Source organism: Acinonyx jubatus, chromosome B2 (genome assembly GCF_027475565.1).
Source record: "Acinonyx jubatus isolate Ajub_Pintada_27869175 chromosome B2, VMU_Ajub_asm_v1.0, whole genome shotgun sequence".
NCBI lineage: Eukaryota > Metazoa > Chordata > Mammalia > Carnivora > Felidae > Acinonyx > Acinonyx jubatus.
This window is the reverse complement of record NC_069385.1, coordinates 26824246-27112603: the sequence shown is the minus strand read 5'-3', so window position 1 is coordinate 27112603 and position 288358 is coordinate 26824246. Positions and strand designations below refer to the sequence as shown.

The 288358-nt window shown below is 42.8% G+C and overlaps 5 protein-coding genes and 1 long non-coding RNA gene across 14 annotated transcripts in view; 5 read left to right on the top strand and 1 right to left on the bottom strand.

Moving 5' to 3' along the window:
* Positions 1-57102, top strand: part of ARFGEF3 (ARFGEF family member 3) — a 182985-nt gene extending 125883 nt beyond the window's left edge. For all 4 annotated transcript variants that reach the window (XM_053222185.1, XM_053222189.1, XM_053222187.1 and 1 more), the window contains 20 exons: positions 1683-1790; positions 2137-2352; positions 2513-2623; positions 4124-4274; positions 5587-5907; positions 8166-8299; positions 10303-10448; positions 12193-12372; positions 20598-20742; positions 22316-22438; positions 26806-26909; positions 28529-28673; positions 33584-33712; positions 35612-35788; positions 37667-37781; positions 38691-38793; positions 39032-39163; positions 41454-41575; positions 45603-46821; positions 50499-57102. In XM_053222185.1, coding sequence (XP_053078160.1) covers positions 1683-1790; positions 2137-2352; positions 2513-2623; positions 4124-4274; positions 5587-5907; positions 8166-8299; positions 10303-10448; positions 12193-12372; positions 20598-20742; positions 22316-22438; positions 26806-26909; positions 28529-28673; positions 33584-33712; positions 35612-35788; positions 37667-37781; positions 38691-38793; positions 39032-39163; positions 41454-41575; positions 45603-46821; positions 50499-50690 — 4073 coding nt within the window. In that variant the 3' untranslated portion in view covers positions 50691-57102. The remainder of the gene's footprint in view (positions 1-1682; positions 1791-2136; positions 2353-2512; positions 2624-4123; positions 4275-5586; positions 5908-8165; positions 8300-10302; positions 10449-12192; positions 12373-20597; positions 20743-22315; positions 22439-26805; positions 26910-28528; positions 28674-33583; positions 33713-35611; positions 35789-37666; positions 37782-38690; positions 38794-39031; positions 39164-41453; positions 41576-45602; positions 46822-50498) is intronic.
* Positions 57103-87940: 30838 nt separating this feature from the next.
* SMIM28 (small integral membrane protein 28) lies at positions 87941-99241 on the top strand. The gene is made up of 4 exons (XM_053223349.1): positions 87941-88007; positions 89740-89806; positions 93611-93761; positions 98397-99241. Exons 1-4 carry the CDS (start codon positions 87941-87943, stop codon positions 98781-98783), a joined length of 672 nt encoding a protein of 223 aa, XP_053079324.1. The 3' UTR covers positions 98784-99241.
* Positions 99242-112628: 13387 nt separating this feature from the next.
* HEBP2 (heme binding protein 2) lies at positions 112629-122584 on the top strand. 2 transcript variants are annotated; one of them, XM_053222193.1, is made up of 4 exons: positions 112629-112776; positions 114148-114283; positions 115248-115428; positions 121542-122584. In XM_053222193.1, the coding sequence occupies exons 1-4, from the start codon at positions 112744-112746 to the stop codon at positions 121738-121740; spliced, it is 549 nt and encodes a 182-aa protein (XP_053078168.1). In that variant the 5' UTR covers positions 112629-112743; the 3' UTR covers positions 121741-122584. The 2 variants fall into 2 exon arrangements, with proteins under 2 accessions (XP_053078168.1, XP_026912580.1); XM_027056779.2 differs by lacking the exon at positions 112629-112776 and adding an exon at positions 113385-113615.
* A 12514-nt stretch (positions 122585-135098) lies between these two features.
* Positions 135099-266975, bottom strand: NHSL1 (NHS like 1). Of its 5 annotated transcripts, none has more exons than XM_053222190.1 (8): positions 266500-266975; positions 199001-199153; positions 174726-174853; positions 157702-157894; positions 153467-153598; positions 144289-147483; positions 143635-143767; positions 135099-137996 (listed from the first exon to the last, which is right to left on the bottom strand). In XM_053222190.1, the coding sequence occupies exons 1-8, from the start codon at positions 266699-266701 to the stop codon at positions 137261-137263; spliced, it is 4872 nt and encodes a 1623-aa protein (XP_053078165.1). In that variant the 5' UTR covers positions 266702-266975; the 3' UTR covers positions 135099-137260. The 5 variants fall into 5 exon arrangements, with proteins under 5 accessions (XP_053078165.1, XP_053078167.1, XP_053078166.1 ...); XM_053222192.1 differs by lacking the exon at positions 266500-266975 and adding an exon at positions 241742-246564; XM_053222191.1 differs by lacking the exon at positions 266500-266975 and adding an exon at positions 236090-241735.
* On the top strand, positions 171677-172328 carry LOC106982034 (60S ribosomal protein L17-like). Its single transcript, XM_053222194.1, has one exon. It carries the CDS (start codon positions 171700-171702, stop codon positions 172252-172254), a length of 555 nt encoding a protein of 184 aa, XP_053078169.1. The 5' UTR covers positions 171677-171699; the 3' UTR covers positions 172255-172328.
* A 389-nt stretch (positions 266976-267364) lies between the features above and the next one.
* Positions 267365-268492, top strand: LOC128315505 (uncharacterized). The gene is made up of 2 exons (XR_008298310.1): positions 267365-267616; positions 267759-268492. It is a non-coding gene; the product is annotated as an uncharacterized LOC128315505 (long non-coding RNA).
* The last annotated feature ends 19866 nt before the right edge of the window (positions 268493-288358 follow it).

Below are 288358 nucleotides of genomic sequence, written 5' to 3'. Positions count from 1 at the left end.
TGGCCTGTTCCGACTTGAGCAGTCATTGAGATTTCTCCCTGCCTTGGTTCCCCAATTTTTGTTGAGAAATAACTGACATATAACATTATATTAGCCCAACGTGCACAAAATGATGATTTGATATATGTGTACATTGCAAAATGATCACCTCACTAAGTTTAATGTCAATCACCTTACATGGTCACGTTTTTTTGTTTTTTTTTTTTTCTTGTGGTGAGAAGTTTTAAAACCTATCTTAGCAACTTTTTTCAAAGAGATATGTTGCTCAGGAACACCACCCCTCCTCTTCCCTCTGCTTGTCTGGCTGGCAGGGAAGGAAAAGAACTTGCATGTTGGTGAAGGAAGAAGCTGGTTGGGGGTGACCAATAAGGCCCAAGTTGGTCTAAGGCTCTCTGCAGGCTGTAAAATGCGGTTTAATCAAGCGCCATTTTTTTCTTTGTATGATTTGAGTTATTGGAATGCACCATTTTAGATATGCAAATAGAAGTACACAAAACGTGAGGGGGGACAAAAGAGATGTGTTGCCGGCAGTCTCTAGGCTTCATGGACTTACTGTAAGAATCAAAGCTATAATGAAATAGTATTCAAACACCATGCAGAGAACTCTCATCCTGTTGAGGAAAGTCAAGTTCTAAAGTCAAGGAATAAACTTAGGCTACCCTTTTTGCCCATTCCCTCTCTGTGTTGTATTCAACTGTATTAGTTGCATTCAGGATATATGCTTCAATTCCATGGTCACTTCTCTGGTGGTTCCTTCCTTTCCACTTAGACATTCAAAGCCAGAAGATGCCGTGTAGCCCAGCGCTATAAGGCTACTTAATTCAGAGTTAAATCTTCTCAATCCCAGGCTCTTCTTGCCAATTTATTAAGAAGTGGTTCATTGAGCTAATTCCAGAGATGAGAGTTGGTTTTAACAAACATTTAAATGGAGAATGAAGGTCCTATATCACGCTGCACGAAGTGTGTGGTGTCATTGGAAAGAGGCCCAGATGGGAGTCGGAAGACTTGCATACTAAGCCTAATTCCTTCTTTTACCGGCCTCGTGGCCTTGCGCGGTTTACCTACCTTGAACACTTATTTCCTTCTCTGTGAAATGGGAAAAATAATACCTACCCTGCCTACCCGCTTGGAGTTGTCTGGAAGATTTGATGAAAACAATGTTATGTGAAAACACTTTGTGAATTGTAAGATATTATTATCAAGTTATTGTTGTACATTGGAATCAGATGATGTAATTACCTGACCAAGGGGATGTTATTCTTATTCTCCTCTTCATTCCTGTGAGGAAATTCTGAAAGAGAAATCCACGTTGGGGCAAACTGCTCATATAAAATGTAGGAACGATGCCACCACTTTGGATAAAAGAAATAGTCAAACGTCAAAATATTCTAAGTCAATAGATTTTCTAACAACAGAGAGGGCAGAGTTTACGTTTTTAGTAAAAAATATGAAGAGTGTTTGGCAATGAAAGAAAACGAGACTAAAAGAATAAAACAAAAATTTTAATATTCTGATAAAAAATTCTTACATACTTAGTACATAACAGATCCGATGGATGTTTGTTGTGGAAAAGACAATGAATATTGTGTTGGCCATTTGGGTTTTTTGGGTTTTTGGTTTTTGGTTTTGGTTTTTCCTGGAGGGTTCCAGTCTGGGAAAACCTTCCTCCTTTTCCTTGACAGACATTGATGGCTTAGAGAGCAGTGCGATTGGGGGCCAGCTGATGGCTTCAGCTTCTACGGAGTCTCCTTTCACCCAGGGCAGGAGAATTGAGGACTCCACAGTGGCAGGTAATGACTTGGGTCTTGAGTTTATGAATATGCATCCATCCCATATGCTACCAGCAATTAAATCATTAAGTGGCAGCTTTCTGTGCTGACATAAATGAGTTAACATCTCGTCTTGGCAGAAAAGTGCCTGAAGGAAGTTACTTAGCAACGCCTAGCTGATGATGCAACACTCATTATTTATAAACACAAAGTATAACACAATCCAATATCCATCAAATTTGATTTCCTGTAGTAGAACTGCATACACCTCAGTATTGCTAACTTGATTGTCAGAAGCTCCCATGCCATTCACCGCCGGTGGTTTATTTTGTCTCTGGAACATGATCCTTGCTCCTTCACGTCCTAGGTGTGGCGTTTGCTCGCTATATTCTGGTGGGCTGCTGGAAGAACTTGATCGATACTTTATCAACCCCCCTGACTGGCCGCATGGCAGGAAGCTCCAAAGGGTTGGCCTTCATTCTGGGAGCTGAAGGCGTCAAAGAGCAGAACCAAAAGGAACGTGATGCCATCTGCATGAGCCTCGATGGGCTGCGGAAAGCAGCGCGGCTGAGCTGTGCTCTAGGTACAGGAGGGAGTAACGTTCCCGGACCCGTGGCCCGCGGGGTGTCCCTGAGGAGCGCTGTGGGAATGGCCCTCGTGGAAAACGAATCTTTTAGAAGGGCTGCTTGGTAAAAGGTTAGACGGTGGACTCAGTGAGGCGTAATTGTTTCTCTTCTCCAAAGGAGTTGCAGCTAACTGCGCCTCGGCCCTTGCCCAGATGACAGCTGCCTCCTGTGTCCAGGAAGAAAAAGAGGAAAAGGAAGCCCAAGAGCCCAGTGATGCCATAGCACAAGGTAACAGCTAAAGAGCCAGAATCCACCTGGCGCCTTATGTGCGGTCTACACACCCCTGCACATGTGACAGACACCTGTCCCTGTTCCTTGTGTGATGCACAGCATGTATTTACTGCTGATCACAAGATCCCAGCCTGGATCACAGGCTTGGCTCTTTTACATGGCTGACCCTGCAGAGTGCCTATCGTAGATCCCTGTGAAGGCAAGAGACGTACCATTCCGGCCCCGGCAACTTGGCTGCCAACAGGAGTCCTGTAGGACACCAGAGGCCCCCCCGGCTGAGCTATTCACACTTCTGTCATCACCCAGCCGCTTGTGTTGGTGCTGCACAGAGTACACATTTGAAGATCGCTCAGGTTGTAGTGGGGCAAGGCAGAATGGCCAGTTTTCTGAGTAGGGAAATGAAATGGAGGAAATCCTGGAGAGGAGCTTCAGAGAACCTTTGTTCTTATAAGAGAAAAACCTGAGCTTTGTGAACTCCAGAAAGAGTTGACTTTTACCTGGTTAAAATCCATTAGCCAATGAAGCAGATGATCATCTAGGATATATACTTAATGTGCACAACCGTAAGTTACATAAAAATCCTTACATTCAAGGTTCTTAAAAAATTATAAAACCAGAATTGACGTTCAAATGCTACACAAATGAAAACTAAAGTCGGTATCACATCCATGAAAGACGATGCTTTGCTAAAACTCAGTTTGCCTCTTACAACAGGAATATGGTTCGGCTTCCTCTAAGCATGCTGTGTTCCTGCGTTCCGGACCATCACTCAGTTATCCCATCAGACCCATCTTCCAATGACTTGGAACCTTGATTCATGGCTATTGTCCATGATATTGTCATTTGGCCTTGCCTTGGCGTTTGCTCTAACTGACATATCAAGTTACCTTGTGCATCCTTTCTCATTAGTCCTCTGCAGTTAAAAAAGTATTATTTGAAGATCACAAATATAAATGTAAAAGGGAGTGAAACGATTCAGTAATCTTCGGTTGTAACGTAGCCATGTGCCCAGAGCATACATGCACCTGGTTTAGATGATCATCGTCATGAACATGTGACATTAAATAAACCTCAGAGAACTTACAGATTGCCAGGAATTCTGTCTTATCGGTTTGAGTACACGGGTGGGAGAAGGGCTTGGGCACAAGGGGCTTTCGCTGGGGTCAGCACATGAAGCCCATCCTCACTGCTGTGACTGACCTAGAACCCACAGATGAGTCTGGAAGGACCGTAACCACCAGCCGAGGACCCACCCTACTCCTGAACTGCAGAGAGCTGAGCTCGCCAGGGTCTGTGGGGCCTCGGGCTGGGTGGCTTGCACGATGAATGAACCACGGGGACCTGCTGTCGAGGAGCTTGCTGCCAGTGACATAGAGTGACATCTACTGTTTGCCTTTTGCCCTTGCACAACGACCCATTCTTTCCTTTCCATCCTTTCTCTCTCCCTTTCTGTCTCCTCCTTGGACCATTATGGTAATGACTGTCTCTCTGGCACAGTGAAACTCAAAGTGGAGCAGAAACTGGAACAGATCGGGAAGCTGCAGGGGGTCTGGCTGCACACAGCCCACGTCTTGTGCATGGATGCCATCCTCAGCGTAGGCCTGGAGATGGGGAGCCACAACCCAGACTGCTGGCCACACGTGTTCAGGTGCATGACAAGATCCCCAAACCCCGGTCAGTGACAGAGTTCACAGCACCTGTAAGATGCAAACGGCATTAGCTCCACAGTCCTCATGAGACAAAGACAAAAAGCCCGTCTCCCAGGCATTTGGGCAGACCTGGGACAATGAGGCACTGCCCGGGGGGGCAAGGCAGGGGACAGGTGCCAGGCGCCAGGCTGTTTCTTCTCCTTCTCCTCAGCACCTGCCCAAAGCCTTGCACCAAGCTCCGTTCTAGCAGAGCAGCAATGGGGAGTCAGGGGCAGGGCTCAGGCACCTGGATCTCACCAGCCAGAGCACCAGCCGGATCTGGGTTCAGTTTGATGCCCCCAAAGCAGATGCAGCCAACAGCAAATGTCTGTTGAGTCGGAAAGAGAGAATCCGTCAGATCATCCAAGGATCGAAAAACCCAAAACCCATCTTGGGAGGAACTAGGGTATGAAAAAGCCAGGGTGAATCAGCCTGGAGCAAAATGGGTTTTAATGTGGAGGCTGGAGACCCCCTGTTCTTCCTGCCTCTCACAAGCACATCAGGGCAGGAAAATGAATTACATCGTACCAGAGCATTTTACACGCAGTCAAAAAATTGCCCAGGCACAGAACACGAGAGTGAACTATCCAGGATGGTCTTTACCGGTAACTGGACTTACTCTGTGATACTGGGCCTCTTTTGAACCGTCCTAGTTCCGGGGTCTGTTGGGCAGGAACAATTTGGAAGTTGGCACTTATACTCTACGTTGTGACACTTCTCTGTGTTTACTGTGATTAGGGCACCACCCCAGCATTAGTGATATGGGGCTGTCGGGGCGAGGCAGGACACGGCTGGACAGAGCCCTTGCGAGAGGGCCCATTATGGCTAGAGGTCCTGCCAGCCACGTGGACACTCGTTCTGGGATCCTACAGAAGCGCTTCCTGGGTCCTAAGCAGAGCACTAGAGGGAGGGGGAGAGGGCTCCTTGGGAAAACTCCCTCCAACAGCTGAAGTCCAAATAAGCCAGGAAGCTGGACAGGGCACAACAGGATGAAGAGGGCTTTTGTTACCCACCTTCCTCCCAGCATGGGGTGAGAGTCTGAGGAATCCTTACCCCACTTCCAACCCATCCGGTCCAACTCAAAAAAAAAAGAATGTGGATAGTGGGGGGGAGGGGGGGAGGGAGAGGGAGAGGTGGCCCTCACCAGGGGAAGGAGGGAGATCGGGGAGGACTGTGAAGCTGGCCGGACTTCCTTTCTCTCACTGTGGGATTTACGGAGCTGTCCTGCTGAGCGGCAAGGCCTAACAGCTGCTTGTCTGTGACTCTGTCCAGGGTCTGCGAGTACGTGGGCACGTTAGAACACACCCATTTCAGCGCTGGCACCCCTCAGCCCCCTCTGACCATCAGCCAACCCCAGAGGGCGCCGGGGGACTCTGGACTCCTTGGCGACCCAGAGCGTGAGGACTTGGCTGCGGAGCAGAACCTGGAGCCGGAGAGCTCCCTGAGCGCGGCCCCTGTCATCCAGCCCCTCTCCATCCAAGAGCTGGTCAGGCAAGGCAGCCGAGGCCGGGCCTCCGACTTCCGCGGGGGCGGCCTCATGACAGGGAGCAGTGCGGCCAAGGCCGTGCTCACACTGTCCACCCAGGCCGACAGGTATGAGCGCACGCCATGGTCCCCACACCCCAGACGGCTGCTCGCCGGAGGGCAGCGCCACGTCTGTCTCTCTGGGCTCAAAATCACTCCCAGGGCAATTTGATTCGCTGGCCGGTCATTTAAGCCTCTTTTGATTTTTTGTTTTGTCCAAACATACTTCTGTCTCCCAGCATGCCCTGCACTTAGAATGAACCGCTTGCCGTCTGACGACTAAGACCGGAGGCTCGGGAGGCAGGCTCCCTGGGCCTAGAAGTCTGCACGTACCCTGTGACCTTGGGCAGGTTCACCTCCCCTGGCCCTGATTGCCTCATCCTAAAGTAGGGTCACGAAGTCACTCTCTCACAGGGTAGCCGTGAGGTCAAACTAACTGAAGCACTTAGGAGAGAGCTTGCTAAATAGGAGAAATCCATTATTTGGATGATAATTACAGTCCCACATCCAAGAGTGTGATATATTATTTGACCACGTTACGGTCGAGAGGAAAAACTCAACGATAACCCCAAGCAGTGACGCTTTCTGATGTTGAAAGTGCTGTTGGTCACCAGTCACATGTAGTCCTGCCTCACTTCAGGCTCCACGCTGGGTCATTGTGCCCCCAGCACAGGTGCAGTGAAGTTTGCACAGGGGGCCAGACGGCCAGGGAGTGGGAGAGCGGAATAGCAATCACTGGTGCTCAGGAGAGTTCTTTCCTGGCCTTGACGCTAACTGCAAGGTCACATCCGTATAGTTTTTGGTTGTATGTGTGTAATGTGTGTGTGTGTGTTATATATATATATATATACATATATATATATATGTGTGTGTGTGTATGTATAATATTTATTTATTTATTTATTTATTTTTGTATGTAATTTATATATATAAATATGTTTTATATATATATGCATATATATGTATATATATATGTATATATATGTATATATATATGTATTAGCGAGATAGAGCAGGGGAGGGGGCAGGTGGGGGAGGAGAGAGAGAATCCCTAGTAGGATTGACTTGAGCCAAAACCAAGAGTCAGACACTCAATCAGCTGAGCCACCAGGTGCCCCTACGTCTGTATAAATAGTTATGCTGAGACTCAGTTTCTCCATCTACTAACTCAGTACAGCAATCCCTTTTTCCTGTTTATCCAACAAGATGGCTGTAAAAGTGTTTCGGCATCTGGAAAGCAGTATACGAGTGTCAGGTGGTGCATAATATCCACCACTGATTTTTTTTAATAGGAACGAGAGAGAAGAAATGGTTAATAGGACGCAGAAACTCAGTAATATTAAAATAGGAATTTCAAAATAGCAAGGAAAAGTGTCTTTGTTTCAATAGTTTGCGAATGTTTAATCCACGAAGTCCCGTCTTAAAACCCCTACGTGTCCTATAACCTCTTCAAAAGAGGCTCCTTGTTCCATTTCTGTTGGCGACACTCTCCCTTGCCCAGCACGTCACACCCCATGGGCTGTTTGTCCTTCTGGTATGAGCACAGACTGGGAGGGCCGGCAGCAGGTGACCCAAGAGCAGTGGAAGGCTGGCCATATAAACGCACATTTAATGCCAACCTTCTGAATTCCAGTGAACCTCCGATCCTTCTCTAAGCCCTGCTGCCTGTGCTCCCCTCTTCCTTCCCAGCTCCTTCTGCCAGAAATGTCTGCGCCCAGCTGAGTAGAAAACAAAAGGAACCTGCAAGGCCCATTAGGGTAGGGATATTTGTTCTTTTGGCTGATACTTGAGTTCCCACCAAGTCCAAGGCTCTGGGTGTGTGTCAGAGGCAACCTTAAAGCTAGCCCCACCCTGAGGGGGCTTACAGGCTTGGGTTTACTTGGGTTTTGTGTCCTTCTCAAGGCCAAGCCCAGCATTAGACTCATCAGTTGTAGCCCAGCAAATGCCTTGATTCACTCAGTGGGCTTCTCTATAATACAACTTAGGACACTGAAGCTACTTCTAAGGATTCTATTCCCCGTTACTCAGTTTCAGGGACCGACGCTTTGTCAATTTTCAACTTCTTGCCAAACATGCTCTTACTGTCTAGCATGGCTGTGCTAAGCCATGGGGATACACAGATATTTTTTTTAATCATCTGTGCCCCTTAGATTAAAACCTCATAGTTAGAGCAGACTCGTACCCGGCAGTAATACGTATATAACATATATTTATTTTCAGTGTTGACACATTTTCATTAATCCCATCTGACAAAACCGTCCTAATGATTCTACCACAAAGACTTGGCTAGATCGTCTCCAGATAACAAGTCTGTTTACTCCATCCAGGCTCTTTGAAGATGCTACGGATAAGTTGAACCTCACAGCTTTGGGAGGGTTCCTTTATCAGCTGAAGAAAGCATCGCAGTCCCAGCTCTTCCATTCTGTCACGGACACAGTCGATTACTCTCTGGCAATGCCAGGTAATTCTTTCCCGGGAGAGACTGTGCTGTGAGAGTAGCGGGAAACGGCCCAGATCCCTGATAGCAACAGCCCCTCTGAAGACTTGAATCCACATTCCCTTTGCACACGGTACCCTGGCTGAGTTCTAGTGCAGATCTGTCTTCCAGCTGTGAAGTGTGGCAGGGGCGGGGGTGGAGTGACAGTATTATTCTCCATGAATGGAAATGTCGCTGCTGCTGGCACCGTAGGTGTTACTACACCTACAGCAGGTGCTGGGTTGCTCTACTAAGTTTTTTGCTTGCGACGTAGAAAATGGCGTGGCTACTCAGGGTGCAGATAGCTTCACATGAGGGTGGGACCCCATCTCCATATCACAAACCGTGTCTCTTCGTTCAGCTCAGCGGTGCCTAATTCCACAAGGGACTGGTGGGAGAAAAAGCAGAAGGGTCAGAAGCCTCCTGCCATCAAGGCATGTCTCGTTAGCGATCAGTCAATATCACCGTCTTCACTGATGAGGCCAAGGGAAAAGGAAAGGTCCTCCTGAAGGGAGCAGAGTTGGACTGAGCTGCCCGTGGGTCCCAAATGGGTGGCAGGTTGCTCACAAATGCAACTGTCCGTCAACAGCCACAGTTGTCGTGCGGAAACAGAGAGCCTCTGTCCTGACGGGTTCAGGCCGGGCACGCGCTCTGGTGGCAAGGTTGGATTGCGCAACATCTGAAGTCCTTTCCATCTTGAGGAATCTGAAGTTCTAAGTGTATATGTTTGGCCTTTTGATCCTTACTGCAGATTCTGATTTGAGAAGTACAACTCTTTCCCCGCTAGTTTTTAACAGACTTTAAAACCTTAGCTATATAAAGCTAACCTCCAGACCCATCAGACGTCCAGAGCATCCCTGAGCCCAGGGGCAGCCTTCAGAGTGTTTTTCATTGGAGAAATCAGCAGGCTCTCAGCTTACGAAAAGCAACGAGCAGGGTCAGAAGGAGGCAGCACACCTAGGAGGAGAAGGCAGCATTTGCTTCGGAATGAATCACACGGGAGTTAAAATGCTGCCTTCACCATTTACCAGCTGCGTTGTCTTGGGCGAGTCAGTCTACCTTCCTGACATTTCATTGTTCTTAATGGCAATAATTACGTTTGTTTAAAGCTTGCTTTAAAAAAAATAATAACGTGACTGAAGACACCTAAAGAACCAGCACAGCATTCGATGGCGAGTAAACATTCGGTGAATGTCAGTGATTATTCTTACTGTCATTTTGAAGTTTATTGGATATGGCAAGATTAATTAGAAAGGAGGAGCGTGATAATGATCAGCATTTTGTAGGCGGCATGAGAGAAGCCAGACATGAGCAAGAAAAAGTGACAAGAAGGGAGAAGACCAAGGTGACGGGGCAAAGAAATTGCAAAAGGTCAGAGTAGGCAAGGACTGCACGGAACCAGACAGAACAGGTTAAACAAGCATGTTATTGAGTGGGCAGGGGCCTGACCTGTTTGGCAAGGGCTTCAGAGGTGCCACTAAGGGCTGGCAAAGTAGAGCATGAGTGACGACAGCAACGAGCTAGGAGGGGGGGTCGGTACGTATGTGCCAAGCCCCGAGATGAGCACCATCCTTAAAGGAACTTGAAGAGGTGAGTGCTGTTATCCCCACTTGCACAACCAGAAACGTGGCTTGGAGAGGGAAGTCTCTGGTCCAACGGAACCCGGCTTCTAAGTGGCTCAGCCAAGATTTGAGTCTAGGCAGCCGGACTCCCCCGCCCTCCTCCTTAACGACCGCATCATCCCTCCTCATCCACAGCCTTGCTCACACTTGTCACAGCAGGCATTGGGCATCTGCTGGTGACTCAGAGGGGTGGGGTCTGGCCTTGTTGAGTGAACCACCCTGTCTGTCTTGAATCCAGGGTCCTCTCTCCTCTTGCTCGGCCCCCGCTGACTAATCCTACCGCTCTGGGTATTTTTAGCCTCTCTCTGCGCTCGAATGGGTCCAGCTAGTTCTGTGTTTGGGCGTTCTGGTCTTGCCTTCTTACAGGAGAAGTTAAATCCACCCAAGACCGGAAAAGTGCCCTGCACCTGTTCCGCCTTGGGGATGCCATGCTGAGGATCGTGCGGAGCAAATCGCGGCCGCTGCTCCACGTGATGCGCTGCTGGAGCCTGGTGGCCCCGCACCTGGTGGAGGTGAGCACCTGGAAAGTGGAGCCAGTGCAGGGGGTTCCAGCCAGTGTGCGGACAAAGAGCACTGTGGCCCGAGAGCAGCGCCTGGGCACAAGCATCACAGTTCTCTATCCGTCACGGCACCTAGAGAGTCACCGCAAAGGGCGGTACCACCACGGTGTCACCCTGACCCTCTTTCTTTACAGTTACGTGACTTGGCTAGGTACCTCCCACAGCCGGTTTTTCATTCTTCATGCTCCGGTTTTAACCAAGGCTGGAGCTTCACTTTTTTTTTTTTTTTTTTTTTTAAGTATTTATTTAGAGAGAAAGAGAGCATGTATGGGCACAGGGAGAGGAGAGGCAGAAAGCGAGGGAGAGAGAATCCCCTGTCGTGGGGCTCAGTCTCACGAATCGTGAGATGATGTCCTGAGCCGAAATCAAGAGTCAGATGCTCCACCGACTGAGCCACGCAGGCGCCCCAAGGCTTCAGTTTTATGCGTGATTACAACAATGCCTTTTGCTCCTGCCAGCCTCTCTTTTCTGATAGCTGATTATATATAATCTGGGAAGCACCCTGTAACTAACCATACATCCTAGTTTTCTCAACAAAATTAATACCAGGGCCCCTTTCACTCTCCCACAAAGCAGTTCATAGGATAAATTCTGTCATACAAACTAAGCATTTCAACACATGACGACTGGCTACTTCTCAGTTGATGGGAAAACTGTTGCCTTGTTTTTCATTAAAAACTATTCTTACTCCTTCTTTAGTGCTCATCTGGTAGAGCTATGTCATAAAATAAAGGTGGTTTTTTTTTTTTTTGGAACTTAATTCACTAAACTGAGAACATTCTAGCAAGGAAATAACAACTTGGTCATGGAAGAACCGTGTATCAGTTATCTGTTACACTATAATAAACCACCCCGAAAACCTAGCCATTTAAAACAATAACCATTTACTTAGCTTATGATTCTGTCCGTCAGAAATCTGAGCTGGGCTCAGCGGGGCCCTTCTGGTCTGAACCAGGCTTGGCTGATCTCAGCTCACCTCGCTTGTACGTCTGTGGTCGGCTGGCTCCCGGTGGCCTTGGCTAGGTGGGCTGGACAAGTGGGCCTCTCTCCATGGTCTCTCTCCTTTCAGTGGACCAGCCCTGGCTCATTGACGTGGCATTCTTAGGATTCCCGAGGAAAGCAAGAGGGCAGACCCCGAATCAGAACCACTTTTCAGTTCTCTACTCATGCGGTGTTTGGTATTGTCCCATTTTCCAGAGCAGCTCAGACATCCAAGCCCAGGGTCCGTGTGAGAGAGGACTGCTAAAGATCCAAAGATGTGACCCAATCAGAGCACTGTCGGTGCAGGTGGCCCGCCTCTCTGAGGGACGATGTTTCGTCTGATCTTCATACCTGGGGCATGGCTAAAAATGAGAGCATGGGCAACTCCCCGACCTAGGTTCTGGTGTCTCGATGGTCCATGTGTTCTCCACGCCCAAGAAAACTGAAACGTTATAAGGGGGGCAAGAAAGAAATTACTAGAAGCTCTTATTTTTCCCGAAATATTAAAGTAAAACTGGAGTTGTGTCTGATCTTCGGTTAAATGATTAAACATTGAATTTTGGTGTCCTGTTTATCTATACTTGTTCCTTGGATTTTTTTTTTTTCTCTTTAACAGAATTGCTGCTTCTACCTCCCTACAGTGGGGGGGTTAGGAACCTCAGAAACCATTTTCCCAAAGTCCTGACGGTGTTCTTCTCTCTCACGAATTTCGCAGGCTGCCTGCCATAAGGAAAGACACGTGTCTCAGAAGGCTGTTTCCTTCATCCACGACATACTGACGGAGGTCCTCACCGACTGGAACGAGCCGCCCCATTTTCACTTCAACGAAGCCCTCTTCCGGCCTTTTGAGCGCATCATGCAACTGGAGTTGTGCGACGAGGACGTCCAGGACCAGGTCAGGGTGCCGTTCAAGTCGGCGTCGCCAGCCCCACCGCGGGCTCTTCTTGACTACGCTGGCTGCCACTGCTCTGCGGCCTTTGCAGATTTCATTTTTCTACTAACCCGCCGTGGAATCTGTGACGGAGAGGGGAAGCGCTTTAGCTAACTAGATGCGCGGCTAGTGATTGGTGGCACCGGGGTTCGAAACGGGGCAATCTGGCTGTAGCGGTCTACACTTTCACATACCTCTCCCCTACTCTTGATCACTACGGTACCCTCTGGACACTTCATGCCTAGCGTGACGGTGGGTTAGGAACACAGACCCACGCTCTGAAACCTACCAACAATGTTAAGTAAAGGTTTATAAATCCCTTTGAGGCACGTTGACGCTCTCTGGCAAGAAAGTAAAGAATACTAAGATGTCCAGAACTAAGTAACAGGAAGGCTGGCTTTGCCACGAGGGGATTTGCCATCAGCTGGAGCTGAGTTCTGCTTATCACGTTCTTGAGGCCATGGGAATGGGAGACAGATCTCGATGCAAACCTTACAAATCTGGGGTTCACTCAGGCCAAAGGTAAATGAGTAATAAATCCAAGTACCACCGTCCCTGAGGATACTAGCAGCCTGTCCCTAACATTGGCTCTTGATAAAGATTAAAAAAAAAAAAAAAAACAAAAACAAAACTCTGTAGGATTTAAAATTACAAGCTAGGCTTTCTGTACGGTCAGCATATGAAATTAGACCACGCTGGTGGACTGAGAAGCCTTATACAGGCACGTGACAGAAGCAACAGAAATTCCTCCAGAGGAACTCTTCTCAAATCAGGCCACAAAAGAATCCCACAAATAAAGTTCCAGCATATGTGACTTCACAGCATTTACAAAATATTACAAAACACACAGGGAAACAAGGCAGCAGTCAGAGGGAACTGCCGAAGGAACAGGTGGTACCATTAGGGCTAAAGAGCATTGAAATATTGGCATCTTGGCCTGCAAAATATTAAATAAGAATGCCTAATAAGCTTAAGGAAATGAAAGCAAGGAAAATGCAAGTTAATACCTAAACTCTAAATTGTGGGGGGTGGGGGGGGGGTTCAATAACAGTGAATTAAATAGTTCAGATCAACTTCCCACAGGGATCAACCAGAAAAAGTTGGATAAAAAAATTTTTTGTTCAATCACTGGAAGGCGTTGGAATACAACTATGTATTCGATAGCTATGAGGCAGCATCTAGGAGAAAAAGAATACCCAGAGTCTGTACCTGGTGCCTGAGACTACTTTCCGTGAACTGGAATCCCCAAATCTCAGAAGAGGAAGCTAAAAGATTGAAAAACTAAGCAAGATTAGAGTCTTTAATGAAACACTGATCTCTCGGGGCAGAACCGTGAAGGGAAAAGGGGGACGTATTAGGAGGAGGAGTGAAACTTAAACAGACTAGTCATAATGGGGAATAATCCCAATTCCTAACATGAGATGAATGACTGAGAGTTCTAGTGCCAGCCATAGTGCAGAATACCTCTCTGCTAGAAGATGACATCATCCCAAGGATTCAGATTACTTCTTGATTTGCATGTGCAGTGTCTACATTCAATCAAAAACTAATCAGGCTCATTAGGAAATAATATGTTGAGGCACCTGGGCGGCTCAGTCGGGTAAGTGTCCAACTTTGGCTCTCAGGTCATGATCTCGCGACCCATGAGTTCGAGCCCTGCATCAGGCTCTGTGCTTACACCTCAGAGCCTGGAGCGTGCTTCAGATTCTGTGTTTCCGTCTCTCTGCCTGCCTCTCTTTCTCTCTCTCTCTCAAAAATAAAAGTAAAATGTTTTTAAAAAGGAAATAACATGTCATTGAAAACAAAAAGAAAAACAATAAAAATACACACACATGCGTGCATGCTCAGCCAGGGATCCAGACATCAGAATTATCAGAGACAGACTTTAAAATAACTATGCTTAGCAATCCCTATCAAAATAACACCAGCATTCTTCACAGAGCTAGAACAAACAATCCTAAAATTTGTATGCAACCAGAAAAGACCCCGAATAGCCAAAGCAATCTTGAAAAAGAAAACTGAAGCTGGAGGCCTCAGAATCCTGGACTTAAGCTGTATTACAAAGCTGTAATCATCAAGACAGTATGGTACTGGCATAAAAACAGACACTCATATCAATGAAACAGAATAGAGAACCCAGAAATGGACCCAGAAACGTATGGCCAACCAATCTTTGACAAAACAGGAAAGAATACCCAATGGAATAAAGACCGTGTCTTCAGCAAATGGTGCTAGGAAAACTGGACAGCAACATGCAGAAAAATGAGCCTGGACCACTTTCTTACAACATATGCAAAAATAAACTCAAAATGGATGAAAGACCTAAATGTAAGACATCAAAATCCTTGAGGAGAAAGCAGGCAAAAACCTCTTTGACCTCGGCCACAGCAGTTTCTTACTCAACATGTCTCTGGAGGCAAGGGAAACAAAAGCAAAAATGAACTATTGGGACCTCATCAAAATAAAAATTTCTGCAAAGGAAACAATCAGCAAAACTGAAAGGCAACCAATGGAATGGGAGAAGGTATTTGCAAACAACATATCAGATAAAGGGTTAGTATCCAAAATCTATAAAGAACTTATCAAACTCAACAACCAAAAAACAATCCAGTGAAGAAATGGGCAAAAGACATGAATAGACACTTCTCCAAAGAAGACATCCAGATGGCCAACCGACACATGAAGAAATGCTCAACATCACTCATCATCAGGGAAATGCAAATCAAAACCACAGTGAGATACCACCTCACACCTGTCAGAATGGCCAACATTAACAACTCAGGCAACAACAGATGTTGGAGAGAATGCAGAGAGAGAGAGCATCTCTTATTTCCTGTTGGTGGAAATGCAAACTGGTGCAGCCACTCTGGAAAACAGTATGGACGTTCCTCAAGAAATTAAAAACAGAAATATCCTAGGACCCAGCAATTGAACTACAAGATATTTATCCAAGGGATACAGGTGTGCTCTTTCGAAGGGGCACATGCACCCCAATGTTTATAGCAGCGCTATCAACAATAGCTAAAATACGGAAAGAGCCCAGATGTTCACTGAGAGATGAATGGGTAAAGAAGATATGGTATGTATGTATGTATATACATACATGTGGTATGTATGTGTGTGTGTGTGTATATATACATACATACATACATACACACACAATGGAGTATTACTCGACAATCAAAAGGAATGAAATCTTGCCATTTGGAACTACATGGATGGAACTAAAGGGTATTATGCTAAGTGAAGTTAATCAGAGAAAGACAAATATATAACTTCACTCATATGAGGACCTTAAGATACAAAACAGAAGAACATAAGGGAAGGGAAGCAAAAATAATATAAAAACAGGGAGGGGAACAAAACATAAGAGACTCTTAAATATAGAGAACAAAGAGAGGGTTGCTGGAGGAGTTGTGGGGGGTGGGGATGGGCTAAATGGGTAAGGGGCATTAAGGAATCTATTCCTGAAATCATTGTTGCACTATACGCTAACTTGGATGTAAGTTAAAAAATACGTAAATTATTTTAAAAATAATAAAAAAAAAATTACTATGCTTAAATATGTTGAGGAAGATTTAGGACAGGAGGGATTTGGGCAACGGTGGCATGAAAAAGTTAACGGATCTTCCTCACAAAAATCAAGTATTAAACAGGACAAAATTGTCAAAAGCAACACTTTCAGGTTTCTAGAGACTGACCAAGGACAGACAGCAAATTGAGTAGCATTTGTGTGTAGAAATAGTTTCTGATACAACTTTGGTTGGGAACAGTGGAAGTGCCTGACTTCCTGGCAAAGACCATACCCATCACCCTTGCTCTCAAGATATTGGCAAGAATAGGAGTTTGACCAGTGTGGAGCTAACTTGGAAAATCATCAGTGTTTCTCCTATAAGTGATGGACTTGGTTTGAAGAAGATGAAAAAAGACCATTGGTTTGGCAACTAAACGTGGTGAATTCATTAGGAAGCGAACAGGGGAACCCCGCAACTTTGCTAGCCTAAGGTTGCAGCGAGCAGTGAACAGGTAAGAAACGTAACATGAGTCTTGGGGGCACCTGGTGGCTCAGTCAGTTAAGCATCCGGCTTCAGCTTAGGTCATGACCTAGCAGTTCGTGAGTTTGAGCCCCACATCGGGCTCCGTGCTGACAGCTCAGAGCCTGAAGCCTGCTTCTGATTCTATGTCTCCCTCTCTTCTCTGCATTGCCCCCACCACTCATGCTCTATCTCTCTCTTTCAGAAATAAATAAACATTAAAAAAAATTTAAAAAAGGAAATGTAACATGAGTCTCTGAAAACCAGAGACTTAATAGAAAGACTAGATAAGTTCCTTGCACATCTCTGGCTGACTGAAACATGGTGTAAGATAGACCATACAAATACCATCAGTAGGTAAAAACCAGGGAAACTTGAAAACTGGTTAGCCTTGGAATATTTTCCTCAACCTACACACATGGATCGGTTGAAGAGAATGGGAGCCTTAAAGGCTCAAGCTATCTGAGCACAACTTCTTCCCGCTTCATCAGCTGACCACTAACCTATGCAGACGTGGGGATGAATACGAGATAGTAAGGCTAAGACATGACAAATTTAAAAAAAAGAAACTGAGCCAGAGACTTTGGCTTCTCATACATAGGAAGAGATGTTGCACAGTGTAAGTCCAACCCTTTATTAAAAAAAAAATCAGAAAAATTAATCAGAATTTAGCATTGCTACACTCTATTATATAAAATGTCAAATTTACAGGAAAAAAAAAAGAACATGCAAAGAGACAAAAAAAGAGTGACACATTGAGAGGGGAGGCAAAAAAACAAACAAACAAACAAACAGAAAGTGACTTAGAATGAGCCCAGATATTGGAGGTGAGGGACAGTCTTTAGAACAGCTATTATAAATATGTTCAAAGAATGAAAGGAAAATATGATGACAATGACTCAAAAATAGTCTAAAGAAATGAAAACTATTTGAAATGGCAGAAGAATTCGTGAACTTTGAAGGTAGATTGGTAGAAATTATCCATTCTAAAGATTGGAGAGGATTGTTTGACCAGAAAAAAAACCTTGAAGACCTGTGGGAAAATATCAAGCTTACGTGGCATGGGAGTTCAGAGATAGATGAGAAAGACAAAGGGTGAGAAAACATATTTTGAAAAATAATGGAACCCCAATTAGCATCAATACATAGAGATCCACAGTAGATACATTATAGTCAAACTGCTCAAAGACAAAACCTTGAGAGCAGCAGGAGTTTCTCTCAAAACTTTGAGAGAAAAATAGTTCATTACTACAATAAGATTAATTGCTGCTTTTCCAGAGAGAATCAAAGCCAGAAGATAATGCAATGATCTATTGAAAGTGCTAGAAGAAAGAAAAAAAAAAAAGTCAGTGAATAATTTAGAGTAATTACCCATCAAAGGTAACGATGAAGTAAAAGCATTCTCAGATAAACAAAAATTGAAAGAATTTCTTGCTAACAGACCTATAAGAAATACTAAATGTGGCTCAGTCGGTTAAGCATCCGACTTCAGCTCAGGTTGTGAGCTCATGGTTCATGAGTTTGAACCCCGTGTCAGGCTTACTGCTGTCAGCACAAAGCCCCCTTTGGATCCTCTGTCCCCCTCCCTCTCTGCCCCTCCCTTGCTTGTGCTCTCTTTTTCTCAAAGGGTTTAAAAAAGGAAATACTAAATGAATTCCTTCAGACTAAAAGGAGGTAACAAGATAGTAAATCAGTTTTACAAGAAGAAATGGTTCTTATATGAGTAAATATAAAAAGATTTATGTATTTTTTCTTTTTGTTTTAAAAATAATGTTTAGAGCGCTAAGTCTGACACTCTATTTTTGGACTTATTAAATATAAAAATATAAATAACGATAACAGAACAAAGGGGGAGAAAATGAAACTATTTAGAAGCAAATTTGCTAGATTTTGCCAGAATTACATCAGTATTAACTTGAAGAATATTGTGATGAATTAAGGATGTATATTATCCCTAGGGCAACAGTCAAGAGAATAACACAAATAATAAATTAAAAGTAGATAAAGGATTCCATACAATTTGACAATAAATTTCATATAAAAAAAAACATGTTTAACACAAAAGAAGGCAGTAAAGGAGGAACAGAGGAATACAAATCACATTATATGTGGAAAACAAATAATAAAATGACAGACCTAAATAAGACATCATTAATAATAGCATTCAATATGTATTGGCAAAAAGATGCTCAGTGTCATTAGTCATTAAGGAAATGCAAATCAAAACCACAATGGGATATCACTTCAAACCCACTAGAATGACTCCAAGATAAAAGATACTAAGTTTTGATGAGAATGTGGAGAAGTCAAAACTCCCATGTGCTACTGACAGAAAGGTTAAATGCACCACCATGGAAAACAGTCTGGCAGTTCCTCCAAAGGTACATACCCAAGAAAAATGAAAATATATATGCGTATAAATCTAGACACAAGCATTCATAGTAATGTTATTCATAATAGCCAGAGAGTTGGAAACAACGTAAATTCCATCTGCTGATAAATGGATAAATGTGGTATTTCCATATAATAAAGTATTATTTGGCAATAAAAAAAAATGAGTTCTGATTTGTGCTACAACATGGATGAACCTTAGAAACATTACACTAAATGAAAAAGGCCAGTCACAGAAGACCACTTTTGTATGATTGCATTTATGTAAAATGTCCATCGATAATAAGCAAATCAGTAGAGATACAAAGTAGGCCAAGGATTGCCTGGAGTGGAGGGTAGGGTTGGGTGGGAAGGATGACTGTCCCCAGGTGCTGGCTTTGGTAGACACAGGCAGGTAATGAAAATGCTCTAAAATTAGACTACTGATTAGATTGCTGCACAACTCCTTGAATATGCTAAAAAAAAAAAAAAGTTATACAGTATAAATGGGTCGATCTTATGGTATGTGATTTATGTCTCAAAGATGTTAGAAAACACGAATTGACTAAAAGTATCAAAAGGCAGAGATTCTAAGACTGGACAAAGCAATAAGATATTATAATATGCAGGTGACGAGACAGATTTTAGATTCAAAGGCACAAACAGATTGCAAGTAAAGTATTGGAAACGATATGCCATGCAGATAGTAACCATGAAAGAGTTGGGGTGGCTGTATTGATGTCAGGCAAAATGCACACTAATATGGTGAATATTACTAGAAATAATCTTTGGGACCTTGCGTTAGGCAAAGATTTCTCAGAAACGACACCAACATGAAGGCACCTGGTGGTTCAGTTGGTTGAGCGTCCGACTTAGGCTTACGTCACGATCTCATGGTTTGTGAGTTCAAGCCCCACATCAGGCTTTGTACTGACAGTGCAGAGCCTGCTTGGGATTCTCTCTCCCTGCCTCTCCCCTGCTTATGCTGTCTGTCTGTCTGTCTGTCTGTCTCTCTCTCAAAAATAAAAATTTTTAAAAAAGAAATGACACCAACATCCATAGGAAGAGAAATTGATGAATTAGGTTTCATCAAAATTAAAAACGTGTTCTTCAAAAGACACCATTAAAAAATAAAAAGAGAAGGCCAAACTATTTCAAAATATGTATAAATCCTATATCTCAGGAAAGACCTGAATCTAATAGTCTTTTTTTTTTTTTCTTGGATGTGTGTTAATTTTTGAGAGAGGGAGGGAGACAGAGCATGAGCCGGGGGGCGGGGAGAGGGCAGAGACAGGGGGAGACGCAGAACCAAAGCAGGCTCCAGGCTCTGAGCTATCAACACAGAGCCTGATGCGGGGCTTGAACTCACAAACTACGAGCTCATGACCTGAGCCGAAGCCGGGCGCTCAACTGACTGAGCCACCCAGGCGCCCCAGGAAAGACCTGAATCTAGAATACATAAAGAACTCTAATAACTCATTAATAAAAAGTCAATAATGAGAAGACAAAAACCCAATTTAAAAAAAAAAAAACAGCAGAACATTTATGGATGGCTAACAGGCGTGTGAACAGTTGCTCAACAATGTAAGTCTTTAGCAGAATGCAAATTAATGCAATGTGGCTGCTAATGTAGATTTTTGAGTGAGTTTGGCTGAATTCTGGTTTTTCTTTTTCACTGGCACTGATCCAGATATAGGGACCAGAGAAGCGTATCCCCCTTTCCAGAAATTCTCCTGCTGCTTGTAAGGAAGAAGTTTTAAGTGCTACTTCCTTTGCCTCCGCCAGGTTGTCACATCCATCGGCGAGCTGGTTGAAGTGTGTTCCACCCAGATCCAGTCAGGATGGAGGTCCTTGTTCAGTGCCCTGGAAACGGTGCACAGTGGGAACAAGTCTGAAGTGAAGGAGTATCTGGTTGGTGATTACTCCATGGGTAAGAACGTCTGTTCGTCTCGTATCCCGAAACTTTACTGAACGCTTTTATGAGTTCTAAAGTTTGGGGTGGAGTCTTGAGGAGTTTCTAAATAAAATATACCACGCAATCTACAAACGGGCAGTTGTACTTCTTCCTTTCTGATTTGGGTGCATTTTATTTTATCTTTTCCTGCCTAGTTGCTCTGGGTAGCATTTCCAGTCCTCTGTTAAGTGAGGGTAGTGAGAGGGAAGTATATGTGGATGATTCTTGTTACAAAGCATTAGTTCTTGATGTCAGTTTTCATGCTATCTAAAGAAACAGAGCAATAGGGAAGACCGCCATGCAGCCATGTTTTTCCGGCAGGGAACAATCTGGCAGAGCAGGGACACACGTTCTGAGTCCTGCCAGCAGGCCAAGAACCCTGAGCATGATGAATCAGGCCCTGCTCTTATGGACAGATTAGACAGAAGACTGACACTCCTGTTTGTTGTTTCAGTTACACCTGTCTGTGTTGAGTTCATTCCTAAAGCCAAAAAGGAAAACATTATTCACTTGCTAGTAAGAAGCAGGAAAGCATCATCATGTAGTAGAATCCCAGTTAAGGAAATTGGGTTTGGCTGGAAATGGATGGGGACCCATAGAGCATGCCCAGCAACCATGGGTATTCTGTCAGTGCGTGGTCCCCAAGACTACTGATACGTTCAGAAACCAACCAGAGGGGTTCATGGGACTCAGCCTATAGTTATACTAAGTCTTGTTGCATGGCTCAGATTTATTACATGGCTCACAGCCGAGATTTATCATGGCAACAGGCCAGAGGATCAGAGCAAAAAAAATCAGAGAATCTTGGGACATCCCTGTGCAGGTTTCGTGTGCTCTCTGCCTCCCATGAGGGTCCCACAGAGCATACTCTTCCCCAGTAGTGAAAACGCAGCAACATGAGGTTGTTTCTTCCCAGCAAAGCCCATTAGAGACCCAGCTAAGAGCTGGCCACATGGGTACCCTCTACCTAGCACCCACCAAAATCCCAGACTCCCCAAAGGAAAGCAAGTGTTCGGAATAAACCATGTTGTTTGCACAGTCTAGGCACCGTGAACCACCCTTATCAGTTAACTGTTGCCCGGGAATATTCTGAGAACCCAGTTCCCAGATACCAATCAAGGAAAACTCTTGCAAAGCAGGCCTTCTAAGAATAGCAGTCTCAAGCCTGTGAACTCTTTTCTGCACAGTTATGAGTCAATCAGAATACGCCATCAGGGCTTTTCTAAAACCTTCCCTTCCCTATAATTGTGTGTGCAGGAGAATCCCAGAGGCCCGCATGTTTCACTACCCTGTAGACTCACACATTGCCTCAGCCCTGCATTCAGCTGTTTGCCCTCATCTCTTGTCTACCGAGGTCTTGGTATTTGTAGCCTCCCTGCAGCTCCCCCTGCAGGCAAAGCTGAGAAAGACAGTACTGTGCGCTCCGTCAAAAGGCCAGGGATTTCCTCCAATAGGTCTTTTCCAAGACCCCATGGAAGATGCTGAGAGTATGGACAGCCTGAAGGGTAGAGACTTCATTTCTTACAATTCTACAACCTCCTCCCCTCAGGAAAAGGCCAAGCTCCGGTGTTTGATGTATTTGAAGCTTTTCTCAATACCGACAACATCCAGGTCTTCGCCAATGCAGCCACGAGTTACATCATGTGCCTTATGAAGTTTGTCAAAGGACTGGGTAAGTGGGGTCTTCTTTCCATGCCTCGTGACAGCTGGGGGCCCCGTCCTGGATGACTTTGTGTGGAAGGGCCCGGAGACAGGCCCAAGAACAAGCTTGGCAACAAGCAAGCAAGCAAGCCTGGGCGATATGCAGATGGCAGTGTGCTGTCTACTCAGGAGCAGAAAGCTTACTGTGAAAGCAGCTTGGATTCTGTCCAGGGTTGCTGTCATTCATCGTGTTCACGGGACACTCTTGTAGCATGTTTGCAATCTATGTGTTACTTTGCTCCAACTTCTTTTTGAGTCTCAGAATATTCAGTACTGTGTTCAGTAACTGCCCCGATGCAGGAACTACGATCCTCGATGTCCCATAATTGGCGGCCTCCGCCTGAGTTCCCAGCTCCCCCAAAAAAAAAAAAAAAAAAAAAAAAAAAATCAAGCATGCCTTCTCCTGGGACTTGTTAATCATAAAATTTCTCTGGAATGTCAAAGTCCCCCTTCTCTGAGGCCTTGTGGGTGTCAGAGTCTACTAAGTTGATTTTCTGCTTAATTTAGCAATACTTTAACAAAGTAGAGTCCTGCTATACAACACGACCTGCTGTAGCAGGTTGCTATCAAGCGCAAGCTACCTGGGATGAGAGGGGAGGGCAGTTAGTTTCTGCCAGCAGTTCCTAAAACCAGAAATTTTAGAAGGAACTTAAATCTTAAAGTTTTGAGAACTTCGCCCTGGAGTGCTCTGAGACATGGAGGCTAAGAACAATTTAAATAAGGGCAATATAAAGTCCATAATATATATTTTTTTTAATTTTTGCTCAATAATTCACAATTCCTTTGCACAAGAAAACTGGACACAGAGAAACGAGGTGACTTCACTCACGCTCCCTTTTTTTTTAGGGACCAGGAACAAAATGCAAGTTTCAGGATAGCGCCTGAAGGCAACAAGTCTGATCTGTAGACCATTGTTGTTCTAGTCTATTATTTATCATATATGCTTTATTCTATTATTACGTACACCCTGGGAAACAGAGGACTGAGCGGAAGGGTAACCATCGCAGCCACTTGCTTCTTGATGTTACAAATTGGGCTTCAGAGGAAGATTTCTTCTGAAGCACAGCATACGATTTTTTTTTTTAATTCTGCTGTATGTTAAATAGAAGCCAAATAATCTTAATCATAAGAAGAACTTAAAGTATGCATCTTTTATTAGGTAGTAGAAAATTCAGCTTTTGTTTGAGAAAAACTCACTCCTGCGTATCTCCTTTGTTCCCGTATGACTACCACACTCCCAATACTGGATGGGGGAGAGGGGCGGCCCTCACAGCACGTGATACTCTGCGACACCAGCTGGGTGTCCTACAATCCAATTCAATTCTGACACTACCCAGAGTTAGCGCAGACTCCACAGGTCAGGGGCTCAGTCCCCCAAGGCTGCCCCCCACTTCACATGCCAAGCACAAGTAGGTCCCCAGGTTACCCACAACTCTGACTCGGCTACAGATACGAGCTTCCCATAACCCCTGCCCCTTGGATTTGGTTATTTGTTAGAACAACTCACCGAACTCAGGGGAACTCGTGTACCAATTTATCATATGATGGATATAATAAAAGATACAGGTGAACGGCCAAAGGAGATACATATGGCAAGGTCCACAAGGGTCCCAAACACAGGAGCTTCTGTCCTCACGGAGTTGAGGTGTGCTCTCCTCCCAGCATGTAGATGTGCTCACGAACCCAGAAGATCTCTGAACCCCATGCTTTGGGGGTTTTTATGGAGGCTTCATCACGTAGGCATGATAGATCTTTAACTCTGTTTAGGAGTTAGGAAGGGGATGTTCTAGTCATGGCTTGATCTTTCTGGTGACCAGTCCACATCCAGGAGCCCACCGGCTGTTGCCTCAATCAGAACAATAGATATTCCTACCACCCAGGAAATTCCAAGGCTGTAGGAGCTCTGTGTCAGGAATTGGAGTCAAAGACCTAATATGAGAACAGAAGATGCTTCTAGTAGTCTTGTCACTTGGGAAGTTACAAAGGTTTTAGGAGCCATGTGCCAGGAACCGGGAGCAGAGACCAGTATATGTGTTTGCTATTATGTCACAGTCTTATATTTCATTGAAGAGTCATAATGACTGTTATTCTGTTATTCAGTGAACAGTTAGTTGAGTGCCTGCCATGTGGGCACATCTATGTGAAGATAGAAAGATGAATAAAACATGGGAGAGGTTCCTGCCTGTGAGACGCTCACAGGCTCTTCTAGGAAACACATATAAATCAATTGTTACAATTCAGTAAGATGAATATTTTCATGGAGGCTACTAAAAAAAAAAAAAAAAAGACACGTAAGCTGAAATGAATAAGCCGCTGAGACAGATGTTTGGTAGCGGGGGCTAGGTGCAAGCTTCAAAGGGGAGGTGACATTTGAACTTGGTGGGGTAAGCCATGGGTTTACTTTCCTAAAGACAAAGTACACTGAAGGTACCCACATAAGAGGGATGGTGGGTGATCAGTTGGAAAGAAAGGAAGAGGGCAGTTGTGAAGGGTGCCGCGTGCCAAGTCAAGGAATCCAGAATGTGCAGGGAGGGTTATTAAGTAAAGAGTACTCCAGTCACATGCACGGTTAGGCACTAAACTCTGGCAGGCACATCTCCCCATACGTGGGTGCGAGAAGCTGCGAGCAGGCGGATTGTGGAGAGAATGCAGTTGGCTCTAGCACATGGCAGAGGTGGGGTCTGTAGGGCTTGTCACCGAATGGGGGCTCGGGGAGGGGGAACCGAGGATGGCTCCCGTTCCCCACGTTTCATACAAAGGCTGGTGCTGCCCAGAGTTAGGACATTCAAAAGGAGAGCAGGTTAGGTGTGGAGGAGAGGAGAAAGTATTGACGTTGGACCTTTGGACCTGTTGAACTTCTGTGAAACTCCACTCAAGGGGAGATGCCTAACAGCGTGTCACAAATGTGAGATTTTGTCTTAAGGAGGGAGTTAAGGGCAGCAAATGGAGATGCAGAATTATCGGGATGCACAAGGAGGATGGTTTTTTCTGTGAATTATAAGGTGGAGTTATTTGTACGGAGCATGGAGCCTGGGGGGTACTCAGGGGCCTCCAGTACAGCCCTGCTGGCTGTGGACGGCCCCGGACTCCAGGGGGCGCCACTTGCATAGACTTTGATGTGTACCGCGGCGGCCTTGGTTAAAACCAACAAAAAAAACTTTCGGACTGCTCACTGTGATCAACAGGCTAAGAAACGAACGTATTTTTAATTCCCGCTTGGCTTATTCAACATGAATTTGATCTATGCTGTGTTTTCACGTTGTGAAGTGTGTTGATCCAAACCGAGGGTTGGCAAACAATTGGCAAAAAAAAAAAATTATTTTATAAAGTTTATCGGAACACAGCCATGGTCATTTGTCTGTAGCTATTTTTGTGCTTCGACAGTAGATTTGAGAAGGTGTTACAAAAACAAGGGAACCTGCAAAGCCTGAAGTATTTCCTGTCTAACCTGTACAGAAAAGGGTGATCCTTGATCTAAAATACAAGTGTTTATCTCTTCTTTTTAAAGGAGAAACATGCCTCTTTGTCTGAATTTTAACCAATGCCTAGTAATTAGGTCTGTTTACCCCCGGGCAAGGGTGCTAGTTGCTACCCTTGTAGACAATGGGAAACAATTATGGTGTCAGTGGAACAAAGTTACTAAAACTATGTGAATAGATTCATTGCATGAGAAGAATGATAATCCTCGACTAGTATTTACCTATAGAAAATCTAGATGCCCTCTACAGATCTGCGAAATCTCTAGATATATACCACCAAAAAAATAAAAAGAAAGAAAAATCATTTCAACTCCATTCAGTCGTCTCAGTCCCCAAGCCTGATGTTTAGATCATCCCAGAGCCTTTATTTATCATCACTATTTAGTGCTGAGCACTGGTAGCCGATGGGTTCTTTTCCAAACAGAGAGAGGCCTGGCGCTTCATTCCAGCCCAACATGTGGCTTGTCGCCAGGATTCTCCTTAATCATCAAGCTTCAGAGTCATACCGACAGCAGCAGGGGCACAGTGAAGTGAGTTACAGGGTGTCCAGGTACAAAACAACAGCGTCCAGCCACCGTGGGTACTGTGGTAGAACCCAGAAAAAGTGTCCATTGCTTACTGAAAAGGAGACTCACAAAATGGAATATTCCCAACAAAATTAGATGCACGCTGTGATCCCAACCGTGTTTAAGATGCACACGTGCAGAGGGGAGAAAGGACTGTCTCCGGGGTTGCAGAGCTTGGGGTAACTTTTTCTGGTTATTTCAGTAGACGTTTATTGAGCGAAGGCCGTGTGGCTCAACAGGTCTCCTGTTGAAGGAGGAAGGCGAGAGTAATTTTGTCGATCTCTGTCCGCCAGGGGAAGTGGACTGTAAAGAAATAGGAGACTGTGTCCCAGGACCGGGAGCCACGTCCCCAGACCTGTGCCTGCCTGCCCTGGATTACCTCCGGCGCTGCTCTCAGGTACCGGGGGCGGTGCTTGCACGCAGCTCTAGTATAAGTTTTTGTCCCCACCCCTTCCAGGAAGGAAAGGAAGAAAGTAACGGAAATATACCAGAACGCACAACTGAACTGCAGTCTCTGAAACTTCTCATTTACGCTCAGACGCAGGAACCATCCTAATCTCTATGTTTGCGTCAGGCTGTAAGGAAGGGAGTCATGAGGTCACGGGAAGTCCTCACGATAGGACCAGAACGTGGATCGTGGGGGTGCGGCCAGTGGAGAGAAACAGAAACAAAAGCGGGATGCAGTCAGCCAAGATCTAGTGAAGAAATCCCATGCAACAGCGCTCATCCAACTAAACAGCGACCTTCATTGTGCGAAATCCAGTCACTGCCAATATCTGCGTCCAACGCCGCCGGACCAGAGGATGGTCCCTCCTGAAGCCCTTTCTCCCCCTGCCCCCCCCCCCCCCAGGCTTCAGTGATACCCTGTCTCAGTAGTTGTAGTCCTGTCTTTGCGGGTTCTGTCCCCAGGCCTCTTCTGGACTGTGGAACCTCTCCCGTGGTGATAGCAGGTATAGCATGAAGCCCCAGGACTTTAGAAAGGATACCCAGCCCCCGCCTCTTCCCCCAGCTGCCTCCACCAGGCCCCACTCACAACAGAACCGCAGCTACCTTTTCACCCTCAGATGCTTCCTTCTCGCTCTGGGCTCCAACCACACAGATTTTTTGCCCCTCAGATACACGGTGCCTCACCGCTCAGGGCTATTGCCATCTCCTCTGCCTAGAATTTCCCCTCCCTGGAACTCTGTGGGATGCTCCTTCTCTTGATCTCATCAGGAACATCACCTCCTCAGACCAGAGCTATGAACCAACTCCCTGCCAACATTCCCACATACCCCGGTCATTCTAATATCACCTAATTGTTTCTATAGCCTTTATGTCTGAAATTATTATTGGAAGACCCCCAGGACAGGAATTTTTTCTCTCTCCCTCACAGCTGTTTTCCTGGCTTCTGGAACAGGACAGGCCCAGCAGGCACAATTCTAATTCATGAGGCTCCAGGGGAGTTTGGCCCAGGAATGCTGATTCCTGGGCGACAGGCTCCATAGCAGTGAGAGGGGAATGTGGAACCCAGGGCAGTCTGTCAGTTCTGCTTCCTCTACCTTCCTCTCTCCCACCTGGCCCACACAATCCTTCGTTCCCCCACTTACTGTTGGCCTCAGTGCCTTGGTGTCGACTGAAGGGAAGGGGAAATCAAAGTCTAGTATCCCATTTACCTATAGACTCTCTCCTCAGTGAGCCCCATAGAATACTCCCCCCATAGGCAAAAACTCTTGACCTGTTTTGTGGTTCCCTGGGAAGGTTTACAAAAGTCTATAATATTCATAGGCAATTGAGATGCTGAACAAGTATCCCTAGAGTCTTTTTCTCCACCTTTTGGTTTGTACTGAATGCTGTCTCACCTCCTCCATGGGATAGATGCCTCCAAATCCCAACCAACCTTAGAACTTTCATACGTTGAGAGCTTTTCTGGTTTTCCCTAACATGAATATGGCTGGTATATAATTTTATTCTTCATTAACACCCAGAGTGCAGCTTTTTCCAATATATAATTGCATTTGATATTTCATTCTTTAGTTACTGGCCAAAATCTACAAAATGCCGTTGAAGCCAATATTCCTTAGTGGGCGACTCGCTAGCTTGCCTCGAAGACTTCAGGAGCAGTCGGCGAGCAGTGAGGATGGCATTGAGTCAGTCCTGTCTGATTTTGATGACGACACTGGTAAGTTAGTTGACTGGACCGAAATACTTTCATATTCCCAGAAGCTTAAGTCATGAGTTCAGTAACTTACAGATCATAAGAATGATCATCCATTTCTGTTGCTATTGTTTTTAATTCTAATAGAACACGGCCACCTAAAGTTTCCATGGACTCTTTAAAAACATCATTTGATGTCTCGTCTCCAAACCCATCCTTTTTAGTTTCCATCGAAACTCAGTGTGAACAGAGTGCAGCTTCCGCTAAATATAGTTTCTAACTCTGAATTCTCTATAATTTAGTAAATTGGAATGTGGTTGCATTGGTACTTAAATTGGCTGGTAATTGTCTTTAATACCTTCTAGGAAACACAATCATTATATAATTACTTCCTGCAGGACTCTTTGGTTAGAGACTGGGGAAATTAAGCCACTACTGAAGAGAGAATCTCTTTGTGGCTGGTGGAACTGAAGGCTCATTAAAAGAATAATTTCAAAGAATGTGTTTCAAATTAGTTCCCATGTAATTTCCCGAGGATTGGAGTTCAGTCTAGTAACTTGGGGACATTTTCAGATGGGTTAACTCATGCTCACACTTGTCTTCTGAGTCCGTCGACCCTGCCCTGTTCTAGATCTAGACATAGAAATTATGTCCTTAAAGGAGTCTATTATGCATCACAGGTTGTTTCAAACCCTTGCAGAAGGACTTTCGGGGGGAGGTTTTTTACATTTGCTTTTTTATTTGTTTTTAATTTTTGTTTTCTTGTTCTATTATAAATCCACTTATGAGAGCAGTGAGAGGATTGACAGTCTTCCATAGGGATTATAGACACTAAAACCTCACTAGTTTAGAATAGGTGTAAGGAAGAACCATAGGAAAGAATAATGGAGAGGACAGTGAAAATATTGGAAATAGGCTGGGTGTTGCCTGATAGAGGTTTCATTTAATGATTAGTTAAGAATAATTTGTGCTTAGCCTCTTAAAGCTCCAGCCCAGACCATTATAAACAGAAACTAACGTTGTTTATCTATAATATAGTCTTTAAAACAGTTGTACATGGTTTGTGTAGGGTCGTTATCAGGAATCCCCTTTCCATTTGTGGAAACCATTAATCCATTGTTTTTCCTAGGCAGCCCATCTTTGTATGGATAAATTACCGCCAACCACCTCTCTAAAGTTTTCCACGTTATCAATTCATTAGGCCTTTAAAGTTACAACTATATATGAAATATAGCTAGATCAGAGAAAAGAAAGGCAAAGGCTTTAAGTTAGTCTTAAAAATTAATGCATTCTTAGATGCTATTCCTTTGGTTTCCAAGAGCCAATAATTTCCTTTTTTTTTTTTTTTTTGTGCCTATGGAAATTTCAGACATGGATAAAACTAGAAAGAATGATATAATGAACCTTCATGTACCCATCATCCAGCTTCAACTACTGTATATTTATACACACACACACACACACACACACACACACACACACACCCTCTGTTCCCTCCACTTCCTCTGTCTTAGATCAAATCATTATAGCATTTCATCTGAAAATGTTTCAGTATGTGTTCTTCACAGATAACAAACATAACCATTAATTCCATGACCACACCTAAAAATAATAATTCTTTAATATCAAATATCCATTCAGTGTTACCATTTTCTATTTTCTTATGTCAGTTAATTTTCAGGATTCACATAAGATCCACACTACATGTTTGGCTGATAGGTCTATTAAATCCCTTTCAATCTCTAGATTTTCCTCTTCAACTCTTTTTCACTCCTTTGCAATTCATTTGTTAGAAGTATGGTCCAGTGTCCCATGGAGTTTTCCATGTGGACTTTATTGGTTATACCCCTTCTAGTGGTGCATAACGTGATTCTGTCCTCTAAACTTCCTGCAAGTTAGCTTGTTCACACCTGCTTACATTTTGAGGTTCATAAGCATTTGTCACCTGATTTTATTTATTGGCCATGGGTTTGGTTTTGCTTCCTATTAATAGGTGTATTCAAAACTTTGGAAGTAATTTTTTCAATGGGAATTTTTTAAAGTTTATTTATTATGAGAGAGCGTGTAAGCATGAGCAGGGGAGGGGCAGAGAGAGAGAGAGAGGGAGAGAGAGAATCACAAGTAGGCTCCATGCTAAGCATGGAGCCCAACAAAGGGCTCAATCCCACAAACTGTGAGATCATGACCTGAGCCAAAATCAAGAGTCAGATTCTCAACTGACCAAGTCACCCAGATGCCCCAATTTAATGGGCATATTTAAAAGCTACCATCTTCTGATACAGTCATATTTCACAGGAAAATTAGAAGTATTAAAATGTAGAGTGGGCTTTTTTTGTATTCTATTTTAGGTCCTTTTGGATTAAGCTAGAGAAACTGAGTCCTTTCTCTGTATCAGTTATCCGATCTGCAGGTTGACGTATTTCCAAAGGCAGTGGTGAACTGGAGTGTTGGCTCAGGTAGTGCTTATGTAAATGGCAAAACTAAAATTATTTCCATCTAATAAAAAGAATCTCATGCTTTTTCCCTTGCCTAGTAGTGCGCAACACTAAAAATATCTTATTTTAAAAATGAAACTGCAGGGGCTCCTGGGTGGCACAATCCCTTAAGCCTCTGACTTTTGATTTCAACTCAGGTCATGATCTCTGGGTTTGTGAGACTGAGCCCTGCGTTGGGCTGTAAGCTGACAGCACAGAGCCTGCTTGGGACGCTCTGTCTCCCTCTTTCTCTGCCCCTCCCCCACTCTCTTGTGCATGCACATGTTCTTTCTCCAAATAAATAAACATTTTTTAAAAATAAAAAAATAAAAATGAAATCTGAAGAGGAGAAAGAAGAGTTGTGTACTGAGAAGTGTGCTGCCTGGGCTTATGATTCTGTTGATGCCGTGAGCACCGTTCCCTGCCTGTGAGCGATACAGGCAGTGATTTGCATGGACACAGGACGAGAGAGTGCGAGCAGCACCAAGTGCAATGTGGACACGTAAATTCAAAATGATGTATAGATTGCAAAAAAAAAAAAAAAAGACACTAGGGGATGAATGATAGAAAAGCAAAGAAGATAGACTAGCACACGTACGCAACAAAAGAAAAACATGGATGGCTCAGACTTCACCAAAATTAAAGACTTTTGTGCATCAAAGGACATTATCCAGAAAGTGAAAGGACAGTCGAAAGAATAGAACATATTTGTAAGTCCTATTTCTGATAAGGTTTTAATATCGAGACCCTATAAAGAATTCCTACAACCCAACAAGACAACACAAGTTAAAAATGGGCAAAGGACATGAATTTCTCAAACTATGTAACAAATGGCCGATCAGCGCATGAAAAGATGCTCAGCGTCATTCGTCGTTAGGGAAATCTAAATCAAAACCACAGTGAAGTACCAGTTCACACCTACTAGAATGGCTACAGTTAAAACAAGAGATAAATTAAGCATTGGCAGGGACCTGGAAAAATTGGAACCTTCACGGGAATATAAAATGGTGTGGCCTTTATGGAAAACAGTCCGGTACTTCTTCAAAAAGCTATACAGAATGACCAGGTGATCCAGGAATTTCTCTCCTGGGTCTAGACCCTAAGGAATTGAGAGACTGAAACAGATGCTTACACTCCCATGCTCACTGAAGCCTTATTCACCATAGCCAAAGGTGGAAACTACACCTTGTCTCTCGACAGATAGACAAACAAAACATGACACAACACACAGGACAACGTGGACGGACCCTGAACACATTATGCTAAGTGAGATAAGCCAGACACAGAAACAAATACTGTATGACTCCGCTTATATGAAATATCCAGAATAGGCACATTCATACAGAAAGTAGAGTAGACTTTTCAGCCTACAGTGTCTCAATTCCTTAGGGTGTAGACCCAGGAGAGAAATTTCTGGGTCATCTGATCATTCTGTTTAGCCTTTGGAAGAAGTACCAAACCATTTTTCCATAAAGGCCACACCAGAGGCTAGAGTGAGGGGAGAATGGAAAGTTACCGTGTAATGGGTGTAGGTTTTCTGAGATGATGAAAAAGTTTTGGAAATAGGCAGTGGAGATGGTTGCACAAAACCATGCATTTAGTTAATATCACTGAATTGTATGCATAATTATGTATAGGGTTAAGGTGGCAAATTTTTATATATTTGTAATTAAATAATTTTTTTTTAATTTTTTTTTAACGTTTATTTATTTTTGAGACAGAGAGCATGAACAGGGGAGGGTCAGAGAGAGGGAGACACAGAATCTGAAACAGGCTCCAGGTTCTGAGCTATCAGCACAGAGCCCGATGCAGGGCTCAAACCCATGGACGGACCGCGAGATCATGACCTGAGCCGAAGTCGGCCGCTTAACCGACTGAGCCACCCAGGCGCCCCTGTAATTAAATAATTTTTTTAAAAAAAGATATACTTAGGGGTACCTGGGTGGCTCAGTCGGTTATGTGTCTGACTTTGGCTCAGGTCCATGATTTCGACCCCCATGTCAAGATCTGTTCTGACAGCTCAGAGCCTGGAGCTTGCTTCAGATCTTGTGTCTCCCCCCTCTCTCTCTGCCCCTCTCCCACTCATGCTCTCTCTGTCTCTCTCAAAAATAAACATTAAAAACAAATTTTTTTAAAGATATACTTGGGTGATACAAAAGGATATTTTAGTGTTTTGGTACTCTCAGCTCCCAAGAAATCTGACAGTTGTTTCAATATAGTAGAATTTACCATATCACCTTCTTCCTGTAGGGGAATAAGAAGAAATTTGGGGGGTTTCTGCCCTTTGATTTTCTTAGAACGTGTAAATCATAATCTGTCCTTGTTTGTGGACACTGCGGGCTACCCCACCGGGCAATGCCTCACATCCATATGGCACATTGCTAAACTACCAATGTTTAGTTTGGTCTTATGATGATTCTGTATTATGGATTTCACAGAGATCTGCTTTCTGGTTTCCAGGGCTGATAGAAGTCTGGATCATCCTGCTGGAGCAGCTAACAGCAGCTGTGTCCAACTGTCCACGTCAGCATCAGCCACCAACCCTGGATTTACTCTTTGAGCTGTTGAGAGATGTTACCAAAACGCCTGGTAAGAATTTCTACGTCTGTCTTTTGGGGGGAGTTCTTATGCATGTAACTTTTTTTAGGAGGGTATTTCTGTGGGTCTGCTTGTTTCACAGCTATATCCCTGGACTCGGTGCAGAGCTCCATGCAAAATAGATGCTCAGTAAATACTTGTTGAATGGCTATGATGCAGTGATGTTTAAGATATGTCCTGTTATTGTTTCCATGTCTTCCCAGCAGTCCCTTTATAAATAATGTGTGCTATCCAGTTAGTTGGAGATGTTGGATTCCCACAATAATCAGGCCAAGGGTATTGGTTTTGCTCTTTTCCAGGATTACAGTCTTCCTCTTTGACTGGATCTTACATGCTCTTGGCCCAGAGCTGTCAGTGGGACTCACTGGGTCTCCAGTGACATAAACAAACCATGTATATATATAAATACATATACATATATACACACATATACATACATATAGATGCAATATTAAGACTGCAAGATCTTTTTATTTTTATTTTAGAGATAGCACATGAGCAGGGGAAAGAAAGGGGCAGAGAAAGAAAGAGAATCTTAAGCAGACTCCATGCACAGTGCGGAGGCCAAGGCAGGGCTCAATCCCACAACCCTGGGATCGTGACCTGAGCCAAAATCAAGAGTTGGGCGTTCAAGTAACTGAGCCACCCAGGTGCCCCAAGACAGCAAGATCTTAAATGTATAAAGGTCATAGGTGATTAGATTTAGAAAAAGACATTTAGTGGTCACCTGGTACCTTAGTAATACAGGAAAAGAATGGCCCTGAGGGCATTTATTTCTTCTTTTGAATTAATCAAATTTAGCATGTACACTTAGACATGCAAATTTTCCCAAGATCCAAGAAACTAGAAATTTTGGTTTTCACAAACAGAATCAGAACCACAAATGAACCCACTAGTTAATTCCTTAGTAGTAAGAGGAGTTTCATATTTATCATAAACTGATGAAGACTTGATAATCATATATACATTTTGTCTCGCTATTAATTTTGATAATGATGCTTGGTGAAATATATTGAACAGCAAAAAAATTATGAACACCCTACATGGGTTAAGTGAATTCTAGTAAGAGCATATAAATATTCTGCAGACATTAAAATGAGTGTGAATATTTAAAATATATATACTACGGAGTACAATCTCAAATTTATGAAATGTTATGCATTTATAAATATACATGTACATTCAAAAAGACCAGAAGTCAAACATCAAAATGTGATTATCTCTGTGGGTGAGGTTTTTTTCTTCTTTGTATTCCCATGTGTTTTCTGTTTATTAGAAAAAGGGGGAAAATAGGATGCCTTACTTTTGTAATCAGACTTTAAAAATCCGTCACTTTCACAAGGATTTTCATTATAGCATTGTCTATGAAGCAAAAAATTAGGAACACCTTAAATGTCCATCAGTAAAGGACCGGATAAATAACTGCTGTGTATACACACCATGGAATGTGGCAGTCAAAATGAGGAATACCTAAATTTGCTAACAACGAATGGTCTCTAACACATGTTAATGTGCTTCTCAGTGTTTCATGTAGACATATGTACTTACACTTTAGAGGGTATTTCTTATAAACCTTCAGATACATACACACATATCTGGGGACTGGAGTCAATCAGGTGATCCTTTATAGCTTTATCGGTGTTTGAATTTTTTTTTATGAATTTATTCATGTGTCACTTCCATAAGTAAAATCATCAGAAACAAAGAAGAAAAATGCCACCGAAGACCATATATTCCCCAATCACTAGTAAGTTCTTTTTCCTTGCAACTTCTCAGAGGGTAGGGGATGCCCGGGAAAGAGACGGGCGATGCCAAGCGATGGCAGGAGCTTCCCTTGCACTACAGGAGAGCTCTGCGATCCCAGTTCTCATGCTGGCTTTTCTCTTCCAGGACCCGGGTTTGGGATCTATGCGGTGGTTCACCTTCTCCTCCCTGTGATGTCCCTTTGGCTCCGTCGTAGCCATAAAGACCATTCGTACTGGGATGTGGCTTCTGCTAATTTCAAGCATGCCATTGGCCTGTCCTGTGAGCTGGTGGTGGAACACATTCAAAGCTTTATACACTCAGGTATCTATGGTGCCACAGCAGTCCATGCTGAGGATTTCTTTTTGTGGCAAGTGTCACCATTTAAATGTGCTTATAAATACCAGGGTATGACTTTTTTTTAATTTTTTTAATGTTTATTCATTTACTGAGAGAGAGAGAGAGAGAGAGAGAGAGAGAGTGCAAGCAAGGGCGGGGCAAAGGGAGAGGGGGACACAGAATCCGAAGCAGGCTCCAGGCTCTGAGCTGTCAGCACAGAGCCCCATGCGGGGCTCGAACTCAACGAACCGCGAGATCATGACCTGAGTCGCAGTTGCTTAACCAACTGAACCACCCAGGTGCCCCCGCCCCCCCCAGTGTATGATTTTTGTCCAGAAATGACAAAAATAGAATTATGTGGTCAGGGCCAACCTTCTCGTAGTAGATGATGAAAATGAAAATTGATACTTGCAGTACATATGTGACTAAAAATAAAATTCCATCTAGTATGTCTATGCATGAGGAGAGGGGAGGCAAGTTCAAATATGTAATGAATACATTAAAAAAGTGACGGGTGTATATCTTCCTGCTTCATCTGGGGAGGCTAAATGGAGGAGATAAGATTTTAGAACCGGCCTAAATTATAGGCAAGAAGTTGTTTAAGAGGGTAGGGGGTAAGGTGTCTTCATATCTCTGGCACTTTGAAAACGATCTCAAAGTATGTGGTAGATAATATATTGAAGCAGGAACTAGAGGCCAGGGAAATAGGTCAGCTGTGGTACCAGTGGAGCACCATTTGTGAAATCTACATTCTTGCTCATGGTTCTTCATAGGAAGAGTTGGAAGTTTGAGAACAGAAGAAGAATTGCCATTAACTCTAGAAGTTTTCATTCTGTATGCCGGGGCGCCCAAGTGGCTCAGTCGGTTAAGCGTCCAACTCTTGATCTCAGCTCAGGTCACGATCTCAAGGTTCATGAGATCGAGCCCCGCATCCAGCTCTGCACTGACCGTGTGGAACCTGCTCAGGATTCTCTCTCTCCTTCTCTCCCAGCCCCTCCCCACCTCAAAAGAAGCACTAAAAAATAATAATTCTACAGGCCTTTCTCTCTTTTCTTTATAAAGGGAGAGGTGAGGTAAGAGACTCCCTTGTTAGAGACATTAGAAAATCTGCTGAGACAGTCACCCCAAGGGAGAGTCTAAAAGCAAAGATAAGAAGTGGGTAGCTGCACTAAGTTGAAGGACCATTTGCCCCACAAAAAAGAACGTCAATCGCGAAAGAAAACCAGTGGATTTTTCCACGTGTAAGCAATAACTGTCCCTAGGGGTAGATGTTCTCATCTAGATCATTGTTTTTGCACGGCCCAGAACCTTTGATGATCCTACTGAAAATGGAATCTGTGGCATCATAAGGACTCTGAGGGAAAAGAATACAGATGTAGTCCCTTGAATTGGACAAATAGAATGACTTGGGGAAGTCTCACCTTTGGTCTGGGGATAGTGTGCCAGACTGAAAAGTTCAAGAAGTGGTAAGACAAGAGAGGTCTTGTTTGCTGAGAGCATTGAATTCAGTTTAGTCTACCAGCAATAAGGAATGTATATGTTTCATTTTCTCTTTTTTGTTTTTTTAAGAATTTAAATTTTTTGCTAGCCACTCTTCAGGCTGTAGATGCTGTATTCCGCCTAATAGTAATAAATTAGTAAAGTAGGTGAATTATACGCTTAACTTTGAATGCACACCGACACATGAAAGCAAACCACATATATTTCATCTTGAAATGGATAATACAAGCTAAAATTGAGTTTAAAAAATCCAAGAAAATTACTTTTCTCACAGATGTTTATAGGGCTTCCTCCTTTCGCTGCAGATGCCATTTCAACCCCCTCCTTTACTGAGTGAAATCGTGGTCTTACTTTTCCCCGTAGACATCAGGTATGAGAGCATGATCAACACGATGCTGAAGGACCTGTTTGAGTTACTGGTGGCGTGTGTGGCCAAGCCCACAGAGACCATCTCCAGGGTGGGCTGCTCCTGTATTAGGTGAGAAAAAGATTCCCTGGCGCTCCACAAAATTAAGAGTTTTTATTATAAAATCCAAGGAAATTAGATTGCTTTCTGTAGGTAAAAATGACTATATAGGTGTGTGTATGTGTGTGTGTGTGTATATATATTATTAGCATATATAGGTGTGTGTACATATATACATTATTAGCATATATAGGTATGTGTGTATATATATACACATACATACACACACACACACCTATATACGCTAATAATTCCTCATTTCGTGTTTAATCAGCAAACATTTATCGTCTTAGGCATTATACGAGGTATTCTGCTGGGTAAGAAGTCAAGATCCCTACCCTCAAGAGGCTTATAGCCTTTTTCTAAAGGACATAACAAAGAGAGACCCATGAAAAATGATAATAGTAAAGACTTATCCTCCATGCCAAGAAGGGACAGGAGGGCCGGGGAGCAGGGTGGTCAGCAAGGGCTTTTCGTATTAATGACACTTGGTCAGATCCCCGAGGTCGGTAAGCTTTTGATCGGTGGGGACTCACAAGCAGAGCATCACAAACATGAGCACAGAGATCAGAGTTACCAGTGACGGGGGCGGGGGCAGAAGGGGGTGAGTTTGGTTGTCCTTTGTAGAGGAGTGGCGGAAAATGGAGCTAGAATGGAAAACCTAGCACAGAATATATACAGTCTTGCATGCAAGCCTAAACATTGCCCTATTTACACTGGGGACCCGTTGACATTTCTAAAGTCAAATGCTTTAGGAACAGTGTTAGGACGATGGAACGTCACAGGCGGAAGCCAGGAGTGATGAGAGGCAGTGAGACCTGCTATGGAAGCTATGGAATAAATCTGTGCACGCGTCTGTAAGTACTTACACCGTGTGACGACAAACATACAGATTGAGGATCTCCTTGTTTCCCTGGGCAGGTATGTCCTCGTCACGGCGGGCCCTGTGTTCACCGAGGAGATGTGGAGGCTCGCGTGCTGTGCCCTGCAGGACGCGTTCTCCGCCACGCTCAAGCCGGTGAAGGTAAAGTGCGGGCAGGAGGAGCCCGAGCAGGGGCCAGCCTTCCTTTGCCCCCTCCCCCTGTCAGATCGGGCACCCGGATTCTGCCCTCCTCCCCTTAGCAGGCTGTCTCACCCGCAATCCTGCAGAGGGGGAGAGAGAAGTTGTCGGATCAGTGCTTCCGTCCCGGACGCAGGGACAGTGTCAGCTCCGGGACGGGGCCTGGACGCACCCAGGGAACGTCTGCTGTGTTTCTCCCTAGGATCTGCTGGGCTGCTTCCACAGTGGCACGGAAAGCTTCAGTGGGGAAGGCTGCCAGGTGAGGGTGGCGGCCCCCTCCTCCTCCCCCAGTGCGGAGGCCGAGTACTGGCGCATTCGAGCCATGGCTCAGCAGGTAAGGACTGGGGCTTGTGATCCCAGGGGCTGCTAGATGCTGGGACTAGGGCTTGTGATCCTAGAAGCCTCTTCCTGATGCTCTCACATCACCAGACTGCTTTCCACTCCCTTAGGGACGTACACGTCGTTCCTCTGCGCCTGGTCCGTACCGTCCTTTAAGAGGAATGACTAACCCAGTCAACAGCATTAGGATTGTCTCTACTGTCTCTCGCTTGTTGCGTCCTCCAGTGCCCAGATCAGATAGAGTCCTTTTTCTGACTGGCCGCTTCCACTTCATACACCACTTGCCTTGCTTGGACTGCTTAGATTATCTGTATTTGCTTAAATATTGATGTTACTGCCCGACTACGAGTGCCTAAGGATGGCACTTACAAGTTGCATAATTTGCAGACTCACAGTTCAGTTGACTGTAACTGAGAAGTGAAATTAACATATACTTACTCATGCAGGGATCACCATGTACCAATGACTTTTTCTTCTGGCAGATGTCAAAGAACTCACGAAAGTTGGTTGTGAGCTCCTGAGGAGCAGAGAGCACATTCTGTGTATTCGCCCTAGAGCAGGGCATATAGAAGGCTCTTGGTAAATGTCTGCTGACTCAGGGAGTTACTGAATCACAAAAGGCCTTCCAGCATTAGCACTGGCTACAGATATGCCCCCAAACACTTGAGCAACATGTCAGTCTACCTCCAAGAAACCCTGCATGGGCTTCCAGCAGTAATTAAGCCCTGTTCCTAAATTTACATATATTCATAATAGTGAGTGGGTATGGGGAATACAGTCTCATGTAATGGCAACAGACATATATGAATTATGTCCTCATATACAGAAGGTATTTTGCATATACGTGTGGTATGTTTGAAATATTAAGCAGTTATGGGGCACCTGGGTGGCTCAGTAGGTTGAGGATCTGACTCTTGATTTCGTCTCAGGCCATGATCCCAGTGTCACGGAATCAAGCCCCATGTCGGGCTCCACGCTGAGTATGGAGCCTGCTTAAGATTCTCTCTCTTTATCCCTCTGCCCCGCGCATACTCTCTGTCTCAAATAAAAAATAAATAAAATTAAGCAATTTTTATGAATGTATATGCAATGTCAGATTCAATCATTGAATAAATACGTTCTAATTACTTAGAAAAATAAAGTGAATTAGGGGTTTTATTCAGAGGCTCTCTTTCTCTATAAGATCTGTTCAAATTCTTAATAAAATCTCCCCTTAGTACATTAATAATCCGGGATACCCTGATTATCAGTTGAGAAGTTTCCAGGCTAGGCCTGGTTTCTACAGGGCTTTCCCCAGCACGCCTCACATAGTGGGACCACCTTCCACCTCCCGCTTCTCCCATCATCTGCCATCAACACTCGTGATATCTCAGGCTATGACGGTTGTACTGTTCTGAAGGGAGAAAGCACATCCCTCTGAAGCATCCATGGCCTGTCCGCAGAGGCTGGAACAGAAGAAAGGTCCTAAGGCTGCAACGAAGAACCACTAACATCCGCATGGCTGTTGTGGACAGCTGCGGCATTAAGGCACTGTAACAGAGAAGCCCAGAGGGTGGTCCTCTGATGGGATAACTTGTCTAATGGGACATCATTACACCGCTAGATACAGATGTTTCCCACGTGCCTCCTGTGTCCACCCTTCAGATAACCCAGAGAATCTGATAAGAAACTTTTCCCTTCTAAATTGTGTAAACAAAGGAAAAGTTTCTTAAGACTATTTCTGTTTCCAAAGGGAGGTAGCGAAGGTCTGTGAAGTCATGTGAAATGAGATCACGGAGGTCAGGACTGGGAAGCGGTTGCTATCTTCTTAGTCATTTCTCCCTCCCACCTTCTGGTAGAGTTGCAGGTCCACGTTAGTAGTCCCGACAGGAGGTCCTAATTAATTTCTTATTCCTGTGTTGGATAGAATATAACTGACATCAAAATCAGATTTTTTTTTTTTTCACCAACACAGCCCCTCTTTACGCGCTCGTAATTAACCTTAAATAGCAGCACTTGCTACTTGGAGTGTAATGAACTGTCACATGATAAAGGTAGTGAGTAGTGTTAGCATCAGCCGCTAACTTCTGAATATTTACTGTTCCAACATTATGTGTATGTAATATACACATATTAATTCTCTCAGCAAACACACCAGGTAGGAAACCTCAATATCAACCTTATTTTATAGGTGAGAAAATGAGTAGAAAGAATAAGCCACTTACCCAGGGCCACCCAGCTAATCCCTGGTGGAGTCAGGTCAAGGATGAGGGGGCTCTGAACTGTACCTTTGCATGTCTTCGCAGGTGTTTATGTTGGACACCCAGTGCTCACCAAAGACTCCAAACAACTTCGACCACGCTCAGTCCTGTCAGCTCATTATTGAGCTGCCTCCCGATGAGAAGCCAAATGGACATACCAAGAAAAGGTAAGCAGCTAACCAGCCTAAACATGTGGGGAACTTAGGACGAGCAGAGCTCATTTATTTCCCATTCTGGCTCATTGTAGTCCAAGCTTTGGCTGAGAATACTGGAAACAGTCATAGAGTCCTCTAGCCAAGGTTTTCGCAGAAAATTGTTCACCTCTCCACCAAAGTTTCCACATTTCACATGTACTAATTTGCTAGGGCTGCAATAACAAAGTACCGCCGACTTGGGTGCCTAAACAGAATAACAGAGCTGTATTTGCTCACAGTTCTGGGGCCTAGAAGCCCAAGATCAAGGTGTGGGCAGGGTCGGTTTCTTCTGAGCCCTCTCTTCTTGGCTTCTGGATGGATGCCTTCTCCCTGTGTCTTCACGTGGTCTTTCTTCTGTGTATGTCTGTGTCCTAATCTCTTCTTATAAGGACACCAGTCATAATGGATTGGGGTCTACCTGATTAATTTTCAAGACCTTATCTCCAAATACAGTCACACTGTGGTACTGTGGGTTCAGATGGCAACATATGAGTGGTGGTGGTGGGGACATGACTCAGTGTGTTTTTAGGACTATATTACACCCTCTTTTTTTTTTAAAGAAAATTGTAACGTGAGGCATGATTTATATTATTTCAGGGAGAGATACGTCAACTTCTTAAGAGCAAGACAGCTGTCAGGAGACAGAAAGATCTCTGCCCTGCCCCAAGAACCTTGCCTTTTTTAAATACTATCATTTTGCCTGAAAACTATTGTTCCTAGACTTGAAGGAGAATAGCCATGACTGAAATTTCCATTTTTAAACTTCTGACACAGGAATGGTAATGATGATAAGTGTTTGAGCACTATATGTGGAATACAGTGGCTAGGTATTTCCACTCCCGTTTTATCCACAAGGAAACATTCAGAGAGGCTGGGCCACCTACCCAGGGACACAGCAAAAGGGTGGAGCCACTTTGCTTTCTTGGATTTGACTGTTAGTACAGACCTTAACTTAGCACAGGACGGAGAGCAAGAGGAGTTAGACCTAAAAAAAGTTCATTTGTACGCCGTCCAGTGCATCCTCAGAGGTCCATATTGAAATCACCCATGGAAATAAATTAAAAAAAAAAAAGCCCTAAACCAAATTCAGATTATAATATGAATAAAGAGAAATCTGGGTGCAGTTTTTAAATCGCTTGGGCATCGATAGTCTCTGAGCTTTACACAACCCACCTAATGTGAGAGCTTTAAGAAGTAGTACTTCAGGAATCTGTTTATCGCTGATACTGACATTAGCGTGTCTTAAGTCAGCCACTTGTTATGCAATTAACTCGAGGAGGAGGACTTTCCTTTGCACTTGGCATCTGAACACTTCACGGTCCCCTCCTTTAAAGGGTATGCTATGTGCTGAGCAAAAGGTTGAAACGCTTGGGTAGGACAAATTGAAAAATCATCTATGGATTTTTGTTTGCTCCGGGTCTTTTTAAAAAGATGATTAAGAGTTGCATATCTGTTGGTTTCACTCTTATGTGGATCCTGAGAAACTTAACAGAAACCCATGGGGGAGGGGAAGGGGGAAAAAAAAAAAAGAGGTTAGAGTGGGAGAGAGCCAAAGCATATGAGACTGTTAAAAACTGAGAACAAACTGAGGGTTGATGGGGGGTGGGAGGGAGGGGAGGGTGGGTGATGGGTATTGAGGAGGGCACCTTTTGGGATGAGCACTGGGTGTTGTATGGAAACCAATTTGACAATAAATTTCATATATTGAAAAAAAAAAGTTGCATATCTGTAAGCAGTTATGTCACTTTTTTGGTATCTTTCTGAAATTTTGATCTCCTCAGTATTGCTGCTGCCACTTTGTTTTCTTATTGCTACATCAGTCAGCTTGAACCTAAAAGGGATTTTCTGTTCTTTTTACACGCACACTTAGCCATTTTATATCCTAAAGCATCAAAAGGGGGATCTCGGTTGGTAAAGATCCTCCAGAACTCAAACGTGGCCTTGCGTCAACCCTCTTTTTAAGTGTTTGCTGGTGAAGGGTTTTCCAGTTCTCAGGGAAGGTGATAGATCATGTCCTCTGGGCTATGGTGTTTATACCTTCAGAAGGTTGATCAAACTCACCCCTCTGGTTGTGGTTCCTGCTTCAGGAGTCCAGGCTGCCAGGGCCCTGGGGTTGGAGCGTCAGAGCCATTTCTCACGGAGAACATTTTGTCCAGGCAGTGATGTGTTCAGGCACCTGCACCTAGAACCGATAAGTTTTGGTTACTCGGTTCGTCTTGGATACTTACTGAGTGCTCCTCTCACCAGACATTTTCCCAGGCCCTGGGGACACAGCTGAATAAAATACTGCCCTGGACCTTGGGGACTTTAGAGTGTGGTGAAGAAGACAGACAAGGGTATCGACTTGAGTAATTGGTGACAGGACTTCCCTTATAGTTAGTGTCCTTTAGTTGTAGACACAAAGTATTAGACCAATTTGGTGGCTTTTCGGGCCCTCTTCTTCGGAAAAATGCATATTCGGGGTTCCTATACCTTCAATAAATTATCAGGCGGAGGACAAAAAATTAAAAATTAATTAGCTAACTTATCAAAAGGGGGAATGGAGAGTTACTGTGCAGTAAGTATTGAGTTTGAGATGAAAAAGTTCTAGAAATAGCGGTGACGGTTACCCAACATTGTGCACGTACTTAATGCCACCGAATTGTACTTTTTAAGATGGCCAATATAGCAACTTTGTGTCATGTGCACTTAACCACCAAAACAATTACTTAAGTGACTCGTTAGAAAGGGTGACGGTTCTTCGCTGCTCATTCTTTCCATCTTTGCTGAGCATATGGTGTTCCCTCAGTGTACCACTGCACAAAGGGCAGGGTCAGCCTTTCAGTGTACAGAAGCATTTGTGTTCCTTTCTGTTACAAAAAAAAAAAAAAGTAATTTTTACATGCAAGGTCATAACTAGACATACTAACGTAATGGTTGGATTTTTTGAAATAAACATTATTAATAAGAGTTGCCGTCATGCTATAATTATCCCATCACGGGAATCAGTTTGCAACATAATGGCATAAGCTATTTGCGTGGAGTTCTTAAGAGCAGTGAAAAGAATGTGAAACCACAAGCCATGTGGGGGAATTAAAATTTTCAGCTGAAGGTAGTACCTGGAATTGAAATTGTTTTCTTAGTATAAGAATGCAACCAAACAGAAGAGGCCACATCGTCAAAGGGCATTTCTAAACCTTCCTCATATGTGGGCTGTGCCCTGATAAGGACGAGGAGGAAGTTGTCCTCGTGACTGATGGGTTGTGCCCGCTTCTCAACCAGGAGGCCTGGCTAGATGTCTAGGGAGGATTCGCCCCACCCCACATAGCTGACACGAGGGGTATCTCCGTGGATCCAAAAGAGCATCCGGGGCCCGCAAAGGAGTCCCCTGGCCATGCTGGCGGGAGAGGACACAAAAGAGAATTGCGTGTGTTGAGTGAATGCTGCTTTCTCTCCTCAATTTGGCTTACAAAGCTTGAGTTAAAGTACGTCTTTCTTCATGCTGCACATGTTTGGTTCTTCTCCATCTCACGTGTTGGCAGCACTGGAGTTTTTACACATAGGCACCTAGAGCATTAACAGTTAATCCTGGTAAGCAAGTGCGGTCCCTAGAAAGCCAGACTTCAGTGAGATTGCTGCCATCTTGGAGTTTGAGAAAAAAAGCCAAAGGGCAGAGGAGAAAGCCGATTAAAATGCAGACGATTGACCAGAAATTGTTACTTTCTGGTTTGACACTTCATGACTCGTAGCTATGAAGGAAATAAAATGCCTGTATTTAATAGTTTTTATGATACATTAATATTATAGCTCCTAGATTTTTAAAAAAGTATCAGCAATCCCAGTAATCATGGTGAAAATGGTTACCACGTAATGCCCCTTCTTAAAGGAAGGCATTAAACTACAAGTAAGTTTATCATTTCACCCGCGTCGTTCCAAAACGTGCAACATCCCAATCGCTTTAAAGAACCTCACGTTCGGCCGAACGAAGACTACTGATCAATCCCTTTCTTTTCGTTTGCAGCGTTTCTTTCAGGGAAATTGTGGTGAGCCTGCTCTCGCATCAAGTGTTGCTCCAGAACTTGTACGACATCTTGTTAGAAGAGTTCGTCAAGGGCCCCTCCCCCGGGGAGGAGAAGACGGTCCAGGTGCCCGAGGCCAAGCTGGCCGGCTTCCTCAGGTACATCTCCATGCAGAACTTGGCGGTCATCTTCGACCTGCTGCTGGACTCGTATAGGACGGCGAGAGAGTTCGACACCAGCCCTGGGCTGAAGTGCCTGCTGAAGAAGGTGTCTGGGATCGGAGGCGCCGCCAACCTCTACCGCCAGTCCGCGATGAGTTTTAACATTTACTTCCACGCGCTCGTCTGCGCGGTCCTCACCAACCAAGAAACCATCACGGCCGAGCAAGTGAAGAAAGTCCTTTTCGAGGACGACGAGAGAAGCACGGACTCCTCCCAGCAGTGCTCTTCAGAAGACGAAGACATTTTTGAGGAGACGGCCCAGGTGAGCCCCCCGAGAGGCAAGGAGAAGAGGCAGTGGAGGGCCCGGATGCCGTCGCTAAGTGTCCAGCCCATCAGCAACGCGGACTGGGTGTGGCTGGTCAAGAGGCTGCACCAGCTGTGCATGGAGCTGTCCACCAACTACATCCAGATGCACCTGGACCTGGAGAACAGCATGGAGGAGGCTCCCATCTTCAAGAGTGACCCGTTCTTCATCCTTCCGTCCTTCCAGTCGGAGTCCTCCACCCCATCCACCGGGGGGTTCTCGGGGAAAGACACGCCTTCTGAGGACGACCGGAGCCAGACGCGGGATCACGCCGGCGAGCCGGGGAGCCTGCGGGCCGGCAGCGGGGACATGCTGCTGCCCCCCAGCCCCAAGGTGGAGAAGAAGGATCCCAGCCGGAAGAAAGAATGGTGGGAGAACGCGGGGAACAGAATCTACACAATGGCGGCCGACAAAACCATTTCCAAGTTGATGACTGAATACAAAAAGAGGAAACAGCAGCATAACCTGCCCACGTTCCCCAAAGAGGGCAAAGCGGAGAAGAAGGGCGAGCCACTGGGTCCACGGGGCCAGGACTCCCCGCTGCTTCAGCGTCCCCAGCACTTGGTAGACCAAGGGCAGATGCGGCATTCCTTCAGCGCGGGCCCTGAGCTCCTGCGACAGGAGAAGAGGCCCCGCTCTGGCTCCACCGGGAGCTCCCTGAGTGTGTCCGGGAGGGACGCCGAGGCACAGATCCAGGTGGGTTCCTGCCAGCCCCAGGCTGCGGGGAGGCGCGCCTGGCAGCGCAAGAGGGAGGCTGGGTCCCCCGTGACAGCGCAGACACGTCCCCCTTACAGAACACTCATACGCACTCTGAGAGTTGACCGTTTCCCTCCAAAGTCAGAGGATGGCCTGAGCCTAAGACTCAGCATCTGTCTGCGTCACTCTATCTGTGTGAAACTGAAATTTGATTCTTAGATAATTTCAGGGATGGTTTTATGGGTTCCAAGAGATATGATTGAGAATCTGGAGCTCACTCGGATAAATGAGATGAAGCTAAAGCTTCTAAAGTGAACATACCTTCTCTGGCATGGAGTCCCGAGTGTGTCTGAAGATGCCCTGAGGAAATATGTAAAGGACACAGGCAGAGCACGCGTTATTATGTGGTCCTACCAATGAACTGTTTTGGTCCCAAGTTTTGCTAGCCCCTTCTGAGCACCCAAAACTTCTCACTCCTTAGAGGGCTCGGAGCGTTCCTGTTCCTTTATATAGTTAATGTTTGTAATTCCGTGGGGGCATCAACAGCCCAGCCTGAGAAGAAAACGGTGGCGGTAGCGTTTGTTCAGTTTAGGAACTGATGAGATGGGGAAAGAGAAATGGAATCTAGAGTGAGCAGGGGCCCTTTCAGAATACTCTGGGTGCTTAGATTGCGGGCCCCTGTTGCAGGCATAAGTTAGAAGATCTTCGATCCTAGGGTTCTATGAACCTACACATAACCGTATTCTTAGGACGAACATAAATTTGGACTTAGCATGAATCTTGCAAGATGCGTCTTTTTCCTCTAAAGTATTTTGAACATAGTCCTAAACTTTAGAACCCACAAAAATCATCTTTGACTGGACTTCTGCTAATCTAGTCTAACAGAGACGTATGGTAGTCCTATTCCAGTTTGCTAGGCATTATAGAGACTGATAATTTAACGTGTCTTCATAAGGGGCGCCTCGGTGACTCAGTTGGTTAAGCATCCGACTTTGGCTCAGGTCATGATCTCACGGTTCATGGGTTCAAGCCCCACATCGGGCTCTGCGCTGCCAGCTCAGAGCCTGGAGCCCGCTTCAGATTCTGTCTCCCTCTCTGCCCCTCTCCTCCCTTCTCTCTCTCTCTCTCTCCTCCTCCTCACAAAAATTAATAAAGTTTCTTCATTATGAGAAGGCGAGAGAGTTTTTAAAAATCTGAGGAATAAATAAGATTTTGGTACAGGCATACCTTGGAGATATTGCAGGTTTGGCTCCAGGCCGCTGCAGTAAAGCAAATATCAAAGCATATCAAATGAAGTTTTTGATTTCCCCGTGCATATAAAAGTTTTCACACTATACTGTAGTCTATAAAGTGCACAATAGCATTATATCTAGACATATATATACACATACCTTAATTCTAAAAATACTTCATTGCTAAAACTCATCTGAGTTTTTAACACGTCATAATCTTTTTGCTGGTGGAGGGTCTTGCCTCCATGTTGGTGGCTGCTGACTCATCGGGGTGGTGGCTGCTGAAGGCTGGGGTGGCTGTGGCACTTTCTTAAAATAAGGCGACAATAAAGGTCGCTGCATTGACTCTTTGACATGTTATTTCTCTGTAGCGTGCAATGCTGCTTGATAGCATTGGACCCACATTAGAACTGCTTTCAAAATGGGAATCCATGCACTTGAACCCTGCCACTGCCTCATCAACTCAGTGTATGTAACCTTCTAAATCCTCTGTTGTCATTTCAATAGTCTTCCCCAGGAGTAGATTCCATCTCAAGCAACCACTTTCTTTGCTCACCCCTAAGAAGCAACCCCTCATCCATTCAGGTTTGATCATGAGATGGCAGCAATCCAGGCCCATTTTCCGGCTCCGCTTCTAATTCTTGCGCTGTTTCCCCCACACCGCAGTTACTTCCTGCACGGAGTCCTGAACCCCTCAGAGTCCTGCGTGAGTGTTGGAATCCAGTCCTTCCACGCTTCCGTTCATGTCGACGTTCTGACCTCTTCCCATGAATCATGAATGTTGTTAACAGTATCTAGAACAGTGAATATTTTCCAGGTCTTCAATATACTTTGCCCAGATCCAGCAGAGGAATCGCTGTAACAGCTCGAGCCTTATGAAATGCATTTCTTAAATAATGACTTGAAAGTAGAAACGGACTGCGGAACGGCTGTTGTGTTAGCAGGCATGAGAACAGCGTGAATCTCATTGTACATCTCCGTCAGAGCTCGTGGGTGACCAGGTGCATTGTCAACAGGCAGTAATACTTTGAAAGGAATCCTTTTCTCTGAGTAGCAATTCTCAGTGGTAGGTTTAAAATATTCAGTGAGCCATGGGTAAACATGTGCTGTCATCCAGGTTTTGCTGTTTCATTTATGGAGCACGGAGTAGATACGGCATAATTCTTAAGGGTTCTAGGATTTTGAGAATAGTAAATGAGCAGTGGCTTTAACTTAAAGTCACCAGCTGCACTAGCCCTAACTGGAGAGTCAGCCGGCCCTTGGAACCCAGGTACTGACTTCCCTCTAGCTATGAAAGTCCTAGATGGCATCTTTTTCCAACAGAAGGCTGTTTCATCTGCATTGAAAATCTGTTTAGTGTAACCGCCTTCATCACTTATCTCAGCAGATCTTCTGGAAAACTTGCTGCAGCTTCCAATCAATACTTTCGATTAGGGAAACAGCTTCTTTCCTTAAACCCCATGAACCCACCTCTGCGAGCTTCAAACTTTTCTTCTCCAGCTTCCTCACCTCTCTCAGCCTTCACAGAATGGAAGAGAGTTAGGGTCTCGCTCTGGATTAGGCTTTGGCTGAAGGGAATGTTGGGGCTGGTTTGATCTTCTATCCAGACCCCTCGAACTTTCTGCTTGTCAGCACTAAGGTTGTTTTTCTTATCATGCATGTGTTCACTGGAGTCACACTTTTAATTTCCCTCAGGAACTTTCCCTTTGCGTTCACAGCTTGGCTAACTTAGGCTGGAAGCTAGGCTTTTGTGCCAGTCTCGGCTTCCAACACGCCTCCCTCGCTAAGCATAATCATTTCTGGCTTTTGATTGAAAGTGAGAGACCTGTGACTCTTCCTTTCACTTGAACGCTTAAAGGTCAATGTAGGCTTATTCGTTGGCCTAACTTCAATATTGTTGGGTCTCAGGGAATAGGGAGGCCCAAGGAGAGGGACGGGCGAAGGGCTGATCAGTGGGGCAGTCAGAGCACACATGTTTATCAGTTAAGTTCACCATCTTATATAGGCACAATTCATGGCACCCAAAACAGTTATAATAGTAATATCACAGATCACCCAAACAAATATAATAATTCAAAAGTTTGAAATACTGTGAGAATTACCAAAATGTGACACAGAGACACAAAGTAAGCAAATGAAAACACAAACAAAAAACCCACTATCTGGGAAGCACAGTAAAAGCAAACTGCAATGAAACGAGTTACGCCTCTAGCCTACAAAAGCTGAAAATCAGGTATTCCTAATGTCAGAGGAGTTTCTGCTATTCCTTGTATGGATGAACTCAAAATGACAGTTTCTAGTCGCTACATTCAATTAGTAAAGACAGATTTATTGCAGCCCAAAGACAGAAAACTCATTCGCACGCTGGCAGGGCTTAGCCACACCTGAGAGTTCAGCTGAACCCAGAGGAGAAAGCTGCTAATTCCCCTAAATCCTTTCTCTTAGGCATGGACCAACATGATGCTAACAGTTCTCAACCAGATTCAGATCCTTCCAGACCAGACCTTCACGGCTCTCCAGCCTGCAGTGTTCCCGTGCATCAGCCAGCTGACCTGTCACGTGACCGACATCCGCGTGCGCCAGGCCGTGAGAGAATGGCTGGGCAGAGTGGGCCGGGTCTACGACATCATCGTGTAGACGACTCACTTTGAGGAAGTTCAGTAGCAAGGGTTAGAGAGTGCCTGCCAGTCTGACTGATCGCGTTATCCCCACCACCAGCCCCACCAAAACAAGTGTCTCAGAGAACAATCTGTTGCTCCCTAACACTGGGGCCAACCTGGGCACTAACCTTGTATCTGGATGACACAACTGAGACTCTGATTTTGCACATTATTGCAGAAGAGTCTCCATTCCTTGATACGTTTCTAAATCTTGATGTTTATTTCCCAGTGCTTTTGCTTGCGATGTTATTCCCAAAAGGATCCCTTTCCAGGACTACCCCTTTGAAAACACTACATTGACCTATGATTTTTTTTTTTTTTTTTTAGTGGAAATGTTAAGGAAATATCTGCTGGTAAGTCAAGCTGATGTGTAAGCACTCAGGCATCTAGTAAAGACATTCACTGGAGGAAGATTTTCTATTATGATTATGGGCTTATTAGCAGCTGGAAAAACATTCTTGGGGGTCATAATCAAGAAAGGGATGGCTTCCTCTGTAAAATATCCCAGAACATTTCAAAGTCATCCCAAACTGTCAAGATTTTCCAGTTGGTATTCACCAACTTCTTCTAAGGTACGTTTGTGCCTTTATTTCCCTATTTCTAAAGGAAGAAAATGCTTCCCTGGCAGGGTTTTAAGTCTACGGGCTGGCAGCCTTTGACACACAGATTGGCTGACACAGATGTTGCCAAGAGACAGACTGACCAGCCACCCTGGCTTCCCATTAGTCTTTGCTTTTGCTCCCAAGGCAAAACAGGAAAGGGAAAGAAAAAATGGTGCCTTAGTTTTTTGTTGCACAGACATTTCTATGCTCCACAGTTACCTGAACATAGGGCAGAACCTTGGGTTTTTAAGGAAACAAAACGTTAAAATGCAACTCATTTTGTATCCGCACCTTCGGAGGAAAGGACTCCGTTCTCTGTCCAGTGAGCAGACTTCTCAGGGAACGGGGCAGGAAGTGTGGGGTAGGGAGACAGCTGGAAGGGGTGAGAAAAGAGATTGTGACGAAGTCATTTTAAACCTGAAAATATTATACAAGCATCACATAAAATGAGGGTGTCAGGCATACAAGCTCTGGTCTCGGAAGAAAATAGAACCAAAGGAGAAGGGGACACAGAATGAAATTTAGGAAATTAAGTTTTTCAATTTCAAACACTTCTCCTCTCTGGCAAGTAAATTTACTTATGTCTGGTGTCTTTCCAGGCTGTTATTTTACACGAGTATTTCTTTTAGATATCACTAGGAAATCAATTCGGAAACTTTATCATATTTACAGTACACTTAATAGTTCTTCAGTTATAATGATCGAAACTCATCAAGCCCACTCGTGTACATTCTAGAAAGTAGAGTTTGTTGCTAAGATACATTATCATTTTCCCACCCCTAAAAACGTGTTCACAATGGAATGTCATTGAAAAATAAAACATCAACTCTTCAGTACAGAAGTAAGAATTTCAAACCAACAACTTTGCTCAGTGCTAGTATTTGTAAACTTCATCTTAACCTTGTAGATATTTACATATTTCTCAAGGAAGACAGAGTTCCCTGATTTATTTAGGCAATCTCAAAGAACCCCATCATTTCGTATGCCATCCAGAGATCACAGCAAAATCCAGAAGGCATTTTGTCCAGTTCCACAAAACCCTCTCTTTGCCTTCAGGTGTTGCTCATTAGACAACAATTCAAGTATAAACACAGATCAACTATTTGATCTTGAGCAGTGAATTGTTGGAACAGCAATGTATTTAAGAGTATTCTATACTTTTAAACTTTTTCTATTTTGGAAGTAGAATGGAAAGTCAGATACTTTTCCTTTGTTTTCACAATAACCACAAAAAGAAACAGAACCACCGTGATATACTGCTTCTCTGAGGTTTACTTCCCCTTTGTGAACCCATGAGGACTACAAAATTAACTTGGTGGGGGTGAGGGCCATGGGGTGGGGTAGGGAGGAAGCTTCAGAGAAGCAGATTGTCAAATCCATGATTATAACATGTTTACATGTAGCAACTTTTTATATAGCATAAAAATTCAAAGCCAGTCTCAATTTAGAATGTCATGTCCCAGAATATGTTAGTTGTTTGGAAATCAGAATTCATTCTCCCATAGACTCTCTCTCATGAGATCCAAGGCTAGTTTATGAAAATAAATTTACCCCGTACTATGTGCAAACACTGCTCTGAGACTAGGACTCATTATAGGTTCGAAGAGTGAAAAAGTGAGAAAACGTGCATAGCTCTTTACCTACAATTTTGTAAGAGGGTTTTAGCCCTTTCCCATCATCTATTCTATAGCCTACCCCGAGGCCCATATTGGTCTCAGCTCACCTTGATACTTCCCAGAGGTATTTGCTGTTGTCAAGAGGACATCGCCGGAGACAAATAATCTCTAACAAATAGGACTTCAGGTCACAATGACGTCCTTCGACTTCAGGAGTGGAGAGGAAAGGGAAATAATTAGGGACCCTCGGTAGATGAGTGGTCCCTTCCCTGTTTGGCCCCTCACACACTTCCAGTGTCTGGGTTTCTGCCTCTCTCCCTCTCTTCCTTCACTCCATCTCTCCTAAGGTCTCTGAAAGACCAAGGTCAAGACAGCCTTTGTGGCAAAAACAGTCATGACCATGTATTTACTGATCTAAGCAGAATAAGATTTTGCACGTCACTTTCAGTTGCCTGTATTTACTGCCCAAAGTGTGTTACCCTACGACTGAGACGTACTCTCTTTTTCTAATATTTTGGTAAAGTGTGCATCATGAAAATACCTAGAAAATTCAAAGTGTTTAGGAATTCCTGACAGCCAAGTAGACCACACGCATCATCAGATTTCTCCTTGCCATGAGGACATAGGTTTGATGGAGGGCCAGCGTCTCGCCTAGCTCTTGCCTCTCCTGATTAGCTTCTAAAAATGCTTAGGCTGCTTCCTTACACCATGTTGCCATCTCTCCCCTTATGATTATTTTCTAGCCTCCTCCATCAATATACAACTAGGGCACTTTCTACTATCTTTACGCTATGTAATGACCAAGGCAGATGCTAACCTATATAATGGCTCAGATTAAATTATTTTCAAACATGACAGAATATTAACATAATTCAAAAGCACCTTTAAATGGAAACTTCTTGGTACAGTGTCACCAGGCTTTTAGTTCTTGTTGTTTCAAGGTTTATACAGAGCCCGTTGAGACCATCAAGTAGCCTTCACTGCCAGAACGTAATGCAATCATATGACAGAGATCCCTGACTTTCCCCAAATATATCACAGGGCTGCTTCTGCAAGAAGGTTTTCTTTCTCAGAAAAGAAAATCCATTTGTGTCCACCCCATCAGACTAAGCAGAGTGAAGACCTTAGTTTGGAGCCGGTAACAATTGCAAGAGGTTACAGACGACAGGGAGGAGGTGACATTTGTTGAATGCCACCGTGACCGGAGACCTGAACCTACATTACCCTTTAGCTCTCACGATAACCTTGTCAAACAGGTTCTGTTTTCCTCATTTTTTTTCAGATGAGGACACAGACCCAGAGAGGTTAAGATATTTGCCCAAGATCACCAGTAAATGGCACCGTTGGTTGCAAAAGAGGTGTTCCTGAATTCAAAGGCCATGCTCTGTCTACAATACAATGCTCTAAGGACACAGAGTGAATACATGAGTGTTGCCAGGAATTAAACAGTGAAAATGAGTTGAAAGTATTTAATCGATGTCCCATATCTGCAATCCTAGGAGGATTTTTTCAAATAGGGTTTTAAAAACGTGTTCGTTCATAGAAAGATCATACATAATATAATGTTTTGGGGTGTTTGAAAATAAAATAAGGTCTGAACTTTAGTCTTAAAGCAGACCCTCAGTGGTAATTTAGAAAACTTGCCAAATTAGCCGGAAGTGATGGAATACTACTATTCGGGGCCAGCTGTTCTGCAGGTATGCATGGCAGTCTGTGTCCGGAAGGACACGCACGATTGGTAAACTTTTCTCAATTGCCGTTTAATCACTCAGAATCAAGTGCCCTGTAGCCAACAGTGCCTCTCTACTTGCTTCCCTGGGAAGTAGATGGCAGTAAAAGTCATCATCGAAGTTTGAGAATATGCAGAATCAGTTCTAACCAGTTTTCCACTGCACTCTCTGAAAAGGAAGCGACAGGTAGGACAAGATTGTTTAAAGACCCAGGTACTGAGGGCATCAGGTCAATATCCACCATGTGCCATATGCCTCAATATTTCTACATACTCTGCAGACAAGGAAACAGACGTAAGGAAAATCCAACATATGACATTCAGCGGGTGACAGAACTTGGATATGCATGGGTACCACTTAGGTGATCCTGGTGACATTTAGTGTGGCCTTAGAAAAAGCAAGAGACTCTCTTTAAGCACTTTTTATTGGAAAAAGGAGCTTGTTATGGGGCAAGATTTAATGAAATCAGTAAAGAACTCATAATTATGCTTCATCAAAGAAAAAAACTATGTTCATTCATAGTGGAACAATCTAGCAAATGGTCTCTCTCCTTTTATGAGATCCTCTTCCTCTGCTTATAATGTTTATATTTGATGTGGAAGTAACTAAAATTTTAATACAGAGTTTTGGACTAGAACACCATTTAGATTTCCAAAATACAATCATTGCTTCAGGGAAAACAGACCAAAAAAAAAAAAAAAATTATCCCGGGGGATAATTTATGAGAAGCTCAGTTGAGAACAATATTCAATTTCCTTGTTAACAATGGCACCTCTTACTAATTGAGGAAAATGCAATACAATACCACTAGCACCATATAAAACCTTTCCCCTGTATCTTTGTGTAATAATGCGTGAGGGTTCCAGGGAGGAGAGACTAGCTGACCATCTTAGTAACAAAATTACAGTCAGCTACTGGTGCATCCCATCCAGGTATGGTCCTTCCAGCTTGTCAACCACCAAGAATTGCTGCGTATTATTAGTTCCTATCCTAAAGTTTTTAGTGGTTGTTGTCTAGTATCTTTTGACTTTGCTCTTAGGTGGTTCTCAAACTTTGGCCCACATCAGGATCACCTGGAGGGCTTGTTAAAACCCAGGTCGTTGGGCCCATGCCCACGGTTTCAGATTCAGTAGGTCTGGAAATTTCCATTTCTAATAAGTCCCCAGGTGAGGTCAGTGCTGCTGGTCTGGGGACCACATTTTGAGAACTGGCTTGAAAAAATTTCCAACTACTGCCTATGAGATCAGCCTGACTTATCAAGCTCTATAGAAACATCGAACTGAATCTTGGGCAGACACCTTGGGATTGGATTCTCTACAGCATTCCTACTCAATCTTCCCAGTTTCTAGGTTTATTATGCCAACAATTAGGTTTTTCTTTTTACAAGCTAGAAGACAATGAATGTATAAGTTCAATGAAACAGTGAATTCTGTGTAAGCTTCTCGTCTTTGTATTTAGAAACACTGGTTATGGATGATCATTTGTATGATGTTGACCCTTTGACTTGTACTGAGGTGATTTTAAATTTCAATATGTAGTGTTTGAGTTTCTTCTGTCATTACAGTTTTAATGAGACGTTTCCATCTCAACTCCATCACAACTTTGGCTCCTGGCTTCCAGAAGTTTTGAGTAGTTGCTTGCTTGCCAGTAGGTTTCTCTCTCTCATTAGTCACCCAAATATCAACACTTCAAAATGGTATTACACTATTAGACGTAGCTTCATCTTAACTGTCTGGTGTAAATTAATATTTTAATTCTTATGTACCTGTGAAGAGTCTACCAAGTGGCTTCATGGAAATTTGCAAACTGAACAACTCCCTTTTGAGCAGTACATGTGCCTGTTTGAAGGACTTTTTGGTAAGTGTGTTTGTGTTCATACCTGCACAGTGGAGACCGTACTCATTATCTCATCTTCCAGTGATGGGAGAAATGTACACGGGCATCAGCAGGCTTTGGGAATACAGTGAAATTATGTTAACTTAAATATAGGTGGGGCCTATGTTTCTTAACACCTCGTCTGATTAGCTCACTTTGGAAATTCTTTTTTCCACCAAAAAAAGAATAATCAGGGAATAATTCAAGAGAAAAAAATTAAGTACCTTAAAATTATCATCCATGTATAAATTATATTAATTATATCATTCTGATTGATTTCATATTCTCTAAAGCCTTCTGCTTAAATACGCTGACATCATTTAAATTACTTTAGACTGTTGTATGAATAGAAATGACTATATTTACGAGAGTTAGTGAGATCAGAAAGCATATCAAAGGGTTGATGGTATTAAGGAGTCAAGTTCTTGCCTCTGTGGATGGAAATAATTGTTTCAGTTCACATTTGTTTTCCATAATCTGTTTTGGAAACTCTGTGTGCATTTAATAGTTCTTTTAATAGTCATTGGTTTTCAAATTAAATTTAAAATATTAATCTCTAGGAATAATTTAGTTCCAACTTATTTTACCAACTGGTGCCAAAAAAGGGAGCGGGGGGGAAGCTAAAAGCCAACCTTTTGAACTACCACACAAAATGTTTTCTCTTCAAGCTAGGGAATCTCAAGCCCTGACATTACCAGCCACAACAGTCATCCAGGGCTACCTCATGGTCATGTGCAGGCTACTTTGCATTCCTCCCATGGAAGTTCTTCCATCTGTATTTTGTTGGAAGTGGTTCTCTGTAATAAAAATCGGTTCCCTGCTGAATAGGCGAAAATGGACAAGGATTAGTGCTTTTGATATTGTGGGTTTCACTTCAGTTGAAGCCATGTGATAGGATATCCAGGTATGGCATGATAGGGGCAGGAGCAGGTGCCCAGAGGGAACGGCTGCTTTCCGTTATTTTTGCTTGTTAATTTGTTTTCAACGGGTGGGTGGGGGTGGCTAAGAAGAAGACATTTATTGCCCTAATCATGCCAAAAGACTATTATTCGAGATTATTTTCCTGCTTTTCTAAGATAAATAAAATAAATTACATTATAAACAGTTTCCCTGTTATCATTTCCCACTCTAAATAAAGCCAGTGGGTGGTAAGGGTTCTTTTATCCCTTCTTATATTATGCCAAAGAATCGACTTGTTTTCATTAAAAATTATAAACAAATGAAGCTTGGTATAGCCATAATGATTTGAGTCAGTGTACCATTTTATCTATAAAATGCAGAATTCATCCTCGCAATCCCATTCACCAGGAGCCTTGAAGCATTTTGTTTACTCCAAAGGACTTGTCCAGAAGTACAGTTTTTATTTTGCCTTCTTAGTTTGGTCATATTTATTAAAAGACACACACACACACACACACACGCACACACACCTGAGACTACCCTCCTTTATATGTTGATAAACTGTTTGATTTGATAGAATCTGTTCATTGTTTATCAGGTCCCTGTAAGCAAGCTTGCAAGTGTATTTTGTGTACATTTTATCGGAGGTGAAAGTGAAAATTCTAAAGAGAAAATATTTTAAAAGATGCTGTATTTATGTTGCTTGTGTTGTAGAATAAAAATTCAAATGCATTAAAAAAAATCTATGTGGAACAATTTTCTTATCTAAAAAACCTATCAAAATAATTTGTGTAAATATCTTATGTTTACAGAATACTACCACAAGAACCAGGTTTCTTTTTCCATGGCATTTCATAACTGAAGAGGCCCCTTCCAGTTCCATAACCCAGACAAGGTCACTGTTGACAATCTGGTACATACCTAGAAAGTATATCTGAAGAGATACATATATATTACATATATTTTTTCTTCTCTAAAATAAATTCATATTATCAGTAGATATTGATGGAATTTGTCCACTACAAAAATCACTACCTTTTGTTCATAACAAATCCCTCACTAGGTATACGATTATTAGAAGGTAATATTGAAAAGAAAATACAGCCCCTTTAATGTCATGGTCTTATTAAATTGCAGCTTTAAAACTGTTTCAGGGGCGCCTGGGTGGCTCAGTCGGTTGAGCACCCGACTTCAGCTCAGGTCATGATCTCGCAGTTGACCAGTTCGAGCCCCGTGTCGGGCTCTGTGCTGACAGCTCAGAGCCTGGAGCCTGCTTCAGATTCTGTGTCTCCCGCTCTCTCTGCCCCTTCCCCACTCATGCTCTCTGTCTGTCTCTCAAAAATGAATAAACGTTAAAAAATTTTTTTCTAAACTGTTTCAAAAGCCTACAACAGTATAACCCTAGGAATCATCATGCCCAACTCATGGAAAACTGGCCAATAGAGGGGCAAAAGAAGTACAAGTTGCCAAAGAGACGAAATCTGTGCACGTGACCTTAAACCATGATTCTATCATTCTATCATACACTCTGGTAATCTGACAGTTGCACTACTAAATCACCAGGCACTTCCCTCTTATGGATGACATAAAACTAAAGTAGATACTAACATACTTTACACAAGGACATCACAAACATAAGTGACCAACTGTGTTCACGGATGGAGAAGAACAGCCGAGGTGGCCTTGGCTTTAGCCAGCAAAGCAGAATTCACATCTCGAGCTTTGCCTCTTCCTTGGAGTGGGATAAAGTCCCACTCAAGTGGGACAACACTTGAGTACCGAGCTCAAGGTTCCCACTCTGGGAAATGAATATAAACTCTAACCTCGGGGTTGCTTCAAGAGAACACGAAAGCCCCAGTGCTGCAGTGCTCTGTACATGCTAATGATTAATAAACACGGTACTGCTATGTGCTGGGGGTGGGGGGGGGAACCATCTCATCAACGGCCCCACTATTTTGCAAGAGAATTTATACTTGAGACCTCGTGCGTACCTATCCTTGACATTCATAGCCATACATGCACTATAATACAGAAAGCTAAGCATTTTGTGCCAATGTTGTATGAGGTGGTTGGCCACTCAGATGCGTCTCTCTTTTTTTTAATTTTTTTTTTAAATGTGTATTTATTTTTGAGACAGAGAGAGACAGAGCATGAATGGGGGAGGGTCAGAGAGAGAGAGGGAGACACAGAATCTGAAACAGGCTCCAGGCTCTGAGCTGTCAGCACAGAGCCCGACACGGGGCTCGAACCCACAAACCACGAGATCATGACCTGAGCCGAAGTCGACCGCTTAACCGACTGAGCCACCCAGGCGCCCCGTATGCATCTCTCTTTAACCGAATGTTGGGAAATAAATTCTACATCAATGGCCAGTTCTTGTATTGTTAATGTCTAGTAACGAATATGATACATGCATAAATTTATAGATGTTTCTGTAAAAGTAGAGACTTGATATGCTTCAACTCTTTGGCTCATGATCAAAACTTGCATAATTTAGCTTTGATAACTCTTTCATCTCACTCATTAGAAAGTTCACTTTCCCATCTGGCCTAAAGGTAGGTTCAATAAACAAGTGAAAATAAAATTGAAGCATAATGCAATATTGTGGCTTTCACATCCTGACCGACATTCCTATTATCTCAAGCCTTTGAAAGAATATTCTAAGCATGCTTTTTATCTCTTCCTTGTTTGCTTTTATTTATAGATTCCTAGTTATGGCATTGAGTAATCAGTGCCCTAAGCCTGCCCTGCTGACTTAACCTGGTTGCCCAAGATGTTTTGTTGTCCACGAAACAAACTGGCTTAATGATCTCATGCACACTGGGAAAGAGTAACAGTATAATTAAATCCCAGAGAAGTTTATAAGCAATTTCTAAATCATCTCTTAAAAAAAAAAAAAAGCGGGGGCCTATTTCAACAAAAGGGATCAAATTCACAACAGTTTAGATCTGGGAACTCAAATAATTGAACTTCAGTTGACACTGATATGGTTTCCTAGTCATCTTTATAGCAGTATACTAATTACTTGCTATATTGAACTACTGTAACAGACAAGTAAGTGTAAATGACAAGAGGAAGTAGCAGCATTCTCTGCCAGTGTCTCTTGCAGAGAATAACCTTCAGGAAGATAAATTAGAAGGCAAATGCTTTGATGCAGAAGACTCCATTAGAACTCAACTTGAAAAAAAATGAGTATTCAAGCTAATTTACCAATTATAAAGGAGAAGATGCTGTTGGCTATATTATAGTTAAAAATTCAATATTGCATCAAATCAGTTACGGATAACCCAATGGGTTTTCCAATACAACGATGGGTTATAAAAGTCACGTTATTCTAAAAGCCTAGAACAGATTTGCTTTTCAAGTGGGAGGAATATATATTATTACAGACCTGTCAGATAAAAACCATTTGGAAATGGAGTACTTGGGAAACTGAGCATCGTTCTAAGCCCTACCAACTGAAAACACTGGCAGTGTGCACCTTAGTACAAATTTAGGGAGTCAAATTTTACATTATTAATTTGGTAAATTTAACTAGCTCTGGGGCACCTGGGTGGCTCAGTCGGTTAAGCGATCGACTGACTCTTCATTTCAGCTCAGGTCATGATCTCCCTGTTTGTGGGTTCAAGCCCCACATCGGGCTCCACACTGATGGTGCAGAGCCTGCTTGGGATTTTGTCTCCCTCTCTCTCTGCCCCTCCCCTGCTCGTTCTCTCTCTCTCTCTCTCTCTCTCAAAATAAATAAATAAACATTGAAAAAAAATTAACTAGTTCTTATTCCTATGGCTGGGGTGGGGTGGGGAGGGAAGCCTGTAAAAACTTTGGGGATTAGAGCATGGCATAGAGATAAGAACATATCCTCTCAGCAGGTCTCAGCCCCCTGCTATGTGTGGCTGGGGGCTGGGGGCAGGGGAGCTGCTCTGTCCCGTCTCCACACACCCCTCTGAGCATACCTGTGAACACCTCCTTCCCTTTCACGCCACTCCAAGGAATCAAGTTGTTCTGGTAAGTAATGACTCCTGTGTGCATCCTATGGTTATGTTAACTTCTTGCCATTCGATTCCTTCAATTCCAAGAAGTTAACATAATCATAGGATGCACACAGGACTCCTTACGTACCAAAACAACTGGGATTGTGTCTTTCAGGAACTGCTGATTGCCCAACATTTGGGAATAGGCACAGATCTGGACTTATAGGAACAGATCTCTGATCCAAAGATCATAGATGAATGCTACCAGGCTACCTTTCTTCCGTACAAGTTTTCCTCAAAAGCATTAAGTAGAATCCTGTGACTAAAACCGTATTTGAGATATTAATCTATGTTCTTTTCTCCCAGTATCTTCCCTATTCCTTTCTTTCTGTTCAAGTAGAAACTTGGCCAGGGATTCATTGTTTCAAGGGAGGTATATAATGGGGCAGAATGACAATGAACTGCCTGTGACATTCTCTGGCTCTTGTATTCCCAAAGCGCAAGCCATACACATACACATACATACACGTGTGTCTACGCACATGGTTGTGGGTTTTTTTTTTTTTTTTTAATGAGGGAAGAGTGCCATAGAAAGAGAGAGTGTAGACAAACTCTCTAGGGTAGAAACATAAGGGGAAAGAATTCCTTTGTCTTGGAGTTGAAGTGAATTCCCAGGGCTATCAGAAAGAGAGAGAAGAGGTCCCACAGCAGAAAGGCTGCAGGTCAGGGAGGAGTCTTGCAATGACAAGACTGTAAGAACCCAGACAAGACACGCCTGCATGGTGTTCCTTGGCTGCAGGTTGACCAGCTAACCTGGGGAAAAGTCCCAATCCTTGCACGGGGTAGATCTCCACACCTCATGGTGTGGAAGCAGCACAGCAAGCAGTCACGTGACAGAATGGAAGCTCAGAATACTTCTTCATGGAGTCAGAGAAAAATAAAGAAAATCACAATTTGATACATGCAGTTGCAGGCTGAGATTTATACCTGCTTTTGTAGTGAATAATCTAAAAATCAAGGTATGTGTAGTTTTGTAAGGCAATGGAATAGCGGGAGGGGGATGGAAACGTTGCCCCTACAAATGCAAAGCTATTTCCAAGGAAGGGCCAACTGAGCTGACAATTGACGAGACCCCCCCCCCCAAGTTCAATACCAATGGCCCTCAATGTCAAAAAGTTGTCTGCCCCCTTTGGAAGCAAGTCCGCCTCATAACATCATTTTCCATCAGGCTCCCAAACTCTCTCCCCTTGGATGTTTGAGCTGTTTTGACAAAGTGCAATTTCATTCCTCCCAATGGGCAGGGCTTCAGTTGCTACAGCTAAACCCAATGTCCTCTACCTGATTCTATAGCCTTTCCCCTGCTGGTTTCTGGGTGAACTTAAGTACCTCACCCCCTCTTCTGCCAGCGGCTGCAATAGTCCCACTTCATGTTTTACCTAACCAGCAAAAGACACCACCTGTTCCATGTGGATTACAGACAAGTGCAGGCTTAGAACTAGCTTCGTTATGTAATCGTGATAAGAAATGTAACAGGACAACCGTTGACAGAGTGACTTCAATCTCTATCAAAAACACATCTCCCCCACCTACAGCCAGTCCTCCTACCCAGGGCCCTTATGCCCCTGAAGTAGCTCAGCTACCCTAGATAGTCACAAGCTGTAATGTCTATAAGACCCATTTGATAGAGTGTTGAACTTGCAGGTGTCCAGGCCTTGCCTCAGAAACTGCGACCCGGAGAGAAAGAAGGAGCTGGGCTCAGGAATCTGCATCGCGACAAGCTTCCCAAAGTACTGTGATGCAGCCGGGGGATCACTCTTTGAAAACTATTCTAAGAAGCTCAGTCTTCTTCTAAGACCCTTATTCGAAGAATCTGGTTCTAAGAATCTGATGTATAATCAACCTGACCTAAAATTAAAAGCTGCAAGTCTGGTCTCTAAATACAAGAGTTGTGGGGCGCCTGGGTTGGCTCAGTCGGTTGAACGTCCGACTTCGGCCCAGGTCATGATCTCGCAGTCCGTGAGTTCGAGCCCCGCGTCAGGCTCTGTGCTGACAGCTCGGAGCCTGGAGCCTGTTTCAGATTCTGTGTCTCCCTCTCTCTCTGACCCTCCCCTGTTCATACTCTGTCTCTCTCTGTCTCAAAAATAAATAAACATTAAAAAAAATTTTTTTAAATAAATAAATACATACATACATACATACATACATACATACATACAAGAGTTGAGGCGGAAGCCCAGAAATACTGCAGTTGTTCAAGACTCCATCTTCCAGGGAGCTTCACTTCACTTTAGGTTATTTTGAGAGAGAAAGAGCATGCACGCAAGTAGGGGAGGGGCAGCGAGCGCGGGGGAGAGAATCCCAAGCAGTCTCTGCGCGGCGTCCATCACAGGGCTCCATCCCACAAACCTTGAGACCATGACCTGAGCCGAAATCAAGAATCAGATACTTAACCAACTGAGCCACCCAAGCACCCCAATAGCTTCACTTTAGGTCAGAGGTTTGTAACTTGAGACTCACAAAGAATTAAGGGGTCTGTGAACAAGGAAGGGAAAAATTACGCCCTTATTTTCACTGACCTCTGACTGAAATTTAACGTGTCCTTCCATTTTGAACACAGGCATAAAACCACCATGATAACCGCAAGCCTCCAGAGGTCACGGATCTTTCCCGATTGCAGACCCCTCAAAATTCCCATACTTGGGAAGCACTAAAGCTGCTATTCGATCTCGTCATTGAATGTGTTAATGGAGAAGAATACATGTGTATTACGGTTTCAAAGTTGAATATTTTGATACTTACATTGGTTTTGTTTTCTTTGTAATAAAGTTCATCTTACCACATGCATTTAAAGGTGTTTAAAATATCTTAAATTATCCTGAAAAAGGATTCACAGACTTCCCCCAAAGTGCAAGAGTCTGTGCCATAATAATCAGTTAAAGAAATTCTGTCCAGGCTTATCATAAGGGAAGATGGCTGTAAATCTGGGGTAGAGTCATCAAAGGTTTGGGACAAAAGCATTTTTTCTCTCGTGTCAACTTATATTCTAGTCCTAGAATCAGCACTGTTTTGTCAGCAAATGACATCTGAGTCTCATTCCTTCCTCAGCCACGTGACAGGCTGGTAAAGTGATTGCCAATGTCCCTTAAAACAAAAAATTCCATTTTTCTGACCAAAAATTCTAACAGCAAGACAGTTCCTATAAATTCTCACAAAGGCTCCTGCTTTGGAGGCATTCAAATGAGGACAGTGCACAGATTTCCTTTTCCTACTAAGAAATGACTCCCTGCTCTAGAGTAAAGCTTACTAAAAATACAGTTCTGTATGTATTCATGAATTTTATACACTTCTTTAAAATTCCAATTGATTTGAATTTTTAAAGCACTGCAGGAGAAAACAGAGTGGCCTAAAACTCTCTACTCGCATTGTGCAAAATGGAAAAATGCAATGTTCTTATGTCAGGATTGGCCCTTTAAATTAAAAAAAAACAAAACAAAAAACTAGTTTCATGTAAATTTTAAAACCTGTTTTGAATTGGTAATGTTTCAAAACTAAAAACAGAGCCAACAATGTTTAAAGATTAAATGGGTAAAATAGCACATCAAAAGAATTAACTTTAAGCTGTTATTTAGGGGCATCTGGGTGGCTCAGTCGGTTAAGCATCCAGCTTCGGCTCAGGTCATGATCTCACAGCTAGTGAGTTCGAGCCCCGTGTCAGACTCCATGCTGACAGCTTGGAGCCTGCTTAGGCTTCTCTCTCTCCCTCTCTCTCTACTCCTCCCCAGCTCACGTGTTGGCATTAGCTCTCTCTCAAAAACAAATATTTTTTTTTAAGTTATAAAAAAATTCTTATTTAGATTCAGCTTCCTATTAATGAATATACCAACACTCCAGATGTCTGGAATGAATCTGACTACTAAATACTAAAGTCATATTTATTCTAAAATATTCAAGAACTAATATTGGCAGTGATTTGACTAAGGAAATCTGATGGATAAATGGTCAAAGTCATTTATTAATACAATCTCACATTATCAGCCAGCAGACTATGAAATAAATTGAGGCGAATTTTACCTATAACACCTACAATGGAGCAACTAGACTATTTAATCATTTCTTCATTGTTTTCATTTTTAAAATGAATTTAGAGATGACTAAAGTAACCATTTTACTAAAGAAAGGCAAACCTGAGAGGGTGGGCTTTTCAAAGAAACAGGAGTGTCTGAGAATCCACATTTAATATGTCATAGAAAAAGTATTTCCCCTCGGAATGGAGCATCAGATTGTAGAAAACCCGAATAGACTCCAAGTCCTACCCTCGCTCTCTCAAGACTCAGAACCGTGCTAGACAATTTACACACAACTGTCCCCAGAAACCCTCCATAGGGTAAGAGTCTCAGATACATTTTACAGACGGGGAAGGCAAAGGCTCCAAGAAGTGAAATGGGAAATTCCTGAACGTCACATGACTAGCAACTGGCAGAACCCGGATTCAAACTGAAATCAGTCTGACCACAGAGCTGTGTTTTCTCCATTAGAACATGATGCCTTGAGGTAAATACGTAAATGAAATTAACAGCCTGGATGAAACTTTGCCCAGTGCAACATCTCCAACCTCAGTCAGTTAAAATCACCCTCAAACTTAAATTCCAACATTTTTTCTTAATCAGAACTCTCAAAATAATTGTGTTACATTAGTCCTCACAGTGAGAGTCAGGCTGGTATCATGACCATGGAAAATGCAGACTAAATTCATCTGCTGTAGGAATAAGTAGCATGAAACTCAACTGATGGCTATATCCAACTCAACAATCTAGCATTCTGCCAAAGGATATCTTGAGAGAGCTAATACTCATGACAAACTTAAAGGGCATTTGAAATACACACCATTTTTAGAATTTCTAATTTTATGCCTGCATTAGGTTATGCTGTTGAGAAGCCACACATTCAAACCAAATCATCTCAGCTTCCCGTAGAAATGCTTCCACGAATTAAGATTTAATGTTACGTCCTTGGCGTTTAAAGAAGGTCGGTGTAAAAATTGCCAAATTTGTCTTTCGTAAATCTATGTTAATCATAGGTGCCTATTACAGCACTCATGTGTTTTCTTATATAAGAAACCATGAGGCCAGTTCTTCCAGAATTCAAAGCCAAGGTCCTTGATAATAATTATTTGATCTTTATACCAGATACTAACTTACCTATTTTTGCCATAGCTTCCAGGAAACTCAGAGCTTCAGTCAGGCTGAAGAAGAGCGTTGAGGACTGAGAGGTGCGCAAGCCACAAGCACCATGCCACTTCCTGCGTCTCTTGACTCTCCTTATTCACTCATCACAACAATTAGACTAGGAAAATTCAGTTCATGTCATCTAATGGGAGGAAAGTGCACGGAGATCACTTTCCTAAGGCGGCTCAGCTAGAAAACAGTCAGCATTGAAGCCCAGGTCTGAGTCAAAGTTCAAGTCTTCCACCAGGTGGAAAGAAATTTCACCCCCTAGAGGCACCCACTCCCTTGCGTTTTAGTTTTCTATTGTTTTTATTCATGAACAACCTAAAAACTTTTTTGTGAGTTATATATAAGTCACGTGTAAATAAAATATCCCCTCAGGAAAAACGCTGACCTAACTAACACTGTGATATAACCAGGATAAACAGGTTACAGGTTCTCTTAGCCACACCAGACGCACAGAGTTTCAGGTCCTGACTAGCCAGATACTGATCAGTGGCAAAACTCAGTGGTATAACCCACAGAATCTGAATAGAGTAGCCCTCAATCCCACTTAGGTCCCTGAACATCCATGGGGACAGGGAGGAACCATGGTTTACCAAGTCTCTCTTTAGATCACGTTCTCGTCTAAAGAGTTGAGAGTGAGAATGGGAACAGAAAGATGGCAGAGTAGTAGGACCGTGAGCTCACCTCATCCCATGAATACACTGAAAGGTCAGCTACATACATGCACCTAACTCTAAAAACGCCATGAAGACCAGCCAAATAGACCTTCCACAGTTGATCAACTGTAGAGAGAAGGCTACATTGGAAAGGGTAGGAGGGGTGGAGACATGGTCTGGTCTGGAACCAAACCCACAGTGAGACTAACCACAAACAAAAGGAGCTCCACCAGCATCAAGAAGTGAGATCAGACCCCATACCAGGCACCCCGGCACTGGAGATCCTCACTGGGAAGAGGAGTCCCCATGACACCTGACTTTGAAAATCAGTGGGCTTACTCTGGGAGAGCCAGAGGGCAATAGGAAACTGAGTACCCACCCTTAAGAGCCCACATACTAAGTAATGTGGCCAGAGACTCAGCACAGAAGCAGCAGTTTTGAAAAGTGCCTGGGGGGTGTACCTGAAGGAGATTTCCCCAGGAACAGAAATGCTGGCAGGGGCCCTTTCTCTTCCCCTCTCCCAGCCTGGATAGCCGGAGGATTGTGGGAGCCAATGCTAACACCCCCCACCTATCTTACTAGCACCTCATGCCCCATCTCCACAGTCCCCTGCCCACTTCATGCAACCTGCTGGCCTTAGCAGGCACCCCTTCAAAGCAGCTCCTGCTTGGGGCACCTGGGAGGCTCAGTAGGTTAAGCGTTGACTCTTAATTTTGGCTGTCATGATCTCACAGTAATGAGATCGAGCCCTGCATCAGGCTCCATACCAAGCGTGGAGCCTGCTTGGGATTCTCTCTCTCTCTCTCTCTCTCTCTCTCTCTCTCTCTCTCTCTCTCTCAAAATAAACATACATTTCAAAAATAACAACAACAAAGCAGCTCCTGCTCTGCCATACCCTATAAGCAGCCTGGCCAAAACCCGCACCACTCCAAAGTGACTTCTACCCTGGGGAGAGGGGCAGATAACCCCACATACCGGTGACGCCCACAGCTCCAACAGCCCAGGCCCTTAGCTAGCTGCCCAGGGAGCAAGCCCTGCCATTCTGTGCACCCACAACTCTGGCAGAGAAGCTAGTTGTAAACACCAAGGATGACTGCTGGTCCCACTCACCAAGGAGCCCCCTGGTGGCCTCAGACAGGCCTCTCCACAGCAGGGGAACCAAACCCTACCCGGTGTGCTCACAGCAGGCAAAGTGGGTCACTGCACCCAGCTGGGCAGAAAGCAGTTGGGATTCAGCCACAGAAGCAGCCCATGCAGAGGACACCCCCAAAGCACATGGTCCGGGGACCAGGGCGGGTTGCACTACAGGACACTGCAGGATCTCTTGTATCCAAGGCCACCACTTTCAAGACCGGGAGATATGGCTGACCTACCTAACACACAGAAACGAACACAGAGAGGTAGACAAAATGAGAAGACAGAAGACTATGTCCCAAATGAAAGAACAAGACAAAAATCACAAAGAGCTAAATGAAATAAACAATATGCTTGATAAGGCATTCAGAGTTAAAACATATATATATATAATAAAAATATTATATATATAATTTTAAAAAAGAATTCAAAGTAATAGTCATAAAGATACTCCCTGGACTTAACAAAAGAGCAGATGAACTCAATGAGTACTCCAACAAAGAACTCAAAACATGAGTGGCCCCGGGTGGCTCAGCTGGTTAAGCATCTGACTTTGGCTCAGGTCATGATCTCACAGCTCATGAGTTCAAGCCCCATGATGGGCTCTGTGCTGACAGCTCAGAGCCTGGAGCCTGCTTCAGATTCTGTATCTAACTCTGTTTCTGCCCCTCTCCTGCTCATGCTCATGCTCACTCTCTCTAATAAATAAACATTAAAAAAAATTTTGTAAAGAAACTGAAAATATGAAAAAGAACAAGTCAGAGATGAAAAATTCAGTAACTGAAATTCTAAAATACACTAAAGGGAATCAACAGCAAATTAGAGGATATAGAAGAATGAATCAGTGATCTGGAAAATAGGGTAATGGAAAGCAACCAAACTGAAGAGAAAAAAAAAAAAAAGAATTAAAATGAGAATTAAAAAAAAATGAAACCATAAAATTCCTATAAGAAAACATAGGCAGTAATCTCTTGGGCATCATCCTTAGCAATGTACTTATGGATAGATCTCTTCAGGCAAGGGAAATAAAAGCAAAATAAACTATTGGGACTACACTGAAGTAAAAAGTTTTTGAACAGCAAAAGAAACTATCAACAAAACTAAAACCTAGTGAATGGGAGAAGATATTTGCAACTGGCATATCCAAGAAGAGGGTTAATATCCAAAATATGTAAATGTATACAACTCAACACCAAAAAACAATCCAATTAAAAAACAGGCAGAAGACCTGAATCTTTCCAAAGAAGACATACAGATGGCAAACAGATACACAAAAAAAGATGTTCAACATCACTAATGGTCAGAAAAATGCAAATCAAAACCACAATGAGATCTCACCTCACTCCAGTCAGAAGGGTGTCAAAAAGGCAAAAAATAACAAGTATTGACAAGGATGTGGGGAAAAGGGAAATTTTGTGCACTGTTGCTGGGAACATAAACCAATTTACATTGGTGCAGCCACTGTGGAACATAGTATGGAGGCTCCACAAAAAATTTAAAATAGAAATATCATATGATCCAGTAATTTCACCACTGGGTATTTATCCAGGGAATACAAAAACACTAATTTGAAAAGATACGAGCACCCCTGGACTTGTTGCAAAATTATTTACAGTATCCAAGATATGGAAACAACCCAAATGTCCATAAATGAATGGATGGATAAAGAAGATTTGGTATTGGGGTGCCTGGGTGGCTCAGTCGGTTGGGCATCTGACTTCAGCTCAGGCCATGATCTCACAGCTTGTGGGCTCAAGCCCCACATCAGTCTCTGTGCTGACAGCTCAGCACCTGGAGCCTGCCTTGGATTTTGTGTCTCCCTCTTCCTCTGCCCCTGCCATGCTTGTGTTCTCTCTCTCTCTCAAAAATAAATAAATAAACTTCGAAGAAGAAGAAGAAGAAGAAGAAGAAGAAGAAGAAGAAGAAGAAGAAGATGATGATTTAGTATACATATACAATGGAATATTATACAGCCATAAAAAAGAATGAGGCCTTTTGATCTGTGACAACATGAATGGACCTAGAGGGTATAATGCTAAGTGAAATTAGACAGAGAAAGACAAATACCATATCATTTAAGTTATATGTAGAATCTAAAAAACAAAACAAAGGCAAAAAAATAGACTCTTAAATACAGAGAACATACTGGTGGTTGCCAGAGAGGGGTGGGGGAGGGGATGGGTGAAGTAGACAAAGGGTATTAAGAGGTACAAACTTCCAGTTGTAAAATAAGTCAGAGAGATGTAAAGTACAATATAGGAAACATAGTGCATAATATTGTAATAATGTTGTATAACAGATGGTGGCTACACTTAACTGTAGTGAACACTGAGTAATGTAGGTATAGATTGTGAAATCAATACGTTATATACCTGAAACTAACATAGCATTGTATGTTAATTATACTTCAATTAAAAAAAAAACAAGGACTTGAGACCAAGAAGAGGATTTTGACCAAAGAGCTCTCAGAGTTAAATTTCTAAGTTTATAATTCTCCTTTAATAACTGAAATAGCATTTCTTATCATCATAGTAGCTAACATTGAGAATTTATTAAGTGCACAGCATTTTACATGGATTATTTCATACAGACCTCGGGACAGTTTTGATCTAGTCGTTATCCATATTTTACAGAAGAGAACCTGAAGCTTCAAGAAATTATCTAACTCATCGAAAGCCATTTCTGTTTAAATAGAAGTGGAATTCAAAGCAATCTGGCCCCAGAACTTACACCTTTTAGTGCTGGTCTATTGGCCTGTTCAAAAACTCATCAGAGCAAAATAACCTAAAAAGTTATAAAGCTTATCAAATAACTGTACCCAAGTAGCACTTATATGTATGTTTAATATTAATCTAGAATAGGTAAAATTCAATGAGATATAGTAATTGAACATTTAATTCTCAGAATAGCACTAGAGAGTCCAAATATCTTTCAAAACAGCAACAAATTAAAGTTTTCTATTTGTCTATTTTATGCTCAGACCTCAAATCTAATTTTATTTTTTTTAATCTTTTTATTTTTGAGAGAGAGACAGACAGACAGAGTGTGAGCAGGGGAGGAACAGAGAGAGAGGGAGACACAGAATCCCAAGCAGGCTCCAGGCTCCGAGCTGTCAGCACAGAGCCCAACATGGGGCTCAAACCCACAGACTGCGAGATCATGACCTGAGCCAAAATCGGTCGCTCAACCAACTGAGTCGCCCGGGCGCCGCTCAAATTGAATTTGAAAAAAATGAGTTATTACTATACACTAAATGTTTGTTTCCCCCCAAAAATGCATATGCTGAAATCTAATCCCCAATGTGATGGTATTAGGAGGTGGGGGGAGGGTCTTTCAGAGGTGACTAGGTTATGAGGGTAGAGCCCACATGAATAGGATTAGTGCCCTATGACAGAGACCCCAACAGCTCCCTTCTTATGAGAACACAAGATGTCCATCTATGAACCAGGACGTGCCTTCTCACCGGACACTGAATCTGCCAGTTCCTGATCTTGGACTTTCTAGCCTCCGGAGCTGTGAGAAATAAATTTCTGGGGTTCATAAGCCACAGAGTCGATGGCATTTTGTCCTAGCAGCCCAAACAGACTGAGACAGTTATCTTCTAGGATTACACGTGCGTTGCTTTCACTCCAGCTACCGTGGTGATCTAGAACTTCTCTATTACCAATAAACTCCCCTTCCTCGCCAGTTTTTTCGGGGCAACTCCCTCTACTTCCTTACCTTAAATAAAAATGAGTTTTTCCCTGGTAATTCCACATTCCTTGAAACTTTGTAGGAGTCTGGCTGGAAGAAGTATAGGAAACCTCCAGGCTCCCACCCTGTTCACAGACCACCACTGTGACTCTTGTATCCATTTTGTTCTCCACTTTGTTTTTACCCACTTCGTTCTGGAGGCCACAGCCATCTTTTTTTCCTCCCCTCATTTAATATTTATTCCATTTTCTGTCCTGGGATGATTGGACACGTGAACAGCAACTGAATTGTGATCTAACCCTCATGCTCCAGTCCATGGCAATGGAAGAATCCAGAGAACATTCCCCCAAGGGCGGGTTCAGTTCGGGTCATACTGTCTGATAGCCAGTCAGGCACAGTCTACCAGTCTCTCCACATGAAAGCAATTATTTGGATAAATTCTGTTTCCTGTGCCCAAATATGGACCCCCAATCTCATGCAGGAATAAAGAACTGAAGTTTCCAACTGTATGCAGAAAATACCCTCAAATGTGAGGGGCGAATGATGCTGTCACCAACTCCTACTGTTTTGCTAAACAGAAACATCTCAGACGGAAATTCCTACACCATTGCCAATTCCCAGCAGTTCAGGACTGTACTAGAATGCAGGTGATCTCCTGGCACAAAGAGAGGGTCTACCCTAGAAAGCAGAAACTACTTAAAAATCCCCTAACCTGCAGTGTCCCAACTTTAAGATGTTTTAATCCAACCTTCATATTCGTTTGAAAAAGTACACGCATACAATCGGATACAATCACATACAAACACATCAGAAATAATAGATCTTAAATTTTTAAGTTGATAGAATTAGTAGACATGTTAATTTTCTTCTATGTTTAATTTTCTATTCCTTGTGTACTGATTACTCTGAATCGGGGGCGGGGAGGGGGTGGGGGAAATGTCTTTGAAAGGGAAAGACTTACTGTGCACAAATAAAAAGTCCACAAAAAGAAAAGGATAAAGTATCTTCAAGGCCTCCCTTATATTCATTTCCACTGCAACTGAACTTTCCTTTGACCCACACGTCCCAACAGTCTCTCCAGTACTCTCCCTAACTCCAGACTTTCCCCTCTCCATTAGTTTTCCATCTGCACTGAAACCAGAGGAATTTGTTTGTGTATCTTTTTCCCTCCTTTAAAATTTAAAGTCATGTATTTATCCGTTTGGTGTAGGCAGAACAGAGCTCTCATATGACTATCATTAGAATACAGTTAACATGTATACGGGTGGCACTGAGGTCTCCACATAATTGGTTTTTCCCCTTTCCTGGCCTTTTGTGGCCAGGCTCTGGAAATTCACACGGCTCCTCCTTGGTCCCAATCTTCATTCTTTGATACTTAGAGAGACTATCATTCTCCATTCAATCACTAAGGTTCTGCTGAGCATACACCATGTGCTGAGCACCAGGATGCAGCCTAGATACACAGCAGTGCACAAGAAAGACCCCCTCCTGCCTTCATGAAGCTCCCACTCACAGCTTCCGCTTTTCCAAAAATTCCTGCAAGCTGCCAACCTATCCACACGTCTCCAGGTACACCTCATATACTGTGCATTCTTATAGCATTCTAAACAAAATTTCGTTGTATAGATATCTAGGTTACATACAGTGAAATCTACCAGTTTTAAGTGTGAACTTTGGTAAGTGTGACAAATATAAAGCTGTGCAGCCAATGTATCAGTCAAGGTAGATGACACTTTCACTACCCGAACCATATCCTTAAGCGAGTCACCCCTCATCCAACCTGCCCTTTGGCAACCACTGCTTTGTTTTCTGTCTTTGTGGTATTTTTCCCCTAGAATTTCATATAAATATATGATGTATGATGCATACAGTATAATTTCATATAAACATATGATGTATGATGCATACAGTATATATTCTTTTGTATATGGCTTTTTATTTATTTTTTTTTTAAATGTTTGTTAGTTTTAAGAGAGGGAGAGAGAGCATGAGCTGGGGAGGGCCAGAGAGAACAGGGGACAGAGGATCCGAAGCGGGATCTGCACTGACAGCAGTGAGCCCAGTGTGGGGCTCAAACTCCCCAACTGTGAGATCATGACCTGAGCTGAAGGTGCACGCTTTAAACAACTGAGCCATCCAGGCACCCCAATGTTTTTTTATATCTTTGTCTATTTTTGAGAGAGAGAGAGCACATGACAGCAGAGTAAGGGCAGAGAGAGAGGGAGACAGAGGATCCAAGGTGAGCTCTGCACTGACAGCAGAAAGCCCAATGTGGGGCTCGAACTCACAAACCGTGAGATCATAACCTGAGCCAAAGTTGGATGTTTAACCAACTGAGCCACCCAGGGGCCCCTTATTTTTCTTTTTCTTAAAGTCACTTAATATGGTGAAAAACCAGCTTAATTTCCACTATATTAGTCTCCTGGGGCTGCCACAACAGAATACCATAGACTGAGTGGCTTAAACCACAGAAGTTTATTATCTCACCTTTTGGAGTCTGGAAGTCCAAGATCAAGGCACTAGCAGTGCCTCTCTTCCTGGCTTGCAGACATCCATGCTTTTGCCTAGTTCTCACACGGCCTTTCCTCTGAGCAGGTGCAAAGAGAAAGATCTCTAGTATCTCTTCCTCTTCTTAGAAGGACATCAATCCTATGGCATCAGGGCCACATCCTTATGACCTCACTTAACCTTATTCTCCAAACCCTATCTCCAACTACAGTTACATTGGGGGTTTGGGCTTCAACATAAGAATTTTGGAGGGGACATAATTCAGCCCATAGTAGTCATGATGTATTATTATTATTATTATTATTATTATTATTATTATTATTATCAGATATTGCTGGATTTAATTTGCTAAAATTTTGTTCAGGATTTTTACATCTGTATTCATGAGCCATCCTGGTAATGCAGTAATGCCTTTGATTTTGGTATCAAGGTGATGGTCGCCCCAAAGAATAAATTGTGAAGTGTATCTTTCTCTTCTAATTTTTAGAAGGCTTTTTGTAAAAACTGATGCTGTTTTTCTGAAAATGTTAAGTAGAATTCACCAATTAATTCAACTGGGACTGGAGTTTTCTTCTGTTTTTTAAAATTTTTTTTTAAGATTTTTATTTGTAAGTAATCTTTACACCCAATATGGGGCTTGAACCCACAACACCAAGATCAAGAGTTGCCTGCTCCCCCAAAACGAGCCAGCCAGATGACCCTGGAGTTTTCTTTTGGGGAGGATTTTAAACTGTGAATTTAATTTCTTTAATAGATATAGCCTATCCAGGTTATCTATTTTTTTCTTTATATAACAGCTTTATTGAGCTGTAATTCACATACCATATTATTCACTCATTTAAAGTGTACAATTCATTGTAATTTTTAGGTTCAAAAATGTCACTACCATTGCCAGGTAAATCTTAGAACATTTCCATCACCTCAAACCCCCTACACTTTAGTTATCACCTCCCTCCACCTGCCTCAAAGCAATCACTAATCTAGAATCTCTCTAGAATTATCTACACTGGACATTTCATAAAAATGGAATCACACAATATGGGTCTTTTATAACTAGTTTCTTTCACTTAGCATAACGCCTTCCACATTCATCCAAATTATAGCATGTATCATGTATCAGGACTTCATTGCTTCTTATGGCTGAATAATATTCCATTGTTTGGATAGACCACATTTTGTTTATCATTTATCAGTTGATGGACATTTGGGTCATTTCTGCATTTCGGTTATTATGAATAATGCTGCTATACACATATCTATGTAAGTTTTCATTTCCTTTGTATAGATATCTAAGAATGCAATTGCTACATTACACGGTATATCTATTTCTTCTTGAGTGAGCTTTGGTAGGAATTTATTAACTCATTTATTAACTCATTTATTGGTCTGAAGTTACTCACAATATTTCTTTATTGTTTTTTAAATATCTGTAGAAATGCTCGCCTGTCATTCCCAAAGCTAGCAACCTTTGCCCTCTCTCCGTTTCTTGATAAGTCTGGATAAAAGTTAATTGCTTTTATTGATTCTTTTCCAATAACTCACTTTTTATTTCATTAATTCTCCTTATGCTTGCCCATTTTTTATTTCTTTGATTTCGATTACTGTCTTTATTGTTCTCCTGCCCACTTCTTAGTGTTTAATTTACTCCTTTTTCAAGTCTTAAGGTAGCATTGGTTCAAAATATTTTTCAACTTTCATTGGGATTTCTTTTTTTAATTTTTGTTACTGAAAAGTATGTGGTTTAATTTCCAAATATTTGGAGATTTTCCTTATACCTTTCTATTGATTTCCAATTGAAATTCCAGAGGACATGATTTTAACTCTTTTCAATTTAAGAATTTTTATGGTCCATAATATGGTCTGTCCCTTGTTGAGTATACCATGTATACTTGAAAAGAATGTGTATCTTACTGTAGTTGGGTGGAGTTTTCTATAAATACTAACTAGGTCAATCATACTGAGAGGAAATGTCAAAATCTCCAAATATAATTGTGAATTTGTCTACTGCTTCTTAATTTTTTCTGCTTTTACTGTATATATTAAAGCTCTGTTGTTTTATATATATATAACTATATATATCATAGTTATATATATATAACTATATATAACTATATATAGTTATATATATATAACTATGTTATATATAGTTATATATATAACTATGATATAACTATATATATATAACTATATATAGTTATATATATAACTATGATATAACTATATTGATATAATATATATAACTATATATATATTGATATAACTATATATATAACTATATATATCTATATCTATATATAGATATATATAGTTATATCATCTATATATAGATAGATAGATATAGTTATATCGTCTTAACATATTGACCCCTTTATTATAACTTTAAATCTCTATTAATATTTCTTGGGTTGATATCAATTAATAGTAATATTCCTGATATTAATCATTAGATTAATAATTGCATGGTAAATTTTTCCTACTCTTTTCCATTTCTCCTATTTGGATCTTTACACTTAAAGTTGCTTTTTGGGAAAGTTTAACATCGGGTAAAATGAACTGAACAAAAACAGCAGCCCATGGGAGAGACGCTCACAGAGAAGACTGAAAAACAACCATCAGCTAGACTGGAGGGCAGCAGTCAGGGTGTCCCAAAGTCAAGTAAGTGAACCCTTCAAGAAGAGAACATTCAGTACAAACACAAAGTAGGATAAACACTGGAAATGGTCCACCATAGATTCGAAAGTTGTAGTGACTTTCATCAGACTAATTTCAAGACAAGGGCGAGGGCCAAAGCCAAACTGTACAATGAACAATTGGGATAAGTGAAGGCAGAAATGGTAACTATTTTTTATTATTATTATTTTTAAATTCTGTAGGTAGGGAGAACAACAGGGAACATGCAGAAGGAATAATGGCCTAGAGAAAAAAATTAAGGTTCTTGTTTTGTTCATTACAGGATAGGAGTTAATCTAATGCTTATGGACTGAGGGGAAATCACTCGAAAGAGAGAACCTTGATAGTGACTCTCTGCTAGGGATGGTGGGGGGGGGGGGCATGTGGATTGGCTTCCTGTGGTATGAGAGAAGGGGACAGGATGGAGTGAGTGGGTCACGTATGTGCATGGGATGGGGGGTGGGGGAGATATGCTGGAAAAGGTGAACAGGATCCCAGGAGGGAGGAGATTGTGTTGGATCATAGGTTGGAGGCCAACCTAGGCAGCATCACTTGCTCTGGACAAAAAGGACAGCTCTTCCTTGGTACGATCCCCAGCAGGGTGGATGAGAACAGATAAGGAAAGTGGACTAAAGTGAAAATAGAACAGAGTTCTTGCTTAAAGTTGTTTCACAAAGAAAAACTGAGCCTAAGAGAAAAGAAGGGTAGTTGGCAAAGGATTCAAAGAGAGCTGTGAATGTTTGGAAGGAGGGAAAAGAGCTGGTTGTCTCTTTGTTTTAGAAGACCATTCCTCACATACTTGCTTGGTTTAGATGCCCTCTTTCATGGCTCTAGGTGCTCCTTGAGCATACAGCTGCCCAAATGTTTCACTGCAACCTCTAACTGTTCATTGGCTTGTCCCACACACAACTACAAGCTTCTTTGGGAAGAGAGAGCTTCATGTAAACGCAATGCCTAGAACTTAACAGATACCCAATACAAATATCACTCAGCCCTAAAATAGAATGAAATCTTGCCATTTACAACAACATGGATGGATCTAGAGAAATAACGTCAGTCAGAGAAAGACAAATACCCCATGATTTCACTCATGTGGAATTTAAGAAACAAAACAAATGAGCAAAAGGGAAAAGAGAGAGAGAGAGAGAAACCAAGAAAAGGCTCTTAACTATAAGAAACAAACTGATGGTTACCAGAGGGTAGGCAGTGGGGCGGGGAGGGGGCGGGGTGTGATATGGGGATGGGGATTAAGGAGTGTACTTGTCATTACTTCTTGGCCTTTTGGCTAAGATCAAGTGTAGAAGTGCACTTGTCATAAAGAGCACTGAGTAATGTATGGAACTGGTGAATCACTATGTTGTATAGCTGAAACTAATATGACAGTTAACTAGAATTACAACTTAAAAAATAATGAATAACATAATACTACTAACAAAGGATACTTAATAGAAATGCTTGCTCAGTAAATGACAAAAATATCGCCAAGTAGCAAAGGATCTATACCACTTGCTGGGTAGTTAATTCAGGATTTGAAGCCCTGAACTTCGACTCCACGACCTAAGAATCCTCCAAATACTAGTATTCTGCAATTCAATGACTAAGGGATAAAGGGCGCCAATTTTAATTTAATACTAACTGCTTATTATAACAATCATAATAAATATCTATTTGCAGGGAGAACTACCAGCAGGTGTCTTTAAAATATGAGTAAAGTAGGGGATCCAGGTGGCTCAGTCAGTTAAGCACCCGATCCTTGATTTTGGCTCAGGTCATGATCTCACAGTTCATAAGTTCAAGCCCCACATCCGACTCTGTGCTGACAGTGCAGAGCCTACTTGGGATTCTCTCTCTCTCACCCTCTCTCTCTCTCTCTGCCTTCCCCCCCTCACTCTCTTCTCTCTCAAAATAAATAAGTAAACTTAAAAAAAAATTTTTAAAGATAAAGAAATTCTTTAAAAAATACATGAAGTATAATATATAAAGGCAAGAAATTGAAATATGATTCAGCAAAATTTTGAGTTGTAAATATTGCTTAAGGAACTAGCCTCAAAATGAGAACGCAGATTAAACTTGGCATTTCAAACCCAATGTCTCCAAATTAAATCACCAGTATCCCAACTGTATGTCAAAAAATGGGACTGTTAAATAATGCAGATTTCAATTCAAAGGCTTTCATCTGGATAAATTGAGCCACAAACTATTATTAATACTCTGCTCCTCCGTATTTCAACAGCAATACCCTAGGGTATACAAATATCTCTCAATCTCCTGGCCTAACTCTCGGAAAACTACACAGCACGAACCCTTAACCAAGAACAATATCTATACTTTTTATTGTTGAGAACATCAATCTCACTGCTCCCCCTAACCAAAAACAATCTAAGATTTTATTTACATATTTTAACAAACATCTGCCCCAAATATACATCTGTCCCAAAATTGTCTGCTCTTAGAGACATGTCACATAAAAGAATTTTTCACCAGAGAACAAGTGGATGTTTTACTAACAGACTTTCCAGGATTAGAAAGCATGTTGGTAGAAAGGATGATGGCAATTGTTAGAAAGTATGATGTAAAGGATTTTTCCCTCACTCTAACACAGACTCATTGTGAAACACCGGACTGGTCACCCAGCTTCAGTTTCCTCCCTCTAAAATAAAGGGGTTGGCCCGGAACTGAAGCAATGGTCACTGGAAAACTTGATCCGAAAACGAGTCCCCTCCCCCACAAAGCTCCCCGATCAAATAAGATTAAGAAATGCTCCATCCTACAACAATGCACAGCGGGACACTTGCCAGTCTGACAGGCAAGGTGAGGTTCAGCCGAAACTGGAGCAGAGGTCACCATGGAATCTGGAATCGGAAAACAGCCTGCTGCTTCCAGGAAGGCAAATACGCTGAATCTGCAGCTTATTTTAACATCATGAATTAGTGTGGTACCTTTGTAACAAGTAATGAACTAAAATTAATATATTATATATTATATATATAATCCTGAATTCTCAAGCGAGGCTCAAATGATCCCACTGCGTTGGGCCCATCAGTACTGAATGCAAACCATCTCTAGAGAAAGCACCTTCAATTTAGTATCTGCTGCTTCTCACAGATCAAGATCAACAAAATAACGAACTCCCAGTCGCAAAAGTTACCAAACACACAGGGTGAAATCTGCTCTTACTTTCCTGAGAGAGATTAAGCAAAAGTAAACAGACTTTGACTCTAAAGGATTCAGATATTTAAGGGACCAAATAAAGAAATGAAGTTATAAGAAGGAGATTCCAAAAATAAAGCAATCTAGGAATAAAAGACTATAAAAAAATTGCCAACCACTTTTCAGGGGGAAAAAAACCTAAAGCATCTAGAAATGAAAAAGATCACTGTTCAAATCTGAAACTTAAGGATACATGTGTTTCGCAGCTAATTAGACTCAGAGGAAAAGGGAATTTACTAACCAGTTGATAAATGCAAAGTGAAAGATACAGAACCTGGGAAGAGAAGACATGGAGAACAAAATGAAAAGGTCTAAAATATATTTATCAGCAGTCTCAAAAGGAATGAAAGAAAGGCATTAGGGTATTAATTCCAAATTTTCCAAAAGCAAATGAAAGACATGAGCCCATACATGTTTAAAACACAACTTATAATAAGATGCAAATAAGATTCTCCAACTTTAATTGCATAATGACATTAAAGACCAAAAGCAAAGTGAAAACTTTAAAGGCAGCCAGACAGAACAGGACCACTTATAAGGACATAGGGATTATAATTAGATTCTCAACAACGGCTATTGAACACAGCAGTGTAATATCTTCAAAATACTGATAAAAAACATCTGTCAATCTGGAAATATTTGCTCAGAAAATCAATCATTCAATAAGGACAGTGAAATAAGGATATATATCTACATACATATATATGTATTTTGTTTGTTTGTTTTTAAGAGTGATTTTTATTCCTTCATGGAAGGAAGCTGGATAATGATGGCCAAATGAAAGTCTTAGATGCAAAAGGGTAGTAAGTCAAGAAATGTGTAAATATATAAATACATCTAAACAAGAATTATCTGACAACAGTACCTTATATTTGGACTTTAAAAAGAACAGAACTGGGACACCTGAGTAGCTCAGTCAGTTAAGCATCTAACTTCTGCTCAGGTCGTTATCTCACAGTTTGTGGGTTTGAGCCCCACATCAGAATCCCCTGCTTGGGATTCTCTCTCTCTCTTTCTGCCCCTCCCCCACCAGTGCACACATGCGCGCGCACGCGCGCTTTCTCTCTCTCTCTAAGTAAACATTTTTTAAAAACCCAGAACTTAAATAAGCTATCAAACCACAAAAAGACAAAGAGAAACCTTACACACACATCGCTAAGTGGAAGAAACCAAGCTGAATAGACTATATACTTTATGATTCCAACTATATGGCATTCTGGAAAAGGCAAAACTATGGAGACAGTAAAAAGATCAGTGGTTGCCAGGGATTAGGGAGTGGAGGAAGGGATGAATAGGTAGAGCACAGGGAATTTTTAGGGCAGTGAAACCATGATTCTGTATGATAACTGTAAAGGTGGATACACATCATTATACATTTGTTGAAACCCACAGAATGTGTAATACAGTGAAAACTAAACTATGGACTTTAGTTAAGAATAATATATTAATTTTAGTTCATTACTTGTTACAAAGGTACCACACTAATTCATGATGTTAAAAACAGCCAAATTATGGAAAGAGCCCAAATGTCCATCAACTGATGAACAGATAAAGATGCGCTATGTAAGTATGTATGTGTGTGTATACATATGTATATATGTATACATATATATGTATATATGTGTGTATATATATGGAATATTAGTGATCAAAAAGAATGAAATCTTGCCATTTGTAACAACATGGATGGAACTAGAGTGCATCATCCTAAGCAAAATAAGTCAGAGAAAGACAAATATATGATTTCACTCAAATGTGGAGTTTAAGAAAACAGATGAATACCGGGGAAGAGAAGGAAAAATGAAATAAGATAAAAACAGAGAGGGAGGCAAACCATAAGAGACTCTTGAATGCAGAGAACAAACTGAGGGTTGCTGGAGGGAGGCAGGTGGGGGGATGGGCTAAATGGGATGGGCATTAAGAAGGGCACTTGGTGGGATGAGCACTGGGTATAGTGTGTAAGTGATGAATCACTAAATTCTACTCCTGAAACCAACACTACACTATATGTTAACTTGAATTTAAATTAAAAAAAAAAAAAAAGAAAAAAGGAGATAAAAGGGGTCTAAATGATATGAAAAAATGTAAGGTTTGAAACTTAAAACACTGGGTAGCCAAGAATTTCAGAATTGCCAATGAACTACATCTCATCCATCATCCTCAGAGTACCAGCCATGTGCTATAGACTATGGGGAAGCAGCGATTCCTGAGAACTAGGTTAAGTACAGTAACCAGAAGATAACTAAGGACACTCCCACAGGACAGATAATCGCCATGACGATGGTGCACACAATAGAGCATTGAGCCACAGATCAAGGAAACTTATGGAAAGTTTCACGGGCAAGCTGACATTTGGGCTGGACATTTACTAAAACTCTGCTCATTCTCAACCAAAAGGATAAAAAGAAAATTCCAAAACCAAAGATGAAAGACAACTGTCAGGCCATTGCTTAAGCATTTGAAAAATAGCATGAATGAAGAATTATTTAAAATATATGTGTTATGGGCTGAAGTGTGTGCCCTTCCCCCCAAATTCATTTGGTGAAGCCTAATTCCCAGTACCTCAGAACGTGACTGTATTTAAAGGTAGGGATCTAATCCATTTTCAAAGACATAAAGTAGCTCACACGAGAGCACAGAAAGACAGCCATCCACAAGCCAAGGACAGAGACCTCAAAAGAAACCAACCCCACCAACACTTTGATCTCAAACTTCTTGCCTCCAGACTTGTGAGAAAGGCTACAGTTTAAGCCACCTGGTCTGTGGTACCCTGTATGGCAAAATCAGCAAACTAATACAGCATAGTACACTTAAAATGATGCAAAAAATCCTGTGTGTCCTATAATATTCAAACTGTATTGTCTAATTTAAAAAAAAAAAAACAGACATGGGGCACCTGGGTGGCTCAGTCGGTTAAGTGTCTGACTTCGGCTCAGGTCACGATCTTGTGGTTCACGAGTTCGAGCCCCGCATCAGGCTCTGTGCTGACAGCTCGGAGCCTGGAGCCTGTTTCGGATTCTGTGTCTCCCTCTCTCTCTGACCCTCCCCCCATTCATGCTCTGTCTCTGTCTCAAAAATAAATAAACATTAAAAAAAAATTAAAAAAAAAACAGACAGGGATAGAATGATCCAATTTTTTTTCAAAAGAAAAAAACCGTGCAACTAAATGCATAAGTATAAAAAGATGACAGAAAAATTTTTTAAAAATAAAAATAGGGGAAACTGGGGGTGTGTTAAAGAGGTATATGGGAACTCTGTGCTTTTTGCTCAATTTTTGCTACGAACCTAAAACTACTGGGGAAAAAATTAAGTCTATTAATTTAAAAGAAAAAAATTAAAATATCAGGTCATTCAAGTTGGGGGGTAGGGCTGGGGTGATCTAAGATCTTTGAAAAAAATGATTAAGATCTGGGCGCCTGGGTGGCTCAATTGGGTGGGTGTCCAACTTCGGTTCAGGTAGTGATCTCATGGTTCAAGGGTTAAAGTCCCACATCAGGCTTTGCACTGACCGTGTAGAACCTGCTTCAGATTCTCTGTCTCCCTCTCTCTCTGCCCCTACCCTGCTCACGCTGTCTCCCTCTCTCTTTCTCTCTCAAAAATAAATAACACTGGGGCACCTGGGTGGCTCAGTCAGTTAAACGTCCAATTTTGTCTCGGGTCATGATCTCATGGTTTCTGAGTTCAAGCCCTGCGTCGGGCTCTGTGCTGACAGCTCAGAGCCTGGAGCCTGCTTCAAATTCTGGGTCTCCCTCTGTCTTTGCCCCTCCCCAACTCGGGCTCTCTCTCTCTCTCTCCTTCAAAAATAAATAAACCTTAAAAAAGTGAAAATAAACATTTAAAAAAAGATTAAGATCTCAATAAAATATTCAGAACCCTTCAACCAACAATTAGAGCAGTCATGGTTTTCAACCACACATGGAATGCTTAGAGAAAAACTAACCACATATTTTTATTAAGCTACAAGTTTAAAGAACGGCTATCCTATCAGTATGTTCTCTAAAAACAACGAAACTTATTTATAAATTAAAAAAAGTGTAGGGGCACCTGGGTGGCTCAGTCGGTTGAGCGTCCGACTTTGGCTCAGGTCATGATCTCACAGTCTGTGAGTTCCGGCCCCACGTGGGGCTCTGTGCTGACAGCTCAGAGCCTGGAACCTGCTTCAAATTCTAGGTCTCTGTCGCTCTCTGCCCCTCCCCCACTCATGCTCTGTCTGTCTCTCTCTCTGTCAAAAATAAATATTAAAAAAAATTTTTTTAATGTGTAAACAGGAAATGCTCTGACGGGTAGAAATTAAATGCATGTCTAACTAAGTCTTGGGTCAGGGCGCATGGGTGGCTCAGTCGATTAAGCATCTGACTTCGGCTCAGGTCATGATCTCACAGTTAGTGAGTTCGAGCCCCGCATGGGGCTCTGTGCTGACAGCTCAGAGTCTGGAGCCTGTTTCGGATTCTGTGTCTCCCTCTCTCTCTCTGCCCTTCCCCCACTAGTGCTCTATCTCTCTCTGTCTCAAAAATAAACAAACACTAAAAAGATTTTTTTTAATAAATAAATAAATCAGTCCAGGTCAAATAAAAAGAATTGAAATTTAAAAATACTCAGAACTAAGTAATAAAAGTTATGTCAAAATTTGGAGAAAGCAGCTAAAGCGATTGTCAGAGGGTAACTTATAGCCCTACCTACTCATAAAGAAAATAAAACTAAAAATGTCCAGAGTTAAGCATTCATCTCAAGAAATTTAGAACCATCAGAACAGCGAAACACATTCAAAGAAAACAGAAAAGAAACAGAGTGGAAATTCATGAAATAGAAAACAAAGACAGAATCAAGAAGCCCAATATGATCTTTAGAAAAGATTAATAGAATTGACAAATCCACAGTCTTGTTCAAAGATGAAAAAAATTAGGAAGCACAAATGAAATTGGGGGTAAAAAAAGACATAACCAGAGATACAGGGGGGATTTAAAGAGAATTAAAATCAATGATGCCAATAAATTTGAAAACATAAAACCAACCAATTTATAGCAAAATAGAAGTTTTTGGATATGTGAAACCTTGCCAAAGTTCTAAGAGTCAGAATCATATAAAGAAGTATACTCAGGAGTATTATTCCTTCTCATCCCTAATGCCACATTCCCATTTCTCCATAGATAGAGATGTGTATTCTTTTATACAGGTGCATGGTATGCCTTTGTGTGGATGCATCAGTTTATTCAGGCATTCTCCTAGATACAGTTTTTATGTTGTTCTAAATCCTATTTCTCCTAAAAGCCTAGCAAGAAAATGCAATTGTTATTCAAAAGCTGATTACTCAGACTGTTAAAAATTTTTTTTGAAGTTCATTTACTTATTTTGAGACAGAGAGAGCGAGCAGGGGAGGGGCAGAGAGAGAGAGAGGCAGAGAGAGAATCCCAAGCAGGCTCCGCATTGTCAGCACAGAGCCAAAGTCAAGAACTGTGAGATGATGATCTGAGCCAAAAGCAAGAGTTGGATGCGTAACTGATGGAGGCACCCAGGGGCCTCTGATTACTCAGGTTTTAAAACATTCATATCCTTTACACTTTTATTTTTTCCTCTTGGTTAAAAGCTCAAAAGAGAGCAGGATCAGGAAGAGAAAGGTAACGGGGGCCACGGACAAGGTCTCCTGGAAAGTTGCTGCCTTATTAGCTCCCTAAGGAAATAACAGGTAGGCTGAGAAGAGCTAACAGATGAGGGGTCATTTAAGTCCGTTTCTGACAGCAAAGAGACTCTAGTGAAACATCACTACTGTGACTATTCCCCCATGTTTTGAGAGGGACCTCCATGTATTATTTGTGCCTTTATATATATTTGTGCTTTTATATATGCGCATGTATGTATATATACATATATGTGTGTGTATATGGACGTATATATGCATATGTGCATGTATGTATATATATATATTATAAAGGACAGACAGATTAATTGTGCTAGAATATAATAAAAGAGAAAAAGAGGAGGCAAATACCTTGAGGTCAGGCATTTTTTCTTGTTTTTGCCTCCAATCTCTTATACCATCTGGTCACACCTATCCTTGTGCTGCGTTCTTTGGAACTTAAATGAGAATGTAGTTAGTGTTTGCGGCCTATATAAGCAGAAGCTTCTCATTTCTGGTTAGTTTGACTTATGACCAACACAGTGCTACAAGACAATAAGTCTTTAAATTAAGTCTGTCTATAAAATACTGTTTAGAATAAACAGGACATGTTAGACACGTGTGTGTGTGAAAATGTCAAAAGGCCCATTTTGCACATATGCAAATTCCTGAAACAAGAGAGTAAACGGAAATATTGCCGTGGGTTAATTAACCATAAAAAGTGAATGAAGGGGTAAATAAAATTCTCACACAATCCAAATGGTCCCTCCAACTGGTCACCCCTGAAAACAATTTCCGTAAATCTATCTGTAATCACAAACCCACTCAAGATTTTATTCTTACCATCTAAGTGTGTGTTTGCAGGAGGGGGAGGGGACCTTTAGATTTTGCCGCTGTTGTTGTTTTGTTGTTGTTTGGGCAAGCTCACAAAGCACTGACTGACGTCTATAGAAGAAGGAAGATTGGGAACCTATACACTGTGACTTTAATTATATCACCACCTCAAAACTACTGAAATGCTTGTTGACAGAAGAGAGCTTGTCTCAACAATCAGGCTGCATGTGAAAACTGTCCAGATGTATTTGGAATTCATTGCTCTCATTTCAAATCATGAAATCAAATCTATCGAGCATTTTCATAGGACAGTATTCCTAATCAGAGGAAGAAGACCTCGATACAAATAAGGACTTCAAAACATGTATTTAAATCAGTTAGTGGATGTTCTCTACGTTCTTCTGGATGGCCAGCAGTGACTACTGCTTATCCATGAACTGTAATATACCTAACATACGCCACTTACATTATTTGTTCCATTCCAAATACTTGCTAAAGTTTTGCTTCAGATTAAAATTTTCCCAAGAGCATTTTGGTCTTCTAAATGACATTGCTTAAAGGTATTTGATTGGGAGCAACTTTTGGGGGATTCTGATGAGCTCAAGAGAATGGTACAGCCCAGTGTATCGACCCACTGATTCAAGTGCCAGCACTGTGGAGTTTGAATAGGGACCTCCACGGAGCAGGAAATGAGTCCAGTACCCAGATGTAGCTCCAGTCGCTCCCGGGTTCATATTCAAGTACATGCAATCCAATAATCTTCTGGTGAAGTCATCTTCCTGACAGTGGTCAATAGAGAAATACAGATGGCATGTAAAAGGAGATTCCAGTAGCAAATATCTGAGTTCCCACTGAATGTTAGGACTGGACTGGGCTTTCAGCGACCGTGACTTCAAAAACAATTGTTCGTCTGCAATTAGTGAGGTCGAGAAAGACTTTGGGGCCATTTCAACACAGAATATAACCTATGAACTAATGAAAGCATGTACACAGCACAGAAGCAGGCAGAAGATGTGGTCATCGACTGTGTCTGGGCTGATGGCGATAGAGGCAAGTCAGGAAAAATGTCAAAACACACACACACACACACACGCACACAAACAATGCTAGAGAAAGAATAGGAGTTTGAAGGCAACTGATTTTTCCTATGAGGACTCAGTTTTATAACCATGCAACATTTGTCATCTCTAGGATTCGCATCAAGTTTAAGGCAACTACACCTATGAAAAGAGGAACAGCCCCCATTATCCTAAATTTCCTTTGCTCACAGTGAGGTGTGGTTACATCCAGACCTTATTTCTGGGAATTGCGTAATCTTGGAAAACCTTGGAAAATTGTTTAATTTTTATTATTTAATTTTTAATTTTAATTTTAAAAAATTGTTGAACCCTTCATCTCCCAATCTGCAAATTTAGAAATAATTCTTATAGTTCAGAGTTGTAAAAAAAAAATAGATAATATAATAATATATGACAGTTTAGGCATTAAATAATGGGGTTCCTCCACCCAACTCCCTGTCATATATATGAAGAAAGAAAATGTGTACAAATTACATGACGATTTTTAATCTAAATGCATCCACCTACCTAGTTCCAATTTTAAATTCAACAGTATCAATTTAATTTCAAAACATTTGCGATCATTATGTTTTTAAACATTGTTCTAACATTTACATTTGAGAGAGAGACAGAGACAGAGGTTCGGGGGGGAGGGGCAGAGAGAAAAGGAGAGACAGAATCTGAAGCAGGCACAAACTGCAAGACATGACCTGAGCCAAAGTCAGACACTCAACCAACTGAGCCACCCAGGAGCCCCTTGTGATCATTATTCTACTTTAATTATATCTAGATTTTCCTTGATTCTAGGTATAGAGATCTAAAGGCCAAATATTTGAAAAGACCCAAGTTCATGACTAGAGAACACAGTAAGCTCATACAGTTCATATCCTGCTTTCTGATTTGGGGGAAGAATTGATATTTTTAAAAATATTCTTCCATTGTAGGTAGGAATTTAAAAATAGTTGACTGAAGGAGAAAGGAAATTTCTGGAATGATGGAAACGTTTTATGTATTTTATATGTTTTACGTGGTGATTACAGGGGTAAATAAACTGTCAAAATTCATCAAACTGAACTCATAAGATCTTTGAGCTTAGACTCACTAAAATCTGCCCGTAAGAACGCTAAGATTCTGTTTTATGTCAAGTGTAGCTTTATAAAATTTCTTTTAATCTTTTGTTCAAAATGGAAATCTTCCTTTTCCACAAGTGTTCATATTTTTCCAAAGTAAACTTCATATCAGTAATTTTTCCTTTTTTATCGTCATACTTGTTTTTTTAAAAGATCATTTCTGGCACATCTTCTTTCGGTCCATATTGCTAGTGGATTTAGTCACATTGTTTGGGTCTCTTCCCTTCCAGATGATCAGGGACAAAGTTGACAAAACCCAAGGCCAGAACTGACCCTTGGGTGAACCCCTGGTCTCCATGGAACTCTGGTTCTGGCAGAATGATTCATCACAGTGCTCCCTGTTGTCTACTGATTAGTTTTCAGTCCTCCTAATCAAATAGAAGCTTATTTGATTCCTATAATCGCATCTGGAGAAAGTACGCTGACTAGTTTGCTAAAATTCAAATGTATTTCCTAATTTAGAATTAATTGTGGGAAAAAAAATACTACTGTTCTATATGCATCTTTAGTTCATTTCAATCTTCCCCTACCATGAGTTTTCAGGGGCTTTACCTCCATTACTGACCCCTCCATTATTTCACATATGTGAAACAGCTAAAGCAAATTCCCTTGGGCCCAACGGATCTACAAACCAGCAGATCCAGAAAACCAAGGAGTCTTGGTAATTCTTGAAAACAGAATATCTATATTCATAGAAAAATTAAAAATGTTGATCAGCAAAAGAACCATAGTCCCATAAAAAAAAAAAACACCTCATTTCTGCCACTTAGAAAAAATACCGTTGTTAACGTTGACTTTTTTTTGATATGCAGAGACATTAAAATGTATAATGAAGATGCAGTTTCCTGAAAAGTTTCTCTTAATATGTGGTAAGCATTTTACAGTTTTCTGGTACTTACTTTCAGATGATAATCTGTCTTTATATGTGGATATCTTATTAGCCAATTATCATTTTGTAGGATTTTTAATAATTTCCTGTTGTTTGTTATTATGGACGTTCAAAGTGTGTTAAAATGGCTTTCAATAATATAATAAATACCTTTGAATATTCATCAAACTCTTTTTTATTTTTAAATTTTTTTCAGATTATTTCCTAAGGATGAATTCCTAGAAGTAGAATTGCTGAGGGTTGACATATATTGATGGCTTCTTTTCTCTGTTATCTATTAACGTGTTCTGTTTTGGTACGTAACTCTACTTTGGTATGGAACACTACCTCTCTATGCAGCTACTGCATCATTCTTTTGTTCCCCTTTCAGGCAAAAATAACCCAAAGTTTTTGATATTCACTATCTCCAGTTCTGCTCCGCCTTTTCTCTCTTATAACCATTCCATTCAAGCTTTGCCCCAGCCACCCCACCAAAACTGCTCTTGTCCAAATAACCAATGGCACCCTTTCCCCACAACCCATTTTGTTAAATCCAGTAGTAAGTCTCATCCATCACCTTACTTGGTTCCACAGTAGCTTTTGAGACAGAGGATCATTCCCTCTTTCTAGAAACAGAAATGTCTTCCCTTGGATTCCAGGATACCAGACATTCTTGGCTTCTCTTACACCTGACTGGCCACTCCCTTTGTCTCCCCATCCTACTGATCTTAATTCTTTTGGTGGACTCATCAAGTCTTGTAGTTTTAAATACCAACTCCCTGACAATGGGTTCCAACTATTGTCTGTGGTCTAGTCCTCAATCCTGAATTCAAATTCAAATACCCAAATTCCCACACATTGCAAACTTAGCATGTCCAAACTCAGTTCTGAATCTTTATTCCTCTCGTGTAAAACCAAAACCAAACAACCTGCCCCATCCAGCGGTCATCCTTCCTGTTGCTCGAGCCTAAAACAGAATGCTCCTTGGTTTGTTTTCCCCCATTTTGCATCACTTTCAGTTCTTTCAGAAATCTTGTTGGGTCTATTCCTAAAAATCTATCTAGAACATCATCACCTCCACTGCTACTACTCTGGTCCAGTATTTCTTCCCTGGATTATTACAAGAGCCCCTAGCTGGCCTCCCTGCTTTTCTCCTAATTCCTACACCTATTTCAAACACAGATGAGCCTGAGTTATCCTTTTAAAATAGAAGTCAGATCTTGTCACTCCTCTGCTCAAAATGCTACGTGACCTCTCCATTTTTCTTAGAGTAAAAGTCAAAATTCTTACAATGCTCTATAAATTCTACACTCTATGCTGTCCTAACACCTCCCACATATATTCATTCTCTCTCTCTCTCTCTCTCTCTCTCCTTGTCTCCTGCTTTTTTCCTAGCTCCAGCCACCCTGAACTTCTGGTCATTCTGAGAACTTACCGGGCATGTATCTGCCTCAGGACCTTTGCGCTGGCTATTCCCTTGGTCTGTAATGCTTTTCTGATAACTTCATGGCTGAATCCCTTGCATCCTTCAGCTTTCTGTGCAAATATCACTTGCCCGGAGGTCCTAGTTGACTTCCCCTTTTAAAAGCCCCCCTTGTTCCGCATTTACTTTGCTCCTCTTCTTTTCCTCCAGAGCATTTATCACCTTCTGATATATACATTTTACTTGTGTGATTTGTTTCTCTTGGTCCCCAAAAATGTATCCATAAAAGCAGGAATCTCTACCGGATTCATTCAATGCCGGAGGAAGGTCAACATTTCAGATGCATACGTAATGTTTTTGATCCAGATTTCCACTTTGCTTCTCCAGAAATGAAAGTATATACGTAATAAGGTAGAGAAGGAGTTGAGGACATAGTCCTGGCAAAGCCACAGACACGCAAAATAGCAAATAATAAATAAACAAACAGGTCAGGTGTTTTGGATTTAACAGCGTGGGGAGGCAGGATTGGCTGCAGATAGGAATGCATCAGCCGAACAAGGCAATTATGTAACTAAGAGCACAAAATCAACTTACTCCATGAGAAGAAATAAAAGGATGAAGTGACAAAGGAGTTCCACGCTAAGATGCTGATCTGGGCCCTGGGAAACTTCGTGAAAACTTTTACCACAAATAAGTTTGGCAAAGAGCCAGACTTCATCAAGGAGGGCAGCTGTCTTTGGAAGAGTAAGGAAAACTAGGGCTCCTCCTAAGAAAATTGGATCTATCTAAAACTGCATTGAGTTTACCACCTCACCCCAGAAACCTATTCATAGGCCACCATGAGCCAATGTTGGAGAATCCTAATTAACAAAAAACAATAGGGGCACCTGGTGGCTCAGTTGGCTAAGTATCCGACTTCAGCTAAGGTCATGATTTAGTAGTTCGTGGGTTGGAGCCCCGCACCCAGCCCTCCTCTGTAGGAGCGGAGTTGCTTTGGAGCCTCTGTCTGTCTGTCTGTCTCTCTCTCTCTCTCTCTCCCTCTGCCCCTCCCACGTATGGGCTCTTTCTCTCTCTCTCTCAAAAATAGATAAACATTAACAAAAAATTTTTAAGAAAAAAATAGTAATCATAGTTAAGAAATACTATTTCAGGGACGCCTGGGTGGCTCAGTCAGTTAAGTGTCCAACTCTTGGTTTTGGCTCAAGTTATGATCTCAGGGTTCATGGGTTCAAGCCCCTAGTTGGGCTCTGCACTAACAGCATGGAGCCTGCTTGGGATTCTCTCTCTCTTTCTCTGCTCCTCCCCTGCTCATGTGTGTGTGTGTGCATGTGTGCATGTGTGTGTGCGCGTGTGCACGCACACTCTCAAAATAAATAAATAAACTTTTTAAAAAAGAGATACTATTTCAGCATCATGACAGTTGCTTGGATGGAAATGATGCTTAGGTCAGGATGTGGGCAGTTGCAATACTGAATTGCAGTATTTTGAATAAATATTTGAAACTGACGTTTACTCTGCTAAAAGAAAGAGAATCCAACCACCACGTCTTAAACGTTCGATTCTCCATAAACACGTAGAATTAAACATCCCAAGGTTACCTCCGTGAATGCTCAAATTGAAAGTTTTTTTTTATTTTAAGCTTGGTATAATTTTATAAAGTTCCCAAGATAATCAAAAGAAATACTATTTAAGTATCGGTAATTTTTTTTAACCGAAACCAGAAAATATTTCTTCCAAACAATCTGAGCTATTGTGTGTCTGGCTTCTGTACAACTTTGTCATTAACATCCTTCATCTAAATAATTCACTAAAATGTTATAAAGGAGTCCTGCTTCTCTACCGAATACCCCTTCTCTCTGTGTCATAGAACATGGAAATAATTAAAGGAAATTCCGCTTGGGTAGTTTTACTGTAACAATGCTAATGCAGAGACGTCCTCTGTCCAAAATCTATTTCACGTCTGACATCTGATGCCAATCCTTACCGTGAGAAAGGCCACGAAAACAAATGCGGAGGCACTGAATTTAAACACAGTCAGTCCTGGGAGGTCTCTCTGATTGGTTTCTCCTCCTGGATGCCACTCGTCAAAGAACGAATTTACCAACAGCCATCAGCCGAGCACATCCAAGCTGGATGGAGGCCGCGCGCAGGCAGTGTTGTTGAAATCTGGGCAGCGAGGTAGAAGGGTGGCCGGTGCATCAGTCGGATGCAAACCTGCGGGGACTGATGGCCAGCAGCTGGAGGAAGTATGGACACGCTGGCAGGGGGACACATGAGGGGTTAACTAGCGAATCAAGCCTACCTCTCCCGGAAACCCAGCTGCAGGTCTGTACCCATGACTTAAGCCTTTTCTTCCCCCCAAAGGATCTTGGTCAGTTTTAAAGCCAACAATGCCTGTATCCGTAGGATCTTGAAACTTAGTGGCCGCATTTTACTCCCTGGGGATGACAGAAAGCTGACTTCACGGACTGGCATGGTCTGGGGAAGTAACATGAAAGTTGCCCGTCTTTTGACAATGACGAATTCAAGTGAAACTTGCCACAGAGATGTTCCAAGAACACGTGATGGGTCAGACTTCTCCCAGAAATAACCTGAGGGCGGGAGGGGGGACGACAGAGTCGTGGACCTTGGTTTTAGGACTTTGTTCTTTACACAGGAATAGATGTCTGCTTACACAAAAACAAGAGGCCCCCCTGCGGCTCTCTGGCGGTGTCAGGAGGGGACAGTGTTGCCCTGAGAGTCAGAAGAAGCCACGGATCTTACCTCAGGGAGGGCAGCGGGGGGGTCAGGCAGGCTTTTGTCTCTAAGAAACACCAGCGGCTTGGCTTTGCCTGGGAAGTCACCAAAGAAGCCTCAACCTGAGGCAGCACTAGGGAAAAATATTTGTAGAAACCTAAGGACTCAATTAATGTTATCATCAGGAGGGAAGCGAGGGATACTGCGGTCCCCAGAACAAAAGAGGGAAACCAACCTATTTTCTTCTCGTCTGGAACATCAGCTGAGGAGACTGGTGTCTAAGTCCTCCCAAACTACCTCTTCCAGAAAGAAATTTTAGATGTATTTTATATATACTCACGTATATATTTATATTTACATTTTACATTTATAATTGCATATATACTTATGCTTGTATATCCTTCAACAGTTACACTTTTGACTGAATATTTTTAGAGACGTTCCCTGAATAACAAAATTCTTGCATCAATAGACACGTCAGAGAAATATTAAAAGAAACAACTTTGAGGGAAGTTAACAAACTAGAACATTTGACTAAAAAAGCAGACATCCGTGGGGTGCCTGGGAGGCTCAGCCAGTAAAGCGTCTGACTTTGGCTCAGGTCATGAGCTCAAGGGTCCCTGACTTTGAGCCCTGTGTTGGGCTCCGAGCTGACAGCTCGGAGCCTGGAACCTGCTTGGGATTCTGTGTCTCCCTCTCTCTCTGCCCCTCCCCCTCTCACACACTCTCTCTCCCTCTCTGTCAAAAATGAATAAACATTTAAAAAAAATTGTTTTAAAGTAGGCACCCTTTTTGCATTAAAAAAAATCCAAAACAATTTGAACCAATACACCAAGAATTAGTGAAAGAGAAAATTAAGGATATCATAAATTTGTTCCATATCTCTGTGCTTCTCTTAGCTAGAAAAGGAGTTCTTTATGTCAAGAAATTGTCCTAATTTGCCATCTTAGATAAATCTTTTAGTGCCACTTTATATTTGGATACATTTGACTCAACCAGTAGAAGCACCGATTACAGGAAGGGACTATGTCCTTTCCCTTTCCAAAATTCTGCAACTAATTGCAAACTAATTGTAAAAAAATGCAATGAGTATTGACAATACCATAAATGGCATAGTCGTAAACAATAGTGTCTATCACACAAAACCTTTTAAATAGAACATTAAGTATCTTTATATTCTATGCATATTGAACTTAGAGAGTGTAATAGAGTATTTAAAATTTGATGGCCCCAACTGTTTAGAAACTATTATCATTCATATAATTGATGGAGAATGAAGAAAATTGAGTTATGCAAAAACAGTCTAAGTTTATCAAGGTTGAAGAGTAATTGTTTTAAGCACCAAAAGTGATAACAGTTTTAACATTTTTATTGATTCGTCTAGAGAAAAAAAATCTCAACATAGTTAAATTGCTTTTGACTCCAACTTGTTTTTTACGCGTGGTAGTAAATTTATATTTATGAGTTCATCTATTCTTATAGCTTTTGTAATCAAAGTCGTACTATATCACAACAGATTTTAAGTTAGCAGTTTTGATAAATTAGATTATGCGTAAGAAAACAGAAAGAACCCATAATTTAGAAATATATCACATACATAAAATATATTACTAAAATATTTTTTCTGAAAAAATACAGTCATTATAATATAAACATAGTAATGCTAGGTTTTTTAATGTTCACTATATTTTCTAACCTTAGCAATACATTTCTAGACTTCTGTTTATCTTTAGTATTTTATTTTCGAGTAAATTTGACCATGTGAGTCCCTGAGATATAAATATTTATTATTCACCAAGTGCTTTACACACATTGATTCATTAAATTCTCATGCCAACCGTCCAAAAAAGATGTTACTATTTCCACTTCACAGAGAAGGAAACCCAGACCCATAGGGGACAAATAAATGGTCCAAGGTCACTCAGGTATTAGAAAGTCCTACTAGAGTTCAAAGCCAGGGCTATCACACTCCAAAACAAAAACAAAACTTTTAATTTTTATGCACTTTAAGCTAAAATACCTGAACTTACATCTTACCAAGAACAAACTATCCGGCAATATAAATATTAAATAAACTATCTAATTTTGTACCAAAATAACACACATAATTGTGAATTCTTTAGGATACAAAAAAGATTATACAACACTAGATGAGCCAGCGTCTTAAGAGGTCATGGTCAGCAAAATAGTCGTTCTCACCCCCAAAATCAAGGAAAGACCCTCAACTCTCATAGTTTTATTATCATCAAAAGACATGGGGTATCAGAATGGATAAAAACACAAGATTCATTTATATGTGACCTACAAGAGACTCATTTTAGACATAAAGACACCTGCAGATCGAAAGTGAGGGCCGGGAGGGGCACCTGGGTGGCTCAGTCAGTTAAGCATTGACTTCAGCTCAGGTCATGATCTCGTGGTTCCTGAGTTTGAGCCCCACGTCAGGCTCTATTCTAAAAGCTCAGAGCCTGGAGCTTGCTTCAGATTCTGTGTCTCCTTCTCTCTCTGCCCCTTCCCCACTCATATTCTCTCTCTCTCAAAAATAAACAAACATAGAAAGAAAGAAAGAAAGAAAGAAAGAAAGAAAGAAAGAAAGAAAGAAAGGAAGGAAGGAAGGAAGGAAGGATAGAGAACCATCCATCATGCTAACGGACGTTATAATTTGTTTTAAATAAGAAGATAAAGAGTTTAGTATTTTGCTTGTTTGTTTGAAACACAATATAAGGCTTTAATTTTTTTTCTTCTGTAATAGTGGATACAAACATTACATTTGGTGCTGTATGAGTTTTATAACAGAGAGGTTTTTTTTTTTTTTTTTTAATACCTCACTACTTCTTAGCAGCTTTACTGAAAGCAGTGTGTATGCAATTTGGAACAGTATTTTTTATATTGCTTTTGTACCTTGCTGTTGAAGCATCATTTCATGGCTCTTATTTACTCCCTCAAGAACCATCATTACCTTGTGAGCTAATAGTGTAAAAGCAATACCTTCTAGGTTGCTTAAGAATTTATCTGCAATTTTTTTTTAACCAGTGAACTTTCAAGAATATTTAATTTCATGTTTCCACTGAAGTTTGGCTGTGAGACGGGAAGCCCTGCAGAGGATTACTATCATAATAGCAAAGCACCAAATATGCTTACACTTCAAAGATTTTACTCTAAGAAAATAACCAGACAATTAGTGTTTATACCAGACAGAGCTCACAAATAACTGCTATCTCAACATACAGACACTGCAGAAATCCTCTCATGTCTAGCTTAATAACATCCTAGAGTAGGTAGGGTATTTAGGGGGTGGGGAGGTTGTTTGTTTTCTATAGGATTATAAGATTCATTAGACTTAATTGCTCAATTCAGGCTTTTTTCCCCTTTGAACAGATATAAACCAGCATGTTGCATGAATTTCAGCATGTGGCAGGAATTTGGCTGCAAATTAGTTGCTACACAGTCACTTAGAGAAATTTTAGGCTACAATATGATATAATTCTTTTTCTTTAAAGAATTCAAAATTTCCATATTGATGCTACAAATATCGCAAAAACAAATGGAAGGAATTTTAAAATCTCATGCATCATAAACATTAGCTATTAACTCAGATCTCAAATACTCTTTTTTAATGTTTTTTTTTTATTTACTTTTGAGAGAGAGAGCGTGAGCAGAGGAAGGGGCAGAGAAAGAGGGAGACACAGAATTCCAAGCAGGCTCCAGGCACAGAGCCCCACGTGGGGTTCGAACCCTGGAACCACCAGATCATGACCTGAGCTGAAGTCAGATGCGTAAAGGCCTGAGACAGCCAGCCAGCCACCCCCTCAAATATTCTTTATTCGTGACATGAACACATAACGATGTCAGAATTCAGGCCAGCATTAAAGGATTTAAGTTCCATATGGTCCTTTGTGCGGCAATACATCATTGGGCTAGTTCTAAATTAAGTAAGTGCATAAATAGTTAAGAGCAGCCATTCAAAGAATGAGGGGTGGACCTACCGACTAAAACCTACTCTCCTACTGTAATATGAAATACCGTAGGATACCATCAACGTATATTTTTGACATCCGCATTCCTACTTCATCATACAAATTTGCTTTATTTCCTGCGGGCTCCAGCTCATTGGCATAAAGACATGACGACAGTGATTCTGAGAGTGGGGATGATGCTGAGAATAAAAAGGAAAGAGACTCTCCTTTCCTCTCCTCCTAACCCAGCTCTGTTCCCTCACTGCAGGGCACCCAGAAGGTAAGTTCCGCGAAAGACGACGTGGAGCCCTTCCTGTGCATCCTTCTTCCAGCGACCATCCTGCTCTTCCTGGCCTTTCTGCTGCTGTTCCTGTACCGCCACTGCAAGGCCGCTAGGCCCCGGGGGCAGGTGTTCAGCATCGACCTCCCAGAGCACCCCCCCTCGGCGGGAGAGGTCACGGACTTCCGGCCCGGCCTCCCCTGGAGCGGCGAGCCTGGCTTCCCTTACTCCCCGCTGCCCCGGGAGGCGGCCCTCCTCCCAGCGTGCTCACCACCCTCCTACGAAGAGGCCACCAGGACCCGCCCTGGGGCAGGGACTCTGGATGCAGGCCTGCGGCGTCTGGAGGGGTCACCTGGCCCGGAGGAGCAACTATAAACTGCTCTCGGGAACTATTTCAAGCTAACAGAGAGCGCCCCCCACCCTGCCACTTCCCGGGGAAGGGAGCGGTCGGGGGGTTCCAGACCTTCCCTGCACTTCCCTGGCAGGCTCCAGCATGAATCAGGCGCTTCAGGCTGGGGGTGAAGCCTGACAAATGTCAATCTGGTTAGCCATTGTCACGCTCCGTAGGGAAAATTTCTCCTAAACATGTAATAGCCCTGAGAAAAATAGGAAAGTGCTACAGGAGTTGAGAAAAAACTAGGATTATTAGTCAGCCTAGGAAGTAGGTCTGAAGGAAAAGAAAAACATCGATCAGCCACAGGAGCCTGCTTTTGCCACCAAATAAAATGTGTCTGCCTACACACGTTTTTCAGGGTTTTATGGTCTCACTAGTGAGTTCTAGAAGGAAAACCTCTCTAGAGCTGCAGGGGCCAATTGTGTAAACAATGGTAAAGTAGGTTTCAGTATTAAGAATGAAAGTGCAGGGGCGCCTGGGTGGCGCAGTCGGTGAAGCGTCCGACTTCAGCTCAGGTCATGATCTCGTGGTCCGTGAGTTCGAGCCCCGCGTCGGGCTCTGTGCTGACAGCTCAGAGCCCGGAGCCTGCTTCGGATTTGGTGTCGCGCTCTCTCTCTCTGCCCCTCCCCCACTCATGCTCTGTCTCTGTCTCAGAAATAAATAAACATTAAAAAAAATAAAAAAAAAAAAGAATGAAAGTGCAGACATTTGCAAACACTTTAGTTAAAAAGGATAATAATAATAAAGCTCTCTGGAATTCTCTCCTGCCCGGTGTAGCTCTTGCTTACTTGTGTTCTGATCTGTCTCCTAGCGCAGGAAAAGGAGGAGGCTGTTGTGTGGGAACGTCTCACACTAGAACGTCGTGGTTGTCAGCGCTGTGGCAGGACAGGACAGAGTTGCTGCTTTCACACATCATCTTAGGGACAGTATGGCTGAATACGGCCTTCCCCAAATAGAGTAAGAGAGTAGATATTGGTTTAACTTTGGAAAGTAAAGGTCCAAATTTTGGGTCCCATGGTAAGAAGGCATAGATTAGCTCTAACAGGGACCTCGTGAATCATACGGTCCAAACTCTTGCCTTACAGATATCAAAACTAGAACGCGGGGAGGTTAGGAAACGTGTCTGGGGTTAAAGACCTCATAAAAGAGCTTGGGTGAGAAGCCTCTGTGCCCTGGGCTAGCGCACCCGATTTTCTAGGACAATTGCTAATGTGGAATTTCGGGTCGTGCTCTTGGCTGGGCACGAAGGCTCCCAACAGGAGAAGCCCAGCTGAGTTTGGAATGGCTATAGATCTCCCTCCAGGATTTTCAAATGGGGAGGTAGAGGTGGGTCATGTACCACTTGGGATGCTTATCAGAATACCCGTGGAGGTGGTGGAGGTCACAGGAGGGCGACATCGATGATTCTAGAACTCTTAATTTGACACGATAATTTTCTTGGTACCACTATTTTTTGTTGCTTTCACAATACAAAAGCCAGGCAACACTCCAGTGGTTAAAAATGAACAAAATGATTTTTTTTTTTTTTTTACTTTTTTTTACGTGAACATTTTGGTGCTATCTATGCAATGTGGTGTGGTTTTAGGAGGATGACAAAGGAAACCCGAACAGGATGCATTTCTTTCTAAATATAACCTGATGGAAATTATAATAGCATCTCTGAGGACGGATGTAAAATATAAGCGATTTGAGTGAAGATCAATAAAATTTCTCTCAGGAAAATTATACTGCACGATGCCCTGATGGTCTTTAAGGGAAGTAAATAAAACAAATGGAAAAGAGAAGCCCAGGAGACAGCCTTCTTCAGATTTTTTGTTTGTTTGTTTTACGGTGATCTCAGTTCCTCTACCAGGGACTGATTTGGTCTTTAGGACATAAGGGGAGATCTATGCAGGGGAGGGCTGTTCTAGAAAAGGTTGCCTCCTCTTAAAAAAAATAAAAAAATAAATAAAAAATAAATAATAATAATAATAATAATAATACAGGGAAGGAAACACTCGGCCTCTTTGCTGGGTGTTGATGTGTCTGCATGTGATGGCTGGAGCTATGATGGCCATCCTGTAACCATGAGGCAAGATACCAGCCATGACTGGTACTGAGGATAGTAGAGTAGAAAGAAGGGTTGATGACATTGTAGAGGAGCTGAATTAGCCTTTCAATGGTCTATATTTTAATGAGAGAATGTCTTTCCTACTCTTTTAAGTCATTTAGACCAGGTTGGTACTGGTAGACAAAAACATCCGGACTGCTCCAATTTCTAAGGCTATTAAGGAAATGTATGGCCATGTTTCAAAAGGTCCTGATAAGACCTATTTAAAAGAAGTAGTCAATGATAGGATTCCCTTACAACGTGATCAGTGATCTGAGAAAGAAAGATTTTCTCTTATGGAACCAAACTGAAGCAATAAACTATTAACCAGAGGTTGCCTAACTACAGCCCATAAGCCAGATCCTGCTTGCAACCTGTTACCGTATGTCTTGGAGACAAGAATGGTTTTTACATTTTTATTCTTTTTTAAATTTTTAATGTTTATTTATTTTTGAGGGAGGGAGAGAGAGAGAGAGAGAGAGACAGAGAGCACGAGCAAGGAAGGGGCAGAGAGAGAGGGAGACCCAGAATCCGAAGCAGGCTCCAGGCTCTGGGCTGTCGGCACAGAGCCCGATGCAGGTTTCCAACTCACGAGCTGCGAGATCATGAACTGAGCCCAAGTCGAACGCCTAACTGACTGAGCCACCCAGGCACCCCAAAATTTTTAAATAGTTGAAAAAAAACAGCAAAAGAAGAAGGATTTTGTGACACATGACATTATAGGAGTTCAAATTTTGGTGTCTAGAAATAGTTATTGGAACACAAGCTATTGCCACTTGCCTGTGGCTGCTACGTCAGACTAGAGTGATTGCAACAGAGACTATAATGCCCTTCAAAGCCTAAAATATTTACTATCTGGTCCTTTAAAACAGCATGCTGACCCCTGCGAGGGACCAATGGATTTCAACCCTGGTTGCATGGTAGGAACTTTTAGCAATGCCAATACCAGCACCTACCTAGACCAACTAAACTGAAACAGAGCCGGTGATTCTGATATAAAAGCAAGGCTGAGGGGCGCCTGGGTGGCTCAGTCGGTTAAGCAGCTGACTTTAGCTCAGGTCACGATCTCGCGGTGAGTTCGAGCCCCGCGTCGGGCTCTGTGCCGACAGCTCCGAGCCTGGAGCCTGTTTCAGATTCTGTGTCTCCCTCTCTCTGACCCTCCCCCATTCATGCTCTGTCTCCCTCTGTCTCAAAAATAAATAAATGTCCAAAAAAAAAAAAAAAGCAAGGCTGAAAGCGATGAAGTTATGTGAGTAGGCCACAAAATACAGGTGAGCTTCAATGTGGATGGATGTAAGGTTACAGGCTGAGAGAAAACCAGGTCTGTGAATCTAGCTCTGAGCCATCACTTAGTACCCAACCTTTCCTGTACCCTCTGGAGGCCATCAGCCTAATATGCAGCTGTAGCCAATTCAATTCACGAAGCAGGCTTTGCAAGCAGACTATGAAAGACAACAGGGTAAACAGTCTGTCCTTGCTTAAATGTTGACCCGCCTGGAAAACACGGGTGGGGCTGTCCCCACAGACAGAGTGGAGCTGAAGAGAATCCACAAAGGAAAAAACCGATTGTTGACAACCAAGAACTATTTGGGGGAAGAAGTAAGTGTGGCCAGAAAAGGTAAACAGTGACTGGAATGTGGCCATTTTCACCAGATTCTGCACTAGCCCAGAAAATATTGGCAAGGCATCATTTTATAAGAAGGAAAGGAGTCTAGGGTCTGGCACGTCAAGAGCCCGGAAGCCAACACTCCATCCCAACCACAAGGAAAAGCTGAACTGAAGAATCCACACTTCTTGGATCCGTCAGAGAACTAAGGTCACAGGACAAACCACTGCCCCCAAAGTGAGAGAAACAGGCAGAAAAGAAAATCACCACTTACAGGAGCGGAAATCCGTGAGCAAAAATCTCCTCAGGAACCTGTGTGGGTGTAGGGAGACCTGAACTGTGATGGACGGATGGCTGGAGGCTCAGGGTGATTAAATCTAAGAATCACAAACTCCAGAGGGGGCCCCCACACTTCGTGAGTTTGCCTCTAGGAGCCTTGCCCGGTTCTCCGCAGTGAAGGTCTGAGGACAATCCCCTCCTGCTTCTGGGAGGGGGAGAAGGGAAGGGAACCATTTTGAAATAGGCGGAGCGCTCCGGTCTTCACAAATGCTCCCCTCAGACGAAGGCTGAGGCCCTTTTACCCCGGCTTAATTGGCTGGGCTTCATGAGACCCTAGTTAACCTGGGGAAAGGGAAATTCCCAGCCCCACCTGTTGGAGCCTTACACCAGGGAAGGAAAATATCCAACTGCAGCCCTTCTGGCCATCTTGTTCTACTCAAGGGAGTGAAGGAAAAGGGAGAGGCACTTGTGAAGTTCACAGCCCAGCGAAGCAGGCTCACTAAAAAAGGCTGAGACCTAGGGGCACCTGGATGGCTCAGTCAGTTAAGCAGCTCAGGCCATGATCTCGGGGTTCATGGTTTGAGCCCCACGTTGGGCTCTGTGATGACAGCTCAGAACCTGGAGCCTGATTCAGATTCTCTGTCTTCCTTTCTCTCTGTCCCTCCCCTGCTCGTACTCTGTCCCTCTCAAAGGTAAATAAACATTAAAAAAAGATTCTTTAAAGGCTGAGATCTAATCATAGGACTAGAGATTCTTCCTTCTCCCTCCTCCTCCTCCTTGCCCTAACCACCACATTATTAAAGACCTATTTACTGCAGCTCCTTTTACCCAGCACATCAAGTCCACCTTTTGACAAAAAATTACAAGGCAGAGGCACCTGGGTGGCTCAGTTGAGTGTCCGACTTCGGCTCAGGTCATGATCTCATAGTTCATGAGGTTGAGTCCCTCATCAGGCTCTGTGCTGACAGCTCAGAGCCTGGAGCCTGCTTCAGATCTATGTCTCCCTCTCTCTCTGCCCCTCCCCTGCTCATGCCCTCTCTCTCTTTTTTTTTACTCTCTCTCTCAAAAATAAACATTACAAAAAATTACAAGACATACTAAAAAAAGAAAAAAAATGCAGTTTGAAGAGACAGAGCAACTCAGATCAGGACCAGACTCAGATATACCAGAATTATCAGAACAGAAACGTAAAATAACACTGAAAAATATGCAAAAGGCTCTAAAGGATAATACAGACAACATGCAGAAACAGAAAGGTAATGTCAATGGAGAGACAGGAATTGTAAGAAAGAACTCAAAAGAAATGTTAGAGTTCAAGAACGCTGCAACAGAAATGAAGAATGCTTTTCAGGGGCTTACTAGTAGACTAGACACAGTTGAGGAAATAACCTCAGAGCTTAAGGATATATTACTAGAAACTTCTAAAACAGAAAGGCCAAGAGAAAAAAAAATACAGAACAGAATATCCAAGAACCAAGAGACAACCATAAAAGGTGTTATACACATAACAGGAATACCAGAAAGAGAAGAAAAAGAGAAAGGCACGGAAGAAATAGTTGAAGAAATCATGACCGCAAATTTCCACAAATTACTGTCAAATCACAGATCCAGGAAGCTCCGAGAACACCAAGTGGGAATAATTCCAAAAGAGGAAAACAAAAACAAAAAACACTACACCTAGGTATACCGTATGCAAACTGCAGAAAATCAAAGATTAAAAAACAATCTTGAAAGAAGCCAGAGCAAGAAAACACCTTACCTGGAGAGGAGCAAAGAGAAGAGTTATGCCCAACTTCTCCTCAGAAATGACGCAAGCTGGTGGAGTGAGGTGAAACATTTCAAGGGTTGAGAGGTGGGGAAAGAAAGAAAACACCAACCTGAATTCTGTACCCTATGAAATTATTTTTCTTCAAAAGTGAAGGATAAATAAAGACTCTCTCGGACAAACAAAAACAGGAAATATGTTTTCAGTAGACCTACCTTGCCAGAAATATCAAAAGAAGTTGTTCAAAGAGAAGGAAAATGATATAGGTTAGAACTCAGATAAAAAAAGGAAGAGGTTGGGAGAAGGAATAAGTGAAAGTAGAATAAACGTTTTTTTCTTATTCTTTTTTTTTAAATTTTTTTTAACATTTATTTATTATTGAGAGACAGAGACAGAGCATGAGTGGGGGAGGGGCAGAGAGAGAGGGAGACACAGAATCCGAAACAAGCTCCAGGCTCTGAGCGGTCAGCACAGAACCCGGCGCAGGGCTCGAACCCACAAACCGTGAGATCATGACCTGAGTCGAGGTCGGACGCCCAACCAACTGAGCCACCCAGGCACCCTCTTATTCTTTTTTTTTTTTAAGTTCACCTATTTATTTATTTATTGAGAGAGAGAGAGAGAGAAGTGGGGAAGGGGCAGAGAGAGAGGCAGAGAGAAAATCCCAAGCAGGCTTCACTGACAACACAGGGGCCCAACTCACAGGGTTCAATCCCATGAGCCATGACCTGAGCTGGAATCAAGAGTCTAGAGCTCAACCGAGTGAGTCACCTAGGTGCCCCTTTTGTATTCTTAATTGATCTAACAGGTAACAATTGGTTCAAAATAATAATAATAATGTATTTGATGACTATAGCATACATATAAATGATATTCAATGACAGCAAGAAACAGGAGGGAAATTAAGAATGTTTTGTTATTATAAGGTACCTGTGCCTCTGGTGAAGCAGTATAGTGTTATTTGAAAGTTGACTTAGAGGGGAGCCTGGGTGGCTTAGCTGGATGACTGTCTCACTTGATTTTGGATCAGGTCATGATCCCGCATTTCATGAATTCGAGCCCCAAATCGGGCTCTGTGCTGACAATGGGGAGCCTGCTTGGGATTCTCTCTTTCTTTCTCTCTCTCTCTCTGCACCCCTCCCCCTCTCTGCACTCCTTCCCCACTCATGCACATGTGCTTTCTCTCCAACTAAGCATTAAAAAAAAGAAGGTTGTCTTAGATTGGTCATAAGTGTATATTGCAAACTCTAGGGCAACCAGTAAACGAAGTTAAAAAAAAAAAAAGCATAATTGACATACTAAGAAATGAGACAAATGGAATCCTCTAAATTGCCTAGATAGCACCACAACTGGCAAGGAAATAAGACAAAAACAGAAGCAAAGAACAGGGCAGGGAATAGAAAACAGTAATAAATATGGTAGCTGCTAATCCAACCGTATCAGTAACACTTGAACCTTTGGTGGTCTAAATACACCAATTAAAGACAGATAGTATCAGAGTAGATTAAAAACAAGACTCAACTACATCGTGCCGACAAGAAACCACTATAAATATAAAGACACATATCACTAAAAATAAAAGGTTGGAGAAAGATATACTATGCTGCCACTAATCAAAAGAAAGCAGGGGTAGCTATATTAATTGCAGATTTCAGAGCAAGAAAAGTTATCAGGGATAAGAGTAGCATCACATAACATTAACGGGGTCAGTTCTACAAGGAGACATAGTAATGTTTAATGCTCATACACCTAACAGCAGAGTGTCAAAACACTTGAGGTAAAAACTGAGAGAGGGGCGTCTGGGTTGCGCAGTCAGTTGGGTGTCTGACTCCGGCTCACGTCATGATCTCCATGAGTTCCAGCCCCGAGTCGGGCTCTGGGCTGACGGCTTGGGGTTTGGAGCCTGGAGCCTGCTTCCGATTCTGTGCCTCCCTCTCTCTCTGCCCCTCCCCTGTTCATGCTCTCTCTCTCTCTTTCTCTCTCTCTCTCTCAAAAATAAAGAAACATTAAAAAAAAAAGTTTTAAAAACAACTGAGAGAACTTCCAGGGAAATTGATGAATCCGGGATTACAGGTGGAGATACCTCTCTGTCAGAAACAGATCTAGCAGGTGGAAAATCAGTAAGAAAAACAATACAACTTATCGAAATTTGTAGATACAGGAAAAGCCGTGCTTAGAGGGAATTTTATAGTGTTTAATGCACGTTTTAGAAAAGAAGAAAGATCCCAGATCAATAATTTAAGCTTTCACATTACAAAACTAGAAAAGGAAAAGTGAACTAAATCCAAAGTAAGCAGAAGAAAAGAAATAATAAAAAATTAGAGGCGAAATCAAGGAAAATGAAAACAGGAAATCAACAGAGAAAATCAAGAGAACCAAAAGCTGGCTCTTTGAAAATAAATAAAATTGATAAGGTCACAGCCAGGCCAACTAAGAAAAAAAGAGAAAATACAAATACTGATATCAGAAACAAAAGAGGGGCACCTGGGTGGCTCAGTCGGTTAAGCAAACGACTCTTGGTTTGGGCTCAGATCATGATCTCACAGTTAGGGAGTTCAAGCCACATGTCAGGCTCTGCACTGAGATTCTCTCTCTCCTCTCTCTCTGCCCCTCCCCTGCTTGTGCACATGCTCTCGCTCTCTCTCTCTCTCTCCCTCCCTCTCTCTCTCTCAAAATAAATAAATTAATTTAAAAAAAAAGAAATAAAAGAAGGGACATCACTATAGAATCTATAGATTCTATATTCTTCTTTTCTTTCTTTTTTTAAAGAAAAAATGATACAAAAGGAATATTATAAACAACTCCACGTCCATAAATTTGATAACCTAGAAGCAATGAACCAGCTCCTTAAAAGATATAATCTGTCAAAACTCATACAAAAAGAAATAGACTAAGCCTACATCCATTAAAGAAATTGAATCAATAATAACCTTCCAAAACAGAAAGCACCAGGAGACTGGGAAGGTCATCTAAATCAGTATTCTTCAAGGCATGATCCATGAAATGGTGCTGGCTCATAAACTATGTGTTACCAGTCTGAGATAAGACAGAGAAATTGACAGGAAGTGTCTAGAAATGCCATAGGAACTCAACATTTTTACAAAATCCATGCACTTCATCAGTAGACTCATCTCACTGAGCATGGTATAGACCAATTAAATTATTGTTGAACTCATGGGTTAAGAACCACATGGTGAGCAGCACATAGTCTTGTGCAGTAGAATCACATAGTGGTTTATGAGGAATTAGAATTTTATTTTTTAAGGCGAGAAGATGCTTCATCACAGACAGCTTGAGAAGCACTGATCTAGGAGACGAGATGTCCCAGGCATTGCTACTAAACTTTTCCTCCATCATGGAGCCAAGTCAATCTGCCACTGACCTCTCCCATGCTTGGAACTCATTCTGAACATGCAGGTCCAAACAAACTCAGGAGGCACTACCGGGGGAGACCATTATGCAGGACCCAAGAACAGGCTGAGAACCGACTGATTCATAGGTGTATGTTCGAGACTGGGGCTGAGCAGCTCCTCTTCTCAGAACGGGCACCTCTCCTCTAAAAACAGTCAGTAGGGAATCAAGTCCACCTCCTCCCAATTCTTTCATTTTTCCTAGTCAGGAAATAATGTAATAATGTATGGCAACCGCAAAAGCCCCGTAGATAAGAGTTTAAGGGAACATCTTAACTGCCCTTAGTTTTTAAAAAATGGCCCTTAATCAAATGATCTATTAAAAATATTTCCTCTTAACTACATCAAGGGTTTACTTTCTTTTCAAGAGCTTTTTGAGAATGTGAGTTATGCAGCTACCTAGCTGTGGCATAGTTGGCTATCTCTTTTCACTTCAAAGCATGATCCTCTTAAAAAATCAGTATGGATATGCTCCTTTCTTTTTTTAATAGCCACTCATCACAGTCTCAGAAATTATATCAGGCCTCCTATTGATCAGAATTGATGTTTTAATTTTTAAAGACATTCTCAGCTTTAGACCTGAGCCTTCTTACCCTTGACCCCACGTTCGAAAAAAAAAATGTCTCTTCATTTTCTGTGGCCCATTAGAAAGGTGATTCACAGGTGCTCCTAAAAACATTCAAGCACTATCTATGTGTCTGATATACATTCTGGCTGGCATTCATCCAACATTTAGCAAGCAATTATGTGTCAGGGACTGAGCAAAGTGCTTAGTGTAAAAGGGGTTCCATGGGTTGTTTTGTGTCTAAATAATGGAGGAGTATAATTCTCACCAAAACTAAAGGAGAAGCCCGACTAATGGAAACGTTACATTTCCTGTTAGACTAGCAAGTTGCTACACATTTTACAGTTACCATATTTCAGATAATGATTACTAAAAAAGACCAAATATTTAATTACATTATGGGTGTAAGAGTAGCCCCAGCACAAACAGTGACCGGACCATCAAATATGTGAAGACTAGGACCAAATTTTACTCATCACTAAAACCCACCAACATCTACTACAGCACTATACATAGAAGGTACTCTTTCAGTTATTCCCCGGGAAAACATATCACCCCAAACTTAGTGACATAAAAAAAAAAAACAACCATTTAATTGTGCTCACAGATTTTCTGGGTACTGCAGGGACGGCTTGTGTCTGCTCCACGATCTCCAGGGCCTCGGCTTGGAAGAAATCAGGGACGTCTGGAGATGATGCAGTGGTAATGGTGGGGAGGCAGCATGGGCTGAAAACGCGGTCACCCACATGTATAGGGGTTGAGGGTGATGCCAGCTGTCAGCCCAGACAGCTTGGAACCTACGCATGGATCTTCATGGAACTGCCTGGGCTTCCCTTCAGCCTGGTTGTTGAATTACAAGAGAAACTGGCCCAAAGAAAGAATCAGGTGGAAGTCCTTCATGATCTAGCCTCAGAAGTCACATAGTGTTACTTCTACTGTACTCACAAACCTGTCTTGTCTCAAGAAAAGGAAGCACAAGACCTCCATCTCTTGGTGGGGGGGTGGGGGGTGGGAGTGGGGAGGCATCAAAGTCACATGATAAGAACGGCATGTTGGATAGGAGATGATATTGCAACTTCTTTTGGGAGTGAAATCTGCCCCAAGTATGGAACAATCAGTGAACGACCCAATGATATCAATAATGAACATGAGTGCTTCTCTCAACTATTTGAGTTCTTTGAGACCACAGCGGGATTGTCCTTTCCCACCTCCTTGAGGTTCATCAAGGCCCTATGGTTTGCTTCCATCAGTGAAATATGAATGGAAGTCACTCGTGTAACTTACTGCAGGAAGCCTTTAGTTGATCTTCACGATTCACAGATTCTGTATTTGCAGTCACCCACTTGTTGGTATGTATTTGTAATCCCAAATCAATACTCACAGCACTTTCTTGGTCACTAGTGGGCATCTGCACGTGGAGAGGAGAGGGGTGAGAAGTTGGGAGCCTGGATGCACACGCTCCCAGCTGAGGCCCAATACGGCGGAGCTCAGCCTTCTGGTTTCAGCTCTCACGCAGTAAACAAGTGTCCTTTCTGCAGTCTGGGTAGTGCTATGTTTTTCACAGTTTTGTGCTTCTTGTGGATTTTGTTGCTTAAAATGGCCCCAAACACAGTGCTGAAGTGCCGTCTCCTGTGCCTCCGTGCAGGAAAGCTGGGATGTGCCTTTTGGAGACAGTATGCGTGTTATACAAGCTTCATTTAAGCATGAGTTCGAGTGTTGTTGGTTGTGAGTTCAGTGTTAATGAATCAACAATCTCTATTAAATAAGATATCTTTATACAAGAACACCTAGAAGACAAGGGACCACAGGCTCACAGGAACCTAACTCTGTATTTCCTCTAGAAGCAAGAGTTTAGTATTCAGTAATTCAATGTTCGTGATGACGTTATAGAACCAAGCTGCTGCCAGTAATGAGAATTGGCTGTGATTATGCTGCAGGGCCCCGCAGGGCTCTCTCCCCGTGTGCTGGGGTGAAGGGAGACACCTGCTGGTAGAACCGAGACACGGGGCGCCACCTGTGCCCCAAAGCTTAACTAGAACATCTCCTTCACAGTGTCATACCAACATTGATTAAATATGAGCTAATAGGAGCGCCCTGCTGACTCAGTCGATGGAGCATGCGACTCTTGATCTTGGGGTTGCGAGTTCGAGCCCCACACTGGGTGTCGCGATTGCTTAAAAATGAGATCTTTATGTATGAGCTAATAGAACAATTTTACCATAATTAATCAAGAAGAAAACTAGCTGGCTTATTCTGACATATGAGCATAAAACTTGAGCCTTCTGAATGTCATTAAATTCGTTCTAATTGACATCCTATTATTTGGAAATAAATCCTTTTCTTTCCCTCCTTCTGTTCTTTTACACGACTAATTATCACCTTATAACTATAAATAACTCAGCAGAGTCACCTGCTGTTACCTTCATTAATTGTACCTTCCACACCCTATTAAATGAACGTCTCCAAATTAAATGAACATCTGTTTTTCTATAAATAAAAGGCTCCCCCCTTAGAAAAGGCACTGAGAACTGTAAAAGGTACTCTGCAGAGGAGAAGAACAACAGATTTCTTAAACAACAATGTAAACTATTTCCTTTTTCTCTCAAAATTTTCTGCAAAGCGAAATTGTATTCCCGACTTTGCAAAGTCACCTACACAGTGGATCACACGTTATATAGGTTAAAAGCAACGGGCTGTTTTTTAAGAAACAGTCAAAACTCATTATTTAGCCTTCACTAAATAATTCAAACTTAGGTCGGCATAATAACATATTTGATGTTATCCACAGGCCACTGCACACTTGTTAGGGCAGGGAGGGAGAAAAGAAAAAAGAGAACATCAATTGCTTTGCAAGCAGAACCGTACAATGGGATATTATCCGACAATAAAAAAGAACGAAATACTAGCACATGCTACAACACGGATGACTCTTGAAAACATTACACTAAGAGAAAGAAGTCAGCCACAAAACACACATTCTACTCCGCTTATGTGAAATGCCCACAATAGGCAGAGCCACGGAGATGGAAAGTAACTTAGTGATTGCCAGGGGCTGGCTTACTCTTGCGTTTTTAGCTTATTAAAGAAATGTGCTTTGGAAGAGAAAAATAATGAGATCATGAAAGACTTAATGTGTAAAGACAGGGACTCTGCTCAGGGCCTTTAGAGGAGGGCCTTTAGAGGGCCTTCTAGAGGAGGGTGGTTTGCAACGATTCAAATGCCCATCCACCGATGAAAAATATTTTCCAGTGGAATATTTGTCAGCCCCAAAAAGGAATGCAGTACTGAAACATGCTACAACACGAATGGATGAAACTTGAAATATTTTGCCGAGTGAGACAAGCCCGTCATAAAGGACCACGTGCTCTCTGCTATGGTCTGTAGGTTTGCATCTCCCCGAAACTCCCATTTTGAAAACCAAATGCTCAGTGTGATGGTATTAGGAGGTGGGGCCTTTGGGAGGTGATTAGGTCAGGAGGGCAGACCCTTCACGAACAGGGTTAGTGTCCTTAGAAAAGAGGCCAGAGAAAGCTGCCTTGCTCCTTCCACCTTGTGAGGACACCAGCAGCAGTCTGCCACCAGAAGGGCCTCAGGTAACTCTCTGGCGTCCTGATCTGTGACTTCCAGCCTCCAGAACAGTGAGAAAGAAGTTTCTGTTGTTTATGAGCCACCAGTCTGCGGTGTTTTGTTACGGCAGCCTCACAGATTCAGACGAAGCACTATTTCGTTTATTTGAAAGGCCAGAAAAGGCAAACCTACAGAGACAGAGGACAGATTAGTAGTGGCCTAGGGCTGGGGATGGGGCACTGGGGAGAGACAGCTAAAGAATTTGGGGTTTGGGGGATGGGGAGAGGTGATAACAATGCTCTAAGGTTGATTGTAGTGGTGGTTGCATAACTGTAAATATACTAAAAACCACTGAATGGTACGCATTAAACGGGTGGATTTTATGGTATGTGATTTCCATCTCAATAAATCTCTTAGAAAAAAAATAAAGAATGAATCTAACAAAACGTTTGTTTTAAAGGCACTAGAGTCCTGTGGCTGTACCCCCCCCCCCATTTCTCTGTTCCCCTTTCACCTCCCTCTCCCCAGCCTGAAAGTTCTAGTTGGAACGACTTAGAGGTTTGGGGGTCATTTCAAGGAAAGGTCAGTAAACAAGGACACTTGAAGACCGTCTCCAGGCACGACTGGGGCGCCATCTGCCTCCTCCTGCGAGGGACCCTGATGGCTGTCTGGCACCTTGGACACCGTCTAGGTGTGAGGAGGGCCTCACGCCCCTGGCCGGGCCCCTTTCCAACTCGCGCATGGAGCCCTGGGCCCACGGGGTGCCAGCAGACACAGGCGAGGTTGGAGCCGGTAGGCGCCAGCCCACCGTCGCCCTGGGAGGGCAGGCTCCCTCCCGCCTTCGCGGAGTGCACCTAGGGTGCTGGCCGGCGCTCCCGCCGCTCCCCGGGAGCAGCCAGGTCTGCAGGACCGGCTCCCAGCGCGGGTGGAGCCGCGGAGACCTTCCCGAACCGGTTACACCAGAAACCCCGAAAGCCAGTTGCTTTGTCCTCCACCGCCCCGCTCCCACAGTGGACACCTTGGCGCGCCTGTTAACTTAAAAAGCAAGGGCGAGGGAGGGAGTCCGAAAGGAAGCCGGGCCTAAGCGGACCCTGCAATCCGGACCCCGGCCCTCACCCCTGCGGAGGGAATCCGACAAGGGGGGCGCGGCCCCGGCGGGAGCAGCTCGGGTGGGAATCCGGGCTCCCGCGGACGCAGCGCCCCCTCCCGGCCCAGGCCGGGGCGGCTCCCGCGGACGCGGGTCCCCGGCACCGAGGGGAGGAGGGACGCGCGTCGACGCGGTGACCGGGGCGCGGGGCAGCGCGGGGGCGGGGACTCGGGGGCAGGCGGGCGCGGCGCGCACACGCAGCGGGGCGGCCCGGAGCGGCCCCGGAGCGGCCCCTTCCTGGCCCCGCTCGCCAGCCTGTCTCCCCGGAGCGTCGGCGCCGCCCATGGCCGAGGTGCTGGAGCCGGACCCCGCGACAGCCGAGCGCGCGGCGGCCCAGTCCGTGGAGACGCCGGGCTGGACGGCCCCGGAGGACGCGGGCCCCCAGGTAGGCGCCTCCCACGGGCGCGGAGGGTGCGGGCCGGAGCGCGCCGGCTGATTTGCGGTGGGGCCGGCGGGTCCCACAGATTTTAGTAAAAAGTACAATTTTTGAAGTCGTCTGGGCCCCCAGATGGGGAAATGCTGCCCAGATGGGGAAATTCGGTCGGTTAGCCGTAATCTGTGGCTACATCTTCACTTCTCTTGAGGTTAAAAAAGAAAAACGAATTAGCCGCAGTGGGACCCTCCCGGCCCAGGGGACGTAACAGATGCTCGGTCTCAACGAGAATAGAGCCGACCGACTCCCCCACCCCTGCGTGTGGGGCCGAGGCCTCCAGCGGCTCAAATCCAAGGATGGGAGCCTCAGGGGAGGGGCCCTGCCCGGTTCTAAGGAACCAGAACCAGACGCCCATCCCAGCGGGGCGCAGGTCCTGAGATCAAGGGCAATCCTGGTGGACCCGAGACCAAGTCACCTGTTCTGTTGCCTCTCAACGTCCTGCCTTTTTAGAATTGCTTCCCAAGTTTCCTCTGTTCTATTTTAGCCCGGAAGTTACGAGATCCGACATTATGGACCAGCCAAATGGGTCAGCACTTCCGTTGAGTCTATGGACTGGGATTCAGCCATCCAAACTGGTTTTACGAAGCTGAACAGCTACATTCAAGGCAAAAATGAGAAAGGTGAAGACAATTTACCTTATAATTTTATATATATATATAATATAGTGGCTGAGTGCCCAGGCTTATTCTTGCGTTTTAGCTTACTAAAGAAATATACTTTAGAAAAATAATGAGATCATGAAAGACTTAAAGTGTGAAGACAGGGACTCTGCTCGGGGCCCTTAGCAGAGTCTAGAGGAGGGTAGTACTGGGTAGTGCTTTTCAGCCTCTGTTCTTGTCTGTTTCTGCCGGATGAACTGGGCCTCTGTGTAGCTAGTGTTAAGTCCTTTTCATGGCGAATGCTTCCAGATAATTTGGTGACTGCTATGGTAAGAGTCATCAGGAGGTAGGAAGGTACAAAGAACACAAGATCCAGGGTCTCCAGACATCTGGTTCTGGCTCTGGTGCTATTTATATTTTACCAGTTCACTTAGTCTACGGGATCTCAGTTTCTGAATTGTAAAATGTGACAAATAGACTGGACTCTATGATCTCTAATTTTCCTTTCTATCCCTAAAACTAGAATGTATTAACCAAAAATATTAATCGTACAGAAAGTGCTTAATGTGGCCAGTGGATAATTGAATCATTTTCCCTTATTTATTATTATTATTTTGAGAGAGAGTGCATGAGTGAGCATGAGTGGGGGAGGGGCAGAGAGAGACAGAGGGAGAGAGAGAGAATCCCGGACTGCACATAGTGCAGAGCCTGACATGGGCTCAAACTCACAAACTGTGAGGTCATGACCTGAGCTGAACTCAGGAGTTTGACACTTAACCGACTGAGCCACGCAGGCGCCCCTTGCCCTTATTTTTTAAAGATGCAAATTATCTCAAAGGTAAATTTTATGTCGGTAGCATAAGGTAAGTCAGGAAACTCAGATCAAAGAAATTAATAGATTCAGTCTTTAGAAGTAGCCATGCAGATACTAAATCTGCTTTCACGGTCCTTTCATGGTATTTAAACTCATTATTTTATGGCCCAGAGATGAAAATAAAGATGACCGCTCCAGTGACAAGCTACGTGGAGCCCGGTTCAGGCCCTTTTAGCGAGTCTACCATTACCGTTTCCCTGTACATCCCCTCTGAACAGCAACCTGATCCGCCCAGGCCTTCAGAGTCAGATGTCTTCATTGAAGACAGAGCAGAAATGACCGTGTTCGTCCGGTAAGTGGTAGACAGTTTAGAGCCCTGCGGACTGCCGGTTTTCCTTGCCTGCACTCAGTTTAGCTCCTATGCAATTTCAGTAGGCTTTTCGCCCTTGCACAAAAAAGAGGTCTGATGCATTTTGTGGTGTTTTCCTGCTGGGTTAGTTTTACATGTTACTAAGGGTCTCTTGCAAGGTATAATCACTTCGTGTCATGAAGAGTCTGTGTCACAGACCTTCCGCAAATAAGACGCGATGCACATCATTCTCAAAGCACAAGACTGCCCTTACCTGCCATCGAGGTAAACCGGTACGAAAATCCTAACACATGGTGCACGGTACCCCTCCTCCCGGCTTCGAGGTTCTGAGAGCCCCAGACTCTTCCCTGCGTTCTCCAGCCCAAGGGATGGTACCCGCTTCCTGCAGTTACTGCCTCTGTTAGTTGAGTGGTTCCTATGTACCGTTTCAGACTTGCAGTAACTGTTTGACGCATTCCTTCAATTCTCTCTGTTGAAATTTAAAAGCACACACGGAATGTGATAACAGTCTCATATGGGAGTCCCTTTATTCCATTCTGTCCCTCTTGTCACCACCAACCTGCTAAAAGCATCTGTTTCTCTGTTTCCCATGTACTCCTCAGAACACCACCGTCTGGAAGAGACCGCACCATCTCCTTGAAACTGCCCTTGCCACCCTTGGCAGTGCCCTTGCATTTGTCATATGATGGCAGTCCTTGCCCGTGTGACCCCTGAAGCCTTTGTGTATCGTATATGGACTTTGTATATTGACTAATCTATTCTCTGGATACTTACACAGCCTGTTAAGTCTGAGAACGTCACTCTCTGGCCGTTTGTCTCGTCCTGTTCCTCTCTTTCACCTGTCCCTCTCTCTCACCCTGTTCCTCTCTCTCACCCAAGAATGCTCCACATTGACCCTCATGTCAGAACAGACTTACTCTGGGTGATCTGTTTACAAAGCTCTAACTCCCTGTGTCCCGTGACTCTCCTATTGTCTCTAGCCCTGATTTCTCTACTTGTTGGACATTTCCATGTGAAGGGTGTGGGGATTAAACTCAACAGCTCTAAAAATGAGCCTTCCCCCAATTGCCAGTTTATAGGGGCAGTGATCTTCTAGTGGCTGTCTCAGAAAAGGACCTCATTTGACAATAAATTTCATATATTGAAAAAATAAAATAAAGAGCTATTAAAAAAAAAGAAAAGAAAAGGGCCTCATCAGCCAGACAGCCTCCCCAGCAGAGGTCTCCACGGCCACCAGCAGCGCGCTCTTCCCTGACAACTGATTGCCAGATCTGGTACATTCTCCTTGGAAATGATCCATGATTCTGTTCCCTTCCCTCCATCCCTGGGACTTCCTCAGGACCTCATCTTACGGGAACCACATCCAAGTCATCTTCGTGTACCCTAGTGCTTGGCACAGTGCCCGATCCCCCGCAGATGCTCGGATGTTTATTCATCTCAGATCTCGTGTGTTCCGCCTCAGCAGCCTCCCGGCTGTTGGGAGCAACCTGCCCGCCCTTGTCTTCCTGTCCCGCTCCACACTGGAGTCCTTGATCTTCCTTACTACGGCAGCAGCAAAGCAATAAACCCCAACCTGGGACTTCACTAAAAATCTCCGTGGCTTTCACTTGCTTCAGGGTGAAGTTCAGATTGTTCACGATGTCTTTTATCACGTGACCCAACCCCATCTCCCCACTGGTTATGTTCCCCTGACCTTCCCACCCTTCACTGAGCAGGCCATTTCTTCCATCTCTCTCTCTGTCTTTTTAAGTTCTGATTTAAGTTCCAGTTCGTTAACGTACAGTGTAATGTTAGTTTCAGGTGTATGATACAGTGATTCAGCACTTCTGCACTTTACCCCGTGCTCGTCATAGCAAGTGCCCTTCTCAGTCCCAGTCACCTATTTAACCCATCCCCCCACCCACCTCCAAACCATCAGTTTGTTCTCTATTGGTAAGAGTTTGTTTTTTGGTTTGCTTCTTGTTGGGTGTGTGTGTGTGTGTGTGTGTGTGCCTTTGCTCATATGTTTTGTTTCTTAAATTCTACATATAAGTGAAATCATATGGTATTTGTTTTTCTCTGGCTTATTTCATTTAGCATTATATTCTCTAGCTCCATCCATGTTGTTGCAGATGGCAAGATTTCATTCTTTTTTATGCCTGAGTAATATTCCAGTGTGTGTGTGTGTGTGTGTGTGTGTGTGTGTGTGTGTGTGTGTGTATACACCACATATTATGTATATACCACGTCTTCTTTATCCATTCACCAATTGATGGCCACTGGACGCTGGGCTGTTTCCATGCTTTGGCTGTTGTAGATAATGCTGCTATAAACATCAGGGTGCATGTATCCCTTCAAACTAGTATTTTTGTATTCTTTGGGTAAATAAATACCTAGTAGTGCAGTTGTTGGATCGTAGGGTAGTTCTTTTTTAACTTTTTGAGGGACCTCCATACTGTTTTCCAGAGTGGCTGAACCAGTTTGCATTCCCACCAGCAGTACAAGAGGGTCCCCCTTTCTCCACATCCTTGCCAACACCCGTTGTTTCTTGTGTTGTTGATTTTAGCCATTCTGACAGGTGTGAAGTGATATCTCATTGTAGTTTTGATTTGCATTTCCCTGCTAAGTGATGTTGAGCATCTTTTCATGTGTCTATTGGCCATCTGTATATCTTTTTTGGAGAAATGTCTATTCGTGTTTTCTTTCTTTCTTTTTTTTTAATGTTTATTTATTCATTTTGAGAGAGAGCAAGAGAGAGACCACGTGAGTTGGGGAGGGGCAGAGAGAGGAGGAGAGAGAATCCAAGCAGGCTCCATGCTGTCAGTGAAGAGCCCGACGTGGGGCTCTGTGCATGTTTTCTGCCCATTTTTAAATTGGATTGTTTGGCTTTGGGGGTGTTGGGTTTTATAAGTGCTTTATATAATTTGGATACTAACCCTTTATCAGATATCTTATATGAAAATATCTTCTCCCATTCCATAGGTTGCCTCTTAGTTTTGTTGATTGTTTCTTTCGCTGTGCAGAAGTTTTTTATTTTGACATAATCCCTATAGCTTGTTTTTGCTTTTATTTCCCTTGCCTTAGGAGACATACCTAGAAAGAAGTTGCTGTAGGTGATGTCAAAGAAGTGACTGCCTGTGTTCTCTTCTAGGATTTTATGGCCTCAGGTCTCACATTTAGGTCTTTAACCCATTCTGAATTTATTTTTGTGCATGGTGAAACAGAGTGGTCCAGTTTCGTTCTTTTGCATGTTGCTGTCCAGTTTTCCAACACCATTTGTTGAAGACACAGTCCAATATTCCATTAGATATTTGTTCCTTCTTTGTCAAAGACTAATTAACCATATAAATGTGAGTTCCTTTCTGGGTTTTTTATTCTGTTCCACTGATCTATGTGTCTGTTTTTGTGCCAGTACCATACTGTTTTGATCACTACGGCTTTGTAATATAACATGAAGTCTGGAATTGTGATGCCTCCAGCTTTGCTTTTTCTTTTTCAAGGTCGCTGTGGCTATTCAGGGTCTTTTGTGGTTCCATACAGATTTTAGGATTGTTTGATCCGGCTCTGCGACAGATGTCGTTGGTACTTTGATAGAGATTGCATCGCATGTGTAGATTGCTTTGGGTAGTATTGACATTTTAACAATATTTCTTCTTCCGGTCCATGAGCATGGAATGTCTTTCAATTTCTTTGTGTCTTCTCTGTTTCTTTCATCGGTATTTTTTAGTTTTCAGAGTACAGGTCTTTCATATCTTTGGTTAGGTTTATTCCTAGGTATCGTATTGTTTCGGGCGCAGTTGTAAATGGGATTGATTCCTTAATTTCTCTTTCTTCTGCTTCATTATTGGTGTGTAGAAATGCAACTGATTTCTGTACGTCGATTGTATATCCTGCGACTTTGCTGAATTCCTCTATCCTTTCTAGCAGTGTTTTGGTGGAGTCTTTCGGGTTTTCTATCTATAGTATCCTGTCATCTGCAAAGAGTGAAAGTTTTACTTCTTCCCTGCCAGTTTGCATATATTTTAATTTCTTTTTGTTGTCTGATTGCCGTGGCCGGGATCTGCCACATCTCTTTACCTGTGACCTCAGGCAGGTTTACTCACATGTTCTTTGCCTAAAGCTCTTCTTTTGTAAGATGTGTATAGTCACAGTGCCTACCTGTCTCATAGGGTTGCCATGACGATTACATCAGTTGATGTCTGTTAAATACTTAAAACAGACACATCGTCTTCCTACTAGCTCTAGCTTCCTCTTTCCCCTCTTCCTGGAGCATCCACTTTTCCCCTTCGGGACTTGTATCAAATAGTACCTCATCTGTGATGCCTTCCTCAGTTTCTCCCATCAGCCAGCCACTCTGTTCTCCTATTATTCTCAGTTATAATGATCTACGTACAGACTGTAACTTTCTCAAGAACACAGCAGCATGGTACATGTTCATACCCTGCAGCTCCTGGCAAGGGCAGGTGCGTGGGAAGGGAATCAGATGTTTGTGTACTGAGTAAAGCTGTGGATGGATCACTGTAGAACAATGTGTCTTCAGAAAACAAAAGATGATTTCTAACTAGGGGGCTCAAAACTTGACTTCAAGGAAGAAATGGGATCCGAAAGTCCGTTCCCTTTTGGCAGAGCATACTGAAAGTTGGCTCTTGGTTAAGGAAATATTAAATGTAGGAAGCAAAATATTTCTCAACACGTGGTTCAGAGTTATGATTATCAGTCAGCATTCTGAAAATTAGAACCGTGTTATCAATTTATCTTCAATGTTTTATTTCATGTACATGTACATCCATCGATTCCTATACCATTCAGTGAGGATTTGAAAGATACTAGGTGTCTGATGAACATTGTTGAATGAAATAGACATGGTTTGTACCCTTGAGAGCTTACATCTTAGCTGAAGAATGGTAGGACCAATCGTTCCATTGGCACATTGACAATAAAACCTATGCTACAGAAGGCATAATGGGAATATGTTTCATTTTCTGTGTTTCCTATTCTTAACCTTCAAAATCAAATTCATCGTGTTTACATGTTGGCAACTCAGCTAGGTCTATGTACCATCATAATTTAACCTCAGGACATTTTTGTTTGTATACTTTAAAATCTATACTTAAACTTTTATTCTCTTTCCCCACTTTTTATAAATCTTCTGCCTGTCTTTTCTTCCCCATCCCCATAGCAACCGCCTAACTGGCTCCTTCCCTCCAGTCTATTTTCCATCTGTCTTTCCCAGATCCTATCAAGTTACTTTTCTGCTCACCATCCTTCAAATAATCTCTGAAGGCCTTGGGATGACATACAAGTCTCTTCTTTCTGGCTCTGACTCACCTTTCAGAGCTCATTTTGTGGCTCACTATGAACATGCTTTGTGTTTTTGAACTTCTGTTCATTTTCTTATCCTTCTCCATTTTCCCTTTTTCTACCCAGCAAGACCATCCATTCCAGCCAACTGCATCCATTCCAGACCCAACTCAGAGGCTATCCCTTACTCCTGGGTCAGTCGTATCCTCAGTGTTCCCAAGCATATTGATCCTGTCTCTGTTAAATCTCTTCTCGGGCTAGATATAAAGAGCTGCCTAAATGTTCCTCTATAAATTGTTACATTCGAAACTGTATCATACTCATCTGTAATGTAGAGCCTACCCTTTTCCCCAGGAGAGGAAGAAAGGGGAAATATTCCACAACAAACTGAAAGTCTGAAAGGGAATCTTCTAAGGGGCTTTCATTGTCACCACTGACCAGCAGCATCAGCATTATTGGGAGCTTGTTAGGAACACGGTTGCCCGGGCCCCACCCCAGACTTTCTGAATCAGCATTTTAGCAAGTTTCCCAGGTCACCTGTACGCTTCTTAGTCTGAAAAGCAAGACTTAGAGCACGAAATGGTGAAAGTCCCAAATCTGCCTGCCAGCAGATGGGACACGTGCCTCCTCCGGGGTCTCCTCAGTGAGGCCGCTTGGAGAATGGACACCAGAGGAGAATGCTGGGGGGCAGCGGGGGAGGGGGCGGGGGGAGCTTGGGAGCAGCACTTAATAGTACCGGCTTCTGCTTGCCTCTTCAGACTGACCTTTATGTCAGCATGAGCCTCATTCGTGGTTATTTGCTTTCTCCTTCGCAGGTCTTTCGATGGATTCTCTAGTGCTCAAAAGAATCAAGAACAACTTTTGACATTAGCCAGCATGTTGAGGGAAGAAGGAAAAGTTTTCAATGAGAAGGTTTACTATACCGCAGGCTACAACAGTCCTTTCCAGTTGCTTGATAGAAATAATGAAGTGTGGTTGATTCAGAAAAATGAACCCTGCAAAGAAACTGAATGAGGGAAAAAAGGAAGTACCATTGCTTAGCGTAGATATTCAACGTACCGACATGTAAAATGCAGGTCTAGTATCTCTACCGGAGAGAACTATGGTGATTTGAGCTTATTTCCAAGGTGCCTTTTAATGCTTGAAGCTTTATCTAGATACACAGGTAATAGGGGAGAGTCTTCTAGAAACATGAGAAGCAGTCACAGCTCTGGAGGGTGGGTATTTCTATGAGGGTCCAGGAAGTGTCTTATTGCTTGACCCTTCTTCGCTGTATCACAGTCATGTTGGCCTTTTTTGACTTGAATTTATGTCATTTGGATGTTATCCCCTCTAGCTATTATCAATAAAAATGCTAAAGAGGTATCCTGTGTGGAACAGTTCGGCTCTCAAGCCTAGAGAGGTGACCTTCAGCTGAGAACAGAAATCAAATTCTTTTGCACCTTTTAGGTTGTGATTTTTGATACGAGACAAGCTAGGTTTCTGGCTTTGAAATTATTATGGATATAAAATTTCAAAACCTCAGGCAATTATTTTTCCAAAGGTATTTGTTTGCACTGATTATTTATTGTTTTTTTGCCAAAAAGAAATTAAATTTCTTTTTCAGCTCACTTAATAAAACCAACAGGAGGACTCCTTCTAGCCCTCCCACTAGAATATCCACAGTACCAGCCTCTACTGGTAGGAGGTAAATATTTCTAATATTTACTCTAGAGTTCTATATAAAATAGACATCTCTTATGCAATAAATTCCATTTGAAAGAAGAGAAGCATACTTCTGATGACCGGCATTTAGTTGTGATCTGAAACATGTTCAATAAAAAAAGTTGAGTGGTGCCTCGGCGGCTCAGTTGGTTGAGCATCCGACTCTTGATTTTGGCTCAGGTCATGATCGCAGGGCTTGCACTCACTCTGTGTCTCTGAGATAAGATTGAAAACGGGGCCCCCGGGTGGCTCAGTCTGTTAAGCATCCAACTTCAGCTCAGGTCATGATCTCACGGTTTGTGGGTTCGAGCCCCGCGTCGGGCTCTGTGCTGACGGCTCTGTGCTGACGGCTCTGTGCTGACGGCTCTGTGCTGACGGCTCGGAGCCTGGAGGCTGCTTGGGATTCTGTGTCTCCCCCTCTCTCTGCCCTTCCCCTGCTCACACTCTGTCTCTCTCAAAAATAAACATTAAAAAAATTTCTTTATTACAATTAAAGTTTAAAAATGGATTTTGTACTATTCAAGCACAGCATATCCCATTTTTCCCTTCTCTTCCATAAATTATAAACTAAAACATTTTTCAGCCCTAAATCCGGAGAATATTTCTCATAGCAATGAATCCGTTGTTGTAATTACGTGGCTGGCACCGACTACAAAATATCTCTTATGTCAACGTTTCTATGGAGATGTTTTTCTTCTCTTATTTATAGGAAATTTATGTGTGGGCTTTTTTAAAAAGTTTATTTATTTTGAGAAAGAAACCGAGCGAGTGGGGGAGAGGCAGAGAGATAGAATCCCAGGCAGTCTCCACACTGTCAGCACAGAGCCTGATGCGGGGCTTGAACTCATGAACCATGAAATCATGACCTGAGCCGGACGCTTAACCGACTGAGCCACCCGGGTGCCCCTATGCTTTTTCCTAAGGCTAAACCATCCACCTGTGCTTTTGGTCTAATTCTTGTTCCATCAGTTATGCTTCTGCTCTCCTCTTCAGGCTTTCCTGCCCCACATGCTCCAACCACTCTGTCAACAGGGTCAGATTCTGCCTGATCCTCCCCGCCCCCCCCCCAAATTAAATCCTAGTTCCCCCTAGACCCTTATGTGGGGCAATCATTCCCATCTCTCCTTTGCCTGGATTGTCCCATTTCCCTGGGAAGAGTTATCCAGCTTCCTTGGGAGTTCAAGGTTTTAAGGAGGGATCCCAGGGATCGTGAGAGGGATTAAGGTGGGCGCACCCCCCACCCCCAGCCACCAATTCTTCCCATAGAGCCGTCTACATTTGTCAATGTTTATGTCACTTTTTTGTAAGATTGTCTTTCTAGAAGTCTGAAAACGGTTCCCTTAACACCCAGTGCGTGTCATGTGTTCCTTCTTCTCTTGTTATCACTTAACCTGTTTCTCTCAACGTTTCACCATGTGAACACCTGCTGTGTTCCAGGCCCGGCACCAGGCGCAGGGCTGCTGCACAGTGGTGGGGAGAAACCGCCCTCATCGGCAACTTTGTAAATTAACAAACCCTGTAACGCCTTTTGCTCTTCCATTCAGTCCCCCCGCCCCCCTCCTGAGAAGTACAGCAGGGAGTGTCCTCTTGGAGTCTGTATTCTAGAGACGGAGAGCGTGCAAATGAAATGAGGCCCTGGGATAGAATGTGGCTTGGCAGGGGGCAGTGGACCTCACACAGGGGGTCAGGCCAGACCTCTCCGAGGAAGAGACGTTTGAGACGGGGATGGCGAGAAGGAGCCAGTCAGATGAAAGCCTGGCGGGCTGGGGACCTCTTGGGCAGAGATGGCCATGTCAAAGGAAGAGGCCACCTTCGGTATTCAGAACAAAAGGCTGCACGTAGTGCTTGCTGAGCAAGAGAGAACTGAGCTTGCACAGTCTCTCTGGACAAAGAAAACTGCTGACCTTGAACGGGGTTTCAGGAAGCAGTGGGGTCAAGGGTTAGCAGACTTCCCGAATCCCTTAGGAATGGAGGGTTAGTTGTGGAGGCGTGGCTCCCAGAGTGAGGCTGCTGGGAGATTACTGATGTGGAGTTGTCATTGATCATTTCTGGGACTTCCGTGGAACTGTGGCCAAAGACCAGTCGTTTCTTTTCTGAGACTGGGGGTTGTGGCAGGCAAGCCCATGGACATGTGCCCCTCAGATCCACCTTCGAGAAAGGACCAGCTGCCTGGCTCTGAGGGGTGTGGTCAGATGACATCTCCAGCTGATACTTTCTTCAGGGTCTGCTGCAGATTCAAGGGTCTGCTGCTATGCCCGAGCGAGGCAGTGGGAGCTGACAGCGTGCTGTTTTCTGGCATCTTCCAGCCAAAGACCGAGCAAGGTGGTGGCCCAAGAACTAGCTATTTCTGCCCAACCCAGGACCCTTCAACAACAACCACAACAACAACAACTGTGAGAGAGCCAGAACCTCTTTGGTAACTTGCTAAGAAGCCCTCACCTCACACAGAAATTAAGCAGAAGAAGCTGGAGGTCAAGTACGGGAAGTGATGGTAAAAGTAGTAACCACCAAAAACGTTCAACAAGCCAGGTTTGTTCTGCCAAGGTCAGGACCAAACTCGGATAATGAGAAGGGGACACCGGGTGGATGCCCCCAACAGTTTTGACCCCCCTGAAAGTTTCTGAACACTCTGGGCCTGCAGAAGAGGCTCTCCCTTTCCCCATTAAGAACTTGAACCACCCCTCCCCCTTCTCCCACCCTAACAGGAGGAAATGCAAGACGCATAGAGATCTGGCCCTGTAAGGCAACAGGTGCCCTAGCCGCTGACCTACCCCATCTCCCAGGTCGATACCCAAGGTTAAGTCATAGCACCACCTGGCTGGGGTCATGCCAGGCCGGATGAAGGAAGCAATGGATAATGTGCCGAAGGTACTGTAGGGGCAGGGGCCAGGAGCGCACCCGTGGGACCAGGTTCCGCAGGTGCTCGGTCAGAAGACTGGATGGAGGGAATGTCTACGATTTGGGAATGTCACTCAGGACACGGGATTTAACACCGAGAGACAAACTGCAGGCAATGGTGCAGACTCAGTGCCTTAGGGTAGGTGACTCCCAGAGGCCTGGAAAAAGCGATAGAAATGTTGAAACGCCTGAACTGCCAAGAGAGATATAATAGAGGAAGGAATGCCAAGCTCCCAGAAGGGGCCTTGCTGGAAAGGATAATTAGCCAAGGCAATAAGACCCATCAGGAGACTTTCGCCTCATCTGCTAGGGCTGCCGTAACAAACCACATAGCCAGGGTGGCTCAAGCAGCAGAAGTACCTACAGTGCTGAAGGCTGGGAATCCTAAGATCAAGGTGTTGGCCAAGTCAGTGCCTGGCGAGGGCTGGCTTCTGGCTTTGCAGACAGCCGTCTTCTTTCTCTACCCCTACGCAGCAGCTGGGGGGAGGTATCGGAGGAGGTCACCGAGAAGACACCACCGCCATTTGACCCAAGAGCTGGACCCAGGTAGTTGGAGGCTCCCACCTCTGCCCTGTCCTTGGAATGTGTGTCCCACTTGCCCTTCCCGCTCCTAGATGCCCCTGCAAGGACACAGCCTTGGGGTAGAGATGGTGATGGGACGGGATGCCTGGGTGGCTCAGTTAAGCATCCGACTTCGGCTCAGGTCATGATCTCGCGGTTCGTGGGCTTGAGCCCCACATCCGGCTATGTGCTGACAGTTCAGAGCCTGGAGCCTGCTTTGGATTCTGTGTCTCTCTCTCTCTCTCTCTCTCTCTCTCTCTCTCTCTCTCTGTGCCTCCCATGCTCACACTGTCTCCCTCTCTCTCTCTCTCAAAAATAAATAAACATTAAAAAAATAAAACAGAAGTGGTGATGGGACCATCTGGACTGGATACATGACTCACCCAGTTAAGGCCTCTTACGTGCAGCCATCCCCCCTTGTCTGCAGGGGAGACATGCTAAGACCCCCAGCAGATGCCTGAAATCGCAATAGTACTGAACTCTCTATATACTGTTTCTTCCTATACATACATCCCTATGATACAGCTTGAATTTTTAAAAATTAGGCACAGTAAGGGGTTAACAATAACCAATAATAAAATGAAAACAATATAATAATATACTCTAATGAAAGGTTTATGAATATGGTCTCTCTCTCAAAATCTTACTGGACCGTACTCACCCTTCTTGCGATGATGTGAGATGATAAGGTGACAAGATGAAGTGAGGTGAGTGACAGGGGCATTGTGAGGTGGCGTTAGGCCGCTACTGACCCTCTGACCGTACTTCACACGGAGGATCATCTGCCGCCGGGATTGAGGTTGGCTGCGGGCACCCGGAGCTGTAGGGATCGAAGGTGCACCTAAGGGGGGTCTACTGTAAACATCAGAGGTTGGGGGGGTTGCAGAACACCACTCATCCTACAGCCAGTCACCTAAGGCAAACCTCATGGGTTCCCTTGCTTATCAAAACTGCCACCTACCGGTATGGAGCGGTCTACCTCTTTTCTTTGGTCCCTCCCTGCCCTCCGTGTTCGGGGGCCAATTTCAGAGGACACCTGGGATGTTCCTGAGGCAATTGTGAACCAACAAGAGGCAGCTCTGGTCTCTTTCTCTTCTTATAAGCACAATGATCCCATCTTGAGGACTCCACCTCATGACCTCATCAAAATCTATTTCCCAAGGGCCCCATCCCCAAACACCATCGCATAGGTGGCTAGGACGTCCTCGTATGAATTGGGGGGGGGGGAGGGGGGAGGGGTGGCAATAATTCATTCCATCCATAGAAATAATGTTCCTTGGGAAGGCCCAGAGGACCGGCCATTTAGCAAGGCCACTGGGAAGGCACAGATGAGAGGTGTGTGAGCAAAACCACGTTGCTCGGCCGCAGCTCTGCTCTGCAGTCCAGACCGGCAGGACTGGCTGGGGTGGAGTCTGGCTTGCTGACGACAGTGGGGGTGATGAGGAGACTGTGACGAGCTAAGGTGGCAGTGCTAACTGCAGACACCAGGGTGCATTATCACATTAACCACTAAGGTGGTAAGGCCAGTCAAGGCAGGCACCTAGGTGGCTCAGTTGATTAAGCGTCTGACTTTGGCTCAGGTCATAATCTCACGGTCTGTGAGTTCAAGCCCCATGTTGGGCTCTCTGCTGACAGTTCAGAGCCTGGAGCCTGCTTCAGATTCTGTGTCTCCTTCCCTCTCTCTCTCTGCCCCTCCCCTGCTTGTGCTCTGCCTCTCTCTCTTTCTTTCTCTTAAAAATAAGTAAAAATTTAAAAAAAAGAAAAGAAAAGAAAGGGCAGCCAAGGGAACCTAACCTGTAGTCTTATGGAGATGGTTAATAGAACATGGCATCTGGAGGGACAAAATAGATGGGGTAGCCAACAAGGTAATGCTTTATACGTGATCAAAAGCAAGAAAAGATAAGCAGGGGACTGAGATCTCCCCTTCCCCACAACTGTAATCCCTTGCCCAGTTTCCAGAGTTGAGCCTCTTTTCAGACCCAAGACTCACTGACTGAAAAGATGGTTGGATTCCCAGGGAAAAGATCCCTGAAATATTTCAGCGAGTGTGCAAAGTAACGAGTCCCCCGATATTTTTCTAAATATCCATTGGGGATGTACATTGGAGAAAGAGAAATACCCAGATACACTGGGGTCCAAATTGACACTGGACACCCAGAAACCCAAAGTGTCATCATAGTTGCCCTCCCCCATTAAGTGGGACCATACAGAGGTTAGGAAATAAATGGAGTTCTACTCAAAGCTTGGCTTCCAGTTGGTCCCTGTGTTTGTAGACCAACCAGTCACTGGCTATTTCCTCAATTCCTGAATGTATAATTAAGATTGAAATACTTGGAAGGTAGGACAATCCCACACTGATTCCTTGACCTGTGAGGAAAGAGTGTAAACTTAGAACCCCCCCCCCCCAAATCAGGGCACTAAATCAAAAACAATATTCCACGTCCACTTCTGGCTGTGACGGTAAAACCAGACATTGAAAGTGCATAGCAAATGACTGTGTTCTCAGAGAAGGGGGGCGGGAATGGTGAGTTCAAAGAACGTTGAAGCTTATGTTTTCAAGGCTGCTTCTAGGCAGTGAAGCAGGAGGGGGAAGTCAAATGGAGACCAGCAGTCGCACTGAGTTGGAGAGACAGAGATCAGTATTAAGGGATGCCAAAGTGTAAAAGTTAAAATAAGTAAAAATTAAAAAAAATTGTTTCTGCTGAATTGTTGAGCAGCATGGAGGATGAAGAAACATACACACACACACACACACACACACACACCTCTATACATCTACAGTGAGTCCTCTTGAGTCCTTGGCCAAGCACTGGTCTGTGAAAGTATAAAAAGAAACTACCCAAGCCAAGAACTGAAAAATTAGAAAGCAGTAAAAGTCATGATTCACGGATTTTATTTAGGTTTGGGAACAGTTTTTGTTTTGTTGGTTGTTGTTTTAGGGAGCAGTTTTTTGTTTCTGCTAGCAGGAGTGGAAATAACTCATCACACATGGGGTGGTGTATGTATCAGGTGGTGCATGTATGTATCAGGTGGTGTCCTCACAAGGGTATTGCCTTAGTAGTAAGGTTAAATTGTCTCTTGAAGACTGTTCTGGACCTTCCCTAATGAAACTTAAAAGGAAGCCTTGGAAGGCTCAAACAAATTCCAAGAAATGTGGCTGTGCACCGAATAAAGCCCAGTACTATTTAAAGGAATACAACAAAATCCACCAACAAACAGCCTAACTCCCAGCATTCAATTAAAAATTACTAGAAAAAAAACGCAAAGGAACAGGAAATGATGACCCATAACTAGGAATCAGTTAGGAACACACCCAGAAGTGGCAGTTGGGAAAGAATTAGCAGCATGGCCCACGTGATCTGGCAGACCTATGCCATTAGAGGTGTCAGTGGTGAAAAAAAAAGTGCAATGTAGAATTCATGACAATCCCCAGTGGAAGAATCACAATGCAGGTACTTGGGTTCCTGAAGGAAGGCTTGCTAACTGTAAGAGAGAGTTACATCCTTTTTGAAACACAGCTTCTGGTGTGCTACTGGGCCCTGGTAGAGATGCAACCATGAGACACCAAGGGATGATGTATCCAGAACTGTCCATCTTAGCTAGGTCCCATCAGAACCACCAGGTCACAAAGTTGGTAGGACCAGTCGCAGTTCATCATGAGGCAGAAATGATACATCCAGGAGCCATCATGAGCAGGACCAGACTTACATACACAAGCTGCATGAGCAGGTCGCCCCAACTCCCACGTCCTCATTGTTGTACCCACCACCCCCTCCCCTACTTCCCTGTGGTTGTTTGGGTCAACTGAAGGAAGAAGGAAAAGCTTGAACTTGGCATGTTGATGAGTTGGCTTACTTTAAGGATGCAAGATGAACACGGACGACAGCTGCATTACACCCTCACTCAGGGGTGATGTTGAAAGACCACCTCAGGGAAAAAGTTTTATGCAATCTTTCTGCAAAAAAAAAGGGGGGGATTTGAATTTTTGGTGACGGAACTAGTCATTTACTTTGTGAGGGAGGAAACGTGAAATATATATGCGGTCATGGCAATGGCAAATGGCCTGGCCAAATGGTTAGCAGGTTGGAAAGGGGAAAGAAAAAAAAAGGATGATTGAGACAAGGGAGTCTGGGGATAGAGGCACGTGGAAGGACATGTGGGAGCAGGCACAGAGCTTGAAAACACCGGCTCATGTCAATGCCCACCAGAAAGCACACACCACAGAGGGGCACTAAGCCACCAAGAAGACAAAATGACAACCTGTTGCTGTTAGCTTTTGTTGGTGCCCACCCCAGTGCTGGCACAATGTGCACACAAATACGGTGGCAACGGAGGCAGAGATAGAGGCTATGCGTGAACCCCCAACACCACGGACTCCCGCTTACCAAGGGCTGGCCTCGACACTGCTAACTCTGAATGCCCAGCCTGCCAGCAATAGATAGCAGGTCTGGGACCCTCGTGAGCCTCTGAGAAGATCAACCGGTCACTTGAGGCCAAATTCACTACCTAAGGCCCATTCTTTCCTGAAACGGCCAGCAGTTCCTTCACACAAGCTTAGACACTTATTCTAGACATGCAGCTTCCTTTCCTGTTTATAGGGTCTCAACAGCACCCTCCCTCTAGAGACTTAACAAAATCTCTGATCCACTGGCATGGATGTACTGAACGTGTGATCTACACATCAGAACACCCAATCAGGGAGAGTTACCTATGGCCATGGGGTCCACTAGGCCTCTCACATATGGCACCACCTAGAAGCTGCTGGTTTGGTTGCAGCCAACACCCTACCAAGTTATATACTTCCTAAATCAGAGATCCTACATAGTGCTGTGTCCACAACAGGAAGGATACATGGCTCTGAGAACCAAGGGGTGGAAGCAAGAGTGACAGTACTTACCGTCACTCCCAATGAGCTACCAAGGGACACAAGATTTCCCACTCCACCACTCAGGTCTCTGCAGAGCCAGAGGTCCTTGTTCTCAAAGGCATACACCCTCCCTAGACAACACAACAAGGGTCCTGTTGAACTTCACCTATTGCTGCCACCTGGGGACTTTGGACTCCTTGTGTCTGGGTCCAGCAGACAAGAGCCACCATCTTGTTAGGGATGCCTGAGCCTGGAGTGCAAGAGGGGGTAAGTCTGCTGTTACATGATGGAAACTCAGGGCACCCACGTGGTGTATCCCTTGTACTCCTTGCCGAGTTAGAACTGTGAATGGACAAGTGCAGCAGCGCTGGTCCCAGAGGGTTTGATTCTCACGATCTCAGAACCCTCAGGAATTAGAGCATGGGTCACACCACTAGGAAAGCCACTGAGATGAGCAGAGGTGGCAGTTGAGGGTAAACGGCATGGAGTGAGTGGAGGAGGGAGGAGAAGTACCGGCTGTGGCCCCAGACCGGTGGCAGGAAGGGCTGTAGTTGGTCCCACCAAGCTCCTCTAAAAAACACTTTCTCCTCAGGAAGAGAGAAGTCCACCAGAGCCTTGGCGGAATGGCCCTCTGCGTTTGTGGGGGAAGCAGACCCACAAGGTGCAAGGGGCCAAACTGTGGCAGGCATGGAGATGTGCCACTTAGATCTCAAGACTGGCCCTCCAACGGCAAGAAGTGTGGTTGGCTGATAGCCTCTAATTGGTGGCTTCATCGGGGGCCACCTTAGCTTTCAAGCTGAAGTCATACTATCCCAAGGGTTGGGGACCAGTGATTCTACTAAGCGGTGGGAATTGAAGGCATGCTTTTCTCAGAGTGGCCTCTTGCCAAAGACCAGACAAGGCAGTGGTAAAGGACCTCGCTGTTTCTGTCCAACACAGGAGACCTCTGGTGAGTGAACTTTCCCCAGAGTTCCCCATAGGTTGGGCAGCCGTGTAAGGTCATTACTGCAATCTGATAGCTCTCCTGGCCTTATCCTCCTTCTTCGCTTTTCCTTTTAACGGTGTTACACTCCAATAAAACCTTGCATTCCTAATGGTCTCAGTGTCTACTTCCTGAGGAACTTAAGCCAACATAGAAATACAGGCACTTTTCTTTTCAGTAGTTAAAATAAAGGTTTTGAGGTTGAAATGGCGCCTGTCAAGGGACAGAAAGGAGAATTAGGCCAGACTATTTGAATAAGGAGGACAGTGGCAGATCTTAAAGGCTTTGCGGGCCACAGCAAGGAGTTCGAATCCCATTGGCTGTAAGATTCAGTCTTTGTGGAGGGTTTCAAGCAGTGGAGAGCTATCTCTTGTTTTTAAGAGCTTATTTTTATGGTAAATTAAGAGCGGTTGAAGATGCACAGTAAAGACCAGAAGACCAGTTGGGAGGTGTTTGCAGTAGTCTGGTTACGAGACAACAGTGAAACTGGTGAGAAGTGATTGGATTTGTGAACTATTTTGGCAGTAGGGTTCACATGACTTGCTTATGGTTGAGATGCGGCTTGAAAAGGAAACAGGCCACAGGAATAAGCCTTGATTTGGGGCCTGAGCCATTGTGTAATGCCATTAATTGATAAAGTAAAGATTGTGGTGGGGGGTATGGTTTGGAGATAGGAGGTTTAAAATACCTTTAATGCAGGTGTTGAGTAAGCAGCAAATATACCAATCTGGAGTTCACAGAGGAAGTAAGGACAGGAGATGTTCAGGAATCACCAGTGTGTTGTGTGTGTGTGTGTGTGTGTGTGTGTGTGTATGTGTATCTATCTATATGTGTGTGTGTATATATACATATGTACATATATATGTGAATATGTATATATGTATATACATATATGAGTGTGTGTGTGTGTATACACACACACACACACACACATATATTTAAGGCTATGGGATTAGATGTACTCAACAAGAAAGAGTATATAGCTTTAGAAGACTAAGAACGAAGCCAGGTCATATCATTCTCCTTATAAAACCTTCATTCTTTCCCAATATTACAGAACAAAACCCCCAAATTCTTTGGGAGGACATCCCAGGCCTTCTACATTCTTGCCTGAGATGACCTTTCTACTCTCACGTCCTACTATGTTCTTCTGGAGACATTTTAACTACATGGCTTCCTCTAAACACTGGCCTCTGTGCCTTTGCTCATGCTATCCCCTCCATTTGGAGGGTCCTTCTTCTCCCAACTTGCCCCACTTGGTGAAATCCTTCCTTGTCCATAAAGTCTTAGTTCAGGTTCACAACCAATCCTTCCCTCATCCATCTAGACAAAAGTAACAACACCTGAGGCACCTGGCTGGCTCAGTCAGTACACATGCGACGCTCAACCTCATGGTTGTGAGTTTGAGCCCCACCTTGGGTGTAGAGACTATTTAAAAATAAAACCTTAAAAAAAAAAAAAAGCAATGACATCTTCCTCTGAGACCCCTATCACTCAACTGCAAGTGAGTTAAAAACGCAGTGCACCTAGAAGGTAGACCACCCAAGGCTGATGCAGTGACTCTAGATGCAATCAATGGACCAGGTTCCTTTCTCCTTCACCTTCCACACATGTGGCTTTCAACCCATTGGTGCTGAAATGTCGGAAAAGTACTGTTCTTCTAGCCTCCCATTCTTTCAGGGAGAAACAAAGCAACAAGAGATGGGACTGGCTCCTATATCAGCAACCTTCCTGGAGATTTCCAGACCACTGCTCATGTCTCACTGGTCAAAACTGACCCTCTTGACAACAGGGGAGGCTGTGAGGTGTAGCGTTTCAGTTGGGTGCATTGCCATCTCGAATCAATGTCAGGTGTTCAAATGGTAAAGGAGGACACACAGGGTGTGGGATCCCAACAGGGTTCGCTGTGGAGCTCAGAGTGCTCTTCCTTTTCAACCATTCTGACACGTTTTACAGGATAGTTCACAGTGTGTGTGTGTGTTTCACTAGATTTGAAGCCCCTTAATGAGATCTCATCCACATTTTTAATGTTTATTTTGAAGGAGAGAGAAAGAGTGTGAGCAGGGAAGGGACAGAGAGAGAGAGAGAGAGAGAGAGAGAGACAATCCCAAGCAGGCTCCATGCGCTCAGTGCAGAGCCCTATGCAGAGCTTGATCTCACAGACTGTGAGATCATGACCTGAGTTGAAATCAAGAGTTGGACGCTTAACCGTTTTAAATCTTAGGACTCCCTTATACCTTACCTAGCATATTAGAAATATTTAATAAAGGGCTTTTTAAAAATGCCAAACACATGACTCCAGATTGCTCTAGTCCTTGTTCTATGAATAAAAGCTGACCTGTGTGGAAGGCAGAGGGGCTCATCGGAAGAGACTGTGTTACAGTAACTAAAGGGCTAACGACAGAAAAAGAGACCTCAGGAATCAAACGGACCCCAAGAGTCAGGTCCATGTTTTATCTGAAAGACCCTCCTTCTCACCCTGCCCAATAATATCCTAATATCACCCAAGTGTACTATCCTGTTGTACTCATTTCTTGATGGAATCTCAGCAACACAATTATTCATATTCACTTCATGTGCTGAAAACACATTAAGGCAGAACCGATAAAGCCAGTCGCATGCTTCTCCTGTTCTTCCAGGGGGGTGGTGTTTTGTCTCCTTGTTATTGTGACTCTCCTAACGAATATACTCCCACCCTCAGGTGAGAAGAAATGGTTGTAACCAACATCCTTCAGAAATAGGAGGGCAGAAATCAGACCAAAGTTGAGGTGGCTTCCACCGGACAGACCACATGACCGTTTGTTTCTCCCCCAACTCTCAGGAAAAATAAGGCGGAAGTAATTTGTCCCTAGGACTTCTATGATTATCAGTGACTTACGGTCTCAGGATATAAGGAAGAGTCAACAAGTCTACCCTCACGGGTTTTTTCAAGGTGACGGGGTCTGTAAACAGACCCCATTCCTCACAGAGGAATAAAGTAGCAAAGCTAAAGGTGCCATATGGTCCAGGGAGGAGTCTAGATTCTGGTTTCCCTAGATTTCATCCACGCCTGTGAAAACATCTCGCATCTCTCCACATGCCACACCACCTGAACTATCAGTCGATACATTCTTCATATTTATCCAAAAGTCCAGAGGACACTGTTCAGGGCTGTTTTTCCATATGTCCTTTGAGATGGCACCATCCACAGTATCTGTGATGTTCTATCTCCTCTCTGTTGGGTCCCCACCTCCCACAGGCACCTTCTGGTCTTCACTGCTGTTCTGTTTGTATCCAGCAAAGCACTCACCAGTTCTGTGGAAGAAGGCCGATCTTATTATTCAAAAACGCACGCACAAACGAAAAGAAGTAAGGTTCAACTATTTCCTTTACAATTGTTTTATTCAAAGCAAATTTTCAAACCTAGTATCCTTTTTCTTTAAAAACGGGGATTTTTAAAATAGTTTTATAATTAGTGGTGATGTTGTTTTACTTTACCTTCGCCATAAATGATTTATATATTAAGTTAAAGTTGTCTGATATTCACGTACATTCTAATCGGGCTTAGGGAGCGAGGAGGTTTCATATTCAGAAGCCAACACCACTTTTCTAAAATGTAGAAGAGGAGATCCTCGGGCCCAGCACGGCAGACGGTAGCTCCAAATGGTGAAAAGTCCTTTAGCCTTTGGCCAAATATCAGGTCTTCATTGCGGGCTGTGTGAAAAGAAGGGTTTTGTTTTCTTCAGAGGATGGAAGAAGCCTTCATTCCTTAGGTTTGTTTCTGTCTCAAAGCCGTGTCTAAAATGGGGGTCTACGGTTGTGATGTGTAATAAACCTTTTGATAGTCTGGCCCGTGCGGTCCAACGTTTAGATGATGTTTTTATGCCGAAAGAGATGACCGCTGGTAGCCGTACTGCACACGGGCCAAGGATCTCCGTGTTGTCGTCTCAAGTCCTTCTAATGAAGGCGACAAGGCTTGTTTCATGTAACCAACAAATAAAGGAGTCCAGGTACACGGCAGTTGGGAGGGAATGGGGGCGGGAGGGGGGGGGCACAAGAGTAGGACGTAAAAATAAATACTTTACACACTTTTCTCCCACGCCTATAAGTATTAAAAATTCTAGCTGGAGAAGATTAGAAGGTAATTAGCCAACTCAATTACTTATAAAAAATATAAAAACTCACAAACCAAATGATGCAAAAAATCTTTTTAATCTAAAATCTCATTTCCCAGGGTTAATTAATAGCCAAGCCCTGCCAATTTTTATTAGTGTATTTGACTAACAAGAGGTATTCAGCATTTTCTTCAAAGTATGAGAATATAGAATAGATTCTGATAAACCTTTCTAAATGGGGGCATAGTACTGTATGTAGGCAGGTCAAGGAAAAATAGCCATACCTATATCTTTGGTGTCACCAAAAGGATATCCAAAAAAGTCAGCAAGTGTTGACATGTCAAGCGATAAGAAATTGCCAAATGCGAGTTTACACTCTGTAAAAATGGCCGTAAAAGGAAAATCTCCACCCACAGTTCTGTAGTGCAAGTCTTCAAGTGGAATTCTGAAAAATAAGTTTATTTCATAAGCAGGAAACAGCTTCCAGCAGCGTTTTATCACTTGCCCCTCTTCCCTTCTGTCCCCTCTCACCCTCTCTGTGCGCGCACGCGGTCATCTTCGTTCTCAAGGAAGGCCTTGGCCTCTACTCAAGGAGGAAAGTCATGAAAAGACTGCCCACGTGTCTAAAACTCAGGCCAGAAGGCGTGTGTCTGTGGCCGCAGCGGAGCAGGCTCCAAGTGACTGCCCTGCCACTTCCCCACATTTGTCATGTTCACGAAACCAAGCCTTTTTTCCCCAGGAAAAAGTACCTGAACCCATTAGTCATTTAGCCCTTTCCCATCGTTTTGGGTTCATCGCGACACAGCTCACCTCGAAAGCACGCCGGGGCCGGGACCCCATGTCCTCTGCAGCACCAGCCAATATGCCCCCTCTTTCTTAGAATGAATGGTTCTCTCCCCTCTTTCTTCAGAAACTCACTAGTTTCCCCAAACAGAATACTTTTCAAGCAATTCCCACCTAGTCCAGAAGATTCCATGTTTCCACCCATCTTTCCTTCTATTTCTGTACATGCTGTTTGTGTGTGTGTGCGCGTGTGTATGTGTGTGTGAGCGCACGCACGCGTGTGTTTTAACACAAAAGGGTTCAAAATGCACACACACACACACCCTTCCACACACACACACACCCACCCAGCATTTAGTCAAAAAAAAAAAAAAAAAGGGCGTTCGGAGGAATAAAAAAAAGAAATCTTCCCCAGGAAGCACTTCTGGAAGTTAAGCTTCTACTTGCTTTTCAGCCACAGGGCAAGTGCCGAGGGGAGGCCTAAATAACACCCCCCTTCCGCTGTAGGGCTGGCAGCGCCCGGGGCCCACAGCACAAACGCTGAGCGGGATCCACGGGCAAGGCAGGGAAGGTACCTGTCAGATCTCCTAGAGCGAGGTGTTGTGCGTCTCCCTCACGTTACCTGGGAGACTCACATTCTCGTCCCTAGCTCTCTTCCCCCAGACGACCTCCACACCGTTCTGATGGACCCGTGCGCTCCGCCGTGACTGTCCCGTTGGCGGGGCCGGGACCCTGTGCCTGCGGCGAGGCGGCGAGCTCCCCGCCACAGAGCAGGCTGCCCTTGTCCGTTTCATCCCCCACCGGTCCATCCAGGGAGCATCCCCTCGCAGCACCCGGGGCCCGGCGAGCCCGGTTGTCTACAGGCTCCAAGGCTTCCCCTTCGCCTTCCGAGATGACGGTCATGGGGCTGCTCTGGATCCGGTTCCGCACGCTGTATCTGCTGCTGGCCGCAGAAGGCGGGGTTCGGCTGCGGCCGTACCGGGGGCCGGAAAAGGACAGACTCCGAGGCATCAAACCTTCGCTCTTGGCCCACTCCTCCTGGGCCCGCCTGTTCTTGCTTGGGGAGCAGCTTGACGGGCTCTCGGGCGCGTCTGGCGAAGGCTCTGACCTTGATCTCTGGAATCTAGGGTCTGTGTTCTTCAGCATCTCGGCTGCAGACATGCGGGCACTCGTGTCTGCCCGACTCCCCTTTTTTAGCAGCAGAGCTTTGAAGTTGTCACTGCTGGTGCTGCTTTTACGGACACTTCTCTGAATTGACCCCACTTGCTTCGGGGAGGCCAGGCTGGGGGCAGCACCAGTGGGTGTCACTGGTGGGGAGGGAGAATGGTTTCGGGAGTGATCATCATCTGAATCTTTACGGCCAAGGACTTTCCTCTTGGATCTGAGATTTAAGAACATGAAGATAAAGGTTCATTCCCAGTGGGCCATGGGATGTCGGTCACAACCGCCCTGCTTCTCTTACTGCATATTCCGGTCACCATTTATTAAGAGTTCCTTTAATAGTTTATTTTATTATCATGTGAGCCCATGACCCAGCTACAATAATGATTAACTCATGGCTGCCCTTCTTTCATCTGTACCCTCACTGGATTACTTTGAAATGAATCTTAAGATATCATATTAACTTACTGTGGTAAGGATCATTTCAAAAGTTTCTATTGCCGTATTTTATTTAACACTCCCGTATTAGACTGATCCCGAGTGAATTTCACTGCCGACCACCCTTGTTTGTAATCTTCCTTTTCTTGTTTGGTACTAGCCCTTCAACAGGGCTAATAGATAAGTCAACCCCCAGAATATCCCCTACCACGAGGGAGGCCCCCACTTCAGGTTCTAGAACAATTCTATAGCTCTGAGTTCTCGTACATTCTAGAGTGTGACATAAAACCAGGCTTCCTTGGCTCTTACTGGCCCATATGTCAACTTCTGAAAATCCAGTTTTCCAGAAAACTAGAGTGAACCTTCCACACCAGATCCTGTTTCCTGACCGACTTCAGAAAACCTCTCAGTGATCAAGACAATCTGAAGAATGTGGGTGGAATGTGACAGAGGAGGGGCCTTTAGGGAAAGTTAAGATGTTTCCCGGAGGTGTTTCTTGTCCTCAGTCTCTAAGAAGCTTGCTGTTCAATGTGTTTTGTATGCAGAGTGACTCAGAGATAATAAAGCAGATGAGCCAGGGGGCCCCTTGCTGGTCTCTTCACAATAACAACTCAGTCTGCAAGGAATCTCTCAGCCAGATGCAGGTGCTTTAAGAAAAACTCGGTACATTTAATAAAACAAAGACATGGGTACATCTTTTTGTTTGCTATAAAATGATAGAATATGCAGCAGGTGCTTGCAGCACCAAGAGGTTGGTACTGTATATACAGATTGAGAGTTGAACTTGAGCACTACCAACCTCTAGCTGTGTGACCTTGGACAAACTAGTCCGTTTTCATACTTGTAAAAATGGGGGCGAGGATACTAACCTCACAGGTTCGTGAGGATTCAATGAGATGAAGAGCCTCTGGAGTCACACAGACCTGGGCTAAATCCCATGCTAAAGCTTCCTTGCTCTGTGACCTTGGGCAGATTAAAGTTTCTGATCCTTGGGGAGCCTGGGTGGCTCAGTTGGTTGAGCGTCCGACTTCAGCTCGGGTCATGATCTCACGGTTCGTGAGTTCGAGCCCCGCGTCGGGCTCCGTGCTGACAGCTCAGCGCCTGGAGCCTGCTTTGGATTCTGTGTCTCCCTCTCTCTCTGCTCCTCCCCTGCTCACACTTTGTCTCTCTCTCAAAAATAAAGATTAAAAAATTAAAAAAAAAGAGTTTCTGATCCAGTATCCTATCTGGAAAGTGAAACAACGGTAGAGAGCTCCTAGTTTATCAATAAAGATGAATGCAGGGGCGCCTGGGTGGCTCAGTCAGTTAAGCGTCCGACTTTAGCTCAGGTCACGATCTCGTGGTCCGTGAGTTCGAGCCCCGTGTCGGGCTCTGGGCTGATGGCTCAGAGCCTGGAGCCTGCTTCCGATTCTGTGTCTCCCTCTCTCTCTGCCCCTCCCCCGTTCATGTTCTGTCTCTCTCTGTCTCAAAAATAAATAAATGTTAAATAAATAAATAAATAAATAAATAAATAAATAAATAAAATAAAGATGAATGCAAATAACAGCCATAAAGTGTCAGGCATGGAAGATGTGCTCAACAGAACTGTGAGTGTCATTTAGGGAAAAAGAGTTCTTTCTTCCTGCCGCTAGGCCCGCTTCAGTGCTGTTTTTACTTGGCCTTGCACAGCAAGACACGGGAGGAATGGACCCCTAATGGCTGCCCTGGGCTTGGTGCTCCCACAGTCCTCTCCATGCCTCTGGCCAAAAAGAAGCCCCCAAAGCAGAAGACAGGAGATGGTAAGGACTGAAACAAAAATGTGAAGGGTGGCCAAAGCTGACGTGGCACCAGCCCCTTTGAGACTGCAGAGCCTGGCCTATGACCCTTTGGTCCAACAGCTCTGCATGGTTGTCAACAGAGAGCGGTGCTCTGGAATACATTAATGACCAGCTGACAGAAACCACAAAAATAATAACATCGCAGAATCTCAGAGCTGGAAATGGCTTTAGCTGGTGTGGTCTGACCAGGGAAGGTAACTGATACCAAAGAGTGAAGTCACACAGCTTAATATAAGAACTAGGACCTGATGGAGTATCTTCCTACCCATAGTGCCTGACCTCACAACCTATAGCAGTCACCTTAGAGAGTGAATGATTTAGCACTGAAGCTATATATATTGCCTTATTTGAACTTCTCAAAAGCAGTTCTGCCCATCTCATTCTTGCAGGTACTGCTTTGTAGCCTAATTTTTAGTTTGTTTTTTAAAAGGTAAGGGTGTGCAGGGTGCCTGGGTGGCTCAGTCGGTTAAATGTCCAACTTCGGCTCAGGTCATGATCTCACAGTCCGTGAGTTCAAGCCCCGCGTCAGGCTCTGAGCTAACAGCTCAGAGCCTGGAGCCTGCTTCGGATTCTGTGTCTCCCTCTCTCTCTGCCCCTTCCCTATTTGCATATTCTCTCTCTCTCTCTTTGTCTCTCTCTCTCTTTCTCTCTCTCTTTCTTGCTCTCTCTCAAAAATAAACATTAAGAAAAAAAAAAAGGTAAGGGTGTGCTGAAATCCATACATCAAGCCACAGGTATACTTGATTAAAGTTATGGCCTTTCACTGTAGATTTAGAATTAAGAGAGGAGATGGGAATTTATAAAAGTTTTTGTTGTTTCTCAAAAGCAGCTGCCCCTGAAAATGAGAATTAAATCTAAGCACACAAATTCTCTGCATATATGTATGTATACACACGCACACACACATACATGCTCTGTGTGTGTATTTCCAAAGAAGATGGCTATAAAAAGCACTCAAACAGTTAACACTGGCTTGAAAACTAATTACTTCAATAAATATAAAAATTTCACACCTCAACTGGTGTTCTACATTTTCCATCTGGCTTTAAATCTGAAGTGAATTCATTTGCATTATAAAATTTGAAAGCTGTGGGTTCAGTTTAGATACTCTTTCTTTTAAATTATTAGCTTAGGTGGGGCGCCTGGGTGGCTCAGTCTGTTGGGCATCCGACTTCGGCTCAGGTCATGATCTCGTGATTCACGGGTTTGAGCCCCGCGTCGGGCTCTGTGCTGACCGCTCAGAGCCTGGAGCCTGCTTTGTGGATTCTGTCTCCCTCTCTCTCTGCCCCTGCACAGCTCACACTCTGTCTCTCTCTCTCTCAAAAACAAATAAAACATTTTTAAAAAATTTTAAAAAAAGTTTCTAAATTATTAGAAATTCTTAGGTGCTGAAGAATATAAAATAAAATAAAGCCTACAAAAGCAGACTTCCGATGGATTTTTATTATGTCCGTTAATACATTATCAATACCAAAACAGAAATTAGCAGTCGTCTCCCCTCGCTCTCCAATCCATACCCTACTTGGTCTCCATTTCTATCACGTGTACACAGAATGATACAGACTGGCTGATTTCCACATCTGTAGTAGATATAATTCACTACTAGGAGGCACCACAGATTTTTCAGTGTCTTAAGAAGGTTGCCAAAGTAAAATATGGAAGAGACATTTGGCGTATTTTTCAGAAAAGCACATAGTAAATTGGCCCCACAATAGTTGGGTTCCTCACTGAGACCAAGTACTTAGTACACAGAGCAACGAGCAACGTATCTTCTCTGTAGACTGCTATTTTAAACATATATGTCTGCCCATTTAGCAAACCAGTGCATTCCCTATGAAATGAAAGATGCCACATCCTGGAAGAATTTCCTGATAGTTAAATCCCAACTGGTTTCATTTAATCCAGAAAATATTTACGGTGTGCTTATTATGTCTCTAGCATGGTTAGAATAGAAACCTCTGTATAAACTTCTACAAATGCCACTAACGTCTGTTTCAAAGACGTAGCATTTTTCATTTTACAGTGTTCAGAAATAATTTCATAAGTAGCTACACCTTTCTATTTCTAATGAGATCAAAGAAACCATTGCTAAAAAGGCAGTCTTTAGGGTCTTTAGGCTCCAATGCTAGAGCCAAGATGTAAAGAACCTAATTGCTGGGGCACCTGGGTGGCTCAGTCAGTTGAGCGTCAGCTCTTGATTTCGGCTCAGGTCATGATCCCAAGGTTGTGGGATCAAGTCCTGTGTCTGGTTCTGCCCTAAGTGTGGAGCCTGCTTAAGATTCTCTCTCTCCCTCTGCCCCTCTCCCCTGCTCGGGATCTCTCTCTAAAATAAAAAATAAATAAATAAATAAATAAATAAATAATAATAATAAAATACTCTACCTTTAAAAAAGAAAAGAAAAAACAGAATTCTTGACAAACACCTAATTCCCCAGCTTGGTCCCCTCCGCCCCCCCCCCCAACTCCTCCCCAAGTTAGATATTTATATGCTGCACAAGGAATTTCAGATCGGGATAACACCGTGCTTTTCATCTCATGCAACAGCCTTCTCAGATTCCAAGAGCTGGGAAAACAGTCCTGACACAAGGTTACTTACATGGAGAGTCAAATGATTTTATAGGATGCTTCGTTCCGGGAAGAGAAAAGGGACCTTGATTCAGGGCCATATGAGGGGCTGGCAGCATAAAGACACTCATAAGAGTGTCCAAAAACACTGTGGTAAAGGAGTTGAGACAGCAGCAAAGGATTGATACAGCTTTGTGGTTAAAAGCACTTGCACATATCCAATCTCATCTATTCTTACAGTGACACTGTTAACGAGTACGCGGCTGTTTACAGCCAGAAAAACAAGGCAATATATATATATATATATATATATATATATATATAGCTTTGGTGCTAAATCATATTCACTCTCTAGGGTGACCATATGTAAAGACTCTAACAGTTCAGGCAGTTATGTTGAAACATTTACTCCACATTTTTTCTTAAAGCCCAACAATTTCTGATGCCAGTAGATGGCACTAACAGTATACACTAACAAATTCAATTCCTTTCGCTCCCGCTTTGAAAAGACCGTACTCTTGTATGGAAACATTTCAGTAGCCAAAGAAAACTGCGCTAAAAAACCCTGCTATTTCCGTGAAGTAAAAAAAAATAATAATAATAATAAATGAATAAATAAATAAATAATAATAAAACACCCTTAGGAAAGAAGCAATCCCGTAGAGCTTAGCCTGTGCCTATCTTCTGTCCACAAAACACAGCATTCCTCCCCCTGGACTAGACCATCCGTCGCTCTAATCCAGTTCTTGTAAATACTCCGTCACGTGACTGACACATTGCATTTCTTGCCAGCAAGTGCAGTGCTGGGCAGAAGGCACCCATGGAGTCCCTGTCCCCACGTCTTCATAAAAATCAGTGGAACAAAGGAGAACAGAAATTGGGGGTCAGAAGAAAAAAAGGAAAAAACATAGAAACACACTAAAAAAAAAAAATCAAGTTAATGGGTGACAGAAAAAAAGCTCAAGGAAGACAGACTGAGGAACCACTTAGAAAGACTCAGAGAGTCGATCGCCGATAAGAGCGAGGAGTTCGGGATACCTGTGAATAGCTGCAAAAAGGTCTTCTGTGGTCCGGGGTCTGCTGGGGGTCATCACCTCCTCACTCCCTTCTTCCCTAAGGAAGTCGCAGGCCTCCGAGGAAGCAGCCCCTGTGTCCGGCTCTGGCACCCCGGCTGTAGAGAAGCAAGCCGATACAGGACGCGCACAAGTGACTTGAATTGGCACTTTTCACCAGGCTTCCCCATCTGCTTCCCTGCCATTCCCCATAACGTGAGAACCCCGGGACAGGCAGTGGGGTCGGCAGTTTGATCTTTTATTTGCATCACAAATAAAAGACAGCCAAAGCTCACTCTCTTCTGTTGAAGTCCGGGGCTCCTACTGAATCTCTCCCTCTGATTTTGTTGCAACATTTCTTTGCAGCTCTCCAGAAGGGAGATTACTCATTGCTGTTTAATAAACACCCTGTCTGCTGCGGACCACGCTGCCCCTCTATTTTCTGACGTTCAGTAAGCCCTACCCTCAGATCCAGATTTTTTTTTTTTTTAAATGTCATAAAATGCCAAGTTGGTAACCTAAGTGTGAGGCAGCACAATGAGCCCACATGTGGCTAGCTTTACCTTGAACATGCACCGGCCCTATCTTCTGCCTGGGCTGCATGTGGTCGGAGGGGAAGGAGAGAGAAAAGCAGACTCACGCCCTCCGTCCTGTAGAGACAGGCAGCTCTCCGCGCTGCCTCCACCGTCTGCACTGTTCTCGGCACCTGGCTCCTCCTGCTTGGCGGCTGGCGAGACATCGGGCTGCACCATGGGGACATTGGCTCTCACTCTGCCGGGGGAAGCGGGAGCTGCAGCCCCTCCCTCGAGATCCGAGCCGCCAGGACCGGTCTCGTCTGGACCGGCCCCGGCTCTACAAGTCTCGGCTGCCTCTCCCCTCGTGGGGCTGGGCGATGCTCCGCTCACGTTCTCCGCGGGCTCCGCTGTGAAATCTTTCTGCGGAGGTGGCACCACAAGGAACAGTTTGGGCTTCTTGGAAATGGGGGGTGGCTTCCTGCCGGGGGACGGGCCGGGGGGCTCCTGGAGCGGGGCGGCCCCAGCCTCTGGCCCCGCGGCGCGGCCCGGGCTGCGGCTCAGGAGGCCACGCTCGGCTTCACCGTCCTGGTGACCCTGACTCAAGCTCTTGGCAGGAGTCGGCGGCGAGCCTGTCACAGAGGCAGTCTGGCTTTCACTCTCCATTTCATTTATGCTATTTCGGGATTTCAGGAAAGCAGATGGCTTTAAATGATACTGGGGAACAACCGGAGTTAGTGTTTCCTGAGATACTTGTTCATATAACAGTGCTTGCTCGGATCCTGAGTTCTTTTTCACGGGCCTCAACTGTACCATCTGCAATGCTTCAGTGGTTATCAGGGGCATGGGGGGTCTAGTGCCCTCCTCTTTGCTAGCGGGCTGCCTACCGGCCTCCCAGGAGCATTCGGGCTGGCCAGATTTTTTGAAAGAAGGCCTGGCATCTTTCATCAATTTGGGGTCAAGGGGTGGGGCAGGCGGGGGAGCTGAGGAGGGTACCGAGGCAGGGGGAGGCGGCAGGGAAGCCGAGGCACCCAGAGGAAAGGGGCTAAGTGCCCTGGGGGGAGGGGGAAAGCCCTGGCCAGGGAGGGGACAGAAGGGAGTGAGAGCTTCCGGTGGTGGAGGGGGGAAAAGGGGAGACTGAGGCAGAGAGCCCTCGGGGGAGTCTACTAAAGGCGGGGGAGGGGGAAGAGGAACGGCAGCAAGGGGAGAGGCCAGCGCAGAATCCAGCTTCTTCATCGTCCCGCTTCCTTCCGTGGAAGTGTTGGAAGACAGGGAGGTGGACGACGAGGAGACGGACACTGAAGATACCAGGGAGGACTTCCTCTCTGGCACCTTGGGCTTGGTCTTCCCCTTCCCGTTTGCTGGTGACGCGGATTTTAAAAACACAGGCACAGGGGTGAGCGCTGTGGGTGTATTCGACTGGCTGGAATACCCACTGGATGGAGAAGTGACTCTGTGGGACTTCTCCGGTGACGTGACCTTTGGTTTGACGGCGCCACCGGGCACCTGGGGCATCGCGGTCCCGGAGCCCTCCTGGACCTGGCAGGCTGGCCCGTCTCCGGCCGGCGCCCCGCTGCCGCCGGGGCAGCCCCCGCCGGGGATCCCGGGGTCTTCCTGCGCGCCCGTGTAGTCAATGTAGTACCCCCAGGGGTCCGCGTACTCGGACTTGACGCTGCTCGTGTCGCTCTGCGACGGCGTGGCCCCGCACGGGGAGTACACGTTGGGGGCGGTGGCCGAGGTCATGCTGCTGCCCGCGCTCACCGTGCTCTGGCTGCGGGAGCGGGACAGCCAGGGCTCTTCACAGTCGCTGCAGGGGCTCTGCGAGGGCGAGCTGCCGCCCCTGGCCTTGCCCGGGAGGTTCAGCTGCAGCGAGTGCTGAAGCGAGGCGATCAGGCTCTCATTCAGCGCCTGTCCGTTGGCCTGCACGCCCTTCTTGGGAACCCTGCGCAGGGAGTCCGTCCGGGAGGGTGGCAGGGGCGGCTTCTTCGCTTTCTTCAAAGAGATGTTACGCGAAAGGGACTTGTCATGGTCACGCGGCCGGTCCCCTTGGCTCTTCCGAGCTCGCCCATCAAAAACATTGACCACACTGTGCCTGGGGTTCCCGAAGCCATCGCTGCTATTGCACAGGTTTCCAGATCCGTGTCCGGCGTCGGGGTGCATAGATGCGTAGAAGCCATCGTGCTCCTCTGAATACAGGGACCTGGCATCATCTTTGGTCGACGTTTGATCCAAACTGCAGCTGCTCATGTTACTTCCGGGAGTGGAGAAGCCGGGAGTTGCCGCACGTGCCTTCAGTGGCGATGCCCGTCCGTTACCCGCGGCGCCGTATTCCCAGGGCTCCGAGCTGCCGTGCCCCCCGCCCTCGGAAAAACTGGACTCGCTTTTGCCATCCACATCCTGGGCGTGCGCTGGAAAGCCCAGGTTGTTTTTACAGTCGTAGGTCATGGCTTGGGATCCATTCTCCCGACTAGCTGGAGTATTTAGAGAGACCGCTGAATCACAGAGGGAGGACAGCATGGCTGCACTGGGGGGATGGGGATCTAGGGCCTGGGAAAGAACAGTGGGGTGACCCTCAGTCCAGTGACCGCCGTGAGACTGATGGCCCTCTTTACTAGCATGCCTGGACAGGAGGTGCTCTCTGGATTTTGCCTTCAGGTATGAACAGGAGCTGGTAATTTTACCGTCCAGCTGTCCTGGACTGTGAGCAGCGTGAATAATAATGACCTCCGGTGACGACGAGAGCGTGGCGTTTGGGATGATGCTGGTGGAATAGGTTGCGTGAGGAGAAACCACGCACGCTGGGCTAATCACGTTCTCAAAGTGCCTCAGCTCCTGGGACTTGGGCCTCAAAAGTGTTCCGGTCCTCGAGGCACCTCCTAAGTGTCCTAGGTTTTCATCTACTTGTGGGTTCCCGCTCTGGTAGGGGCGCGTGCCATCCAGGTCTTCCGCAGGGCCCAGGGGACCCAGCCGTGGCTCGAGGGACTGGATGTTTGCCCTTGCTCCAGAACGTGGAAGGCTGTGGAAACCAGCATCACTGTGGAGGCGGGAAGGGAACACGATACCCGCGGAATCGCTCAGCACAGACATGTTCCCAGAGGAGCCTGAGAAGTGGCTCATCTGGGCGGCGATGCCTTGCCCCTTCTGTGCCCTGATTCTTCTCATGGAAGGTGGTACAACTTTCACTTCCTCGGTCTGACAGCTGGAGTCCCTGGTTTCTGAGCGCTGCCCAGCAGCCCGAGAGCTGTCAAGCCTTCCTAGTGTGGAGTAGTGGTCTGGGGTATACACTGAGTGAGCACCGACCTCATCCTGGCCGGTGCCTGATGCTGGAGATAAAGCAGAAAGAGGCTTGTTACCTAAAAATAAAAGTATGTTAGTTCATCACTGATACCCTCATCCCCTTTTTACTCTGCTGTACTTAAAAATATTTTTTTTTCAATTCGATTTAGTTTTTCTTTCCTCCTGTAGGCACCTGAGAGTTTAGACAGTTATTGATACTCCTAAAAATAAAAACCCTTCTTATGAATGTCAGGTACTTCTCTCGATTTGTACTTCAAACCCTCCTATAGGGTGAGCGCTACATATGGAATTCTCAGTTACTCACTTTAAGATCAAAGCTGAACACTCTGTGCAAGAGATACTTTTCAAATAACCTCCTTTCGGTAAAGATTTCAAGGTGGCCTGTCACCCGCCAGGTGACTGTGCCGAGTATCTGTCAAGCTGTGACGATCTTTCCCAAAGACAAATGAATGTGGTGGTTCAATAGTGGCGCTACAGAGATACCATTTACAGGGGATATTGGTATAAAACAGTGTTGATTATATTAATTTTTTTATGTCAGAAGGAATTCCAAGGGAAAAATGATTTACAGGCCCATCTGTGTATCAAACATTTCAGTATCCATGTTAGACCATTGTCAGCTGTCTGTCAGTGACATTCAAAATCCAATGGCAATCTGTTATGTTCTGGTGGGGGGAAAGCTGCAAGAATTCATCCAGTGAGCATTTCCTCAAATTAGGGTTATTCATTTCTTGGAGCTCGAAAACCAAATGAGAGCAGGTATGTTTAAAGGTGGGGCGGGGCGGGGCAGGGAGGGGGCAAGCATAAGGAGGGCCAAACAGAGAGGGAAATGGATGAGAAAAAACCTTAAGTGTAGATAACAGTTAGATTTCAAAATACCTAGAAAGGAACAGAATCTTAAAAACACAATTCCAACATGAAACCAACAATTTAGCCAAAGTGGAGAGGCAGACAGAGAGAGAGAGACAGAGAGAGAGAGAGAGAGAGAGAGAGAGAGAGAGAGAGAGGAGAGGGAGAGAGAAACCAATTCATGCATAGTAACTAACCACTAGGACACGTTAAATCTTGAAAAGTAACAGCAAAACCAGTTTTCTCTACACTGTTTCAAAAACTGAAAAATTCTCAATCATGGGCTTTGCTGAGCAATGCAAGTTGGGTGCCTGCTGGCATCACTGTTCACCTGGGCAAGGACACCAGTGGTGATGGGATTCCCGCGAACTCCTTCCCTATCCCACATGAACTAACTACGTGTCCCTGACTGGACATCCAAATACCAAGGCTATTACAAAAATGGCAGCGATGTTCTTGTACGAACCACAAAGGAGATGTCATCCTGTGAGGAATAAAGCATAAAGCCTTTTCCTTCACTGTGATGACGGAGAATATTTTTATACTGGTATCTTTTAGCAAAGAGGATCTGTTTCCTCCCCCCTACTTCTCTGCCAGTTACGCTCACTGAAGACAGACAGACACGCGCACGTGCGCACACACACGTGCACACGAGGTCCTCCCTTAGAAAGAGAGGAAGTGGGTCAAAGGGCAGGGGCAGGAGAAAAATCCACTTTGAGGAAAGAAAACAAAAGATGAAGGTTTTGCTATTTTAAGAGGTATTTTAGTAGGTGGGAAAATCGACTTGCACGGCTCCACCAGTTTGCTTCCAAATATTCAAGTTACCTTATTCCATTGAACAATGGATTTTCATGCTTTCTCTTCTAAGATTGCAGCCGTTTTGCATGGGACCAGTGGCAGATTTCTAATGGTCTTTAAGGGCCATAAACAAAGTACTGATTCTTTCAGGTCACAATTCTGAATGTGAAACCATTTTAGGCTTCTGAAAATGGAAATAAAACCGTTTCTTCGCCATTTACAGCCCAGTACAACTTTCTTATTAACAAAGTTTTTCTACAGACTTTAAAAAACCTGTGTGGAAAACAACTCACGTATCATCCGTCATAGGGACCACCAAAGTTCTATTCCCAAAACAGACTGCCTAATATTTTCATAGCACAAAAAGTGTCACATATTATAGGATATAGATGAACACTATCTTGACCAGAATTCAATAACAAAAACAGACTATAAATAAAGAGATCTGTGGGGCAGCTGGGTGGCTCAGTTTGTTAAGCATCTGGCTTCAGCTCATATCATGCTCTCAGGGCTCATGGGTTCAAGCCTCGCATCAGGCTGTGCACCAACAGTGTGGAGCCTGCTGGGGATTCTCTCTCTCCCCCTTCTCTCTCTGCCCCTCCCCCATCTCAAAATAAATAAATAAACTTAAAAAAAAAGAGAGAGGACTGCAAATATAGACCTCTCGGGTGCTGCTAAAAATCTTGAATGGATTTATCTGATTTTACAACCTAAAGAAATAATTATATTTTTTCTTCTACTTATTACGCAATACTACAAGGTATGTCGAATTAAAAAAAAAAACATGTAATCAAAGCCAGTTAATTTAAGGTTTAATAGGTGGATTTTCAAAAAGTCATGTCTGGTCTTATGTTCTTAATGTTCTTCGTACAAACTATCAAAAATCATTCAGAAGGGGGATTCCTTTAAGTGAAGCTTTTTCTGCTTGGGGAATACATATTGTTCAAGGACTGTTCAAACTCTTCAGGAGCCAAATATAATTGTATACCAACAAAATAATCCTATCTGATTCTAAAAGATGAAAACTCATAATGGGTTGTTCAAATACATTTCTATGTATATATAAGATAATAAGAGTAAAGAAAAAATTAGAAATTTTGTCCGATTCACTTAAATGGAAGGCAACGAATTCTAGGCCATAAAGACTTTAGAGAGTAAATCTCATAGCTTGACTTCAAAGTACACACTGGCTCATCTCAAAAATAAAAATAAAAATAAAATAAAATAAAACAACTCATCTCTAGAATCCACTGTTTATGGTTTCTGAAGTGAAAAGTACATATAATGAAGCACAATCAACTTTAATTCTGGAAGAATCTCTGGTTTGATTTTTAAAACTCCAAATCTCCAGCAACTTGGGCAGTGTCTAGTGGACAGGAAGTATCTTTCCTAGTGAATGTTTTCTTTTCAGATAACCATATCCTTTTTTTTTATCTAATTTGTTTGACTCAGCCATACTTCCCTCTCCTTCGTATCTAAAAAAGACTAATTTTTAAGGAAAATACCAAGTGTCTATAAGCTTTCAAACCAGACACCTTTCAAGTACAGAATATTGGGGAGAAAAGGCAAGATCAACCAGAAGTCATAAAATGAATGAAGAAAATACATGATCCAAATTTTCTGCTAAATGTTACTCTATTCAATATTTATTTATTTTTGAGACAGAGACAGAGCGTGAACAGGGGAGGGTCAGAGAGAGAGGGAGACACAGAATCCGAAGCAGGCTCCAGGCTCTGAGCCGTCACCACAGAGCCCGATGCAGGGCTCGAACTCATGCAAGTGAGATCGTGACCTGAGCTGAAGTCGGACACTTAACCGACGGAGCCACCCAGGTGCCCCAAATGTTACTCTATTCAAAGGTTATTTTCCCTTACTCTATCAATCCTTTCAACTAGTCTATCTATAAAAGTACAGTTGTTTCTTATATTTTCTTTCTTTTTTTTTTAAACTAGCTCTCACTTCAATACAGCTGTCTCAGTGGACCACCAGCTATGATCCAGGTTATGTCGACTGCGCAGTGACATCAACTGTCTCTGTTTGGCCAAGACCACTGCGCAATGAGGTGGGCAGAGCTATTTCCTTTCCTCCAGCATTGTTGGTGTTTCTATGTCACATACAAAAGAGATGGGAGCATGGGCCCCAGGGACTCAATTACTGATTTTAAAAATACAATTATAGAAGACCTGATTTACCTAGCTGATCAGATCATTCCACTAAGATCAAAGAGGCAACTGAGTTATTGGCTCCATACTGGTTGGTTTAGTAATAAAAGTGATAAATTTCATTATCTCTGAGGTTCTAGAAATCATGTTACATATATACATAGAGAGAGAGAGAGAGAGAGAGAGAGAGAGAGAGGGAGGGAGGGGGGAGTGAACAGGGGGAGACACAGAGATAATTCACACTGAATACTTGTGTGTATGTATATGTTTTTCTGAGTCAAATTATTCTTATACTCTTTGCACAAAGCCATCCAAAACCTACCTATTTTGGTTGCACAGCCATTTAAAATGTAGACTACCCTGAAATATCAACCTTGTTATCTTACAAAGGGTACGTCTTTAAAGTCACTCCTTTAGGTTAAGGAACGTCCCCTAAAAGACCAGTTAAAATATAAACATTACTGCAGTGCTGTAAGGAATTAGCCCATTAAGTATCTACTGAACATAAGAGTATGTACTAGTTTCTCACATAAGTTAGCTGTCACCTAAAGGAAGAAAAAAAGAGAAAGAGTCTGAAAGAATGAGATCCAGGAGGACCGGCCCAGATCTGGAAGCAGATGCAGGGGCACGGATGGAAGACAGATTTCTCAAACCCTGTGGATGCAATCTCACCTTTGTTTGCGATAAGACCCTGTGTTATGAAATAACACGGGCACTTGTATGTCACCGGAACTACCTAGAGCAAAAGCAAAGCATTGCTATTCTTGTCCCACTGTGGCTTCAGTCTAGAAGGCAGAACATACATATCGGAGAACTGGGTGGCAGTAAAAGAGAGAACGCCAGGTAAAGAAGAGTGAGCCTTCTGTCCCTAAAACAGGGCATTTCAGCAGGTGTTTTGGGAAAAAACACATAGGAACAATGTCTGTAGCACTTGGAAGCTGAAGCAGGCAATGCTACCTCAAAGTATAACAAACAGATCACTAGAGCTAGGATAAACCCATTTTGACTCAAAGACTGCGGGGCAAGTTCCGAAAGAATTATCCCGAGTATCTAGACTGTAACCTTCAAAAGCAAATAAAAGTAAAAATATCAGGTGAAAGCAACTATGAGGAAATAAGTCCACAGGCTGGCTGAAGAGAAAGAGGCAAATTTCAAAATAGGTAGTATTAAGTTCCCTACGGTAATTACAAAAGCAGCTTTTATGTTAACCTATAGTGAACCTACCGGCACCAAGTGCTTCACCTGTATGAATTCATGACACCCTCAGACAACCCTATGAGGTATGTTCTGTCAACATCAACAACCACATTATTTGCACGAGGAAGGAGACTCGGGCAGGTGAAGTGACCAGCTTGAGGCCACCCCGGGCATCAGCGGCAGAGCTGGGATTCAAATCCACACATCTGGCACTGGAGTCCCTGCCCCGGCCCAGCGTGCTCTGCTGTCTGTGTAGACATTCCCAATGAGCCCATTGAAAACCAAAGGAGGAAGGGAATATAGAAAGAGGAGAGTGAGAGGGTTACCCAAAGCATCTATAAAGAAAAGCAGAAATAATATGGATAAGTGAATTATGAAATAAATAACCTTCTCCGCTAGCCGCCCCCCCAAAAAAGAGGGGGGGTTCTTTCTTTTCTGTTTTTATCACAGGTTGAAAAATATTGAATTAAAAACCTATGAAACTGTTTCCTTGGACATTCCATTAAGGCACTATCCAACATAAATGAGTATTTTCTGTTGTACTGAAATTTACTAATTATCTCACACTTGCTGTCTCTTTGATGACAAAATGACCATCACCGTTGTCAGTATTAACTAATGAAGTCCATCGTCATTATCTGGAGTCCTAGAATGAGTTTTTGGTTTTATGAAAACTTAAAATCTAAGTGAAAGGTAAATTTCATTGTGGAAATACCCAATGTGCAAGGCACATGGAGATGCTGACATTACTGTAAATGTCTATCACCCCAGTTGACAGTCTTTATATAAGCTCTTCCTGTAACCGTCTCACCAAAACTCAACAAATCATCTGCAGGGGATGTTAAGACTTGTACCCAGTGCTGCACTCAGGAGAGAAGCTGGCCCTCTGGGGGCACCAAACGGCTATCAGAATGTATTGATCTCGTAAGCACCACAATGAGGTTAGCGTAGTAATGCTGAGCGGTAACGAGGGGCAACAGAATACAGTTCTGATGAGCCATACCTAGCTCCTTCTGTATGTTGTCAGGGACTCCTGTAATAGTCTTTCTCCTTTTGACTTTCTTCGGTCGTCTTACCAGAGTGTCTGTGTAAATTAGAGACCGCCGAAGGCTGGCCTGGCGATCGAAATTCTCCCCTAATATAGAGTAGTAGAACAAGCAAAGCAATGTTATTCTCAAGCAAGCCGACACCATGCACTCTCTTCGAGAAGCTTGTTGTAAAATGATAAGAAGGTTATTAATAATGATGTTAGCCAGTCTTATGATGATGAATGAATGCTGAAGGCCAAAAAAAGAAGGAAAGCACATTATCGTCATAAGGCTATTTTTTCATTTCCGGTCTACTTCCAAAGGAAGCACCTTGATCTCATTTGCACATGAGCTGGGGTAACAAGTGCAAATTTGTTAACATGACTTGAAGAGTGATTCTCTGTTATTTACAAAAATGGGTCATTTTGGAAGTGTTTTACATAGGCCCTATCGTCACCAAAATCACTCTTCACATCAGTGTAGGGTGTGGTGAAGGCAATGAGCCTATTGTATTCACGTGTTCTCTCTAGAGAGCAATATGATGTCTTGTCCTGTGTGAGGATACAAATAATCAAGAATTCTTGGATGCAGAGCTTTCTCTTTCTGTCAAGGAGGCTGACCATTTGGGCAGGCTGCGGTAATTGTTATGGTGTAGATACAACTGTAATGACCAATAAAAAGCCTTATAATGATAAAGTACTTTTACCACAATGAGACCCAGTAGCACTGCTGTTGTTAAAGCTGAACTGCTTTCTTTCTGCTTCTTGATCACTTTTGACAATTGATCTTAATTCAGACATTTCAGGTAGTTTTGCAATCAAACCTAGAATGCCATATGCACAGGACTGTTTTTTGTCCTCTCAAGTACGAACTTGTGTGATTAGCACACCAATGGAAACCATAAAATAATAAAGTAGCAGTTACTGATTGGTCTGCTTTAAATTCTTTCCCAGTTTAATTAAAGAAAGTTTTGTAGCACTGTCTCTGTTAAATGGTTATTCTCCTCAAAAAGAGATTTTAAAAATACATATACACACAAATTATATACTCCCATCATGCTTATGTTGTACAAAAAGAAGTATATAAACATTCACTCTTTTTAGCCATATTGACACACAAAGTGAGTATGTTGTAAACAAGGCACCCTCTATTTAAATAGGAATAAACTGTGATTAGAAACTTCTTTAAAGCAAAACAGAGGATAAAAGATCTGAATGATCAAAGCACATTTCATGTACGAAGCAACAAACACAAATAAATGCTTGCAACTTTGTTCCTAATGGAGAAAACCAGAAATGATTGAGAGAAGATGGTGAAACACCCGAAGGTATCATCACTGTAATAAACGCATCACTAAGTACAATAGCACGTATGATGCTTGTAAGGGGGCAAGCCATGACTTCAATGGTCCATAGTTCCCTGCCGCAGAGGAAAACAATTTCCTTGTATGAAGGTATTAAAAACAGACAAAACATCAACAGATAGCTGCATTTAGTCTCTACTTTTGCTTCCTTAAAAACAAAAACAAGAGATAAACCACTCAAATTCCAAGGAAATTAAGAAACAAACCACGAGAATGGACATCTAAGACATATGCCATTAAAGGCACCAAACTCTCCATCTTGCATCATGGCCTCAAATGTCTGTCCCCGATGGTGGACTAAACATTTCTTGAGGGTAGGTACCATGATTCTTGTACTTTAGCACCCCCTGTGTCACTCAGTTCAATGCCTGACACAAAGTAGTTACTCAATAAATATTTGTTGAGAGGCACTGGTTCACTCCCTTTCATTGAAAAACAGCCTTAGTCATGGTTACTACTTAGAAATAAACTTAGCTAACGGCAGACATTAGTACAAAGCCAGTGTGCCAAAACTGTTAAGCATGGTACCATCTTCCAGGTGGAAGGCTTTTAATCCACATGGCGAATAGGAAACCTACACATATATGCATTTCATTTGAAACATTTTTTTTTTCCTTCCTCAACTCCTAGAACATGATGATTCCCTACAGGACTATGACTGAGGGGATTAAATTGATTTTCATGCTGGCAGCTCATTGTGCTAATGTTCTGCTGCTATGCCTGGCCGGCTTCACTCTGGACGTAAAATAATATATTTATCAACATTTCTTTCCCCTGCTGATCCTGACTGAAAATCAAACCGGAGGGTCGATGTTCATCCAAATAAATGAACACATGACAATTCCCTACAGGAAGCTATATTTTAGTCTCAAAAGCCTTCTAGGGCTGCAGAAACACATCATTTAAAGAGGAGGAAGTGGTATAACCTAGGTCAACTCGACTGCTGAAAGTGGAAATTTTAAATTTAATGCTTCTTTGTATCAGAATAGTAGAAAAATTAACATCTTTATGTAATGCATGTATATGTATGTGAACACATGATCCAGAAGATGGATCAATACACATGCAACTAGATACTAGATTTGATTATTACAGTTCTGAAAATGCTAATCACTCAATTAAAAGTAAACTGCATTTTGACATAACTCATTTTGCTCACTTCTTTGTCATTTGCCTTTCCTATGTGGCATTTGAAGGCCTCCTTTTAAACTCTGTGTAATTCATATCTACTTAGTCATCAACAGGAGGGAATTGCAGCTCAAAGAAATGGCAATGTCTTCTGTTGTTACAATGCATTTCATTGCAAATGATTATTTCTGAGGCTGTAGTTACTGTTTTAATTTTCCTGATCTCAGGATAATGCATTTATCCTAATTCCATTAAGGACTGCCATATTTCATAGCACAATCTTCTTATCTTACAATATTACTTTGGAGGCATCTAATCATATATAATGTAATTTATGTTTCTGCTGCATTTAATCAATCAAATAATGTAATGTGTTTTCTTATAGAAAATTTGTGTCCACATATTCCATTAAGCAATAAACACACTTTATTCTGAAACACAGCTACTTCTAAAAATAACCTTAAAAAAATATGATCTAGGTGCATGAGAATCACACTTGGGAAGATCAATGTTATTTGCAAAGAAAATGGAATAAAATACTATGCTATTCCTTTAAGGCTTAAATACAATCAATGTGGGAGAATGTACCTGGAATTTAAAATAATTCATGCACTTATGTACTAAATTTCTCAGGAATTCAAAATAGATGTAATTTTTATTTTAAGTGTAATTTTTAAACATCTGTAAGGTTTTTTTTTTAAAAAAAGTCTGCATTAACTATCAAAATACAAAAACCTTTCTAACAGCAGACCACAGCATTAGCTTCAGAAATACAGCAAGGGTGCTATGGGTTTTCATCCTAATTTTTTATGAAAACTCAGCCTTATTGGTCACCTGATATTTTTTAGGTTCTGGCCCTAGAGGCCATGCTTCTGTAAGGACTGGTTATCGATGACGATTATTAGCAACCAGTTTCTCTTGAATACACTGTCCAACATTAACTCTTAACACATCTATTTTACACATGGTATGCTTCCCAAACCACAGACCTTTTTTATGAGGTACGGAACTGATAAAGCAGGAAAAATCTGGTGCCTTTTAACAGTTCCTCTAAGTTCATGAAATACTGTCTTTGAGCTTCATGTACCTTGTTATCTGTCCCCTTAAATATTACAGATGATTAAAATCTGAGCATAATATTCCAAAAGAACTTGAATTTGAAGATTATAGAATTCAAATTATGAGGATCAAAATATGACTTGACCATCCTCTTAACTTTAAAACAGTATTTTCATAATCCTTACTGTTAGTTCACTTGATATTCTTATTTTAAGCAATTTGAGAAGACAAAAGGGCAAGAAAATCTATCACTCAAAAATATCACAAAACTGTTACTTCTTCACTTCCATAAATACTACATAAAACAGCCCTTTAGAAGGGAAACGTCATTGTTTCCTTACCCAGGGCCACATTTAGAAGATGTTCCCAAATAAACAAAATATTTTAAAGAAGCAATTCAATGAAAAAAGACACACATTTTCTATGAATTCCATGACATCAACCTTTGGTGACAGCCCTCTAATCTTACAAGCAAGAGATATTTCATATGCACGCACACATATAAATTTTAGTATTCCTTTCCTTAAACACAGAGCAGGAAGCCAGACTATAGCTATTTACCTTTGATGTACAAGTGAGATGCTAAGAGCATATAACAAACAGAAGCCAAAGTCATTTTCCCAAGTATGTTTAGAAACCTATCTGTACAGCAAAGCATACCAGTTATATTAATGGGAACCACATCAGCCTGGATTGTTTGGGCTTGCTGTCGCATCTTCTCTTCTGGCGTTGGCAAAGGAAGTGACTTGGTCCAGTTCGTTTGAGTATGAAGGTCAGAGAAGTCACTTGAGGTTGGCGTGTTAGGTCTCCTGATGGAAATGAGTCTTTCCTCTTCTGATGAAGAAATAGAACACTGCAGGGAAAACAGTAAGTAGATGCTGTAGTGTGCAAATAGCTGGCAAAAACATTTAAAAATACATTCCTTGTTTAAAGCCTTTTTTCAACTAGGGCGCGGGCGCCTGGGTGGCTCAGTGGGTTGAGTGGCCGACTTTAGCTCAGGTCATGATCTCACGGTCTGTGAGTTCGAGCCCTGCGTCGGGCTCTGTGCTGACAGCTTCAGATTCTGTGTCTCCCTCTCTCTGTCCCTCCTCCACTCCGTCTGTCTCTGTCTCTCAAAAATGAATAAATGTTAAATAAATAAATCAATAAAATATTTTTTCAACTCATTAAAAAGCGAGCCAAAAAAAAAAAAAAAAACTGGCTACATTTAAGAAAGAAGCAATAGTTTGCAAGAAAACTGCTCATCATCTTGAGCATGACCCGTTATATATATGATTCACGCCGTCGCCTTAGTCTCTAAACCATGAGGTCTGCAAACGGTTTTGCTGACCCCGATATCTTTTCAGTTCTTCCTGTTTCTCCTATATTTACTGTGGTCAGAAAGCTTATGGATTTAGTTGAATTCTAGAAGCCCGGAGAAGCATCATGGCTGTGGCCATCGGTTTCCATTTTTATTAAAATTTTGTTTGCTCAAAGTCATTTCTAGCCTCAACCTCATTTCCTTCAGGCGCTGGCCTCAAGGAACATTTCTGGAATGATAGAGCTATTGTGTGCTCTTCTGAAACCATTTATATGAAAACAATTGGTGTGAAATTGTTAAATTCTAAGAAGCTGACTGAAGCTCTGCTCTGAGCCTTATCACAATTCCATGAAAACATTTCTGGCAGTGTCTGTTTCAATACAGATTAACATCCTAACTGGGGATCCTTTCTGCAATACTTTCTTCCCATAACATCTTAAAAAGCGGAAGCAAGAACGCTGTTTGGGGAAGCATTTTACCATGGACGGTACCATGGCCGCACGACAGTTGGCTCTTTGACAAGGAAGCTCCAAGAACTCAAACACAATGTGCTCACAAACAACAACGATGACAAAAAAGGGTGATTGGCTTTTGTTGAGAAACGGCAGTTTATAATACACAATAAATGTCTAAGAACTGGTCTTCGAGTTGAAAGCATTTAAACTAACTACCACCTCTGAAAATAAGGCGTTTAAAAGCGTTTTACTTCAGAATAAAAAGTCAATGAACCTTCCCAAGGGAATACCTGTGTAACCAGCACCCAAGTCAGCTCAACACTCCCCTCCCCAAACCACACACCCCTAAGCAAGGGTAACTACTCTCTGACTTCTAACACCCCACCATAGCTTTGTTTGCCTATGTGTGACCTAAAGGGAATCCTGACGTTCTCTTTTGTGACTTTCTTTTTTCGTTCAATATTATGTTTGTGAGGATTTATCTATCTTTAAGAAGCAGGCATTGATACCTTGCTGGATTTAATGCAAGTTTCTAAAAGCATACAGGTAAGAAATTTACAGAAGAAATACATCTGTTAGAAAGTTCAACCACTTAGAAGAACACTGTAATCACTGTTTATTACTATTGAATTCATCTTACTGTAAAATATCTGTTTTTATTCTACAACTACCAGCCCTGCACAAATTTCACAAGGACTACAGAAGAGCCAATTAAAATAGTTTGGTATTGGGGCGCCTGGGTGGCGCAGTTGGTTAAGCGTCCGACTTCAGCCAGATCACGATCTCGCGGTTCAGGAGTTCGAGCCCCGCGTCAGGCTCTGGGCTGATGGCTCAGAGCCTGGAGCCTGTTTCCGATTCTGTGTCTCCCTCTCTCTCTGCCCCTCCCCCGTTCATGCTCTGTCTCTCTCTGTCCCAAAAAATAAATAAAAACGTTGGAAAAAAAAATTTAAAAAAAATAAAATAAAAAATAAAATAAAATAAAATAGTTTGGTGTTGGGGGATAGGGCCTAAACTAAGAATCCAAAGACCTGAGTCTATTCACTTTATACCTGACAGTCTCGTGACTTTTAGGCTCTTCTTGAACCCTTCCTTTGCTGTAAAGTGGGGCTATATGTTTCCCTCCTGAGTCCCACAAAGAGCCATTCTCAAGACCTAATGAGATAAGGGCTGCCTGGGTGACTCAGTTGGTTAGGCCTCCAACTTCAACTTAGGTCATGATCTCGTGGTCCATGAGTTCGAGCCCCATGTTGGGCTCCGTGCTGACAGCTCAGAGCCTGGATCCTGCTTCAGATTCTGTGTCACCCCCTCTCCCTGCTCCTCCCCTGCTCACACTCTGTCTCTCTCTCTCTCTCTCAAAAATGAATAAATGTTAAAAAAAATTATTAAAAAAAAGACCTAATGAGATAAAATCTCTGAAAATATCTATGGCTGTTAAACATCATGGAAATAAAGGTGATGGTCCTATAAAAGTGACTTTAGGAAAGCAAAATCATGGGGGCACCCGGCTGGCTCAGTCGAAGAACAAAGGACTCTTGATCGTGGGTTGTGAGTTTGAGCACCAAGTTGGGTATAGAGGTTACTTAAAAAAAAAAAAAAAAATCTTAGTAAAAAAAAGAAAGAAAGCAAAATCGTGAATTGACAAGTTCATTACTTTTTCTTTTATTGCAAAAAGACTACCAATAATAAAGGTGTTGTGGAAATAGATAATATAAAATAAATCATAATGAAACATCTCTATTTTTGACTTTATATTCTTGATACGTAAAAATGTAAAATGATATGGTAGTTTCTTCTCCACCTAAGGAAAAGACGTTTGTAATTAAACTGACAAATAAATATACTCGATTTATAATGAGCATATGTTACCGACATCTGATAATGATATTAAATTACATCGGATTATGATATTAGATCACACCATATCCATTTCACATTTGATCCAATTCTGCTTAAATGGTTACAACACCTATCAGTGGTTCCAACTCCTACCTATCCTTGAAAGATAAACAAGGGAATGTTTGAGTCCGCAGTGGCAGCGAAGCCACAGTGATATAAATAATTTCCAGCCTTTTTGTACTTGTACCACGCTGGTTACACGTGACTTATAATACATATTCTCTACCCTTAAGATGCAGACTCCCCCTGCCCCCCAGGCACACACACAAGTAAATTAAAACTAACTGTATATGAGAATTTCATGACAGTTCGCATAAAGGTCTCATGTCATGACTGAATCTCAACGTTGCCAATTAGAAGGTCACTCCAATTTTCTGATACACACACAGAAATAATTTCTCAGGTAATCTTGAAATACAGCACACACTTTCAAGTCTACAGGAAGCAAATCCTAACGAAACCAGTTTAACTGAAAAGTAAAGCTACAGCTTGATGAAGAATAAATAGCACGGTGACATGCTGCAGGGAGGGTTCCCTTTTCCACGTGACACCTGCCAAGGGAGATGGTGAAGCACCGTTCCACAGTCTGTGTGCATCTCAGTGGTGCCCAACAGCCCTAGTAACCTACTTTTCTTGTAGCTGACTGACGGCGTCAGAATCGATAACTATCACAAAGAGAAAGTACTTGAGTTTAGCCTGGTTGCCGTGGGATGACCGCCAGGGAGAGCTCCAGTATGACAACTTTCAAAGGTAATCTATTATAAAGGGCTCTCTTCATTTGTGAGACAATTTCCCAAGCATGGCAGAGAATAAAGTTCTATGCAAATGTGACTATTACACAGTGCTACAACTAAGGAAAGATAAAAACCAGGACGGTATGACTTCCAGAACGATCGCACTCCTATCCTTCCTAGGATTTATAAATCCAGCAGGGGCGCAGGGAACCACCTCCTGCGTCTCAATAGCCGAACACATCATGATTACTCCATTAAGATGGACACTGTAATCCTCTGGATTATGTTAGCCTCTTACCTGGCCTCCACATTTCTGCCTATTGTGCCCACCCTCCCACTCCAAGTCTACGTCTCAACACAGAGGCGTGAGGCATCCTTTTAAAATTTAAGTCAGATTGTGTTGCTCCTCTGTTCAAACCCCCCAACATCCTTACCATGACTGACAAGACCCTACATGATCTGCAAACGGCTCACCACTCCCTCTGACCTCATCTCCTACTATTCAGTCCCTTATTTCACTCTAGCCACTCCATCCTTTCCGTGTAGTCTCTTGTACATATCATGCACACTTCTGCCTCAGGGCCTTTGCACTTGCTGCTCCCGTTGCCTGACGTGCTCTTCCCTTAGACATCCACACCATCTTTTTCTTCATGTGTTTATTCAAGAGTCTCCTTCTTGTTGAGGTCTTACCTGTTGAGCATACTTCAAATTTCAACTCCTCCCTAATATTTTATATCTCCCTTCACTGCTTTTTCTCTTTAGTACATATCAATAGTATACATATATTTTAGATATTTACCTTGTTTTCTCTCCCATGAGAATGTAAGTTCCAGGAAGCTTTAAATCAGAATTTCATAGAGAACTATTTCAGGATTTTAGCTAAAAAAGGGTCACCATTTATTTACTGGCTGCTACATGCCTTGCTCTGGGTTACAGACTTTATAGAAATTGGCACCTCATTTAATATTTATAGCATTAGCTTCATTTTATAAATAAGGAAATAGAACTAAGTAATTTTACTCTTGGGACGTTCACAAGTGGACAACTGGGATTAGAACCCGGACTTGACCCCAGAGTCTCTGCTGTTTAACAGTGTTAAAATAACAACTTGGCAATATTTGCAATAAGTTACTAGGTTGTCTGATCTAAAGATAAAACCTCCATTTATATCTCTTCTTCAAGAACAAACCTTTTAAAAATCTAGAAAAGCCACCGCAGTGTGGTGCAGTGGAAGAAGCACTAAACCCTGGAGTAAAACACTAAGTACCAGCATCTTGGCTCTTGTCATTTACGAGCTATAGGTTTTGAGCAACTCAACTCCCTCTGTTGAGAACAGAACAACTCAAATAGCTTCACCATGCTTCATATTAATGGACTGCCTCAATATAGAGTGAATTACTTTTTTCAAACATGGAGTGTAAAGTTGCCTTGCTTTCGGACCTTAAATGCAATTTTTAAACCTGTCCGTTGATCAGTAACGTTCCCTGATACCCCATACCCTGATCCCAGAAGGAATGAAGAGTCACAAATGAAAGGAGAAACCACAATTCCTTGTGCCAGATTACTTAATTTAGAAAGGGAAATCACTGGCCACACCAGCAGTTGTTGTGTAGATTTGGGATGCTGCAGACCTGCATTTCAGAGACTCCTAGGTCCTGTCTGGAAGCCAGACAAGCTCCCACCAGATGGACAGTGGAGCCTGAAACATGGTCTCTTTGGCAGGTGGCCAAGTTATCAAAAAGTGAGCTTAAATGTGAATCACAGATTAGCCCAGGCTTTTTCCTTTTTAATCTGCTATGCTCCTAGCAATTAAAAAATGTAATTATAATCAGAGCTAAATTTAGCATTCATTTAGCAATTATTACATGAAAATGAATGTAGAACAGATGAAACTATACAGAGTATTATTATTATTTTTTTAATTTTTTAATGTTTGTTTATTTTTGAAAGATAGACAAAGCATAAGCAGGGCAGGGGCAGGCAGAGAGGGAGACACAGAATCCAAAGCAGGTTCCAGACTCTGAGCCACAGGGCTTGAACTCATGAACTGTGAGATCATGACCTGAGCCAAAGTCAGATGTTTAACCGATTGAGCCACCCAGGCGCCCTTATGTAGAGCATTAGTTAAAAGAATACTAACATACACTCCACTCCTTTTTGCAGGACATTGACTCTGTCTTTGATGTTGGGTTTTTTTTGTTTGTTTTGTTTTGTTTTGTTTTGTTTCCCAGAAGGAAATCTGTCTTGGGTTGACTCTTGGTTTTCCAGATCATAGATGGCTTCATAAGGTGTCGAAACTTCCGCAGCCTTTTTTTGCCTATATGTGCTTCTTCTACTTTCAATATACTTAGACACAAAAGATCCTGACTTACTTCTGTTCTCTCCTATCCCCTCCCCGCCAACCCCAGGCTCAACAACAACAAAAAAAGCAGGGGCAGTGGAAATGGATCCATACGGAAGCACGGTTCTTGGCCCATCTAGCGGCTCCCTGATGGCCAGATGGTGGTGTCCATATCCACAATATTAAATAGCTTCAATTGTTCTTTCTCTCCCCATCAGCATATTAGTCCTTTTACCACAAAGCCAGCCCCTTTGTCATTATTACATGTTGGATTAAAATATTGTGGACTGAAACTAATATTGTGGACTGCATATTAAGGATCTTTTCCTTAAAAGAATGGAAAATACTTAAGACCTTAAATGTTTAAACTGATATAGTACTTCTTACTTATAATCTTTTCATTTTAATAAATGATATATACAAAATATATAACATAATGAATATTTCAGAACTTACCACCCAACCCGTGACTTACACAAACTATTACCAATAACTGCATCTACCTCAGTGCTCCTCCCCGCCTTCCCCAAGATAGCCACTGTCCTGAATTGTGTGTTAATTATCCCCTTACTTTTTGTTATATATGTACCAATATGTGTAACTTACATGTTTACTGACTTTTATAAAAATGGTTCATTCTCGGTGTTGTGTTATTTACTTATGTTTCTAAGACACATCCATGTTTCTGTGTGAGCCAACAATTCATTCATTTTACTGGGTATACATTCCATTCCAATACGTATTTATTTATTCACTCTTTTACTAATGTAAAAGACTGCTTCACTTTTAAGGGTGCCGAAGGTGTTCACTACCATGATTGTGGTGATGGGCTCATGTGTGTACACATATATCAAAACTTACTAAATTGTACAATTTAAATATGCGTATTTTATGTAAATTACATCTCAAAAACACTGTTTTAAAACCGAGATTTCAGTTTCAGTATTTTAAAACTATGTGATCTTACGCAAGCGATATAGTCTCTCCAAAATGCAGTTTCCTCATCTGTGTTATGGGTACAATCCAAGCTACTTTGCATGGTTGCAATAAGTATTAAATAGATTCACATATAGCACGGAGCCTAGTCTCTGGCTCCTGAACTTTTCCACATGTTGGGAGATACAGAGGTATACGGATAGCAACAAGACAGGAATGCTGTGTCCCCATGTAAAGGGGAAGGCAGATATGAATGGAGCCTTATTCCAGTTTAATGGGGTGTTTGCAACAAGAGACACTGGAACAATTTACTGGTTTGAATGCATAAAGGTCTGGAAAAGTGACAGTCCCCAGGCTTCTCATTCCTGCTTGCAAGATACAAAGTAACCAAGGTGTCCCAAACTGGGAAGCACTGAACACAAGGAGCTAGCATAGACTCCTCTGGGTTTCCACTGTGCCCTGGAATTACTCACAGAGACCCAATACAAATGACTGCACTAGAGTCATCTAGGGCATGGTTTCTAGACCATAAACCATCCTAGGCCAGGCAGTATGTCTGTATACTGAGACGAAGTGGTACTTAAGTGGTTTTTGAAACAATGGTATGAGTGAATGAATGAATAGCAGACAAGTCAACAGTGGAATGAAAAATGCCAACAACAGGCATAATAAGAAGGCATTTGGGGAGTGTAGTAATCTCCCCCTTTTGTTTCACCAACATGGTGCAAGGAAGAGAAATGGAATATAAAGCGGAGGCCCTACATTCGCGTCCTCCCTGATGCATTCTAGCCATGTGGTCTTGGGAAAGCTATTTCATAATTCTGAGTCTTGGTTTCCAGATCATCAAAATGATAGCAATGAGGCGTGCCTGGGTGGCTCAGTCAGTTAAGCGTCGGCTCTTGACTTCAGCTCAGGTCACGATCTCACAGTCTGTGAGTTCGAGCCCTACATCGGGCTCTGTGCTGACTGCACGCAAAGCCTGCTTGGGGATTCTCTCTCTCTCTCCCTCCCTCTCTCTCTCTCTGCCCATCCCCTGCTCATGCGCTCTGTTCTCTGTCAAAATAAAGAAATAAACTTAAGAAAAATGATAGTAATGATTATTAAAATACTTCTTCCATTGGAGTTCCTGTGGGAAATGAGATATAACTTGGAAAAGTCTGGCAAGTGTTCTAAAGTAAAGTTAGTGCTAGTATGACCTCTAGTAGTTCTATTTAGAGATAACCAACAAAGACACAACAATGGGAAGTTTGTTAGTAGTTGCTGAAACCTCTCAAATTTGTTGCTTCAGGCAGGAAATTCTTTGCGGAAAGTCTATAATAAAAGACTTAGGGGGAGTGGGAGAGTGGCCAAATTTCATTGTCCGTGGAGTCCTTTTCTTTGTAGTCTGGTTTGAAAACTCAAGCAGTTTAGTAATACTGAACTAGCCATTATTTGAGCATATTCTATGTGCCAGGCACCAAGTGAAGACTTTCATAAACATTAATTCATTTCAACCTCACCACATCCCTCCCCAAGGAAGGTAAGGTGGCTGTGTAACTTATGATCAAAACCAGAACTCCTCTGAAAGTGAAAGGGGGTGCTATTAATAATTACGCAGGACAGCAGCTGTAACCAACAGGACTGTCCTGAGCAAACCAGAACATGGGGCTTCTAACTCTTTACAGCGAGGAAACCGAAGCTCATGGAGAGAAGCAATTTACCCAAAACCACTCAGCTTCAACAGGTGGACAGGCTGCCCCAAACCGGCGATCTCAAGCATCATGTTATATAAGCCTCCGATATGTGCAATTACAGAGCAAGTCTACTATCCCTTTTGACTTTTCAAAGTCCTCCTTCAATTGAAGTATCTCTCATCAATGAGGACTAAAACAGAACCTGAGATGCTAGTTCAAAGAATAACAGGAAATAGAAGATTTCAGGTTACATCAGTACCATAAAAGCCAACCTTTTATTGCCATAATCCCAGTCTAATTTACGTGTTTGGGAGTTAATTTTATATAAGAGATTGAGCAACTCATAACTGACATCCTTTCTGCTGAGACAATGGGGCCTCTATGAATGTTTCCCTGATTCAGTGAACATATCATCAAACATAACCTCCAACAATGGCAGTTGGGGAGATGCCCTATCGACTCACTGGAAATATTTTGGCACGCATAACTGAACTTCCTGCAAATACCGGAAAAACCTGTTTGGTAGTACCTGGTACACACTGAAAACTGAAAGAACACTCACACACACACACACACACACACACACACACACACACACAAGGCTGCGACTAGCATAATACTAAAGCACTGACTTATTCTCTGATTTCACGGTTGGAAAAAAAAAAAAGGTGTTCTGTGAGATTTCTAAAGCCCTTTGCAGACAGCATTTCTCTCATGCAAGTTTATATATAACATATATCGTTGGAAATAGTTATTTTTCTTGCTACACTTTGAAAGATACACGTGGAGATAATTAGCAAAGTACCATTCCTTATACCATAAACCGGAGTCTTGCTTCGTAAACATGGTTTGCATTAGGATGATTATTCTAGAACAATTCTCTAGAATAAACACCCGGAACAGATGTCCCCTAGGTTCTTCTAAACGTATGTCTTTAGCTTTTACCTTATCAGCAGCTCTCCTTTTAGGAGCGTGCTTCTATCCTAAGCACATAATAGATGCTTCCTATTGCCGAATGCAAATCAGATGCTTTTCATTCTGTGTACCTCTTTCCAGGTCAGAGCATTTGTAGTCTAAGCGTTTGTTAACTGCTGTGTAGTCCACTGCTCTCCTCACCCTACCCCAACTCCTACCACTTACCTAGAAAATACAAAGTAAAGGCTTTCCCCAGCATTTTCCCTCAAATTTGACCTCTACATACTCTGTATCTAAAATAACCCCAACTGTTAAAATGACTTTTAAGAGCATGCATGGCACTTAAGGGTCTTGGCCTTAACACGGAGACCATACACTGCTGGCTAGGAGCCCCTTTTATAGTTACTGAACTCCCACCTGATTTCAAATGTCAACTCGATCACGTACTAAATCCCATGAAGATTTAGGTAGACTTCTGGTCTCTATAGTCTATGTTTAATATTCTGTCCTGCTGGCCTGTACATTCAGATTCCACACTGAGCAATTCCTGACTCTTTTTAGCACCTGGTGAGGCGAGTAGTTCTCCTTCCTCATTGCTCCTCTAGGTTACAGCTTTCCCAGCTATGACCCTTAGATCCTCTCTGGTCCTTCCCTTTCTCTGTCCATCCCCCAAATCACTCTTACACCAAAACGAAACTAAACCACTCAACATCTTATTGGTGTTGTGTTAATTCTATAAGTCAACATGGGCAGAAATGACAGCTTTCTGATACGGAGTCATCTCATCCAAGAGCATAAGAGAGAGAGAGAGAGAGAGAGAGAGCGAGAGAGAGAGAGAGAGCGCCAGTGCGCAAGAGCAGGAGAGAGAGGCAGAGGGAGAGACAGAGAGAATCCCAAGCAGGCCCCGCACTCAGTGTGGAGCTGACATGGGGCTGGATCCCACCACCCTGGGATCGTGACCTGAGCTGAAATCCAGGGTCAGATACTCAATCGACTGAGCCATCCAGGCACCCCGTCTGCCATTACAACTTTAAATAGATTTTTCCTATTACATCTTGTAATTTGCTTTTGTAGATATGAAAAGTATTGGTTTCCATACATCAACATCATACCTTTCTATGTCATTGAAGTTTACTGTTGCTAGCAGTTTCAAATTTTTATTTTCCTGGAGTCACCAAGCATACAAACATATCATGTACAAAGAATGATAATTTAATCTCAGTCTTCCCTTATTTCTGAGCCTCTTACCCTACAACTTTTCTAATTGTTTTGGCCAATTCTTCCCATACAATGTAATAATAGTGGCAAGTGAATGTCCTGTCTTACGTCTCATTCTAAGAAGAATGGCCCATGGAATAGCATGTTGGCTTTGGTGACAAGGCAGATACATTTTAAGGTATGAGTATCTACTTGTTTCTATATTATGCAGTGTTTCTTATCAAGAATGGATGTTGAATTGTTTCAAATACCTTGTCACTATCTATGGTTTTGAGCCGATCGTTCTCTTCAAATCTATTAATATATTAACATGTGATTAGATTAACTGATACTGAAAATCCTTGCATTCCTATTGGGATAAATCCAGGTTCATTTTTAAACATCTGTCTTGTAACGAGCTGTTAAATTATGTTTCCTAACATTCTACTGTGACTTCTAATGATAATATTCATGAGTGGGACTGGCCAGCTGATTTTCTACTTTGTGTGGTCTTTGTTATTAGGTTTGATCTCAGGGTAAATCTAATTCGTTTGAAAAAAAAAATCACACCATATCCTTCTTTTTTTTTTGCTCTGAGAAAGTTTCAAGCATTGGATTTACTTACTCTTTCTATTTTCTTTTCCTTTTGTTTGTTTCAAGTTTTTCTTTAAATTCTAGTTCGTTAACATATAGTATAATCTCGGTTTCAGGAGTAGAATTTAGTGATTCATCACTTATATGTAACACCCAGTGCTGGTCACAAGTGCCCTCCTTAATACCCATCACCCATTTAGCCCACCTCCTGCCCACCTCCCTTCCAGCAACCCTCAGTTTGTTTTCTAAAAGTAAGAGTCTCTTATGGTTTGCCTCCCTCTCCTTTTTCCCCCTTTCCCTATCTACTTACTCTTTAAAAGCTTTAGTGGAACCCTCTCTATGAAACCATCTGAACTTGATGCTTTCTGGAATTTGGTCCAATGTTTTCTTTTAAATGAGCTTCATTTTTCCACCCAGTTTTATCGAGATATAATCAACATAAAAACATTGTGTAAGTTTAAGGTGTATAATGTGATAATTTGTTATATGTATATACTGCTAAATGATTGCCACAATAAGACTAGTGAACACATCTATTACCTCACACAGTTACCATTTATTTTGTCAACCTGGTGTGAATTTTTGACAAAATTTCTCTATTTTTCAAATCAGAAATCAGTCTGTTAAAATACTCCCTCTCTAGAAGTTCTAGAGTCAGGTTTGATATATTGTATAAATTAGAAAATCAGTTTCAACATTATCTCAACATCTTCCATCAAACACAAGATGGTACATACAAGTTTTGTTCCTAATCATAAAGTCGTCTGCTTAAAAATGTTAGTGACTTCCATAGGGCACCAGCGGGGCTCATCTGATTCAGCGTTCAATTCTTAAATTCTGCTCAGGTTGTGATCTCATGATCCGTGGGATTGAGCTCTGCATCGGGTTCAAACATGGAGCCTGCTTGGTATTCTCCCTTTCTTTCTCCCTTTCTCTCTCTCTCCCTCTTCCATTCCCCCTCACAATAAATAAACATTAAAAAAAAAAATATGTTAGTGACTTCCTATTAGCTATGCAATAACACCTAACTCCATCACTTACCATGGCTCCCCTGTCATCCCACCTCAGCCTCCTTCCATCACTACTCCTGTTAACATTCTTGGTGAACTCAGTATCCACAGAGCGGATCCATCCCTCATCAGTCTCTCACGACCTCACCTCCAACGTGCCCCAATGACCCAGTCTCAGAAACATGCCCTGGACTTCATCATCGCATAACATCGGATATGGGATTTTAGTAGGGGCTCTATAATTGATAAATCTGTAGTATTTACTGAAGGTGTAAAGAGAATAAAAGCAGCAAGAATGTGCCCAACATTTTTGGCTTCAGCATCTGGTAGAACGGAGTTATACGGTTTACGGAGGTGGGGAAAACTATGAGAGGAGTAGGTAGGGATGTGAGAATGAACATTTTGGGATTTGGGTTAGGTTTGAGATGCCCATAAGATGGACAGTAAGCAGCTAAATGCATGGGTCTGGACTGGCGATAGAAATTTAGGAAACTTCAGTGTCTGGAATTTGAGGCCATGGGTCTCAGTGGGATCACCCAAGGATTAAGCCTGCTTCAGAGGCGCAGAGTCAAACCAATGTTTAGATATATGGAATAGCATCCAACCATGACTGAGAAGCACTGGCTAGTGAGGCAGGAGGAAAACCAGGAATGTGTGGTCTCATGGAAGCCAAGTATAGAAAGTACTTGAAGGACAGTAAACTATGTCAAACACTGCTGAGAGGCTGAATCGGAGGGGGGCTGAAAACTAACTATTAGATTTGGGCAAGATAGACGTGATGAACAGACTTAACAAGACTGATTTCAGGAGCGTGCTAGGGATAAAAGTTTATTTGGAGGGGGTTCAGAGGAGATTGTGAGAAAAGGCAGTGTTGACCGCAAGTCTAGACAGTTCTTTGGAGGAGTTCTATTCTAAAGAAGACCTGGAAAATATGGCAGAATTTGGAGGGGGGTGAAAGGTCAAAGGAGGGCTTCTTCAAGATGAAAGACAAGGTAGTTTGTTCATATAATGAAGAGTTCTGATGCAATAAAGAGAGAGAATGGATTAGGGCAAAGAGAAAGGGGCAAATTGCAGGGATGAAGTTCTTGAGAAGTTGGCCTTAATCGTTCCACTGAAAAAATACTGAGTGTTGACTGCATGCCATGCCTTAATCTAAGCACATGGGTGCAAACAGGGCAGAAAAGAAGCAAGGACTGTGCACTCATTGCAATGGCAGGAAAGGGTGAGTAGGTGTAGGCATAGATGCAAGCCGTTCAATAGGTTTGGTTGTGAAAGGATATGCCTTCGGACTGCTCCCCCCGCCCCCCCTTCACCCCACAGTGCAGTAGATATCACAGATGGTATCCGAGAATAAAACAGAAAACATGGTGTTTGGAGATTTGAGAAATATAATTTGGGCAGTGGGAGAGTGAACTGATGAGCTCATATGTTAGGACTGCTGGCACTTTAGGTCCGAGGTTAGGCATTTATAGCACAAGCAGCCAGTAAAACCTGGTGTTTTCCTCTAGCCTTGTTTAGTGAGCCAGGCTTTAAGCACAGAGCAGAGGTAGAGCTGGATTCAAATGGGATTGGGCTCTTCCGTAAGCAGCCTGAGGTGATCTCTGAAAATGGTTCGCTATTCCCTTGACCCGGAAAACCAGACAAAATCATGCAAATCAAGAGGTTCAAATCTTCGCATTCACTTTAAGAACACACGGGAAACTGCCCAGGCCATCAAGGGTATGCATATCCGAAAAGCCACCAAGTATCTGAAAGATGTCACTTTGCAGAAGCAATGTGTGCCATTCCCACACTACAATGGTGGGGTTGGTAGGTGTGCCCAGGCCAAACAGTGGGGCTGGACACAGGGTCGGTGGCCCAAAAAGAGTGCCAAATTTTTACTGCACATGCTTAAAAATGCAGAGAGTAATGCTGAACTTAAGGGTTTAGATGTAGATTCTCTGGTCATTGAGCACATCCAGGTGAACAAAGCCCCCGAAATGCGGCGTAGAACTTACAGGGCTCATGGTCAGATTAACCCATACATGAGCTCTCCCTGCCACATTGAGATGATCCTTACTGAAAAAGAGCAGATTGTTCCTAAAACAGAAGAGGAGGCTGCACAGAAGAAAAAGATATCCCAGAAGAAACTGAAGAAACAAAAACTTATGGCCCGGGAGTAAACTCTGCATGAAATACATGCAAATAAAAGTAAAAACAGAAAAAAAAACCCAAAAACAGACAAACAAATGGGATTGGGATGTCTTCAGGAAAGTGACAGAAGGAGAGAGGAGCCATCAGAGTTCCAAATATGCACAAAGAAGTGAATATAATTGTGGGTCCTGTCATCTAAGATGGGGAAAGATAACTGAGGCTGTGAAGAGGGTAATTTCTCACGGGGTCAAATAATTTTTGAAATGGGATTCTAGAGGGATCAAGCTGGAAAGACAATAAACGAAATTATCCCTGACTCTTCCTTTTCTCCCAACTTCAGCAAATTCTATAGGATCCACTTTCAACATGAGCCTAGAATCTTCTCCGCTGCCACCCTGGTCCCAGCCCACATCAGCTATATCTTGCCAGGATTACTGCAATGGCCTACTGACTGACCATTCTACTTCCATTTTCAACTCCCCACAGTCTTGCCTCCATATAGTAGCCAGACTGCATCACATAGTCATTCAGACCACCCTGCTTACCACCTCAGTTCCTCCAGTGCCTCCCCATCTCCCCCAAGAACAACAAATCCAAAGTTCTCACCACGGCCGGTCAGGTCCTTCCTATGTGATCTGGCCCTTGGTTGTTTCCCCAAAGTCATTATTACCTCTCTCCCCCTTGCCCACCGCAAGCCACTCTGGTATCTGGCTACTTCTCCCACAGGATTAACCACACTAGGGTCCCCAGGCCTTTGTACTTACTGTCTCTTCTTCCCAGAAGCTCTTCCCAAAGATATTCCCATGTGGTGTTCCCACACTTCATTCTGAGATCTGCTCTAATGACACCCTCGGAGAGCCCCCTCTTGAAAACTCAATCTCAAATAGCAGCCCGTCACTCTCAAACTCTTACTGCCAGTTTATTTTTCTTCATAATGTGCATCACCACTGTGTTATATTATACTTGTTTACTGCTGTTTCCCCACTGAGGAAAGGTAAGCCTGTGAGATGCTGGATATGTTAATCAACCCGATTGTGATGGCCATTTCACAAAGAAAACGGATGATTTAAATATGTACAATTTTATTTGTCAATTACAATTTCAATAAGGTTGAAAAGTTAAATAAGAAGAGAACACAATCCTCACCATATAACTCACCTTTTGATTTCTATTTTCCTTATTCATATCAATGAGAAAAAAAAAAACTTTAAAATTAAAAACCAGATCAATTTTGAGGTAGCTCCTTTTCCTACTACAGTATTTCCTAATACAGTATTGTGTATTTTGAGTCCCAGAGGACTAAGCTAATAAGGGAACATACTTTTTTTTAAATTTTTTTAATGTTTATTTATTTCTGAGACAGAGACAGAGCATGAGTGGGGGAGGGGCAGAGAGAGAGGGAGACACAGAATCCAAAACAGGCTCCAGGCTCTGAGCTGTCAGCACAGAGCCCAACAGCGGGCTCGAACTCACAGACTGCGAGATCATGACCTGAGCCGAAGCCGGAAGCTCAACCGACTGAGCCACCCAGGCGCCCCGGGAACATACTTTTAAAGAGATAAGAAAAAATATTCTCAAATAAAAACCTGGGTTTTTATTAGAGAACTAAAAAATTATGGTAGTAAATTTCCCATTTTGATCAACTGTTATCCACCCTTTTCTCTGATGTTATTTATGTGGGGAAGGACAATAAATTTTGACTAATGTTCTCTAAGCAGTAATGCATTTATGCATTGACCTAATTCTACTGAAATTTCTTAGATTAAAAAATGGTTTCTAAATCAACACGTGTCCATAGTACTAAGTAGAATGAATTTAAAAAACCCATATAAGTCAAAATCTCTCTACATTCTTATCTGCTCATGGGGCTTCTATTACTGAGAAAATATATTTGCCTTAAGTAGTTTGTACATACTACAAGATATGGCATGAGAAGAAAGGCAGCCAGGGTAACACAGCATCTCCAAGTGAACTGACCAGTGCTATAATATTAAGTCAAAGTGCTGCTTCTGTTCAATCTTTCTGAGAAACACTGACTGCTTGTGAAACAGTGACTTTTGCCTGTTATACTTAGAGCTCTTGTTTTAGGATCTGAGTGGGTTCTTGGTCATGAGAAAAAAAACCCAAAAAACAAAAACAAGACCTTCAATTTTTCTACCCAAAAGAGAATATTCAAAATGCACAAATATACTGACTGATTGTGACCCTTTAATGAATTCCTTGAATCCTAACCTTACCTTTTTTTTTTTTAATCTTAGACCGATTGTGACTTGCGGAAAAGTTGCAATCATAACGCTGAGAATTCCTGTGAACGCTTTACCTAGCTGCCCACAGTGTTAACATGCTAAATAATCATGGTACCTTGGTCAAAATTAAGAAATTGAGATACCATTATTAACTGAAACCCTATTTTATTCTGATTTCACCAGTGTTTCAACTTATGTCGTTTTTCTGTTCTGGGACCCAGTCCAGGTTCCCACGTTGAATTGGGAAGCCTTACCTTTTGATCTGTTTCTTCATCTTCGTTTTGATAATCATCGCAGAGGGGGTTGGTACTGGCTGCAAAGGTCGGCCCCTGGGAGTAGTACTGTGAACTTCGGTAGCCATCCCGCCTCAGCTTATCACATTCTGCAGAGGGTACAGGCCAGGGAAGGGGTGGGGGAGGAAGGGCGTAAAAAACCAGAATTTGTTTGCTTCTCTTTATTTACCTTTTCTAGCAATATTTTCCTAGGCGTAAGATTTCAAAATAATCATACTATTAATAATGAAAATGATCAGAACAACTAAGAGTTAGTAGATTACACACTACATATCATGTTCAAATGCTTTAATGGGATGATTACCTTTAGACTTTACAACAACCCTCTGAGTCAGGTTTAGAGTAATTAAATTATTTTCAAAGTAAATGTTATACAGATAAGCAATGGACTCAGAATATGAAGCCAGGTTCTTAATTACTGTAATTGTTTATGCAGGGCAGTGGATGATGCAACTGCTCATCAAAAAATACAAAACTTCGGGGCGCCTGGGTGGCTCAGTCGGTTAAGCGGCTGACTTCCGCTCGGGTCACGATCTCACGGTCCGTGAGTTCGAGCCCCGCGTCGGGCTCTGTGCTGATCGCTCAGAGCCTGGAGCCTGTTTCAGAGTCTGTGTCTCCCTCTCTCTCTGCCCCTCCCCCGTTCATGTTCTGTCTCTCTCCGTCTCAAAAATAAATAAACGTTAAAAAAAAATTCAAAAAAAACACAAAACTTCTCGCGCTAAGCTTCTTATAGATTCCTCAGCTGGAAGGGACACGAGAAGTCACAGATTACAATGCCCTCATTTTATTTTTAGTTCTCAACCTAACTTTGATGCCAAACAGGCTATAATCATCGAGTGGAATTTAATGTGAAGCCAGGTGGCAGTCTGAGCCGTCTGCCAGACTACAGAGAAATACCTGGCACCAGCAAGTGGAAGGTAACCAGAAGCATGGCGCCCTGCTTCGCAGCAAGGCTGGGGCCGTCGGCTGCTCAGAGACCAGCGGTTCTCATCGAGGAGGGACCACTGTGCTAATTGTAATTACTCGGATCAGTGGGGGCAAGTGCAGCAAGAAAAGTATTAGTGGCTTTTTAAAGCCCCAAGAGATTTCTTAGTACCCAGCCAGCACTTTAGAGGAGGGTTTGCCTTGCAAAAGGGTTCACTCACCACAGGGTACCTTTAAATATCCGGCTCATAAAGGAGTGTGAAATGTGTTTGGTTTGGGAAGGGTTCCCCTTCACACAGCATGACAAAACTGTGCACCTAATGGCACCGAAGTAAAGTAGGGCATCTTCAGAGTTCCTCTGTAACAACACTAGGATCTGTGATTCTTCTCAGACAGGAGATGACGAACGGTCACTTTAGTGAAAGGATAAAAATTCTCCAACCGGGGGAAAAAAGATCCTTACTCTCCTTTGCTACTTCACAGCTGGAGTGAATAAAGTTTCCAACCCAGAACTGCTAATCAGATTTTTAAAAACCCCATGGAAATAGTCATGAGGATCTTTTAGGATGTCAAACTAACTATAAAAATGCATTATGTAATCACAAGATAGCTGCTTCAGTTGCTTAGGAGCTAACTAATTTGTGGGCTCGGCTTGCAACCGCTCTTAATATGGAGTAAAAGGGAAAACTTTTTTTAAAAAATTCTGAAACTTCCAGAATACAACTTATTTTTTAATAAGGATTTATTCATATTAATCTCTTTTCAGTGAGAAATACTTTTACATTTTTTCCAACATTAATAAGTTTTCTAAAAAAAAAAATGTAAACAGAATGGTCAGAATTCTACTTTCCTTCTACAGAGAGAATATTACATAAAGCGTGATTAGTGTTTTTCACTGTTCTGTGTAGTTTTGGGATTCTGTAAGTATTTGATTTGATTTTCTTTAATTAATTACCTTAAAGTTAGGAGAAAAAAGTAATACTCAGTAGTTTTGCATTTCATTAACTTGTGTTGCAAATTAACTCTTCTGTGGTCCTATCAGCTGATGTCTCCTAAGCATTCAGGGTGAATCTTGTGTAACAAACCAATAAAAACTGTTACCACTTTAGAGGGAACACACCTCAACATAAAATGGGCCATATATGAAAAACCCACAGCTAGCATCATATTCAGTGGCGAAGAACTGAGAGCTTTTCCTCTAAGATCTCAGGAACAAGACAAAGATGTCCACTTGTATTCAACATAGTACTGAAGGTCCTCGCCACAGAAATCAGGTAAGAAAAAGAAATAAAAGGCATCCAAGTTGGTAAGGAAGAAGTAAAACTTTCCCTGTTTGCAGACGACATGATACTATATACAGAAAGCCCTAAAGACTCCACCAAAAAACTACTAGAACTGATACAGGCATTTAGTAAAGTCACATAATACAAAATTAATTACGGAAATCTGCTGCATTTCTATACACTAATAATGAAGTATCAGAAAGAGAAATTAAGAAAACAATCTCATTGACAACTGTACCAAAAAAGGGTAAAATATCTAGAAATAAACTTACCAAGTTGGTGAAAGATCTGTACTCCAAAAACAATAGAACACTGATGAAAGAGACTGAAGATGACACAAATAAATGGAAAGATATTCCACAGTCATGGATTGGGATAACTAATATTATTAAAAAGTTCATGTTACCCAAAGCAATCTACAGATTTAATTCATTTCCTTTCAAAACACCAACAGCACTTTCCACAGTAGAATAAATAATCCTAAAATTTGCATGGAACCACAACAGTCTCAGAAGAGCCAAAACAATCATAAAAAAGAAGAAGAAAACTGGAAGTATCACAATCCCAGATTTCAAGATACACTACAAAACTACAGTAATCAAACCAGTATCATTCTGGCACAAAAGCAGAATTATAGATCAAGGGAACAGGATATAGAGTCCAAAAATAAACTCATGCTTTTATGGTCAATTAATCTTTGGCAAAGGAGGCAAGAATATGCAATGGGAAAAAGACAGTCTCTTTAACAAATGGTGCTGGGAAAACTGGACAGCGACATGCAAAAGAATGAAACTAAACCACTTTCTTATACCATACATAAAAATAAACTCAAAATGGATTAAAGACCTAAATGTGAGACCTGAAACCATAAAATTCCCAGGAGAAAACTTAGGCTGCAATTCTTTGACATCAGCCATAAAAACATTTTTCTAGACATGTCTGTCTCTTCTGGGAAGGGAAAGAAATGCAAAATTAAACTTTTGAGAGTACATCAAAATAAAAAGCCTTTGCACAGTGAAAGAAACCATCAAAAGAACAAAAAGGTAACCTACTGAATGGGAGAAGATATTTGTAACTGATATACCCAGTAATTGGTTAATATCCAAAATATATAAAGAACTTACACAATTCAACACCACCACCACCAACCCCCCCCCCCGAAATAATCCAATTAAAAAATGGGCAGAGGATACACACAGACATTTTCCCAGAGAAGACATCCAGATGGCCAACAGACACATGAAAAGATGTTCAACATCACTCATCATCAGGGAAATGCAAATCAAAACTACAATGAGATATTACTTCACACCATCAGAGATATTACTTCACACCAATGGCTAAAATAAAAAACTCAAGTGTTGTCACGGACATGGAGAAAAAGGAATCTGCATGCACTGTTGGTAGGAATGCAGACTGGTGCAGCCACTGTGGAAAACAGTATGGAGGTTCTTCAAAACATTAAAAATAGAATTAGCATAGGATCCAGTAATTCCACTCCTGAGTTTTTACGCAAGGAAAATAAAAACACTAATTTGAAGAGATATATGCACCCCTAAACTTACTGCAGCTTTATTTACAATAGCCAAATTATGGAAGCAACCCAAGTGTCCGTCAATCAATGAATGGATAAAGAAGTGGTGTGTTTGTGTTCGTGTGAGTGTACACACACACACACACACACACACACACACACACACACTGGAATACTATTCAGCCATAAAAAAGAATGAAATCTTGCCATTTGCAACAACACGAATGGATCTAGAGAGTATACTGCTAACTGAAGTCAGTCAGAGAAAGACAAATACCATATGATTTCACTCATATGTGGAATTTAAGACACAAAACAAATGAACAAAGGGAAAAAGAGACAAAAAGAACAGACTCTTAAGCACAGAGAAAAAACTGGTAGTTAGCAGAGGGGAGGTGGGTTGGGATGGGTATGATGAAGGGAATTAAGAGGACACTTACTGTGATAAGCAATGAAGTAATGTATAGAATTGTTGAATCATTATATTGTACACTTGAAACTAATATAACACTGTATGTTAATTATACTTGAAATGGAAAAGTAAAGAATTAAATGCAATCAGCCATACATATACACACACACACAAAGTTACCACTTTGTATCTACTTATGTTATAATTCATTATTTTCAAATACTTGACAAACAAAACAAAATAAAAAGTGAAGGCTAAGGCCGTTTTATATATATATATATATATTTTTTTTTTCAACGATTATTTATTTTTGGGACAGAGAGAGACAGAGCATGAACGGGGGAGGGGCAGAGAGAGAGGGAGACACAGAATTGGAAACAGGCTCCAGGCTCTGAGCCATCAGCCCAGAGCCCGATGCGGGGCTCGAATTCACGGACCGCGAGATCGTGACCTGGCTGAAGTCGGACGCTTAACCGACTGCGCCACCCAGGCGCCCCTATATATATATTTTTAAGATTTTATTATTTTATTTTAAAGCTTACTTATTTTGAGAGAGAGAGAGAGAGAGAGAGAGAGAGAGAGTGTGTGTGTGTGTGCATGAGCAGAGGAGAGGCAGAGAGAGAGAGTGGGAGAGAGGAATCCCAAGCAGGCTCTGTGCTGTCAGCAGTTTGTGAGATCATGACCTGAGTTGATATCAAGGGTCAGACTCTCAGACGACCAAGCCACCAGGTGCCCCTAAAGATTTTACTTTTAGGTAACTTCTACACCAAATGTGGGGATGGAACTCAACCCTGAGATCAAGAGTTACATGCTCTACCAAAAAAAAAAAAACCAAAAAACTTACACACTCTAACAACTGAGCCAGCCAGGTGCCTCAAGCCAAGGCCCTTTTAAACGAAGTCCTTCTGTTGTTCCAGTTAGTCTTTTCCCCCCACTAATAGACCCTACAAGAAGTATAAGTTTAAAATTACAAGCTTTTATAATATTGAAAATCTTTTTCATGTATTGGGTACCCCGTCAGATGTGTTTGAAAAGATTTCTTGCTGGAAAATAAGGAAGGGCTGTTGGGCTGGATCATCTCTAAAGCTGAGACGAGTTCTGATGTTTTTGGCAATATTAAAAATAGCTGACACGACTGGGTACACATTACATCTTAAAAGACCAAAACACTGCAAAATTATTATCCATGAAAGTATGGAAATCTGGCAAATATTAGTACTTCCACCATCACGTTTTGAGCCTAGTTTAAGAGACAATGCCCCTTTTTTCCATAATGAAGTTTGCGTCACAGAAATGTTTAAATAGTGGGATGTCAACTGAATTAGGATGCCGGGTCTAAGATGAGACTGGGCAGCATACATTTATGGCAGATGACCAATGTTTTCACTCTTATCAAATTTCTGAAATCTAATAAAGTCATCGAATTCCACTGTCACTTATCTTATTCCAACGCTAGGGGAAATCTAGGAAAATCTCCTCTTGTCAAGTTGCAACAGCTCTCAGTTTCTAAAACCATGGCTTTGTTCATTAAATAGAGTTTATTGTCTGGAGAGTGAGATATAAGTAAGTGCAAGCCATCATGAATAAACAAAGACTTTTCCAACATTAAACTGAGAATAACTGCAAGGCAGAGCATACTTTAGAGCGAGCCAGGCCAGCAGCTACAGGCTAGAAATGAGATACTAAATGTAATGGAAGATCTACCTTTAACACATACTCCTCTTGCAACAGAAATTTGGACTAAAGCCGACCTATTGTTCTCACGGTACTGCTTGGAGAAAGGTATCACTGTTCGTTGTATCCTCTGGTTTCTCAACCATAAATTTCCTCCTCTTTCCTTTCATGTCAAACTATTTTCTTTAGTGCAAGAACAGTGGACAAACATTCCTTGCTAGACCAAAGTTTTAAGTACAGAAGAAAAAAATAACGTCATACCACTGGATGGTCATTTAACCGTCTTACGAATTTAAACCTTTCTTGGCATCCAAACTTTCATGTATTTCGCTATATTAGACTGTTCATGTTGCTATTTTAGACATGTTAAAAGAGTCTATCTACTAAAGAGACTTGGGGGTACCTGTGTGGCTCAGTTGGTTGAACATGTGACTTCGGCTCAGGCCATGATCTCACAGTTGTTGAGTTCGAGCCCCACATCAGGCTCTGCGCTGACAGCACGGAGCCTGCTTTGGATCCTCTGTCTCCCTCTCTCTCTCTGCACCTCCCCTGCTTGTGCGCTCTCTCTCAAAAATAAACAAACCTCTAAATAAAATAAATAAAATAAAGAGGCTTGGAGGAGTTATTCAACGTAATCTTCTCTGCTGGAAATTCTCAATGAATTTCCATGCTCCATGCTTTACTTTTCAGTTTACTGAATCAGTCACAATTGGCTAGAATATGCAGCAGTTACAAATAGTTCCCAAACTTCAGTGGCTTCAGAAACTAGGAGAATCTTTGCTGCACGCTGTCCTGGTATAAGTAGAGCTAGCAGGAACTCTGCTTAGCACAGTCACTTGGGGACTGGAAAGAGGGAAGTACCTGTCTTCATCGGTCACATGGCAGCACGGTGAGAACGTGGTGACTCTCACACTGGCTCCTAGGGCTTCTGCCAGAAAGCTTTACGTTCTTTACTGACTCTACTCTCATTTCTTTGGCCAAAATAAGCCATGTGACCATATCTAACTTCAGAGGGGACTAGAACGGGCAATCCTACCTCGTGAACAAGGAGGGAGAGGAGAATATTCAACAACTATTCAAGTGACTCTTCCAGACAGGGATAACGCTGAATCTCAGATTTTCCGGATCCCTGCTATGCTTATTTCATGTTTACTTCAATCCTTCTTGGATGAGGTTGAGAGGCTTTTGGTGGGGAATCTGCAACAGCAATGAAAAGCTACTCTCTGTGTTTCAGGAACAGGAAGTTAACTATTGGGAGGGATTCTACATGGAGAAGCAGTGGAGTGTCTGGAATCAAGACAGACCTGGCTGTACTAGGGGGCGTACTAACTGTGACGTCTAGGGGACAACGCTTGAACCTACTGGAAACTCGGATTCCACCTCTGTAAAGCCAGGACTTTACTCAACTCAGTCTCGGAAGCTGTCATGAGATTCATTCAACAAACAACTCTGAGTGCGCTGCTCTCTGATGAGAGAGCTGAGGTAAGGATATGTCAGAACTTTGCACAGGATCCTCCCCATGGCCAGTACTCAGAAGATGGACACCGCTTCCGGAATCTACCACATAAACCATAACTACCTCAAACTCTTCTACTTTTAAAAGCCAGCGAGCAAGTCCGCAAGATGTGCTTGGCTGCACAATTCTTCAAGATACCACAATTTTACCAAGCCTTTGGCTATATCTTTACCAAAATATCATGAGGCTACATTTCTTTTCCTAAGAAGATGTGTTAGGTACTCCTAACCCCCGGTACCTGTGAATGTGACCTTATTTGGAAATAGGGCTTTTCCAGATGTAATCATGTTAAAGTGAGGGCATTAGGCTGGGCCCTACTCCAACAAGACTTATGTCTTTATAAGAAGAGAACACAGAGATCATGGGGCCATGTGGAGACACAGAAACATACAAACACAGAAGGAAAAAAGCCCGTGAAGACAGAGGTAGAGATTAGGAGTGATGTAGCCATAAGCCAAGGAATTCCCAGAGCCCCCAGAAGCTGGAAGGGCAGGAAGGGATTCTCCCCTCGAGGTCGGTGGGAGCACGACCCCATTGACACTTTGATTTCGGATTTCTAAGAGAAAAATAAAGCAAGGAAGGGAATAGGGACGAGCATTTGTAGCAGGTCTCACTGAGCGGTGATTGCTGAGCAAAGAAAGTATGTCCCGTCAACCTGAGAAAGAACTAGAGAAAAGTACAGTTTGGGGTGAGAACAGGAGACATGGCCAGATAGGTAAACAAGGGACAGACTATGTTAGGGCCTTGAGGGTTCTAAGGACTCTGGCTTTTACCATGAGGCCAAGGGACAGCCTCTGGAGACTTGGAACAGAGAAGTGACATGATCTTACTTGCATTTATCACCTTCTTCCTGCTTACCCACTTCCCTAAGATGCCAGGACTCAGCTCAAAGTCCTGATACTGACACATATATTCCAAATAAACCACAATAGGAGCTTGATTGTTATCTACAGGAGGAGAAAGCCAATCAATCATTCAGTGATGCCAGTAAAAGTACATGGACATTTTTATCACCGAATGGTATAATGCACCAGAGTTGATTGTTTCATATTTATAAATCTATAAGAGAAAACATACACATAGTGAAAAATTTCCTGAATTTATTATAAAGAGTTTGAAATATACTCAAAGAGAACAAAGTTCTTACCTTAAATAAATGGCTAATAAGCCCGGCTTGCTTAAATGAGAGGGTAAAGGAGGAACAGTAGAAGGAGAGGAGACACTGGGGTCTTCTAGTCCCCAAAGAAATGATATCGTATGATAAGGGGATGCTAAAAGGAAAAAAGTGAGGGGCGCCCTGGGTGGCTCAGTTGGTTATGTGTCTGACTTTGGCTCAGGTCATGATCTCATGGTTTGTGGGTTTGAGCCACATATTGGGCTCTACACTGACAGTGCAAAGCCTGCTTGGGACTCTCTCTCTCCCCCCCTCTCTCTGCCCCTCCACAACTCATGCTTTCTCTCTCTCTTCATAAATGAATGAATGAATGAACGAATGAATGGATGGATAAACAAACAAACAAACAAACAAGGAAAAAAAGTGAGAAGTCTGCTGACTTGTTAGGCTGTGTGAAAAAGAAGGGAAGAGGGGAGCCTGAGTGGCTCAGTCGGGTAAGTGTTTGACTTCGGCTCAGGTCATGATTTCATGGTCTGTGAGTTCAAGCCCCTCATTGGGCTCTGTGCTGACAGCCTGGAGCCTGCTTTTGGACTTTCTGTCTCCCTCTCTCTCTGCCCTTCCCCCACTAGTGCTCTCTCTCTCTCTCTGAAAAATAAATAAACATTAAAAAAAAAAAAAGAAGTGAAGGAATGATGAAGGAAGTATTTGAAATAAGCACTGCTATAGTAAAAGCCAGAAGGAACAGATAAGAATATTGTCATTCCTCAAGTCATATGGGTCGTGTTGGTGCGTCCAGGTATGAACTGCCAGGAAAGTTCTGGAACATTCAAGTCGAAAGCACAATTCTGGTACTCCACAACAGCAGAGCATTCTAGACATGCCATATTTTATTTTATTTTTTATAAGCTTTTATTTAAATTCTAGTTAGTTAAGATATAGTGTAATATTGGTTTATGGAGTAGAATTTAGTGATTCATCACTTACATATAACACCCAGTGATCATCAAAACATAGGCATACCATATTTTAAAATCTAAATGTGGTTTCTTTTAACATACTAAATCTTTCATAATCCTCCTACTATAATCCAAGGTCATTGAAATTGGGAGGATTCTACTTCCAAAATTCATTATAAAAATAATAGTCATGAGGTGCTGCTTCAGTGAGGATGTCCTATGATGAACCATAGTCTAAAAAAGTCCTTTTTTCAGATCACTGATTTTTAAAGCCATTACTAATGACTACTAAATAAATGCATTATTTTCTAAACTGGAAGCCCTTGGCCATTATTATTTGATCCGTGTTTAAAGTATTTCTGCGGAGACTGAAAGAGAACAAATACTGTATGTGTCTTATGGATTATGAAACCCAGGTATAAAGTTTCGGGAAGACCCAGGTTTACAAACTTCTTTCCCAATTATTTATCCATCAGATTATCAACAACAGGGGAAAAGGCCAGTTCTATGATCTATCTTTGTCCATTAGTGGAGAACTAAGGGCACATAAGGCTATAAACATGCATGCTTAAATGAAAGTCAATTCCAGTCCAACAGCTGTACTGGGTATTATACAGCTAATCTAATTTGAGCTTTCAAGCAAGCACACAGGAAAAATCTGTCGCATCCAAACGCTGCACTTCGTAGCCATTAGGGAATTTACTTTCTTAAGAAAATTAAACCAAAACGCATTTTAAAATAGAAGTGAGTTGCCTTCTAGCTCATTGATTTATTGGCTTTGGCAACACTGGAAAAGAAAAAAGATCTTACTCATACTGTGGTTCACATTCTGCCTTGCCAATCAGGCCCAGTGGATGTTTCAAAAAATACATCCGGATTTTCTGCAAATTCTTTGAAACAGCTGAACTTCAATTTATTTAAATTGTTTTTAAGAATAAACAATTAGAGTGATTAAGAGATTATAGACGTTCAGACGTTTTTAGGTTCCTTGGTTATTTATAGCCTACCAAGGGAGCTGAAAAGCTGTGTAAAATCTTAAAGACATTATGAACTTATTATAGATCTTGGATATGGGTATTTTCCTAGATAATGTGGTTGCAATTTTAAAGGATAGATTTCAAAGAAATATGCCCTTTGGTTTAGTATTAGACTAATGATTGGTTCTTTTCTTCCCTCCCCTCTTTAGAGTAAGAATTTTTATAAAGTTTTACAGTAATATTTATAATGGCATAAAAGCATACTGTTTATATATGGAGTAGTAAACCCAAATTTATCTTCCAACAAATGCATAGGTGAGTCCATAAGATCACTTCTTTGCCAGAGTCATCATTTCAATGATACTTAGCATCCAATGCACCATAAAACATAAAAAGATAAAGAGGAAATGCATGGCTTTAATGATTAAGCCCAAGCCTCTCTAAAAGTTCTGAAAACAAATGTCTCCTCTCTTAATGGTGCATGTAAGGCAAAATGTCCCAGGTGCTAGCATATCATTTGCCTAACTGGGTAAGAAAGAAAGAAGGCCAATCAGGAAATATGCCAAGTATCACCCGAGTGTCAAGGAAAAGGGAGCTCCCTTGAAAGGAATGAGTTTCAATTTGCATAAGTCACCTTCTGCTAACAGCCAGAGTGATGAAAAGCAGCCGTCCAGAGCTCAAACCCTGCATGTGAACAGTTATGTGTTCAAATCCTAGCTTGTAATGAGCTAGTGCAGCAGAAGGGATACTTCCAACTTTCAAGGGGCCTCGCTGACGGAGAAACAAGTTCACATGGCAACTTACAGAGCCAAGGTTTTCCAAGGTAAGGTGCCTCAGAACCACCTGGAGGGCTTGTTGAACCCACTGCTGGCCCCACTTCCAGAGTGTCGGACTCACTAGGTCTGGGGTGGGGCCAGAGAACTTGCATTTCTAGTACATTCCCAAGTGATGCTGATACTGCTGGTCTGAGAGCCACAACAGGAGAAAAGATGGAAACAGAATTTGGATCATTTGAGACTTCTTACATATTCCAAGTGAGAAATGCCAAAAGGCCCGAGGGGAAAAGAGGGTTGATCTGTTTCTTTTGTTATGTCACAAGTGATTCACACTCACAGAATAACTTCAGAAGATGAAGTTAGCTTATGGTAGGGGTCAATGTAGAGGGGAGGAATGCTAAACGTGGCATCTGCTTTTAGTTCCTCAAGAACACTGGTTTGTTTCAGAAAAAGCTTTGACTTTGCTACTGCAAGTACCTTGCACATCGAGCCTCCCTTAAAATGCTTGAAGAGTTCCTGCTTTAAACATCCCTCTCCAGCTCCAACACAGGAGGGAGCTTCAGGCCGCCACCACCTCTCACCTGAGTTCTGTGCTAATCCCCACCCAGTCTCCTGCTTCCACCCTGGCACCCATGTGGTGAACCTTCAACACAGAACCCGACTGAGCCACTTAAAAACGATGAATCAGATTATGTCACTCCTGAGTTCAAACCTCTCCAGTGGCTTCCCAGGCCCTGAAAGTAAAAGCCAATCTCCTCCCAGTGGTTTCTAAGCCCTGCATGATCTGACTCTGTGTGGGTGGCTAGCAGGGGCTCGGTGAGTTCATTAAATGAATGAACAAACAGCACTTGAAAGGGTACTGTGATTACACAATAGAGGTCCCACCCCATTCCTCTCCCAGGTGTATTTTATCATTGAACACGCTTTCCACTGTAATAAACCCAACGCATATGACCTGCCTCATCTATACTGGCCATGTCACCAATGTTTATTAAGCACAACTGGGGAGCAAGGGCTGGGGCCAGTATCGATACAGAACTTAATGGGGGAGGGGCCCCAATCATATGTTCAAAAAGTAAAAGGATGAGGGAAAAGCAGGTAGGAAGAGAATGAGGTAGGGAAGATGACGTCCAGGGCTCAATCGGTGTTTTCTATCCAAGGAAATTTATTAGTTTCAGTAGAATTTCAGGGAAACGGATCAAATCCAGTATTCAAAACCTAACTGTATCATGGACAACGCCCAAGAGATTTCTGGTGAGATATAACCAGAGAAAGCTCCCAGAAGTTTTGGGTAGGAGTAGGGTAGAAGACGGGATATGGTGATAGAATGAATGCCTTTGTTCTTTTTTTTTTTTAATTTTTAAATATTTATTTATTTTTGAGAGAGACACAGAGCACAAGCAGGGGAAGGGCAGAGAGAGAGGGAAACACAGAACCGAAGCAGGTTCCAGGCTCTGAGCTGTCAGCACAGAGCTGGATGTGGGGCTTGAACTAGGAAACATGAGATCATGACCTGAGTTGAAGTCAGATGCTTAACTGACTGAGCCATCCAGGTGCCCCTGGAATGGACGCCTTTGAAATGGATAGGTTTCTTTGCCAAGGGAGGAAAAAATAAAAATAAAAAATGACAGGCAAACTGCAGAATTCATACCCTTAAAAATTATTTTAGCACAATTCCACATGACTTCCTATGTCAGTCTACACAGTGGACTTGGGGAAATAAAGTGATCAGGATAGGGAAAGATAGAGCACCGCAGAGAGAAAATGCACAATTGTGTCATCAGCCCAAGAGTCAAACAGGAAATGAGTTTGCTGACTAACGTATTAACGTGTATTGGAAAGAACCACTCCCTTCCTGATCCTGGGACCAATATCTCCCTCACTGACTTTAAACAACCACAGGCAATTTCACTTCATGTAGATAGGTTTTAAAAAGGTCATTTTGACGAGGATCCTCCCTCTATGGTTACTTTCTCTTGGGAATAGAAACCTCCAAAAAAAAAAAAAAATAGGAATTAAGTATTAAGACTGAAGCAGCTGGAAAAAACTGTTAGCTTTATTTTTCACTGCAAACCACGGACAGATTTATCCTTAAAGGTTATTGGCCGTTATAGAAAACTGATTGCTAACATTTCTTCTCACATCCCCAAATTAATTCAAGGAGCATCAAAGAACTCAATCTGATTGGAATGAAAGCAAACGCTTTCTGGTGCCCATGATTAATGTGAGCATGTGAAGAGTTTGCCAGCCCCAGCTGAGTGGCACCACAGCTCAGCCAAACTGGAGGGGATCTCGTTTCACTTTAGAATGAGAAAGCCCTATCACTGGCCGTAGCGGAGCATCACCAAGGTTACTCAATATCAAATAGCCTGCAAAGATTCTAAACCAACAGTGGAGACTTCAGTTGTACACAGAGTGATAACGAGCCTTATCCACCGTACCTTCAATGTAGCATTTTTATGCTGTACTGAGTGAAATATAGAGGCCACTCAAGTTACTCACTTTATCAGGAATTAAAATAGAATTGCTGAAACAGCAGACTGGCTATGGACACAAAAACAACACAAAAAGCCTTTTGTTTAAACAATCCATAGTGCTTTGTTAAGACCTGGATCATTTAAATGACTGTCTTTGCTTTTCTATCTTTTGTGTGTTGCTTACCATTAAAAAAAAAAAAAAAAAAAAAAGGCCACATGTCTCTTAACCTACTGAAAAAGCAAGGATTGTTCATTTTTCCCTGGCTCTTGCATCAGACTTCCCGCTCACAGGTTAACTACCCTTTCAGGGTTACCACACTCAGAATAGTTGGTATTATAAAAAAAATTCCCTGAGCCATCAAATCCAGCAAGAGAAGTTAAACCACCCCTTTGGTATATCATTTCCATTCTGTTGATTCCTTATTTTTGTCTTTGTGCTTCTCTTTCCTCAGTAGATAATCTAGCCCACTGTTTGATCAAGTCAGACAACTTTCCCTAAGGACAAAAATTCCAAAAGACGTTTAATGAAATTAACGAAAATTAACGAAATTTAATGAAATTAACCAAACATTAAAAAAAAAAAGCTTTTAATAACAATCACATGAACTTTTGTCTTTGAAAGATCAACCTAATTAAATTCACAAGCGCTGAACAAGAGCACCAAATGAAGTCATTCTTCTCACCAAAGCACTTGCAATATTGTAGCAACAGAGCGGGGGCCACATTTCTGTCAAGTCTCCAACACCACCTAATGAACGACTTCACCATTTCTTTTGCTCCGTCTCAAAACTTGCCCCAATTGTCTGTCTAGGAGACACAGGTGGAAACCTGACCCCCCCCCCCCCCCCCCCCCCCCCCCCCGTGCCCCTGAGTTCACCGCCTACTACTGCCGCCTCCTCAGGGAACATCCTCCCCATTCTCTGTTTGTATCCGCCATCTTTCCCCCTCCTCATGGGCTCCTGTTGTCTACGACCATGTTTCAATTGGCTCTAATTTTTAAAACCATAATATTACCTCTATCTGGCCATTACTCAAAATACAGTTCCCTTTCTGTTTTGCTGACATCATTTATCCTACTTCATTTCTCAAAAGCTTACTTGTATTGTTTTTCTGCTTATAAAAATAATTTTTCTCTCATGAAGTCTGGCTTCTTCCATCCAAAGCTTTCTTTGGAACTGCTCTTTGGAAGGTCACCAGTGGCAGCCTAAGGACCAATTTAGTAGCCTTTCTTCAGACTCTCTCCCTATCTGTGAGTCTCATGAGGACTGCCCATCCTGACCTGACTTTCCTCTTCCCCAACTACTCTTTTACCAACTTCTCTTTCCCAGCCCCCTAAAATAGAGGCTTCTGGGCTCAACCCTACACTCTCCCAATTCTCTATCTCCTCACTCCTGTATTTCCACCCCTTGTCTTGTGGCTTCGGCTCTCACCTCCTGAGTTCTAGGTGACCTTTCCAGGACTTTCACAAACACAACAGTGCTTACAGTCCAACAAGATACCAAACACAGAAAAAGAGAAGCTTTTAAATAACATTACCATTTGTCTTTGAAAAGTCAACCTAATTAAGTAAAGCACCAGACTGTGTGTTGGGGTCACACAAAAGACAAGGAAAGGTCCTGCTCCCAACGGTGTTGTTGTCAGGCAGGGAGATAAACGAGTAAATACAATTACACAGCGCAGAACAAGCAGCTTAATGGAGAACTATAAGGTTTTATGGGAATGTGTGGAAAAGTGTAGAAGGCTTGCCCAAGTCTGCCCTGGGGAGTCCAGGTACCTACTGTGGGAACTCTTACAGGGGGACAGGAGTTGGCCAGGTGTAAGAGGTTATGATACAAAAGGGAGAAGGACCAGACTGGGACACGCAGCGGAGAAAGGAAGGACAAGATGAGTTCGCATTCCGACACAAGGACTTTATCCGTATAGGTGAAGGCACAGGTGAGAACCTGGGCAGAGGGGTAGAGAAGCATGGGGGAGAAATGGTGAGCTGGCAGGTGACGCTGGACTGAGACGGGGGGCAGATCAAGACAGTTCTCAGATGCTAAGGAGCCGAGGTTTCATCCTGTCTGTGAGAGGAGCTCTTAGGGAATTTTTAACAAAGAAGAGAAACGATCAGATTTATGTTTCAGAGACAACCTCCAGGGGCAGGGGCGAGGCTTAGTGATACCCCCCTCATCCACCTTGTCACTCATGAATATATCCTCTCTCTCTGGCTAGCTTTAAGCTTCCAGTGAAAGCAGCAATATCATTCATTCAGCTTTGACTCAGCTGCAATGTTCGGCCTTGTGCTTCACCTGCAGGATGCACTTAGAACATTTTTGTGTCAACACAAACACAGATTTTTGATAACCCGGTCTGTCACATCTTATGCTCAGCAGTAAGTTCTATCTTTGTTATTTTTTTTAAGCTTATATCTTTTGAGGGGGTGGGGGAGGGGGAGAGAGAGAACCTCAAGCAGGCTCTGCCCTGTCAGGGCAGAGCCCAACTCAGTGCTCGAACTCACGAGACCATGACCTGAACCGAAATCTAGAGTCGGATGCTTAACCGACTGAGCCACCCAGGCGCTCCTGTCTTTGTGTCAGTAAACTTCACATGCATCACCCTTAAGCAGTTAAGTACTGGGAGGCCAATCAGAACTCTTGAGCTCCAAAGGGAACTTAGACATCAGCCGTTGTTTCCCAGAGGAGGAAGCCAAAGACAAAAACGAGACATGGTTTTCTAAAACCCCACGGGATACTGGCCGCACTCGCATCAGAAGTCTGGCCTCTCATCTCATGTTCTTGACTGGTTAATGACAACGGAACAAAATGGCAATGCTGCTCTGTTTTAGGAAAGATGAAACAATATATTCCCTACCCGTGTTCAGTGGCTTTTTCAGAATATATCACTCTCCCCACCTGAAATCTAGACCTATTTGTGTGTAAACTAGAAAAGAAGTTAAAATTCTGTATGAATGAGTGTAAGTAATTGAACATTTCTTACTTATCAAATATTAAAAATAACCTTCCTTTAACCAGTGATTCCTCCCCTTCTCCTTCTACCTATCAATACCTAAGGATTCTTCAGGAAGTATACAAGTAATGACCAAAGAGTAGGCTCAGTGCTGAATCATTGGTCCCCTTATCTTTCCCTTATCCCTTCTACACCCTGTGCCTGTTTTTTTGTTTTTAAGTCCATCGAGGTACTGATGACATATTAGAGTTCTGAAAATACACACCAAATGCCATTAGGATGAAATGGACAGTTACAGACACTTGTCACACCCGATGTCCCATGATGGAGCTTCCTCCCTGTACTCTTAAACTTACTTGAGCTTCAGTGAAATCAGGACTGAGTGAAGAGAGTTCCAGAGCAACAGAGAAGCCCCACCTTCAGGCACAAGCTAACACGCAATCCCTAAGTGAATCAGCTAACGAAACCGAACTTGTCATGGGCCTTTGGATTCTGACTGAGCCCTGGCCCTATGACCTTTCTTTCCTTTTTAAAATTTTTTGATGTTTACTTTTGAGACAGAGAGAGAGAGAGAGAGAGAGAGAGGGACACACACAGAGCGTGAGTGGAGGAGGGGCAGAGAGAGAGAGACACAGAATCCGAAGCAGGCTCCAGGCTCTGAGCTGTCAGCACCAGAGCCCGATGTGGGGCTCGAGCTCAGGAAACCACGAGATCATGACCTGAGCCGAAGTCGGACGCTTACCAACTAAGCCACCCAGCTGCCTGTCCCTGTGACCTTTCTGAACGTTGAGGACAAGCATCCAAGCGGTATGTCTTCTCAGAGCCCTCAGGATCGGAGATCTGAACAGGCCGGTATGGGCTGAGCAAGAAACCCGATTTCAAATCCTGACCTAGTCATCTGTCAACTGCAAAGTAGCTATAAGATAATCCCATCTCTTCTCTGGGCCTTGGTTTACTTACCTACAAAATGAAGAGGGGGTTATTAATCAGAGGATGTGGGAGGGCCCTTCCAGAAAAAGGCACCTTGCTTATGTGAATGAAATGAACCTTGGGGTCAAGTGCCTGTGGCTGTCCCTGTCATCTGACCATGTTTCTTGTTTTGTTCCTCTTTCCCTCCTCCCCACAGCGCATCTCTGGAGCATAATGGATAGAAGGGAAGGCAGCAGCTAAATCACGACAGGACATCATTTGGGAAAGAGGGCTGAGATTTATAAAATCTCCTTTGTATTCCATTGCACTTAAATGAAAATCCACCCTGCCCTCCACAAACAGTGCTTCCAGCTTCAGGGGTGGGAGCTTTGAGGTACTTTACAAAAGTAAGTTCATTTTATTCCCACAAACACAGACACTGTGGTCTTTCTTTTACAGATGAGAAAACAAGTTCAAAATGTTGAAGAAATAAACTCAAAATTAAACTCAAATCACAGATGCCGAGTACATAACAGGCAGGATTTGAACCTAGACATGTCCCATGCTCTTTTCTTTCTTTTTTTTTTTCAATATCCCCATGCTCTTTTCATTACACCTGGATTTTTCCTGTTGGAAAGCAAGAAGAACAGGAGGTTTCTAGAGGTTAGGCCACATTCTACTTTTTGACCAGGGTAATGGTTACATTGATATTTACTTTACAGTTATTTGTTACATGGGAGATGTTTTATGTACTTGTGTGACATGTCATAACTTTTAAAAAGTGACCAAAAAGAAAAAGAATTCAAGGTTTAGCCCAGGTGGGCAAAGCAAGATGTTCACCTTGAGTGTGTCCAAGATGGTGAATGGACACACCATTCCAGAAGACAGAGCTCTCAGTCAACATCCACAAGCCTCCATCTACAAACAGGCCTGTGCAAGGGGCCACAGGACCCCCAAGAGGAGCATCTATAGCCAAAGCCACAGGGCATCTGGGATCCCCAAGTGACCCACGTGCCAAGGCGCCTCATCAAACCCAAGAGAATCTCACAACCTCTCCCAGAACAGACTCATCTAAGCCAAAAGCGAACTAGGAGGCTCCTTGCCAATGGAAGGTAGATGCAGTGTCCCTTAGATAACGTCTGTGTGTCAGGAACGACCAGCGGAACCTGGCTGGAACTACTTGAAAACTTGTTCGTGATTTTAAGAAAGGTGCACCGTTCTCCAGTGTTGAACAGGTTGGTGTGTGTACTATTGTTTTTAACCACTTGGTACAAAGTCATTTCTTCACACTGCAAATCTTCAGTTCCCGTAATAAATATAACCAACCGCTGACTGAATTCACACAGGTCAGATCCCTGCACTCACACTTCTAATTCTAGAACCACAGAGCGGGCTGACCTGCTAAAATGCATTTCTTCAGGGAGGATATAGCTGTGACTAGAGAACATTTTTGATACAACAACAGATGCTCTGTGAACTAATTCTGGCAGGGGTGGACACAGACACAGTAACTAAACTGCCTGTTAAACATACTGTGAGAAATTATGTTTCTCTCTCTCTCTCTCTCTCTCTCTCTCTCTCTCTCTCTTTCTCAGGTTGGGCTTTCGGGGGAGGGAGGCTTGAAAATAAGGTGTCTTATCTCAGCCCTTAATATGCTCATAATTGTCGAACGGGGGGGGGGGTCTACACTTACAAAAAAATAAAATCTGAAGCTTTCATCAAGGCCCCATCCCTCAACTCCACTTTTCCTATTTAGTGTGGCCCTTTTAATGATGCTAAAGATCATCCAGATAAAACTTTAGTTAAGCAGATGTGAGTCATCATCACATCCAACTCTGATAAAGTTTATGAACTGTTCAAACAACTATGGAGATTAAAAGGTAGAATTCTTCTGGAAATTCAGTGAAAAGCTAAGTGAATTCTTTACAGATAAGGGGACCCATCTTTAGAAATTAACTCTTCATTGTCACCCAGATGTCCCGTTAAGCCAAATATGAGAATACCATTGATAAATCTAGGTACACGGGGGCGCCTGGGTGGCTCAGTCGGTTAAATGTCCGACTTTGGCTCAGGTCATGATCTCATGGTTTGTGGGTTCGAGCCCCACGTCAGACTCTGTGCTGACAGCTCGGAGCCTGGAGCCTGCTTCGGATTCTGCGTCTCCTTTTCTCTCTCTCTCTCTGCCCCTCCCCCACTCATGCTCTGTCTCTCTCTGTCTCTCAAAAATAATAAATAAATGTTACAAAAAATTATAAATCTAGGTACATGTATGTGGTCATTAGCAGTAAATCATTACCTAAATCTCTAGCAACAAATCAACAAAAGCAAATCATTTGCTCTAAAAGTATGGCCACCAAATTCTATCAAATTCTCCAGAGACTAGCCAACAACAAATACAAAAGATCTCTGCTCTGTTTGGACCAGAACAGAGTGAACTTGTACATGGAAGACACCTGCTCCAGCCATTCGAGATGCCATTTTACAAACTGCCCACCTCCTCTTTGATGGCAGGATGAGAGGGGGGCAGACGTGGGGGAAGGGGTCTCCCAAAGCTTTTCTTTTCCAGCTGACTGAGCTCTCTACCTGCCCACTGTACTTCATATACCTCTCCATTACACCACTGTCTATTTACTTCAGTCTTGACACAAGACAGCAAGCTCAGCTCTTTAAGGTTAGAGACCCATGTACTTTCATTAGTTCATCTAAAAACTCCTGGCATAGTACAGAATTGGTGCTCAAATACTTACTCCATTGAGTTTATCATCTGCCTTTATGTGCTAACTCAAACTTAGCTTTTTCATGACAACATTTTCCAGTAAAACCTTCAGTACCTACCTGTATTTCTGCATTAGTTTAATAAGCCAATGTTCATAACACTTAGTTATGAATTTATTAGTACTCACTGTATCATTTCCCTCCATATTTTATGATGCTTGAGAGCTGAGCTCCTTGTAAAAACCGACAGAAGAACTGATACGATGGGCATTTAATGACTATGAAAAAGTGCCAACCTGTTTAGCATTAAAGAATAGTATTCCTTCCTTGAAATTATGGATATTGGATATTCCCATGAAATTATGGATAAGGTCACAGTAAGAAGAGAAGGAACAAAATAGATTACTCATTGTGAATAATTAGCTACCTTTCTATATATTTTTTAAAGGTTATTTATTTTTGAAAGAGAGAGAGAGAGAGAGAGAGAGAGAGAGAGAGAGAGAGAGAGAAAGAATCCCAAGCAGGATCCGTGCTGTCAGCACAGAGCCCGACTTGGGGCTTGAACTCACGAACCGTTGAGATGGTGACCTGAGCCAAAATCAAGGGTCCAACACTCAACCATCTGAGCCACCCAGGTGCCCCAATTACCTTCCTATATTTTTAAGCAAAGAACATTGAGGTCAAATTAACTTAGACTGATAGCTTTTGCATAACATCATACCTTGGTAGTGCCATATATTCAGGGACTGAACTTTTTTCTGTTTAATCTTCACTCATAATGAGGCAATAAATGCTCTGTACTCATGTTTATCTTGAGTTGCTAGCATGATGCATGGGAGGTGTGGTTCATGAAGTTCTGTACGTGTGATTAAAAGTAAGTAAATAAAGAGGAAAACAACTCAGCCGCTCTTTCCCATTTCAATCACTATTCTTAAAGTTACCATTTACCTAAAATCTCTTAGGGAGTATTTAAACCCAGACTTTAAAAGCTGAGCTCCAAGAATTTTCTGAAGTTGTTAATTTGATTAAATAGCAAATCCCTTTGATGAGGCATTTTAGGGCATTAAAGCAATTACTAAGGCATTTGCCTTTGCAAGATAAAATTCAAGTGTAGGCAAAACCAGTGGTGATGATATTTCATATGGGGCTACTGAATAATCGAAAAGAAAATAAAATCAGAAAAATCTATATACAGGTGTTCAATCTTCTATGGGAAGAAAAGAGACACTGTGATCTGATACTTGAAAACACATGAAAGAGGCAGCGAAGTTCAATTTCCTGGAGAGTGATCAAAAAAAAAAAAAAAAAGCCAGGCCTGATATTCAAACTCACACATACCTTCCTGAGAGCTTCTCCACAAGCCAGACAGTGAGTGCAGTGCTCGGTTGTTCATAGCTCTTGAGAGAAATGTTAACAATGGCATGGCCTCAGGGGTTTGTCCCGGGAACTGTGCCATTTAATATTCTTATTAATTATTTGGGGGAAGAAGGTGAGCTCTAAGGAGAGAAGCTCTTGCTCAAAAGGTACTGAAGATAAATCACTAGGTAGTGAAGGGATGTAGCAGAAATTTTGGTTGGGTTTAGGTACATCATGAACGCAACCAAGGCCAAGTACAATTCCAAGGCTGTATAAAAGAGCCCAACTAATGCAGTTCTTTTCACTTTAAGCTTACAGTCGCTAAACATATGACCAGCTAAATGAAAAAGGGGACCCAATAACCTAATTTCTGTACAGTCCAATGCCAAGACTGGAAGATACAAGATACCATAAGATACATGAGGTAATCTAAGCATTAGAAAAGATTCAAGGAAAAAAAACTAAGGCTATCATCTAAATGTTTGTATAGTTCTGTTCAGAATACCAAGTCTATTTTGAGTCTATAGATAGCTATTCCTTCTTTCTCTAAGCAGAAATTATCTACTTTCTGGGGTGCCTGGGTGGCTCAGTCGGTTAAACATCCAACTTTGGCTCAGGTCATGATCCGGCGGTTCATGAGTTTGAGCCTTGCACCAGGCTCTGCGCTGGTGATGTGGAGCCTGCTTGAGATTCTCTCTCTCTCTCTCTCTCTCTCTCTCTCTCTCTCCTCCTTCCCCACTTGCGTGCACATGCACTGTCTCTCTCTCTCTCTCTCTCTCTCAAAACAAACAAACAAAAAAGAACGAAAGAAACTATCTGCTTTCTCTAATTCCTATACAGCAATTTTTGGCACATCTCTTGAGAATTTTTCACAGTTCTGACCTGTACTATAGAAGTAAAAATTCCTTGAGAGCCAAGACCCCGCCCTTATAGCCTGCATTTCTGCCAGAACAAAAGATTTCCAGCAAGTGGATGTTAAAGCCAATATAATGCAGCGGTTAAGAATATGGGCTCTGCAGCTTAGGACTGTTCAAGTTTACATCCTGGTCTCATCATTAACTAACTTTGAGGGCAGCCGGGTGGCTCAGTAGGTTAATCGTCTGACTTTGGCTCAGGTCATGATCTCGTGGCTCCTGAGTTCGAGCACGGCTTCAGATCCTGTCTCCCTCTCTCTTTGCCCTTCCCTTGCCCCAGCTCTTGCTCTCAAAAATAAATAAATTAAAAAATAAATAAAACCAAACAAAAAACTAACTTTGAGATCTCAGGCAAGTTTCTAATCTGTGTATCTCCACCTCACCACCTGTAAAATTTGCATTAAAATAGTAAAAAGATTATTGTGAGGATTAAATGAGATAATACGTGTAATGGGCTTAGAACTGAAGCTGGCATATAGACAAGTGTTTAATAAATATGAGTTGGGGTCCTCATGCTGGGATTCCCTTGAATCAATAACAGATTTCTTCCAGATTTAAGTCTTTCACAATTAGATAAGATACAGGACATCCAGTTAAATTTCAGATAAACAACAAGTACTTTTTCTTTTAATATATTTATTTATTTACTTTAGGAATCTCTACATTCAACGTGGTGCTCAAACTCAGGACCCTGAGATCAGAGTTGCATGGCTCCGATCAAGCCAGCCAGGCACCCCAGCAACAAGTACTTTTTAAATAAAACTACGCCCCAAATATTGCCTGATAGGAGAAAACTGGTGGTAGAGTAAGAACATTAGTTTGCTGTTTTAAGAAAAAAGTCTCTGAATCTTAAAAGACACTCCTTCGTTTAAAGAACTTCTTCCCTTCTTCATCACTTTTTTTTTTTTTTTTTTTGAGAGAGAGAGAAAGAGAGACAGCAGGGGAGGGCCAGACAGAGAGGAGGGAGAGAATCCCAAGCCGGCTCCCACACTGTCTGTCACTGTGGAGCCCGATGTGGGACTCGAACTCACAAACATGATCTGAGCTGAAACCGACACTTAACCACTGAGCCACCCCAGGGACCCCTCTTCTTTATCACTTTTGAGAAGCCCTCCCTGCCACACATTCAGATTCCTTCACATCCACGGTAAGGTGAAGTGAAAATGAAAATTTTAAACTAGATACAGGAGTATACGCTTCCTGTATTTCTCACCGGCCACTGCGTTGTCTGCCCGTCTGTTGACAGAACCTATGCTTAATAGCAGACCAGCCGGGTGCCGCCCACATTCTGATAAAACAAACCACTGTGAGCGCTTTCAAAGTCTATATGTAGGTCCCCTTTTCCCCCAACTCGAACGAAGCAGAAACAGACCGCTAGAAAGTATTAGCTGTAACAAATTTGCTTTGAATATTTCCGATGGCTCAAGAAAGGCGATGGCAAAGCTTCCCATGTAAGCAGGGTTCATTTGGATTCAACTGGTACCCGTGGCTTGAACACGGGAGAGAGTTTCTAAGTAGGGGTGGGGCCTTTGAGGACAGATCTGCGTGTCTGTAAACTGGCAGGTTCCCACAGAAATCAGGACATCGCGGGCTCGTATTAGGTTGTAAGTATTCATGATACCTTGAAAGAAACAGCGGACTGTATGTTCTCTATAAATAGGTCTTCTTTTACAAATAGCAATCAAATTTGTGCTTTCATTTCTAGCGGTCGGTGATCCAAGAACCGCAAGCTGGCAGCATGCGATCTTACCCCTCAATACTGATTTGAGGTTGAGCTTGGCCTGGCGGTGCAGGTCCTCCACACAGGGCGGTCTCGTGGCGGGAAGGAACACGTTCTCCTGCTGGTGCCATGGGGCCGTGTAGTGGACTGTCCATCTACTCTCCTCGTCTAGGTTGGAAACAGCTGCAGAAAGAAAGGCAGAATAAATTACAGGGTCAAAATAAGCTGCAGTGGCTGCAAATATTTTACGTCAAGATGGGTTTCTGGTGCCTAACACACCCACGGGGTAAGGGCCGACAAGGGGGAAGGGGAGCAAATTCTGAATAAGAGTTAACCTTAGGCTCCAGGGGTCCTGCACACACAGTGTTTTGCCCCTAAAGGGAAAGCTGAAACTGTCCATCACCCCCCACAACGTTTTGGTAGAATTGCTTCCTCAGTTGATGGCTTTCCAGCATTTTAGGCACTTCCTCTGCTCCAACGTTAGAAAACAATTAAGAAAACTGATAGAGGGGAGCCAGGGTGGCTCAGCGGGTTAAGCGTCCGACCCGATTTCGGCTCGGGTCGTGATCTCACAGTTCATGAGATCGAGGCCCACGTCGGGCTCTGTGCCGACAGAGTGGAGCCTGCTTAGGATTCTCTCAGCCCCTCCTCTGCTTGCGTGTACATGCACACTCGCTCTCTCTCAAAATAAATTTTAAAAAAAAGAAAAGAAAATTGATAGAGACCTCCAATTCCTACTTAACTCCACCATAACGAGTATATGTTATCTAATCATACAGTGCCATTGTATCAGTAAATGTTAGATTGCCAAGACAAATACAAATTTCCTACTAAGAGTTTGAGACCAAATCTGTCCCCTCTAAAGCATTACTTTAAGACATCACTGTAATAAACACAATTTTTAAAAAAATTAAGCATATTCAGTATGTCAAAATACATTTAAATAGCATATCTAATAGAAGTAGAAATCAATTTGTGTGACAAAATTTTCTCTACATTTCCTGCTTTCGTAGAATACTTTTCTTTCCATAGAATACTTTTATATTAAAAAATTTAATTCCAATGCAATTAACTTTTCCCAAAATAATCCAATTCAGTTGAATCTTCCTAACACAAAAAGAGGATGTCAGAGGAGGAAATGATAGGTAATCATGAGAGTACCCTAAATCTCTATAATAATTTTCCTTGATTCCTCCAAGGGCTTGGGATCTCAGTGTCTATTTCATTTTTTCCTGAGAACACAGACTAAGTGTCTTAGTGTTCAAGATAAAATGAACAAGCATGCATGAACTACTGAACTCTTCTATTTGGACACATTTCAAATTAAGTCAAAGTACCTAACAGCACCGTATTAGAGCTACTATAAAGATCATATGAAATAATACATGTAAAGCATGATTGTAGCAGGAGCAGTGAAGTTACTCTAACGAGGCCCCTGACTTTATAGCTATGGCTGAAGGGGAACCTGGCCTTTCTTAGTGACCCTAGGCACCTGAGTCACAGGGTAGCTCTCCCCCATAGCCCATCTTTTCTATAGCTGTTAAATGCTGCAAGTCTCGTCTCCAAATAATTCATTTCTCAAATCACCCCACCTTCTCCATAAATTGCTAAATGGGAAAATAAACATTGAGAACTAGACATCAAGCTAAAAACAGAAACGTCTGTGTGCTTTCTGCTGTTTTAATGGTTGACAGGAACAGCATGTAAATTAGGCACCTGGCATTTCACGTAACCTCTGGTTGAACAATGTTTTGCATGGTGCTTGTAACTATCAATCTGAATACATAAAATCCACAAAGCCGTGACTTAGTCCTTATGTATGTGCCTGAGAATCTTGAGCAGCACGCAACTCACCATATGTCCTCCAAAGGGTAGCCGTGGTTAACTGCAATGTTTTGTGCCGATGGGCATTTATTTGAGACTGAATTACCGTGCCTCATGGTTGGAAAATATTGAAAAGTGAAACTTCCCATTTACCAATTACAAATCAAATCCAAGTAATGGTTCTTGTGTCTGTGCAATCATACCATCAGCCCCATTGTGCAGCTACCAACTGGCTCCTATGAAAGGACGGTTGTCTCTTCTCTGGAGCATCTCACTCTTGCCAGGGCAGATTTTAATCGATCCGTCCAAAGATAGATTGAACCAAGGGAGCTACAGAGAATGAGCCGAGAGTGCTGTTTTTTGTTGCTTTTTCCAGTATCTCTCTTACTAGTTCTCTAACCCATCCACATTTAGCTAGTTTAAATTACTGGCCGAAAAACTACATTAAACTAATCCCACACCTATGTAAAATTAAAACCATGTGTTTGTAAAATTTATACTCTGCAAAGAATGAAGAAGTACCTGAATTAAGGAAATTTAAAACACCGGTAAGTACACAATGCAACCATGCCACAAAAGCTGTACTCTATACAGTGACTGAACAGTCTAGACGGAGTTTGTCCTCGAGCTCTAAAATACATAACAGACAGTTCCAGGGAGTTTTAGAGGATCATCCCCATCAAAAATACGTGATAGATCACACACGGCCTCCCTGCACAGTAAGCCAAAGAACCAAAAAACCATATATCAAGGTGGACGTAAGGTAAACACAAGGTTTTTTCCCCCTTTTTCAAAGGGCTTCTTTTGAGAAGCACAAAAGAAGCAAATTCACCTAAAATCCCAACCATAAATAAGTAAGACATGCTAAAATCACACAATTCTGCCCTAGAGTTATAAAATCTGAGGTATTTGAACAACCTGGTGAAGAATAGAGTTTAATTTGTGCTAATTATATTGTTTCACATTTTAATTTCATCACGCAAAAAGATGTAGTACATAAAACACACACACACACACACACACACACACACACACACACACACACACCCCCAACCACAGGCGGTGGGGGAGAAATTACTTACTTTTTTTCTTAAAAAGTTTAATTAAAGACTTGATTTTTGCATTAATGAAGACCACCATTTCCAGATGCCTGCATAGAGCTTAGAAATTTAAATCACATTAGAAGCTCAACCCATCAAGCAGGTGGCGAGCTGTATCCTTCCGCTCCAGATTCTAACTTTCTTCTTCCAGTCTCAAATCCTTAGACATCTGCCGGGGGGGCTGATGTAATGTTGAGGCTGAGTTTATTGTCAGGCAGTTTCAAGCCATTAACAGTCCTTGAACCTGAAAAGCGCCCAGTGAAACCTAATCTTTAAGGCTGAGAGCCGCAGTGACAAAGTGTACAGAAAGAAAGAGAAAGCCAATCACAATTCTTATTTGCATGATAGCCACATCAGTCTTTCTGCCTCGGTGCTCACTTATTCACTTTCTCTCCAACAGATCAGAAGTTTCTCCTCTCTGGAGTCCACAAAAACAGTGCAGATTTTCCTCTACGCAAGTCAAGGTGAAGCAAATGTGTGCCCCATTGTCACTAGGCTACTAGGAACATCCAGATCCTTTTTACTGGAGCCCACAAGAGTCTTACAGCAAGTATGTTTTGATTCTTGGACTCTCCAGTTCATTCAGGCATTTGAACTGATTTGGTGGGGGTGTGGGGGGGAAGAGCCAAACTATTGTTTCCCCGACCACGCCCCCAGGCTCTGCCTCCCATAGCAAAGGAACCTTTACAAGCAGTAAAACTTTAGGACAGAATCTCCTCAGAGCTGTAAATGATGACTTCGTTGCATTTTCATGGAAATTAGTACCTCCTGGCTTCTTACCAAGTTGGTTTTTGTTTGTTTGGTTTCGGTTTTGATTTTTTTTTTCCCAGTGACTGAGAATCAGCATTGTAATTGTACTGTAATGATTTAAATCTGACTCTACACTCCTCCCCCCCCCCCCCAGAATAGTAATTCCAAACAAACATTATTTACGTTTCTCTTTAACTTGAATAATACACATTACTGGATTTGGTTCTTCTGTCCATTTGCAATTAACCTCCCAGAACTGGGGAAAGAAATAGAAAGGGAAGAATCAGAAATAATAATACACAAGCCGGCACTAGAAAAATACCTTCTGGGGTAAAGGGACTGGAACAAAAAGGAAAACCCAGGTCGGGAAATACTATGAAAACGGACCAAGGGAAAGAATGATCCTTATACCTCTGCCGACTTTCAATTCATGGCAGAACGGTTCTGGAGACATGTTAGACAACCTCTTGTTTCATAGCTTAGGGCCAGACTTATAAATGAATGGAAAAATGTAATAATCCACTAATGCAAAACATTTAGTTTATAACAAAAGCTCTTAGTCAAAGAAGAAAATTTATATAAGGGGCTCCCTCTAGGGAAAGCTTTGGAATGATTCCTCCCCAAATGTTCCCTGCCACCCCCCACACCCTTAATCTTAGATTTTGGACAACAGCAAAAACAAAGCCAACAAAAAAGTAAAACACACATATTATCATCTCACCATACATATTATCACAGATTTCCAATTTGTGTTCTCCCATCCTACACATAGCCTTACTTACAAGTAATTACACGGCCAGATGGCAAACAAGAAGTGACTCAAATGAGAAACGACTCCGAAGTTAAATTATATAGCTGCCTTAAATTAGCGAGCGAAATTCCCCTTAGGAAAACAAATTTATAAGCAAGAGTTATCTGGCTCTGCGTCTCAGCCTCACTGCATTAGAGACAGGTAGTAGCATCACATGGGCTCAGGACAAGAGCTGTCCTCTTCACAACCCACAAGTTTCCGAGGTTAAATGTCACGCCACGTACTTGCCGTTGACAACAGCATGCACGTATACAGCCACGGCTTCCAAACACTCATTAAAAAGGTATACTGGGCACAATACTAAGTGTCACGCATTTGGGGGTACAACCATGAGGTCTTATATTCTTTTAAGCATGGAGCTTACATTATTGGACGATAGACTACAATCACATGACATGTGAGAAGGCAGTAAGTGCAATGGGCAAAAAAAGAAGTTGAACAGGACAAAAACAATTTTAGGGCGGGGGAAATGGCCAGGTTGCAGCAGCAAATAAAAGTCAGGGCAGACCTCACTGACACGGTGAGATTTGAGTAAAAACCTTAAGGAGGAGATGCCAATAAAACAAACATCTACAGTGAATCCCATTGGTGCTCATGTAAGGAGGGACTATGTTTGCTGGGCAGGGGTAAGACCTTACCAAAACACCAGGACTAGTCGGAGAAGTGACTAGAGTCACTCTAAGCAAATGAACTGTCGTAGGAGTCCATGCGGAGTAATTTCCTTTCTCACTCAATATTAAGCCTCCTAGTAAGCGGCCAGGAGTGTGTTAAGACAATGCTGCTATTTGGTATTCGGTTACACGCTCGTCAGTGGTAAGGCCAGGGGTAGAAATCAGGCTTCTGTCCCAGCATCTGGGGTACTTTGTCCTCTGTGCATTATTCCATGCCGTCTCCCCCAAGTCCAGATTTTCAGCTGTTGGCCAAATAAAGTATGCTACTTACCATAGTACGCATTAGCTTGTATTTCGAAAGAGTTTATTAATTATAAAGATTTCCCAGACAGTTGTAGCATCTCTTACTTTCTACCCTGCATAACAGCATGAGAAGAAGGTAGTGGCTTAGAATCTGCATTGCCTCAGTGTCACAGTTTATTGAAGAGCCAGGTTTTTATGGAAGGGCCTAGTATTCTTTTTCATTTTTAGTTGCACCATTTATACATTCAACAGAGAATATATAAACCCATGGTACGTCTTCTTCCAACTTTAGCCCTATAATAGCAGCAGTTGTTTAAAAAAAAAAAGTTCTAATATTCCAGACATGGAAAGTTGACGGCATGTCATAGGGAGGAGTGAAGAGCCCAACACTGGAGCCATCCCATCCAGGATACTAGCCACTTACTTACTAGAGGAGGGACCTCTCCATACCTTGGTTTTCTCATCTGTAAAATGGAGGCAATAATAGTACCGATGTTATAAGGTTACTATGAGGATTTAGGGAGTAATTATTGATATGTCCTTAGAACAGTACCTAGTATATGGTAAGCATGTATATTTGTTAGACGGATGAATGAAATCTTAAGAGATAGCTAAGCAGCCCTAAGCCTAATAAAGGGTCAGTCATGCTTTCATAGAAGAGAATCAACCTCACAGACCTCGCAGTCTTTCTGCTTGTCTCAGAGTTCAACTACCAGCTCCATGAATGATGGCTCTAAACCCACAACTTCCAGTTTCTATGCCCTTACTATCTTCTCTACTGCCTAAAATTCTCTCTATCCGTTTACAAAAAATTCTCAGTGGTCACCAGTGCACCTCTAACTAGAACCAATGGTCTCCTCTCTCCTCTTCGAATCATCTTTAATTACATACCACCAACGACCCAGTTCTTGAGCTTTTCATCAACACTTGCTCCTTTCCTACATCTGACTGTTCCTTCTCTGGATTCTAACAAACTTTTAACAAGCTTCCAAGAGCCTGTCCTTAAACCTTTGTCCTGTGCTACTTACTTATTACGCCTTGAAACCTTAATGATTTTACTGGAGAACGGCAGGCAGGAATCAGCAAATTATAGCCCTTCAGGCAATTCTAGCTGGCCCCTTTTTAAATTGTTGAACAAAAATTAAAAGAACAATATTTCATGATGCAAAAATGATATGAAATTCAAATTCTAGTGTCCAATAATAAAGGTGTAATGGAACACCACTATACCCATTAGTTTATCTACGGACTATGGCTGCTCTCAGGCTGTGTGCACCAAAGACTGCATGGCCTGCAAAGTTGAAGATATTTACTCCCTGGACCTTTAGGGAAGAAGACTACTGATCCATGGATTAAGCTATTGCCTTTAAACACTCAGCCATCTTCCTCTCAAACCACAGTCTTTCATTTGTCTGTCCTCCAGATCCATATTGCTAACCTCTACCTAAATTTCACATTATCTCATGCGGGGTGTCTAATTTAAGTCAGTCTGCTTTCCTCCCAAACCCTTAGCTGCTTATCAAGAACTTTCTCATTTCTATTAGGGCTACAGTCAATTTTTCAGTGAACCAGAAGGTAGATTTCATCTTCAGTGAGAAACGAGAAAATTGTTATCTAGAAGCTAATGCAACGTAGGAGCTAAGATGAGAATCTGGGTGTCCTGATTTCTCTTTAATTAGCACATACTAAGTTGAGAAAAAAATATCTTCAGTACATTCAAGTTAATATATCTTACATAAAGGTCCTTATTAGGACACATGAATAATAAAAATATTTGAGAATCATTGTTCTCTAAAAATACTACCAAATATTACAAAAACAAAAAAATGCTCTCCATCACTTGAAAAATCCTGGTGGCTTCTCCTGGTCTAGGGCATTCTATTACCACTTCTACTGTATAAATATTTGCATCCTTATAAAATCCCAACATTTCTGCTTAGTCTTTCTCTGAAACGAAACCTCATTTCTGACCAAACATTTAACATTTTTCTTCCAGGAATCACCTGATTATTTCTATAGTTATCTAACTACTTCTCGGGAGTAGGTACACAACACATTAGCAAAGAGATAAAGAAATATTTCACAAAGTAACACATATTCTAAAAAACTCAACTGTAACTATGCATCTGCATTCCACCATTCAGCAATTTTACAGCGAGAACTTGTTAACTGCCTTGCCTTCGACATCTGACATCCAGGTTAAAAGTAAATCCAACTTGGTCCCTGACCTTAGGAAGGTCAGAGTCTAATGGGGGTGACACACCCAAACAGATAAGAATAATAAAGTAATGAACAAGCATAGGGAAAGAGATAAGACCATGATATTAATGGGAAAGATGGCAAAGGGCATCCACACCATTTGGAGAACAGAGAGGAAGAGAGGACTCTTAGAAAAAGCAGTCATGGGCACACAGAGGTTCTGAGGTTCCTGATAAGCTTATGGGGGGGGGGGGTGTGATGTGGAGAAAGACGGCAAGGGAGGTAGAGAGAGGCAGGGCCAGACCCTGAAGGGCTTTGCTTCCCACAAGGGGGTGGGTTTTCATGGGTGGGCCAGGGAGTCACTGATGGAGTTGACAAGGGAAAGCTGAAGGGCCAGTGTCGCATTTCAAACAGATCACTTGTACAAGATGAGCAGTGGGTGTGAATGGACTCCACTGGGGGCAGAGAGAGAAGCTGGGAGCTGGTATAGCAACCCATGCCAGAGGTGAGGAGGTCTGAATCCATTTTTGCTCAGGGCGATTTTTCAACAACTCCCTTGGTCTTACCAGCCTGTATTTAAGTCTGTAACATGTATGTTTCAGGAACATATGCTTAAGGTATAAAAATTTTAAATTAAGCCTTAGCTGTTTTTATTTTATTTTATTTTATTTTATTTTATTTTATTTTATTTTAATTTTATTTTATTTGAGAGAGAGAGAGAGGGAGAGAGAGAGAGAGAGAGAGAGAGAGAGAGAGAGAGAGAGAGAACTTGGGGGTGGGGGGAACAGAGGGAAAGAGAATCTTAAGCAGGCTCTAACCTCAGCGTGGAGCCTGACTTGGGGCTCGATCTCACAGCCCTGGGATCCTGACCTATGCCAAAAACAAGAGTTGGACACTCAACCAACGGAGCCACCCAGGAGTCCCAAATCCTACATGTTTAATAAAGGACTCTGTTTCCACACAGGTCTTCATCTTTAGTATAACCTTAAAATACACGCTTGTTGTTTTTATTAAGGATGAAAGATTATATGTTTAGCCCCAAAACCTTCTTAAGAGCAGAGCTGTCTATGGCTCCCAGTACTCACAGATAAGGCTTTTATCTCTTGTAGTCCTTCCCCATGTCCCCTATCTCTATTTCTGCAAATCTTCAGGCCACCCTCTGTGCATTCAATGCAGTTGGGGCATTACAGGTTTTTATGTTGAATCCAAAAAACTTTCACATACTTTGTTAAACAGTATTTACTAAATAAGAACACTCTCAAATACTGTCCACAAGAATTATGTGCAGAAATGAGGTATGATTATGCCATATAATATACACATTTTGAATTAAACAAAATCTGAAGGCTTGATCAATTGGAAATGGGATGTGTAATCAATAAAGATTACTGTGGTTTTTAAGCTGGAAGGGAGGGAAGGGGAAAAAATCTGATACAATGGAGTACTGATCAGGGCCATGTGCTAAAAGGTAATTTTCAGCTCTTCTCAAAGGAAATTTACCTCTTCAAAATGTAAAATTTCTCAGCCCAAACTTATCTATAAACAGGACTCGTACTGTTAATTTGTTTTAGGCTATTAAAAAACCAAGCTTGACATCTAAAAAGAAAGACTATATGTGACTAAGTTAACTTAGGTGTCCTCATTATCTTTACATATGGTTAGAATACATGAAATACAATTTTTAAATCCACAGACACACCCATTCATTCTTGTGCTTCTCAGACCTGGAGCACTGGAAAACATCATAGCAGAAAGTACCCAATACAAGGTCCTTGGGCCTATAAAACGAAATACATACACTTAATAGTAAGAGATTTTAGAGATATTTAAAAATTACCTAGCAGCATAAGCCATTTCAACATTCATAATAATGTTTTAGTAATAAACTTACAGAGAGCTTAGTCCTATCCTAGAGTCTTCTCACAACTCTAACTTTTGGAGGTAAAGATTAGGTCTCATGTTTTTATAAACACTTTCATTCACATTGAGGGCAATGGTATATACAGTCTACAATTCTTATCTATCAAAATAACAATCATTATTGAAGCTGCAAAGCAAATAACACAGGCAGATGAACACAGTTAATAAACATATAAATAAGAGAGTAACTTTAAAACACAGGGCTATTACTCTGAAAAACAGTATGGAGGTTTCTCAAAAAATTAAAAATAGAACTACCCTACCACCTAGCAATTGCACCAGGAGGTATTTATCCAAAAATACAGGAGTGCTTTTTTCGAAGGGGCACACGCACCCCAATGTTTATAGCAGCACTGTTGACAATAGCCAAAGTATGGAAAGAGCCCAAATGTCCATCATCAGATGAATGGATAAAGAAGATGTGGTACATATAGATACGATGAAATATTACTCGGTGATCAAAAAGAATGAAATCTTGCCGTTTGCAACAGTGTGGATAGAACTAGAGTATATTAGTTAAGTGAATTAAGACAGAGGAAGACAAATATCATATGATTTCACTCATACGTGGAATTTAAGAAACCAAACAGATGAACATAAGGGAAGGGAAACAAAAATAACACAGAAACAGGAAGGGGGACAAACTATAAAAGACTCTTAAATACAGAGAACAAAATGAGGGTTGCTGAAGGGCTTGGGGTGGGGGGATGGGCTAAATGGGCAAAGGGCATTAAGGAGGACACTTGTCGGGATGAGCACTGAGGGTTATATATAAGTGATGAATCACTAAATTCTATTCCTGAAATCATTATTACATTATATGTTAACTAACTTGGATGTAAATTTAAAAATAAACAAATAAGTAAATAATAAATAAATAAAATTGTAAAAAAAAACAAAACACAGGGCTATCAGATAAAATACAAGATGTCCAGAGAGAAAATTGAATTTCAGGGAGATCAAATTTCACAAGTAAAGGATTTTTTTAAAAATCTACAGTAAAATTCATTTGTTAACACAATTGTAATTTAAGATAGATAGATAGATAGATAGATAGATAGATAGATAGATATATAAACTGCCTTAAGGATTTAACACAACAGATGAAAAAAATATACTTTATATTATTCAAGACAAATTGAATTGACTATAGGTTCTTGCTGTTAGGCATTTAACTGACTAGAAATAACCCAAAAGGTGAGTTGGTTACATGTGACTAAAGAATCTCTCTCTTATTTTTTCACAGCAGGTATTCTCACAAATTTCTACTATTCCTCTCTCAATAGTCTAAGACCTTAAGCATTCAAAACTTCTTCTTTGATTCACTGGTCAATTTTTTATTCCATTACTGAAAAGCTGCCATATAAGAGAAATATTAGAGCCACTGCACAGGGAAAGGACAAGCCTGCCACCTTCCTAGTCCAGCAGACATAAAAGGGAGAAGCAATAACATGTGTCCCCTGGTGTGATGAAATACCAAGGATAAACATCACCTATGGTAAAATCAAGTTAAACATTTTGAGAAGTTAAATATTTCCTGTGTAAAGGGAATACAAGAGCTAAAAATGAACAAGCTAAAAGTGGAACATTTTGCAGGTCTGGCCTCTCCAGTTATACAATTAAATAATAATGATAGGAATGTGCCAGATTAAAAGAGATTTAAGGAACACCACAGTCAGATGCATATCCTGGAGAGAATACAAGTTTTAGAGAAACCAGCTATAAAGAAAGGCGTTACACAGCAAGTGGAGAAATTTCAATTATGTACTGGGTGGGATCTCAATCTTATGCTTTCTACAGTTATCTAATGATAACACACACACACACACACACACACACACACACACACACACACACAGTAATGTTGCAGAGGGGTGCCTAGGTGGCTCAATCAGTTAAGCGTCTGACCCTTGATTTCGGCTCCGGTCATGATCTCACAGTTCGTGAGTTGGAGCCTGCACTGGGCTCTGCACTGATGGTATGGAGCCTGCTTGGGATTCTCTCTCTCCTTCTTTCTCTCTGCCCATCCCCTGCTCGGGCTCGCTCGCTCTCTCTCTCTCAAAATAAATAAACATTAAAAAATGGTTTTAATTTAAAAACGGTAACGTTATGGAGGCACATCCCAGAAAGAAAACGTATCTGATAACAGATGTTCATGAAGAATTATATTAATTGTCCCTTAAATTATGATATTTCATAAAAGTATGTTAAAAATCCCCAACATTCTAGAACTTCACTAGTGCAATGATCTTTTCTTTCTTCTGCTTCTGAATTAATCTTTAATGATGAATCATATGGCATATGGAAAGCAAGACCAGTGGAAATCTCCCCATCAGTATCTGGTGGGGGGAGTTGGTGGGTGTAGAAAGGGAAACCTTAAGAGATGATAATGTATCAGTTATTTAGAAGGAACCTGATCTGGCATCCACTTTGCCAGTTAACTCTGATGCTAGGAAACACCCTTTACTCTGCATATGTTGAAGCTAAAGGCTTCTGCTGTGGATCCTAGTTAATAATTCAATCTAAAACCATTGCTACCATCTGCTCAGTCAATTTCAAAACGTCTGCTACCATTGTGACCAGTTTAGTCAAGCCACAACATTCACGTGGCAAGTGCTGAACAAATGAAAGGCGAGGCAGACAGAAAACATGCTATGACAAAAAGAAACCCCAATCAAAAGTCTAAAACACAAAGGGAGCTCTGCTGACACAGCATGCCAAGTTCAACCCTGCCCGCAGAGATGGAAGGATGCAATGTCTCTCTAATGCGGGGCAGGGGACAATCTGGAGACTGTCCCGAGATAATGGGCACGAGGCAGGGCTGACAGCGGAGAGCTCTGTGAAGGGAATGGGTCCTGAGGTTGGAAGAAATGGTGAGCAGGGTTATGGCAAGGGCAAGTTGAAAAGGGGAGATTTCCTATTTTCCTAGGCAGAGCTGAAGACAGTCTCAAAAGGCATCGAATCCACTGTCTTTCATTACACAAAATAAGTGACCCGCAGTACGTGCATCACAGAGCTATCCAGCACCCCCCGTGAATCCTCCTTTGTGTGCTCCACTCGTTAGGACACCAGGCTCTCTCTGCCCTCACTGGGAGTAGGCTGGGGGGGCAGGGCTCCAACTGTCCACACTCATCTCCACCCCCATGCCTTCGCACCTGTCATTCTTCCACCTGGGATGCTCGATCCCTGACTGATCCACTTGGCATGCCCTGGTTGCTTTTCCTTAAGACACATTCCTTGACAGAGCTTTAGTAACTCTTTAGTTCAAAAATACAGGCCATGTTCCTTCGAGTATAACTTCCTCAAAAGTGAACTGCATCTGTCTCGCAGAAAGAACGAATGATTTCCTTAACTCTAAGCCTCTTATGCTTGTGCCAATTATTCTTCATGACATGTTGTAGAGCTCTAATCCATCCACCCACCTAGTACTGATTCATCTAATTCATTCTGCTCAGCCTATATTAGGAATATAAAGTCTCATTCAGGAGAAAAATAATGTATAGGAGTTAGAGCTACATAGCAATTAGTCCAATTCTAAAGTTAACCCACTTTGCTTTTCCTAATTCAATCATTCAAAACACAGAATGCTTATTAGGGGTCTACCATGTCTTACAGAAGAGGATAATTTTCTGTGCTATTTAAATTTGCCATAATTATATCCTTTTGTAATAAAAATAACTTAAAAGGAAATGAACCTTAAATTTGAAAAGAAAAAAAAATCAATTCAACCTTCCTTTTAAAATCTTCAGGGAAGAAAGAAAAACGAAATCTCATTGCGGCCTGAAAAGCCAAAGTATAATGAATGTGATAGTCTGAGAGATCTAATTTAAGAGCCACGTGATGAGCTGAAGTGCTTTATACTCTGGGCTCTCTTGCACCTCTAAAATTGGACAATATTAAGGATTCATTGACTGATGGTATTACAAAACTTACAAGAAATCTGTACTTGGGAATTTTCTACTTAGAAAAAAAACTGAGCAAAGGGCACATCCTCATCAAGACTACATGTGGGGTGGGACTGGGTGGGAGGTGGACAGCTGACAAAATAAAGTAGAAGGTCGCCACCTACAGGCGGATGCTGTAAACTAACGAAACACTGGTAAAGGACAATGACTCCTCTGCTACTGTCTCTTGACAGAAAAGCTTGGAAGAAACGGCTCTAATTTAACAAGTCTCAAAAGACCGTTCTCATCTTCCTCCACCAAAGGAAGACCCCTACTCTATAATCTCTGTGAATTTTCTTAAACTACCTCGCATCTGCAACCAAACGCAGCTTAAGGAAACACCCCTGAATTATGTAAAACATATTTTATTGATTTTTTTTTTAATGTTTATCTTTATTTTTGAGACAGAGACAGAGCATGAGCAGGGGAGCAGCAGAGAGAGAGGGAGACACAGAATCCGAAGCAGGCTCCAGGCTCAGAGCCTGACATGGGGCTCGAACCCACGAACTGTGAGATCATGACCTGAGCCAAAGTCAAACGCTTAACCACTGAGCCACCCAGGTGCCCCGAAAGCGTTTTCATTTAGGGAGAAAATGATTCTGAAGCCGTATTCCCCACAAACACACCAAACGTGCTTTATTTAAAATGACTGAAGGAAAATGATTACTTATCATCACTTAAATTAATCACAGTGAATGATCAATAAATAGAAAGACTTAAAGCATCATTTGAAGGCATTGTTTTGTAAGCAACGGAACAACCTCACAAACTGTTCAGTTTTTCTTTTCTCTACTTCCTGTGATCTCTTGTATTGTTTCCCATATGGTTAAGATGAGCGCTACAATTAATAAACTGGTGTGACCAACTGCTTTTGTTAAGAGGCCAGCTGGTTCACACGCAAAATGATAATTAGACAAATTAAGACAGCCCGCTCTGCTTTGCTGATGAACTGACAGCAGCACTAGTTAAAATGTCTAAACTGTCTTTGGCTTTCTAGTCATCGCAAAGGTTGACCTAGGTGAAGATAACATTTGTCTCATTAGGGTTGGCTTAAAAAAAAAAAAAAGAAGAATTACACAGTCTGAAACTATTGGATGGACAGCAGCAGCATTCTTCAGAGAAACCCTAGCTCCTTATTAAGCGTGAGTGCTATGAAGATTCTGTAATTATGCTGGAGGGGTCACAGCAGGAGCAAAGGAAGGTCAGCCAGGCATAAAATGATGTTCCGAATTAGTCTGGAGGGTACAGAACTTTCATTAAAGTCAAGCAGTCAGAGACTTTTGAAAGGAATAAAACCTTTCCTATGAGCTCAATGTTTCATACTCTTTCCCTGATTTTTTTTTCTTTGCAATGGAGGGAGATAAGAATTATTTTTGATAACTGAACAGCAAATGGGAGCAAGACGCAAGGGTGAAGACATCAATCATTGCAGGGGGACATATGTTCAGTAGCTCTACATTCTAGTAACCTAATACGTCTAAAGCAAGGAGTTCACAACGTAGATTCTGAACTGACGCCACAGAAGTGCCCCCATGCTTGCTGGCATTTCCCGGAACCAGAGGGCAATACAATTAGGGCACAGCTGGAAGGAAGGGAGGCGTGTTGATTGCACGGCCCACCTAATTAGGCCCACACAGAATTTGAGAAAAATCAAATGGTAATCAAAGCAAGAATGCTGGTGCTAGATAATGGCTGGCCACTGACTTTGTTAAAATGATAGGCTTAGCTCCTCCCCGGCACTATCACGAGGGCTCAAAACAGCAGACACAAAAAAATGGAATTCGTCACATCTTAGGCAAGTAAAATGTTAGGAAGGGTTAAGACGAGCAGTTTCCCTCATGGACCTAACTAACAACAGTTTCAACGTGCAGTCAAGAATAGGAAGCTTGGAATTGTAAAGACAGGTGCAGATAGTTCCTATTTCAGTGCACTGTATTTAGTTGTTGTTGTTTTTATCGCTAAGGGGAAAAGGTGAAGGGAGTAGAAATCACCGTAACGATTTTGACCCACAATAAAGACACAAAAGCAAGTATTTTCCCCGAACCAGGTAAAAAGAAAAGCGAGACAGATATTTGGGGAGAAAATGAAGCAGATAGGTTCTTGTAACGCAACTTATCTTCCCAAACCTCGGTCAAATTGTACAGCAGCTCTCAGAAGAGTCAGCTCAACCCGTTTGTATCACCTTATCTGAAACACCCGTCTCTTTGTGAGTAGCAGTCCACATAAATCATTACATGATACAACAAGTTCAAATGAAGCTCCCGCTTTTCATTAGCAAACCATGTTTGATTGCATAAACATTGAGGCTCTCCCAGGCGGTCCTAAAACACCTGCACTTGTCTTGACATTTATGCACAACGGAATGGAATTATTTTATTCTAACTACTTTCTGAAGAGAAATACTCACCGACTGTACCCCACTGGATAGAGGAATCAGGCACAGACTCCAGAGGATATAGTACATTCATTATCAAAACGAATCCCAGAGCATCTATGGAGAGTTCATGCCAGCAGGATGTCCCGTGTTGAAATAGGACAAAATTCACTTTGTTGTTCGGTAACCTCCCTCCTTCCTCTTGTCAGTACAATCACAACTGCCCATCGACAACGGTAACTCTATTCCGAACTTTCCAGCTTCACTTAAATTGTGTTTGCTACCACCACTCTCCCTTGCTCCCCCCCCCAAAAATCGCCTCTGCTTTCTGCAGCTGCTGAATGCCACAAATAGCTTCTTGTATAATTTGACTTAGAATGCACCCCAAACTAGACATGTTGAATGGCAATGTGAATGCTTCATTCAGAGAGAACTAAAATGTGTAGAATGCCCTAAAAACATCACAGTGGTAAAGAGGATCATTTGGGAGTCTTGGGGCAGAGAAGTGCTTTCAGCAGTAGCCTGCAAATTCTTCTCAGGTCTATGCAAATGGCAAGAGAAGGGTTGCAGAAGATTCCCACAGGGATCAAAGGATTAGCTAATTTCCCTGCGTCTGGATGGGGTTTCCCTAAAGTTGCCTCCATTCTCCACACACATTTTTCTTCCTCCTCTCCTAATAAAATGCACTTACTCTAAATCTATTCATGCTCTAGCATCAATGATCCATTCTTAGGTTAATTTTTGAGACTGTTTGCCTTAATGCTTTGTGTGTTCCACACACGGCAAGCCCCGTCTCTGATATTTTTGTGGGGCTAGAGCCAAATCCAGGCAGTTCACTTTGCAAAGTCAGTTACTCCACAATCTGATATAACAGGACAGCATGTAACAAGAAGGCACCTGGCTGGCTTAGTCGGAAGAGTGTGTGATTCTTGGTCTTGGGGCTGTGAGTTTGAGCCCCATGTTGGGTGTAGAGATTACTTAAAAATAAAATCTTAAAAAAAAAAAGTGACAACACATAATATTCACGGGTACATTCAAAGAAAGAGGAAAAGCATCCATCTTTATGGAATGGATGAGGGAGGAAAAAAGCCAGGAACTTAAAAGCATCTATCCTACAGAGCTGCAACAGCCTAACCTCTATGAAAACTTCCCTTAGGAAATAGCTTGCAAATAAGAAAATAAAAATTTCTGTACAGATAATGGCTATTTTCACTTCACAGATGTAAGTCGTTTTTTGAAAAGCTTCCCTGTATGTTGAAGTTGGAATTTATTTTCCCGAATACCAAGTATATTGGCAATCAAATGATTACGGGAGCTGGAGGTCAGGGAGAGGTAAGAGTTCATGGACACCTCTTTTGGTTGCTAGGTAAAAATGGGAGCCAGAAGGATGAGGAAATTGCCTTTTACCTGCTCTCTTCCCATCATCCTCTGGGTCTCAGATTAACTGACATTTCCTTGGGAAAAGAAACCTTTCCTCACCCTCTGACTCTGTTTACACCTCCTATTAATCACCCTGATCAAGACCCATGCTTTTCTGATTGCACTACCACTTGTTTTCGGATAGTTGTTTGTTTAGTGACTACACGTCCCACTAGACACATGATCTAGACACAAGATCCAGAGGCCATGGCTCTCTGGATTCACAAGGCCTGGGGGCTGAGCACCAGATCTGATACAGAGTAGGCACACAAGTATTGCTTTATTAAAGGAATGAATTATAGAAGGAAAAAGCTTAAACAAAACGAGATCCAGAGAATTTAGCTTTCTTCTATGGTATTAAAGAACAACTAATGTTAAAGTATCACAGTATTGGTGGACAGCTTTAACTAGACACAAAAGTTAGTTTCAAAAAAAAAAAATCACTTCATTCATTTCCAGCCTTGACTTGCTCATTAAAGACACTATACACCAAGCACAGTACTAGGCCCTGGTGAAACCCAGATGAAGACAATCTTCTCTTACAAAGTCTCCCTTGACCTTTTTGTCTCCCATGCCTTCTCCCCAGAAGAGCCATTACCCACTCCTTTGTGGCTTTATCCCTCCTCCCTAATTTTACTTATCTATCTCCTCTACTAGGACCTTCGTTCCTTGAGGCTGGGAACTGGGCCTTTGTTGGTTTTGGAGACGCCAGTTAAGTTTGTTGATTGAAGAGCAAAATGAATGAATAAGCAACCTATTCCTTATCTGTTAGGAATTCCATCGGATAGAAGACTGATAAAATCAAATGGTAATAAGACAACACATTTTCAAAGAGAGGGTGCCCTCTAATGGGAACTAGAAGGAAATAATATCAGAGAAAATGAGGAAACACGACATAGCAGGTGGATGAGTGAGAATTTGCTAGATGCAGAAGGATATGAAACACATTCCAACTAAACAAAAGAGCACGAGCAAAGGAACTGAGTGGTCTGTATGTTGGGAATACTGAGTTACGTGTGTAATGGACGGTGCACATCGCCTGCACGGCCCCAAACCACCTTGTAGAATGCAGTGCACGTGAACGTCTAGCAGCTGAAAACCACATGTCCCAAACTCCCTTACACCTGGTTTGCAAAGCTGGTCCAGCTGGTGAATTTGACTGAGGACACCAGTCCACACTGCTGCTGCTTTGGCTATTTCTGCTGCTAAGTCTGGCTGTGGGGGCATTTTGGTAGGAGCGGTAACTGAAGTCTCAGTGCCCGATCCCTACTTTTGCGGGGATGGGAGGCAGAGCGGGTGGCATTCATCTGCTAGTAAGGTATACAGCTGAGGCGGTGTGGTCTTGGAGTCAAACACTGGGTGCCAGCTTCCTGACTGCAGTAGAGATAACAGCTCCCTTGGTAAGTCAGTTCTGAGATGGTGTCTGGGGTGGGGGTGGGGGGGGTCGTTCCTGGGAGTTCAGCTTGGACCAGTTTCCCGAGCTTTTCCGATGATTGTATAAGTACCATACGCCCTGTGTTAAATCTGCTTCTGTTACATTGTTGTCTGCAATTGAACCTGCCTGAGAGAACCTGCTGGCCCACTGGGATGACAAAGTGGTGCTTGCAGGGGTGGCGGTGGGAGATGCGGCTGGAAAAGTAAATCAGGACCGGTCCAGTTTTTGCGAGGCACCTTGCCTGTCAAGTCAAAGAGGTCAGACCTCAGTTGGTTAGGCTTAAATACCAAAAGTTTTCATAGAAGACGGTGGTCTGTGTTTCAGAAAAATTTTAGAGGCAAAGGAAAACTGAATCGAAAAGGTAGGCAAAAAGGTAGGCAAATGCTATAGATCCCAGGGTGACCATGTTGATGAAAGAAGGAATGGGGGTAACTAGTCTGCCCTCTTTTTGGTAACCTTTGGCTGGGTCATCACACTTTCTGCCTCTCTTAAATGCTTTATCTACTCTAGCTAGACGCCAACGGCCCAGGGGTAGGATGCGTCCACCCGCTGACTTGAGTTAGCCTCTCGCCTTACTGGTCTCTCTTTTGATTTCATAATGTTGGGCGATTTGGGGTAAATACTTTAGTTCCTGATTATTTGATACGTAGACTGATTTTCTCCTAAGAGTAGAATTTGCATAAACAATATGGTCATGATAAAAGCCCATAACTGAAAAATCACATATTCTCAGTACGTATTTTTTAAATGCTGACTTTCCCCCAACCTTAGCTACACAGAACTGAAGTACTCCGTAAATTCTGATAAAGAACACACAAGAACATCTAACCACTACCAGTATTAAGGGAAAGAGCATCCGATAACTGAAACAGGACAGCCCACACCTTGTTAAAGCGGCTATGAAGGCAGTGTCAGAATACTCAGATGGGAACAACAGAACGTACTCATTATATTAAGCAAAAAGAATTGATTAAGAGATATTAAGGAGCTTCCAGAATCTCCCGGAGGGCCAGAGGATGAGGAGTTGACATGCCGCACTGCCAAAACTGTCACAGTGAAACACTGCTGTTGCTGCCACCTGCTGTCACTGCTGATCCTGTGCAAGTCTGGATGCGAAGTGTCCAGAGAAGCCAATGCCTCAAGAGCAAGAGGCCGATGCTGCTAGTAGGCTTACAAGTCGATGCAAACAACCTATACAGCTACTGCCTAAGTTTCGTACTGCATCCATATTCAATACTGGTGGACAGAGCCTTTGTCACATACCTGCACTCTAGCTGCAAGGGAGTCTGGGAGTAAAGGCATCTGCTTAGCTACCATGATAGGAGGGGGTCAGGCCAGACAGGGATTTGGGTGAGCCAACGACAGAATCTGCTGCAGGATTCCCAGCCACGTTCTTCAGGAAGAACAAGCTGTAATATCATCCAAACTCAATTGGGATTTGTAGTCTCTTAGCTCAGTTTTGATTCAAATCCAGAAATATGGCTATTAACACCAGAACTCCCTGAGTCAGAAGCTGAAACGGAGAATTCTTTTATTCAGATTGCACTGGTGGTCCCCAAGAACTCAAGTAGTATTCCACACCGTCAGCTGTTGAGTAGAAAAACTCAACACAGTCCAGAATTGGGTTTCTTCCCATGGGCTCCCTTTCTTGAGAACTTTAAAAAAAAAAAAAAAAAGAATTACAGTTTTTATTTTTTAAAGACATGCTCAAATTCATGTCATAGATGAAAAATAACGCCAAATAGGTGAGGTGTAAGATTCACAGCAATGATTTTCAGGAAACTAGAAGAGTCCATGGGTTGTTGCAATCTGACTTTACAAATTAAAAGAAAAAATTCAGCGAAGTCACTTTTGCAACTACCTTATCTACTTAAAGTTGGAAAAAAAAAATAATAGAAGTTTGGCCTTACTTCCCCACTATGTGGGAGTTCTTATGGACAAGACAGTGAATAATCTAGGCAATGACATAGTAACTTCAATATTTATACTTCTAAAATGCCACTGAAGAATAAAACGCTCTACAAGTAAGCATCTATTGAGAAAATATGACTTTTCTGAACACCACTGCACAAATAGACCCTCTGTGAATCAGGCAGAATAAAAATGCTTTCCCATGTATTTGGTGATATCTTCAACAGTATTTTTTTCAAAGTATAATCTGTGGTAATAATTTAATAGAAAGCAAATCTTCAAAAGAAACTATTCTGCTATTCAATTTTTCTTTTGATAAAGTGAAGACCTTCAACTTTTATCAAGAAACAATGGCAACCAAATGGAATTTCTATGGATATCATTAATTGCAAATATTTATTTCTTCATAAACACCCAGATATTATAATAAAAGCATGAAATATTAATGTTCCTATCCAGTTTTTTTTAAAAAATCAGAGAGCTATCATCCTGGATAGAGAAAGTAATTTGCTCCCATCTCAATACATGAATAATTTAATTTTGCAAGGCGAATGGGACATTTGTCTAAGATGTCTTTCCTGTTGTCCATGATACATAGACCCCATCAGAAGATCAGAAGGGGAGCAGGGGAAAATTCTGTAAGCGATCTTTGAAAACAAGCACAGTGTGTGCAGGTTGTTCTCTGTGGTAGCTTTTCTTTGTGCTTCAGAAAGGACTTTCCTCCACACGTAGCTGGGGGTTTTGAGAAGGGAAGCGAGAGAAAGATCTAGAACACAGTGGCAGTATTTCCCATTCCCTCCATTTCAGGAATTGGATAGGGTTGATTAGTAATGCTTTTCTTCACATATATATTGCTGAAATTTTCTATCTTAAAAAAAAAAAATTCAGCGTCATGTCTACCTATGACATCGCCTGAGTGAAAAGTTGGCCACGTCCACCCCGAGTTCGACTTTATGCCACACACACACGAACTTCAATCAGATCTCTCTTTGACCACCGTGTGGAGAACAGATTGTGTACGGGCAAGTAGAACTAGGAAGCTATTGCCACGAACTATGCAAGAAATGATGGCAGCTTGAACATTGTTAAAGGGAGAAATGGGTGGATTTGAAATCAATTTTGGAGGCAGAACAGAAAGATTGGATGTGAGGCAGAAAGAAAAGGAGGGATCAAAGAGGACACTTTCTCTCAAAGGTGCCTGGATGGAGGCTGGTGATGCCATTTACTGAGAAGGGGAACCCCAGCGGAGGAATGGTTGGAGGGGAAAGGAATCCAGACATGGCATGTGGAAATCTCACACGGGCAGTCGCATGAGGCTCAAAAGAGAGGCCAGTGCTGGAGATTAAAACCACTTGGAAAGGAGCATACAGAAGGTACTTCAAGCCACCAAATGACAACATTTAGGGAAAGGAGGCAGGCGCACAAGAGAACAGAAGATTGAACCCTATGACTCTTCCTTAGAAAAAGAGGAGGAGAATCCACGCCAGGAGCTAGAAGTGGCTGAAGTAGTTTCTTGAATTCAGGAGAGGTACTTTTGAGGGGCGTGGGAAATGCAGTAGGCAACTCCACAGAATATGCTAGTAAGGCAAAGACAGAACCCTGAGCACTGCATCTGGTCACGTGGAAGTTTTAATGTCCCTGAAGAGAATGCACAGTGCATCGGAGGGCCAGAAATCCAGATTCTGGTGTATGAACAAGTGCCGAGGGAGTAGGGAAGCGGGAAGATCGGATGCAGACCACGTGTTTGATTACTAAGTTTTGCTCTGAAGACAGAAAAACAGGTGGGCACTGAAGGATATGCAAGGTCAAGTAATGTCAAGAACTGAAATAAGTCCTTAGGATTTCCTTTTTCAAAAAATGTTTGCTTCGTTTTTCTTCAAGTTCTCTTATTTGTTTCCGAGCTCACAAGCCACGGCAGAGCCTTTTTTTAGATTCACATTATGAAACAAGATTCAACAATCTGGGTTAATGAATGACAATAATCTTCAAGCAGAAAGGCTGGGAATTATTCTCTGAATTAATGAGTTTCATTAATGGAAAAAAGAAACGACCTCCATCCTCCCCAACGTGCACACCCTTTCATGACTTTTTTTTTTTTTTTAAAGAGAGGAATTCTTGATTGGCTTATGGATTTGTAATCATGAATATGAAGTACTAGTACAGAGAAGTAATTTCGAGTATGAAATCTTTTCCAAGGAGGTAAGAAGGAAAGCCCAAGCCTGTGTCTAAGCTGTAGGTCAAGCCTGGTGCCGAATGGCAAGATTGTTCCGTATGTTAAAAGCATAGAACAGTCTTTAGGGAAACAAAAGAAAAATAATAGCTAGAAGCAAATGGTGCTTACTCCGGGCTGAGCATTTCATGCACAGTATCTCATTTAACACACATCGCAGCCCTCGAGGGCTGGAGCTTTTATTTATCCCCATTTTTCAAGTTGAGGAAATAGTGGCTCCGAAAGAAGCTAGGTGATTTTCAAAAGCCATTAGCATGCCAAGTGGCGGGTCAAGAATTCAAACCAGGTCTGGGATGCTGAAGGCTTCCTCCTACCTACTCACCATGTAATAGGACCTCTGGGAATAGCTAAGGCAGGAACAAGCACTTTGCGAAGCAGACAGAGGGCTGAGCCCCACACGGACTTAAACGAAGCAGGAAAACTAAAAGCTAAAATTAAGCCTGGGCTTTCAGTCAACTTTTTATGGGGTACAGAAAAGTGCACAAAATAGAAGCGTGCCACAAAGCGAACGCCCATGTGACCAGTACCCAGATCAAGATGTAGAGGACGCCCAGTTCCCAGAACTCTGTTCATGCTCTTGTCATCGCTACCCCCACCCCCCAAAGTGACGCCACCCTCACACAATCACCATAGACTACTCTCGCCTGGTTTTGAATTTTGTAGGAGTAGAATCAGACTTTCTGTGTTTAGCCTAGTTCACTCCACACTGTGTTTGTGAGATTCACCTGTGTGGTGCATGCAGGAGTCTGTTTATTCTCACGGCTGTACAGCGGACAGAACGCTGACTCCCTGCATCGTTTACGGTCATTTCTTGTTATTTTGTTGTTTTTCTAGCTGGGGCTTTTATGAACGGTGCAGCTATGAACATTCTCACAGATGTCATTTGGTGAACACATTTCTACCTTTATGCTGGGCAGACTCCTAGAAGGGGAAGTTGCTGGTTTACGGGGAATGCATATATTCAGCTTTAGCAGACACTGCCAAAAAGTCTTCCAAAAGGGAAACACTAGTGTGATGATTTAATGGTTTTCTTCCCACGGTACATGGGCTCCCAAGTGAAAACAGATTTTGAAATATTGAAGGATAGCATAAAAATTATCACAGGGCCACTCTTCAAATATCAGAAATAAACTAAAAAAGAGAGTCTTTCTGAAAATCATCTGAACGACGGAAGCCCCGATTGCCAAAGCTCCGTTTAATAAACGCTAAAGAGAAAATTGGTTGAAAGGGTCTTGAGGAAGGGTTGGTACATACAGCAACTGGGCTGTCGACAAATTATGCTGGAGACAAAAGTCTTTGGCCCAGGACAGCAATTGCTAGTTTGCACCCTGCTACGTGAGACCTGGAACCTTCATGTCTCGGGGCCTTGGGTGTTTCAAATCTGAAATGGTAAAATGGCACCAGTTGAACTCTAAGTTCTATTTTGGGCACAAAACAATGTGAAACAGATAGATAAAAGACAGAATGCTTCCGGCTTGTCAGAAACAGCAAGGACTCAGGCCTATACACTCACTATATAACGCACCCAAAGCTAGAAGATATAAAATCACGGATACACTTTGGTTGCAAAGCAAAAGAAAACCAAAAGGTGAGCTGGGCTGATACATTAGGGCAGTTCTAAGGACTACTTAACTGTTGGAGAAATATTTGGGGATCTTATGAGGAAGTCTTTTAGAAAAAAAAAATTTGAAAATATTTAGCCAAAATGATCCCAAGATTAAAAATAAATTTTAGGAGCACGTGGGTGGCTCAGGTCGTTAAGCATTCGACTTTGGCTCAGGTCATGATCTCACAGTCTGTGAGTTCAAGCCCCGCACCGGGCTCTGCACGGACAGGACAAAGCCTGCCTCAGATACTTGGTCTCCCTCTCTCTGCCCCTCCACCACTCATTTTCTCTCCCTCCCTCCCTCTCTCTCTCTCTCTCTCTCTCTCAAAAATAAATAAACATATATTAAAAAAAAATTGTAAAATGTGCCCTTGGGTTCCCAAGCCATAATGTCAAAATATCGTATTTTGCCATATACAGCTCCCACTTCTTTTCCTTCTCATATATGCACTTCCCTCCTCTCTCTGTCACCTGAAACACCTAGGACATACGAAATTTGTTCCAGCAGATTGCCATTTACTCCCATTCTTATTATAAGGTGTTTCAATAACCACGTTCCTTTCCACTGTTCCTCGAGTCAAGAGCTTTTCATTTTTTTTGTCTAAAAATAAAAACATGTAGGTTTACTAATTTTCCTCTGCCTGCAGTTTTGGCTACATCCCATCAGTTTCAAAATTTAACTTTCTCTGTATCTGCATCTACTTTCTAAAGAATCTGTGTTTGTATTTAAATCTCCTCTTGCCTTTCTACTTTTCATCTGTAACACCAGTGAATTTGAACATACCCGACGTATGGTCTTAAGTTGAATAAAATCCATCTTGATAGTTCTCCATAAGAAGTTTGTCTTTCTTGATACCTTTTTGAAATCCCCCCAGCATTTATCCTGCCTCTTGGCACTCAGAGATACGCTTTAAAAGGGAATGCACCCTGTCACGTGTGTAACTTTAGCTTGTCTTTGCTTTGCCGTGTTTAAGCAGGAAAAGCAAACTGAGCCAGCTGTATAAGCAGTACACAAATCTCGGTCTCCCCTCCTCTGTCTCCTCCTTTTTTATCCTATTGACATAGGAGGTCAAGACCAGCTCTGTGAGACGGCACCGGAGTCTGTGCAGATAAGGATTTCTTTCGTAGTTACATATTCTGGAAACTGAAGTCAAGTACAGAGGGAAGCAACACCATGAAACACCAAAAACCACGTAGACATTTAGATGACTGCTCCAACTTTACTCCCAAACAGCAGTGTGCAACTGCAGCAGGGAAAGAGAAAGTGGGGGGGGGGAGTCTTTTTTAAATCTGAAGTGACAAAAGAAGTTTATGAAGCTTATGAGGCTTGTGACACCATGAAAACAAATCCCCTCCTTTACATCCGCGAAGAGCAGCTGAATTTAGAGCTCCAGTTAAATGGCAAGTCGGAGTGCAGCAGGATTACCAGCGCCCAGACCTTTGCTGAGGGCATTTACATATGAAAAGTAGAAAGAAGTGTATACCTATTAGGACCCTTACCAATCCACTTAGGAAACCAAAAACCCAAAGTGAAAAGATCCTGTTTGGCACTACGGTGGGACAAATACCAGTGAGATGGGCAGAGGCTGTGAGCGGTCAGCACGCACACAGGACAGAAAGAAAAATGCCAGTTAACAGTGAGTGGGTTTAGCCAAGCTTCGGGGCAAAGCCTTACATCCATTATCCCACTTAAAAGTTCATGAAAATCTTATCAGTTAGGTAATTACCATTTGCATTTTAGAGATGAAAGGTCAGAGACCCAGGGAAGTTAAGTGACTTGCCCCACAGGCCGCATAGTTCCACAGGTAGAGCTAAAAAGTCATCAGTGATTAGAAAGCCCCAGACAAGAACCTGTGAATTAGAGGCCAGCTCCTTCTTACTATTTCTTCCTCCCATAATTCTTCCACTGCCGTACTCGGGCCATTTTCCGATTCGCATTTTGTAATTTACCGGGGAACTGGCAAATTGCACCTCTCAGGCTCAGATGACAGGATTATGGGGAGAAAGCAAGTTATCTGGCATAATTAATTACAAGGCTTTGTAAGTCAATATAATTTCACACGATTACATGATAAGCCTAAAGATTTTGTTTCTATTTCCTTTCCAAAAATATATTCCTAACACTCCAAGAATAACTGGAGTAATAGAGAAGTAAAGGAGGACAGCAGAACAGCAAGAGCCAAAGGTTTCCACTCAGAAGGAAGAGATGTGAAATTATTTAGAAAAAGAAAGAAAAGAAAAAAAAGCGAAGCAGATCCAGGTTAACGATTGTGCCAAGTTTAATATCAAGGAAGAAAGGAAGTGCACGGTGACAATTCAGTAGCTATTTAGTGGACAAGTTGCTAGTAATGTTAGCCTGGCCTTCCAACACTAACGTATAATGAATTTGCTCTCAGACTAAGTACATGTTTCTTTGGGGAAAAAAAAACAAATATGCTAAGATGCCAAAGAGAGACTGGCTTAGAAAAGAAAATGTAGACAATCTCTGCACGACGAAGTTAATGCACCGATCAAATAAAACTCATTCCCAAATTAAGGATTACAGCTCACATTTGTTACACCTATAAAATAACTAAAGCAAGAAAAAACAAAACAAAACAAAACATTGTCAACTTTGTAAACTTCATCGGCAGCGGTGGCCCATCAAGTCAGTAGCCAGTCTTTTTAACTTTCATTCTTTGACTAGTCACTAAAAGAATTATTGGTGAGCCTGTTATTTCATGTTTGAGAGGAATAAATGTATAATTCATGATTTTTCCTCTAGAAAGATGCAGGCAGTCATTACTTAATTCCTACAAAGGTGAGTGATTAAGTAGGGTTATTAGCTCTGTTAATTTCTGACTCTATCATCATCCCGTGCAGACTCAACTGTTCTAATATTTCAAGCCAACTCATACCAAGTCAACTGTTTTAATATTTCATACAAATAAATTCACCACATTGGCAAAGCACAGCCCAGACTTAACTTTTGCCTGTCCTGCATTTCACAACCAAAATAAATGGCTTTGAGAATTGCAACAAGAGGGGCGCCTGGGTGGCTCAGTGGGTTGAGTGTCCAACTCCAGTTCAGGTCATGATCCCGAGGTTCACGAGTTCGAGCCCCACATCGAGCTCTGCACTAACAGCTCAGAGCCTGGACCTGCTTCGGATTCTGTGTCTCCCCCTCTCATCCCCTTCCCTGATTACGCACTCTCTCTCTCTCTGTCTCTCAAAAATAAACATTTAAAAAAAATTAGAATTCCAGTGAGAGTACAGTATTTCTTAAATGACATTGAATCAACTCCTCCATTTTTATTAACAAAAAAAGAGTATATTTCAAGGCTTTGAAGGGGGCCTTGACAAACAGAATGGCTCTCATAAAGGCAATATTAGAAAAACAGTACTAAAAAGAAGTAAACACCTCTGATGTCCTGCTTTTACACAACATTTGGAAAAACTGAGAATGAGCTTTTGATATTCTATTACCAAAAACAATCTTTATTCCTCTGATTATTGTTAACTACTCCTGTACAAAGTCAGCATATAATAACGTATGATCAGTCTTGACTTTTCCACTGGAGGCCTTAGAAGTCGGAGACCCACTCAGGGGCATACCTTGAATCAACTATGATGCTCCGATGTTAGGGAAAGATCTTGGATCACCCCGAAATAAAGACACTTTACAGCTGTCAGAAAGGACATTCAATTCTAGTGTTTTCAAACTTGGTCCATTCAATACTAAGGTCCACTGGAAATCAAGTCTTCCTGACAGAGGGTCCCCACACCAAAAAGCTCCCGTGCTCTGGCACCATTTTTTGTTTTGTTGGTGTAGTAGTTTTCTACAGCTATTGTAACAAATTACCATGACTTTGGCACCTTAACACAATACCCTTTTATTATCTCACAGTGTCCTTTGTTTAAGATTTCACAAGGCCTAGAGGCACCTGGGTGGCTCAGTCGGTTAAGTGTCTCTTGATTTTGGCTCAGGTCATGATCTCACGGGTTCGTGAGATCGAGCACTGCATTGGGCCCCATGCTAACAGCGTGGAGCCTGCTTGGGATTCTCTCTCTGCCCCTTCCTTGTGTGTGCACGCTCTCTCTCTCTCTCTCTCTCTCTCTCTCTCTCTCTTTCTCTCTCTCAAAAATAAATAAACTTAAAAATATATGTATTTCACAAGGCCTAAGTCAAGGTGTTGACTGGCCTAGGCTCTTATTTGGACACCGTGGAAGAATACCTGCTTGACAGCTCATTCAGGTTGTTGGCAAAATTCAGTTCCTTCTCACGGCTTCCTAGTGGCTCCCTTCATCTTCAAGCCAGCAACACTCGGACTCCTTCCCACGCTTAGACTCCCCCTGACCTCGCCTTCACCGGCAGCTGGGAGAAAGCTCTGCTCTTAAAGGCTCCGATGATTACATGGGCCCACCTGGATAATCCAGGCGATTCTCCCGTTAAGGTCACTGAGTGGTAACCTTAACTGCATCTGCAAAGTCTCTTTTTGCCACGCAGTGGAACACATTGACAGGCACGGCACCAGGGGATGAAAGTCCTGGGGGGGGGGGGGGGGGCAAAATTTTGCCCGTCAGCGTCGGCAGAGTGGTTTTCCATTCTTTGGATGCCTCCATGCCAAAAGAGACCATTTCACCTTGATAATCAGTTCTGGCTCAATCGCTGTTTCTGAGTGCTTTTCTCGAATGGGTTAATATTTTCAGTTTGCACCACTCTTCCAGGCGATGAATCCTCTATCCCTCGTCCTGAAGGCCTAGCTCTGGTCGAAAACATCCACGTCACTTCCTCTTGCAGAATATTGTGGCGCTGCATCCCAAACACAGTTTTCCCGGGTAAATCCCAATTATTTTAGGACTTCTTGGCATAGTTGCTTCTCCTTCCGAGGCACATCATCTTAACTGAAACTTTTTGTGCATTTCAACACCTGAGAAATTATTTATAGAGAACAGCTGGAATGAGGCACAGTACCCTAGGTGTGAACAGTTCATACCTTTATACATGGGCAGGGGAATGTTTCCTACTTTGTTTCTAATGCTAAGACAGATGATGCGCCAGAATTTTCCCCTCACATTTTGCAAACGTTTCAGTATTAATGAATTGATTCAAGCAGCCAACATTTATGTGATTCTTGGCATCGAGGGCAAGGAAGAACGCACATTCCCTGCCTTACTGCCCAGCACAAGAAAACTGCTGTAGGACACCATGGCAGGCCACACAGAGCAGTTAAAACCAGCTTCGGAAGGTCCGCGTGGAGGACTTCTACAGGAGGGAATGTCTGAACGGAGTCCTGTTGGTCCAATCGAAATGTTAGGATGATGTACCAGGGGAGAAACAGAGATTCCTCCTAAGTAGACAATCCTGGCACATGCAGAGAAAGACGAACAAAAGTGGGAAATATGGGGGTGCCGGGGTGGCTCGGTTGGTTAAGCGCCTGACTCTTGGTTTCAGCTCAGGTCATGATCTCACAGTTCGAGCCCCAAGTCAGGCTGTGTGCTGACAACCCAGAGCCTGCTTGGGATTCTCTCTCTCCCTCTCTCTCTTTGCCTCTCCCCCACTCTCTCTGCCTCTCCCCCACTCTCTCTCTGTCGGTCTCTCTCAAAAAAAGTGGTAAACATGGAAAGCGGAGTGGCTAGTGGGCACTGAAGCTGAAGAGGAGAATATGGAGGCGTTCTTTCATGAAGAGCTCACATACGTCATGTTAAGGAAATCGACTTTAACCTAAAAACAATAACATAGTGAGGGGACTGAAGAGTGTTAACCAGAGAAGAAACCACATTCTCGAGAGAGTCTGGGTAGGTCCAGGGAACAAGTAGCTTAGAATCAGGGAGATAGGAGCCTGATAAGCCAGGAAAAGAATGCCCACTCCTGGGCAGCGCTGGCCCAGAAGACAGAGAGGACAGACGGGTTCCAGAGCACAGTAAAGCAGGAGGGTTGACAGAAGTGTGGGAGAATGGGAACAGGAGGAGACAGAGGACTGCCAGTTTCCCGTGACATTCCGGGCGCCTTATCTCATCTGATTCCCACAGAATCACCCCAACAAGCAAGCAGGACAGTCACTTCTAGGCGTTAGGTAGCTCAGAGTGGTTCCGTGGCTTCCTCAGAGTCAGTAAATGATAGACTCCGGATCCAGAAATGCTCCCTGACTCCCAGGTTAAGAGTCTTTCTGCTTCACATGCAGAAATTTTAGTTCTGGTTAAAAACATCAAGAAGGCTTCAGGCTCATATTCCTGAATGTGCATGTTAGTAAGATCTCAACTGGTCATTAAAATGATGGGTCTGTCATCTTCATTGTTTTTGAGCCGAAAAGACAACCTCTTCATCAAAGTTCTTGTAACTTTTAATAACCATAACAGTTCACAGAGATGAAGGAAAGGAATAAAGTCTCTAACGCAGCTAAGTGCTCAGTCACTCAACAGGTATTAATAGAGCACCTCTAGGCGTAGTCTGACATAAGGTCCTGAATAATAACCAGCCTGTTCTCATGCTACCTAGTCCAGAGAGAAAACTACGGTGACCAAATCGTATGCATATTTACAGAGAAAACAGGGAACAAAGGTTATGATGAAAGTGGAATGAACTGCATACAGGGGGCCCTAGGAAATAATCCAGTGCACCTGAAAAGTTACAACAAGGGATAAGAAGACCAAAGGATGTAAAATTCCAATGGAAATATTTCAGCAGATGTTTAAAAAAAAAAAACAAAACCAAAAAAAAAAAAAAAAAAAACCCCAAAAACCTCACGTTTGGTCTGCTAAGAGAAAAAAAAAAATCCATACTTCTAAAGACAATTTTACCACTTTTTTTTTTTTTTGCCCAGGCTCAACTGCCCATTCACCAGACTATGCATTGGACTGGTGGTGTGTTTTGTTTTGTTTTGTTTTTGTTTTAAAGCTAAGTGGAAAGAAACTGCTTGGATAAGGGTATGTTTCTCCTTGGTGAGTAAGTCCTCAATCCCTTGGTCAAGAGAAGTGCAAGCCCTTCAGGATGGGGCTTGAGCGGGACCAGCAGGACCCTGGCCACTTCCCTGAGTGACCCTGCCACTTCAAAGACCAAGAAGGCACCTGAAAAATGCAGCCCCTCCCCCTTAACCACAATGTTTGAATTTCTAGAACTACGTTACCTTTCTCCTTCTTTATTATCAGCTTCCCACTCTCACCAGCCATTAACGATTGAAATCGCTGCATTAGATTTTTCTAAAAGATTTCTAAAAATCTTTTTTAAAAATCTTTCTTGCTCTGCTTATTGCCTACATGTTTTCAGCTGAATGTAGAAAAATACACTTTTGTATTTTAAGCGATCGTCCCAGATGCCCATTTATTTTCAGAGGGAGTGATGGCTAACGTCCTTTTCACCTGAACGAGGCTACATATTACATTTCATGCCTTTAATCCACAAATACTGATTGGAATTCCTTCTTGGTCCAGCTGATGTGCTGGGCCCTCCAGGAAAGTAGAATCTAGCAGGGAAGTGAAAGCACCAATCACTACCACACACGTAAAGAGCGGTATGTGTCTCAAAGAACATGCAAATCGCACTCAATGAGGGGGTCAGACCTGCCCTCCTGTTTTATAATGCTGTGAAAGGAAAACATCCTGTACTTGTCATGAGAGGACTTTTCGCTATCCCTTATAACACACCAAAGCTCAGCAAAACAAATACCTGCAGAAGAATAAAAACTACTTATTAAACATGTAAGTGAGCTTTCTAATTTGGATAGGCTCTCTACCAAAAAAGCCATGGGAATCAATGTTGCAAAATCCCAACCCAAACTTTATCAAATCTATTTAGTAAACACCAAAGGTACATCTCAGGTGTTAAATCCACAGACTGAGGGGCGCCTGGGTGGCTCAGTCGGTTGAGTGTCTGACTTCGGCTCAGGTCACGATCTTGCGGTCTGTGAATTCGAGCCCCGCGTCGGGCTCTGTGCTGACAGCTCAGAGCGTGGAGCCTGCTTCGGATTCTGTGTCTCCCTCTCTCTCTGCCCCTCCCCGCTCACACTCTGTCTCTCCCTCTCCTTCAAAAAATAAACATTAACAAATATATATATATATATATTTTTTAAATAAATACATAAATACACAGACTGCTATCTTTAATGCTAAAATGAGATAGGGTAGATCTTCATTCCCCTTGCGGAGAAGACAAAGGAATCTCACTAAACACCACACCTTCTATGAGCATCAAACAAGAGCACAACTCACCTGGGACTCTTTTTCCTCTTCTGCCAGACTAAAGGATTAGACACAGCTGCAAGCCCTGTCACTTAAATAACAACCCCTCTTTCCCAAGATTTAGTTTTGGCCCCAAAATAAAGAGAAGTCGCCAGGACTCAAGCTTTTCCTCCAAGCGAAATGGGGTTTTGAACGAAGGAGCGGCACAATCACTTATGGGTTTTGGGGTTTTTCTTTTGTTTTTTTTTTTTTTTTTACTGTTTATTTTTGAGAAAGAGGTGGGGGGCGGGGGACAGAGGCTCTGAAACGGGCTCTCTGTTGACAGCAGAGAGCTCGATGTGGGGCTCAAACTCACGAACCGTGAGATCACGGACCTGAGCCAAAGTCAGAGGCTTAGCCGACTGAGCCACCCAGGCGCTCCCGATCACTTGGGTTTTTGAGGGTTCACACAGGCTACTGGGTTGAAACAGTCTCTACAGGGAAGCTAAGTCTCTACAGTAGTAGTCCAAGTGGGACTCAGGCAGGGAGGGGGCAGTGGAGGCCTGGGGGGCAGTCAGATTCTGGAAAAGACGTTAACAATCAGGTCGATGGGATTTTCAAACACACTGAATGTGGGGTGTGAAAGAGAAAGGAGTCCTATATGACTTCAAGGTTTGGGGCCTAAGCAGTTGGAAAGATGCCTTTGCCCCCCCCCACCCCCCGCCAGCTGGAATGGGGAAGGCACAGTGGAACAGATGTGGGGGCAAACGGGAAGGGGGATCCGGAGTTTCGATATATTCATGAAGTCTGCTAGACATCCAGTTGGAAACGTGGAGCGGGCAGATGGCTATTCACATCTGAAGTTTAGGTGAGAGGTCGAGGCTGGAATAGAAAATGTGGGCCCTACTGGCATATCACAAATACTAGATTCATGTTATGGGCAAACAGCAAAGGGCTCTTGACAGTGACTAGAGGATCACAGGGCGGGTTCTCGTTGTGTGGTGAGGGCAGCATGATCCTGGCCAAGAGAAGCCTCTTCTCTCATTTCTCTACAGGACCCATAGAGTCTGACATCATCTCAGGCATCACATACGGTTGCTAGGGGCCAACGTCAAGCAGGAGACAGACAAAGGTAGTGGTTTCTCATGCACAGAACATGGAGGTCACTTTCCAATGTTAAAATGAGGGAAAAGGGGGAAATTAAAGCAAAGAACATCTAGTCAAACACAGTCCAAAATAGTAGGAGGCTGGGAGAACCTTTTGGTATGTCACGTGCCAAAGCAATCTCATCTATTTTAGGGTCTCCTGTTCTCCCCTTGGCTCCCAGACACGTTATCGCCTACAGATAACATGCCAACAATGGAGCCGTTCTAGGATTTCATGAAGGTGAGTGAGGGGCAGGGAGCAAGTAACATCAACTCATTTTCAGCCAAATTTGCTCTCAGAGGCCAAAAAGCACACAAATGAAGATTTATAACATTTGCCGTACCGACATTAACTTTCTATGGGAAACAGAAAAGACACTGGACGCTGAAGCTTTAGGCGTTCCCAGTAAGTGACTGAAGACAAGCCGTCTTTACAGGCATCGCCTAACAAGCCCGAATTTAAAAGTGATGGCGAGTATCAGACTAATGTTTTATATTCAAAACAAGCTTAAACCCATCAAAAGTCTACTCACCTGTACTCAGTCCTTTCAGTGTTTACGGACGGCATTTTTGGAGGGATGGATATACAATGTCGCCTTTCCAGGATGCTACTTGTGTTAAACTTCCGTTGTGATTCACAGACAATTCAGTTGGACCACATTTACGCTTACAAGCTTATTCTGAGATGAAAAGTGGGCTACCAATCACTGAAGGATTAGGAATTAGGGGAGATGGGAAATAACCCAGCGATTAAGGAGACCTCATTACCAATTTCTCACTCAGCAGTCATCCTAAAATAAGGACACTACCATCTATGTAAAGATAAAACTATCCATCCATCCATCCATTCCGCTCATATAATTATGGAGAGATTGTCTGAAAACAAAACAGTTTTATGAAAGGCATCACGAGGAGTCCAAATCTTGCTCAGATTTTTTTATCAAGTATTTGTTCTGCCAGGAAACACTTCCAAAAAGGAAAGGTTTTGTCTCAATTGCTATGGCAGCAAACACTTCCGATGAAGCAGTTAGAAAGGTATCAGTATGCTCTCGCTGGCTTCCAGGGCTTTCAAAATATTTGTACTGCTATCGCACTCAATTGCCAGTATATGTGACTCGTAGTACTTTGTATTCATCTGGGTGTATTTATACAACTGCGATTGCAGAAAACTTCACAAAAGTTGATGTAAATATGCTGTGAGAAAAATCCAGCAGGATATGAGGCGCCTGGGTGGCTGAGTCGGTGAAGCATCTGACTTTGGCTCAGGTCATGATCTCACAGTTTGTGACTATGAGCCCCGCATTGAGCTCTGTGCTGACAGTGCAGAGCCTGCTTGGAATCTCATGCTTGCTCTCCCCCTCTCTCCCTCACTCTCCCTCACTCTCCCCCCCGCCCCTCCTCCTATCCCATTTGTGTACTCTCTCTTAAAAAACAAAAAAAATCCAGCAGGACGTCTTTCTCACTGTATAGTTACACTATACTCACAGATTAGGGTACAAATTGGTCTTTACTTTCAGAAGCCCAAGGTAGGTCTAATCCATAACTTGCTTTGTTCTTAAAGTCCACCTTGGGGAAAGAGGAACCCCCAACAGTGTGCCCAAGTAGACAGGAAAGAGGCTGGAGGTCTTGGATGCTGCAGAAACCCAGGCCTGGGGGTTCTGAGGAACCCAGGAGCATCAGAGACAGAGGCTTTCCTGGGGATGGGGGGCACCAGGCATGTGGTAAGCCCCCATCAACATCTGATGAATAAACGCTTATACCTAAAATTCTATCAAAACATTTTGGCCAGATGAGATGAACTTCAGACGTATTTCAGAATCTCAACAAATTCTGGATGAACTTAGATGTACAAATTATCCACTTTGGGATAATATTGGCCTTTTTTTGCCTAAAACTGGGGATTCTGTTACAGCAACACTTTTCTAGGAAAAAAGAAGGGATCAGAGCTTCCTTCGTCCTCTGGAAATTAGGGAAGAGTCTGGAGAAAGCAGAAATGCAATCTGCAGGAGATGGCTAGGCGGGAGCAGTGGAGTACCAGCGGCTGCTAAGTGCTTCCACAACTTTTGTTTTCTCCTGCCATCTAATCCCAAGGCATTTTCCAAAGCGCCCTTTGCATTTGGGGAGGAACCTTTTCTGTTTAAAAACAGAAAGGTCACTATTCTTTTTTCTTTTTTTTTCTTTTAGTGTTTTTTGTTTATTTTTGAGAGAGAGAGACAGAGCACAAGTGGGGGAAGGGCACAGAGAGAGAGAGAGAGAGAGAGAGAAGGAGACACAGAATCAGAAGCAGGTTCCAGGCTCTGAGCTGTCAGCACAGAGCCCAACACACAGCTCAAATTCAGGGACCGTGAGATCATGACCTGAGGTGAAGTTGGATGTTTAACCGACTGAGCCACCCAGGCGCCCGAAAGATCTCTATTCTTAACTTCTGGTGCAAATCAGTTTCCCCAGCCGATCTTCCGCCAACTCTAGAATCTCCTGGACTCCTGCTTCTCTCCGGAGGCTGGCCTGAGCAATGTGGACGCCCTCTGCCTCCCTTTATTGAGAACACCCTCTGAAGCCACGGTCCAGCCTTCCCTCACTCCCACCCCTACTGTGAACAGTGGTTCACTTGGGAGAGCAGAGGCATCATCGGTCACAACTTTCATTCTAAAGTTTCGGGAACAACAGAGCTTGCACAGTTTTGAAATAAAGATCACAGATGTCTTCTTGAGGTCATCGAAGGAGAGATTCTCTTTGTTTTCAAACGCTGCCTTCCAAAATTTCTCAAGAACAAACCTATATACAATCTGACCTTTGAAAACCACTCTCCACTGAAACATAAATTTACTTTCATTCTATTTCAACACACAGTTCCTAAAGTTCACTTTATGCTATTTATATCTTTTTGTTATAAGAAGACATTCCAAAGAAAGAGTGGTCATGAGTGTTCATGTTTCTCTTCCCATGCACACTCCTCCCACGTACAAATTCAACCCGAGTTCAAGTCAGCATGGCTTTTTGTCTCAAAGGTTCAATATCAGCCACATTGACAGGACCCACAGTAAAAAATTTAAACCCCAGTAAAACCTGGTAAGTGTCACGTTGCCAGCAGATGGGGGATGAACACTGTTTAACGTTATGCCAAATAGTTTGCTGTTACATTGCCTGTCGAATTAAGACCTCCTCATTTCAAATTCAACTGCTACGTATGATTTTATAAAATAATCTGACATTTTTCAATTTAAGAATATCCATATTCCCGCCTAGTGTCCCCCAATTAAAAACAACAACAACAACAACAACAAATCCTGCCAAGCTATTTAATCACGCAAAAGCTATGAATTGCTTAAAGACCCTTAGGTTGTTTTCAAGCAGTGTTTCCTTCTGGTGTTTACAATAAGAAAATACGAGCCCCTGCATACCTTTGTGGCTGGCTGATGGTGGTGACATGGTGTCCCGAGTGGTAAACTGCCTTCATCACACTGATCCATTTGCCTTCGTCTATTAACTATGTCATCTTTACTAACGCGTGTGCAGACTGCCGATCACACCTCTGTAACTAGAGGGAGTTCAATCCGGCTGAGGTATGATACAGCTCCCCCAGTGGGCAATCAGAAGAGGATAAGAGGGGGAAAGAAAAAAAAAAAAAAAACTAGAAAAGACAGGAAAGAAGAGGAAACAAGAAAAGGTAAAAAGGGAACAGGAGGTATTAAAATGGAGAACTTAACCAAAACCGCTGCCAGTGCTTTTGGGAATTCAAGTCATTTGATTCAGTTCCACCAAATTACCCAGAGCACTATTTTTGCACAGAGCATGCTCCAGAAATAAGCAGACCCCCAGCCTGTGAGCTTTAGGCAGCAAGGCTCGGTCGACTGCTTTTTTCATTCCTTAAGGACAGCACCTCCTAGTTTGTATTATATCACCTATTCAGCATGGTGATCTGGCTTCTCCTTCCTTTAACATATTTAAAAGCAAGATTTTGATTAGTAGGACAAGGAAGAAAGAACCAGAAAGCATGATAAAGTTTTCAAGGGAAAGACAAAGGCAATAAAGGGCTAGCTTTGTTTGGTTTATTAAATTTCAAGGGCTTTGCCAGCCAGTTTGAAAAATGCATGATATCACCAGTGTGTTTATTAAAAGTGCTACTTTAAATTGCAGATTGAGCAAATGTGAATTCCCCGTGGTAGCTGTCGGTTATTGACTAACAATTATATGCAATTTTTAAATGAAAGAAGAGGGGGGAAATAGGAAAGACCTGCAGGACTATAGTTCTAAAAGCTGCTGCTAATTTAAGTAAATCTCAAAATCTCAATGTATGAGTAGTAAAATACCCAGATTCAAAAAGATGCAATATTCTCAAGGTCACTTTGCATTTTGATTATCAAAGTCATTCAAAGTGACGCTCAGAGTCAAATAGCAAAATAGCATAAACTTTGCTCAGTGCTTACTTGACAGTTTAATACTGACTTAAGAAGGGGTGGGGAACCTTCCAGAGCAAATGGTTACTTGCTAGCTAACTTGAAAAATGCACTTGTTTCAGCACAGAAATAACAAATCTGTTTCTGATTCCAGACATTATTTTCCAAATGCTGCCAAGAAAAGAATCTAAGGAATTCTTTTACATGCACAACATACACAAGACAACTGGAAAGCAGCCTGTGGTCTGTTCCAGGGTGCACGAGGAGGGAGAGAGCCGAGTTTCTAGTATGAACGGCCCTCGTGGGAGCAGAAGCACATGCCTGAGATAGTTCATAGCTGTAATCTCCAACATAACTCTCTGCTATTATTAGACAACCTAAAGGCTTTCCTAAGTCTGTCTGTAACTTGTGAAGCAGAAAAGGCTAAAGACAGGACCCTACCACGCTGAGCATGCAGGCAGCTGGGGTACACCCACTCCATTTCCAATCCATGAAACTGGATTTCTAGATCTTGCCTGACAAGAAGAGCTGAGAAAGGGAAAGAATCTAGTCCAACACCAAAGCCAGGTTTAAAATCCCTGGAGAGAATGTTGACTAAGTAAAACCCCATACTAAATTCAGAAACTAAAGTCTATGATGCTCATAAAACATACTGAAATTATTCTTAGACCACAAAAGGATTATGATGATTCCTTTCCACATTGAGAATGACATTTTTAAAACAACACTTTATTTTTTGAACTCAACTACAGAGAGGTATCTTGCTTGACAATTTTAAAAATTATGTAACAAATAAGCCAATGCTTCAAGAGTATGTAACTTTGCATGCATCACTTGTGTTACATTAATAAGGGGACGACTTAGCAACAAAATCCACTTTGGAGAGAAGGAGGATAATGGGAGAATTCTGAAAGACTGAGTCATCCAACAGACTGAGCTATCTAATGCAACTGTTTAAATTTTGGATCGCACTGAGTTGACTGCAGTAAACCAAGCTCAACTTTGTTTTTTATTTTCCCCTTTCTCAGGAGGGCAAGCGTTCAATGAAGAAAACTTGATCATTTCTAGGAAAGAAAAAGGCAACATTTTCTCTTGCGTGACTGATCACAGTGGGCACATTCTTGACCCTTCTACCTGCCCAGACAAACCCGTCTCAAACTTAAGTTTCAAGTGCATCCCCAAGCAGCTACGCTGGAGAGGCATTCTTACAGTGCAGCTTTCCATTCAATACACCCCCTATAAGGTTACCTTCAATCAAAGTGATTTTATGCCCAGTCTACTCTAAAGGGTTAAACAGTGTCCCCCTCCCCCCCAAATCCATGCCTACCTACCAGGAACCTCAGAATGTGGCCTTATTAGGAAAGAGAATCCTTGCAGATATAATCAGTTAAGATGAGGTCATATACTGGATTAGGGTAGACCTGAAATCCAATGACATGTGTTTTTTTATAAAAATTACAAAGATACTGGCACCCGGATGGCTGAAGGGCACGATCTCATGGTTTGTGGGATCGAGCCCCATGTTGGGCTCTGCGCTGTCTGCTTGGGATCCTCTCCCTCCCTCTCTCTGTCCCTCCCCCACTCGTGTGCACATGTAGGCACTCTCTCTAAATAAATAAATGAACATGAAAAAAACATTTTTTTTAATTACAGAGATACCCCAGGAAGAAGGCCATGTGAAAACAGAGCCAGAGATGCAACCACAAGCCAAGAAATACCCAAGGCCACCAGAAACTGGTAGAAGCCCAAAAAAAAAAAAAAAAAAAAAAAAGATTCTCAAGAGGCTTCACGGGGAACATGACCCTAACAACACCTTGATTTTGGATTCTAGCATCTAGAATATGAGAGGAGAAATTTCTGTTTTAAGCCACGTACCTACTGGTAATTTGTTACAGAAACTCTAGGATCGGTGTCAGGTGGCCAATGCTTTGCTATCGGTCTGCTACAAGAAACAAGAGAAAATGCTTCACTTCTATAGCTGTGTGACACCGTGGTGACATCACGCAGCACATAATGTCGTCTTACAAAATATCTGTCTGTGATGGACTGGAAACTGAAAGGAAGAAATCAGTCTTCACAGTTAGAGGTGCCACTACAAAGATAATTAATATTTACAAAGAGGAAGCTGATGTGCTCTAATTAAGAAATCTGCATTCTGAATCATCTCAGACAAACTTGTGTTCCACCCAGGATTCGTGGTAAAAATATGTTATTCTAATAGTTTCAACAGAATAATCCATGAATGGTTTCTAATATATGCATGGTGGTTTGCTGTTAATCATATTATTTGATGAGCCGGAAACGCACTTCCTAGACCACAGGACATCACTGACTACATAGTGAAGGAACAACACACCATGGCTTTGTTAACCACAGGGACCTTGGCAGAACCCAAGAGAGCATCCTCCCAGAGAGTGGGAGCTCAGATGCTGCTCATATAAAATGAATTGGGTGGAGTGAACGATTCTGAACTGCTTCAATGGCAATAATAGAGAGAAATTGAAACCATGTGAATTATCACAGCCAACAGAAATGACAGAGATGACATCTCTCTTCCAAGAAGTTACTTTCTCTAGCACCAAACCAAGCAAAAACTGAGTAGACATGACTTTAGAAAAAAAAATAGTCTAAATGGAGAAAAGGAAACCCTGCAGCAGTGTGGGAGACCATCTGATGTGAATGTTTTCTTTCAACAATTAAAAGAAATACTCAGGAACATGACTTACCCAAAAGAAGGGCAATCGTCTTTCCTTTAACGTCAATGCTAAACCACAGACTCAATAGCCCCTAGAACCTCAGCTGGCCACAGACACAGGCTAATTAATGGAAGCCTCTGAAAAAGTCTCTGACAGAGGGAAACACAGACACAGTAGGAACACAAAGCACCCTCAAGGAGCCCTTCATACTCCTGTGTGCAACCTCACTCGCTATTCCTTCATCATGTGTTTGCCTCGTATGAAGCACAAAGGGCAGCTGACAAATCATTACTGTAAATCAAAAGGCTATAAGTCACGGGAAGAGAGCCAAATGTCAACTGTGTGTCCTGGCTGCTGGGAGATCAGAGAGTGAGCTTTAAAGGGGATTGTGGATTCCTGATTAGAACGCACTCTTCAGCACAAAAGTACTCGCTTGTCATCACATGCCATTCACTTGACTTTCTAAAATTTCCTAAGTTACCACGGAAAGTAAGAGTCCATGAAATTGATAGATTCTTTAATAAAATGAAATGGCTGTTATGGGAATAGGTGGAGACAAATATGTTGAAGCTGCAGAAGTCATACCCTGCAAAACTCCACACCTGCATTCAATTAAAAATCCTAAACCTCAAGCTATCATTAGATCATCATGATTTCAACTACTCTGGAAATTACACTAGGCTAGCATACACCCTCCTCCCATAATACTAAATTCTGGCTCTTCATGGTTATACTTTTTTTTTTTGAGCAAACACATTTTTTTAACAAACAGCATCACAAGAGCTCATAACTCATTTCATCTAAAATTACTTTTCAGAACTATCCGAATTCATTTCACTCTTACAGAGCTCTTTAGAAATCCACTGCAACTAGATAGATACTCTCTATAGCAAGAACGAATTGAATTCTTAGGGAGAGGAAAATGTGATGTCCTGGTTTGTTCTTACCCCCTTGCTTTCATCAAATGTGTAAAAACCATAGAAACAAACATACCAAGCTCAAAGTTTACTATCAAAGACGTTGCTGGTTTTTAAGGTGTCAAATCAGAGTTAAAACTGTAAAAGTGCAAACTACAGAATCCATGTCTCTAACTCATTAATAGGCTTTGTGGACAAAGGAGAAATCAGCAAAGTGAGTAAAGCCAGGATCACTTAATGTCCCAAAATTGAAAAGCTGTCAAGAATTTTCCATCAACGGAATGACATACGCTGAAAGATACGAACAAAAGAGTCTACCCCAGTTCCAAGGAAATTAATTTTAACTCTTCCAGTCCAACAATCTCATAGACAAACACACTCTCTAACGTCTAAACTAATTACATGAAGGCAAGAGTCAGAACAAAAATAGAGTTTGAAGGAAAAACACTTGCCTAAAAAGAGAAAACACTCCCTAACTAATCAGGGAATCTCTACATATACTCATATGTTCACCATCTTACGGTACTTAGGAAGTACTATCATCTATACATAGCTAGAACAAGAAGCATGCTCTACAGTAAAATTAAATCCATTCCTGAATTCACACATTAAAGCTTAAAGGAAGAGAGAGAATCGATTCCCTCTTTCCATTCATGCTGATCCTTTACATGGGCAACTTATCTCATGAAAACTTCTCTGACAGAACTCATGCTAACAACTGTAAACCGTTCCTACTTTCATTAAGTTTCCTTAACACTAAACTTGTAACTACTTTGGCTGTGACAAAACGCATACAAAACACATCCAAACAGAGAAATATCCTTTCTGTCTAAAAGAAAATGCCATCTCCCCAGCAGGAGGTCTTTCTTCCTGTTTGCAGCAACAACAACAAAAAAGAACAATGACTTTTTCGCTCTCAGGCTTACAAACTCACTCAAGCTTTGATTTTAATAGTGCTAGCACTGTGACTTAGACTCTGATGCTAGATGACAGTTTTTCCTAACTAAAATTTACCCACCTAAATGGGCCCAAAGCCCCCTCACCTTTCAGGCAGAACATTCTGAAGCAGTTCCATGGAGGGGCTGGTGCTCTACAGTCCCATGTAGCCTGCAGTGCGAGGCACAGCTGTCTCCCAGCCCACCTCCCCACATTCACTGCCAGAGAGCAGGGCAGTCAGCCAGCAACTGTGATTACAGGAAGCCACTGCCCAATCCCCGGCTTTCTGGGCTGAGCTGCTGACACCTCCCTATCTTTCATACGCTGTTTCACACCATGGAATCAGCCAGGATCATCTTGGAAAGTGAAGGGAGCTGGGACTGTTCACATAGTGCAGCGCAGAACTGCGTAAGGGCAAGCCCATTTGTTTGTCTTATCAGCAGTTTTGGTTTTTTTTTTTTTTCCATTGCACCAGATGCAAGACCTCACGTGATCAACAACACAAAAAGGAAATCACTTGACTTGGTTTCATTTCACTCTTTGCTATTAATTATGACAACTACTCTTTGACTTCGTTATTCCTACGTTACTCATACACTTGTTTTCTTTCTGGTGTGGAACAACTCACATGCTGGTACATAATTAGCACTAAACATTAGGATGTGAAACTCTGCACACAGCTGCCTGAGTCTATATAAATGGGTGGATAGATGTGAGGCACTCACAACAGTGTCGAACAAATTGTAAGCGCTATGGACATGTTGACTATCATTACTATTGCGACTACTGCTAATAATAAACTTGAGTGTTAGGATACAAATCTGAAGTGCGTTACCTTTCTGCGGCATTGCCAATTTTTGGATGAGGAAACAAAGATCGGTGCACTTTAGCTGGCATCAGAGGATGTGAATTTCTAACTCTGCTGCAGCCACAATCCACTTGCTAAATGTCTCCTCCTCCGCCGAAAAGCTAGATTCGCTCTGGTGAGTTCAAGATTACCGTAAACTCTTTTAACACAGGTTCAAAGTGGAAGAAGGAATTTTATTGCATATCTAAAGAGAAATAGCCTACACAGGCGGCCTCAGGAGTACCCTGCTTGAAAGTGCTGTCTGAACTGTGAGTGCCCTCCAGACGATCAGTGACTTTTGAGTCCCCTGGTCACCGGAAGTGGCCATTGTTTGCAAGACCCGTTGCTGTGTGCAGGTCTTCCTTTTGACTCCACGGGATGCAGGAAACTGACTCACAGAATGAATCTGTCTGGCTGTGTCCTGGGGTGCTCGCTGCAGCCCCTGGGACATGGTGTGGATGCTCCGTGTCTTTCGGCTTTCAACATACGGTTCAGCATACCCTCATTTGGTTTCTACTCCTTGTCTTCAAGTATTACCAGTAGTGTCTGGTTAATAAGTTCCCTGTGATGAGGAAGCCAGTGCACTAGTTGCTTTGACCACCAAGACATGGGAGAGGACCCTCGCCAGAAGCTGCTGGGTTGAAAAACATCTGCATGTGGAATGACAGACAGTGGAATTAACTCTTAGAACAGAGCTGGAACCTTATCACTCATCTCATCTGATAGACTGCTTCAGAGATGAGGTGATTTGCCCAACTAACCAGCAGCTGTGTGAAGATCAAAGTCAAGCCACCTGACTTAGCCTGTTCCATCTCACTATGTGACACCCCCCCCCCACCCCCCACAGACGGGCAGAGTCATTCCTGGTCTTTTCCTATTTTGAGTGGTCTCCCATGCAATTTACCAATTGCAAAGGTATTCCTCAAAGTGTTCTTTGGGGTTAGTCGCCTTTTTAAGTTGCACACAGAGAAATTCTGCATGTTGGAGAATTAAGATTTCTGAACATAGATCAGTGCACAGAGTTTTGGGTGGTTGTACGCTTTTACCAGCATTCTGAATACTTACAGTCAAACCTTTTAATATAGAGATGACTTTATATGCTAGAAAGAATACTGAATTGGAAAGCAAAGAGAACTCGATCGCAGCCACATCTGTAGCATTATCGAACTGTCCCTACAGCAGTTCATAGAGCTATAAATGTGTGCACTGAAGGTGGGGACTAAATTAACTGTAAAATTCAATCCTAGCCTACCCCGTTAATTTTTCACTGTGACATATATAAATATAGATATGTATATGAATATAATATATAAGTGTTTTATTAGGCGCATGATGTCAGGAAAAGAGACAAGCTTTGCCTTCTCATGGTTTAGTGCAAGAGGTAGGCGGATGAATAAACAACTAACATAATCTAGTAAGTTATATAATAGAAGAATACACAAAGTTAATGATGATCAATGATAGCTTCTTGCCTATTACCTCCTAGCTAAGCTACGCTAGTTTACCAGGTTAAAACATCTTTAATTGAATGTAATGGGTTGAACAGTGTCCCCACCAACATTCCTGTCTACCCAGAGCCTCAGGATGTGACCTTATTTGGCAATAAAGTCTTTGTAGATGTACTTAAGGTAAGGATCAAGGTGAGCTAATACAGGGTTAGGGTGGTGGTAAGGACAATAAGACTATCTTTAAAAGAGACAGAAAAGACACAGACACACAGAGGAGGAGATAAAGACCACAAGAATGGAGTTACGTGTCCACAAGACAAGTACTGTTTGGAGCCATCTGAAGCTGAAAGAGGAGGGAAGGATTCTCCCCGAGAGCCTCTGGAGGGAGCATAGATGGCCCTGTGGACATCTTGATTTCGGACTTCTGGCCTCCTGCACTGGGAGAGAACACATTTCAGTCATCTCAAGCCACCCATTTGTTGTAATTCGTCGCAGCAGCCCTAGACAACTAACACAGCTAGCTAAGTAAGCATCGTGTGTGAAGGGAGACACTTTTTTCTCTTTTTAAGCTAACTTTAATTCATAATCACCTGGGCTTAAAACCTGTTTCTTCCACACCATTGTGGCTAAATTCTTACTGAAGAAAAAAAAAAAATCTTCCTAGAACATTCCTAAGCAGCATAAATACCATCTTCTATTGAATTAGTGAAATCATGGGTACCACCATCTGAAAAGGTCACAGCATTAAACTCAAGCAGTGAAAATGGAATCAGCTTTTATTGACATCAAACATAAAACTACATATAAATATTTTTTCAATCACTTGTTTTCACCATCAAACAATTGCGACTATGTGTGAGAAACAAAACATGAAAGGGCACACTGTTCGATCTAGGGGGAAAAAAAATATGAAGTGCCCATGAAAATTATTATGATCTGTCACCAGCGAGGACTGCTACTGAGACCGAAATGTATACCTAGGAAGCCTGCATGAGGCGAGCAGGCCTGGGATGATGCATGCTTGCAGAATTCACCGCCCTTTGGACAGGACACAGGTGCCTTTGCCAGCCATGACCTTAGAGCACAACCACTTGATTCCCTCGTAGGATTACAACATCCAGCATTGTGTTAACGTTTAACATTAGCGTCTCTGCCAGAGGGAGTGGTAACCACACATACAGCCAAAAGCTTACAGATATTTATAGCTTCCAAACCGGCACTATGAAACTTGCGTGCTAAAAACATTTTTGTCGTTTCAGTAAAGTAGTGAAGATATCAGTAAATTGGGAATTAATTTGCATGAGACACAGAATTAGCGAATCTAGAAAGGCTCAAGATTCTACTTGTTCCTGGCAAAACACGTGACAAAATTACACAAGAACAGCAGGCAAACCAGTATTTTCTTTCTACGCATCTTGGCTCTTACTCCTACCAAAAGGGTCAGACGGCGATGAAAAACGCCTTCTTTGTACCCATTCCAGGGTTTGTTTTGCATCAACTAGGAAAGTATTCCACCAGGTAAGGCTTGTTTTCATACCTATATCTCTGGGCGCTCATCTCAGTGCTTTGAAAGTCAGAGGAGATTAAAGACATACTGCCAAATATCATTTTCCATATTCCCCTATATTACAAGAGACTGAGGATGCCGAAACCCTCTGACACTTTTGAGATCAGAATGACCAGAGGAGGAGCCCCTCTGGTGGCCAAGGCTGAGTGGCACCACTGGAACATCTTACACTAAAGGTTTAGTCATTGCCAGCTCCCCAACGGTTCTATGGTACTTCTGTTTTTACCAACGTTCTGAGTTTTTCTACATATTTATTACTCCCACAGGCCCAAGAGAAAGATGAAAAAATATTAGAGCACTGTGTCTTTAAATTGGCTAACTTCACCTTTTCCCCAGCTCGTTCCCATGGTCTAGTGTGCCAGTCTGGCCACTTCTATAGCAGTGCTAGTTCATCATGCGGAAAGCTGGACACAGGTCTTTGTTCTAGACACTTCCTCCACCTACCATCATCTCACGCTGTCTCCTTTTTGATTTTTCTGTACTCTGGAGGCAGAGCTGACCTACTTAATCCAGGGGCAACCATTCTCTGAGATGTCTGAATCCTGGCTCATTAAAAAGACAGGTTACTTCGTGCTGGACCCAAATCAGCTACAGAAGGCCAAGGAAACTGGCAGATACTTCACGAGAGTTCTTCAGTGGCTTCTGGCCTCAGGCAGGCTCATGCAGGTCACTATCTCTCCTCTAGGAATCATGAGAGTTCTGCTCTAATTGGCCATTTTAAAATATATTTTCCTGAGCCAGGGTGATTTCGATGTTTTTTCCTTCAAAGCTGAGTCTGGACTTCGTGACGTCACAGCCAAGAAAGCAGCCCTCATTCGGCTCTTTCCCGTGAACTCCCTCCCGTCTCTAATCTCATTCATGCCACCCTGGCTCTAATAGCCAAATGACTTGATTTTCTTTTTTTAAGAACTCTTGGGTCCCTCTGGTTCTATTTTCCCAGGGAATGTAATAATGAGTCTGCAAGCTGACCTGAGCCCTTAGATGATTTCACATCCTTTCCTGGTCTCCCTTACGCGTGCAGATTTGCCGCGACTCCGTTGCTGTCCATTGGTCTCCGGTCTGGAACGCCACCCGTCCACCTTAGGGACACAGTGCACCTCGTCAGCAGCAGCAGCAGGAAGGAGTCTTTCCTGTGCAACCTTGCTCCATCCATCCTACCTGATGTAGCTTCCAAAGGTACCACCCATGGCTGAGATGTTTCTTCAAGCTACAACACTCCTTGATGCCTTTATACTCGTTTATTTTTTCTTCCTAAATCTGACCTCTTCATTCACCTTCATACTAACTACCTCTCTCCAAAAGAGCTTCATCTGCTCTATTCTCTCCTTTAGGAAAATGATGATGATGATGATGATGATGATTCCACTTATGTGAAAAATACAAGGTATGGATAAACCCCGTGCTCCTCTTCTAGCAGTAAAGTAAAAGGGTTGACACTTGGAGTCCATTCTTTTCCCCAAATTTTCTGGTCATATCCCCGCTCAGGGGCCCTGTCGGCAGGCTTTGTGCATACTTCGTATGGTCTCATACCTCCACTGTCTTTGATCAGGCCATCATTTCCTTCATCTAAAACGCAGCCCCGGGGCACCTGGGTGGCTCAGTCGGTTAAGCGGCCGACTTTGGCTCAGGTCGTGATCTCGCGGTCCGTGGGTTCGAGCCCCGCGTCGGGCTCTGTGCTGACAGCTGGGAGCCTGGAGCCTGTTTCAGATTCTGTGTCTCCCTCTCTCTGACCCTCCCCCGTTCATGCTCTGTCTCTCTCTGTCTCAAAAATAAATAAACGTTAAAAAAAAAAATTTAAAATGCAGCCCCCTCTCCCACAGCCTGTTTTTTACTTCTCTGAAGCCTCCTTTGATCATGCTCCTCTCCCCCAGCAGAATCAATCTCTCCTTGCACTAAGTCATCAGGGCACTTTATCTATGCAGCTATCATAGTGTCTCAATTCCACCTGCCCACCTAAAATGAAAGGTCCTCAAAGCAGAGACTTGCTCATTTTCACTTAATCCGTAATGCCCTGTGGGATACCTGAAACAGAATAAGTGATCAACGTTCGTAGCATAAATCAAAATTATTATCACGTTAATATTTTGTCCAAAAGGAAAATGCTAGTGGAAAGTGTATAAAACTTAAATGAGATATATATCCTGTAGCATAATGATTCCTATGAGACATCATTAAAAAATTTAACATAGTCCTTAAAATTAAATCGATACTGGGGCACCTGGGTGGCTCAGTCGGTTGAGCATCCGACTTTGGCTCAGGTCATGATCTCATAGTTCATGAGTTCGAGCACCGTGTTGGGCTCTGTGCTGACCGCTCAGGGCCTGGAGCCTGCTTCGGATTCTGTGGCTCCCTCTCTCTCTGCTCCTGCCCTGCTCACACTCTGTCTCTGTCTCAAAAACAAGTAAAGATTAAAAAAATATTAAAAAAATTAAATAGATACTATTTTCCCTACATATAACTATACTGAAACTCATTATTAAATAATAGTTACTGATCATTAATAGTTAAATCTATGGTGGAATTTTTATAAAATCATCATTTCTTTAACAGTCTATCACGGTATACACAAATATCAAATCATTATGTTGTATACCTAAAACTAATGCTATATGTCAATTATGTCTCAATAAAATTTTAAAAAAACAAAAAAGGCTAATAGTCTAAAGAGGCCTCATTTTTTTTTTATTTAATGTTTACTTATTTTTGAGAGAGAGAGAGAGAGAGAGAGAGAGAGAGCGAGCACGAGCGTGGGAGGGGCAGAGACAGAGAGGGAGACACAGAATCCGAAGCAGGCTCCAGGCTCTGAGCTGTCAGCACATAGCCCGACGCGGGGCTCGAACTCACAGACCGCGAGATTGTGACCTGAGCCGAAGTCAGACGCTCAACCAACTGAGCCACCCAGGGTGCCCCGTGACCTCATTTTCAAACCCACAAACAAAAAAACCATTCTCTCTCAAGACAGCTTCTCCAACAAACTCAGAAAGCAGTTTTTCCTATTCTCCTTCAGCCTAATTAAATGTTTGAAGGATGATGGAAGTGGAAAAGAAAAAAAATATTTTTGAAAATATCCATACAAGAACATTGAAGTCAGTGTGTCCAGCTGGAGGGAGGATCCCAAAACGATGTCATAATAATGACCCCAAATCCCCTTTCTTAGTGAACTTATTAGGAAACGTATTACAGGAGAAAAATAAAACCCCTAGAGTCTAAAATTAATTTTCGTAACGCTTTGCCATTACCAATATGCCTAATATGTGCATATTTTGAAGAGTCTAAGTTTAGAGCACGTATAAATATCCTCATATCCTTTCCTACCGCATAGTTCGTCAACGTGTGACTCCCAAAATACACATATCAATGAAAACCCCTCTAAAAACAAAAAGCAAACAAACAAAAACCCTAAAAAGAGGGAGGTCAATTGTATCCTTTTCCCCTAAACATCTGAGTAATCTGAGGAAGTTAAAACAATCACCAACCGCCAGCCACAGAAACAGGTGTAACTCTTCCACTCACGCAATTACCCTCCTAAATCAGCCTAAAGAGAAGTCAGTCTACAAATCAGAATTACTCAAGATCATGAACCAGCCAAACAAGAGGAACACGAGTTCTGCCACAATTTCCTTGTTAATAAAACATAAGCCCATAACCATAGAGAGTAACTGGACTGTCATTACCTTTAATCATCAAGTAAACAGATAAAAACTGAAAGGAAGATGTGTCAAGTTAAAATGTCTAGGCTCCTGATAATTTCTGCACAGATAACAAAATACTCTCATATTTAAGTTCACTTAAGACTTACAAATTTAAAACACTTTATTTTAAAGCCCACTATGTATCTGAAAAACTCAAAGTTCTGTAATGAACTAGAAGATTTCCATAAAAAGGTAGTTTATTTCTGAACTCACGTTCTCCAACTTTTGACCCACTTAAACCTTGGTGACAAGGCTTAAAGGAAGGGGCTAATCACTTCCCTTTCAACCGCCAAGTCTTCTGAGCGGTCAGGCAGTTTGAAACTTCAGGAATAGCCAAGTTATTTCGGGACCCATAGGATTTACAACAGTAATGGTTTGAGGAAACCACACGATTTAGGCTCCTTCAAGTCCTTTCCCTGTCCTTAGAGGAGTTTAAAAATAAGCAAGAAAATGATTCTCAAATCGGCAGACCAATTTCAGGGTGGCGGTGCATGATAATCACAGAGTTACAAGATCCGCAGAGAACAGAGCAAACCACAGAAACAGCGCTTTTCTGATCCTCCTCTTTGATCATGCTAAACAGATCTAAGCCTTTTCCGTTTTTTGTTTTTGTTTTACCTCTTTCTCTTTCCCTCCTTCCTCCTTCATTCCCTCCTTGCCTGTGTGTCCCTCTCCCTCTCTCTCCCTCCCTTCTTTGCTTGACATCAGTAAAGTTAAGCCCTAACAGAAGTCACCTACGATTCTGTTGATGGTAATGGCTGGCATTTGTGTTCTATTTTTATTTCACGCATCTCTGCAAACTCAGCTATTAATGATAATAAATCCACAGCCCCTCAAGAGGAAAAAAAGTTATATGTGAGAAATAGAATACTACATTTAAAGTTTGAAAAAGCACTTATTTTGAGGCAGATGTGCTTCTGACAGCTCTATTAAGTGATTCGACTTTCTCTGAGCACTTCACTTCATGGAAAAGAAAGGCTATAGCCCAGGGCCCTTGGGGTTTTCTGTTTGTCTTTTGTGGGGTTTTGGGGGGGGGGGGTGGGAGGCTGGGGGGGGGGGTTGAGTTTGGTTTGGTTTCTTTCCTTCAATTCTTTGAAAGCTGAATGAATTTTATTTTTGTGAGTAGAATAAAAGTGACACCAGAGACCCTGTTTTCAGATGTCTTTTCCATCCTTCAGAAGTTGCTCATTTGCTGCGTATCTATTTAAGAAAACTTTCTGTGGGATATATTGAAGGAAAAGCTTCCCAAAAGTGTTCTGGAAGGTCAGCAAAGGAATCTGCTGCTTGACCTTCCCAGAGGGGTCAGGAAGGTCAAAATTAAAGAATAGACAGGAACACAATCTGAAAACCACTGAAGAGAGGAGAAAGGGTTCCACCGGCCCCTAACAGGTTAGTCTTGTTTTGTGAAGGTAACTCTACTTGGATCCTTCATAGCTCCAATTCAGAGACTATATACAAATATTTACTAAAATGCTCTTAAATGACACTGAGAGAGGAAAACATGTGGTCACTGCCTCTAAACAACTGCTCCAGTTGGCTTTTCTAATCAGGTATTCACAAAACAGACTTATTCAAAATGTCACTTTATCTGAAAAGAAAAACATCTTTATAATTATTATCTCTGAGATTTTACAACCAAAACACAGAATAACTCTATTGGGTATCCAGAGCTTCTGATATCAGGAGTGAGCCTCTTTTATTAATTCTCTAATGTTTGGAAAATGAGAGAAAGGCTAACAGTGCTTCTTGAAATTGTTACTTTTCTCTGAGCCTCGTTTCTTGAGTCACAGGGAAAAAACATTTGCTTTTTAAACTCTACTTTCAACTTATTCAAATTGCATCTCAACATTTTTGGAGCTCTCCTATATATTCAATGAGCTACTACTGTGGGCCTAGGGTGCAAAAATGGGGACTGCAACATTTCAACATAGACTATTCAAAGATCATGTTAATTCTATTTGGGATATTACTGGTTTATTAAGAAATTCACAGAGGACGCCTGGGTGGCTCAGTGGGTTGGGCATCCGACTTCAGTTCAGGTCATGATCTCATGGTTCGTGAGTTCGAGCCCCACATTGGTCTCTGGGCTGACAACATGGAGCCTGCTTGGGATCCTCTGTCTCTCTCTCTCTCTCTCTCTCTCTCTCTCTCTCTCCCTCTCTCTCTCTCTCTCTGCCCCTCCCCTGCTTGTGCACATGCACTTTCTCTCTCTCAAAATTAAATAAACACGAAAAAAAAATTTTTTTAAAGAAATTCAGGGGCGCCTAGGTGGCTCAGTCGGTTAGGCGCCCGACTTTGGCTCAGGTCTTGATCTCACGGTTCGTGAGTTCTAGCCCCGCATTGGATCTGTGTTGACAGCTTGGAGCCTGCAGCCTGCTTCAGATTCTGTGTCTCCCTCTCTCTCTGACCCTCCCCTGCTCACACCCCCCCTCTCTCTTTCTCAAAAATAAACATTAAAAAAAGAAAGAAAGAAATTCGCAGAAAAGACAGAATCAAATCAGTTTTTTCAGTCCCATTTTACATCATTCCCATTTGTGTTAATGAGGATCAAATGTCACTTAAAGTGTTTACTAAAAATACTCAGTGGAGAAGAAGTGGTTTCAGTCATAGGAATACGGTCTCATCTTCACTATCTTTTTTTATTTTTTTGAAGCAGATGATGTGAAGATATGGAATTGAAGATATGGGGAGGCAATTTTAACCATATGAAACACATGAGCATATACCTGGTGTCCAAATATCAGCTGGAACGAAGAGAGGGGAGGCAGAGGAGAGGGAGAACATAACACATTATTAGAGAAAGTGGCTGATGGTGAAACCAAAGCTTAAAAGCGGCAAAGCTACACTTGTTTATTACATGAAACAGTGCAGTGATCCTCCTTGAAAACTCACAGTGGTTTTATAGAAGTGTTTAAAATCTAGCATTTACAAAAAGAACCGGGATGGCCTAAGTCACAATTTCATAACATTCATGCAAACACGTGCTTCATTCAACTGTCCTAAGAAGAAAAGCCAACAAAAGATAAACATGGAAAAAACTTATTTACCTATTACGGTCACATCCTACTTATCAAGAGATCACTTTTCTGACAAACTCACCCACTCAACATCTGGTCAAGAAGTCAAGAAGCCAAAATGGTCTCTGACCAGAGAGCATCACTCACAGGATTATGGCTCAAGATCTTATTATAATTTTTTGACCAACCCTGTTGCAATAAATTGGATCGCCCAGACCCTCCACACAGGGTAACAAATTAGAAATACCAAGTCAGAGCGTGGTGAGGACAAGAGGCAGGCACAACTACACGGGGAAAGAGAGCTGACAGCCTTCCAGCAGAAGTGGCACAAGCAGCAGGCAGTGGAGACCCACTTTGTGCCAAAGCAAAGATCTTATCTCAGCATCCACCAGGGAGCATCACCAGGTTCTTACCTGTTCAGTGACTATTCACAGGGACGCCCGAAGCCTCAAAGCAAGGTTCAACTGTGCTGTGTGGATTGAGCAGAGACACTGCACGGTGTCATGGAAAGAGTGTGACCATGTCACAAGAAGTGGACTCAGACCCAATCTATACATTATCTATATGGCATCAGGTAAGTCACTTCGTCTTTCAGAGACTGTTTTCTTGCCACCAACGGGGATAATGTCACCTCTTCTGCCCATCTCACAGGACTGTCATAACAATGGAATGAGACCATACATGTCTGAATACCGTGTCAACCATAACCTGCAAAGAGACTCTATCTGCAGAGTATGCTTTAGAACAACATTCATAAGAAAATATTGCTAATTCTGAAAGATGAGGGGCACCTGGGTGGCTCAGTCGGTCGAGCATCTGACTCTTTGATTTCGACTGAGGTCATGATCTCACAATTCGTGGGATTGAGCCCCGCACTGCGCTCTGTGCTGTCAGTGTGGAGCCTGCTTGGGATTTCTCTCTCTCCCTCTCTCCCTGCCCCTCCACCACTCATACTCTCTCTCTCTCAAAATAAATAAATAAACATTTAAAAAATTAAAAAATAAAAAATAAGATCCTGAAAGATGAATGAGGCAGGCTTCTATTATATGAAAACACAAATAAATAAAAGGCATATTCCTCTAACATTTTATATCAGCTAACATGTAGTCCATATTAAAAAAGTATCTCTAACCAATTACCAGTTGTTGTTTTCTGTTGTTGCTGTTTTTTTCTTTTTTTACAATAACCTTATGTTTCAAAGGAAATGAGTTCTCCCTCTAATTAGACATCGGATATCTGACACATACAGGCTAGAGTCCAACAACTGGAAAGGGAACTTAAATGGATGCAACTTCTCAACTGATTTTCCTCTAAGGGGGACAGACAGTAGGCCAGTAAGCATAATGATAGAAAAATCTCCAGAACAAGGCAGAAATTCTTCAGACATTGCTATTCATGAGCTTTCCCCTGGGTCGGTTAGCAGGTGCACATAATCTGCGGAAGGCAAGCTCTGTGACACTGTGCTCCATCAGGCAACAAGGGTTACACTGGAAATCACTCAGTCCCGCCTAATTTTTAAGCATTTCCCCTTATGGGAGAGGGGCCCAGAGGTCAACCTAGAAGAGAACTTGCCATGGGGAACGCTTACACGCTCATGACTGTAAGTCAGTCCTCAGAGCAGATGATTGCTGAGACGCACCACAAATCTACATTGCATCTCAAGACACTTCAGAGGTGTGAGACCCTTCTACAAGATTGAAATGACCATGGATTATTCACAGAAACTCCATCCTAGTTTGTCACTCTTAAACATTGTGAAGGAGTGACCTGGTACACAAGAATATTAAGAACCTACCCAAGGAAGTGAAGTCTACTGAAAGCAGTGTTTTACCCATTGAAGGCTATGATATAATAAGGGAGTCACAACATCACTTCGGTAGGTGAGGACTGACATTTTCTGCCTAATAAAACAATAAGGGGCACCTGGGTGGCTCAGTCGGTTAAGTTTCTGACTCTTGATTTCAGCTCAGGTGATAATCTCAAGGTTTGTGAGTTCGAGCCCCAAGTTGGGCTCTGCACCGTTAGGATTCTTTCTCTCTCTCTCTCTCTCTCTCTCTCTCTCCTCCCTCCCTCCCTCTCTCTCCCTGCCCTTCCCCTGCTTGTGTGCTCTCTCTCTCTCTCTCTAAATGAATTAATAAAGTTAAAAAAAAAAGAATAAAACAGAAGAGAAAATTGTTGCATGGAGTCATGTGACAATGAAGTAGCTTCACAAAACTTCTGCTTCATTGTGTGTGTGTGTGTGTGTGTGTGTGTGTGTTCAGTTGACTCTTGAATAACATGGGAGCTAGGCGCACCAACTCCTTCACTCGTTCCCCATTCTGCACAGTTGAAAATCTGTGTGTAACTTTTGAATTCCCCAATAACTTAACTACTAAACAGCCTACTGTTGACTGGAAGACTTAACTACATAAAGTCGATTAACCCATATATTTCATATGTTGTATGTATTATACGCTATATTCTTACATCATAGTAAGCTAGAAAAAAAGAAAATATTATTAAGAAAAACATAAGTAAGAGAAAATACATTTACAGTACTGTACTGTAACTATTGGGGAAAAATCCATGTATAAGAGGGTCCATGCAATTCAAACCCATGTCGTTCAAGGGTCAAATGTATACACAATGTGTGGACTATAAACCAATCTAAAGTGTACTTATTATTATGGACACGGGCAAAATTTTGAGAGTCATTGACAAAAAGTCAACTATAGGGGCGCCTGGGTGGTTCAGTCGGTTAAGCATCCGACTTCAGCTCAGGTCATTATCTCGCCATTTGTGGGTTCAAGCCCCACATCGCACTCTGTGCTGACAGCTCAGAGCCTGGAGCCTGCTTTGGGTTCTGTGTCTCCCTCTCTCTCTGCCCCTCCCCCGCTCATGCTCTGTCTCTCTCTCAAAAAAATAAGTAAAATAAAATAAAGCATTGAAAAAATTAAAATAAACAAATTAAAAGTCAACTGGGGGCACCTGGGTGGCTCAGTTGGTTGAGGGTCCGACTTCGGCTCAGGTCATGATCTCATGATTTGTGAGTTCCAGCCCTGCGTCGGGCTCTGTGCTGACAGCTCAGGGCCTGGAGCCTGCTTCGGATTCTGTGTCTCCCTCTCTCTCTGCTCCTCCCCTGCTCACACTCTGTCTCTCTCTCAAAAATAAATAAAGATTAAAAAAAAATTTTTTTTTTAAAAAGTCAACTGTAATTAAATTTTTCTGGCACTGAAAAACTCAAGACATTCATACTATAGTTCTACTGTAGAAGATTCTTTATTCCATCCCAAACAAGCATTTGTTATAGAGCAACCTGGCTCAACTTGCTCAGAAATTTGAGGAAATGTTACTAATTTGATTTCTGTTCTGACCTCTGTTAGTCGGAGTTGACGCATAACCTTCAAGATCTCTAAAACTAGCTCTGTGACCTTTCCGTCGTTACAATGACTTAAGCACCCAGGTCAAGTGGATAAACTAACACATACCCCAGTGTGTGGGATGTAACCAAGGTCTGATGATCCGAAGGAATGTTAACGGAGAAAAATCCCAACATTGCCGGATTCAGAAAACATCAGTAGCCCATCAGAATGCCCCAAATGCAACCGGGTGTCTCAAAAACTCCTTACAAATCAAACAGGAAGTGGGATCCTTAGGACAGAACAACATTCAGGCATTCATACCTGAGGACAAATAATGGGACGGCCAGCTAAAAAGAAAAATGGCTAAAAGATATTTTTATAGCAGGAATAAAGGATATTGATTAACTCTGCCATAAAATTACTTTAAGGTAAAAATCAAAGTTCCTTTCCCAGGAAGTCAAAGCACTCTAGGTACTTTCTGTTGGTGAAAAAAAACTATGTAAATAAATAACTACTGGTCAAAATGACCACAGCGACCAAGCCAACACCAGCCACAACCACCCACCAAGACAAATTCACAAACTGTCTTTTGTATGCTTTGTAAAAGAATCCCCAACCAATCAAGACCGAAGCAGGACACGCCTGTGTTCAGGTAGGAATTCTGGTTTATCTCAAAATGTAATCCAGAAACACCCGACACCCAGTTTCTACTTTAGCTGAGGCGTTTCCAGTTACAAAGTAAACAAGAACCTTCGGGAATAGGGGCAAGGGAACCATATCAACAGTAAAATATATTTACTCTTACTCTCTCTTTTAAAGTTTACTGAAAAGACAAAAATCGAGTGATACGGTTTATGGAAATCTCAACTGCTGGTGGCTTTCACTTGCAAATGGGCTTTTCTTCGAGAAGGATAAACATACATTGAACCCAAATCAGATAATTTATGTGCGCCACTTAAATTATTTTAACCAGTGAATACATTAGCCTTTGTCCTTGTTCCACACCCTTTCAACCACACATACAAACTTTATTAAGCTGTATCTTGAAAACAACCTCAAAATACTACAAGTGTACAAGTAGTTGTGCAAACAGCATATCCAGGAACTTGACCGGGTCCCAGCAGACTACCATTACTTTACCGCTTTAGAAGACCGGATCAGAAAACTGTTAGCACAGGGAAGGCAGCATGGAGAAGTATGGAGACTCATCAGCTCCTCTTGCCTTATTATTTATCCCATCTTCTTCCCTCCTCCAGTCTACTGCCACCTTCTCCCATTATCTGCCACTCAGTCCCGCCCCCAGCACACTCTTTTTCAAAAGTAGTAGGGCATGAAAATGGCACTTAATGAGTGCCTGCTCTAGGGAAGGCCCTGTGTGCAGGGTCATTCCAGGTTACTCACAATTCAAGCCATTTTCTCCTGGAATCTGAGAGAGGCTTGCTCCTCCATGGGGCTCTCCCAAGGCGTTGTTCTCCATCAAGCCTACCTGGCAATAGAAGCTCTCGAAACACAAGAATCCATAAGACAATCCCAGATCGTGGGAATGAGTCTAGCAAAGGGTAGTACTGGCCCAGGGGGAGCACTAGCTGGGAACACCGGCCAACAAATCCTTCAAGGGCGACTGTCTCAGACACCTGATAGGCAAGCGCCCACCATGTATCATATATATTTACGTAGCCAAAATATTGTGCAACTGGCATGGTGATGGGTTCCAGCAAGAACTAAATAAATAATTGTTGGTGTAATGTCTCTGATGACTAGTCAGTCATCGAATTTCAGCCATAAATGACAGAGAACAATCTGGGATGCCAAATTTGGTGGTACAGAAGAGAAAGGTTTACTAGAGCTGAAGAGGGGCAGACCACAGATCACTACAACCAGCTTCCAGCCTCCCAGCGTCACACACGCATGGCTCTGTATACAAACAATATGTATGCTGGTTATATGTTAGTTTTCCGATCACATTTATTAAGATAGTGGTCACCATAAATATCATCTTTAATTAGGAAGATTAGACACGCAATGTGAAGACTACCCACATTTCATAAAGCGAGAAAACACATAACCATAACCACAAAAATCACAGATGCTACATGACACCAACAAGTAAGTCTTAAATCCTGGGACTTCCCTTAATAAAGAAAGCCTCACATGAAAATCTGTAGCTCCATAACTATCCATAACTCATGCGCCGATATAATTGCTTCCAAGTGCTCAGCACTTTGTCGCTTCTCAGGCTCTATGCCGCTCAAATCCATTCTGTGTGCCATAACCAAGCAGTTTCCCCTTAACATTGCCTTGACCATATGTTCACACAACAAATACCTACTCTTGCAAAGTGCAAGACACTGGATAAGACAGAGAATAGACTTCAAGGAGCTTCAAAATTCAGGTAAGGTATGACGCACATGCCTAAAGAGTCTCAAAGCAGAGCCTGTACCTTTGAACCCAAAGATACTGGGTCCAAGACCTCAAGATACCCTACGTGCTTTCAACATCCTTTCTCTTCCTGAAGAATTACACTCGATTCCCTGTCTCACCACCTCTGTTTCTCTGCCCGGTTTTCAGTACTCCCTAGTGACCCTTCCTTGCTTATCACGCTATTATTTTATCTGATACTTACGGTATCCAGACAATATTTATTAAATGAGTTTTCTCATGTAACGTGTTATTAATAGTGTCTAGCCATGGCAAGCCCTTATTAGATGCTTGTAGGCAGTGGGACTGATCTACACCTGATGTTCAATTGAGTATTTTAACCATTTCAGGATTTGACATCAAAACTGTGGTACATATTACCTGAAGGATTATGTAACGGAGATGACAGCTTCCAGTTGGGTTGTCTGAGTTATACAAGTACTGTAAAAGCACTTATTTCTAGGAGTGGCTCAGTCGGTTAAGTGTCCAGCTTCAGCTCAGGTCATGATCTCATGGTTGGTGAGTTTGAGCCCCATACCAGGCTCTACACAGTCAGATTCACTTCCTTTCCTCTCTGCCCCTTGCCCGCCCTTCAAAAATAAATAAATAAACTTTTTAGAAAACTCGATTTAAAAACACGTATTTCTACACTGAGAATTCTACAGAATAGTATATTCTACACTAGTACAACTACCTCTTTTGGCTTGATTGACTATCGATAGCAAAGAGATGGCCAACCTCTTCGACACTATCATTTAGTACAACCAGATCCAACCGGTAAGCTGATACCGTATCAAGAAAACATACACTCATTTATTCAATAAATTAGCTGCACCTCCTACCCACACGTATGATGACTAGGTATTATCCCATTTTACAAAAATGAAAACTAGAGTTTAAACAGATGATGTGACTTGTTCCAGGTCACGTTATGAGCAAGTGACAGAACGAGAACTATTAGATTTCCCGACTCAGTGCTCCACGCACCATTCTCTCTTTCCACTAAACTTTACTGAATACCTACTATGTGCCAGGCTTGGGGAAATACTGCTTACCAAAACATACAAAAACCTCTCCTGTCTTAGAGGTTAAGTTCTAGTTTTGGGAGACAGTACTGAAGATAAAGACAGTTACCCTCGAACAAGAGTTTGAACCATGCAGGTCCGTTTATACATGAATTTTTCCAATAAATACAGTACAGGCCTATAAACGTATTTTCTCTTCCTTATAAATTTCTCAGCATTTTCTTTTCTCTAGCTTAGGTAAAAATACAGCATATAATACACAGAATATACAAAATATGTTCATCAATTCTTTAGCTTATCGGTAAGGTTTCCGGTCAATAGCAGCCGTCTTAGTTAGTAGTTAAGTTTTCGGCGAGTCAAACGTTATATGGGGATTTTTGACTGGATAGGGGTCAGTGCCCATCACCCTTGTCTTGTTCAAGGGTCAGCTGTACATAAAGCATATAGTATGTTAGATGGTGGTAAGTGCTTTGGAGAAAAATAGAGATGGGGCTAGAAAGGCTAAGAGGAGGGTAAGATGTGACAACTTTAAACAGGGCCATGGAGATGGCTCTTGAGCAAATATCTGAAAGAGGAGAGGGAACGGTCAAAGGGGCATAGCTGGGTGAAGGGAAGGTCAACCTCATGGCCTGCTCTCAACAGCAAGGGTCCTGATGTGACTCAAAGGTGCCGCTGGGGGAGCCGTGGAGTGAGGGACGCAGACCGCGGAGGAACTTCCCGCACACTGTGGAGACTATCAAACTCGCTGAGAAGGAAAACCACAGAAGGGTTACATGGCATGACTTATGGCTGATGTTTTGCAAGATCACTGAGGCTGCTCCATCAAGATTAGCCTTCCTTGGGGTCGGGGGAGGCCAGAGACAGGGAGAGCAAGGGTGGAAGCGGAGGAACCGGTCGAGAAAGAACCGCACGAGCACGCTGCTGCCTCGCCGTGTCGACACGCATCAGCCGGTCTCCTACCTCATCTCTGTTTGCTAAGCCAGCTTCCCTGGGGGTGCAAACACTCGTGATCAAACGTTTCTACAAAGTATTTGATTCACACACAGTTTGAGTGAGCAACAGGAAACGGAAGACTGCCACCAAAATTATGCTCCCCCAAAGTGAACCCTCTCTTTTGCTATACTCAAGAAACTTCAGAGTCAGGGGGCGCCTGGGTGGCTCAGTCGGTTAAGCGTCTGACTTCGGCTCAGGTCATGACCTCACAGTTCGTGGGTTCGATCCCCGCGTCAGGCTCTGTGCTGACAGCTCGGAGCCTGGAGCTTGCTTCGGATTCTGTGTCTCCCTCTCTCTCTGCCCCTCCCCTGCTCATGCTCTGTCTCTCAAAAATAAATAAATGTAAAAAAAAAAAAATTTTTTTAAAGAAACTTCAGAGTTGGGAGCACTTGTGAGGTTACAGTCATCAGTATATTGGACACGGTGAGCACACAGGGCTACCTATGACCCACCCCCCACCCCCCCCCCCCCCCCCCCCCCGCCTCGTTCGGCACGGTGCCCTGTGCAAACAGCACTATTAACAGGGTCCCAGATGAGTTATGTTCACCCGGTCAGCAATCGTTTATTGAGCACTTAGCCTGGGGGATAAAACGGATAAATCAGACTTGGTCTCTGTCCTAAAAGTATTCAGTCTAGCTAAAGACACAGACACATAAGCTATAAGTACAATCTAGTATATAATAAACATAATTACCGAGGTACGTAGAAGGTGGAGAAATCACACAGAGAAGGGAATAATCAGCTCTACCCTTTGGGAACTAGGGAAGGCTTCGCGGAGTTCTAAAGAAAGCAGAGAAGGTCCAGCAGGAAGCCAGCAGGCAGGGGCGGGGACTGGAGCATGACGGCCCAGGGAGCAGGAGATACACGGTAGGGCTGTGCAAAGAGCAATGCATCCATTTGCTACTGGGGGAGTTAAAAAAGGGCAGGGGAGGGAGGGGAGGGGGGGGCAGAGGGCGCAGGGCCCACACGCCATTAAGTAAGATAGGCTTTATTTTGTAGGCAATGGAGTGCAACAAAAGAGTGAGCCAATTATATTTGCATTTGGGCAAGATCACTCTGATTACAGTGTAGACTCAAGACTTACAGATGGCTCAAAGGGGGACCAGAGTGAAGATAACAAGAAGGAGTAGAAGACCACTCAGAAGGCAAGGTGAGAGCAGAGCAGGCCTGAGTAGTTTGGATGGACAAGAGGCTGCAGATACAAAAGACCTTGAGGACTTTAAAACTGATAAGACTGGAATTGACGGAAGTGTTTCATAGGAAATAGTGTCATTAAAAAACACTTTATTTAAAACTTTGATAGAAAATATTATGGTTAAACCAAAAACCCTTGAAATTACGTAGAAATATAACACATTCTACGGTAACTGTAAGAAGCTTATAAAAACTAACACTAATTAATGTGTAGGGTCTTTTGAAATTATTTTAAAAAACAACTGTTGGAAAAGAACAATTTCAAAAAAGTTTTCAAAACCGAGTAAAGGCATTTCAGTGAAGAAGAACACAGGTTACAAACTTCCAAATGAATGCTCTGACAATAAGTTACTTCTTTTTTTTTTTTTTTTAAACATTTTTATTTTTATTTCTGAGAAAGACAGAGCATGAGTGGGGGAGGGGCAGAGAGAGGGAGACACAGAATCTGAAGCAGGCTCCAGGCTCTGAGCTGTCAGCACAGGGCCCAACACGGGGCTCGAACTCGAGAACCTCGAGATCATGACCTGAGCTGAAGTCAGACGCTTAACCGACTGAGCCCCCCAGGCGCCCCAAAGTTACTTCTTTTAATACTGTCTTTCTAATAATCTAAGTAAGTGTCTAATTCTCAAAACAAATCAACAAATTTTTAAGACAATAGAGGATATTAGATAAAACACCATTTCAACAGAATTTCACCAATTTAATAACAAATAAGATCATGTTGGCAATAAAACAAGGCAGCAAGACAACAGAGATTCCCAACTTCAAAACAAAAAATAATCAAAGGTCAACAAAGGGCAGTCTCAGTGAACCAGATAAAATATTAAGTGGCACTCACTATTCGTCTCTTTCACAGAATGTCAGTTTCAGTAGAAAGAAGGGAAACATTACAGTTACTGCACTGAGAATATTCTGCTCATCTCTTTTATTAAGACACCACGATGAACTCCATTTAGCTATTCTTCCAATGTACCTAGTGACCCTCAAAAGAAATATTACTTATTTATCTAGTTTTACTCTCAAATGCAGGGGGGCTACTTTAGCAATATTTGCCAATACTTTTTAGGTCTCTTTAATGCCGTGAAGAAAATGTCCTTAAATCCCACAATTTTAAAGATTTTATGATCAAAAATAAGTCACAGCTGTTTACATGGAAACAGGATCTTGACCTTGCTGCTTTTGGCCTTTTGTGCCTCTCCCCACCCCCCCATTGTGATAGCTGAAATCACTGCTAATCTAATTATGAATAAGGATCCTGTTTTCTGCCAACTATTTTACTAGGGAGGACGCTGGGATGAAATTACTTTAAACACAGCCAACTCCCACACTCAACAATTGATTATCTTGTGTATGGATTATTCATTACCCCTGATACCTAGCAAGGCCGTTCTCTGGCTCTTTTTTGTAGTTCCTGGGATGGAAAAAAACACTGAAATTCAAATAATTCAAATTGGGTAATGTTACTAGCACATATGATAAAAGTCCTGAAGAGGAGAATGAAACTATGGTTTAAATTGAGGCTTTGCATGTCAATTACCCTCTCTATGCACTGACCTGCCAATACCAGGATCATCAATCACGCCTCTGCCCAGCTGAACAGAGCAGGGGATACAACAAAACATGCTTTGCTCAGTGAGAGGCTACCCCATTATTATTCCACCTCTTTTGGTTTTATTTGACAAGAGAAGGGTAAGTGAGCAAGATGGGGGAGCACAGAATAAATACTAGTCATTAGTTTCCCTTGAGAACCTTCCGCAGTGCTGGAAACAAAGCAGGAGCTCATTAAGTGTTGTGTGAATCAATGCTAACAGCCAGAAGGCCATGCAAAACATGAAAATGCTCAAGATAAAGCATCCTTATCTGGACCTTCTCATCTAAGCCATTCATTTTACAGTTTTCACAATTATCCTGCATTGTCTCTTTAATTCCCCATTAGATGTCTTATCTGCTTCTCCATTTAAGAATGGATTCCATGACTTCACAGCCTGGGTGCTATATTTCTTTGCATCCCACATGTAGTACTAGAAGTTCCTTCAATAAATGCTCTCACAGATCCATGTGAAAAGCTACCTATTGTCTCACCTACAAGTGACTTCCACTTTTTTACTACATTGGCATCTATTAAAACAGCTCATGATTCACTAAATTTATACCCAAGAGGATACTGATTCACACCCTTGATTTTTATGGCTAATTAAGTCAAAACATCATCTGCTATTGTAATGGGTCATATCCCACTAAGAATATAAGAACTGATCACTGCTGTTACTTAATTCATTTTTACCTTCCTGAGTACAAATGTTTTTAAGTTTTGAAACTTGCCATGGGCTGGAATAAAAGAAAACATGCAGGTGCCTAGTTGGGATTGCTTTGGACATATCAATTATGTATCCTCTGGTTACTTTTTAGACTCAGGAAAAGTAACCTATTGATAGCATCTAATCTTATAATAACATCGTCCAAAAATTTTCCAGGCACTGTAGTTTTATACTAAGTTTCTTGAGTATAAGCGGCAACATTAAACTACAAATGTATAATAGGTTTGTGTACGGAAAGATACCCATAAGACTAACTGCTTAAAGAACTTTATTTTGATGTTACTAGTAAGCAATCCGGCATGGGCATTCCCTGCAAAAAGAACTTCTGAAATGAAACGTCAAAGAACTGTTTTAGAAAATGAACATACATACAACACACTGACCACACTGACAGGAAGGATTCCGTGGGCTAACTGCGCAAAGGAATGTGACCTGGAGACAGCGGCCAGGGAGCAGGCAGGCACTCTGGCCTTGCGGAAGCTGCTGGATGGAGGGGAGAAAGCCCTAAGGCTGCATAACTGGACACCCCAGCAGCCAGAGGTACCACGGGGGGGGGGGGGGGGGGGTGGCGGGGAAGACACAGGACGCTACCCTAAAGCAAGGTTAACTTGTTAAGCTACACTGCCCTACCTCTAGCTGCCACTGCCTGGTGGTGGTGTCTGTCTGTGAGGGAGGGGAGCAGGGAAAGCAGGTTTTTAGAAACCTGTGTAGATTAAAGGGAGTTGGGGAGCAGGCTGAAAGGAAAGCATGTGGTCTGGATGGACAGATAGGAAGCAAAAGAAAGCTGCTATGCAATTCCCATCGGACCAGCATGTCTCCACTGCACGTTTATCTGCAACCAAATCCTAGTATGGCCATTGGGCATTCTTAGCGCTGATGGAGAATCCTTGATAGAGTTTTAGCTGTACTGGACGCTGCTAATGGAAAACGACAACAACAACAACAACAACAACAACAACACCACTCTAATCCTGAATAATTTTTCTGAAAGATTTATCCTCTTTTGATCTGGAAGTGTAAACAAAGTCACTTCTGTATTTCTCCGAAGGTAAGGGCCATTTGAAATAAGGGTCAGCAGGTATAACGTGCCCCTGGGACAGCGTGTCAAACTTGGGAGACAATTTTCTTCTGTAAGCCCATTGTCAGTCAAAAACAGAATAGAATCGTACCCACTATGATCTCTAGGCAGCTCTTTAAGGCTTTCCCCCCAACTCCATATGTCAAAAATGGTAATACTACCCACAGGCAATTATTTCCAAGAACCGAATAAATCTACGCCCTGTATTATGCCTCCACTTCTCCTCATGGGGTGACTGTATCCCCAATGACATTAAGGGATAAAGGGCACAATCTTCTGTATTGTTGCAGAAACGAGCCCCCCCCCTCCCTTTACAAGCCATCCCAGTTCTCCACAAGAACGTCATTATTTTTCACAAGTCAAGTGGACAGTGTTTGCTTCATTTCCCAGCTAAAACGAACACATGCAAATTGACAGTCTCTTTCCCTTTAGTGTTAATTCAGATGGAGCGTCTCCAGTAGAAATCCTGAAGCGACACGCTCACGCGCGCATCATCTTTAACAGAAACGTGACAGTGACGGATTCAAAACAGTCACAAAAGAACCCCCTTTGGCAAAGGCCAAGGGGATCAAAACTACACCCTCTGACCACCACAACACGACTGTATCCACCCTCCAAACGTTTTTGCCTCCAACGTGACAACCCACCCATTTGCCACAACCACAGCTCGTTCCCGATTTAGAAGAGGAAAGTTCGTGGACTAACCAAACCACACAACTCCGTCCAGAAAGCACAATGCCTTTTCTCTGCGTGGCACTCATGCCCCATCTGAACTAAAAACCTGCATATGTAGGCTCAGCGGCAGCGGACCACTGCTGACCCCCTCCTTGACATAATAAACAACTGACATCTTCTAAGAGCATTAACTCGTCCCTCCTGTGCCACAGTTTAATAGAGAAGAACAAATGGCTTAACACACAGTATACAGGAGGAAGAGCCGTGTGAGATCCTGAGTCCGTGGAATAGAACCACCGCGCCCATCGGCACATATTTAACTGTGTTTACTCTCTCGGGTTTCAGCAGTTTTGTTTCCTACAAGAAGGGAAAGAACAGGTCGCTGAAAGATTCCAGCGAGGTTCCTTTCCGCACGGGAAGAATGTGATAAACAGGGAAAACACAATCACGCGGAATGTCTGGACTCCTTTGTAATACTTAAATAGCGCCCCCCTACCGGGCTTTGCCACAGCACTGAATGGGGAAACCATTTTAGAGCTTAACAGTTCAGTCTCTACAGTAAACATTCTAAGAGGAAGAACTCAGAAACTCTAAACACAGAACAGGAGTGTGTTAAGAAATACTGAAATATTTCCCTCCCTCCCACTGGGACTCATATTTTTCTTCACCTTGAGGAAGGCAAAACACGCCAAGCCTCGGCACAGAGACCAACACGGGTCTGAAAAGGAACTTGAAAGAAATCCAAAAACTCCTTTTGGCCACAGTATCAAGGGCAAGCCCTTCGTGTGTTCCGCTTCCTTGATGTCACTCTAACACCTGTTTGTTGCAAGTGTCATGAACTTCATCAGTCTTCTTAAAGGAAGGTGCAAGCAGACCATTCCTGACTCCCAGAGTTTTGTCAGCATACTGTTTCAGAAAAGAGCTCCGTGAGGGTGGTTTTACCATTGAACTTTTCACAAGTCACCTGAGTGTGCGGATCTGCGGGGGGGGGAAAGAGTGCTGAAGACAAAAGGCGGCTATTTCTCCCTTCTCAGGAGGACACCGTCTCAAGCTGAATCTAGCTGGAAGAGCGCTTTTATTTTAGACATGGAAACAATCAATGTGAATGACACCGAATTCCAAAACGAAAACAAACAAAAAGTCCTAAGGGGGCCAAAAATCACCAAGGGGAATCAGCGATAGAAAAAGAATTCTACATTGCAAACTTCTAAGAATTTAAACAAAAACAAACAAACAAAAAACATCAAATCACCTTTTCTGGGCTGGGTTCTGTAATTCCAGTTTTCATCATCTGCTTCCACCTGCTGCCCACAAACCGAGAGCTCTCCATCACTGCGGAACAGCCTCTTTGTCTGCCTGGACAAGGAGGAGAAATTTATCCAACTCACAGCACGTGAGAGAGACCCTGAATTTGACTTGAGTCTGAAAGAACCTGAAGAGCCTTCCTTTTTCATCTTCTTGCACACCAAGCTCGACTACAGACAAAGGACAGCCCCGCAAACCAGACGCTGGGTTTTACAACTGTTCCATGTCCTTTAAACGAACCTGCTCCTTCCCACTAATTCAGACAGCGCTGGGAGTCAGGCACGGCGTGATGCGGCAAGACTGCTTGCTCCTATGTCACCCAATTACAAAGAAAAGGAAAATGAGGGGTTAGGAAACAAAAAGAAAAGAAAGAAGAAAAAAATTTTTTTTTTTTTTTTGTTATCCTAGCCACATTGCGGCACTTGGTTTGGTGTAACTTTAAAAATGAAGCAACGCGTTCATTTCAGGAACACTTGTCAGGACTTGGAGAACGAACCAAGGCACTCCGATTCTTTGGTGGATACCTAGCATCCCATACTGTAATCCTGCTCCTCTCCCAGGCATCCTTCCCCACACGGGCAGGGAGCAGCCGTCTGCTGCAGACGGAGGGAGCTCCTCGGGCTGGAGAACGAGGTTTGGGGGTCAACCCGGGCGCCCCGTTTAAACTTCGCCCACACAGGTGTCCCAGGAGAAATCAGAGTTCGGCTCCCTTGTCGCAGCACAGCACCGAGTCATACAGCGCCCACTTGCCCTCTTTCCCCGTCTGTGAACCGCTCAGGATCCACAGGACTCCACAAACAATAAACCAGGCTGCGTGGCTATTGCTTGGATCACAGAGTAAGCGCTCCTGGGAAAGGCGATAGGCTTCCCGGACACTGAAGGCACCTCATTGGAGACAGAAAACCCCGCCTCCTCTCCACAGTCAATACTTCAGTGGCAGCTCAAACTTCTGAACTCCAGCAAAGCTACGGAAATGCAAGTCTGTGCAGAATACAGACTTCTGGAAATTTAAAAAAGAAGAAGAAGAAGAATTGATGATTTATCATCAGACCACACTTAGGAAGGTAGGATTTTGAGGAGGGGGGTTAGAGGAACATACAGTTTTATAAACATCCAGCATTCTTTGGCTGAGTTAGGGATGTGATCATCTAAGAAACTGTATTCCCAAAGAGAATTAAACTGAGTCTGCGATTCCTTCTTTCCCAGCTTTCAACAAAGGTGAAATGCAGCCATTCTTGCACCTGTTGCTGTCTCTGCTGTCTTCCACCAGCAGTCAGAGTGCGGGGTGAGACCAAGGACCCTCTTTCTGCCTCCCCACTGGCAGCCCCTGGGGTCATTCCTCTCCAGCTTTGAAACATCATGCTATCGTGAAGAACCATCATCTGAGAGCTATGTTAACAGCATTTGGCTGCAGGCTGTAGCCTGGAGACTCATAAAACCATTAATTATGACAAGCAAAATATCTAGGGCCACGTGTTGGAATGCACTGGGTGCAGCATTTCACCCAAAGCCAACATAATTCCATGGTCCCAGGGCACTAAAAGTCCCTATCACTTTGCATCACAGAGACTTGGGTCAGGCATCCCCTCCCCCAAGTGTTATTCCCAGTAAGCTAATAAGCAACAAGTAGAGGCCTGGGTCCATCTCACTTTCCTTTACTGGGCACTGAGGAAACATATTAAAACTAATACCTTGCAACAGAAAATAAACTTTGATTAAAAAATGTAGGGGCGCCTGGGTGGCTCAGTCGGTTAAGTGGCCGACTTCGGGTCAGGTCATGATCTCGCGGTCCGTGGGTTCGAGCCCCGCGTCGGGCTCTGTGCGGACAGCTCAGAGCCTGGAGCCTGTTTCAGATTCTGTGTCTCCCTCTCTCGGACCCTCCCCCGTTCATGCTCTGTCTCTCTCTGTCTCAAAAATAAATAAATGTTAAAAAAAAAATTTTTTTTTAAAAAAGAAAAAAATTATAAAGGCGGATTTTGCATCATATGTGTACTGCAGCCCACTGAGATTTTAAGAAAAACGCTCTGCAAGTTTATAAGCTCTGTAAGTTTACAAGGACTGAGACATTTGTAGAAGAAAAACACAGAGCTGCTATGAAGTGTGTCTCAGATGGACAGCTCACACTACCAAGAAAACCACAAGACTGAACAGGTACTGGGGGACTGAAGGGCAAAGCTACAAAACAGTCCAGGTAATTAACAGATTTGGAATCAGTTTAATTTTCTTTTCCTTTAATGTTTACTTTTGAAAGACAGGCAGAATGCGAGCAGGGGAGGGGCAGAGAGAGATGGAGACACAGAATCCTAGCCAGGCTCCAGGCTCTGAGCTGTCAGCACAGAGCCTGACGCTGGGCTGGAAACCCATGGACTGTGAGGTCATGACCTAAGCCAAAGTCAGATGCTTAACTGACTGAGCCACCCAGGTGCCCTGTGGAATCAGTTTAAAAGCTAAAAGCGTCCTCAAGAGTTTGTGTAGTTTTCTGTTTTGTTTTTAAGTTTATTTATTTTGAAAGAGAGAGAGCACAGGAGGGTCGGGATGGGGGGAGAGAGAGAGAGAGAGAGCGAGAGAGAGAATCCCAAGGAGGCTGTGCACTGCCAGCATGGAGCCCAACGCAGGGCTCGAACTCATGAACCTGTGAGATCATGACCTGAGCAGAAATCAAGAGTCAGTTGCTTAACCAACTGAGCCACCCAGGTGTCCCAAGGGCTCATGTAGTTTAAATCCCTCGATTCCCAGATGGAAAATTCAGGGGTACACAAGGTATATGACATACATAATATCACACAGAGGGGTCAGGAATGGGACCAGGTCAGGTCAGACACCACTGGATTCAAAGGTTTGCCACTTACTGGGAGTGCTGGCTACATCACCAAGCATTCTGAGCTATTAAACTGGAATGATACCTCTACTTTGATCCGTTTCATAAGGGTAAAAATGATAATAATTATGCATAGCACCAGTCAGTGCCTATTCAAGTTCAAACATCAAATAAGTCTTTCAGAGTCAAAGACACTTTTGAGAATCTCAAAATATAAAATAAAAAGTAAAAAAAAAAGACCATTGTGCCGGAAAATATACAAACATCCTGAATGCTGCCTTCCATTCCAGAGATTCATAGGAATCCCTGACATCCATGTATGCACTCTCTAAGGATCTATGGACCTTCCCCCCTAAAAGTATACAATTGTCTCTTCCCTGATGTCTACATCCTAGAGCTATATATTTTTTTAAGTTTATTTATTCATTTTGAGAGAGCGAGTGAGAGCATGAGCAAGGGAGGGACAGAGAGAATGGAGAGAAAATCCCAAGTGAGCTCCACGCTGCCAGCACAAGCCCCAACACAGGGCTCGATCTCAAGAACCTTGAGATGATGACCTGAGCAGAAATCCAGTAGGATGCCTAAACAACTGAGCCACACGGGTGCCCCTACAGCTGCATTTTTAATTCAGAGATACCTGAAGCTCTGAAATAAACCTTGTGCTATTTTTCCCCTCCATAAGTACTGCTGAATGCTTTTCCAACCCACCTTCCTTGGAGTATGCACACATACACACAATAGCAGGGATGAAATGGTGTCATTGGTAACTGCTGTGTTTTCCTCCAGTGCCTCCTATCCTTACACACATATGAGAGCAAGCTCATGAGAGGGGCTGGAGGAATATTCACTGCCAAGTACCAGAAAGGTACATTCAAGGACTAGACTCATGACTCTCCTTCAAAGTAAGCACACACTTATGCTGGACTTCCGATCTAACACATTCCCCGTTATTCACAAGACCTGTGGATACGTCTGCACAATAAATTCTCCATCGACTAGCTATTCCATGTTTCTGTTATATTGGCCCTTGACTATTAATATCTTCACTTATGTAAAAGGAGGTCAAATAATTTACTTACTTTTACAACCGGATCAGAGTTCCTCTATGGCCGAGATAGAACATAATAGTTTAAATTAGCTTTGGAGGAAACCTTTAGATTTTCACTATCCTTATTAGATATGTACTCCCATTAACTTAGAAAGTCGCTAAGCAGGCTGCTTGCAAAGCTATTTCATTCATTCAAACTGTATTTATTCAGTAACTACAATGAACCACACATTTTAATTATCTGGACCCCAGAGCCATACAAATCAACCGCTCAGGGTCATGGCTACTTTGCAACGGGCACTTCATGTACATTACTGCTGATCACAACAGCCCTGCAGTGGAAAATCTCTTTTAGAGTCGAACCCGTTTCTTCAAACATCATCTTCAGGGTAATAGAACGTCTTAATTTAACATTTTTTCCCATGAAAATCTACAATAGAATAAATACACTCTTCTCAGACCTTGGACAGACCTGCTGCACATATTCTGTCCGCATCCCTCGCTGTGCAGCGTTTTTTTCATCTCCCCTCTCCTGTCAGGCTGACAAACAGAAACTTCTGCTGTCATCGCATGTGCCAATAACTGCTCCCTTCCTACCACTTTGCCACTGCCGGGCTTCAGGAATTATCGAGGAATCGGATAAAGAATCTTGCTTAAATTATGTGTTTAGTGGGAGTTGATAAGCACCCATGGAATGGAATACGTAGCTCTTGTACAAGGCCTTTGTCCCGGCTGCCTCCTGGCCAGCACCCTTGCCCTTGTACTGGCGAGGGAGATGTCCCAGGGTTGCAATGGGGGGGGGGGGGGGGGGGAGGGGGGAGAACAGCCCCTGGATAACAGCCCCCAGGCGGATCTAATACAGGCTTCTGATTCAGTGCCTCTTTTATATGAAGTTCTTAACACTTGAGGACAGTGAGAAATTCATCCATCACTAATGACAAAGGGATAAGAAATTATATTATTTCTGGAATGATTTAAGTCATACATTACCCCAAAAAAAGTTACCTATAAAAGCTGGGAGGCACCAGCTTATATTACTAAAGGAAGCTCTGGGATCATCCTCTTTGGGAATTCCTAAGTCAAATATCCATTAATTTGGAAAGATTTATTTATGTTTCTACCAAGAGTCACATGGATAGATTGAATACATTTGGAAAGTCCTTGCCAAGAGACACAATATTTCATGTTTCAATATATACTGACATCCTTAAAAAGGAGCTTAGCTCAAATGGAAGTCTTTGATTTAGTAAAAATTGTTAAACATGACAAGACATAGGATTAGACAAACCCCTCAGCCCACTCAGGCGTGTAATTGCCTCCTTTGCCATCTGTGGAAAATGCCAGCCAAGGGTAGGAACTAATTTCAAGTGCCATCAGTTTTTTGGCCTCAGAGGCCACAAATGAGCAACATGACTTTTAACTTCCATGTGTACCTTTCCCTGACTTTTAACTTCCATGTATCTTTCCCTGCCCTGACCCCACCCTTCAAACCCAGAAGGAAGAAGGGGAGAAGCAGAACTGCCCCGAGGGAGCTGGTGAGGCTGGGGTTGGGGGTCGTAGGGGGCACCGAGAGCAGGCGGTGCACACAGACAGAGGTAAGGGAAAAGCATGTACAGTGGCGAGAAGAGTCACGGTGAACTGGGTCCTGTTCTGAAGCAGCCCTGACCGGCCAGGGGCACTGAAGTCCGCGCCCGATCAGATTACCACATGAACCACCCAGACAACCCACAGGGACCTTTAGCGTCCAGGACGGGGTACAGTAGGTTTTCCAACTGTCAGCTCTTGTAAATAATTTAAGAGTCGATTTAAATGCAAACTTTCTACGAGGCAATTTGTACACGCTAATAACGAAAGCTTATCTCAACATCGAGAAGTGAACGATTTGAGCCAGACGGTTTATAACGCAAAAAAAACAAAAAGAAAAACCACATTGCCCCCAGGGCCACGGCTAGCCAACTCCCACAGAACACTAAATCCTCCCTGTCACCCACCGCCCATCCCCTAAGGAATTAAATTGATTTACTCAAGAAGGAAGTCACGGAAGACAAAATCAGGCCTATGTTCAGGGTTCCCTCCCCTACCACTGCTCTGATATTTAAAAGCGAGAAAATTAGTGTTTTCATCAGGCTCTAGCTTTAAAAGACAGAGTAGGTAGGTTCCTTTCAGTGAAATGAACGGTGTTATTTCCCTTAAATAGAAAGATTAAAGGCAGACATTCGCAATTATGGATCATCACGAGCCTCAATCCCACCTTTCAACGTCTTCATATCTGAAAGGGACTCCTGAAATGGTCTGACGCTGGAAGGCTTCGCCTCAGTGTTCCCGTGGGATCACTTGATATGGGAGCAATATGGCAGCACAATACTGCTGTCAGCCCCCTGGGGCGGGCCCACCGCAAGGGGATAAAAGCTGCCCTTGGTAGAGAAGCCATCGCTGATTGATGGGTACCATGGAGTGTCGGAGGCTTGGTTGGCAGATGATTACCAAGAATGGAACTCTTGTCCTACCCCTAACCAAGAAAATGTCTCCATCCAAAGGGTTCAGATGAAAAGGCCCCCTAAAACTAAGTACTGACTTTGAGACTCTTCTCATAGAAGAACAAGGAGAAACTACTCTGAGACTGAAATAAAATTCCAAATTAAAAAAAAAAAAAAATTGGGGGGCGCCTGGGTGGCTCAGTTAAGCAGCCAGCTCGTCTCAGTCATGATCTCACAGTTCATGGGTTCGAGCCCTACGTCAGGCTCTGTGCTGACAGCTCAGAGCCTGGAGCCTGCTCCAGATTCTGTGTCTCCCTCTCTCTCTACTCCTCCCCTGCTTGCACTCTGTCTCTCTCTGTCTCAAAACTAACTACATTAAAAAAAAAAAATTTTTTTTTTTTTTTTTTTTTTTTTTTAATTTGGGGGTGGGGGGCACGCGCCTGGGTGGCTCAGTCGGTTAAGCATCCAACTTCAGTTCAGGTCATGATCTTGTGGTTTGCGTGTTCCAGCCCCGAGTCGGGCTCTGTGCTGATGGCTCAGAACCTGGAGCCTGCTTCGGATTCTGTCTCCCTCTCTCTCTGCCCCTCCCCCGCTCTCGCTCTCGCGCGCGCACTCTCTCTCTCTCTCTCTCTCTCTCTCTCTCTCTCCCCCTCAAAAATTAAAAAAAAAAGTTTTTAATCACGATCTCCTTTGTGCTTCATGCCACTCCTATGGCCTCTCTAGTGATCCGCGTAATTATTATTTTTTCTACCTACTCAACCATTTCTTTCCTTTTTTTTTTTTTAAATGTTTATCTATTTTTGAGAGAGAGTGAGTGAGGGGGTGAGGGGCAGAGAGAGAGATGGGGACAGAGGATCTAAAGCGGGCTCGGAGCTAACTGCGGAGAGCCCGATGCAAGGCTTGAACTCAGGAACTGTGACATCATGATCTGAGCTGAGTTGGCCGTATAACCGACTGAGCCACCCAGGCACCCCCCCCCCCCCCACTACTCAACCATTTCTTCACAAACTTTGTCATAATCACTGTACATAAAAACCGTACATAAATCACAGAAGATTTTATTAAAACAGAGTCTGATTCAGGTGCGGAGGTGGGCCTGAAATTCTGAACCCCTCCCGGGGGCCCACGTAATGCCCGTCCCGGATGGGCTTTGAGTTAGCACAGTACTGGACTGGACCGCTCCCTAAGGGCAGGGATCTCATCTGTTCACCTCCGTGTCTCTTACCTCCACACAGCCAGCCCTAATGAATGTTGGTTCATGGAGTGAACAATAGAACCCTCTATTCGTTTCCAAGGACCTCTTTCGTTTGATCTTAACATGTTTCCGGGAAGGAGACAATTAGACCTTGATGGCAATCCTTCTTTCTCACGAAATTCCAAGAGGCAGAAGTAAAATTTATAATCTGACCAAAAATCTATACAATGGGAATTAAAGGGTGGTAATGAAAGTCTACTAGTCATAGAGTTAGACTGCTTCACTTTGAGAAGAAACAGGGCCATCGACTGCGAGGCTCTGTGCTTTTCGTACTTTGTTAGGACATCTGCACTGCTTCCATCTACCAAAATTCCAGAATGTAACGATCTGGCTCACAACCTGCGGCAATCACAATGAGCCAAGCTCAGAAAAGCAGCCCACATCCTGTCTGCTAATCCACACAGACAGGCCCAGACCTCCTGTGTTCTGCCGTGTGAACTGAGTTGCTCTGTGGAAGTGGAAAATTGTTTTGCATCAGTTTTTCCTGGTACCTGTTGAAGACAAAGAAAAGTTTTAAATCAACCTTTAAGTGACCCTCCAAGGGGTTTACTGTAAAACCTACGGAGAACACCGAATATATCCGGTTTTCCAGCAGCCATTTTATCAATTTGGCTCCCCTTTATTACATACTATGTCACACTATACATGGGTTAGACATTGCTGACACCCGCAGTGATTCCCCTGGGCCAAACAAATCTTACTTCTAACAATTTGAGCAAACAAAATTAGGCATAAAGTACTTAAAAATCATATATTGGTGGAACCCTGTACCCCAATTAAAACATGTGGCCAAAGAAGGAAAGAGGCAGAAATGCAAATACATACATTTAGGGTTATTGCAATTCCCCCTAGACACCAGTTTTTTTTAGTATCTCCAATGATGGGAAAGAGCCCAGATAAAGGGACCAGTTCAAATATTTATTGATCTCCTTCTAGGAGATCAACCAGGCAAGCTGGTTCTAAAGCACAAAAGATAGAGAATCCTGTCCTACAGGAGTTTACAATACATTATAGGACACAAGGTATACACGCAGCTATCTTAACCATAATGCAAGAAAGAAAATAAAAGCAGCAAGTAGGAGCCTTAGGCCGTGCCTCTGGAGGCCTGATGGGGTTCTGAGGGGTGAGAAGTACTCTGAGATCAATTTCCTGGTGATTAGGGGGTTTGGCCAATCAATGCCAGCTCCCTGGGTGAGGGGTGTGGGAAGCCCTGATCTCTAGCATTTCCATGGCGTAAACGCTCCCAATCATGGCCAATTTCAAGCTACCAACAGCTTCACAACCAGCTTGCTAAAATCCTAAAAATTTAAGAACTGGATTTCAAAGCCTGTACACACTGGATCCAATATATCACCGAATTTGGCCAACATGATAATTTGGTAAAAAAACAAACAAACAAACAAAAAAACAGTGGCTTGGTAGAAAATTAATAGCCCTTATAATCACTAATTTTTTAGTGTGAGTAATGGGGGGGAGAAGCATCTATAAATATTAGTTTATATGGGAAAAGGGTGTGCAGATATGATTGAGTTAGAGATCTTGACGTGGGAGATTATTCTGGATTATCTGGGTGTGCCCTAAATGCATTCTTATAAAATCATTTATAGATGGTGGGGGGGGGGAGGGATATACATTTTTTTTAGTTTGGAAATTACTTTCAGTTCTCCGTCTTTTTTTTTTTTTCTTTTTTATAGACTTTTTTTTTTTTTAAGAGCAGTTTTAGGTCCACAGCAAAATTGAGAGGAGGATCTTCATTGTACCTCTTGCTCCCACACATGAAAATATTTTTTAGTTTTGTGTGACGTAGATCGTGATGTGATGAAAAGTGCTACTTTTTGGCCAAAGTGGCGTTAATCTGAAGAGTGGTCTTTAAATGATTGACGGTACGTAGATGAATACAATCGGTATGTTCAGTTACTTCAGAATATCCCTTCTCCTCAAATCCAAATAATCCCTTTTCCCCTGGGGCATAGCTGAGTGAAAATGAATGATAAATTCAAACCTTTAACCGGACCCACAGAACAGCGGAGGAAAGAAAACTCTGAAAAGTTCTGACACCACTGAGCAGACACTCATAATGTGCAACTAGCTTTCAAGCAGCCAAATGGTTTGCTGCCATCTTGACAGGGAAGCGTGGAGTTAGGATGGAAACAACACGCCCTTTCTGGTCAGTTTTTTCCCTCTAACAAAAGCCCTGTGCAAAACACGTTACACATATTTTATAGATACAGACCCTGAAGATAAAGGTGATGAAGTCACTTGCCGAAGATCCCCAAGTTATTAGGTAACAGACTTGAGATTTGAAGAAATGTCTGCCCGACGACCAAACCTTGGCCTTCCCTTCTCCCCTGATGACCCCCTACAGCCTCAGGTCTCTCACCTGGGCGACTGCAATACCCTGGGGAATGGACTGCCCCGCTTTCAGCTGTGCCCCCCTCAAAGCTGTCCTCCACATGCCCACTCACACCCTACAGACTCTAAGTCCCCGGTGCTTGATGCACGATTCTCCATCTGCTGGAACACTCGTCATCTTCTCCATTTGCTGAACTTTTACTCACCCTTCAAAACTTCAACCAGGAGCTAGCTCAGCTCAAAAAAGCAAATATTTATTGGGCACTGTATCACTTAACTACTGCTGCCTAACAAACCACTCCAAAACTCAGTGGCTTAAGACAACAATCATTTGTGATTTCTCATCAGTCTGTGGGTTGTCTGGAGGTCAGCTAGTCTCGGCTGGACTCAGCTGGGGGTGGCTCTGCTCCAAGGAGTCTGTCCCGGTGTGCTCAAGACTGAGGAATTTCGCAGGATATGGAACTTGTTTTAAAATTGGGGCGGTCCCAAGCATATCAGGTTGGTTAGTCACCTAGGGGCTACCCCTAAGGTAGACCCTCCTGCCCCTCTCCATCCTAAGACCAGCAGGCCAGTCCAAGTTTAACTTTCTCATAGTAATGGCACCAAAGAGCCACTCCCCAAGTCTCTTCTGCATCAAAGCTGCTAACATTCCATTGGCCAAATGTGGTTGGGGCATGGCAATACACTCTACGCATCTGAGCAAGTGGGGGTGGGGAGGAGATGCATATTTCTGAATCTCATTTACCATGGGCACCTGCTAGGCAAGTTCCTAAGGGTTAAAGACTCCTAGGCCATCATTCCTTACTGCGAGGATTAGATTGTTAGGTACCCTGCCATGTGTTTCCAAAGCACCACGTAAAGAGAGATGATGCACTTATCTTATTACATCTGAGCCATTAAAGACTGTAAACTGGGAAAACCAAGCCTTTTGTCATAACCTGCACGGTGCCTGGGATACGGTAAGGATTAAATAGATGTTTGTTAAATTAAACTGGTCAATTACATGCCCTTCGTCACCATATTCAACTTTCTCCCTATTAAAGTACTCCAGTTTCTTTGATATTCTCCCACACAAAATGCTAGATTACATGCAGGGATCGGCAAACATTTTTGGAAAGAGCCAGACAGTAAATATTCTAGGCTTTGTCAGCTCTACAATCTCTGTTGCAACTACTCAATCTGCCATCGTGACAAAAAAGTAGCCAGACAACACATAAACAAATCAGGGTGGCTGGGTATCAATAAAACTTGATTTACAAAAACAGGTAGTAGCTTGTATTTGGTTCACAGACTATAGTTTGCTGACCCTGGATTAGAAAAAGAAGTATAAACTGTGCTCAGAGGTGTATAGACTGCCCAAGCATAGACAACTCACACAATATTTTCCCAAACTGTGTTCCTTAGAACACCTGTATCAGAATCACCATGGTTTGGGGCAGGTGAGTGAGGGGACCAGGAGGGCTTGTTAAAAATGCAAACAAAAACCTGGGTGGCTCAGCCGGTTAAGCACCTGTCTCTTGATCTCAGCTCAGGTCATGATATCACAGTTTGTGAGTTCAAGCCCCACATCGGGCTCTGCACTGATATGGAGCCTGCTTGGAATTCTGTCTCTCCCTCTCACTGCCCCTCCCCCACTTTTCTCTCTCCCTCTCTCACTTTCTTGCAATATAAATAAATAAATCTTTAAAAAATTGTTTAAAAAATGCACATTCCTGGAGTTTATTTTGGTACACACTTCTGAAGAGGAACCTGAGAATCCATATTTAAACAAGCTTCCAGATGAGTCTTCTACAAACTAAAAATTGAAAATCACTAGTTTAAACACCTCACTTCAATACCTAAATTACACTAAAATATCAAGTAAATACATAAACTTCAAATCACTACTCATAGTTTCGCTGAAAATGTACAAACATCATAGATATAATACTAAATGCATACAACACAGGCTAGGATGATATACTGAAAATATTATCAGTGGATGTTACAAGCAGAATACAATACAACAGATTGTTTTAATCTTTTTTATTTTAGATTTTCTATTTTTTATAATATGTATGCTAAACATACACTGTAAATTTTTTTTTAAGCTTTTATTTTGTTAAAGTAATCTCTACACCCACCATGTGGCTTGAACTCACGACCCCAAGATCAGGAGTCACACGCTCTACCAACTGAGCCGGCCAGGCACCCCCACACTGTAAATTTTTCAACTATCTAACGTTCAATTTTCATTCAGAGTTATTTTAAACATAAAGAAAGGGAGAGAAATCAGCACAGCATTTCACAATTAGCATTTCACTATACGTGCTTCTGTTTTTTAAAAATAAAATGTTAGAGATAAATTTCCCTCCTGTTCGTTGTCTCCCACTGTAGCCATTATCCTAAATGTGGTCTGTATCATTCCCACACATATTTTTCACACTTTTCTGGATATCAGTGGATTCAACAATAAGATATAATACTGCTTTGTCTTAAGTTTCACAAATGGTATTATACTGCCCAAGTCATTTTCTTTAAGTTTATTTATTTTGAGAGAGAGAGAGAGAGAGAGAGAGAAAGAGAGAGAGAGAGAGTAAGCACGATTGGGGAAGGGGCAGAGAAAAAGAGAGAGAGAGAGAGAGAGAGAGAGAGAGAGAGAGAGAGTGTCCCAAGCAGACTCTGTACCCTCAGTGCAGAGCCTGACGTGGGGCTTGATCTCAGGAACCATGAGATCATTACCTGAGCTAAAATCAAGAGTTGGATTCTTTTTTTTTTTTTTTAACGTTTTATTTATTTTTGAGACAGAGAGAGACAGAGCACGAACGGGGGAGGGGCAGAGAGAGAGGGAGACACAGAATCGGAAGCAGGCTCCAGGCTCTGAGCCATCAGCCCAGAGCCCGACGCGGGGCTCGAACTCACGGACCGCGAGATCGTGACCTGAGCTGAAGTCGGACGCTTAACCGACTGAGCCACCCAGGCACCCCAAGAGTTGGATTCTTAACTGACTGAGCCACCCAGGCGCCCCTGCCCAAATTATTGTAAAATTCTTCTAAAATAGTTAATATTAAAAACTGTCTCACTCACTCTGCAACTAAAGGAACCATGGACGTGGTACCTCTTATAAGCCAACTTACCTGATCCTTTTCCTACCACCTTGTTCGAGTAATTAAAAGAATATTTGCCAGCAGGATATATCTAAAAAATGAGGTCTGCGTTTCTATCCTTGACGTGCAAATTTGCTTAAGGGCATGGCCTTTTGTGTTTCTCCCATATACTGTGTCTATTAACATTTCACTCATTGCCTAAGAATGTTTTCTTAAAAAGCCTACCAAATTTAACTTTCTGGAGCTCGTGAAATCATAACAGGCAGAATATAAAGACGGCTTTATCTTTGTGTGTTTTTCTCTTTAGCTCGACAATTTTTACAGTCCTAGACACTGCCAACTCCCGACAGTCATCAAAGTCTCCAAGTAAAAAGGCTATTTAGAGAAGGGGAATCCAATTGGATAATGACTACTTCAGCGGTCCTGTACAATCACATGTGTCAGCGTCTGCAGATAACAAACTCATCTTGATAGAAAGAAATTTGGGAGACGAAAGACCGAAAGGACACTTAAGATAGTCAGAGATTTGGGGCTGAAACACTTGTTCCCCTGGGTCAAAGATGGATCGTGAGGTCAAGAGAACGTGTGTTTCCATTAGACGCTGCTCTGAGACACGCCATCAAAGAGAACTTCAGAGAAGGATGAAGTACTTCTACAAAACACACACTGGACCCTCTCTACTGACGGCAGCCTGGAGGAGGCTGACAGAGCTCAGCAAACACAAATGAAGGCATGAGACAGACGTCCCTCTCAACCTCCCTTACCCCTACCCCGAGCTCGGCCACTCCATCGTCCCCCTCAGACACGGGGAGAACGGAGACAGTGCAGCCTCAAAAGGCACCCAGGTGGGCAATGCCGTCGGTTCGCAACCCTACGCTCCAATCCCTGCACACTGGAGACTTTCTTCAGGCTGTTATGAAAATGAAATGAGAAAACGCTGACATCATCAGCACTCGGTATTTAGTAGGTTATTTGCAGCAGCAGCAGCAGCAAAGAGGTAGCCACTGACCTTGAAGCAGACGTGGCTGGTGGACAAGCCAGGTGACACGGAGTAAGGCCGGGGGCGGGTGGCACCTGTCATGAGGGCCCGGGGAGCTGGAAGGGAGGGCCAGACTCCCCTCAGGGAAACGGTTCGCTCACATCATCTCCAAGGAAAGGACTGAGCAGCTTTATCTCATCTATGTCAACCAAATTCTCAAGTCACTGCACTCATGTCCTGTTCACAATCATTAGGCACATTCCTCCTCCCACAGTGATGAGGCAATGAACGGCTCAAAGAGAAGTTTGAAATCTAACAGCTCAAAAGGAATTGCGACAAAAAGAGCCCAGGTGCAGCTCCCTACGTCATACCTAAGTAATGACAGTTCTCTCAAATGGCCAAGAAAACAAAGGAAAACACCAAATTTCGTCAGCTCTCTCTCTCTCTCTCTCTCTCTCTCTCAAAATGGGTTCCAGGAATTTCCTAAAGTTTACTTTGCTGATAATCTTTCTGGGGGGGGGGAAATGAACACAGATGAAAAATCCCAGTTACTGTATAGTTTCATACCACGATATTGGTTATAGTTGATAAGAAAATGCTTAGCTAAGGGGCACCTGGGTGGCTCAGTCGGTTAAGCATCTGACTTCGGCTCAGGTCATGATCTCACGGTTTGTGAGTTTGAGCCCCACGTCGGGCTCTGTGCTGACAGCTTGGAGACTGAAGCCTGCTTCGGATTCTGTGTCTTCTCCTGTCTCTGTCCCTCCCATGTTCATGCTCTGTCTCTCTCTGTCTCTCAATAATAAATAAACGTTAAAAAAAAAAAAAAAAGAAAATGCTTAGCTAAAAGTAAGTTACATCTCAAAATAAGAAAAAGGTCTCAAATAACTTTTAATCTATCACATAGTTCAACACTACTTATGCAGCATGTAGGAAATTACAGCAGGCTCTCGCTTGTATTTGAGATCATGTCAAATGATGTCACTTACGAAAGTGACATCACTAGGGGCGCCTGGGGGGCTCAGTAAGTGAAGCGTCCGACTTCAGCTCAGGTCGTGATCTCACAGTTCAGGAATTCGAGCCCCATGTCCGGCTCTGTGCTGACAGCTCAGAACCTGAAGCCTGCTTCAGATTCTGTGTCTCCCTCTCTCTCTGCACCTCCCCTGTTCACACTGTCTCTCTCTGTCTCTCAAAAATAAATACATGTAAAAAAAAAAAAAAAGAAAATTAAAAAAAAAATGAGATTGCAATGAAGCCCGAGGAAAGATCAAAATCTAATTTACCTAACTAGGGGATAGCCTCATGAAGTAAAACTAAAGAAATCTTTAGTCTAATAAAATGTTTTGCCACGAGCCTAATAAAGATGGGAGAGATGGCTACAGACAGAGGGGATAATCTGTGAGTATCTGTGGGTGCCCAGGGTCCAGGGCCTAGCACAGTGCCTGGGCCACAGCAAGTCCCAGATGTTTGATGGCCCAGCATTGCTCAAAGAGACACAAGACAGGTCAGGCCCACCTGAAACTGAGTGCCTTCCTTCTCAGCTATGGCTGCACAGCAGAAGCCTCTTTGATCAGAGACTCTCATTCAATAGATCATATTTAGATGGGGTTTTGGGTGTTCTGTTTGGCACATATGTTTTTAAAGAGCTTCATGGTTTATGTGGGGCATGCCTCCTACTTCCAACTAAGAACTCCTGATCTCTAAGAAAGTTTCTATCTTGTTTATAGATAAAGCTAAATTAAAGGCTAGCTCCGTTTCAATCGATAATATTTAAAAGAACGTAAGGAAGCCTGCCATTTTCCCAACTCCAATTTTTGAAAGTGTGCAAAAGGGCACCGAACGCAAATGAAATCAGCCTCCTCAGAAGCATCCTGACCACAGGCTGGTGTCAATGGGGCCCAGAATATGAAAGCCTGGTGGCCAAGCAAAGGGCCAAGAGCAGACACTGCCTTCCACGGTCACTGGGGACACCAAGTCAGACACTTCGTGCTGACTGTCGAAATTACAGAAGCGTGGGGACAAAAGAGATCTTAGAGATGATGCTGCCACTTGCATTTTACAGACGAGGAAACAAGGAATCTGAGAGGCTGTCGGCTACCCCGGGACGCTAGCTCCATGGCTGTAGAGATTATCTGTAAGTAGTTTACTCTGCGCGGCCCTAAGTCTAACAGGTCCTCCATAAAATGTTTAGAAATTGTCAGGTATGGGTCATTGGCAACGTCAGGACCCAGAGCCAGGCACAGTTTCAAAAGGTGGTGATGATGGTGATGATGATGATGGTGATGATGATGGTGATGATGATGATGGTGATTCACTGGAACTACAGTGAAAACCAACTGATGCTAAGAGATAAAGCAATTTTCCAGGTTGGAGCTCCTCCAACACACTGGGGCTTGAAGCCCATCTGTCTTCACCACCGCCTCGAAAAGTGAGACATTCGTTCCAGAGAAGAGACACGCAGCACATGCAAAAAGGTCTTTCTGAGATTAACGGCAGCACACTAACCTCAAAACGTGCTGTTGTTATTAACATTTTAACACCTAGGCTGGACACAAGGCTCCAGAGAAGAGGAAATGCATTGTGTCAGATTTGCAACATTAAGTGTAAAATGTTTAAATCAGACCAGGTGGCTCTACTAGAAGTAAGACTTTTTGCCTCATCTACAGTCCATTGAAAATCACGTTTGCAATTGCGTCTTACGAACCCGGCTGGCCTGAAGACACCACATGCTTTGCCGGCAGCTGACCAGCAGGTGGCAGAACAGAACCACCCACCTCCCATAAAGCCCCAGGCGGTAGAGGCTTGGGTGGATTCAAGGGGAAGTGGTATTTGCCTTCAAGAAATATTAGAGGCCAGTGTCCAGCCTGTAAGGCGCTCATAGCAGTGTTTCAGACTTGCCTGATCATCAGCACGACCTGGGGGCACTTATTAAAATACAGACCCTGGGGCCCCACTCCAGACACACAGAATCTCTGGAGAAAAGGGCCAGGGAATCACCTGGGGGGCCTGTTAGACAAGTGTGATGCCCCCCCCTCCACCACCTGTGTACTACCTGCCTGGAGGGCTCCTATCCACAACCCAAGGTGCGGTTATGTCGTGACCTGCCCACAGGGGAGGAATCAATTCCCAAACTGGTCAGGGAAGCCACAAACCGCAAGCGGGACAAGTTAAGCAGGAGCCATGTGGCTTCGGGCAAGCCTTCCATGCCGCGAGGGGGGGGGGGGGGAGGGGGGGGCGCTGCCCTGCCCAGCCCTTCCCTGTCCCTGCTTTTCACCTCGAAACCTCATTTATCCCATCCTCCCTCTCCTGGTTCATCCCTGCCTGCAGCAGGAATGAACTTGCTCCCTACGTGGCATGGTCAATCTCTTTTTCTAGATACTGTGTTCTTTCCATCTGATTGCCACTGCTTCAAATGACACGATGTTTGCCCCCAGTCGCCGCTCTGCTCCTCCTCACAAATTTTGTCTGGAGTCAGAAGTCAGGACTCCTCTACCCCCAGGGCTCCCTCTTCCTCACCCCTGCAACCTGGCACCTCCCCCAATCCTGTTGTGTCTCGAACCACCTCGCAAACAGAGAGAACAGCCTACCCACGGGCTTGACTGGGCCCCTGTTGCTCTACAACAGTTCCGCTCTTGCCTTCCACGATGCCCTGGTTGCCCCAAACCATAAGGTTTCCCTTTAAGCCTGACTCCCACCTTTGCACCCACATGCCAAGGTAACCTCTCTTTGAACAAGACTGAGAGCAGTCAAGATGTCCCTCTGCCTTTCTCCCTTCTTCCCCTAAGGAAAGCTCCAGCGGCACTCGGCCTCAGCTTGCCCCGCGTCTGTGCTTCATTCTGGCCTCCAAAGCCTGCTCCCGTCAAACCCTGCTCACCACCGACCACTGCTAATCAAACCCGAGCTGAGGCCCCCACAAGAGAGTCCAATCTGCCCTTCTAGACTCGTCTCAGTGCCCCTACCACTGTAGCATCACGTCTGCCCTTCCGAAGCAGCTACCGTTCATTCACTCCATCCTGCGAACTTGCATGGCAGCAAAAAAGCTGCCCCCGCAGGATTCCTTAGCCTTAGGTACCCCGTTATCCTTTCCCCTGTGCACCAACAATGAGCAGTTCCTTGACAAGAACAATCTTAAGTCTGTGGATATTCAGTAAAAATTTACTTAATAGATAATGTAAGAAATAAGGCTTTATCCCTCTCCTCCTCCTTCCCCCCCCCCCAAAGAAAACATGCCGGTAGGCCACAGAGGCAAAAAGCACAAATATTTGAATGAAACAAAGCTGGATTCCAATCTTGATTTCAATACATATTTAGTGACAAGTTGGTCTTGGGCAAGCCTCTCTGAACCCCGTAGCAAAAGACCAAAAAAACAAAAGCAATACCGCCACCTGCGGAAAAAAAAAAAACAAAACAAGAACAGCAATATCGCCACCTAGTGGGGGTATCAGTCAGGCACACAGCACTGTAGTAAACAGTTACACTGTCAGACCTCTATTTGAACTTGAGAATTGTCAGGATACAGTCAGAAAAAAAGAATAGGTAAAGGACTACTGATACAAGTTTTTCAGGAAGGAAACAGTGGTAGTAAATAGTACATTGTGGCTTAAGCTGCAGAAAAAAGATAAAATTACAGAAATTTTCAAATATTTAACTTTGAAAGTTACCGTTTGAAATATTTTGGAGGGATTTTATTTGCACAATTATTCTATGACAATTATTGTATCCTCACAGCCATAATAAAACTAAAGAATCATGATCCTCAAGAAAACGGCACTACCGGCTGCCCAAACATAATACCAGATAAACCAGATTATCACTTTTAAAGAATACATAGGTAACTCACAAGCACAGCACCAACATTTCAAGGTACCTGTCAATCTAGGTTTCACTGAATGAAAATAATAGAACACAAGATTATTTTTATACAATAATCACTGCAGAAACTCTGTAGCAAGAGTGAAAAAGTGGGAAGTGTCAGATATGCAGATCGCTATTTGCTCAGGAAAAATATCTGGGATATATTTCAGTAGGGTGATCTAACACTTTCCAAAAACCATAGTAAGGCACATCAAACAAGGTAGCTAGGAACTGTTTTATAGCTTTTGAAAAGAAATCCTGATAGAGCAGAACGTTTCCCTTTAAACAGTAAAGAACCTTTCTCCAATTGTATCACATATTCATCATTCTATATACCAGATGCCACAGCCACAGAAAATCAGTAGTCCACAGCCTTATAAATCAAAGTTAAGTTGCTTCCTCACTTCCCGTTGTGGACTCCCCTAGTTGAATTGCTATGACAGTTCACTTCAAATCTTAAAAATAAAGGTTCATTTCATGGAGCCTTGATGAATCCCATCTGAAGGTCATTAAAACACACACACACCCATTTCCATGCAAACCAGAAAATCAGTACAACTCAAAGACGCATTAATCTTCAAGCCAGAAGCTATGCTAACAACAAGTAATTCACACCTCCCATTAGGCGCAGAAGGTAAGGATGTTTGGTAGTGAGACCACTCCCGTCGGGACCAGAGCCCTGGTATCACCCCATCTGAGCTCTGCCTGCTTTACCACACTTCAGGTCTGGCTCTGGAGTGAGTGATTCCCCCCTGATACGGTTCAAGCACATCAATGAGTCATGTTTCTGTTTCCTCGAACTGTGTTCCAAGTAGTCCTTGGGAGCACAGAGGTCATTCATTCACAGGAATGCTAACTCATTCGTCCAGGGTACTAACACACTTAGGAATCATGACTTACCATGCCACCTTCGAATCAGTGAAGCAAATGGCTAACTAAATCTAAAAATAAAGAGAGATCTGACTCTTAGCACTTAAAATACTTCCTTTCAACCTACTGTAAAACAACAGCCTATTTAGGAGATGAAAAGTGAGTCATTTCTTTCATCCAGCAGACGGGCTCCCCAGGCACAAACTCATGCACATTATACTTCATGGGGCCTTTTAAATATTTACTTGTTAGCAGATTCTTCCTTTCAGGTCAAAGATTATAGTACTTAGCAACACAAAGAGAGCAGAGGGATATAGTTATGAATTAGTAAACTGCTCTGCCAAGCCTTCCATTTGTTAATTCAGTCCAACTTCAAAGGGGATTTTAAAAAGAGGTTCATCTGTCAGAAATTAACTGTTAAGAAAATTACTGAATCAAAAAGGGACTTGGCCAGTCTTTCCAAAACCAGTGTTAAGGGAAAAGAGCCCCGTTGAAGGTATAGAAGTAAAAAGCCTCTTCCTATGCAAATAAGTTTGTTTTAACTCAAACAAAGTTTTAAAAAGTTTTTTTGTTTTTGTTAACAGCAGGACTCTCCCAGCCTTTGATATGCTAATGATGCTGTAAATTTCCAAGACTAGGGGGAGGGGGAAATTTCTGTTTATTTGGTTACATTTATTATCTGGAGGTGAGGGGGATGGATGTTGGGAATAATCTATGAAAAGCACACTACACTTGTTCAGTACCTTCCAAGAGTGGAGAAATGACTTTTCTAAAAGCATCATATATTTCTGGTCTTTAGTAGCAGAGAACAGTAGGTTCCCATTCACAACCATTCCAGGATAAGTTGAGAGTCTCCATGTTAAGTCAAATTGGAATTGGGAGAAGGAGCCTAACAGAGCTAAACCCTTCATAGCTTAACTTCTCATTGCCAACCAGACTGCCAATTCCCCCGGGCTTCCGAAATTGCTCCCTGGCTCTAAGCAACAGCCCCTATACCTGTTCCTGCAGAATGAATCAGGGTAGTTGTGTATTGCCCCTGGACTCTTTGATCTACATGCTCTAGTCTATTTCGGTGGTTTTTAACCACGGCCATCCATCAGAATCACCTAGGGAGCTTTTAACGCTACGGATGCACGGCCCAGTGCCAAATCTACAGAATCCAACATGGTTCCTAAAGGGCAACTGCCAGAGCCGAAAACCGCCATTCTGCTTCCTAGGAAGATGAAGTCAATAGACAAATAATTGATTGCGCATGTCCTGTAAATTGAGCACACCGACATCACTAAGGGAAGGGCTACCTAGTAACATTTTAATGAGTCCCCAAGTTTACACACAAATCAATAGCATTCACAGGTGGCCTTTTTCTTGTCTGGGCCTTTTCCACAAGGAAACACAAACATACTCCCCTGTTGTATTGCTTACCACAAGGAGCACCCCACCAAGGCCTTGCAGGTGCAGATGGCTGCAAGGGGGTGTCTGCGGTTCACACACGCCTCAGCCCCCGTCCCCCCACACAGCCCACCCAGCACATGACCGTAACTGGGGGCTCAACATTTCGTTACATGGCTTCAACCTGTGGACAACACCTGAGGAAGTCAAACCCAGGAAGGTCCACTGTGCTAAAGCCAAGACTACTGTAGGCTACACGGCCCAGGGTGTAGGCCTCCGGGGGGGACTCATAAATAGGTCAGTCCCCTACAAGGGAAAGTGATTTCTGAAAAACAGGTTTCTTCCCACAGCGTATTTACTTAGCCTATCGTATATGGCCACCTTTCTCCTCCTTATTAACAGCATGGTGGCATTTCTGGTCTCTTTCCCCTTTCGCACTGCGCACTCCTCACCCCAAGGAGAAGAAAAGGTCCTAAGTCTCTCTTGGAAAACTTAAAACAAGAATATCCAGGATGAAAGCACCTCTTCCCTCGTAGCCCTTGTGCTACTAGAAAGCACTAGAAAGCAACTAGAAGGCATTGCTTTGGCGAGTATCTGAAAGTCTCTAGGTATTCAAGGGTCAATCTGATGTAAAAAGAACAGAGTCCGAACTGTCACTGCCTGACCAGTAGAGTCAGCCTG

Coding starts and splice junctions, on each gene's coding strand:
- LOC106982034 (XM_053222194.1), top strand. CDS start 171,700: ATGGTTCGCTATTCCCTTGACCCGGAAAACCAGACAAAATCATGCAAA.
- SMIM28 (XM_053223349.1), top strand. CDS start 87,941: ATGTACACAGCACAGAAGCAGGCAGAAGATGTGGTCATCGACTGTGTC. Junction 89,807..93,610: donor CAGAAAACCAAGGAGTCTTG/GTAATTCTTGAA, acceptor AAATCTGGGCAG/CGAGGTAGAAGGGTGGCCGG. Junction 93,762..98,396: donor TCCCGGAAACCCAGCTGCAG/GTCTGTACCCAT, acceptor CCCTCACTGCAG/GGCACCCAGAAGGTAAGTTC.
- NHSL1 (XM_053222190.1), bottom strand. CDS start 266,701: ATGAAAAAGGAAGGCTCTTCAGGTTCTTTCAGACTCAAGTCAAATTCA. Junction 199,154..266,499: donor CAGAACCCAGCCCAGAAAAG/GTGATTTGATGT, acceptor TTCTTTCTGCAG/CTGTTTCCAACCTAGACGAG. Junction 153,599..157,701: donor GGTTCCCATTAATATAACTG/GTATGCTTTGCT, acceptor ACTCTATATTAG/GGGAGAATTTCGATCGCCAG.
- HEBP2 (XM_027056779.2), top strand. CDS start 113,514: ATGGCCGAGGTGCTGGAGCCGGACCCCGCGACAGCCGAGCGCGCGGCG. Junction 114,284..115,247: donor TCAAGGCAAAAATGAGAAAG/GTGAAGACAATT, acceptor TTTATGGCCCAG/AGATGAAAATAAAGATGACC. Junction 115,429..121,541: donor GAAATGACCGTGTTCGTCCG/GTAAGTGGTAGA, acceptor TCTCCTTCGCAG/GTCTTTCGATGGATTCTCTA.